The 246,004-nt window shown below is 42.5% G+C and overlaps 1 protein-coding gene and 1 long non-coding RNA gene across 3 annotated transcripts; one reads left to right on the top strand and one right to left on the bottom strand.

The window, feature by feature from the left end:
* Positions 1–109,110: 109,110 nt before the first annotated feature.
* On the bottom strand, positions 109,111–230,904 carry TDRD3 (tudor domain containing 3). The gene is made up of 14 exons (XM_053307513.1): positions 230,641–230,904; positions 198,745–198,829; positions 195,773–195,838; positions 188,763–188,923; positions 185,697–185,838; positions 185,062–185,133; positions 175,682–175,831; positions 173,037–173,174; positions 159,958–160,114; positions 159,263–159,388; positions 143,432–144,273; positions 142,347–142,472; positions 112,824–112,960; positions 109,111–109,330 (listed from the first exon to the last, which is right to left on the bottom strand). The coding sequence occupies exons 1-13, from the start codon at positions 230,679–230,681 to the stop codon at positions 112,841–112,843; spliced, it is 2,226 nt and encodes a 741-aa protein (XP_053163488.1). The 5' UTR covers positions 230,682–230,904; the 3' UTR covers positions 109,111–109,330; positions 112,824–112,840.
* LOC128350020 (uncharacterized) lies at positions 230,847–239,621 on the top strand. 2 transcript variants are annotated; one of them, XR_008319114.1, is made up of 3 exons: positions 230,847–231,246; positions 234,105–234,273; positions 237,890–239,621. It is a non-coding gene; the product is annotated as an uncharacterized LOC128350020 (long non-coding RNA). The 2 variants fall into 2 exon arrangements; XR_008319115.1 differs by having other exon boundaries at positions 234,172–234,273.
* Positions 239,622–246,004: the final 6,383 nt, after the last annotated feature.

Consider the following 246,004-nt stretch of genomic DNA (forward strand, 5'->3'; position numbering starts at 1 on the left):
TGCAACTCTTACTTGGTATTTCCAGGTATCTCATGATGTATTATAATTTCACAGTAGCCCCTTTGAGCATACATGACTTATCAAAAGTAGTGCTGATAGCCAAAACCTCATGCAAAACCTCATGCGATTGCCCATTGAGTCTTGTTTGTCCAATTATATCCTTAATACTTTTCTGAGATCTCTGTGCTGTTTCTGAAGCTTCATGTCAGGATTTACAGTAATGAAAACTCCTTGGTTCTGCTTCACAACCAAATGGTCTGCATCAATATCTTGATGATCAGTTTCAAGTTGCTGACATTGTTTCATGCACCACAATATGTGGAACAGATAATTAATCCTGTCACTTTTGTGGAAAACTGGAAGAAGGTCTGAAGGTGACCTTCCCAGTCACATACCCTTTCCAAAGCAACGAGGTACTTCATGAATCCAAGAACAAGCAATTCATCCCAATAAGCACACATCTGTGATTTCTCCTGACAAGTGGCTGAGATTTCTATCACGTCTCAGTTCATTGATTATGGAAAGGACTAAATCAAACTATGCCTGACATTGTGCAGAATTTCTCTCTGTTGAATAGCATCCTCATGTACTTAATTGCATCAAGAATGTCAAATATTTACTACTGTCTCTCTCTATCCAACCTGCATCCTATTTCATGCATTGAATCACTTCAGCTAGGATTAGCATTCCATGGAGAGACCTCACATAATGTGTACCATTCATTACGGACTCTACCACATTGCTGCCAAGACTCTTGTTTCCACAAAAGCATCAGTAATGCCACTTCCCTGGAGGTACTTTTCTGTGTAGCACTGCAAAGCCTTTGCTGTATGAAAAGTGCCTACCAAGGGAATTAAACCATCATACTCATTTGGATGACTTAAAACCATATCAAGAACAATGTGGAAAAAATCCTCATCACAGAAGGAGGGAGCTGCAGATTGTATGAGCTCTGAAAAAATATTGAAGAAGTTATGCAAAACAATATTCTATATATTGTGGCTGGTTGTATTATACTATTTATTATTATTATTATTATTATTATTATTATTATTTTATTTTATTTTATTTTATTTTATTTTATCAAATTTGTACACCGCCCCAAACTTTCATCTCTGGGTGGTTTACAATAGCATAAAATCAGTTAAAAACATATACCAAAAACTTAAAACAATTCAATGATTTAAAAATAAACCAGAGATTAAAATCCCAAAAATTTAGGAAGCTGAGAAAGCTTGGGTAAAAAGATGGGTTTTCAGGTGTTTTTTTAAAATTCCCAGAGTTGGGGAGGATCGTATCTCAGCAGGGAGCACATTCCACAATCTCGAGGCAGCGACTGAGAAGGCCCGTCTCTGTATAGCCACCAAACAAGTTGGCGGTAACTGGAGAAGGACCTCCTCAGATGACCTCAATGGGTGTTGGGGCTCATAGCGAAGAAGACGCTCTCTTAAATACCCAGGGCCTAAGCCGTTTAGGGCTTTACAAGTTATAACTAGCACTTTGTATTTTGTCCGGAAACCTATCAGCAGCCAATGTAGCTCCATCAGTAAAGGAGTAACATGGTCTCTCCAAGATGACCCAGAGACCAACCTGGCTGCTGCATTCTGAACCAACTGAAGCTTCCAGACTATGTACAAAGGCAGCCCCACATAGAGCACATTACAGAAGTCAAGTCTGGAGGTTACCAACAGATGTACCACTGTTTTGAGGTCACTGATCTTGAGAAATGGGCGCAGCTTGCGTATCAGCCGGAGCTGATAAAAAGCACCCCTGGCTACTGCCTCAACCTGTTAAACCAGGGAGAGGTGTGAATCCAGAATTACTCCCAGACTGCGAACCTGTTCCTTTTGGGGAAGTGTGACCCCATCTAGAACAAGTAGGTCAAAATGGTCTCTGGAGTTCTGACCCCGCACAATAAGTACCTCTGTCTTATCTGGATTCAGCTTCAGTTTATTCTCCCTCATCCAGCCCATTACTGCTTCCAGGCAGTCATTTAGGGAGGATATGCCATCTCCTGAAGAGGTTGACATGGAGAAGTCGATCTGGTCATCAGCGTAATGGTAACACCCTGCTCCAAATCCCCTGATGATCTCTCCCCGTGGTTTCATGTAGATGTTGAAGAGCATTGGAGAAAGTACAGAGCCTTGAGGGACACCATACTTAAGCTCAGATTTTGAAGAGCAACAGTCTCCAGTCGACACCATCTGGGATCTATCCAAGAGGTAGGAGCAGAACCATTGTAAAACAGTGCCTCCCACCCCCAACATCCTCAGATGTTCCAGAAGGATACTATGGTCGATAGTCTTGAAAGCCGCCAAGAGATCCAAAAAGACCAACAGAGTCACTCTTCCACTGTCAATTCCCAATTGGAGATCATCCATCAGGCCGACCAAGGCAGTCTCCACCCCATAGCCCACCCAAAAACCAGTTTGAAATGGGTATAGATAATCAGTTTCCTCCAAGACTGCCTGGAGCTGAGAGGCCACCACCCTCTCAATTACCTCGGCTAGCCATGGCAGGTTGGAAACAGGCCTATAATTGCTCAACTCTGAGTGATCTAATGCAGGCTTCTTTAGAAGAGATCTAATGATTGCCTCCTTAAGACAAGGAGGCATCCTGCTCTCCCTCAGAGAAGCATTTATGATTTCCACCAGGCTGTCTACAACAACTTCCCTGCTAGATCGAACAAGCCATGTTGGACAAGGGTCAAGAGAACAAGTGGTAGGCCTCACTGCTCCAAGCAGCTTGTCCACATCCTCAGGAGTCATGAACTGAAACCAATCCAGTTGAATCACATAAGAGGAGTTGTTGGGCACCTCCAGCTCAGACATCAAATTAATTGTGGAGTCTCCATCTAGGTTGGTCCAAATCTTAGAGATTTTATCTATATAGAACTCTTTAAACACATCACAGCGGGTAACTGATGACTCCAAATTCTGGTTCAAGGGAGGGGGAGCAGATACTAGTCCCCTCACAACACTGAACAATTCCGCTGGATGTGAATTCACAGAGGCAATACAGGCAGAAAAGAACCGCCTCTTTGCTGGACGTGAACTCACAGAGGCAATACGGGCAGAAAAGAACTGCTTCTTTGCCGCACGTATTGCCTAAGCATAGATCTTTAGATGTGCTCTATGTCACAATCTGTCGGATTCGAGTTGAGTCTTTCTCCACTTGCGCTCCAGTCATCTACCTTGCTGCTTCAGTCCCCGTAGATCTTCCGGATACCAAGGGGCCAAATTTGAAGCCGGTTGAAGGGGACGCTTGGGAGCAATCGTATCTACTGCCCGGGTGAGCAAGTTGTTCCAATTCTCAACCAGGCCATCAATAGGATCACCAGCAAAGCCAACACTGAATCCCTCCAAGGCTTCTTGGAATCTTAATGGGTCCAGTAACCTCTTCAGGCAGACCATTCTAATGGGCCCCTCGCCCCTGCAGAGGTGAGAAGTGGTTGTAAGTCCAACCTTAACCAGATGGTTGTCAGTCCATGACAATGGGGAAATCACAGGAGTCCCCACCCACAGAACACCACCCTGATCAGAGTAAAAGACCAAATCAAATGTGTGACCTGCAATATGTGTCAGTCCAGAGACAGGGAGAAAATGTACAATAAGAATCCAACATATATCACTGGCACAAGCCCTGTTCAGGCATTCAGAAGAATGCTGCTGAACACAATTTCAGCTGCCTAAAGAGAGTCGGAAGTCCCGCCCCGCATGTCAATCATCTCTCTCCTCTCACTGCTCACAGAAAGGGCAGGGCTTATGTGCAGAGGAAAGCACCATAATCATGATGGCAGTCACTTCAGTTATCAGCAGCCTCAGGTGATCCAGGCTACTAATCACAGAAGCACCTGCTGTCACAGTTATGGTACTTTCCTCTGCACATAAGCTCTGCCCATTCCATGAGCAGGGAGAGGAAGGAGATGATTGACATGTGGGGGGGTGACTTCCAACCCTCTTTAAGAAGCTGTAATCATGTTCATCAGCATTCTTTTGAACACCTGAATAGGGCTACACTTTCATGTGGAACTAGTGCAGGGCATTCAGCTCATGAAGGTATACAGGGATGGATTCCGGATGAAATTACAAAGGGTGCAACAGGAATTCTGCCCCCCCACCACCACCATATTAAAATATTGAGGCTTGGATTTTCTCTCTCTTGCAAATGTACTATGTCAGGGATGTCAAACTCAAATCTGGTGGAGGGCCAGATTGGATTCTGATGAACCTCTGGGGATCATGTACACTACCCTGAACTCTTTGTAGGAAGAACAGGATATGTGTCATAATAAAATATATGTGTCTACAACATATACATATTTATATTGATTTTGGCCACATGCACTCCAATCCTCAACATGTAAACTCAGAAGCAAACTCAAACAGCTTTTTTACACCTATCACAGCAGCAAGCAGTCCACTTTTCATTTTGTTTAGGCAAAAAGCATAAACTATAGTGTATGTCTATACACACAGTGTATATGTGTCTATACATTACAGAAGGAAAGGCCAACAATTTGATTTCAAACAGGACAGAAGAATATCATATATGTTTACCCCAGTTTCTTAGGATTTAAAGGCAACCAAGCATTTCATCGGCAAGATAATTTTAAAAATGAGTTTCTTGTGATCTGATTTGCAAAGCCGTATTTTGAAGCAAGTGTATAAAATAGACTTTTGGTGGAGGAGGAGGCTTAATGTTCATTTTAGCAATTTCTGAAGTACTTTCAAAAAGCTGGGGTATTTTAGTCCATTACAAGCTTACTAAAAAGACAATGCGGCGAGTCTCACAATCGGTGAGACTTGCCGAGAGTGGGCTTAGCCCGCAATCCCCGCAGACAACTAGGCAGGAAGCCCTGGGCAGCTGGATTGGCCGCCCACATGACTGCCAGCTCCGTCACGGAGCCGGCACAGGCTAGAAGTTCCAGGATGCCCTGCAGGGCATCCTGGAGAGACCCCCCTAGGGCTGGGAGGTGTGTTTTAGCCTCCCAGCAGGGGTCTCCTCGTGTGTTGCTGCAGTGCAGAGCCGCACCACAGCAATACACAATCAAATAGATGGGGTTAGCAGAGCGCTCGCTCCGCTAACCTCGTCTAAGGGGAGGGCTCCGTAAGAGGGTTACCCACTTTGAGGACACTGGGCTCGCCTGCAAGCCCGGTACTTCTCAGGCTTGCTAGAAAGCAGGCTAGGCTCCCTTAGCCCACTTTTTGGCAATCGTGAGAATCGTCTCAATATATAAATTATATATAAGCTACTGTTAGTAACACAAAGCAAAATAAAATAGTAATGATTATAAGGGGAAACATGTTGAGAAATAACCATTTTCTCATATTTTGCTATTTAAGCCATCTTTGTTGCTTAAAAAAGCAGCATATACATATATTTAATGGTGGGTGTGGAGAGAGAGATAGAAACCCACATACAGAGACCAGATTACAGCTAAGTTTAGTATCTTCAGGAACAAAAGGCAGAAACAAACAAAAAAAGTCATTTTGTTAGATTATTTCCCCCCCCCCCATTATTATAAAGTTTTTAATACATTTGAACTGACTAATTTCCCACAAGAAGATATATTGTTGGGATGGAGAGGGTTTTTCTTACAAGTTTGTATCAGAACTGAAAAAGATATTGTTTAAGTCAAACTCTCTCACACAAACAGAAACAAATTGAGATTATTCCTCTCATGGGAAGAGGAATACAATGGCTTAAGCAAGGGGTTGGTTGCTTAATCTCTCTCTCACACACACAAACGCACAAAACAAACAGATAAGGGGGGGTTATGTTTTACTTTCCGGGGGGGGAGACAAGCCCAACAACCAGCAACTCCATTCTCCACGTGGCAATTGCAGTACATTAAGAGGCCAGCCAGAGTAGGGGAGGAGCTGGGAGAGAGCTGGAATAGCAGCAGAAAGTAAAGTTAATTAACCCTTCTTTTGACACTGATGCTGCCGAGGAAGTGCCGATCCGGATCCAAATTCACAGGGGGTGCAACTGCAGCCTTGCACCACCACCCCTCCCCGGATCTGCCCCTGAAGGTATAGATATATCGTTGTTCTCTGAGTTGAGCCTGCTTTTACTAGACAAGTGGGCTGATTCTCATGATGATGTCAGTGTTGGCTCAGATTCCCGTGGTGCCGACTTTGACATCATCATGTGAACCAGCTAGGAAAATGTTGGTGATCTCCAGTTGGCAACATGCCAACAGTACTTCATCAAGCTGATTTCTGATATTGATTACAAAAGGACAGTTTGATGTGCAGTTGGTGCACTGCCAGCCAGAGAGCACCAACATTTCCCCAGGTTCATACAACATGTTCCATGGAAGCATGCACACTGCAGGAATCTCAGAGTCCCACAGAGTCAACATCAACAATATCATGTGAACCAGCCCTTAATATAAAATTTGTATCATTCTCTATTAACTTAGAGACAAAGCAAATTATCATCTGCTTTAACTCAGGTGGTAAATTGCTGAGTTAAAATGACTGATTCCTTGCTGTGGGTAATTCAGATGCCAACCTACAGGGCCCAGTTTGAACAATGGTGCATCATACAATGGGTTTTGATGAAACAGATATAAGTTGCATTTGGAAAATCAGTTGAACAGTGTCACAGTCACTCAGTGTTCCAGAAAGTGGTGAATGGTCTGCATGGTCAAAGATGTGATAAGGGAATTCTATCCTTTGGAACTGCAACTTGATAATGGGAGACACCCATTGCACTAAACTGCATGAAGTATTCGGCTAGTTTAGTAATCTTCAGGACATTATTGTAACCTAAACTAATTCCTATTTTGTTCAGTTATGGTAATCTCTGTCCTTGCACTTATATTTATTGGCTTATGTATTTATTTGGAGAATGTGTACCCTCACCATTCAAGTGAAAGGTTTCCAAGGGCAGTTTATGGTTAACTACAGTAATCATCAAATATACAAACAAAAACCCTTCACAAAGCTCAGCAACTGTTATTAGGAATGTGCCTGGAACTGGTTCTGTGCACTCCTGGGAGAGTGGGGGGATAGTTTTGAGGGGCAGGGAAAGCGCTGCCTACCTGCCAGCCCCCGCCCCTCCGCTTTTCCCCTGCCAGCACTCCTCCAAAAAGCTGGCATTTGGGACTGCAGCGTACCTCCTTGCAGCCAGGATCAGTGTTACCACGCAAATGGCTAATGCTCATGCACACTGTGCTGTGCTGTGTGCACATGCATCGGCCATTTGCATGGCAACACTGATCCTGGCTGCAAGGTGGTACACTGCAGCCCTGCACGTCCATTTTTTGGAGGAGCGCCATTGGGGGGGAAGCAGCTGGGTGGAGACTGGCAGGTATGCAGTGCCTTCCCTGTCCCTAAAGCGACCCCCTGCCCCCTCCCAACCACTCAAATGCTGGTTGCTGGAACCAGTTCGGCGCTCCTAGAATGGAGCACCAAACGGTTCTGTGCACATCCCTAACCCTTTGGTGTCTGGCTGACAATGGTTCCCTTTAATTCTACAATCCCTAATCAACTGAGAGTTGGAGCAGAGCAGAGGCGTATCTAGGGAAAATAGCACCTAGGGCAAGCTATTTTCTGAAATTGCGTCCCCTGAAATTGCGTCCACTGAAATTGCATCCCCTGTTCAAACATCTGACTCATCTTTCAGATAACTTCACCATAATTTCAGCTGAAAAATACAAGTCAAGCTTGTTAATCTTTTAATATTTCAAAAACTATTTAGCAGTGGACATAGCCAGACCAAAAAATGCTGGACAACTACAAATTTCAGCATGCTGGGGCTCATGAAATACCCAAATACTATGTGGAGGTGTACTTGAAAAACTAAACAGAAGTGCCTGTCTAATTCTCTACTATGCATTGTAGCATCACTATTACATAAGTTTTAAAAATAAATGGAGAATTTGACTTTTCCCAGATACTCTGAAAATAATTAAGGATATGCAGAGTAAACTGTGTCACTGCTTGGAATATATACTAGTATTTCAGAAAGACAGTTCAAATGAGAGAAAGAGAGCAAGAAACTCCCAGTGGGCCTTAATACTAAGGATTTCACATGGATTCAAAGACAAACTCACCATTAATAGCCAATTATTAAGACATCACATTTAGCTCACTTCTCACAAGAAGCAAAGTAAGAGCAAATGAATACAATCCTAGCTCATAAGCTTCAGCTTAGTATTCACAAGCCCTGATTCTCTGTACATAGTGCCAAACTGAATATGTGTACAGTGACATTATATTATTATTATTATTATTAAACATTTACCTGTAGCCCCTTCGGGGGGCTTCCTCAAGGCTGTGGGGGTGTGTGTCTGCAAAGGTTCTCCCTCCCCTCACTGGCCTCTAGGGCCTAGCAGGGACCATTTGAGCACGTGTAGTGGCCAGTTTTTAAAATAATATTTTTTTTAAAAAATGGCTGCTGAAAACAAAATGGCTGCTTTGCATGCTCAAATGGCCTCTGCGAGGCCTGGCATGGCCTAGGGGCTCACAGAGGCCATTTGAGCATGCATGGTGGCCATTTTGTTTTTGGCAGCCATTTTTTTAAAAAAGTTAATTTTAAAAATTGGTGCCCCCCTTCAAGTGGTGCCCAGGGCACGTGCCCTGCCTGCCCCACCCTAGATATGCCCCTGGAACAGAGTTTTATTTTCTGATAGGGAGAGAGGAAAAAGGCTTCCTGCAGTTGCTGTTTCCCTGGCCAATGGCTGGAGGCAAGCTGGTGTTCCCTTTGCCACAATGTTCCTTCTGGGAGGTGAGGGGGTGCATTTCTCCAGTGACCCTTAGCCCTCTAGACAAAGACAGAGGACATACAGTGCTTCCCTTTGGAACTGTAATGCCTGGGCAGCTGGAAAAGAGCACAGTATCGCTATTATTCATTCATTCATTCGATTTCTATACTACCCTTCCAAAAATGGCTCAGGGCAGTTTACACAGAGAAATAATAAATAAATAAGATGGATCCCTGTCCCCAAAGGGCTCACAATCTAAAAAGAAACATAAGACAGAGTACTGGAGGTACTGTGCTGAGGGTGGATAGGGCCAGTTACTCTCCCTCTGCTACATAAAGAAAAGCACCACGTTAAAAGGTGCCTCTTTGCCAAGTTAGCAGGGGCAAACTGACATACGACATACAAGGATGCTTTCTTGTCTTCTTTCTAAATTTCCAGATTCCTTCAAAAGCCACTGAAACCTCATCAAAATTGTTTTTCATTATGTTAGCTCCTTAGACACAAAAAGCAACATGCAGTAGGGACCAACAGGGCCTATACCTGCACATTAATGCTTGGAAAGCAGTATTGTTTTTCAGAGAATGCTTTTCTCATTTCATACAGTGTGCTGCAAAACTAACAGCCACTTGATAACAAGCTAAGTATTCAGATTGAAATGCATCTGTTTCAGACTGATTTTGATAACTTGCTGCATAACTTCAATGATACATCTCGGGGGGTGTTTCCATTGGCTTAGTTATGCCCCAAAACATAACATTTGACAAGACATGAATATAGATAGGTGCTATAGGAGAAGACTGGTGGTCATTTTGGAAAATGGTACCCACCAACATAAGCCAACCAGCTCATGGCATCTGCCCAAGATTTATGCATTTAAAGCTATGTCTTCTGATTGATACAAGTGGAAATTGTCATCAAGCATGAAATTCCTGTGGAATTCTATTGCAAGGACTGATCTAGTGAGTCAAAATCATAGTGAGAAGCCACTCACAATAATCAGATCCAACTTCATAAGTATATGTCATCAGTTTTCTATTGCAGAAAGTCACTGGCAGGAATCCATTTCAGGGGCTACCATTGGTGCAAAAGCTTCCTATATGAATACCAATTATTAAAACTAAAATCATGCTCATATATAGGCATTAACTGGTTTTTTCCTTTATGTTGTTGATTTTTGACATTTCTCAAATTATCTTCCTCCTGCATTTAAGAGGAATTAATACTCAGAAAACCCTTTTGATTTTTCTTCTAGCAGTTACAAGTTAAAAATTGCTCTGAATCATGACCTATGAAGGATATTGTATGTATAACTTAACTCAATACCTGTAGTTCCATCCATAAAACTGTTATCAAGAGAAGCCACCCTAACTCTTTCTTTCTTTTCTTTTCTTTTTTGGTCCTTGGATGGGTTTCAGTTTTTATTCATTGTCCATTGGATATTATTATCCAGATGTTTTCTATGTGCACCGTAACGATATAGAAAACATAACAATTTATTGGCCAGTTCAGGACTATTTGACAAATATTATTTCCATTTCAAATGGATAAATCAAACTGAGTGTGTTCCATGCAAGGAAAGTGCATTACAGTTAGAAGTTCAATCTCTCTGAAAAGCTTTTTATGTCACTTTTGAAAACTCAAGGTGCAACACTTGGATTTTTCATTGTAGCACAACATTCTGCAAACATTAATGATGATCTTATCTTTCTGTTCCAGCTTATCTCCACTGTGTGATGCTACAGCAGCAGGGTTTACGGTTTTTAAGGTTTAGTAATCAGTGTTATCATTTCTATAGTGCTTTAGATATTTTATTTACCCCTACTAACTGGGCAAAGAACTGGTAGGAAACCAACTGCCCCCACATAGCATCTCTTCAGTGGCTGTTGCTAGTGGGGAGGGGAGGGTTGTTGTTGTCCACACATAGACTCCAATGCCTACTAGCAGTTCTGTGGGGGAAACTCATGCTGACACCCAACTATGCCTATAACCTAAATGCCAGGGTTATGTGTGAACTGGCCAAAAATTAAGGGTTCTTGGGGATCCTAGTGGGTTTCAAACTTTACATTTTCAGAGGAATCATTTCCACACTGAGTTGTCAGCTAAGACCACAAACACATACATCGCAATATATTTGCCATAACCCATTTGCATGCAAAAGTTTCTAGGAAACCTTCTATTCAAGCACAAGGTTGGCCAGGCTAGGCCTATTAGGCCTCACTATTAACAACAACAACAACAACAACAACAAATGTATAAACCGCTTTTCAACAAAAGGTTCCAAAGCGGTTTACATAGAGAAATAATAAGTAAATAAGAGGGATCCCTGTCCCCTAAGGGCTCGCAAGCTATAAAGAAATGTTAGATAGACTCCAGCAACAGTCACTGGAGGTTCTGTGCTGGGGGTGGATAGGGCCAGTTACTCTCCTCCTGCTGAATAAAGAGAATCGCCATGTTAAAAAGGTGCCTCTTTGCCCAGTTAGCAGGGCAAAAACCTGCATGAACTGAGAGTGAACCACAGAACAGACATCCAGCATATCTTGTGGTGTACATTGAAGCAGAAGCTTAGTGGCAAGATGACTTTCAAGGAAGATTGTCTGCCAGTACTGATTTTCTTATTAGAGAACTTTGTATGAGCTTCCAAGAGCTCCAGGGTACCCCAGAGCACTGTCTGAAAACCACTGCCCCTTATTCGATGGCTTTCAATTCATGAGACTGCATCTCAAATTCCCCCAATTGCAGCTTTCCCTCTCTCACCTATCTTCCATTTCTGGTTGCCAAGTTCAAGTAACTGAGGGCAGTTCCTTTACTTAGTTCCTGTAAGTTAATGCAACCACTATACCAGGAATGGTTAGTACATCTGCTACTGTTTGTGTATCAACTATTTACATTCATTTGCAAAGTGCCATAAACCTCACCCTAAGGAAATATTTAACTCTGTCACATCACATATGTCAGAACAACAATCAGAAAGAAATAAGTTGGCTAGTGGCGAGGGGACATGTCAGAATCATTAGCTTGACCTTTACATTTCCCTCACACTTCTGTGATGGACCAGAGCCTGAATTTCTTGCCTATCCAAAAAAGCCCATTAAAGTTGTTAGGTGCACAATTAAGTTCCTTTCAGATACACATTTAGCCCACAGCAAAGAACTGAAGCCATAGCCATCGCTAGAATGCACTTATAAGGAATATGCTTTTAGCCAATGATATTGGGCTGCAAAATGAAAGTATTAAGAGAATGTTTGATATAGATCCCTAGTGGGTACCCTGGGAGAGACAGAAGAGTAGTAACACTGCTGATATGTCTGAGAGTACATTACATTGAAGAAGCGAGGGAACAAACAATGACAATATAGTAGAAACCAGGACATTTCTCAAACTGTGCTCTGGGGGATCTGAAGGTTCTCATGGAGGTTTATTTGGGGTTTACTTAATGAGAAGCTCAGTAGGGTAAGCAAATTTTCTTGAAAGACAACTTGCCTTCCACTGCCATTTTGCCCCTGCAGTGTGGGCCAAGGGCATGGTGGGTGGGTGACTGGGTGTGTTATCAGATGCACCCTCCATTCATATGAGATGCCTGGCTTGTTCCCTGTGTGAAAACTGACTGTGCAGTCTAGAACATACCTTGAATTGTCTGCAAAGCAGAAATTCCCTGGTAGACATGGAAGGTATTCACTGAAAGTCTTAAAACAACTGGTACAGACCAATAGTTTTCAACCTTTGCAGATCAGGAACATGCCTTTAGCCCCAGTCTGCAACCTGGGATAACTCTTAATTTTTCACAGTATCTGTCCATCTATTTTATGGAATATGATATGTCCATTGTTCCCAGGGGCAGGGGGAAAGCGGCGGGAGAAGCAAGTACACTTCCCCCTGCCCTTAAAGGTCCACCCCCTGGCATCGAACCGCTGAACTGGCCCCAGGTCCTGATGGGTCCCGGAGGCCTTTAGAATGGCCTCTGGACCAGTCCGTGCACATCCCTATTTTTAAACTCATTGATTAAATACTGCTAGGGATCCATAAAGTAAACCTATTCATACACTATTCATGAGATGTCAGTATTATTTATTTATTTATTTATTAGTGTATTTCTATACCATCCCATATATAAAATCACTGCTAGGCTTACAATTAAAACCCAGCAACAATTAAAACCAATTAAAACCTATAATCATATAAAACTAAATTTAAAATAATCAATAAAATTTTAAAACATAAACTAAAAGCCTGATAAAAGAGAAATGTGAATAAGTTAAATACACTTTGAATTTGGTGGGCCACTGTGAAAAAAAAGGATGCTGGTCTAGATGGGCCTTGGGCCTGATCCAGCAGGGCTATTCTTATGTTCTTATGAACACAAAACAATAAATTAATAAGCAACAATATAGCCAATACAGAAATAAAAATAGCCATATAGACCAGAACAAAACAAAATAACCACCACCACCCATTCTGTATATAATTATGCATGAGAACTTGTGTAAAGCTGTGCAATACTGCACAATACTAAAATTACTAAGTACTTTTTACTATTTCTAATAATAAGAAATCATGCCAATTTATGTTTACTTCTCATGACTTGTTTCCTATGAGCAGTAACTGTATGTACCAGAATAGAATAGAATAGAATAGAATAGAATAGAATAGAATAGGTGACATAAGACAATGGTTGAAAGGATAGAGGTTATCTTTTAAACCTGTATTTACCCAAAATGAAGTAGAGCTCGAATCTAAGATGACTCCCCCCACTCATATTTAACAAGAAAGAACTGGGGGGTGGGGGGACTTAAGGCTATTCACACTACTGCCAGGTGGGCGGGGTCCAACCTACCTTTCCCCCAGACAATCAGAAGAATGCTGATGGGAACATAGCTCACGCTCCCAGACGGTCCACCCTGCTTGAAGCAGTGTGGATCTCTGGAGGCCGAGGCGATGTGTCCCGGCCTCCGGATATCCCACCCTATCCTAGGGATGTGCATGGAACCACAGAAGCGTGGTCTGGCACTGGGGGGAGTCTCTCTTTAAGGGGGGGGTGGTAGTACTCCCCCCCCACCGCTCTTCCCCGTCCAGCGCTGGTGCTTTTAAAAATCTTCTTGAGGCGGCAGAGTTCCTCCCTGTCGCCCCTGCCCCTGTCATTGTTTGCCAAGCCTGTAATAGAGAAGAGCTAGCGGCGCGCATGCGCCCTTCACGGCACATGCGCTTGTCTCTGCCGCTGGCGCGCGAGTGCCACAAAGGGTACATGTGCGCCGCTAGCTCTTCTCCGTTACAGGCTTGACGAACGACGACGGGGGCACGGGCGGCAGGGAGGAACTCTGCCGCCCCAAGAAGATTTTTTAAAGCACCAGCGCCGGAGGGGGAAGAACGGCGGGGGGGGGAGTACTACCAGCCCCCCTTAAAGAGAGACTCCCCCGCCCTTCCGGACCGCCGGAATGCCGAACCGGTCCGGAGGGCTTTTCAATTGTGCCCGAACTGAACCATGCACACTACTACCATGCACTGCACGATGAGCACAGTGCATTGTGGGATACCCGCATGAGACAGGAGCTCTAGGTGCCCATCTCTGTCTGTGTATGCTCAGGCTTTCCTAACCTGGGTAGGGCTGCTGGGTAGGGCTGCCTTTTCATCTTAGATTCAAGTAAGTACAGTAGATGCTAGGTATTATAGGATTTTCCAATATTGTGTGTTACATCACAACACATATGTGCATTGATATTAATACTATATGCAGTTCTTCAAAAATTAATGCTTGAGTGGGTTCATGAGGTTGTATTTTATTATCTGGTTCAGTTCCATTGAGGCTATAGTTTTAAGAAGTGGTTTGGCAATCAGTTCAGACACTTTGAACTAGCTGTCTACCAGTTTAGATACATTCCATGCAGAATAACATCAAACCCTTTTGCTTACCGTATAACTCTAAAATGAATATAGCAACTATTTAAAATATTTAGGAAAATATTTTTAAATGAATTTGTTTAAGGTTTTATACCTGTATTTCTTTGTATATTGATCTATGACCGTAATAAAGTTCTGTTCTGTTTTGTTTAAAGTTTTTACAGACAAAATACATACAACAGGATAAAAAAGACAAAAACAAAGCCGTGATCGTATGATTGACTGTGAAGTGGCAAATTACTGTACCATTTATTTTGAACCTGATAGCACTTTCTGTGTTTAAGGCTTCAGTTCTAGTTCAGGTTCAAGAGATGTTTGGTTTGGGGTTCAGTGTGGGTCTGGATTCAGGTTCAACTCCCTGCTTAGAAGGGTACAAGAATTATAAAGAAAAAAATTACAAAGCTGAAAAGACTGAACATACCAGTGAAATTGGACTCAACATATTGTAAAAGAATAGATCCTCTCTCAGTAGGTAAAGTTGGTTATTCAGGCTTAACTTCATTGATACCATTCGAGCCTAATGAAAAGGACTGTAGTTAAATTAAAAGGTGTGGTTGGCTGATTACACCTAGACAGAAGAAAATCAACGCAACATATTTCAATTAAGTGAACACGTTCTGCTACAGTACTTCTAATCCTCAGACAGATGATGCTATTTAGATGGGAATACACCACTAATTCAGTCAGGGATGTAAACCATCAAGGTGAGTGTGCCTGGGAATTTCTTGTCATTTCTAATCTAAAAGAGGGATGAAAAGGGAGAGAAGGGAAAGCTTTTCATGGAGATATTATGCTGTCACTACCTGCTCAGAAACAGAAAGATGGAATGACTCAGTTCTAAACATGAGCAGCTCTGAATTGCAGTACTAGAAGCTAAAAATATGTCCATATCCAGAATAAAGCAACCAAGGACATTAATGAAAAGTGATTATGTGTTCAATAACAGTTCCAATTTCAACTTGTCTGTGTGGCAACTTCAGTAACTATGATACATAAGGCAGACAAAATCAGTGTATATGGTTTATCATTATGAAAAGTTGATCAAGCACAATTACAGGAGGCCCTTTTTATTCACGTGGGTTCCGCTCCCACTTGTTTCTGCAAATAACAAAACTGTGAATAAAGGGACATTAACCCTATGGGAATTTGGGGGGTTAAATTCCTAAGCACACTGAAGAGTGCGGAAAATCACAATTAAAGGGGGTAGGGCAGAAATAAGCACAGTACCTCATTATCCAGCTCTCCAGCAATGTCCACAAATCCTCCAATTTCCATTTGTTTTTGCAGAAACGAGCCACAAAATGGTTACGCACAAGAAAATGGTGGGAGGAAATGTCATGGGAAGTCATTTCCAGCCACTCAGGACCCGCAGGGAGGAACAGCACTATTATGCCAGCTGTCCTGTTTTCATTAGCCCTGAGTGGTTAGCTCAGTTTCCTGTAATACTGGTGAGCTGCTCAGAATATCACGAGCAAGGGGAGCAGGTGCTACACATGGAGGCCTGAATCAGTGGAAGAGCTGTCCAGACTAAGGAGCCATTCTTGATGCGCTGTTGCACCAGCAACCCTGAGCAGTAACTTACTGCATTTATAGTTGACCCTGCTTCCACATTCCTTCTTGGGGCATCAGTAGGGCCCTGATCCAAAGCATGCATTAGTTCTTGCCACCTCCCAAGTTTGGCTGAGAGAGTAGAGGCTTTGAGCTGCCAAATGGGCATTGCATCTCCAGGTCTGTGCTTCAGCAGGGACTTATCACCATCTCCTGGGAATGTAATTGTGAATCAGCACAGGAAGAAGTTGGCAATGCTGGATTCTGACAAGCTGTACAATGAAAATGCCACCGACTCCTTGAGTACATTTCACAACTCACCATATAGAAGAATGGCAGCTCTAGGTACAAGGGAATTTCAGCTTCAAAAACTTCCATCAACAGAAAAAGTGTAACATTTTAAATTTTATTAGTTTTATGACTCCTCGGCTACACCAAAAGAGGCTGGATCCAAAAGAGTGGTGCTGGAAAACTGCAAACAAGAAGTTTGTTCTAGATATGTTTGATGAGGATCATGAAGATTTATTTAATATTATCCTGTAAAGTAAAGTAAAGTAAAGTAAAGTAAAGTAAAGTAAAGTAAAGTAAAGTAAAAAGTAAAGTTGTGCCCTCGAGTTGGTGTTGACTCTTGGCAACCACAAAGCCATATGGTTTTCTTTGGTAGAATACAGGAGGGGTTTAACATAGCCTCCTCCCGCGCAGTGAGATGATGCTGTTCAGCACCTTCCCATATCGCTGCTGCCCAATATAGGTACTTCCCATATTCTGGGGAACATACTAGCGGGGATTCGAATCAGCAACGTCTTGCTCCCTAGGCAAGTCATTTCCCCGCTGCACCATTAGGTGGCAATATCATCCTGTAGAACATGCCAATATCAACAAGGTGTCAATACAGACTTCATTCATGTCATTATCATGGTTATTAAGATGCCTAGCAACATGTCATGATTGCCATGACTAGGGAGGCAAGAACACGGAAGATAACACTGACGAACATGAGGCAAATGATCACATCAAGGATCATATGGCTGTTTGGTGTCATAAGTATCAATCATCAGCATAATATGATAATCGAACAATTGTTGTGTAATAAATTGACTGTTTTTAGAGAGATTTCATGGATATACTTGAATTAAACTCTATTATTTACATGAAATTTCACCCTTTGCTCTTTTAATTGTAGTCACCACACCGAAAGCTGGATTTTGGATCTGTAAGTTGCACTTGCATTTTCATTTAAGAGCTTGTTTCCTTCTGCAACATTTTCTCCCATCAGTTAGTGCATCATAGCAGCATGCCCATCACTTCATCCCACGCACCACTGACTTACAAAGGCATTGAGCAGGTACCTGGCACAAAGGAGGACCTGGAGTGGCCAGACTGCCTGTCGCAGAGAAGGAAAAGGAAAAGATGCAGACGTTTACTACGCAGAGATACATGTATATGATATTTGCTATTGTAGAACACAGATTACCTGAGGCATAAATTGTTCTTTAGACACAGCAGCTGGGAACGAAGAGCTACTTTAGGCACACTTCGTGGGAATTTTGACTTTTCCCCCTCCCCTTTGACTGCTACCCCAATGCCATATGATAAATTACCTTGGAAAGTCCCCTCAGTTTTAAAAGTTGTTTGTCTTGTGGCATGCTGTTTCTTGAACCTGCTGTTCAAGAAACACAAGCCCAAAGCCCCTTGAGGTACAAGAAACTCATTCACAGTTCTTTGGATCCTGGCCAGCAACCTTTTGCAGAACCCTACCACCTCAGCTTCTCATTCTATGATGGGATTGTGGCTGTACTCTAATAGAAGTTTTCTCCACAACATACCATATTTAAAATTAATTGCAGTTTAATTGCATTGATTTCATTGCAATTGTAAGCTTCTCTGAGGGCTAAACTGTGTGCAGGCAAACGGGTGAGATGTGCCTCCATATGAAAGTGCCACTTAATAAATAAATTAAAAAATCAAAAACAGCCACTCAGGGGGGATGAATCGAATTGGAAACATGAAAGGCAGAGAGGGACGAGTTCCTCATTTTCCTACTGAAATGCCCGTCCCCGTGTGGTCACCAGAAGAGCAACTAGAAATTAACCTCTCCGGATGATCTCAATGCAATGGGGCTCATAATGAAGAAGACGTTCTCTTAAATATCCAGGTCCTAAGCTGTTTAGGACTTTATAGGTTATAACCAGCACTTTATATTTTGCCCAGAAACTTATCAGCAGCCAGTGTAGCTCTTTCAACACAGGTGTAATGTGGTCTCTCCGAGATGACACAGAGACCAACCAGGCTGCTGCATTCTGTACAATCTAGTTTCCAGACTATGTACAAAGGCAGCCCCACGTAGAATGCATTGCAGAATTCTGGAGGGTACCCGCATATGTACCAAGGTTCTGATGTCGTTCATCTCAAAAAACAGACGCAGCTGGCGTATCAGCCAAAGCTGATAGCAAGCACCTCTGGCCACCACCTCAACCTGAGATACCAGGGAGAGGTGTGGATCCAGAAGCACCCCCAGACTGTGTACCTGTTCCTTTTGGGGAAGTGTGACTCCATTTAGAACAGGCAGAACAAAATCATCTCTGGAATTCCAACCTCTCACAATAAAGTACCTCCATATTATCTGGATTCTGTCTCAATTTGTTGCCTTTCATCCAGCCAATCACTGCCTCCAGGCAGGCATTTAGGGAGGTTATACCTTCTCCTGATGATGTTGACTTGGAGAAATAGATCTGGGGGTCATCAGCATACTGATAACACCCCACACCAAATCTCCTGATGATCTCTCCCAGTGACTTCTTGTAGATGTTAAAAAGTATTGGAGACTGTATGGAGCCCTGATGAGCCCTGTATGCTCACCCTTCCACCTCAGGTGCTGGGAAGGTTAGGGTCAGGCCTAGAGCAATGGAAGCAGCTTACTATCTTTTGTTTGTTAGGCATCTAGATCAGTGATCTCAGTGGAACTATAGCAATGTGGGGTTATTCTGTCTGAATACATGCTTTATGCACTTCCCTAGTTTCCCAGTACACCTCATGCTGATAATTATGTACCTGTAGCTGCATAGCTGTAAGCCAGACAGGGCAACACAACAAATCCTCCAGTGGCTGTTGCTGGTATCTGTCTTATGTTTCTTTCTAGGTTGTGAGCCCTTTGGGGACAGGGGACCAGCTTCTTGATGTATTATTTATTTTTCTATGTAAACTGCTTTGAGCACTTTGGTTGATGAGTGGTATATAAATATTGTAGTAGTAGTTTTCTCCATCTTTTCCAAACAGGGTTTTGCAAATTATTCTGGGTGTTTTCTTGTCCCTTCTCAAATTCAGCAACATAGCATTGTTGCCATTTGGCCAGTTGTTATGGGGAAACAGTGAGTGGTAGATTGTATGCCAAAAACTGAATTTTGACAGTACTGGCATCTTCACAGACATTCTGCCACGGCAGCATGACAGATTAACATTGGACCAAGTGCTCAAATCTTTACTTATGGATTCTAGCAAATGGCCATCATTGTTTTGAAATAGCTGCATCTCTGTAATTGTTAGGTTAATATTGAGATAACGCAGAGGCTTCATAGTCCTTTGGAAATCAAATTGCTCTTTACAATCCCTCAGAGCATCCACTGGGGTTGTGACATTTAATATCTCCGATTTAGTGTCATTTATTTTCAGTCCTGATACCGCACTGAGTGTAGAGATGAAGTTTGGTAACTACAGCTGACAGTGACCTTTCAGGGTTGGATAGACAGAAAATCATCTGATCAGCATAAAGGCCTGTTTTGTGATGTCTTGTTTGTAACTCTTTGGAACCTCCCTTTCAGCCCAGACTGAATGCTTATGGGTCTCCCAGGCCATACCAGGACCAAACAGGGGGAAAGACTTTTTTCAATGGAATGTGAGAGAAGCTTTGGCCTCCGTGTCCCTCTCCCACACTGGATACCAATAACAAAAGGGCTGAATGGGTCTTTGAGTAAATCAGCGACTTGGGAGGACCCTAGCACAATTGCAAACATATTCTAAATACATATGTATCTCCTAAGAAGCCTTTCCCAGGAAAATAAAGGTAATCACTAATAAATAAATTCCTCGGCAGAGTAATCTCTCCATTCAAGCACAAAACATATTTTCTACTATTGATTAAGCCTTGAGTACTAGAACTTCATGATTAGATCAAAGGATGAGCCTTGCACCCATAATGATCCCTACCCTTGGACGATTCAGTCTATCCAATTCTCCCAGAACAATAAGCTCAGGCACAAGATATTGTTGCCCTTTATCCATGCCCAGATAAAAATTCTCACTTTGAAAAGTAGGTGCTAGCCTCTCAGCCCTTCTTTCAAAGATATTGAGTCTTTAGTGTATAACAACCTCCCTAAAATGAGTAGTTTTGTTCAGCATTCATGTTCCGTTCTGTTCAGCATTCAGTGTATGGATATTGATCAGTATTTGTGGTCAGCCTTTGTGGTAGCTTTGCTACCCTTGCTAACAACCCCCCTCGGATTTAGCTCCATGTCACTGTTCCCACAGATTGAGGCTCCTGTGATTCTTATTACTTTGACCATCCACCCTGCTGAAAGCCTAGATACAGTGTGCATTCTGTTGATGAGTCCTGGAGATTCCCAAGCCTGAGAATCTCTGAGTTGGGAATTCTCTCTGGTAGGAGAAACCCTTTTTCATTATAGCAGAGTGCACAGAGGCACAACACAGCAGAATTTATTTAGGTATGCATGTATGCTGAGAGTAAAGTAACTTGGAGCCAATTCATAGTTTTCAAATCAGTATAAGTGGTATTTATTGGAGAACTCCATCCTACATAGGAAAGTGAGGAGATGGGATCTCTAATCTAGCTAGCTAGCTGGATGCAGATGGATTCTGCATCTCTGCACACACAGTGCAGGGGAGAGGAGCTTGCATGTTGCAAGGTAGAAGGAAGGGAAGAGAAGAGAGAGAGGAAGGAAGTGGCTGGAAGGAAGGAAGTCCCTAAGATTAGCAATCTGCATATCAAAGGGATAGTCAGAGCAGTAGAGAAGGAATGACCAATGCCTTGACCTCTCTAGCCCTCTGACTCACTAGTCTGTCCTCCTATGTCATTGAGACAAGAGACAGCGCATAGTCCTTCACTTCCAACACCCCCTCTCGATGTCTTGTGACTCAGTTCACAAAATTCATTTTCTCTCTCAGCTTTTCAAAGCAGGGTCTTGGTAGTGGCTTAGTGAGTATATCTGCAAGCATTTCATTTGAAATGCTAAGAAACCTTGTGGTTGTTGCATGTAAATGTGCTGTTCTAGTTCGCCATGCAAGAATGCAGTTTTCACGTCTAGGTGTTCAACATACATTCCTTTGCTAGCAGCAATACTTAACAGAATATTTACTGTGGTGTGTTTGACTACTCATGCAAACATTTCATCATAATCTTCTCCATATTTTTGTGAATATCCTTTCACTACTAATCTGGCTTTGTAGCGCTGAATCTCACCATCAGCACCATGTTTGAGTTTGAAAACCCATTTGCAGCCTATAACTTTCCTCCCTTGAGGTAACTTAGTAAGAGTCCAGGTTTTGTTTTTCTGTAGAGCCTCAAGCTCTTCAATTGCAGCTTGTTTCCACTTCTGGGCTTCTGGTTGTGGTAGGTGGGATATTTCCTCCCATGATGAGGGTTCTGGTTGTTCCGCCGTTCTTGTGAGGTAGGACAGTCTTGGGGCTGGAACACCTCTGGTTAAGCACGTTGATTGCCTCACCTCACCCTCTGTGGTCCCTTCCATTATCTCAGGTGCATCTGGTGGATCGCTGGGGGTCTCTGTGTCGAGAGTGGTTGGATCTGGATCTGCTGTCTCCTCCTCCTCAATTCCTCTGAGATCAGGAAGCATAATCCAGTCATCAGGGTGTTTGGTCTGGTTGCTTGCTTCGGTGTAGGCCCCCTCTGAAGACGTAGCTCTTTCATTCTCATCAAAATACACCAATCTGCTTATGGTTATCTTGTTGGTGTCAGGATCCAGAATTCTGTAGCCTTTGGGTTGCTCTGAGTAGCCTACAAAAATCCCTTTTGTGGCCCTAGCCCCTAACTTAGTCCTTTTTTCCTTTGGGATGTATGAGTAAGCCGTGCTTCCAAAGACAAGCAAATGTGTCATGGATGGCTTATGACCATGCCAAAGTTCATATGGTGTTGTTCCTACAAGCTTTGTGTGCATTCTGTTTAGTATGTATGTAGCAGTCATGATTCCTTCTCCCCAGAGTCTCTGTGGGAGGTGTGCGTCAGCAAGCATGCGTCTTACCATATCCAAGAAGCTTCTATTTTTCCTTTCTGAGACTCCATTTTGTGACGGATTGTAAACTACCATGGTTTGATGCACGATTCCATGTTCTCTCAGGAACTGCTGTGTGGCGCTGGACATATACTCTCCTCTATTGTCTGTGCATAGGACCTTTGGCTTCCACTCAGATTTGTTGCTTGCCATGGCCACGTTTGCCTGGAGTTTCTCGAGCATTAGTTATCTCTCCTTTAGTAGAAAGACAACCGTATAGCATGTGTAATTATCGATGAATGTGAGAAAATATCTGCAATTACCTATGGTTGCTGGTAGTGGTCCAGATATATCTCTGTGGATCAGCTCCAGGGGTCTTCTGGTCTTCCTTTCACTCTGCATAGGAAATGGCTTGTTAACTGCTTTGGACTCAAAACAACAAACACAATTATTCACAATGTCACATGGTACAAAATCAATGCCATCAGCTAGTCCCCTTTCCTTCATGTTCTGGATTGACTCATAGCTCCTGTGTGCTAGGCATCTATGCCACAGTTGCAAGCAGTTTTCATGTGAGCATGACTGAGCAAGGTTCACTTCATTGGGCTGGTATGCTTCAGGTTTGGACCAGGTTGGTCTTTCTCTGTCTGTCTTTGACACAGGTTGCTCCTGTACGCTGTACAGGCCTTTGCATTCAGAGCCTACAAGGCAAACGTCTCCATTCTGGGTAACAACACATTGTCCATTTCTAATATACAGTTCACAGCCTTGTTTCTCTAGGTTGGATATTGAAAGCAAGGAACTTGAGAAGTCAGGGATATACAAAACATCCTTCACAAAAAAATTGTTTATTTGATCCATCTAATAACTTGCAATACAAAATTCCTTCACCTTTCTTCTTTGCTTTAATTGTAGTATTATTGCCCAAATGAACAAGAGAGCCAGCATGGTGTAGTGGTTAGAGTGCTGGACTAGGACCGGAGAGACCCGAGTTCAAATCCCCATTCAGCCGAGACACTAGCTGGGTGACTCTGGGCCAGTTGCTTCTCTCTCAGCCTAACCTACTTCACAGGGTTGTTGTGAGGAGAAACACAACATAGGAAACTGCCATATACTGAGTCAGACCATTGGTCTATCTAGCTCAGTATTGTTTTCACAGACTGACAGTGGCTTCTCCAAGGTTACAGGCAGGAATCTCTCTCAGCCCTATCCTGGAGAAGCCAGGGAGGGAACTTGAAAGCTTCTGCTCTTCCCAGAGCGGCTTCATCCCCTGAGGGGAATATCTTGCAGTGCTCACACTGCAGTGCTCACACAATCAAGTCTCCCATTCATATGCAACCAGGGCAGACCCTGCTTAGCTATGGGGACAAGTCATGCTTGCTACCACAAGACCAGCTCTCCTCTCCAAGTATGTAGTACACCGCTCTGGGCTCCTTGGAGGAAGAGCGGGATATAAATGTAAAAATAAATAAATAAATAAATAACAATAGTCTCTTCAGGAATATCAAAAAATTCAGTATAGAAATTTAAGTGATTTGAAATATGGACCATGGAACCTGTGTCCTGAATAAATTTTTTATCCCCTTGCATCAGGCCAACACTGAAATTCTTATTTGAATCTCTTTCTGTAAAGTCAGCTTTCTTTGTCTGATTCTTGGGACAGTTCACCACCTTGTGGCCAAATTGGTTACAAAGAAAACCCCTAGAGTTGGTACAAACCAAATTCATGGCACCCCAAGGATTGTTCTAATGAATTTGGTTTTGACCAACCCTAGGGAACCACAAATGCTTGTGATCAGATACACACACACGGGGTCCTTGGGGGCTTTGCCTTAACGCCCAATGCAGCATTAAGGCTGGGACTGGAGTTAGTACCAACTGAAGCACATGTTTGGGTTGCAAAGATATCTTATTATTTGAAACTAAATCTTAGTTGAGCAGGCCTCGCCCCTTGGTTCCTGAAAGACAACTTTGCATCTGTTTGGAAAGAGGGAGTTGAAAAGACGAAATTAGAAAGTTATGGGCTATGTATCCCAATGTTAAAAGCCAAGGACATAATTAGGCAGTGGATTTGGGACATAGCAACTCAGGAAAACAGGCCCCGAGCCATACATTTACCTTTCTTAGGTAATGCAACTCACCCTCGTAGACCAGCTAAATATTTACACGAGCTTGTTCTGGCCAAATCGAGAAGGGCATTTGCCTTGGCACGCTTGAATGTGCTGCCCCCTGCTCTCTTAGGGGGTCGCTATTGCGGTATTTGTTTTTCTCGACAGTTATGCCCATGTCATTCAGGAGCGGTTGAGTCAACTGATCATATGTTGCTTTACTATTTGTTTTATAGAGATATTCAGCTAGCACTTTTGTCACCTATTTTGTTTAGATTCCCAGGTAGACCATCGGCCTTTTATGTGTCTCTCTTTTTGTCTGACAGTGATATTAGTGTTTCCACCAAGGTGACAAAATTTTGCTACATTGCAATCGTTATAAGGAAGCAATTGGTAAAATCAATTGGTAAAATCAATTGCACTATATATCATTATAATGTAAGTGGTTCATTACCATTACCATCAACCATCCCATCCCATTAGTGATCAGTGGAGGATACATCTAAGAATATCAGCCACTATCCCCATGAGAGCAAAACTCAGCCATGGTCTCTCCCTGGTTGACATATGGAAGAGTAACGGAGATCCATATTCACCAATAGGTTTCTCCAACAAAGCCAAAATGGTTGTCATAATTCTTCAAACATTCACATCCTGACCTCCTTATTCAATCTAGGTTATATTGACAAACTTGGGAGAACTGCCTTCTTGTGTTACCCTTCTCTTAAAATCTAGCTTCCCCTCTTGCTTTCCAAATTGCATGCAGCCACTCAAGGAACATCAAGCAGGTTGGGAATCTCTGCATTCAAACCAGTTCGAACGTGGGGAGTGGGGTAGCTTTAAGGCACGGGGAGGGTGTTCTTACCTCCCTTGCTGCATTTCCCCCTCCAGTGCTGCTTTTAAAAATGCTGGCACAGGGCGGCTGTATACCCTCCTGCCTCCCCAGCATAAAAACAGAAGTGGTGGGTGGGTGTGCGCCTACCATACACGTGCACGTGCACAGCACACCTTAAAGCCAACCCCCCACCAGCCTCCCGGGTGTGGATGGAACTGGATCCATGCACACCGTTAACTGAGACTTGTTGGATCCAACATCTTTTAAAACTCTATGGTCAGGTCATTCATCTCAACTGTTATTATTGAATGCATTGCTTTTCTGTGTTGATATTCATGCAAGTGAGTTTTAGTCTCTTAAATTGCCCACATTAATTATTTGGTTTTCTTGTATTACAATTAGGCATATACTTTACTGCTTCCACAAATGAGAATGTGCATTTTGATAGCTATTCAATAAATGCTGTATATTTTGCATTAGCAGCTTGTTGCTCCCCTTTGTACCATTCCTGCGTCTGCACTCAGGTTAGTCCTTACTGTAAAGACCCCACATTGTATACATTTCTTGCCCTAGGTGATGTAATACCTTCAGTATGATCAGTAGATATGACTGCACGAGCAAAAAGGAAATAAACTGGGTGAAAGATGGCAGCCTTAGTGGAAGCCTCTTTGAAATGGAAGCACTTTAGAAGTTCCACAGTTAATATTGGCAATACATGAAATTCTCAAACTTGTGACACAATTGGTTCCTGAAAACTGCATCTTAAGTTGAAAGGTCTTAACTAAGAACTATTTTCCTGCAGGAAGCAATGTTATAAATTTGCTTCTTGAACTAAGGCTGGATACCCTACTTCCCCCCGTTTCAAAGCTGTTGGTGTGTCAGTCACAGATGTGCAACAACATACAGTTAATGGTGGAGAATCCAAAGTTGCTCACTCACTGTTGACACCCACTCCCTACCCAGTCCCTTCTTTGCTTTAACTCACTTTTCTATGGGAGAGAGGGAGGGAACTGGGTAGTTTGCCTCCGCTTTGTGCTCCTCCTCCTGAGCACTGGATAGATGGGGAAGGAAGGAAGGCAGGAAATGGCCCCTGCTAACTGGGCAAAGAGGCACCTTTTACCGTGGTGATTCTCTTTATTTAGCAGGGGGAGAGTAACTGGCCCTATCCACCTCCAGCACAGTACCTCCAGTGACTGTTGATGGTGTCTATCTTATGTTTCTTTTTAGATTGTGAGCCCTTTGGGGACAGGGATCCATCTTATTTATTTATTATTTCTCTGTGTAAACCGCCCTGAGCCATTTTTAGAAGGGCACTATGGAAACCGAATAAATAAAGAAATGTAAGCTAGGAACAGGTCAGGTTCCCTCCCTCTCACCATCATAGCACAACAGCTGAGTCAGGAGGGGGAGGAGGAGAAGGAATAGAAGTGGCTGAGGGAGTATCTTGGATGCTTGAGTCAGCCAATCCCTCTGCAGCCTCAGACACAGCAGTTGCTGTAACCAAGATTGACAGTTTATATGGTAATGTGAGCCTTTCCTGCCATGGTATCTGCCACCCCTCCCTTAGCCCATGCACCAATAGGCACCTAATGGAACCTCCCTTCCTGTGGCAAGTGTTACAAAGTTGAAACAGTTGAATCAAGGTGGAAATTCACAAGTGCCATTTGTCTTATCTCAGAATGATTTAAGCAGAGGACATCCTATCACTGTCCAGGTAGAATATAATGCCTTCACTCTTCAGCAGAAAACGGAGCGTTTAAAACTCTTGTGTAAATAAGCTACTTTTCAATCAACTGAGTTCTTTAGAATTAGGTTATGTTTGCCATCAGGAAATCTGGCAAATGCTTTCACAGATAGATAGATAGATAGATAGATAGATAGATAGATAGATAGATAGATAGATAGATAGATATGAATGTCATCCAGAATATAACCCCATCCTCATCATGTCTCTGACTGTCAGTATCATGCTAAAAGGTTCATACCAATAAAGAGAGAAGACTGCCACCTGCTGAATCACAGGAGGCACTTTCTTTAAGAGGCTGAAAGATCCCTAAGTCATCCATCCAAGTCATGTCATACTGCTTTTCACCAACAACAATAAGTAGGTTACACAGCAAAAGAAATAAAATAATGGTGCTGTGTCCCAAAGGGCCTCATAGTTAAAGATTTAAAAAAGACACCAGCAAATAGCCACTGGAAAAGACACTGTTCTTGGATGAATTTGGGCAGTAGTCCTCTTCCTGATAAACATAAGAAAAATACCAATTAAAAGGTACTTCTTGGCCCAGGTAGCAGGGTTACAGAAAAGTCTCTCTCTCTCTCTCTCAAATTATCTCTAGCTACAAGTCTACAAATTTGCTTTTAAGACATTGCAAGAGATCTATGTAAAATAATGTATCATAGTTTACCCCTGCTAACTGGGCAAAGAGGCACCCTTTTAACATGCTGATTCTCTTTATTTAACTGGCCCTATCCACCCCCAGAACAGTACCTCCAGTGACTGTTGCTGGTGTCTTATGTTTCTTCTTAGATTGTGAGCCCTTTGGGGACAGGGATCCATCTTATTTATTTGTTATTTCTCTGTGTAAACTGCCCTGAGCCATTTTTCGAAGGGAGGAATAGAAATCGAATCAATGAATGAATGAATGAATATCTGTATTCATGCTGTTGCAAATGCAAAGATTCACAAAGGCTATACTATAAAGTAACTCTGCACTATCTTTCTGCTTGCGCAGCAGCATTCTTGTGCAAATATGCAAATGTTGCATTCCACCATGTGTGTGTAATGTTGTGCAGTATGTCAACTAGAGAGAAGAAAGTAGGGATTAAATGAACCTGCTGCCCCTAGGCCTGCCAGAGTCTTCAAAATAAGTGATTTCCACCACCTCACACAACCCTCAATACAACAGCTGCACTCTCTCTCTTTTGCCTCAAATTTGCACCTTAGGCAGAAAGCTGAAAGAGCCTTATGTCCTTAACTCAAGTCCACTGTGTGATGTTTTATTCTTGTTGATCTACATCCATAAACATGCTCTGAACAAATCATTCCACAGAACTCTTTCCCACCCAAACCATATATGATCAATAAAAGCTAGAAGAAAAGAATAGTATTGAAGAATGAACTTTTAGTACTTGTTAGTACTATTTAGTACTTTTAGGCTAACAATATATAATGCTTCAGAAACCTAAATTTTAATTATTTGCCACCAAAGGCATTTATCTTTCATTTTGCCACTACTGGGGATATGATTTCTGCTCTACTATGATGCAATTTGGAAGCAGCTACCATGTCCAAAACTATGGGGAATTTTGAAAAATAAAACAGGCACAGCAAGAAACAGATCTATTGCACACTGAAATACTTTTGGATAACAACCCTGGAGCAAGGGGTCCTGGTTTGGTTTTTACTTTAACTATAATGTATACTGAGCATAATGATTAGTCTGGCTCTAATTAATGAATTGTCTTGTGGGAGAAGACAGATGCAAAATAGGCATTAAGCAGATCTTCCTTCTCTCTATCACTTGTTAACTGTCTCGCCAAGTAGGAATGGGGAGACACACTAGGATGCAGAGGCCGTTTGCCACCAGGGACCCACTGTAGGCCTTTGCCCCAGAGCCCGAACCAAGGTCTGAACTGGTCAGATCTCATTTAGAGTACTGTGTCCAATTCTGGCCCTGAATTTTAAGGAGGACGTTGATAAACTGGAACAGTTTCCAAAGAGGGCTACAAGGATATTTAGACTGGTATTTAGAGGCAGGAGAGAGGGCATGCCCTCCCCTCCTACTTTTGGGCTTCTCAGAGGCATCTGGTGGGCCACTATGTGAAACAGGATGATGGACTAGATAGGCCTTGGACCTGATCCAGCAGGGCTGTTCTTAAGTTCTTATGATGGTTAGCAGTCTAAGAGACCAAGTCCTACAAGAAACAGATGAAGGAACTGGGACTGTTTAGTCTGGAGAAAAGATGACTAAGGGGATATATTTTAGTTTAGTTTAGTTTAGTTTGTTTGTTTGTTTGTTTGTTTGTTTGTTTGTTTGTTTGTTTGTTTGTTTAGCATTCCTATACCACTTTTCAGGTGAATCTCCCAAAGTGGTTTACAAAAAACCCGAATAAAGAACAATATATCTAGCCATACGTTTACATCTTTACATGGGCCTTAGTCTCACATGATATATGAGAACCGTCTGCAAATATCTGAAAGGTATCGCATACAAGAAACTGCAGACTTGTCCTCTGCTGCTCCTGGGGGCAGGATTAGAACCAATGGACTGAAAGCACAAAATAAGCAGATTTAGGTTAGACATTAGGAAGACTGTCCTGACTGTAAGAGTTGTTTGACAGTGGAACATTCTGCCTTGGGCAGTGGTGGTCTTCCCTGGAGGTTCTCAGACCAAGGCTGAGCAGCCATCTGTCTGGGAGGTGGTAGTAGTTTCCTGCTCTGAGCAGAGGGCTGGACTAGAACACTCCCAAGGTCCCTTTCATCCCTTAAAATTTGGTTACTGTGACTGAACTGAATGGAGAGGGAGGAAGAGATGGTGGTTGCAGTTGAGTGGTGGTGATGGGCTAGTCAGCAGTTACTTCCCCTCTATGGATGTCTGCAGGGGGGACCAAAGACAGTTGCCCCCCTGGATTCAGTCACTATCATGAAGAGGGGCTGCTCTGCCCCGCTCCTGATCCTTGCCAGTCAACCTTTGTTCAAGCGTCTCTCTCTGCCTCAGCAAGGCAGAAAGAGCCATTCCCAACCAGCACTTAAACAAAGCGCTGGCAAGGATTGGGAGAGGGGAGGGCCTGCCTCTCTTCTTGATACTGGCCATGCCCCTGCATCAACATCAGGTACAGTGATGCATGGCCAGTATCAGGAAGAGGGGCAACTCCCAATCCTTGCCAGTCAGCACTTCTGTTTAAGCGCTTGTTGGAATTTGCTTTCTCTGCCTCAGAGCACCCAGCCAGCTTCTGAACTAAGCGCTGACTCACAAGACTTGACAGAGGGGTAGAACTGTCCCTCTTTGTGATATTGGCCATGCCTTCTTCCATCTGATGTTGACTCAGGGGTGTGGCCATGGGATAGAAGCCACCAATGGTAGTTTGCTCCTCCCTGAAAGAAGTCTGAAGTGTCTGCCCATGCTCCCATCCTCCTTGGAACATAAGGGATAGTGGGATGCAGGGTGGTGGCAGCAAAGCTACTGTGTTCCTGTTATTCATCCAGGAGGAGAAGCCACCACCAAGCCTCTCAACAGCGACAGCTCCTCCTCCCCCTTGCTGAATCAGCCTTCCTCCCAGAGTCCCCTGAGATGAAGTCCCTTTGTGGAGGGGAGGAAAGTGTAGAAGGAGGCAGCAACTCTACCTGTCTTTCCCAGGTCCACTCCCTTCTCCCACTCCCAAATAACAACCCCATTTGCTAGTAGGGAGGCAGGTGGGACGAGACAGCAGAACCGCTCCTTTGTGGCATCCCTTGATGATGCCGGCCTTGAATAAAATGTTTTGCTAGATTTGCCAAATACTCACTATGATGTGAAGTATAGGTAACCTGAAGAAGATAAAGATGAACTTAGTTCATGAGCTTAGTTATACAGAAGTAACTTCATATAGAGCCCCTGGTGGCGCAGTGGTAAAACTGCCGCCCTGTAACCACAAGGTTACAAGTTCGATCCTGACCAGGGGCTCAAGGTTGACTCAGCCTTCCATCCTTCCGAGGTCAGTAAAATGAGTACCCAGAATGTTGGGGGCAATATGCTAAATCATTGTAAACCACTTAGAGAGCTCCGGCTATAAAGCGGTATATAAATGTAAGTGCTATTACTATTGCTATTGCTATTGCTATATAGTTCTATTCTAGACTGGTAGGTTTTATAAAGAATGGTGTTAATGTTTTCCATTAATAATGCTTTTAAGGATTAGGTAAAGTTGTTTCCCACTAAAACCTATTTAAAAAAAAAAAAAAAAAACACTGAACAAAGCATTTATGTCATCGTATGCACTGTTTCACAACAATTGTTTGTTCCTGAACAACAAAACAACTTGTTCTTGAATCCCATCCCTGGAGGGAAGGACAAAAAAGCAGCCTGGAGCCGGGCTATGTGACTGAGGTGTCACCACGCCAGCCGCAGTTCAGCAGAGCAGATGGGAGCTGCTTTATACAGGAGGGATTTCAAGCTGCACAAAACATTTCTTCTTCTTTTTCTTCTTCTGTTACAAAACCTTATCAAGTTGTGGCTGCTTGAACTCCACATGGGAAACCTCGTTCTACACAGAAGGGGGCTTTAACCAATTACAATATTTAAGAAGTCTTCAAAAGAAGCACATCCAACCAGACAACATTGGATACTGGAGGGGAAAAAGAAAGCTTCTAGGGTACATCTAATATTCCAGCTATCTTTGCTACTGTGCATAAAAAGATGGAAAGCGCTATTACATACTTCCTCTGGGCCTGGAAGAAGAGAAACCAGAGACTGAGGAAGCTTTGTCAGAACCTGCAGTTAAAATACAACTAAAAAGCTGGTTTTAAAGAGTGCTGGGGCTGTTTGATATCTGTAGGGAAGACTCCGTAATCAATCCAAGCCAGGAAAAAACACTTGGGTATTTATTATTATTATCATTACTACATGCACATCAGGCAAATAAAAGTAGCAATAGTCATGCGGAAGAAATATACTCACAATTATTACAGTTTTCTTGGTTAAAACGGGGATTGGGGGAAGACTACATTCCCAGCTGAATGGAAAAAAACAGTGAACATACTTTGGTTATTTGGTTTGTATGCCCATTCGTTGTCTCTTTATAGGTCACTTAGTTTTCAGTTGCAAATATTCTCAGGGCCAAAGTAGATGTGTTGCGTAAGTTCCAAACTCCTTTTTCTTTTTTCAAAAGCAGTCACAGGAGTTTCTGGAGGAGGACAACAGGATGGGAGGGAAGTTAAACCTGTGTTCTTGAACTGAGGGTCCAACTTAAAGCTGTTATGGAAGGGGGAACTTAAGGACACATTTTTGTGCTCATAAGTTTCCCCCTCTAAAATTAATAGCAGCTTAGTGACCCCACTAAGGCCAACAAACAGCACCAGAGACCATCAGACTGCATATAGAACCTACCTGCTGGGTCAGTCTGGATCAACACCTCATTTATTTCACATTTCCAGTTACAGGCTAAGATTCTCAGGTCTTGGAAGTCTTGGAAGATAGTACTCTGGGGTGGATCCACTTCCAGCTGCTGCCCATTGCCACTGGACCCCTAACGTCTCTTGGCCAGTATAGGATAGTGGCAGCAGTAGGTGAGGTGCTTCAGAGTTTCATCATCTATCACAATACACCATCCCCAGGTCCATTCATTCCACACGTTGACTTGAACCTAAGGAAACCTGGCAGCACTACAGGGGGTTGTAAAGATGAAAGAACGACAATTTTATTTCTCTGGCTGAGGAACTAAAGGGCTAGCTATAATATACAAAACTAACATACTGTATATGCATGCACACACTGAAAAAAAATGGTGTTTAGTTGAAGATTAAAAAAAACAAAAACCTTTGTGTTCCTACAAATTCTCATGCCTCTATATTTCTTCATTATAGTAACAATGAATTATTTTTAGATTGATTGATTGTTTTCCAAGCTAGGGAAAAGGTAGACTAATTAATTCTGATCTGTTAAACAGCATTGACTCGTTGCTAAAGAGGGAAGATTGATTGCCACCACACACAAAAAAATAAAGGGAGGGAAAACTCAGTTGGTTTACAAGAAACTTCTCACCACTTGGATAATAATAGAGTTTGCACCAGAGGAGAAAAAGAATAAATTGAGAAGAATAAATTTCTGCTACAGATCTCTTTGATAAAGAACAGACTGAAACAATTCTGAATTAACATTTAAGGAAATAAGCCAGCTATTAAATATTTTCAAGGCCTACGATAAAAAGTAGGAAGAGTGAATTGTATCCCACAAGAAGGTAGAGAAAGGAAGCCTTGAAAAGTGTGCATTCTCCCTCAGATGATCAATGACTATCAAGACATCCTTGACAGTTCATCATTTCTCTTGACTTCCAGAAGGAATTCTTTAAAAAGAAAGAAAAAACACCACAATTAGTTATAAACCCTAATATGGGGGGGGGTGTTTTCCAGCACATACAATTTGCATCACAAAGACAGTGATGGCCAATTTACCAAAAGATTGCAGATGTACAAGCACTAATTAGTAATGGCTCAACTTCTAAACAAATGTTCCAACAGTGAGAAGATAAATTGCTTAAGCAGGAATTCAGTTTCAGATTTTAATGGCAGTGGGAAAGATTTAAATTGCTAAAAAAAAATGTGCCTATTTTCCTTTCCATATCTCATAAAGACTGTGGCAATATTATCTCCACAAGTCATTTATCCTCCCACTTTTTTGGTTTGAAAGTAAAGAGATATGCTTTAATATCTTTGTCATAAATACTTCAAACATAGGCCTATATGTATATAAGCTTTAACAATAGTCATTCAGCTCAAATTGTGTGTGCCAGTGCAAGACCTGTTTCTTTAAACCTGGGTCTGCCCCCCAACCATGGCCAAATTCAGACATAATATGAAACCAGAGTTAAACAGGGCAGAAGTTGGAATTCCATTACGTCCAAATTTGTGGAACTGCGGTTTTGAGCCGAAAGCGACCTGCGGTTCGCCTCACCAAACTCCAATTAGAAACTTTGGTTTGCACAAAGGTTCACAACCAAGACCTCCAATTTGGCCACCAAAGCATTACGTCTGAATTCAGAAGCCACCCTAACTGTGTTTTCATGCTGTTTTTGGAACTGCAACCATAGAGACAGTGGCACAGACCAACCCAGGATAATGCCTGCTCCATGTCTTCAGCACTTCTCATGGGCTGCCTCTCTGAGCACCAGCCCCACCCCTCCTGTCACCTATCCAGCAATGCAGTAGCCCGGCAACAGTGATGCCACCATGTCCCATCCCAAGCTTGTCAGCCTGTCAAGTGACAAAGCCACGCAGGGGAATTCCCCCCTCCCACTCTGTCCCTTGCTCCCACTTCTTGGCAAGCAGGAGGGAATGGGGATGGGATGGTAGGGCGGACATTAAAGTGCTTCACTCCCCGAGAATAAAGCAGCAATGTATGTCCACAAGCACCAACACTCCAGGTGGGAACATAAGCAGGGCACCACATCACAGCATCAGGATGGAAACATATGGCTGGGGCAGGGGGTGTTTACCCATTGCCAAGTATAAAAGACAGCCCCACCCAGGGTCTCTTAAGCAGCCAATTTCTATTTTGTTTTTCTTGATTCCTCATACACAATGAGGATGGGCAGACGTGCTTGCTTAAGAGATTGCCAGGTCATGAGGACGCCCCCTCACAACTCACAACTCATGAGAAGAACCATCTGTGGGGACAGGGGTGTCTACCACAATGGCTAATAACATGTGATAACAAAACAAACCCTTCTCGCACGGATAGCTCTCTCAAGAGAGTGACAGGCTATTGGGATATAGAGATATCTAGATCTGCCTGTTCTAGATGGAGTCATACTTCCCCAAAAGGAACAGGTTCGCAGTCTGGGACTACTTCTGGATCCACACCTCTCCCTGGTATTAATTCATTTGTTTGTTTGTTTGTTTTATATACCACCCAAACTTTCATCTCTGGGTGGTTAACAATGACATAAAAACAATTAAAACAAATATAAAAGGTATCTCAGGTAGAGGTGGTGGCCAGAGGGGCTTTTTATCAGCTTTGGCTGATATGCCAGCTGCGTCCGTTTCTTGAGATGAATGACCTCAAAACAGTAGTACATATGTTGGTAACCTCCAGACTTGACTTCTTTAATGTGCTCTATGTGGTGCTGCCTTTGTACGTAGGTCAGAAACTCCAGTTGGTACAGAATGTGGCGGCCAGGTTGGTCTCGGACAGACCACATCACTCCTTTGCTGATAGAGATACACCGGCTGCCAATAGGTTTCTGGGCAAAATACAAAGTGCTGGTTATAACCTATAAAGCCCTAAACAGCTTAGGCCCTGGGTATTTAAGAGAACGTCTTCTTCATTATGAGCCTCACCGCCCATTGAGGTCATCTGGAGAGGTCTGTCTCCAGTTGCCGCCAGCTCAGCTGGTGGCCAGATGGGGACAGGCCTTCTTGGTTGCTGCCCTGAGAGTGTGGAATATGCTCCCTACTGAAATATGATCCTCCCCATCTCTGACAATTTATTAAAAGCATTTGAAAACCTACATCTTCACCCAAGCTTTTTTAGCTTTTTAAATTTTTAGATTTTAATCTGTAGTTGATTTTTAAATTGTTAAATTGTTTTAAGTATTGTATATGTTTTAACTTGTTTTATGCTAATGTTAACCACCAAGAAATGAAAATTTGGGCAGTGTACAAAATTAGATAGATAGATAGATAGATAGATAGATAGATAGATAGATAGATAGATAGATAGATAGATATCGAGCAAGGTTGCTCTACAGAAGAAAGCCACGGGGACCCCGGCAACTTCTCTCCCTGTCTTGGCGACTGCTGCCAACTAGCTGTCAAAGCATGCCCCCTGCCAGTCCATGAGACCATGTGGACATGTGCACCCTTGCTTGTGCCCGGAAATGGCAACCCTGCTCTCCTGGGGTTGCTAGCAATTGGGGCTCTCTTCTCCTGCAATTCCCTGCGCTTGCAGATCTGCATATGGTGCAATGCTGGACCAAAACTTGGGAATTTTGAATGGGAGTAAATATTCATCCCCACACCCATTGCCCCCCCCCCGCCACCCCATCCATGCACATGGCCTGACACATGGAATGTCAAAATCTCCGTTGAGGGCATGCAAGGCTTCCCAGGGGAGGAGGGGGCTGCACTGCAAAAGTTGTATCTTTTACCAGAGCAAGTGGGGGCCCCACACAAGCAGGGCGTTAGCCTTTAGTAAGTTAGCTCAACTGATGATCACACAGTCCAATGGAAGACTAGGGTTTACAACCCCATGGTCTGCCCCAGTAGACTGGCCCTCTCATGAAAGGGATAGCCCACCGGCAGCAAGCTGCCAGGGTGAACAGAGGGAACAGGAGTGTGGTTTGGTCCACATGTACTGCTTTCCAAAAGTGATCTCTCACAAGAGCATCTTAGGTCACAACAGGACAGGCTCTCCAGGATCCTGTAAATCGTACTTCTCCTGAGGAAATGGCAAACACTCCTGGCTATTTTTTGGGCTTGGGTGGGGAAATAGCAAGCGTGAATGGAACAGCCAACCTGAGAATAAATTGGTGCAAAGCTTTGGTTTTGGAAAAAGAAAAAGAATTTGGAGTTAAAAAAACAGACTCAGTTTTAGTTTAGGCTTTAGGTGTACAGGAAATGAAATATTGGTTAAGAGGCAAATACAATATTAACTAGCAAAACTGATGAGACTAAGAAATCAATAGGACTAAGTTGCAGCTCATGAAGAGGTAATTTGGCTTGAGACACAAATTAAGTCCACTCAAGGCTGACCAGAGAAACGGTCTCAGAGAACAGCTTTGGATTTTAGAGGGAGCAAGAAACAAGGGGAACAAGAAATGGCAGAGGTTAGTGCAGGCCTGCACAACATGCGGCCCGGGGGCCAGATGCGGCCCGCGAGGCCTTTTTTCCTGGCCCCCGGGGCTATTTCCTCTTCCTCCCCCTGCTGCTTAAAAAACACCTCCTCAAAAAAAAATTCCAGCCGCTGCACGGCTGAGGAGATGGCTGCGGGGGTGCGGGTGTTCTTCCTTACCCTCCCCCATGGCAGCAGTGGCGCACAGCAGCAGAAACCAGAATGACACTCGGGTCTGCCATTTGGCCCGGTGTTGCTTCCCAACTGCAAGGCGCGCCTGCGCAGTTAAGTCTCTTAAGTCTCTTTCTCTCTCTCCCCCCCCCCCAAGACTGCTCCATTCTCTCTCTCCCTCCCTCCCACCAAGACTGCTCCATTCTCTCTCTCTCACACACCCAAGACTGCTCCATTTTCTCTCTCTCCCTCTCTCACCCACCATGACTGCTCCATTCTCTCTCTCTCTCTCTCCCACCAAGACTGCTCCATTCTCTCTCTCTCTCCCACCAAGACTGCTCCATGTTCACTCTCTCTCACACCCACCAAGACTGCTCCATTCTCTCTCTCTCTCTCTCTCTCCAAGACTGCTCCATTCTCTCTCTCTCTCTCTCTCTCTGGCCAAGCCTCCTGCTGCATCCTTTCCATCTTTCTTTCCCCTTCTCCATTCTCTTCCAAAATTATGAGAAGAGGTTCTCATTTTTTTTCCTTAAAAGTGTTCCATGTTTTGTGTGATGATTTGGCAGAGGTGGAAAGGAAGAACAATGCATTTTATTGTGTATTTTGTACAGATTGTATAATGTTTATATTGTTAGAATGAATTTTAATTCAACTTATTTCATATTAATTTAAATCAATCTTGGCCTGCCAGAACGTCAAAAGTTAAATATTGATTAAATTCATTTTTAATTCATTTTTAATTCATTTCACTTTAATTCAGTTGATTGGTTAATTGATTGATATTAAGTGTTACTCTAATAATCAGTACCCTAGGAATTGACCTTGGCCCCCATGAACCAAGTCACGGTTGGTTTCGGCCTGCCAGGTCATTTGAGTTGTGCAGGCCTGGGTTAGTGATACTGCATAAGCCCATACAGTGGTGTGTATGGAGCCGTGCAGCTCAGCCAATGCTGAGGGAGCACTTTCCTCTGGGACAAGCAAGAAGGTAAAAAGCAGGAACAGGGAGCCAAGGGCCAAGAGAGGGTCCAGGATCCAGGCAAAATCGAAAGGGGATATGATCTTGGGAGACAAGTATCTCACAGCTAAGCATGCTGCGCAGATTGGGCTTGGGAAAGAGACCTTGGCCTTAATTGTGAAGGTTTCTTTTTTGCCGTAATCAGAGCCCATCCTCAACCATAGGGCTGTGTACCCAGCATGCCTCAGGAACGAACAGTCAATTATCACAGCAAACTTCCATTATTAGTAGACAGAGCCCTGAGAACCTCAGTTCTAGATTGTCATGTGGAAATATGCTATGGAGAGAGCTAAAGGACAACTCAGAGAATGATTATAATACAAACAGGTAAGAGAAAGGTAAGGACTGATTACCCTGGGAGTCGACCACCACCACAACTGGCGACCCTCTTGAAACAAATAATATTTCTGAACTGATCTGGAAAACCATAATGAACGTAATACCATTGTGGGGGGCACTGGATGGGCTCCAATTACAGTATAAAAGAATCCTTCACAGGTTAAAAAATGTATCTTTTCCCACCATAATTGGAGCCCATCCACAACCATAGGGACATGCCCAAGCTTATATATTGCTGTTATTGCGATGGGGGGAGATATTACACTACTTGCTGAAGGACAGTGCAGTCCAAAGCTGCTTGGTCCACATGGAAGGAAGAGATCTTATAGTGTCGGATGAAGCAAGTGATCGAGGACCACGTAGTAGCCTGCCAAATAGTTTGGAGAGGTGTGTTAGCCAAAAACGTCACAGAAGTTGACATGCTTCTGGTGGGATGAGCCGTGTTACCATGAGGAACCAGAATATGCAATGATTCGTAAGCCAATGAAATAGTGACCCTGATCCATTTGGATCAGTGGCCTTGGATACTTTGTTCCCCAATGAGGTCGGTAGAAAGAATATGAATAGGGAATCAGATTTCAGAAAAGTTTTGGTCCTTTAAATGTAGATACGCAGTGCCCTTGGAACATCCAAAGTATGCCTTTTTTTTCTCTTTTTACTGTGCAGTGGAGACGGGCAGAACAATGCAAGTACCACTGGCTGAGGTCTATGAAAGGCAGAATTGACTTTCAATTTGAAGGTTGGATTGAGCTTAAGGATGACAGTGTCACTTTGGAAGACACTCTTTGCGCGTGTGTGTGTGTGTGTGTGTGTACATACGCACACTACATACATACATACACACACACACACAAATAATAATAAACATATCTATCAGGATACTTTTATAAACCTCCTCAATTATATATAACCACATATTATGAAGAAATTAGTCAAGGAAAATTCAACAAGGGTCCTTGTATTAAAGCTAAGAATTCTAGGGTCACAATGCAAATTTTAATGTTCATATCTTATCTCAAGTTACAGTCTGGAAAAGCTTCAGAAAAGCTACCTTCCATCCTAGAAGTTCTATTTCCTTACAGCACGATTTTGTCTTTTTAACTTTTACTATTATTTCTATCATACTCTGAAGCTCCTATGTGGGCTTCAAATTCATAAAACAATGAAAGAAGTTCAATAAAACAATAGCTTTCAAAACAATAGTTTTCAAAAAATACAATTTAATACGGCACTGCACCAGATCTGTTCTGTGCTGCGTCTTTAAGAGGCAAACCCAGAAGACCTCTGGATGAGTACAACCCATATGAGTGGTTGAACCTGCATGATCTCCTCAGGGACCTGACAGTCCTATGCACAGATGGAGCAGGACTCTGAGACAATTCTTAGTCATCATACTTCTTGTTTCTCCATCTGGTTTTCGTTCTTTTAACCATAGATCTAATAAGGGTATTATTAGAAGAAGTCTGGTATCTATTTTGCTGTTCTGTTATGTACAATAAGATCAACCTTACACCACTCTTTCAGGAAAAATCCAAAGACTGGGACAAGGAGGTCATCTTGAGGGAAACAATTCCAAGCCTGATACCACAACAAAAAGGTCCTTCCCTTTGTATTTGTCCACTTACTCTCCAAAGGAGGAAGAACATTAAACAAAGCTACCCAGAAGATCTAAGAGAATGATATGACTGGAGTCTCCAGTTATTTATTTGTTTGTTTGTTTGTTTATAACATTTATAAACCGCCGCATCCAAAGGCTCTGGGCAGTGTACAACTAGTTTAAAAAACATAAAAACAAACATCATTTAAAACACACTACTTAAAATAATATAAAAACCATTTTAACTCAATTTAAAATCAATTAAAATACTTTAAAACAATTTAAAAACCTTGGTAGGGCAGGCCAAACAAGTAAGTTTTTAGGGCTTTCTTAACAGCCGACAGTGAGCCTAAACTGCAGATATCTGCCAGGAGTGCATTCCAGAGACCAGGAGCAGCTATAGAGAAGGTCCGGCTCCGAGTCGCCACCAGACATGCTGGTGGTAACTGGAGACAGACCTCTCCAGATGACCACAGCGTGTGATGGGGATCATACAGAAGAAGGCACTCTCTAAGGTAGCCCGGACCTAAGCCATTCAGGGATTTGAAGGTAATAAACAGCACTTTGTATTTTGCCCAGAAACATATCGGCAGCCAGTGTACCTGTTTCAAAACAGGCATAATATGATCTCTCCGGGTTGCCCCAGAAACAAATCTGGCTGCCGCTTTTTGAACTAACTGAAGTTTCCGAACTACTAACAAAGTCAACTCCATGTGGAGTGCATTGCAATAGTCAAGCCTGGAGGTTACCAGCTTATGCACCACTGTTTTGAGGTCATCCTCTTCATGGAATGGGCACAGCTGTTGAATCAAACAAAACTGATAGAAAGCACTCCTGGCCATGGCCTCCACCTGAGATACCAGGGTGAGGCCTGGGTCCAGGAGTACCCTCAAGCTGCACACCTGCTCTTTCCAGGGGAGTGTAACCCCATTCAGCACAAGAAGATCTAACTCATCCCTCAGATTCTGAGCCCCTACAATGAGCACCTCCATCTTGCTTGGATTCAGCTTCAATTTGTTATCCCTCATGCAGCCCATTACTGCCTGTAGGCAGGCATTAAGAGAATGAGTGCCATTTCATGATGATGATGATGATAAATAGATTTGCATACTGATAACACACTGCACCAAATCTCCTGATGACCTCACCCAGCGGTTTCATGTAGATGTTAAAAAGCATTCGTGACAGAATGGAGCCTTGAAGGACTCCATATAATAGTCCGCATTTTGAAGAGTAACCATCACCAAGCTCCACCATCTGGGATCTGCCTGAGAGATAGGAGCGGAACCACTGCCAAAGCAGTGCCTCCTATCCCCAACTCCCCCAGGCGATCCAGAAGGATACAATGGTCGATAGCCACTGAGAGATCCAAAAGATCCAGCAGAGTCACACTCCCTCTGTCGATTCCCTGGTACATGTTGCCCATCACGCCAACCAAGGCAGACTGAATCCCACAGCTCTCTCTAAAGCCAGTTTGAAATGGGTCTAGATAATTGGTTTCCTCCAAAACTGCCTGGAGCTGGTTAGCCACCACTCTCTCAATCACCTTGCCCAACCAAGGGAGATTGGAGACTGGCCTATAACTATCCATTACTGAGGGATCTAGGGAAGGCTTCTTAAGAAGTGGTCTAATCATAGCCTCCTTCAAACATGGAGGCATACTACCCTCCCTCAGCGATGAGTTAATGATATTAACTAGTCCATCTCCAACAATTTCCTTGCTGGGTAGAAGCAGCCAAGTCAGGCAAGGATCCAGAGAGCAAGTGGTAGACCACACTGCACTAAGCAGCTTGTCCACATCAAGCTGGGGCCAAGCCATTTAAGGGCTTAAAAGCAGCACCTTGAATGAAGCCAAGGGACAAATGGTTAACTTTGCAGATATTTATGGAAGAAGTAATATAACCACTTCAACATTGTCCAGAATAACATCTGAGCTGTCCCAGTTGAATTTCTGGATTGCCTTCAGGGACAATTTCACATAGAAAACATGTTGCAATTCGGATGAGAGGACACAGATGATAGAGTCTAGATCCCTGCTTTCCAATAACGGGTACAGTTGGCATATCAGAAAAAGCTGAGAAGATGGTCTCCTTACAGGAGATGCAATAGAATAGATATCTTTTCCCATCAGAATTGTTTTATTAAGGTTGTTCTCATGACCTGTGAACAGGGCAGGAAGGGAGCGGGGAGGAAGGAAGGCTCAATCTTACCTTCCTCCCAGATGATCCTGCTAGGTTTTGCCATGCTGCTCATGCATCCACATAACTGGTGCTGCCTGGAACCGTGTGGTGGCCATGCAGAGGCTGGGGAAACACAGCCTGGCCTCCAAAAATCCCTCAATGCACTGTGCAAGGAGCGTGGTGTGTTGGAGGGTTTCCCTGCAAGCTAGGCACTCTAGGCACCCAGTTCTGTGTCTGATCAGGCTGTTGGTAGCCCAAGCAGACACACAACAGGGGAACCCAGGTAGACGGGCACACTCATACCCTTTTGTCTGGGTAATAGCCCAGAGCAAAACCCCAAGCTAGCCAGTGGGACAGCACTGGAATCAGCCCCGATCCCAGTGTTTCACACGGATAGCCCTACCCTGCTGGACTGCACAAGTCCAGGTAGGGCTGCTTGTGTGAACAGCCTTTTCATCTATTAAGCCTCATGGATTTCATTGACCATGAACACATAGACCATAAGATTAACATGTAGGACTGACTGTGAACATAGACTTTATCGGCCCAGGTGTCTCATCCTCATGTATTGCTGCATTTAAGTGAGCTTTATTTTAAAGCTTGAAAAAAGTATCATGATGGAAAATGAAACTGCAGATAGACAGCAGGGGACATTGATGATTTCACCGCCTCAGAGACCAAACTCAGAGGAGGTTTTCCTTTTTTAGGGGGTGAGGTTAACTTGCAAGAGCTATGTGGAAATGTCTGGAAAGCAGGCATTTTAAACTTGAATTTATGTTGTTTTACATTGTCTCGGCAGATATGTAGATCAACCTATACATAAAATATTTCCCGTTAGAATCTCTGTATGTAATAAATGAGGCAGAAGATATTGGTGCATGATGCTGTCCAAACTGAACAGATATCAGGTGTCACTCAGAGGTCAGCTCTCAGCTGGAAGTAGCAAAGTAGCCCTAGGAAGACTAAACTTGCCTGCAGCCAATTGATACTTTGGAGGAGAAATAATGCATCAGCAGAGAAAGCTTCCTGTGAGTGGAGAATTCGATCAGCCATTGACAAGAACCCTGGCTGTAATCATCCTTGCAGACCATCTGTTTGTACTTTATTTACCTCATGGAGATATCTCAAGATCTCTGCATTACTTCCCTCCCACTTCAGATACTCACTTGTTTGTTATCTGAACTCCGGAAGGCAGGGATCTGACATAACTAATAGCATGTAGAGCACATATACTCATACAGAACCATGCAAGGGAGGGAATCATTTAAGAATGATTACAGAGGGGAAGAAAAAGGCAAAGAAAATGGGAGCCAAGTACAGTAACCCTATGAAGGTTGCTTACACAGACAAAAGGCATCTGTTGATTCATGTTGGGCTGGTTTAGACTATACAGGTGAAACTCGGAAAATTAGAATATCGTGCAAAAGTCCATTAATTTCAGTAATGCAAATTAAAAGGTGAAACTGATATATGAGACAGACGCATTACATGCAAAGCGAGATAAGTTAAGCCTTAATTTGTTATAATTGTGATGATCATGGCGTACAGCTCATGAAAACCCCAAATCCACAATCCCAGAAAATTAGAATATTACATGGAACCAAGAAGACAAGGATTGTAGAATAGAACAATATCGGACCTCTGAAAAGTATAAGCATGCATATGTATTCAGTACTTGGTTTGGGCCCCTTTTGCAGCAATTATTGCCTCAATGCAGCGTGGCATGGATGCTATCAGCCTGTGGCACTGATGAGGTGTTATGGAAGACCAGGATGCTTCATTAGCGGCCTTCAGCTCTTCTGCATTGTTTGGTCTCATGTCTCTCATCCTTCTCTTGGCAATGCCCCATAGATTCTCTATGGGGTCAAGTCAGGCGGGTTTGCTGGCCAATCAAGCACAGTACACTGTATACTTTTCAGAGGTCTGATATTGTTCTATTCTACAATCCTTGTCTTCTTGGTTCCATGTAATATTCTAATTTTCTGGGATTGTGGATTTGGGGTTTTCATGAGCTGTACGCCATGATCATCACAATTATAACAAATTAAGGCTTGACTTATCTCGCTTTGCATGTAATGCGTCTGTCTCATATATCAGTTTCACCTTTTAATTTGCATTACTGAAATTAATGGACTTTTGCAAGATATTCTAATTTTCCGAGTTTCACCTGTACTTACCCCCCAACTCCTGAACCAGCCCACACAATCAAAATGAGCGGCACCAAATGCAGGCCCCTTGGTGCGGCTGTCATGATGTATTTTCCCAATGTCCTCCCGGCATACTTCTTTTTTGAGAGGGGAGCGGTTTGACCAAACAGCTGTTCTACATGCTCTCCAAATACTAGTTTAAACTAATATTTGGATCAAATGTAGAGCTGCCTATTGGGAATTCTCTCTGGTAAGAGATACCCTTCTATTACAGCAGAGTGCACAGTGGCAAAACACAGCGGAGTCTGCCCAGGCACTGCTAAAAGCCAAAAGAAACTTGGAGCCAGTTCATAGTGTCAAATCAATATGAGTCGTCTTTATTGGAGAACTCCATTCTAGATAGGAAAGTGGAGAGATAGGATCTCTAATTTATCTAACTAGCTGGATGCAGACAGATGCTGTCTGCAACTCTGTGCACACATGGTGCAGAGAAAGGCAAGTGTGTATGCTAGGAAGAAGAAGGAGGAAGGGAGGCAGTAAGGAAGGAAGTCCCTGAGAGTTACAATCTACATATCAAAGGGATAGTATCAGAGCAGTAGAGAGGAGGAATGAGCAATGTCTTGACCCCTCTAGCCCTCTGAATCACTAGTCTTCCCCCCTCTGTCACTGAGGCATGAGACAGCGCAGAGTCCTTCACTTCCAACCCTGCCATTTGGATACAGAGCCATTCAGATGAACACTGGAAGAGTATCATCTGAATTGGCCCACCGGAATCCTTGCAAATCCATCATTTAAATAGGAAGGAATTCTAGAGAACCGCGGTCACTGTATAGAAAATAATTCTAGAATCAAAACTGAAAGGAATTCTGAAGTCTGCACTTCCCCTTCCCTTCAAAAACTGATAGGACCACTTTACATACAGCAGCTTGACTACCCAGGGATTGAGATGGTTCATATTTTTTAAATCATTTGATCATTATACCATCAGTTGATTATTTACATGTGTACATAGGCCATCACTGATGTAAAACCACAAATACAACTTTCATATCACCATAAATGTAAAGCTTTTCAGTGGAGTCAATTTTCAGTAGAGTCATTCAGTTCTCAGTCATAAAAGCCCTTTTCAGGCATTACTGTATATGAGTATGAAATGAATGCACATGGAATATAGAATGAATGCACACCATAGTATGTATCCAACATCTGAAAAAGGCAAGTTTATAGTACTTAAGTTCAAAGTCAAGTGATATGCATGAATGTGTGAATCAGGCCAAATGGAAAGGGGGAAATGAATGAAACACACTGATATTGTGTGTGGAAAATGTACAAGTGTATTTTGCCATAAGCACATGTGCTGAGAAGCCAAACATGATTATTTCCCTGAAGGAAAAACGAGTGTTATGTGTGAGTAAGCTTTTTTATGGTGATAAAGCAGAAATGAGACAAGAGACTTTAATAATCAAACAATTTGCTTTCAGCTTGTTTCAGTCTCTGAGGAATGTCTTCCTCAGGCAATTAATGCAGACTGGTGAGTTATACATATCCCAGAAGAAATAAATTGGGCAGACTGGTGCCATTTCAGTGCTGTGAGTGTGGAGAAATGAGCATAAGGAGAAAATCTCAGAAAGAGACAAGCAAAATTCACCATAAGATTTAAAGGCCCATTCTTGAATACATTCAAGATTAAATTTCAAAACATTTTATTTTATGAGCATTTGGCATTGTTTTTTTATCTTATAAGAACCTTCAACATGTTGCACATTTGGTATCATTTTTAGTCACCCAACTTTTGGGGGGTTTTATGTGCAGGATTTGTGCTTTTGGCATGCATAAGTACATAAGTTCGCTGAAATTTTTTTTAATTTAATAATTACCACTGGGAGGTAGTAATGTGCTGGATGAGAGAGAACACACTGAAACTGAATCCAAGCAAGATGGAACTTCTCATTGTGGGAGTTCAGAACTTAGGAAGGGGCTTAGATCTGCCTGTTCTGGATGTGGTTGCACTCCCCGGGAAAAAGCAGGCTAGAGCCCCTGGTGGCGCAGTGGTAAAACTGCCGCCCTGTAACCAGAAGGTTACAAGTTCGATCCTAACCAGGGGCTCAAGGTTGACTCAGCCTTCCATCCTTCCGAGGTCGGTAAAATGAGTACCCAGAATGTTGCTAAAATCATTGTAAACCGCTTAGAGAGCTCCGGCTATAGAGCAGTATATAAATGTAAGTGCCATTGCTATTGCTATTGCTATGTAGTCTGGGAATACTTCTGGACCCAAACCTCTCTCTGGTCTCTCAGGCTGAGGCAGTGACTAGGAGGGATTTCTATCAGCTTAGGCTGCTATGCCAGTTACATCAATTTTTGGAGATAAATGACCTTAAAACAGTGGCACATATGTAGGTAACATCCAGACTTGACTACTGCAATGTGCTCTAAATTGGGCTACCTTTGTATGTAGTCTGGAAACTGCAATTGGTACAGAATGCCTCAGCCAGGTTGGTCTCTGATATTACCTGAAGATCAGAGGCGTAACTGGGGAAAACAGCACCCAGGGCAAGCTCTGCCTCTAGTTGGATCATCTGAACTGCACAAGAGTGTCGAAGCAGGAGGAAAAAGAGAGAGAGAGAGAAAGAAAGAGAGAGAGAGAGAGAATGAGATTCATATATAGGCCGCATTCGCACGTAATCTGTGGTTCCGTTCCTCCTCCCCCTGTTCTCCCATACAAATTTGGATATAACAGAGAGCGACCTCTCTGCAGCCAGCGAGACTGTAGAGAAGAGGGGGAACTGGCTGTGTGGGCTTCCTTCTTAACTGAAACCAGTCAAGAATTCAGTAGCCTCCCAAGATATTTTGGTCCTTGAAGCAGAATGCCAAAGTCACCCCTCATTAATCCTACCCATTATGGACACATTAATCCTCCCCATACTTTCAGAGGGTTGGAGGCAACTTACCTCCTACAGGTCATGTTGGGCAAAACAGCAAGGAAAGAAAAACTCAGTTGAGTGAGAGATCTTCTGTACCTGGCAGAAGACACATATGAACAGGAAATTCCAAGGTGTTCTAACCACTCCCTTTGGCTGTGAGTATTCATAAGCTATCATAGCTAATAACCATCACCCATGATTCTGATTCAGCTGTGGGACATGTAAAGAGATCAAAAGGGTACAATTCAGTTAAGAGGTTTTGCCCCAGAATGGCTGATTATATAAAAAGGCACTCAGAAGTACTAAAGAAAAATATGCAACCAACCATGAAGGGCACTTAAAATAACGTTTTGCTCACTATTGTTTTCTCCATTCCATCTTGTTTTAAGCTTTCAGAAAATTGGCTGCTAGATTAGATGGTGTTCCTTTCGTGCCAGGGCATGAGCCTCTGGGACATGAAGCTTAAAGAAGGCATGAATGTTTTTGGAAGTATGTTCAACCTACAGGTAGCGCAACAGTGAATGAAATTCAGTGGGCACAACCTAACCCAGAGTTAAGCATACTTTAGCTCATTGATTTCAGTGGTGTTAAGTGTGCTTACCTCTGTGTTGTATTGCAGACAATGAAAGAAAAGCTGTTGACTGGGAGCTCTGTGCTACATGATACAAAATAAGCTTTATGGAGGTCTACAGTTGCATCACTGGAAGTACTTGTTCTCCTGTTCCAATTTCAGGACTCCCCCCTTTTTTTCTTGCTTTGTTGTTTAGGCATCCTAGGGTTCCAGTTGTGGAGAATAAGCGGGGAGGCAAATGCTATCTATACACACCCATGTTTCAGACAAAGGCCTAATTCAAACATAACCTGGAACTGCAGTTGAAAGGACCGGAAGTTCTGCTATCATTGTGTGCAAATGCAAGCAATCAGAATTTGGCGCAGTGACAAACCCAAGATTTCAGTTTTGGAACTCTAATCTGAACCTTCTGGGTTGTTCTGAGTTTCGTTGCCACAACCTGAGGTTGGACACAGTCGGAAATACATCTGAATGCAGAATCGCAGGCTGCATCACCTTCAACTGGAGGAAGCCAGTTGCCATAGTGGGGGGAAGGTGACATTCTAAAGCACTGCAACTACAGCTGTCCCAAAGGCATCAGATTTCCATTTTGAAAACAGAAGAAGGCTCACTACTCAGATTCAGGCAGCAGCAGCAGCAACAACACCTCCACCGATGCATCAAACTGATCTGCATCCCCTTGTCAACATGATGATGCCAAATTTAGCAGTATTGGACTGGAACAGATTGTGATAATTTGTGCAGTCATAGCCCTAGCATTTAGGTTACTCAAACCTTTGACACAGGTGGCTTCCAGATTAAAACTGGGAGCTTCCTTCACTCCAGTACTTAAAGAGACATGCAGTCAGCCCCAGGGCAACGTGGGAGCAACCCCCTTGCAACTATGGGATAGGCTCAGTGAATGCTGTCTCCTACAGCCCCAGCCTTACTTTGGCCCAGTCAGTCAGCATTTAGGGGTTGGCTGGGACTGGGAGCATGCTGTCTCAGCTGCATCAGAGACACCCAGTACCTCATGACTCCCTTCCCTCAGGATGATTTTGCTGCCAAAGTATGGAGGAAGATGTGGGATCATTGCTGAACAAAGCCTCTCTGTTCTGATTGATGCCTCCAACGTAGCTGCTGTATTTTCCAAAGCACACTTCAGCCCCTCCTGTACGAAGTGTGCTCTGACACACAATCCAAGGGTCAGAGTTAAAGAGGAGGCAACTGAAGCAAGGAAGACCCTGTAACCAACTATGGTAAACACCACTGTCTGAAGTAGCAGATTGAAGTTTGCAGATAAGTAAATGACTGATAGTGCAGCTATCCAAAGTCTGCCGTGTAAAATATTATATAAACGTATATTCTGACAAAATTAACAGGTAATGGCTTTCCATCAACGTATACTTTTCATACAACATAACCTTTACAAGTACTATAGTTTAGACAAGGAAGATTTCCATATTGATATGGTATTTGATATTTCCATATTGATATTTCCTTTGATATGTTGGAAAGCACAATATACAAATCAGAAGTATTTTGTCAAATTGTGACAATGAAATTGCCCAGCGGTTATGTGGCTACAGTCAAAACTTGTCACTTTTACATCTCACCTTTATGCAAAGATCAGTTACCAACAAAATACCAGCAAATGAAGGAATGGGAGAAATAAAGCATCTGGATTCACAAAGGTCCACCTCAGGTAATACAGAATGCAAAGGTGCATCTATCCAATTGGTGGCCATGTACCCTTCGACTACACTGGCATTGATCATGAATCAATAGCAAGTGGGTTGTTTATGATCACTATGGATTGCCTGTATCAAAACATTGACCCAAAAAGAACACAGTCAACTGTAATTAACCCAACTTGGGTTTTCCTTTCTTCACAAACAGTACTTGCCTTTATTATGTATACCTGCCATTCTGCTTTGCAATGCTTTGTACAACCAATGGGGGGAAAGCCTGAAATATAATTCAGAGCAAGCACAAGATGGGGATTTCAAGTTACCATCTATCACATATTAATGTTAATGCAACATGGTTGTCTGAAAATACACAGCAGGAGAGGCAGGTATTTGACAGTCTTCTTCTTCTTCTTCTTCTTCTTCTTCTTCTTTTAAGAAATGCTAACAAGATGAAGCAGAACTACAAAGAAAGAGTAGTGGAAAGAATTCCAGCAGGATTATTAAATCTATAGTGGCCATAAAAGTCTTCTGTCAAGATTTGGATTAACCCAACAAAAGGCCTTGCAAGCTTATGCGTGTTTTCTTCCTCTATGCCTTCCTCTGATTTAAATAGCCTCTGTGCCCCCATAGAGCTGTCTAATGCTGGTAACTTCCTTTAACGTATTGTGATTCTCAAGGCTGCACAGCCATGCTTGCATAGCCTTGTTACCATTTGTCATGTGAATTAAAAAGCTCTTGTTGTCCTCCCCCTTTTCCATGCTATTTGCTGCTCTCACGGGATAGCTCAAGATTTGACGAGGTCATTTTCCAAGAACATGCAAGGAACAGGAATTCATAAAGGAGGATCCAGCTTCATAGTAAGCAGCTGATAAATCAGCAGGACTCCACCTTGTTACCAATAAACCTTTGTATGAACTCCTAAAACCTTGAGGGATGAACAACTATGTGGTGAGCAGTCTAACAACAATAGGATGGCAATATTCACGCTGTAGGAACCAAATAAGGCTGAAAAGCAAAGACAGATAAAAGCTGGGAAATGTGAAAGATAAAGGCAACACATCTTCACTAATGACTATTTTTAATGGCAGAAGTCTTGCAAGTATCATCTCTCCAATGCCTCTGTTCAGTAGAAAAGAAATGTGGTATAGAAGATAGACTGTCATACAAGAATCATGTGGCATTCTGCAAACACTAGTAACATCAAGCTGGAAAGCACCACAACCCAGGGATTCCCAAATTTAGGTCCTCAGATGTTGTTCAACTACAATTCTCATGATCCCCAGCCACAATGGCCTTCCACTATTGTAGCTGGGGGTTATGGGGATTGTGGTCCAACAGCATCTAGGGATGCATAGCCAGGAATCTCTGTCCTAACCTAAATATACTTCATTTAGTCCTTCTGTCCTCCACTGTGGGAGAAGGAATAGGAAATAACCGCAGCCTAAGAAATTCCACGTGACTGAAGAGCCTCCTGGACCAAGCAAGGTTTCAGTGAGGAGGTTTTCTTCAGTTCCATTTTTCTTCCTTGGAAATTGAAGTTAATAGGTTAATGGATCCTGATAAACAGTAGGAAATTAAGCTAATTCTTCAAAACAAGAAATCTACTTCGGAATTCTGTAAGTCATGGAGCGCTTGCTCAAGGAATCTACGTTGTAATTACTGTATGTTGTCATTTCCCAAAAAGGATAGTCAATGCAGCAAAGGAGCAATTTCCTACAAAGCAGAAGCCTTAAACTATATTAATAGCCTATATACCTGTCATGCCTTTTCCACATTCTGCTTACATCTTGAATAAGGATCTTTGCAGCTACCGTATAAATCAACAGAGGCATAAAATAAGGGACATGCTGTAGGATCGTTTCATTATCAGTACACGTAACATTGTTCCGAGAATGGGATGTGCATAGTAAACTCTATTAAGGTAGTGTGGGAACCACAATGGCTCTTATCTCCATAAAGCTGTTATCACTGAATTAACTGGGTTAAAAAGTGCATGCTGAATAGCAGGTTTGACCTATACTCTGTGAGAAATGAAAATCCAAGTTGCACACTGCTTTTACATCATATAGGCAGACAAACGAGCGGATGTTGCTTCGTGTTCTCATAAGAAACAATGCAAGAAAAGTCTGAATGAATCTCCTTGCTTCTGCAGTGCTAGAACTTGTTGTACATCCCAAGGAAATGATCTCAGATGGCAACAGTGCACATTTATAATTCCACAGGGAACTTCTATGGAAACATCATCAGGCACAACAAAGACTGGGAAGCAGAGGCGTATCTAGGGTGGGGCAGGCAAGGCACATGCCCCAGGTGCCACTTGAAGGGGGGGCGCCATTTCATAAAATTTTTTTTTTAAAAAAATGGTTGCTGAAAACACAATGGCCACTTCACATGCTCAAATAGCCTCTGTGAGGCCCTAGGCCAGGCCAGGCCTTGCAGAGGCCATTTGAGCATGCGTAGTGGCCATTTTGTTTTTAGCGGCCATTAAAAAAAATGGCCACGACACATGCTAAAATGGTCCCTGCGAGGCCCTAGAAGCCAGCGGGGGAAGGAGGAACCTTTGCAGACCCCCCCCCCGCCCTTAGGAAGCCCCCCGAAGGGACTACAGGAATTATTTTTAATTCAATATAATATAAATCACTGTACACATATTCAGTTTGGCACTATGTACAGAGAATCAGGGCTTGTGAATAATGAGCTGAAGCTTATGAGCTAGGATTGTATTCATTTGCTCTTACTTTGCTTCTTGTGATGAGTGAGTTAAATGTGATGTCTTAATAATATGGCTACTAATGGTGAGTTTGTCTTTGAATCAGTGTGAAATCCTTAGTTTTAAGGCCCACTGGGAGTTTTTTGCTCTCTTTCTCTCATTTTAACTGTCTTTCTGAAATACTAGAATATATTCCAAGCAGTGACACAGTTTACTCTGCATATCCTTTAATTATTTTCAGAGTATCTGGGAAAAGTCAAATTCTCCATTTATTTTTAAAAATTATATAATAGTGATGCTAGAATGCATAGTAGAGAATTCGACAGGCACTTCTGTTTAGTTTTCTAAGTACACCTCCACATAGTATTTGGGTATTTCATGAGCCCCCACATACTGAAATTTGTAGTTTCCCAGCATTTTTTGGTCTGGCTACGTCCACTGCTAAATAATTTTTGAAATATTAAAAGATTAATGAGCTTGACTTGTATTTTTGAGCTGATATTATGATAAAGTTATCTGAAAGATGGGTGTCAGATGTTTGAACAGGGGGCGCAATTTCAGTGCTTGCCCTAGGCACTATTTTTCCTAGATACGCCTCTGCTGGGAAGGATTGGGGGCTATATCCTGTGGTGTTTTTGGTTAATCCATTCCTTGATCCAGGCCAGCTTTTGAATGGGGCTTTAGTTACTTGTATTCCAGTCCTGCAGTAGAGGTGGGGCTAACCAACAGCCAGCAGCAAGAGCACAGAAAAGCGTCTGCACTTGCCTCTCTGAACATAATATCTATTTCATTAAACTATGAGTATTCCTGATTCAACTCCACTGCCTTATCCTCACATACCACAACTCTTTCCCTTGGATTCTACATATCCTAAATTGTATTGTAAAGCCTCAGTCAACACTCAGTGCCGCTCTGAGCCGCTTTCCAGATTACACGCTACAACAGTGTCACTATGTGTCCATTAAGTGTGCTTCCGTACTGCCTGTGTTTCTACATCATAGTTCCTGTGCTGTCAAGCAAGGTGCCGTTCACATTTCCGATGCCAGAAACTACAGTTGGTCCAGAATGCAGCAGCCAGGTTGGTCTCTGGTTTATCTAGGAGAAAAATCCTAGATAAACCAGAGACCAACCTGGCTGCTGCATTCTGGACCAACTGTAGTTTCTGGATTATGTATAAAGGCAGCCCCACATAGAGTGCATATTACTCCTGTGTTGAAAGAACTACACCGGCTGCCGATACATTTCTCGGCAAAACACAAGGTGCTGGTTATTACCTAAAAGGACCTAAACGGCTTAGGACCTGGGTATTTAAGGCAACATCTTCTTCACCATGAGCCCACTGCCTGTTACAATCATCCGGAGAGGTTCATCTGCTATTGCCGCCAACTATTCCTCCAGGATGGGCCTTCTCCATTGCTGCCCCTGTACTTTGGAATGTGCTCCCTGTTGAAATAATAGCTTCCCCATCTCTGGCAACTTTTAAAAAGGCACCGAAGACACATTTGTTCACCCAGGCTTTTAATTAGATTCATGGTTTTAAATTTTTAATGTTGGTTTTAAATGATTTTAGTGTTAATGATTTTACTGTTTCAATGATTTTAATTGATTTAGTTTTGATTTTAATTGTTAATTGATTTTAGTTGTTTTTATTTTGAGGTACTGCCCTGAGCCATTTTTGGAAGGGCAGTATATAAATCAAATAAATAAATACAAACCTAAACAGGGTTCTGTGGCCGCCAGGAGTCGACACTAACTTGAAAGCACAACTTTACCTTTAAAATATCTAGATGTGCACCTAGAAGTATCAAGTAAAGTGAAGAGTCCATAATAGACATAGAGTCAAGTAAAATACTACATCCGTAGCTTGCTAATCTCATATCTTTGTTTCATTTTTCATCTGGCACAGCCTACCACTATTCTGATTTTCTTTGCAACAAGGACTATGGCTTGACTTTCTGTAGTTATCACAATAAATAAAATAAAAATAAAAGTTAGCACTCTAAAAGTCACACTAAAAATTTAAAAAAAATCAAAGTTATCACAACTATCCTAGTTATCACAAGAAATAAAACAGTTTTAGATAGTGGGGCTTTTTTAATGAAGTCTGACACTGGAAAGAGAACAACAATGTAGATATGATTATTATAAACAACAGTTTATCTAGCACAGATAACAAACATAGCTACTTTAGTGATCCTTATAACAGCCCTATAAAGTAGATGAGTATTGCCTCATTTGGCAGAGGATGAACGATTTGCATCAGGTCACGTAGTTGCGGAGGTGAAATTTCAATTGGCGACTTGCTGCTTCACTGCTCATTCTTAGGACAAAACCACTTCATAAAGAGTATGGCTCAACTCCTGAAAACAGCAGCCCCATGCCATGTTCCCCCTCTACCTGGGTGATGTTTAGTTCAATTTAATGAAAGCATGCCCATATCACATTTCCTTGCCCACTTCCTTGCCCACGTGCATTACACTCTGGCAATCAGGTAGTTTGAACTAGACAGACATTACATTACAGAGGAAGAAACTGACACAAGGCTGCAATTTTTGGCAGCAGACCCACATTCTTTGCTGTTCTTTGTATCATTTTGCCTTTGGTCACCACATTATATCAGTTCAATGGGATGGGCCTACTCTTTAATGTGGTGGTGCTTATTTACATTAATTGTAAATATACTGTCAAACTTATTGTCAGTTAGCTTATTTATTATAAATAAATGCATTTTAAAATGCCTCCTAAAGTGGATTTCCCCCCAGCCTGCACATTTATTCCAGACCCATTGGCTGACATCTTTATTAACACAGTGTGGACATGCCAGGAAAATATGTCTGCATTGAGAAGCTCCAATGCCACTGCACCTGCACGTGCAGGGTAGGGAGGGGAGGACCTTCAAGGCCTCCAGAACTGCCCTGTGTCACCCAAAAATATGTCCCTGAGGGCTGCTTGACTTTCAGGGACATATTTTGGGTGGTGCAGGGTACTTTCAGAGACAGAGCAGATAATCAAAATTTGCTCCACCCTCCTTGCTATGTGCTGGAACCCAGGAAAACTACCTAGGAAAGCTCTCTGCAGTACAGACATATCTTCCAGGCAAGTCCACACTGAATTAGTCAGGAGATAAAAAAAAAACTAAAGGAGCAACTGCCTTGGACTGATCAAGTGCTTTTTATTGGAGGGCACCTACAGCCCTACTACTATTCACGAAGGCAGGGAAGCATTTAAATGAAAACCATGATGCTTTGAACATATTAGTCACTGTAGCAGTACATTATTTAGACTGACTGATAAATAATGACACCTTTCAAAACAGAAGGAGAAATGTCAATCGACATGTTAAAATGTATCTGAACACAATGCATTGTTCTTAATGTGTATTTTTTAAATTTGGGATTTGTATTCACAGCACATGCAGCAATGACAGAGGATGCTATGACTGTAGAAAGCAAACTATTAATGCACAGTGTCGACACACATCACAAGATATTATTCATTCTTAATTGACAGAAAAACACTGACAGACGACGGTTCTGAAATAATCATGTGTGATATAGTGTCAATACATATTCACAGCCTAATATTTGCATATAAGATTTCCGTGATGCAGTGATAGAGCCTTGTGTTCACATAATGACTGCTGGAATGTAAAATATATTTTAAACTAGCCATTTAGAATATTCCTTTTATATGGCCAAGAAGTGGCTGACTTCTTCAGCCTTGGTTGGTCTTCCCAACTAAACTGCTCAAGGAAAGCAGTTATCTCAGCAGCTTGGCCAGAAAGTCCTGCTTCCCAGACAGAAGAACTTGACTAGCATTCTTCCCATAAGGAACTGAGGCTAGCACCTCAAGCAAGAAGCACTGGAACACTCTGTACTCCTAATCTGATATGCAGAGGGATGGAGGGAGTGTAAGAAAATCAGAGCAAGGGCCACATGGTCCAATTTCACACACTTACTGAAATGAACTCAAATGCTCTTGTGAAGCATTCTGGACTCCAAAGGCCACATGGTCCAATTTCAGACACTTACTGAAATGAACTCAAATGCTCTTGTGAAGCATTCTGGACTCTAAGAGGTCATTCACAAAATCAAGAACTGTTCTACCCAGGTTTGGGAGCTGTGTGTGCTCCCAATTTTCGGTTGTGTGGAATCAAGTTAAGAAGAAAACTTGGGTAGAAGTGATTGTGTGGAAGCATCACTTCTACCCAGGATTTCCTCTTAACTTGCTTCTACACAACCAAAATTGGGAGACGCATAACTCCCAAACATAGGTAGAACACAGTTTTTGATTGTGTGAATGACCTCGAAGTGTAAAGGGTCATTTATAAGTAGCAGATTAGTTTTTCTCATATCCAGCTTGTGTTACCATGATATCTGTAAACATGAGGAGATGTGCAATGGGCAGCCACAATTTACTAGTTATCTGCTATATAAAATGTAGAACAGTGGCCTTCAACTTTCACAGCCTCAGTGACATATTCCTAGAAGTAAAAGGGGCTTTTGGAGGGAAGAGAGAAAAGTGAAAATTATCCCCCCCCCCACTGGACTGTGGAGCAAGGCTTCAATGCAGCTATCCTCCAGCCCATCTGTGAGGCTGGAGCCCTTCTTTCGCCCTCGCAGTGCTGTGGAAGACCTGGGCCGCTGCTCAGAAATACTATGACATTCTAGAACTCATAAAGTGTCAGGGACATCCTATAGGAAAGCTTTAAAAATATTATGGGATGATTAGCCACCATTCTTTTCTTCAACTTCTGCAAACAGAACAAATTTTAAGACCCAGGAAATAATTGACTGGAGCAAAATGGGGAATTACCACTTACATCCACTTCTATACCCATTTAAATTAATAATACACAAATCCTCTCAGTCATTAAACTGAATGTTATCAATCCAATTTGGCCAACAGAGCACAAGATCATTTTGTATTTTGGATGGGAGACAAACCTCACACAGTGACAGAACCTAGTCACAGGAGAAGGAGTGTGATATTGGCTGGATGCCCGAGGGATAGGATGCCTGGGCAAGTAAGGTAGCCAAGATCTAAGGAACTGAGTGAGAAGACAGCCCAAGAAGTAGGGAAGCTAAGAAACAGTGCAGAGGCAAGATGGTTGAAGTTGAGGGTAGAGTGAATAGTGGGGTGAAAAGCAGAGACCTCAGGTAGTAATGGGCAGAGATGGCAGAACCCTGAGGAAAAGATGTATAGACTGAAGAAAGGAAGGGCCAGAAATGGTCCTTGGCAAAATCTCACACAAGCATTGGGAGAGGAAAGGGATAGGTAAGCAAGAGAGTTTTGCAGAGTCAGTGATTGGGAATCTAAACCGTAGAGGTATGGTTGAACGGAATTCCATGTATTCATTTGAACCAGCCTCCCAAATTTTTGGCTCTTTCTAGTCATATGCTTAAATCCACAAGTTTTTTTGACCTAGTTCCACATTGAGGTCATTCACACAGTCAAAAACTGTGTTCTACCTAGGTCTGGAAGCTGTTTGTGTTCCCAATTTTCAGTTGTGTGGAAGCAAGGTAGAAGAAAAACCTGGGTAGAAGTGATTTTGTGGAAGCAAGATAGGAGAAAAAGCTACCCAAGTTTTCCTTCTACCTCACTTCCACACAACTGAAAACTGGGAACACACACAGCTCCCAAACTTGTGTGAATGACCCCATTATGGTATTCACTGGGTTATAGGATCAATTATCTTGGTCCTATATTCCGGCTTGATTCTATGGCTACAGCAAGAGATCCACTCTAAACACTGATGACATATCTATGTTATTAATTTAGGTGGGTTTTATCCTAGACAAATTGTCACTGATTAGGGATGTGCCCAAAGCACGGTCTGAAGCATGGTTCAAGCACTTTTAGGAAAATAAGAAGGTCCCTTCCAGCTTCCTGCTGGGGCAGCATACATCTCCAAAAGCCCCATGCACTGTCAGCATGCACATGGCATCCGTGCATGCATGGGCACCATTTACATGGTCAGCAACACCATGCTGACCATGCAAATAGTGCCCACACATGCATGGATACCATGTATGTGCCGACAGTGCATGGGGCTTTTTGTTTGTTTTGTTTTTGGTTTTTTACATTTATTTCCCGCTCTCCCTCCAAGAAGCCCAGAGTGGTGTACTACATACTTAGGTTTCTCCTCACAACAACCCTGTGAAGTAGGTTAGGCTGAGAGAGAAGTGACTGGCTCAGAGTCACCCAGCCAGTATCATGGCTGAATGGGGATTTGAACTCGGGTCTCCCTGGTCCTAGTCCAGCAATCTAACCACTACACCACAGTGAGACGTGTTGTACCCCAGCAGGAAACTGGAAGGCGTGGCAGAGAGCAGATAAGCACCTGCATTCTAAAATCCCTAAAAATGCTCAAACCGCACTTCGGACACACCCCTATCATGGATTTGCCCAAAGAATCCTGGGAATTTTAGTATGGTGGGAATGATAAGAATTCTGGTAGGGATTCCTAGCCCCCATCACAGAACTGGAGTTACCAGGATTGCTTGTGACGAGGCAAGGACTTTTAAATTATTGTACATCTGTACTGTGGATATGCCTTCAGATGTCTACTAAAATATTTATTGGAAGGGATGACAACATATAGTCTAAAAGGGTCACTGATCTTGCTTAGAAAGTTTAAAGACTTGCTTTGCAATACGCAATTCCCTCTTCCAAAATGTTTCAATGAAGTAGAGTTAATGTTGTTCCTAGGGGCAGTATTCATGATGGCTTTGCAAATCTTCTAGAAAAAAATACCACCAGTGAAAAGCAACCCACATTCTAGTCCATCTTCAATTTACTTACCGTACTACTGTCACCGATATGTCAGACAAAAAAATCAAGCACATTATGATAGGAAATTGAGGCTAAAGGGAAACTATTCATTATAAAATTCAAAGCTAGTCCATTGTGATGAGCAACCTGATAACTAACAATTATTATAAGCCAGTGTTCTCCTGTCACATGCGCTGGGTTAAGTGGCAACTTCAGCAACTGGGATAACAACATTTCACCAAGGATATATATCCCATTGAAGCTGGCTGGAGTTTTATCTGCATGATTGCATCATATCTCCTCCGCGTCCATTGTCCCCTCAAAAATGAGCAACTTTTGTCACTAGATGACTTGATAGACTTGAACAATACTGTTCAGGCAGAACCCATTCCCACAAGCAAAGAAGATACATGAATGGCACATTCCACAAACAACCTTTCATTCATTTGGGGATGTGACCATTTTCTGGGGCTCTTAATTTACAACCATTTGCCATATTCATATCACTGATTTCAAAGCCTATAACTTCATGGAATTGAACACTCTCAATCCGACTCATCCACAGTGATGTGCAGTGTTCTTAAAGCACATAGTTCAACTCCCATTGCTGGAGCCCTGCAGTAAATTGAAAGAGAGGTACTTTATTCAGTGTGAAGCAGTTCCCCACGGGCTCATTTCTGTTTCTGTTTAAGATGGAATCGTGTGTGGAATACACAAGCTGGTACCTGGACTAACACTAAGCATATGGGGGAGAGGCGATATTCTCTGATCCATCCTTCATTCTGCAGCTTCCTGGGTCACTTGTAACAATGCCCCTAAGTGTTCCACAGCCCTCAGGGACATATTTTGGGGAGACACAGAAGGCTGCAGAGACAAGGAGGGGATAAGTGAAAATCACCCCTACCCCACTGCATAGGTGAAACGTTATTAAGCATGCACAACATTAGTTTGAATGTCAGCCACCATTATTTTTCTTTCAGAGATTTAACATGTGAGACACATGCCTCCCTGAAGTCCGCTTTGCCCTTTCTGTTCCCACCCCAACCATATTTTTTCTAATGCTGCCACTGATCTGCTACAGAAATAACTTGATATTTGCTATGAACTGTCTTGTACATTGTTTGCCATGTACTGCAAACTCAGCTGAACCAGACTCACAGTGAACAAGTGTTTGTCAACCAAAATTTGTGAAGCCATGTGGTTTGTACATCGGTAAATTGGTGAAATTAGATCTTTCAGTCCTTGAGCTCTTCGAAGATTTGCTTTCTTGATATGGAAATGGTTACTGGTCATTGACCATGCTAAAGATTTTGCTGTGAAAATGAAAAGTTTGTTAGAAGTGCGAGTTGCTGAATAGTTCTGGTATGTTAAAAATTGGCTTTAAAAAGTTAACATAAGATGGCTTTTCTGACTTCTGAACTGTGCACTTCTTATAAGGAAGGGCTACTGCAGGCTGTCTGAACTGTTAGTTAAGTTTATAATTTTAAGGTGCAGTTGGAAATCTGAATTTCAAAGAGCATGCTCTCTATCAAGTTGTCCTCTGGATTCTGTTCTAATTGATTTGGAATTCTTAGCTAGCTCTAGACAAAACTGAACATGATTTGAAACTTTTTGGATTTATTTATTTATTTTTGGCCATTTTGAATTGCCTTAGATTATTTCTGCTCTGAACATTAATAAAAATCTAGAGACATGACAAATTTCCCAGTTTTACCATTCACATTTTAAAGGAGAAATTTCAAATTTTGCATTTGCTTTGGAATGTGAAATATTTGCCTCTCTCTTAAAAATGTAAATGTTAAGCTGTTTGGCACCACCCCATTATTTTATTATTTTGGCTGGTTCAAATATAAAATGTCATGCTAGCTATCAAATACTTATAGCACTGCATATATATCAAATGCAGTATAATTTAAAAAAATTACATGTGAACTATCAAATATTTTAACATTCCAGCAGCTCAGCATTGTCAAATATAATACATCAACTGTTCAAGCTGTTTTCCTGGGCATCTTGGCTCTTTTAGAACCATAAAAATTGTTCCCCAATACCTTTGGGTCATACATCCTTCCTTGGAAAATACCTTGCCTGTAGGGAACTGCCCAAACCAGTTCAGTGACTCCTTAGGGAAGTGCTGAACCAGCTCGGGCACCTGCATCTGAACCGGTTGGGCAGGACAGGGACTGGTTCCTTTAAAAAACAGGTAAACAGGTCCTTACCTGCTCTTCCACCGCCCCACTGCTTTTCTGGGCACGGCGCTCACTGTCCAAAAGGCCACACTCGGCTGCAGTGCTACTCCCAGCAGCTTGTGTGCAGCTTTAGCACCCACATGGCCGTCACACATGCATGGCAGCCATTTGTGTGTCCAGCAACATGTGTGGTGGTCATGTGTGTGCTAATGCCATGCACAGGCTGCTGGGAGCAGCACTGCAGCTATGTGCTGCCTTTTAGGCAGCGAGCACCACACCCAGAAATGTAGTGGGGTGGTGAAGGAGCAGCTACAGACCTGCTTACCTGGTTCTTAAAGGAACAGATCCCCGCCCCACACGTGGCTGCCCAAGCCACTCCGTGCACATCCTTACTTGCCTGTCATTGCAGCTCTTCCAATATGTAACTGAAGGAAAATATTGGCCACATTTGCACATAATGGGAAACCGGAGTTAAAGTGGGCAGAGGTTGCCAAACCGATTGGAATGCATGCAACTCTGGTCCTGAGGTTGTGTGCTGCAAACTCTAGTTTGAACCCTCAGTTTGTAGTGAGTTTCACGACGCAAACCTGAAGCTTCAGTTGTGGAACGTTACAAGCAAATTTATTTATTTATTTATTTATGCATTTATATACCGCCTTTCGTTAAAAGACAATCCCAAGGCGGTTTACAAAAGTTAAAACATACAATAAGAGACAATAAAAATATTAAGCTAAAATATATATAAAAACAGACCAAATTTAAAATCTATAAAATACTAGCATAAAAACAATGCAACAGGTAAAAACACACAGAAGCAGCAGTAAAAATGATTATGTTAAAGCCTGGATAAAAAGCCCAGTTTTAACAAGCTTTCTAAAAGCCGTGATGGAGTCTGAGGAGAACGAATGGCCACTGGGAGAGCATTCGAAATGCAGAACTGGAGGCTGCATTCGCTGTAACGAGAGTTGGGGGAGGAAGCTCCTCCCTCTCTCTGGCTGTGAAGACTGAAGAAGACTGTGAAGAAGGAATCCTGCACAGCCAGTTTCCCTGCAGAGAGAGTGCTCTCTGTTTTGTCCAAACATGGCCAATGGATACATTTTCAGCTGATGATGGATGATTTTTCATAAATGCAAGAATCATGATGTTTGGTGGCCAGGAATATTGGAGATAAGACAAGATGGGGTTTAATTAAAATACCTGGGAGTTGTATGATTAACATAGTTGTCTATCTACTCTAAGGTCTTTGGATAGGGGAAGATCATATGCTGAATAAATAAATAAAATCTTTACACTGTAAAATGACAAGCAATTTCCTGTGAATATTCAGACTGGATTTGAAATTATGTATAAGCCAGTTTTCAGGGCTGTTAGTTTATCACGGAATCTTGATTAACACAGACTTCAATAATTCAAAAGAAATTATAGATCTTTTTGTTATTTGCCAACTTTAATTAGGGGATTCATAGCTAGCATAATCTACTAGGTCTCCTGTGGTTATCAGTGCCAGTCTGCAGCTACAATGGGGAAATCAGATCACAACAACAATGCATACTAATGAGGATGTGAGATATGGTATGCAATCCTAGAAGAGGGAAGGAGGAGATGGCAGTGGGAAGGACGAGACAGGGCAATCAAAGTAGGTGTCATTCCCTTAATTGTACAGGTTATGTGGAAATGCATAGGATTGTTTCTCCTTGTTACTAAGTATGTGCTCTAATGGCCAGCAGCAAAAACATGATAGCAAGCTCTGGCTCTAATCTGATGCAAGTTTAATCAGTTGGCATTGACAGAAAGCCAAAGACTCCCAAGTTGTTTATACTGCTCTGTGGTTTATGTACTTTAGTTCCATTCTGTTTGAGTTTCCTCCTTTTCAAATACAGCTCAGTATACTCTAAGCCCCTATCACAGAGCAGGCATTAGGGGGGGAATAATAGAAAAGGTCGCTTTGAAGAACAAGATACTTCTTGAATCAGCAAAACAAGGAAGATATCAAGGCAGAGACACAGAACATCCTTGAAAGCGATCTGGAGATGGATTTAGTAGCTGACAAAGAGATGATTCATTTACAACATCCTCTAAGCTGCATTCCTTACAGAGCCCAGGGTGCACTTTCTCTGCTGATGATTTGGAGAAACAAAACACAAGATGGCATTTTCTTTAGGATGCATTAAATATTCTCAAGAAATGATGGGGCCACACCCAAGTTGCACACATTTCAGGCAAAAATACAGGCCCAGCCTTTAGCAGAAAACTAATCAATACAGAACAGCATGAGTCAGTGAGAGATTAAATATTACCAATAATCTTTTCTGCAGGGGTAGAAGTTTTTTAAAAGGAAAGAACAACAACTTATCTTCTCATATGCTCTCAATTTATTATATGAATGTGGTATGCATGCCATCTACATTGAGCGCTTGAGACACAGCTGGTAGCCTTTGAGCTACTGCGCTATGAAAAATCCCAGAAAAGAAGAGAAGATAAATGTACAGTGCAATGAAAGGTGTGGGAGCAGCAAACCAAGACAATGTCACTATGGTTGTAACAGGTAGCTGAAGCCAGTCATTTCCCTGTGATCAAGGTCTTACTATGTTCCTTGCCCGCCCCCACATCAACATTCATTTTATTGGTTTTTATATGTAAGCTGCCTTGAATGTCTCCATTTTGGAGCTGGAAATGCAGGTTATATGTTATGTGAGAGAGGGCTTGGGATTGTATAAACTCTGCATTTTAAAATCAGAATTATGTGACTTATATTGTGCATGGACACAGGAATGCTGAGCTGAACACAGGTGCTTGGAATAAGAGACATAAATCATTTCAAGGTTCTGCAACAAAATATTCCTTTCCATCATCTAGTGAAGGACTCTACCCCTCTTGGAAAAAGACAGGGGTGATGCATCCCTCACCCACTGAATCTCAATGACTGGATGACCCCACCCTGGCTTGAAGACACAAGGGCCACTTTTGTCTCTTCACAGTCTACACATTCTAAAGATAATCTGAAGGAAGCCTGTTCAAACTGCCAGCTCCTGAGCTGACAAGTCTGTGATTCATGAGGAAGGCAATGTCCAAAGGAGATTCTGGTCCCTGTCTCTTCAGCCAAGTAATGAGAGGCTGATCTAGAAAAGATCCTCTCACCTATCAAGTGATGCCTCAGAAGGATTACCAACATGCCTGACATTTCACCTTCACTGACTCTGCATTTGTCACTTATTTAAGAACCAAATTAATAATTGTTAATAGTTAATAGTTTTTTGTGACCAACCTGGACTTAAACATGACCAACTTTCTTTGGATACAACCTAATATCTTCCACAACATTTTATCCATATGTACACTGACCAGAGTAAGCCAGTAAGCCTGCACAGTATACTTTGCAAATACAGTACTGTAAAGGGCCTTCTCAAAGGAGAATCCCACTAAATATCCCGCAACAGGTGATTTAATTTGATTTGATTTTAAAATGGTAAAAAGCAGCTCTTCTGGATGATTCTCAGATCCTTTTGCATGAGTGAATTGTAACACAGTAAGCATAGATTTAGAATGAGGATTTTGTAACTGCATCATACTTTGTCAGTGAGAATACTGTAGGGGAAGAATAGCAGTTCAACTCCCATTAGCAGAGCAAAGCCAGCTTGGGGAGAATTCAGCCAAGCAAGAAGTCTGGAGACAGTACTCTAAGTTTGAAGAACAACAAGGATTTATTTAGAAGTTACAAAAGGATAGAAAAGTTGAGCTTACGGCTGAAGGGGAGAAAGACAAAAAAAAACCAGCCATCTCTGGAGAGACAAAATGGAGACTAACACTGGTAGAACAAAGAGGGGAGGAGTCCAGCACTTTTATCCATGACCCTAAACCACTCACCCCAGTGGTCACTATTAAACATTGCAGCTGAGAGTGGATGCTGCCAAGGTCCTAGCTCCAACAAATACTTCATGGAACAGGTCTTATCTGGAATCTGTCCACTGTCCATGTGTATAACTTAGGTCTGTTGCCAAATGTTACCACCTTGGGTTTATTGCAGTTCATAGTGATATATTCCCTACATGGCTCCAGACTTCTTAACATACATCTTTAAACAACTGGCTTACATGAGATAAGGGCCATATCATCTACATATAATAATATTGAGATTGTATGATCTGCAAGAGGATCTTGCAGATTTTACAAGGGATCTTGAAAAAAGCAAGATCCCTTAGTTCTAACTATATTGTTCACATAAAACATTGATTTAAAAGGGGGGCAAAAAAGGATCCCTGCTGAACACTTTTTAACATCAATATCAAATTTGACAAGTCTGTTTCAAAGTACTGTATGTCTAGAACAAAAGTTTGGTCCACCATAGAAACATATATACACAGTCATTGGTTTTTTGCATCTATCTGGTGATTAAATGGGAGAATAAAAAACAGAGATCAGTTGTGCTCTTGCCTTTCTGAAGCCTACTTCTCATTTGTAACAATTTGATATTCTGCCAAATTTTAATTTATTCAACAAAAAATAGCAGCAAAAGGCTTCTTCCAAAAGGCTAATCAGTCTGCAGTTATGAGGGTCATTCTTGCTAATGTATTGTGATACTAGTTTCCCAACACCAAACTTGTTATTTTTCAGTATTACTTCTATATTTAGAAAGTTTGGTAAGGACCAGTGCCCACCATCGAGGGCTAAATTTAAAGAGCTCAGGGCCAACACATAGCAATCAATAAATAGTTAAGCAGTTTTTGAACTTACCTTTCAAAGACAGGGAGTCAAGCTGGGAAAGCTGCTAAATCATATGGACATTTTTAGTTTTTACTGTTTGGAGAATTCTGACTCTCCAGTTCTGGATTCTGATTAAAAATTGTAAAAATGCTCCTCCCATTCATATGTTGAAATTTGGTCTTCAAAAGAAATGTACACTTCTTGCAAATCGTGCACAAGCATACATAAGCAAATCTTGCACAAGCATACATAAGCATATCATCCTTCTTTATTACAGCTAATCCCAAATCAGCACATCATTACTTTTGCAAATAATCACACACACACACACACACACACACACACACACACACACACACACACACACCTTTAATTAGAAGAATGAACAGGGCTGGGAAAAGGCTTGGGAAGGCTCATAGCTCAGGTACATTGCATGCAGACAATCCCCAGTTAAAAGCTGATCTCAGCAAGATTAGAAAAGACTTCTGCTTGATCTAGCCCAGGCCTGCTCAGCTTAGGCCCCACAGCTGTTTTTGAACCACAACTCCAATAATCCCCATCCACAGTGACCAATAGTCAGGGATTATGGGAGCTGTAGGCCAAAATCTGCAGAAGGGCCGAAGTTGAGCAGGCCTGATCTAGCCCTTGCCAGTCTGAGTAGACAAGATTGGCCTAGATGTACCAAACGCTCAGTATAGGGCATCGTCATATGTTCAGTTTGCTGTTACACAACTCTAGATAGAGGTCTTGAAAGCGAACCCAGCCCCACAAAACAAATTTTATATTGCAATGACAGATAAGGGACCACATGCCAAGTGGTGAGTAGTATAACAGCAAATGCCTGCTCTTCACTGGCCTGTCTCCATTGGGCTGCTGTGGAATGTGAAAGGCATCCCTGATAGCGTAACACAACAAGACAGCTGCAGAATGACTTTTTTCTGGGCAGTCACACAGCACAACCTGGAATGTAGTGTTGTGCAACTGCCCCCCAACATTTTAAAGTGATTCCACAGCTGCCCTTTTTGTGCTACACTGTAGGGCTGTCTTTCATACTGCACTGCAGCTTTGGTGGGGGAGGGTCTCTAACACCATGTTGCACTGTGCAGAATGTCAGCCACTGTTATTAACCCAATGGACAGAGTGAGCTATAATATGCAGGAGAATGAAGCCCAATCAACAGCCAGAGGAAATCTTAGAAACTGCACATTATGAGCATGTACTTGGTGCTTTCTTATTTACAACAAGAAAAAGAATCACAGACACACTAAGCACTTGTTTTTCATAATGCCCCACCTTCAGGGATTCCCAAGGGAGACAATTTCAACAGGCATTGCCCACACACCTACAGTCAAGCATCTCATCAAAATTTGAAGGGCCACCATTTGTTCTTTTTAAATGAATGCCACAATAGCCATGAAACTCAATGCTTTGACACCCAGCATTCTTTCCTGTATTCCTGCTGAACTATGGCATACGCACACTTCAGTCTGAGCTGCTAGTGACTGACCAGGAGAGGGATCTTGGGGTCATGGTGGACAGCATGTTGAAAGTGTTGACTCAATGTGCGGCAGCTGTGAAAAAGGCCAATTCCATGCTAGGGATCATTGGGAAGGAGATTGAAAATAAAACTGCTAATATTATAATGCCCTTATACAAAACTATGGTGCGGTCACACCTGGAGTACTGCATACAATTCTGGTCACCACATCTAAAGAAGGACATTGTAGAACTAGAAAAGGTGCAGAAGAGGGAAATCAAGATGATCAGGGGCCTAGAGCACCTTTCTTGAGGCAAGGCTACAACACCTGGGGCTATTTAGTTTAGAAAAAAGATGGCTGCGGGGAGACATGATAGTGGTCTACAAAATCATGCATGGTGTAGAGAAAGTAGATAGAGAGAAATTATTCTCCCCCTCACATAACACTAGAACCAGAGGTCATTCCATGAAACTTATTGACAGGAAAGCTAGGACCAACAAACGGAAGTACTTTTTCACACAACACATAATCAACTTGTGGAATTCTCTGCCACAAGATGTGGTGACAGCCAACAACCTGGATGGCTTTAAGAGGGGTTTGGATAACTTCATGGAGAAGAGGTCTATCAACGGCTACTAGTCGGAAGGCTATAGACCACGTCCAGCCTCAAAGGCAGGATGCCTCTGAGTACCAGTTGCAGGGGAGTAACAGCAGGAGAGAGGACATGCCTTCAACTCCTGCCTGGAGCTTCCAGCGGCACCTGGTGGGCCACTCTGTGAGACAGGATGCTGAACTAGATGGGTGTTGGGCCTGATCCAGCAGGGCTGTTCTTATGTTCAATATACACCCACTTGCTTTCTCTCTGTTCTCCCTGATCTTGTTCGGTGTGCATCCACTTTTCAAATGGCTGTGTTCAAGTTGCCTGGGTGGTCTTCTGAAAGCTGTCTATGCAGGAACACAGAGCAACAGACAAGTGGACCCTGCAGGGGCAGCCAAAGCACCGCCCAATCACCTTAACATAAATGAGTTTTTTAAAAAATCACACTGAACATTATAGAGGACAAAAAAACTGATATGATTTAGATAGTGAGCACAGGAAGCACCAGGGAAAAGAACACACATACTCTCAGATCTATTCAACAAAGATATATGAATCTAGGTTTATTTAAGCTTTTGTTTCATACTACAAAAGCTGTGGGAGAGAGAGGAAGGAAAAGCTCTAGTGTACATTTTGCTTAAGGTTATGATGACTGAAAGAGAATAACATTCATCTTTATTTTCTATCTCTTTTCCTCTTTTTTTTAAACCCCACCACCACCACCACCACAAAGGAACAACCTACTTCCTTACATAACTCCATAGGCCAACTGCACAGTGTGGTGTAGTGGCTAGAGTGCTGGACTAGAACTGGGGAGACCCGAGTTCAAATCCCCATTCAGCCATGAGACTTGCTGGGTGACTCTGGGCCAGTCACTTCTCTCTCAGCCTAACCTACTTCACAGGGTTGTTGTGAGGAGAAACTTATGTAGTACACCGCTCTGGGCTCCATGGAGGAAGAGCGGGAGTAAATGTAGTAATAATAATAATAATAATATTTTTCACTCCACATTTTTACTAATAAATTTTCAGACAGAAGGAAAAATTTCAACATACATTATAATGAAACAATTAATGATAGAATTATTTCATCTTTCAGCATAATAAAACATTTCCCCCTCTCTACTTTATATGTAGCATATACATACCCACCACTTTCCTATCCAAATCCTCCCCCCTTTGAATAAACAAACACAAGACAAAACAAGAGAGAACAAAGCACAAAAACAAACAAAACTCAAACCCATCACCAATCACCCACCACTACTTTCTACAAAACTATCTGCTATAATGCATACAATTCCAAGAATGGTTTCCAAATTACCTGGAACTTATCATGAGCTCCTCTCTTAAAATAAGTTATTCTTTCATGAGCTGCCAAAAGCAATAAATCAGAAATCCATTGTTCTACTTCAGGACAGCAGTGTCCTTAACTTTCCATTTCTGTAGAGCAAGATGTTTAGCCAGAACCAGTGCCCTCAACAACCATATTTCTGTGCTTCTAGAAGAATTCCAACCTCTTGGTACAAGTCCAAGTATCACTATAGAAGCAGTGGCATTCAAAATTATATAGTGAATTGATGAAGTCTTTAGTCCAAAATGATCTAAATTTGTTTTGTTTTTGGCTGGATTAATTTTAATCAAAAATCCAGCCTTAATCGGCTAGTACAGGTGAAACTCGGAAAATTAGAATATCGTGCAAAAGTCCATTAATTTCAGTAATGCAAATTAAAAGGTAAAACTGATATATGAGACAGACGCATTACATGCAAAGCGAGATAAGTCAAGCCTTAATTTGTTATAATTGTGATGATCATGGCGTACAGCTCATGAAAACCCCAAATCCACAATCTCAGAAAATTAGAATATTACATGGAACCAAGAAGACAAGGATTGTAGAATAGAACAATATCGGACCTCTGAAAAGTATAAGCATGCATGTGTATTCAGTACTTGGTATTGGCCCCTTTTGCAGCAATTACTGTCTCAGTGCGGCATGGCACGGATGCTATCAGCCTGTGGCACTGATGAGGTGTTATGGAAGACCAGGATGCTTCATTAGTGGCCTTCAGCTCTTCTGCATTGTTTGGTCTCATGTCTCTCATCCTTCTCTTGGCAATGCCCCATAGATTCTCTATGGGGTCAGGTCAGGCGAGTTTGCTGGCCAATCAAGCACAGTACACTGTATACTTTTCAGAGGTCCGATATTGTTCTATTCTACAATCCTTGTCTTCTTGGTTCCATGTAATATTCTAATTTTCTGGGATTGTGGATTTGTGGTTTTCATGAGCTGTACACCATGATCATCACAGTTATAACAAATTAAGGCTTGACTTATCTCACTTTGCATGTAATGCGTCTGTCTCATATATCAGTTTCACCTTTTAATTTGCATTACTGAAATTAATGGACTTTTGCACGATATTCTAATTTTCCGAGTTTCACCTGTAGCTGTTGTGTAGCCAAATAACAGCCCTCGTTGCTAAATTACTTGAGCAGGATGCTTCTGTTCATCTGGTAGCATGTCCAAGTAAGGGCCATAGAAAAAGATTATATCTGCCCATGCAAGCTTGATAGTTTGAGATTTTCATTTGTATAGAGGTTGTTGAATAGACACGCTGATCAATGGAATCCAGTTTCCTGACCTCTAATGGCATAGAGAAGGACCTGTGTTTGGCCCTGGACTGAGCCACTTCCACCACTACAGAATCTGGCACTGGGTGGCGTAAAAAGGGACAATCATCATATTGCACCGTATATAAACTCTCAAACCTCTTCAGTTGAATAGAAGAGGGTTTAGCCCAAACCTCTTTGGTGATGTCCAGAAGGGACATGGAGAGTGCAACAGGGTGTGGGCCTCTGTATCAATTACCACCCAAAATGGATGTGAGTCCAGTTTAGGCACCTGGGTGGTCTTAAGGCCTAGAGACGTAGCTGGACCTGCTCAGAATAGGAACAAAGGTTCTCCGCTGGTAATTCCGGCTTGGAGTCTGGAATGTTCCCAATGGGGGGAGAGTGGGTACTAGATAAGGAGTCATCCGTGTCCAGTTCCAAATTGGTGTCAGGATCCAGACCAGGCTGGGGAGACCCAGGTTCGACCGGGAACATAGGCTGAATAGGAGGTGCTTGTGTCACAGGCACATGTGACACGGGCTGTGCGGGAGGCGCTTGTGGTAAAGCAGGCGGCTGTGGTGCCAATGGAGGTGGTGGAGCTGAAGGTGCCATAGGGTTTTGAAGGTGGTTGCTGTTGGTGTTCCCTTCACCCCATCTTAGACCATTCTTTTGGAACTAGGGGGCATTGTAGAACTGGAGACCTCAATCTCGTATGATCCCTGGAGTGACTTTTCCAGTCCCATGCCCTGTCCCTATGGAAGTACTGGTGGGGACTACGGTTCCTATGTGGTCGGAAAGTGGGCTAACTGCTTCAGTACCGACGGTTGTGAAGTGGGTCCGAGGGAGAAGCAGAACGATGGTACAGAGAGTAGGAATCAACTCTAGGCTTATAGCGATGTCCATCATAAAGATCCCAAGAAATCTTTCCTATAACCTCAGTACCGAGGTAATAAGTTTCCAGCCCTGAATCCCCAGTATTGGATGGATCCGAGTTGAGTGGTGGGTGCTTTGCGAGGTACTTGGTACCGACACCATTGAAGGAGCAAGAGCTGTCTCCCACAGCAGGGAGCACAGGCAAATAGCCCTGTTCTTATGGGCTTATTTGGTGAACTTGAGACAGTGGGAGTAAGCCTCAACCTTACGAGTTTCTCCAAGACAGGGTAGGCAACGTGTGTGACCATCAGAGAAAGGAATCTTCACACGGCACACAGTGCAGTGCTTAAAAATCACCTTACCGGCCATACAGAGAGGGTTGGGTTGGGGAAGTGTGGGCAGGGTCAAATCCCCTCACCAAAAAAATTATCAGAAAAAATTGCGTTGTTGATGGGGAAAAAATATTTCTTTCTTTTTTTCTTTCTTTCCAGGAGGCAAGCTCACACAGAAAAAATTAGCTAGGAAGAGGATAGATAGCTTAACCCCCTCAAGGAAAAAATTGTAGGGAGGAGGCTGAAAACAAACCACATTCTGAAAAGGGCGGAAAGGAATGGTTGGCAGGGGGAGGAGAACAGCCAAAAAACCCCACAAAAACACAAAAGGCAAAAGCAGGCAGGAAAAAAGTGAGGGCAGAGGCAAGAATAAACCAGAAATGATAAGATAAGGTTAACGACAGAGAAAAAGAATTAATTTGACTTAGCATTTGAGGAGAGCAAGAGCACACCAAAAGAGCTGCTAGTTCTTCAGCGGATGATGAAAAACTGAACTGTGGGGGAACAGGAGTGAGGCTGTAGGGGTGGAGCTACTGCCAAAAATCTAAGAGAGCTTGAGAGTTCCACTGGCTGCTGCTGCATAGATGCAGAGCCCCAAGTGTGATAGACAGAGACCACGCCGAAAAACTGCTTTGTATACTAATTATCATTTCTGTTGCACTTGGGAAGTTTGCTGCATATGCCCAATAAGAAAGACATTTACATAGTTTGTTCCTATTTTTTATTCACCATTTTATATTATGCAAAAAGTGGGTTTGAATATTGTATGACTGGCAGAAAAAGGAAAGGGCAGCCCTGCCTGGGTTTGGCTGCTCACGTGCAGTGTTTGGATTGCAGGCAATCCCTTCCATGCAAGCCTGGGAGTTTACTTCATTTACCTTTGTGGATTCCTCCCCTGCAAGCCCAGAAATTTGCCCCAGGCTTTAACTTGGGTTAAAGGGTGTGAGCGCACCCTCTTTACTCTAGGTTCAGGGTTGTGAGTATGTTCATTGTGGGATTCCTGGAGGCCGGGAAAACAAGTCCCGGCCTCCAGAGATCCACGCTGCATGGATTGTGGCAGGAGCAGAGTGGATTGTGTGGGAGCAGGACAGTGTGCCAAAGAGGACATCATCCATTGTCTGTGGGGAAGGTAAGTCCATCCCTCCCCCCCACACACACACTATTATGGTCATAAGAAGGAGCTGTTTGTGTGACATGTCCCAGTTCTCGATGCGTACACAAGACAACAATGCCATTGTTTATATATACACTGACTAAATATGATTCAGCTTGAGATCTGTTAAATATCCTGCCGATTGTTTTTTTATCTACCGTATTCATCTCCAGTATGTAAACATTTTGGAGACAAACACATTCATAGAATGTAACCTCAGGATAAATGGCCACTTTTAAAAGCCCCTTGTAAGCTTACATGTACCCTTCTATTATTTCTACCTGAATTTAGACTGTTACCATCCCTGTACATGGCACAATTTGACATCCATTTTAATACTGTTCTTCACATATCAGTGATGGTAATTTAAGCACTATTTATGTCATTTAAAGAAAAAAAATAGTTTTGTTAGGAGAAGCTCTGGCATTTAAAAATAAAAAATTCCCTTAGGAAGTACAATTAGCATATAACAGATGATGACAGCCCCAGTCTCAAGCTGTATTTCTGTGTTGGCAAGGTCTGCCTGTCCTATTTTGTATCATCAGAACAATGACATTTGCTGCCTCTGGCTTCGTAGGATGTGAAGAAACACTGATCTAATGTAATAGAAAAGCAACATCCAGACCTGGTGGTCCATACGCTGAAGTCTTGGGGGGAGCTGTCAGGAAGTTCTGGAATACTAGATCCTTGTGGATGAAGGCATTATTAATGGATGTATTCATAAGTAGAACTGGAGCAGTCTCTTGTGAAATGGTGCTCAGAGCCAACAAGCAGTGTTGCAAACATCTTCTGTCTGTCTTGATACTTCAAAAGTAGTAGCTCGAATCATTGTCTTCCATTTCATCCTGCTTCTCTAAATGTTTAAAAATGTAAACATTGCATGCACAATCTAAAATCTGCATCCAAGAAGAAACAGCTGCAGCAATGGGGAAATGACACATACCAATTGTTTCAGTGGCTGGCTGCTTCTTTGATTTGTTGCTGTGTTCCAGATTAAAACAGACACAAAGTTGTACAACAATGTGTTTTGTAAAGCATTTTCTTAAATTTTATGAAAAAAGTATTTGGTTCGCAATCAAATACGTACATATTTTAATACTGCTTAACAATGAACTGGAAAGCTAAGTTAGAGGTGCTGAGGATCAATACCTTATTATGTGGTGCAACTCTTCCTGGACTGTCCACTTCAGATTGCCGTGGGTGAGGAAATTTGTATAACTAAACAAAGTTACAGCGCTGAGAGCGCTCACCTAAGGAACTGGTGCTCGCCCACATTGGGGCAAGTAAGTCAGCAGAATAACATTTGCATCATCTCCAAAAGCATGGCTTACTGTCCAGTAAGGGAAGGGGGATACCTTTGGGGCAGAGCATATGCTCTGCTTGCAGAAGGTCTCAGGATCAATCTCTTAAGGATTTCATAAGAAAACAAGAACAGCCCTGATGGATCAGGCCTAAGGCTTATCTAAACCAGCATCCTCTTTAACACAGTGGCCCACTAGATGCCTTTGCGAAGCCCACAGGCAAGAGCTCAGGGTCCTCCATATCTAAGTTCTTCTTTAAAGCCATCCAATCTGGTGGCTGCCACCACATCTTGTAGCAGAGAATTCCATAGGTTAATTATGCATTGTATGAAAAAGTATTCCTTTTGTCAGCCCTAAATTTCTTGTCAATCAATTGTGTTATGCGAAAGGGAGAAAAAATTCTCTTTCTCCACACCATGCATAATTCTATAGACCCCAGTCTTTTTTCTACACTTTGTTGCCCTCCCCCACAGTTTTTTTCCAAAAATCCCCAGGTGTTGTAGCCTTACCTCATAAGGAAGGTGCTCTAGACCCCTGATCATCTTGGTTGCCCTATTCTGCACGTTCTCCAGTTCTGTAATGTCCTTTTTGGAAGCATGGTGACCAGAACCATAGATTTGTCTGAAGCACTATGATATTAACAGTTTTATTTGCAATCCCCTTCCTAATGATCCTTAACATGGAATTGGCCTTTTTTCACAGCTGCCACACATTGTGTTGACACTTTCAATAAGCTATCCACCACGACTCCTCACAACATAGTGGTGATGGGTTGTCACCAACAGCTCACAACCCATCAGTGTATATGTGAAGTTGGGGTTTTTTGCCCCAATATGTTAACATTGAACCTCCTTTGCCATTTTGTTCCCCACTCCCCCAATTTGGAGAGATCCTTTTGGAGCTCCTTGCAATCTGTTTTGAAATTCACTACCCTAAATAGTTTGGAGTCATCTGCAAATTTGGCCACCTTGCTGTTTACCCCAACTTCTAGATCATTTATGAATAAATTAAATAGCACTATTCCGAGTACAGATCCCTAGGGGACCCCACTTCTTATTTTCCTCCAGTTAGTAAACTGTCCATTTATAGCTACCCTCTGTTTCCTGTCCTCCAGTCAGTCACCAGTCCACACACGAACCTGTCCCCTTATCCCATGACAGCTAGGTTTTCTCACAAGTCTTTGATGAGGAACTTTGTTGGAAGCTTTTTGAAAATCCAAGTATATCCACACACCTGTTGATATTCTCAACCAACTCCACAAGGTTGGTGAGGCAAGATTTACCTTTGTAGAAGCCATGCCAGTTCTCCTTCAGCAGGGGCTGTTCTTCTATATACTTAACAATTTTATATTTGATAATGTGTTCCATCAATTTGCCCAGCACTGATGTTAAGCTAACCAGCCTGTAATTTTCTGAATACTCCCAGGATCCCTTTTTGAAAATCGATGTTACATTGGCTACTTTCCAGTCCTCCGATACAGAGCCTGATTGCAAGGATAAGTTAGATAATTTTGCAAAGATTAGAAGATCGGCAATTTCACATTTGAGTTCTTTAAGGACTCTGGGGTGGATGCCATCTGGTTCTGGTGATGCATTAATTTTCTTTTTTTCCCCAGACAAGTTAAAACATCATATCTCATCACCTGTATCTGACTCAATTCTTTAGCTTCTGTCCCTGAGAAGCTTGGTTCATGCACAGGTATATGCTCAGTATCTTCTGCTGTGAAGACAGATGTGAAGAACTCATTCGCTTTTCTACAATCTCCATATCCTCCTTAATAATCCTTTTCATTCGCTCATCATCTAATAGACCAATCACCTACTTCTGATATATTTAAAGAAGTTTTTGTTATTCCCCTTGATGCTTTTAGCTAAATGTTCCTCAAACTCTCTTTTCACCTCCTTTATTTTCTCCTTGCATTTCTTTTGCCAGAGTTTGCATTCCTTTCTGTTCTCTTCATTTGGTCAGGCCTTCCAATTTCTGAAGGAATTTTTCTTCCCCTTTATAGCTTCCTTCCTTCTGGACTTGCTAGTACCTTTCCTCCATTTTGGTATACATTCTAACTGGGCTTCTATTATTGTGGTTTTAAATAAACTCCATGCATTCTGGAGCTAAGTGACACTTTTGATTTTCCTTTTAGTTCCCAGCCCCCAACACACACCAGATTCCTCATTTTAGAGAGGTTCTCTCTTCTGAAGTTCAAAACTGTCTGTGTGAGATTTACTTGATAGTTCTCTCCTCACATATATACTGAATTTGATCACACTATAGTCACAGGTTCCACAACACTGACATCTTGCACCAGATCCTGTGCACCATTCAGGATTAAGTCCAAGGTTACCTTACCTATGGTTGGTTCCATTACCAACTGTTCTAGGGCACAGTCATTCAGTGTATCTAGAAATTTGGCCTCTTTGTTATTACTTGCATGTGAATTTACCCAGTCTATGTGTGGATTATTGAAGTCACCTATTATTACAGCTCTGTCTCTCTTTGACGCCTCCGGTTGCAAAGCCCAGAAAACAAGAGACTCCTGCCTGAGAACTTGAAGAATAACTGCCAGTTAGGCCAACTACACATGATGTTAAGCATGTCTCTAGAAGACATGCTTAACCCAGAAGCAATCCTTTCACCTTTAAAATATTTGCTGCAAATAACTACTTTGAGAACAAATTGTTGCTTAGGGCACCATTTTCAGGAGGTAAGTACTAACCATCACTACACACCACATTCCTGGCCTGGGCTTGGGCCACTTTGGGCTTCTTTTTAAAAGACTCAAAGACCATTTCTGGTCTGCTTTCAGTTTTCTAAAGGTGTGTTTAAAGTCACATGTAGTTTGGCACTTAGAGGAAACAAAACCTGGCTAGAGTATAAAAAGGAAATTCATACGCATCTGGTGGCCAAATTCTGTACAGCTGCAATTAAGATCCACATACGGTGTGTCGGAGATGGTTAATTCAGGCTCTTAATACATTTTGTTTTTATTTTGTTATCTTATTCCTTTTATATTTTATGTAATAGTTCTTAATTGTATATTTTATGTGTATGTTTATATATATGACTGCACTGTTATTGATGTTAACTTTTTGGGACGCTTGTATCTGGATTTTATATGTGTGCTGATCTTTGATCGCAATAAACTGAATTGAAATTTCATATGTTCATGTGACACAGAATATGGTGTGATCAACATCTACTGCAGTGCAGTCCACTTGTACCTTTTTATCCCAGTACACTTTCTAAGTACTATTCACACAGAGAGTTCCTGCTAGAAGCTGCTCCTTAAGTCCCAATTCATACTTTACCGGTACTGGCTGCTCTCCTGAAGCAGGTACCTTTTCCCTCCACCATGCAGCACAAACATACAGCCATGTGCACAATTTCTCCCCATCCATTCCCCCCGCCCAAGGGAGAGAAATTATGTGGGTGGGGCTTCTTCACAATGCCATTGTAGAGTCTACAACTCCCACGTTCTTTGAGGTGTGTGGTGGAAAGGAGGAGTGCTCGCTCATCTCCACTACACCAGGACTACTGCTAGTATGGTATGAACTGGGACTCACATTTGCCTGCCGTCTGCTTCCTTGGGGCACAAAGTAATTTTAAAATCCAGCTGATGTCATGTAGTAGGGGGAAGGGTATAACCTTGGGAAAGATTTTTTTTATCTCTAAGGAAGCCACACCAAATAGGCATAAGCCAGAAGACAATCCAAATTTATCCCAGTTAGCAATTTAATTCTTGCCTTTCACTGAAACTCTATATAAAAGGGAGCACTTGAGTATTGTGCTACTGCTCTGAATCCTCCCTCTGCAATTCCAGCCCACCTTCTCTTGGGACAAACTTCAGTTTTATCCAGAAACATGTAAAAGTAGAATTCTTTTAAATATGTGGTCCTTAATTACAAACAGCCTGTGTCTCCTAAAACTTTTTAATTCCTATTAAATTAGTTGTTAAGGAACACTCTAGGATATTTCTGCTTGTTGTTTGAAAGTTTAAATAGTCTTTTTCTTTATGCATTATTCACAGCAGCCAGATGCTTTGGGGAGCTTGGCTGCCTTTGGAAGGGATCTAACATTTCCAATTTAGTGCTGTAATTTAAACTGAAATATCTAGGTCTGGGCACACTTGCTTTCTGTCCCATTGCTTGAAGAGTGAAACTAACTCCCCCACCCTCCCTATATATTATTGCTAGAGTTTTCCATCACCAGTCTGGAAACCTATGCTTGCTGCATCTTTTAAAGCACATTTTACAAGTGTTTCCAAGAGATTATACAACCTTTGAGCATAAGGTTAGATTCCAAACTGATCAAAAGCCAGTCCTCTACCACCCTTAATGCAATCTTAGGTTGCTCCCTGCCCTTGAAGGAGGGCCAGTAACCAGCCAGCCTCCTTAGATTTCGGGTTAAGGTAGTTCACTGAGCACTGCAAAAATCCTAGAGTCAGCAGTGTCCTGCACAGCATTTTGTTTTGTCTGACTAGCAGAAGGAAAGTGCAATAAGTTAAGATTCTTAGTGGCTCACATGGCAACATACTGGGCCAGTTTGGATGAAGCGTCCACTGGCCCAACTTCACAAGATAAGGATGTGTGTGTGCCATGAACATGCACATTCATCTCCCCCCTCTGCATGGAGGAACACCATTTGTTAATTGTCCACAGCTTGTCAAATTGCTCCTCTACACATGGCCCAAAATACTAGCTTTCACTGGTATCTGGGCCACATGCAGAGCAAGTGTTTGGTTGACCTGGACCAAATACTATTAACAAATGGTGACCCTGCATGCTGGGACATGGGGGCGGGGAGCATGTGTCCATTTGCACATCTATCCCATCGAGCTGGCCCAGTATGAGAAGAATCATTCAAACCAGCCCATTGAGTCTGATGGTCTTGTTTCGTATGAATAGGGCTTGTCCTACGGTTTTGCCCAGGGGTGTAACTATACTTGGGCAAGGGGAGACAGTTGTCTGGGGGCCCACTGCCTTGGCGGCCCCCCAGAGGCAAGTCACATGACTGACTCCCCCAGTCGCACACCCACCCGGGCTTCCTTCAGTTGTATTCATCCTCCAAAATTGATGTGAGTGTTAAGACCTGGAGCTACCAGAACAGCATGCCTTTCTCTAGTACCATTAAATGACTTGCATCGTCCACAATTTACAAAACCTTTAAAAAAATAATTTAGGATGATGTTCTATTGTGGCACATAGGAGATATATAGATATAGATATAGTCAGGGGTGTAGCTATAATTGAGCGAAAGGGTTCAAAGAACACAGGCCCCCAGCTCCTGAGGGCCCTCCAACTCCACTACTCCCTATTTTCTTCATTATCTCCCTCACTCTGGGGGGCCGCCAGAGAAAGGGATGAACACATGCCCCCTCTCCCCTAGCTACGCCCCTGGATATAGATATAGATATGCTTTTTGTTACCACTATTCAGCCTCATTTAAGATTTATTTACTTCATGAGCTGGGCTTCCGTGGGGGGGTGCATTTTAAAATCTTGTCTCTGGGCCCACTCCAACCTTGCTACGCCCCTGGTTTTGCCCAACAAATTTTATGGGTCACCAAGAATGTAATAAAGGTAACTGGGTGGTCCTTTATGTCCTGGAATCTCTCTCTAGCCCTGCCCTGGGGAATATGGCCATTGGAGTTTGGTGAGGAGACAGCTAGAAAGTGGTTTAGTTTGGAATTGGAGAAAGAATAAGATCAGAGGAAGCTGTGGATTAACTGAAAATGAAGTAACTTGGGATACAGTTGTATCCCAACTTTTGGGGAGTCTTATGCAGGATTAGCAGTTATGTTGACTGCTTTAGGAATTTTTCAAAATGCTCCAATCTTATATCTGTAAACAAAACAGATAATAGCAAGATACCACATGACTCTGGTCTTCATCCAAAGGAAGCCATTGCAGCATTCATTACCTCTGGACTTTTATCATGTGGGAAAGTGATGTGCATAACATTATAGTGCATTCATAAACTATGATGAGTAAAACATCTGGAGAGGTTCATCTGCGGCTACTCGGGAACAGGCCTTCTCCATTGTTGCCCCTGGACTTTGGAATGCACTCCCTGTTGAAATAAGAGCCTCCCCATCTCTGGCAACTTTTAAAAAGGCACTGAGAAAACATTTATTCACCCAGGCTTTTAATTAGATTTACAGTTTTTTAAAAAATGTTTAAAAAAAAAATACTAGGTTTCAAATGTTTTTAATGTAAGCCATTTTTGGAATGGCAGTATAGAAATAAATATATAAATAAATAAATAAATGATGATTATAATAATGTTTTAAATGATTTTAATTGTAAATCACCCAGATACACAAGTTTTGAGTGGTATAGAAATATTTTCAAACAAACAAACAAAACCAATTGGGCTTATGGACACATTAGGACTGAGCCCAAGCCAACCTCTCCTATCCACTTCCCTGCCTACTTGGTTAAAGTAGAGGCAGGTTGAGTTAGTTCAACTAACCTCTGTCCCCAACTTAATCACAGAGCCCTGGTCTCACAAGAACCCAGTGTCACTATCAGCCAAGGTGGCAGCATAACTGGTTCATGCAAGAATACAGTATGTGCATGGATCCACGAACTGCTTCCATCCAGAGTTAGTGATGCAGCATCTATGAACAACTAAGCAAAGACCAATCCTTGAGCTGCGAATGAACAAGAAGCAAGACTTCTTTGGCCCTTCATTGATCTCATGGCAGCAATCAGAAAGCAATGGCCCCAGGCAGCCAAAGCCTGGTGCTCCCTCCTGCCTAGGCTAGCCCATGGTGATCATTTGTGGGGGAGAGGCCAGATGCTCAGCTGACTGTGGCTCCAGATTTATCACCAAAGTACTTGCATTGAAGTGAGAGGAAGTTTCTCTTTTACTTATGTAAACTGACCTCAACCACCCCGCCACCCAATGCTCTGCAGTTTGTGCATGTATACCAGCATCAGCTGTCTTGTGGGCAAAATAGCATAAAAACATGGGTGGCTTTTCCTACTCCCTTGCTTCCACAGAATCACTTCTACCCAGGCTTTCCTCTTACCTTGCTTCCACATAAGCAAAAATTGGGAGCACGCACAGCTCCCAGACCTTGATTGTGTGAATGACCTCATACTTTCCCTTGCCTTAAGGCCCTGGGTTAGATTTTTCTATTCTCCCTTTTACTCGGTTACTTTCTCTGCTACCCTAACCCTAACCCTGCCTTGCTGAATCAGACCAAGTTCCATCTAGCATTGTTTCCAACAGCAGCCAATTAGAAGCCACTAGATGCTCTCAATCTTGACATTAAGACAATGCCAATTTCTCCTGTTTGCATTCATATATAGACAGACAGACAGACAGACATAGATATAGGCTATGCACACAAGCAGCAAATCCCAGGCTAGGACAGCCTAGCCTGGGTTTGGCTGCATGTGTGCACTGCTGGGATTGAGCCTGATCCTGGTGCTGCCCTTGCAGATAGCTCAACTTCCAACCATGGCCTTTAGATAGGGTTAAGGGCATGAGCATGCCCTTAACCCCAGCACCTAGAGTGCCGGTCTCATGGGGTTATACCCCAATGCACCACGCTAGTCTTTCAGTGCATTGTGGGATATCCGGAGTCTGGGATACATCATCCTGGCCTCTCTGGAGATCTGCGCTGCTTAAAGCCACGTGGATTGTCTGAGAGTCCAAAACACGCTCCCAGCAACATGTGCTGGATGATCTAGGGGGAAGGTTACTTGGACCCTACCTTCCTGCCCGCCCACCTACCTACCCTCCTGCAGGGTCGTGCGAATAGCCTAAATGTCTCTTAACATAAAAGCTGAATTCAGCTATCCATGGTTTGTTACTGTTGAGACACCCATTCTCCACAACTTTATCCTAGCCTTTCATAAACCAATCTAACCTAGTGCTCCATCACCAGAATTTATGGTAATACCATACATTACACATTGTGTGAAAAACATTCTTTTTTCATTCTCAACATTGAATGTACAAGCATTCAACTCCCTCCCCCAAAAAGGCTAATCCGAAATGCCTCCCCCATTTTCTCCACCCCATTCTTAGACGGCAACATTCAACATCTATTCCGTTCGGTTTGTAGATGCCAACACAGTGGCACCACCACAACATTGCTTATCACATTTCAAGACAGATATTTCTGTGGCTTTTACTAGGGACTTTCTGCTTTAAGTGTGGATTTTAATGGATTTTAGTTGCAACAATTCAGGCCTTCATCATTGTTATTCAACAGATGCTGTTAGGTTTGGCTTTGATATATTTATAGAAATTACATTTTGCACAGAAGAATGACCACACGATATATGGAAGGCTATTACTTTTTCACTTCATTTAAACTAACCTGGGCAAGAAGGAGCTGTTAATATTATTGTATGGTGTGAATTTTTACAAGACTTTCAAAGCAAGCAGGCATTTCTCATAAGGCTACAGAGGACAAAGTAAGCAGCCACCAAGCTAAGTAGCTTTCCCAAAGAAACAAAATTACATGTAAAAAACAAACCAAACATTCTAGTCATGCAACAGAAATCAAACCCCACAACAGTTACTGGTTTATACTTTTTTTCCAATTGAATCAGCACAACTAACATCCCAGTTCTTTGGGTCACTTGGAAACTTGGCTCACTGTATTGCTTTCTCTTTCTTGCTCAACAGTTCCAAGCTTTCTGTTAGTATTGTCATTCTCATATGCTTATTGCTAACATAACAAAAATACATACATACTCAACAACTTGTGTAGAACAATTAGCTCCTCTCTGTTTCCTAGGGCAGCACAAAGGATAGATTCACATGGCTACCTCGGAGCATGATAGGCTAACCTGCCCAAACTGGTCATGTTACTTCTGAATGTGGCAGCATAATTATTATCTATTTCACTGTTACAACACTTGCTTTTCTGGGATTTTGTGACAGATTTTGTATGAAGTCTGAACATCTCTTCTCTCTCCACCTCGGTTGGTACTGCAGTTCTTCTCTTTGTTGGTATGTTAGATTCACTGTTGCTAAGAGAGTCATGTGGGATAGTCATGATTAAGAAAAGGGGATTGAAAAGACCATAACTGTAAAAAGCTGGAGATGAAAGTAAACTAGGATCAACTGCATAAAAAACTAATGAAAGACTAAGAATAATCTCCTTGATCTTTCATTATTAGAATGTTTTTGATACACTTAATCATCCTCTGCTATTTTATTATCTGGGATATGGTGGCACTGTCCTTGCTTGGTTTCACTCCTTTTTCACAAACCACTATTTAAAAATCTCTGGCTGACATCCTAACAATGTGTGCGTGCTTTGAGACTCTATGGACACTCAACAGTGGCCCTCGTTCAGCTCCGCAAGTCCTCTAGCATACATGCTGTTCCACAAGAATGCTAATACTTCCAAGTGCTGCTGCCTGTACTCTAGCATGTGAAATATATAATTATTTATCTATATATCCTTAATTTCACATGCTAGCAAACTACTGCTCAGGATAATCTAACAAAGATTAGAGCCCTACCTGGAAAGGGAAATGCCGGATGTTCAAGCTGCTTTCAGAAAAGGCCAAAGAACAAGAGATATTATTGCTGATGCATGCTGGATAATTGAGATAGCCAAAGAATACCAGAAAGAAGTCAATATGTGCTTTATTGACTACAGAAAAGCCTTTGATTGCATTGGTCACGTCATGTTGTGGAATATCCTTAGGGAAATGGGTATCCCAGAATATCTCATTGTTCTCATGAGAAACCTATACACAAGACAGGAAGCCACAGTCCAGACAGAACATGGTGAAATAGACTGGTTCCAGATCAGCAAAGGAATAAAACAAAGCTGTATACTTTCTCCTTATTTATTCAACTTGTATGCTGAACATATATTAAGAGAAGCTGGGTTGGAAGAAGATGAGAGTGGTTTTAAAGTTGGAGGAAGAAACACCAATAACCTGCGCTACGCTGATGACACCACTCTGATAGCTGAGAATGCAGATGATCTGCAAGCTCTAGTCGTGATAGTAAAGGCGCACAGTGAAAAAATGGGACTACAACTAAGTAAGTCGTAAAGACAACTAGACTAATGACAACGGGTATAGCAACCAGCCTCAGAATTGACAATGAAGGCATTGAAGTAGTGGATAGCTTCTGCCTTTTAGGTTCGACCTTCAACAGTAAAAGATCCAGCAGTCAAGAAATACACCACTTGGTAGGGTTGCAATGAAGGCCTTGGAAAGGATATTTAGATAACGTGATGTGTCCATACCTACAAAGATTAGAATAGTTTGGACCATGCTTTTTCCTGTGGCACTCTATGGATGCGAATGCTAGACTTTGAAGAAGCAAGATAGTATTGACTTGTTTGAACTTTGGCGCTGGGGAAGACTTTTGAGGATACCATGGACAGCCAGGAAAACAAACAAATGGATCATAGAACAAATCAATCCAGAAATTTCACTGGAGGCACAAATGACCAGGCTCAGACTATCATACTTTGGACACATTGTGCGAAAACCCAGCTCCCTTGAGAAGTCCATAATGTTGGGAAAGTTGAAGGAAAGAGAAGAAGAGGATGGCCAGCAGCAAGGTAGATGGACTCGATTAGGACAGCAATGAATGCACCACTGAGAGACCTTAAAGGCCAACTTGCCCTGGCCAACTTGAAGACAGATCATCCTGGAGAGAATCTACCTATGTGGTTGCTAAGAGTCGACACCGACTTGAAGGAACTTAATCACTCAATCATACTCACACACAAACATATGCATGAGCCTGCAGGCAGGAACTTGTGTGTTTTACTGTTGAACAGTGCCTAGCACATATTTTCAACTTGAGAAATAAAATGATAATCAACTGAAGACAACAATTTGCATGGAAAAGTTTATAAACACACACACAAAAAGCAATTATTCAGCTTTCTCCTTGCTTAAAATAACATGCACAACATTTTAAGTAAAATAGGGCATTTACAATCAAATTTTCTACTGTATGCTACACAGAAACTTATGGGTTCTACAAAAGCCACTTGAAATTAAGCTACCTATTATGTGTACCTCAAATATACTTGATTAAAGGCTACATTACCCAAGCATGTTTGTTACTTGATGAATTTAGCATCAAGGGATGACTTCTTATATATGTAGGAGCATTAATGTGTATGGCACCTTATGCTGGCCTTGGGCTGAAATAAACTAATACATACATACGTATGGCACATGTCTTACCAACAGTGTAAGACATGTCCCTGTGCCCCAAGCAGTTTACAATTATACTGACACAGTCGTGCTAAGATGAGGAGCGTTTTCAACATTCCACCATTATAAGCCCTTAACATTCTATTGTTTATTAAATCAAATGTGCCTATCCAATCCACATGAAACTTTGCACACATCTACTAGGGGACAAGAGACACCGCTCCTCTGGATTTTGTGCAAATCCATTGCAAAAAGGATGAGATACAACAGTTTAAATTTTCAACTCCTAAAAAGAGGATTCAAAGTGTTGGCAACCTTTTTTCATCACCAATAATTTTATATTTTTAAAATGTTTAATGTCTTTTTAGCATTCCCCCCAAATTCAGGTCTATACTGGACTGGTGCCTTTTGCTGGTTTGAAAAACATCAGTCTAGTAATTTTTGAGTAATTATTGTTTGAAATCCCCATAACAACAGGGAAAATAACTAAGGGAAAGTTAGCTAAGAGTATAACTGAGTCTGCTCATGGAGAATTCTGAAGCCCTAGGCAAGATTGTGGGCTCTCTTTTCTTCCTTCCCCCCGGCCCTCATCAAAACATAGAAGAAGGGGGGGAATCCCATTTTTTCTCTCTGTGGCTTACTTCTAAGTAAAGATGTATAGGTTTAGGATCCTCATCAAAGACTCCTGAGGAAACTTAACTGTCATGGGATAAAGGGACAAGTACATGTGTGGATTGCTAACTGGTTGAAAGACAGGGACAGAGGGTAGGTATAAATGGAGAGTTTTCACAATGGAGGGAAGTAAGAAGTGGGGTCCCCCAGGGATCTGTACTGGGACCGGAGCTTTTTAATTTATTCATAAATGATCTAGAAGCAGGGGTAAGCAGCGATGTGGCCAAATTTGCAGATGATACCAAACTCTTCCGGGTAGTGAAATCCAAAACTGATTGTGAGCAGCTCCAAAAGGATCTCTCCAAACTGGGGGAGTGGGCGACAAAATGGCAAATGCGGTTCAATGTTAGCAAGCGTAAAGTGATGCACATTGGGACGAAAAACCCCAACTTCAAGTATATGTTGATAGGATCCGAGCTGTCGGTGACGGACCAGGAGAGGGATCTTGGGGTTGTGGTTGACAGCTCGTTGAAAGTGTCGACTCAATGTGAGGCAGCTGTGAAAAAGGCAAATTCCATGCTAGGGATCATTAGAAAAGGGATTGAAAATAAAACGGCTAACATTATAATGCCCTTATACAAAACTATGGTGCGACCACACTTGGAGTACTGCGTACAGTTCTGGTCACCACATCTTAAAAAGGATATTGTTGAACTGGAGAAGGTACAGAAGAGGGCAATCAAGATGATCAGGGGCCTAAAGCACCTTTCTTATGAGGCAAGACTACAACACCTGGGGCTTTTTAGTTTAGAAAAAAGACGACCGCGGGGAGACCTGATAGAGGTCTATAAAATCATGCATGGTGTGGAGAAAGTGGAGAGAGAGATTCTTTTCCCTCTCACACAACACTAGAACCAGGAGTCACTCCATGAAATTGATTGCCAGAAGGTCTAGGACCAACAAACGGAAGTACTTTTTCACACAATGCGTGATCCACTTGTGGAATTCTCTGCCACAGGATGTGGTGACAGCCGAAAACCTGGATGGCTTTAAGAGGGATTTGGATGACTTCATGGAGGGGAGGTCTATCAATGGCTACTAGTCGGAGGGCTGTGGGCCACCTCCAGCCTCCGGGGCGGGGTGCCTCTGAGTACCAGTTGCGGGGGAGTAATGGCAGGAGAGAGGGCACGCCCTCAACTCCTGTCTGAGGCTTCCAGCGGCATCTGGTGGGCCACTGTGCTAAACAGGATGCTGGACTAGATGGGCCTGATCCAGCAGGGCTGTTCTTATGTTCTTATGACCAAAGACCCTATGCTAGAAAGTTCAAAAGTGCAGCAAAGAAACTCGAAAAACCATTCCTACCCAGCACCAAGAAATCATCTTTCTAGTGTAGATTGCACTTGAACATGGAGGTTCTACATCAGAGCTAAACTGTATGTGGATTTGGAAACTTCACTTAATCATACTTTGGAAACGAAGCCTTCACATGCACAGGCTCTCCTGTAGAACCTCAATGTTCAAGGGCAATCTACCCCAGAATGATGGTTTCTTGGTGCTGGTTGGGAATGGTTTCTGAGTTTTCCTTGCTGCACTTCTTTGGGGCTTTCTGGAAGCATCTGGCTGACCATTTTGAGAAAGACAAGGCTGGGTTGGAATACAAATGCCTGTTCCAGCAGGAAATCACCCCTTTCACCAATTCCTTTGAAATCTGGATGGTAGCAGGCACTGTTGGGGACACCTTGACCCCAACATTAAACCCAGAGGTACCAACCCAGAATTATATGAAATTCAGGGATGTGTCTGATTCCATTTTATTAAGGAATCAATTAATGCCTAAACTCAAGGTGAACTGACACCCAGGTCTTATGACTGCCTCTGCTAACTGCTCTGTGATGGAAGAGGCAATCCAGCATTGTATTGTGAAATGGGTACTCAAAAGAAATACAATGGCCAGGTTTCATCTATCCAAATGCTAAAATTTAACTTACTATCAGATAATGTCTGTGGTGAGGAGCTGAGCTCGCATTTCCTCCTTCAAGAAGTCTATGTTAATCCTTGTTAATGATTGCTCTTCTCTGCCCAAAGGGGATACCCAATTGCTTTCTATAGAAATTCCACTCTAGGTAGATGCACACAAAGAAAACACCTATAGATTTAATTCTGATATTATTAACACCTTTTAACACCTTCTGGGACCAGGCGCCAGAAACTGGGGTTAAGAAAAGATGCCCATTTGCAGCTCAGAGATGCAGATTTGCTTTTCTCCCCTCCCAAAGATAGCAGCTAACAGAAGATGGGATTCAGATCTCCCTGGACTGAGCTAATATCCTGAATAATTAAAATACATTATCCAGAGGGTAACAGCAAATTGTCACCTTTTTGGGACCCAGGAAGGATGAGGACATTTTTTTAATAGACTCTATGGAGATCAAAGGAAGATACAACTATAATAATGAGGCTTACTGGACAGAGAGCTAGCAATCTTTGCCTAACAAACAATACTTGCTCAAGAGCCATCCCAGAGTTTGCTGCTAAAGCCACGGGGCAACAAGCAGGAACTCTTTCCATGGACAGGAACTGTCTGTGATTTCTGCTGTGCAGTGAGAAGTCAAGACTTCCCCAGCCATGGTGCTCTCACTCTCTATCTCACTCTGAGCAAACTACCACGAGCCTGCTTGACTGCTAGAAGCTTGCATTGCTCCCAAGCTCCTGTTCTCCCATGCCAGCATCTCCTCTGCAGCTGAAGCCTAACCACTTGCTCTCAAGCCTCTGACCCTGGTAATATGCGGCTTCCACAAGCCTTGGATCCCTCCATCCTTCCCCCTTCTTCTCCTCCATCTACTAATTCCTGATCTCCCAAATCATGCCATTCCTCAACCATCCTTACGCGCCGCCATTTTCCATCTATATTAGGCTCTAGGAAGATTTAATACACACGCATACGATAGTTAGGAACACTGGGCTAATGTTGTTGCTAGCGATGACTGAAATACTGATTGATTTTTCTGTTTTCTGCTCAGATTATATTGATGCTGTTATTCCTTTATATTCAATAAAGCCCACTGGATCATTTAGGAGCACTTTTGATCTTCTTTCTTCCTTTGCACCCAGACTATACATGGTCACCTTATAAAAGAACTGGTCACTTTGTGATACTGGTGAAGCCAGCCTAATTTCATATGCTAGCTCCTGAGCATATCTAGTATACAAATCAGGCTTGGTTCACAACAGCACCCATTGGGGCACTACCACCTGACCCACTCTTCTGCCACCAGAACCCCTTTTCGGCCCTGAATCTGCCACAAAGACACACCAACTTCAGAAATGTTTTTAAAAATCACCCCTTTGCACAATTTGAAATCTGGGTGGCAGCTTCCTTGCACCCATTGGGCACTACCAACCACCCCACTCTCTTGCCCCCGAAACCCCTTTTTTGCCCCAAATTGATTTAGATTCAGAAAATTCAGGTACAAATAGAATCTGGAGTTCTTCGGGGGCAGGGAGAGATTTGGACTCAAAACAAATTGGGGGTGATTCGGTTCTGGTACAAATCGAGTTAAAAATTGATTTGTGAACATACCTACAGAAATCCGGGGCATCTCTAGGAAGTGATTGGGGAAACTGCACATGTTGAATGTCTGCCTGGATGCATCCCTCCCTAGCCCAATGCCCAGCTGAAAGACCAAGGCAAAGTGTGGGTGCATGGAGCCTCATTTCTAAAACCAGCACAATATACCAGTTTGTACAAAGTCTTTACAGTTTATGTGGTGTGGAAGTTAAGATGGGCACCTTGACTGGAATTTCCATGCTTTTTAGAGTATGTGAAAATGTAAAGCATCTGAACTCTCAATGTAAATGTAAAGCATCTGAATGTAAAGCATCTGAACTCTCATCAAAGCTTTTTGGATTACTGAATTTGAGATTTGACAAACAGGAAACCGAGAAAGGGGAGAGAAGCAGGGAGAGAGTAAATTAGGCAAGAAAATGAGACCTACATGGGCAGATGGGCCCATGTAAATGTATCCCATAAATAGACATTTCACAGCACCTCATATACACTGTTTTTCAGTTAAGCATCCTCAATGGGTACCAATTCTGTAGTTTAAAGTCTGCAGGTCATTTTCATGCAAATCAAACTGTAGTTTTTGAACCCTTTATGCTATCTTGCCAATTTTACTGGAGTCAGGTGAAGCTCTACACCTTCCCATCCTTAGCAGAACACCAAAGAAGGAAATTTCCAAATATTTACACAAAAAGTGGGAAATGTTAATAGAAATTGTAGATGCAAAATTGCCAATACTTTACAAAAGAATAAACTGACTTCTAAAAACTCTTTGTGAAGAGTTTGGTAGAAAAGAGTATAGCAAAGGACTAGTTTGGATTATATGTTCTAATGGCTTCTCCTTGTATGTGATCAGGAGTGCTGGCATCCAAATTCCACTCCTCCCAGAGTGGCATTACACTTTTTATAATCATGAAAGAGGCAGTTCATCTTAACCACCCCCACATATGATTAATATTACATTAAAGAGGTATTTAAATTACCTGTGAAAGGATGGTTCAAGTTGATCACTTCCCCCCACCAACCTAAGTTTTTGAAAAGTGGAATGGTGTGCAGGGAAGACAAGCAGGATGTCCACTCATGTTGGGTGAGGCCAGCTAGCCATATAATCTAAACTGGCTCACAATCTTATAAAGTGATCTCCAAATTATACCTCTCATTAAGCTGTGACTTAGAAAGCATTGGCTGCCTTCTCAACAGACACACTCAACAAATAAACTTGATCAGTTATTTGTATGTTCATTTTGGATTTTGGTACTTCTCTAAACTTATTTCATTTTTTAAAAAGCATTAAAAAAAAACCCACACATCTTTTTAAATCCTGAACAGCAACTTGCATTTTAAGCAAGCAAGGGCTTCCCCGTCATGCCAACTTCCTGCCCTCAACAGAAATGCATCTCCAGAACTGCACTCACCCCCATCTCTGAAAGAAGCACTTGATTACTCAGGAAATCTCTGTGTGTACTCCATTTTCCCTTTCTCTCTATTTCCCCCTTCTTTTCTTGCTTCCCTGCAACCAGTGTGGTGGGAGGTGGGGGAAGCAGGTTTGGGCTAATGAGAACTGGCACCAGGGGTATACCTCGGAGAGAAGGGGCCCGTGTTCACCCTCTCTCTTGCAGACCCTCAGAGTGAGGGAGATAGTGAAGAAAGTAGGAATGGGTGGAGCTGGGGGCCAGTGTTCCCTCTAACAGGGATTCCCAGATGTTCTAGACTACAACTCCCATAACCCCCAAGCAAAAGCCATTGCAGCTGGGGATTCTGGGAGTTGTAGTCCAGAACTTCTGGGAATCCCTGTTAAGAGGGAACACTGCTGGGAGCTCAGGTTCAATTATAGCTACACTCCTGACTTTCACAGAGTGGGTATGGGGAGGGAAGGGGATAATGGAGGGAAATATTAGTAAACTACATAATGCCAATACAAAATTGTAAATTGTAAGAAAGAAAGAAAGAAAGAAAGAAAGAAAGAAAGAAAGAAAGAAAGAAAGAAAGAAAGAAAGAAAGAAAGGAAAGAGGCATTCTTTTGTGTGTGCGGATGTGGCAATCAGGCTCCAGTGATGACCTCGTCCAGTTTATGGCGTTTTTGCTTAGGAATTCTATTCACATGCACCTGACTGTGTATAGATACCCTATACATAATTCATATCCTTCATTTTAGGGCGGGGGAATGGCTCACACATAGCGTTTGTACATGTGCAGGTTGCTGTTCTAACAATACCATGAATGAATGGAAGTCAGAGGCAGGGCAAGAGGGCATGTCCCCAATGACCCCCGCCCCTCCTTCTATGCATACTTTTTGAATGACTGAGATTAGGCAGGTTTGAGTCCAAGCTAACTAATGGTGCAGCGGAGAAATGACTTGATTAGCAAGCCAGAGGTTGCTGGTTTGAATCCCTGCTGGTAACACCTATATCAGGCAGCAGCGGTATAGGAAGATGCTGAAAGGCATCATCTCATACTGCATGGGAAATGCAATGGTAAACTCCTCCTATATTCTACCAAAGACAACCACAAGGCTCTGTGGTCACCAGGAGTCGACACCGATTCGAAGGCACACTTTACCTTTACCTTAGTTCTCCTTTTTAGTCATGTGCACGGACCGGTTCGGAGGCCATTCTAAAGGCCTCCAGACCGGTCCGGCACAGGGTGGTTTTGGTTCGGGTGGGGGGTTCTAAAAAGAATAGGGGGGGCTTTACTCACCCCTTCCAAGAAAGTCTGTATTCTATGTAGTAATCGGGCGGCAGGGTGCCGCCCGCTTCAATCTCCGGCGCGGGCTCCTTTTTGTAAACATAATCGGGCGGCAGGGTCACTCCCAGTCCCTGCCGCCCACCCTCCTCAACTTTAAACTTCAAGCCGAGCAGGCCTCCCTCGGCTGGTGGCCGCCCCCTGTAGGTATCAGGGGGTTCCCCCCTCCCCGCCGCCCCCTTCTTGAAAGATGGTCCCCCATTACCAGGGGACAGCAGGAGAACTCCCTGCCGTCCCCTTCCCCCTTGCCGGCTGGGCTGCAACTGGCTTCTAGGAAGCCTTTCGCGCGCCTGCGCGAAAGGCTTCCTAGAAGCCAGTTGCAGCCCAGCCAGCAAGGCAAGCGGACGGCAGGGAGCTCTCCCACTGCCCGCTCGCTACTTTACTTTACTTTAGCGAGCGGGCGGCGGGAGAGCTCCCTGCCGTCCGCTTGCCTTGCCGGCTGGGCTGCAACTGGCTTCTAGGAAGCCTTTTGCGCAAGGGGCGGCCGATACCTACAGGGGGCGGCCACCAGCCGAGGGAGGCCTGCTCGGCTTGAAGTTTAAAGTTGAGGAGGGCGGGCGGCAGGGACTGGGAGCGACCCTGCCGCCCGATTATGTTTACAAAAAGGAGCCCGCGCCGGAGATTGAAGCGGGCGGCACCCTGCCGCCCGATTACTACATAGAATACGGACTTTCTTGGAAGGGGTGAGTAAAGCCCCCCCCTATTCTTTTTAGAACCCCCCACCCCAGTGCCGGACCGGTTCCGTGCACACCCCTACTCCTTTTAGAAGTTAACCACTGGTACTGGCCTTATCCCTTGCCCAATATGACCCTCTCCTTAGGAGTGCTCCTCTCACATCTCCACTCAGAGGTGCACCTAGGTAATTTTGAAGCCTGGACCAGTGTTCCCTCTAACAAGGTTCCCCAGATGTTGTTGACTACAACTCCCAGAATCCCCAGCTACAATGGCTTTTGCTTGGGGATTATGGGAATTTTAGTCAACAACATCTGGGAATCCCTGTTACAGGGAACACTGGCTTGGACCTAAAGCTGCAAGTTAAGCATCATCCCCCCCCCCCCCCCACACACACCATGACCCATGCAGTATTTTTAACACATGGGTTCTTGAAAGCACAAACAGCAACTGAACTCACAAGAATGTAAGTATATAAAACAGGTATATTTATGCAAATATGCATTAGCAGAAACACTTCGACATGCAATTTAACATAGTACCATTCCACATATTCCTTTCCCCACTCCCCACTCTGTCTCTAAAGCACCCTGGGCAGGTCACAACCACACTTGGCTGCCCGGCACAGCACAGGATTGTGGTGCAGCGACCACCGAGGACACGGATTTGGGGCCCCCCAGGGGGTGTGGAGGCCCTCGACCTTGGCCTCCAAAGTTCAGGGGTAAGAGCGCCTCTGTCTGCCGCCCAGCCCCATCACCAACATCACTATCAACAATAGTCTCCTTTTCCTGCTGCTTGTCTTCTTTGCCAGCTACCTCACTTGGCCAGAGTGATACCTTGAAGTTCTCAGTACTCAAACACACACCTCTTTCCATATGCCACTGGTTGCCCAAACTTTATCATCCACTTAAATAGCTCCCAACACATTCCTCATGCCATGTATCCTCTTCACCTAAGTCCCTTTCCCCATTGGTCCCTACCACCACCCATTCCTCCTCCTCACTTCTCTGCTGTAAATGCTTGCAAATATCAAAATATCATGCTCCACCAAAATATCTGCACATTATGCATGTTCCTAATTCATGGGAGAATTAGAGAAAGATGATGGTGCTGTGGCATGCAATGAGCTTCTATTGGTGAATCAATCACTTTGCTCTACCACGGGCATCTACTTCCCCTAGTTCTGAAGATGGTTCCGTTATTTGTTTGGAATGCAGCAAGGGTGCTCAGAACCTCTTAATGGGCTTATATTGGGCCGTTATGTTCAACAACCCAGTACTGGAAGTAACTGGTGAAGAGACTATGGGTTGGCTCCTAGCAACTGCGAGCAGAATTCCACTCACAACATATGGTTTTCCTGCCCTACACTCTGTCTCTCTGCCTCTTAAAAAGCTGCTCCTAGGGTGGAAAGAACCACAGCATTTGTCTGAGATGCAGCATGGAGTGTTTCAGCTGGAGCAAAATCAGCAAGAATTATGGAACCACCATCTTGCACAAGTGCAAGACGCTTCTCTTTGTGTCCAACCAGAGAAAATTGTAGCACTCATCTGGTCATAGCTCAGATGGAAGGATTTTACTGAATCATGGCCATTATTTTGTTTGTCAGCCATAATTTACGCTATGTACATAACACTTCCTAAATATACATTCCTAGTTGAAAATATAAACTTAAAAGCCTATACCAAAAAAGCAGGTGGCATTCATCTTACTAATTGGGATGTCAAAGACCATTGCATTTGATTAAAATCTCTACACTTCACATTATGTAAATATTTCACAGCTCACAAAAATCAATGCAAAGTTTCAGGCAAGGAGGGGACAAAATTGGTAAACACATTAGCGGCTGTCTGGTTCCTTAATCTTCTACTTGCACTCGAGCCTATGCTTAACAGCATTTAGTTCTTCTTGATTTCACAGGAGTCTGTATTTAGCCAATATGTATCATCCAAAGCTACAGCATTATTAAGAATTCATTTCCTTCTTCTGAATTCCATCAGTTAACTTTACTGTAATTACACTTCACTTACCTTCTCCAAAGTTGTACTTTATACCACAGAAAAGCCATGTGCCTGGAATAAAAAGATTTATCTGTCACCCCAAACTCTGCCATTGGGGAAAACTAAGAACCTGTTAAGACATAGATCTATATGTGGCAGTCCAAAAAACCTAATGATCAATCAGAGAATTGTTAGCCATTTTTGGTATGTATAAAAGATATAGGAATTTGATTTTTGGAAGCTTATTTACTAGTCTCTTGACTGTAGGTTCTAACTTAGGTTCTAACTTACCTAAAGGGTTACCTTTGAAGGACCCAAGGCAGGTTGCTGGTTTTAACTTTTCAAACTGTTTGGTCTGGAACCAAGGTGTCTGAAAAAGGTTGTCTGCTCTTTAAGTTGAAGGCCTTCCCTGGGTACTCTCACCTTAAGGTCCTTCCTGTGGCACTTAGTTAACTCCTACTCTTAACTTTTAGGCAGGGAGGGGCATGAAGCAAGAACAATACCAGCAGGGGTGTATCTAGGGGTAGGGCAGGCAGGGCACGTGCCCCGGGCGCTACTTGAAGGGGGCCCCATTTTGTAAAATTAATTTTTTTAAAAAAAATGGCTGCCAAAAACAAAATGGCCACCGTGCATGCTCAAATGGCCTCTGTGAGGCTCTAGGTCATGCCAGGCTTTGCAGAGGCCATTTGAGCATGTGCGGTGGCCATTTTGTTTTCAGTGGCCTTTTTTTAAAAAAAAGATTATTTTTTAAAATGGCCACTGAACATGCTCAAATGGTCCCTGCGAGGCCCTAGAGGCCAGCAGGGTGAGGGGGAATCTTTGAAACCCCCCCAGCCTTTAGGAAGCCCCCCAAAGTGGCTACGGGTAAAAATAATAATAATAATAATATAATATGAGACACTGTACACATATTCAGATTGGCACTATGTACAGAGAATCAGGGCTTGTGAATACTGAGCTGACACTTAAGAGCTAGGATTGTATTCATTTGCTCTTACTTTGCTTCTTGTGATAAGTGAGTTAAATGTAATGTCTTGCTAATATGGCTATTAATGGTGAGTTTGTCTTTGAATCAGTGTGAAACCCTTAATATTAAGGCCCACTGGGAGTTTCTTGCTCTTAGGGGTGTGCACGAACCGCGGAGCTGCGGTCCGGCACTGGGCTGGGGGGTTCCAAGTAAGTACGGAGGGGGCTTTACTTACCCCTCCATTGAACAGCACCGTATTTCTTTGAACAAGCGGGTGGCATACTTCCCTGCCGCCCGATTCATTCCCCCTCTCGGCGCGGCTCCTTTGCCATTTGCAGCCCAGCCAGCAAAGCGGACGGGGACGGCAGGGGAGTTCTCCTGCCGACCCCTTGCAGTATTGGGAAGGGAAGGGGCGGCAGGGGTCTTGGGGTCTCAGGGGGTGGCCGCCAGCCGAGCAGGGGCATTGGAGAGGGCGGCAGGGACTGGGAGATACCCTGCCGCCCCGATTCAGAATTCAGAGAATTTTCAATCAAAAGCCAGGAGGGAGCCGCGCCGAGAGGGGGAATGAAGCGGGCGGCAGGGAAGTATGCCGCCTGCTTGCTCAAAGAAATACAGTGCCGTTCAATGGAGGGATAAGTAAAGCCCCCCCGTACTTACTTGGAACCCCCCACCCTACCCTACCGAACCAAAACCACCCTGTGTCCGGACCGGTCTGGAGGCTTTTAGAATGGCCTCCGAACTGGTCCGTGCACAATGACTACTTTCTCTCATTTTAACTGTCTTTCTGAAATACTAGAATATATTCCAAGCAGTGACACAGTTTACTCTGCATATCCTTTAATTATTTACAGAGTATCTGGGAAAAGTCAAATTCTCCATTGATTTTTAAAACTTATGTAATGGTGAAGCTACAATGCATAGTAGAGAATTAGACAGGCACTTCTGTTTAGTTTTCCAAGTACATCTCCACATAGTATTTGGGTATTTCATGAGCCCCCACATACTGAAATTTGTAGTTTTCCAGCATTTTTTGGTCTGACTAAGTCCACTGATAAATAGTTTTTGAAATATTAAAAGATTAACGAGCTTGACTTGTATTTTTCAGCTGATATTATGGTAAAGTTATCTGAAAGATGGGTGTCAGGTGCTTGGATAGGGGGTGCAATTTCAGTGTTTGCCCTAGGCGCTATTTTCCCTAGATACGCCTCTGTCTACCAGGCTTATAACTGGACAGTTGTATAATTGGCCTACTGCTGTATCCATGTTTTCAATGCTTTTTCATTTTTATTATTGATGTGCCTGCATATGTCTCCCCCTACCCACACACACTGCTATATTTTAATTTAGCAAATTTGTTTTATTTGTGGAAGCTACTTTGAAGCTGTTTTAAAGCTGAAAGGCAGGGTAGAAATTCTTCAAAGAACCATGAGCCATATGCTTCATACTATTCTACTCATGTACTAAAAAGCTTTTGACAAAGTCCCTCACCAAAGGCTCCTACAGAAACATAGGCCCAATTAAGACATCACACCAAACCTCAGGTAAGCGTAGCTGTGGTAGGTGTTTCTGATTGTCTGAAGCTGTGAAGCTGCAGTTCCCTCACCCAATCACAGCTCTGTTTTTGCTGTGAATCTGAATGCTCCATTTGTAGTGAGTTTTACTACTCAAAACTGAGATTCTGAGGCACTACTGGGTCATCAGAATTCTGTGGCTGCTGTAACTTGGGTTTTGTGAGGAAGCTCTACCTGCTACCATAAAGAGGTCAGCCCAGAAATGCACCCGTTCTAGGGTGGCTGCATTTCTTGCTGATTGGCTCTCAAAGTGAACACTTTGCTTCTGCCATCACCTCACTCCTACTGCCACTGAGTAGCAACAGGGACACTGCATCCCAAGAGTTCCTGCCCCTGATAACTTGGCAAAGAGGTGCATTTTAATGTGGTGATTCTCTTTATTTAGCAGGGGGAGAGTAACTGGCCCTATCTAATCCCAGCACAGTATCTCCAGTGACTGTTGCTGGTGTGTATCTGATGTTTCTTTTTAGATTGTGAGCCCTTTGGGGATAGGGAACCATCTTATTTATTTATTTTTTTCTCTGTGAAAACCGCCCTGAGCCATTTTTGGAAAGGCAGTATAGAAATCAAATAAATAAATAAATAAATAAGAATTTAAAGGGACAGAGACAGATTGGAATAAGCCTGCTTTCCCCTGCTTGTTTTGGGCCGGACGTGTACCTGAGCAAGATATGGTCGGGAGGAAAATACAGAGACAGCAGTAGCGAATTCTCAGACATTATCATTTTCGTGTTTATGTTAAGGAGACATTAAACCCTACATACAAATATACATAAACAGATTTCTGTACACACAGCAGCAGCTGCCCCTGTGCCAGCACAGAGGAGTCAGAGCAACAGCAGAAAAGTGCAGGCAATAAGATGAGTTTTCTGTGGATATACCTGGGAGCATTTCCCCCTGCCCCAACAGCAGGAAAGACAGCTGTGAGATGATGAATAAGAGCTCCACTTTTAAAGTTCAAAAGACTCAGATGCTGTACCTGGGCACAGTGTGAGTTCCATTTAAGCTAATGCAGGAACACTACCCACATTATGTCCACCTGTTGTTCTTCATCCTTGAAGAATCATCCTTGTTGTTCTTCAGTTAACCATTTTTCTTTATGTTTGTGATGTGTATTTCTGGTAATGGCACGGATAAATTCATGGTGGGGCATGTGTGCTGGCATGTGGGGGGAGGCTAGAAACTCAGGGGTTCTGTGGTTGTGGTCCTGGGTTGCAATAGGAAAACCAAGGGTTCAGAGAGATTTTAAGGGCAATGCCTGTCTTGCTTCTGAAGGGGAAGGGGGTTGGTTTTGGGAATTCTTAGTGCTACGAGTGATCAACTGCTTATAGCACTAACCCAAGCTTGGAGTTCTTGGGCACCCTCCAATGTACCCCTTAGTGAGGTGCTTTGCATCGAGGACTTCTACTTAGAATTCCTATTGAAATGGATGTGAAAGCTTCCAAGGAAAGAACAAGAAAAGGCAGCTATGCAAGGAGCCCTTTCACGGACCTAGCACCTGATCTGGGGCAGCTGTTTCTGAACCCATTCTGTTGAAGGAATTGCATGTGTGGCCGGACTGGACACCAGTTCATGAAATATCTAGCATGGCTGAATGTGAAATGTATGTTCAAAGTGCACTTGCACAGGTAACAAATCACTTCCTTGTCTGGCACCCATCATCAATGGCAATTTTAGTCATACATTTCTCAAAGTATAGCTTGTTATGAAGTCACCCAGAATGATGCAGTACAATCTGTTCCTGCCAAGGAAACTTTAAAGATTACCCCACTTTTGAATTGGGTGTGTAATCTTCTGGAATCATCCCTCAAAATTCTCAGGCCAGCTGCATTTCACCTATGCTTCCAAGATCTTCTTGCAACCCCATTGCCCTGAAATGGTAATTTAGCAGGTGCTCCATTCCATTTATTTCCTTCCCTTCCGGGGACTGAGGACCTCCACCCCCCCACACAAACACACCATTATGCCAACAATGAATGTGTGCATGTGCTAAAAGGAGTCTCCAAAAGACAGGGGCAGGATCCCAAGGTTAAGTTTACCTTTCACCAGTATAGGTGGGAGGAGAGGGGTCCAATCCTCTCTTTCCAGTGGAGGGAGGAAGGGAGGGGGACCCAAGTTCCTTCCTCCCCACCTGGGGAGGACAGTTTGTCTTTCTCAAGGGAGACTGAAAGAGGACCTCAAAAAGGAATACGCAGAGATCCTCATGACAAACCATTCTTCTGAATGTTTGAGTCTGTCAAACCATACAGATTGGAACCTATATGCAGCAATGCTGCAAGTGGATTCCCCCTAGGGAGATTCCACCTGCTGGTTGTAGGCTCCTTAAAAATGTTTGGTATGGGTTTGTACCACAATCACTGCTGAGGGGAATCTTGACAACTGCCCTTTCAAATCCAGGGCGTAGGCACTAATTCCATCAAGCCACCCTGCTCTTTAAACTAGGGTGCATTGAATCCAAATTAATTCTCCTGACCGAAATTGGCGCTCATCTGGCTTTGCCAGGCACCACCTTCCCAGCTAGTTAACAGGTCACAAAACCACCTGCTACAATTACTGTGCATGAGCTCTGCCTTAGACGGTAGCAGCTGTGCAGCTATGTCTCTGCATAAATTCTACTGAACCGTCCCTTTTCTCATCCACCTACCCATTTCTCAGTGAGTCTTCTGTGTTTCTACCCCAAGATCCCCTTCCCAATTGAAAGAGCCCTATCCCATCCTGAGGTATCACTAATTGTGCATATGCATGCCTGTGTAGCTTAGGAATTCTAGGAAAGTCATTGCTATAAGGAGTGGCAGGAAAGGGTTTATATGTCTTTTCCCTGCCAAGGGCAGGCAATTGATGCAGAGAAGATGCAATAATACAGAGCACACCCCCTCTTGCATTGTGGCGAATAGTTGCTAGGTGACTGACATGCTGACACAATGCCCACAGTCTGGCAACATGAGCGGAATGGAGATTGCTGGGATGGAGCCTTGGCAGACTAGGAAGAGGGAGGGGTTATTCTGGCCAGTAGCCAGAAGTAACGAAACTGGAGTTGCTCAATCGTCTCTGGCATGATTCTTGAGTTCAGAAATTAAACGCAGTTTTGTTTAACTGAACTTTGGCACTATGTCTGAATGGAGCCATAGTCAAAATGTAGTAAGAGGACTTCTTATGGTTGGTTAAATGCAGTTCCATCATGGAAGTTCTTATGAATAGGCTCCACATCAATGCTGTATTAGGTCTCAAGAACTTTTATTTGGAGACGAAACAAAACTAAACAGAACAGCAAACAAAGACTTACAACCAGCAGGCCTGCAGCTCTGCTAAATTGCAAAGTCCCAGCTTACATTCTAATAAAGAAGCCCACATCTGGGAAGTGCTTCTTATTAAAGCTACAACAACCTATTACACGACCTGTTCAATACACCACAGAAGCCACAGAATCCGTGTCAAAAGGGGCACTGAAGGTCATCTAGTCCAACCGCCCACTTAGTGCAGGAAATCCAGAGCACAATACCATCCAGCTATCCAGCCTCTGCTTGAAAACTTCCAGCAAGGGAGAGCCAACTCCACTTAGATAATTGGTTCCATTGTTGAGCTGCTCTTACTGTTAAGAAGTTTCTAAAGTTCTACCATACTGTAATTTAAGAAAGTAATTGTAAAGGATATTGGACCTAGAAATACTGACGTAAATATACACCGATGAGGGCTGAATTGGCTGCAAACCAGAAAGATAACCTTGGGGTTGTACTGAGTAAGGTAAAGGTAAAGTGTGCCGTCAAGTCGATTTCGTCTCCTAGTGACCACAGAGCCCTGTTGTTGTTTTTGATAGAATACAGGAAGAGTTTACCATTGCCTCCTCCAGCACAGTATGAGACAATGCCTTTCAGCATCTTCCTATATTGCTGTTGCCTGATATAGTACCAGTGGGGATTCGAACCAGCAACCTTCTGCTTGCTAGTCAAGCATAGCTCAGTGGAAAATATCAATTCAGCACCATGACATTGTAAACCCGAATTCCCCATTGGCAATTATTAGGAAAGAGATGCAAAATAAAATGACATGATTAAAAGTGACACCATATAAAACCCTTGGTATAGCCATATTTGGAATACTGTGTGGAATATTTGGAATAAGAAGTTATTAAATAATAATAATTATTATTATAATCATAATAGTTATTATTAGTTATATTATTATATTGTTAATTATTAATAACAATTATAACAGTGCAGCAACAATAACAGTGCAGCAACAACACCACAAGAGCTCAGATATAAGATCAGTGGACCTGTAAAAAAAGAAAGTAGTACATCACCTAAATGGAAGATTAGATTAGAAAATAAAATCTCCAGGCTTAGATCAGATGCTAGTAAATTGAAAGATATGAAAGACAAGAAACTGAAGAATGAAAACACCAAACAGTATATGATCCAAAAACACCACCTAGATTCAAATAAAATTAGAGAAGTCCTGGAAATAATAAAGCAGCAAAACAGCAGTGTCAAAGAAGATTAGCAGATACGAAGCCAGAATCACACAACACAGGCAGAATCTCAAATTCCAGTCGAATCAGAGATGTTTCTACCAAAGCATAGAAGGAGAAACTGCAAGAAACCTAGAAACACCAAATAAAGAAGAAACAGTGCAATTCTGGGGGAAATTATGGGACAATCCAATGGATTATAATAAAAAGGCAGGCTGGGTTAAAGAGGTCGAAAAATGTAACCAACAAATGCAAGATCTAATAATAACACCAGCATTAATAAGTGAAAGAGCAAAGAAAATTAAAAATTGGACTGCACCAGGCGACGATGAACTGCGTGGCTTTTGGCTTAAACACCTAACAAGCCTTCATAAACAACTATCAAAACAGTTCAATCACATTTTGCAAGGAGGTGATACTGAACAATGTCTAACAACTTGGAAAACTCATCTCATCATGAGAGACCCAGCAAAAGGTGCGGTTCCAAGTAATTATAGACCGATAACCTGCCTGCCAACCACGTTCAAATTATTAACTGGAATAATTGCAGATGAAGTAATGCAACACTTATTAACTAACAAACAGCTTCCAGTTGAACAGAAAGGAAATTGTCCAAACACCAGAGGCAGAAAAGACCAGCTGCTGATTAACAAAATGATTTTAGAAAATTGCAAGAGAAGAAAAACAAATCTAAGTGTTGCATGGATTGACTACAAGAAAGCCGTCGACTCATTGCCTCACACATGGATACTAAAATGTTTAGGAACAACTGGTGTCAGCAAAAACATTCAGATATTTATTTAAAAAGCAATGAGCATGTGGAGTACACAGTTAACAATCAATGGTGAGACACTTGGACAGGTTAGCATTAGAAGAGATATTTTCCAAGGGGACTCACTATCCCCTCTGTTGCTTGTAATCACCAGGACTCCACTTTCACAAATACTAAACAAAACAGGTCTGGGATACCAAACATCTAAAACATCAAGTAAAATCAACCATCTGCTGTACATGGACGATCTGAAGTTGTATGTAAAGTCCCAGTCAGAAATCGTATCACTGCCAAACACTGTCCGTATATTCAGTAGTGATATAGCAATGGAGTTTGGACTAGACAAATGTGCTGCATTAATAATGAACAGAGGAAAAATAACAAAAACAGAAGGAATAGAACTGCCCAATGGAAGCAACATCAAGAACCTGGAAGAGAAAGAACATTACAAATACTTGGGCATTCTCCAGGCTGATAACATCGCACACACTGAAGTTAAAAGAAAAATGGGAAGTGAATACATCAGGAGAGTTAGAAAAATCCTCAAGTCCAAACTCAATGGCGGGAACACCATACACGCCATAAACACCTGGGCTATACCTGTTATCAGATACACTGCAGGAATAATAGACTGGACCCAGGCAGAGCTAGAGATGCTAGATTGTAAGACCAGGAAAATCATGACCATTAATCATGCTCTGCACCCCCGCAGTGATGTAGATAGGCTCTACCTCCCTCGCAGCTCAGGTGGAAGAGGAATGCTGCAAGTCCATCAAACAGTAGAGGAGGAGAAAAGAGGCCTTGAAGAATATATCAAGGACAGTGAAGAAGATGCACTTCAAATGGTCAATAATGAGAAACTATTCAACACCAATGAAATAAAGCAGGCCTACAAGAAAGAGCAAGTCAAGAACCGAGCAGAAAAATGGAAAAAGAAGCCACTGCATGGTCAATATTTGCACAATATAAGTGGAAAATCAGACATCACCAAGACCTGGCAATGGCTTAGGAATGGCAACTTGAAGAAAGAAACAGAGGATTTAATACTGGCTGCACAAGAACAAATGCAATAAGAGCAAAAGTCGAAAAATCCACCACGAACAGCAAGTGCCGCCTTTGTAAAGAAGCAGATGAAACAGTGGACCACCTAATCAGCTGTTGTAAAAAGATCGCACAGACTGACTACAAACCAAAGGCATGACTAAGTAGCAGGGATGATACACTGGAACATCTGCAAAAAATACAAGCTACCTGTAGCCAGACATTGGTGGGACTATCAAATTGAAAAAGTTGAAGAAAATGAAGATGTAAAAATATTATGGGACTTCCGAAAACAAACATACAAACATCTGCCACACAATATACCAGATATAACTGTAGTCAAGAAGAAAGAAAAACAAGTTAAAATAATCGACATAGCAATACCAGGGGATAGCAGAATAGAAGAAAAAGAAATAGAAAAAATCACCAAATACAAAGATCTACAAATTGAAATTGAAAGGCTGTGGCAGAAAAAGACCAAAATAATCCCAGTGGTAATTGGCACCCTAGGTGCAATTCCAAAACAACTTGAAGAGTACATAACACCATAGGGGCCAGAGAAATCACCATCAGCCAATTACAAAAAGCAACTTTACTGGGAACAGCCTATATTTTGCGATGATATCTATAATAACCAACAGTATTGATGATAAAACAAACCAGTCAATAAACCTGTCTGACTGTGTAAACAAGAAATTATTATTATTTATTTACACAGTCAGACAGGTGTTATTGACTGGTTTGTTTTATCCAGATATCGAGTCCTTCCCAAGGACCTGGGATGGCTGAATTTTATTGTCAATGTTGTTGCTGTTGTTATAGATATTGTTATTAACAACAACAACAACAACAACAACAACAACAAATATTTATATGCCACTCTTCAACCAAAGCTCCCAAAGCGGTTTACATAGAAAAATAATCAATACATAAATAAGATGATCCAGCCATCACCTCATCTCAAAAAGAATCCTGTGGATCCAGAAGAGCTACAGAAAAGGATGACAAAATCCATCATTGGAGTAAAGCATCTTCCTTATATGGATCTGAATCAGGTTTGTTTGTTTTGATTGGGACAGCAAGGAGTAGGGAAATACATGATAGAAGGTTTATAAAATGATCAAAGAATCTGAGAGTTGGAAGGGACCATGGAGATGTTCTAGTCCAACCCTGTGCTTTGTGCAGGCAACTGCTACATCTGACAGATGGCCATCCAGCTACTGTCTGGAAACTTCTAGACAAGGAAGGCCCACCATTGCATGAGACAGACCGCTTCACGGTTGATGTAGGCTACTTCACTTGTTGCCATTTCTTGCTTCAGAAATTCTTCCGAATGTCTAGCCTAACCTGCTTCCTTGTAATTTCATCCCATTGGTTCTAGTTCTGCCCTCAGCATCAGAGAACACACCTTCTTCTATGCGGAAGCCATCTGAAGAGATCTCATATCTCCCCTCTTGGCTTTCTCTTTTCTAAACATACTCAGCTCCTTTAACCATTCCTCATATGACTTGGTTTCCAGACACCTCTCCCTCGCATTCCGCTATCTTGAATTATTTAATGATTACTGTGAGGCTTACATAACCCTGTGAAATTTGTTTGCAAATTGCTGTAGGTACAGGGTAATCTGTATTCCATCTTGGTCTGCCTGAAGGTCATCATGCTGTCCAGGTAGGCTCACCAGACCCTGAGCCGGGTCTCACGATGAGTGAGACCCGGTTTGTGCAGCAGAGCGGGAAGAGCGGGCACAAGCAAGCGGGAGCCCTGGGCGGCCGGATCGGCCACCCACACGATTGCCGGCTCCATGTCAGAACCAGCGGGGGCTGGGGGGAGCAGGGGCCAATTGGCCCCCAGAAGCTCCAGCATGCCCTGCGCGAGTGCGCAGGGTATGCTGGTGAGACCCCTGGAGCCAGGAGGCGGCTTTTCGCCTTCCCTCCAGGGGTCTCCTCGTGAGTAGCCACGGTGTGGAGCCACACCATGGCTACTCACAATAAAAACAAATGGGTTTGTGGAGCACTTGCTCCGCAAACCTGGTTTTAGGGGAGGGGTACTTGAGCAGGTTATCCACTCTAGAACCACCGGGCTTGCAGCCGAGCCCAGTGGTTCTCACGATTGCAGAAAATCGGGCTAGCGGAGGCTAGCCCGATTTTCTGCAATCATGAGAATAGCCTCCCTGTCTTTCAGCCTTCTTGCCATAACTAGGCTTGAAATAGGAGAGTGCCATTCCATAGGCTTTGTGGGAGGAAGTAGCCATCTTATTGACAAACTTGTCAGGCCAAGTCATCAACATTTTATTGGATCAAGTTGAGTCTGGCAAAGGGCATTCTACTCAGATTTACTGGGTTGTTAGGAAGCAGGTCTTGACAAAAAAACACAACAGACAATCTTAGGCATTCCAAGCACAACTACTCAAAAGAAATCCTTTCAAAAGCAGCTAGAATATTCAAAAAGAGAGAGTATACTTGAAATGCTCCTGCAGTGTTCCGCTTTTCAAATAAGTTAGATGGTAATAGGGTGGACCCAATAAGTATACATCAAAGGGAAAGACTGCCGCGATGCTACTACATTGCAAGTTTTTGTACATTCATCTCACTATTCAGATTGATTTAGTTTACTTATGGTTACATTATTGCTCATGATTAAAAGGCTTTTTAATAAATAAATGCATTACTGGACCAGCCTTCCATTCAGCAATTTACAGCGGCTGAATTATTGGAATGCTCAGCAGTTCTGGGATTTGAGCTAGTACAAGAGACCAACCTGGCCAACTAAAAGTATTCCCATTCTCCAGCCAGTTGATGCTGTGTAGTGCTCCTGTGATGAGAATGCCTTGGCTATCATAAGGCCTGTGTGTGCAAACTATCCCTGTAGACTGCTTCATCTTACCCATAGTCCTTTAGATGTACGTGCAGGGACTGCAAAGGACAAATGAGTCAGCTGAGATGGTAGCACCAGCTGAGGAAGTCTCTCACAAGTTTAACAGCTGGAACTTGTATTGCTGTTTGCACATAATTTCAGGCTGATACTGCAAGAGTACTGGTACTGCCTTAGGCAGATATGATTGGTAAGGTCTTACATGGAAGCTCTTAATAGCACACATATGGTGATGGTTGTATGCACTGGCTGCAGTGATATAAGACCATTTATCAAGCAGGTCAGCCTTCTTATTTGACTGCCTAAGCACCAGAATTCAGCAGCTATCAGGATGTACTTTTCTGGTGGCCCTCATGATTGCTGTCTTGTTGATTGTCATTATGCTTTTTTCGTGCAGTGCAGCTAATTCCTTGCTGAAATTTTCTCCTTTGGAAAGTCAGGCAAAAAGAAAAAACTGAACTGTAATTTAAATCCCAGCTAATAAAGCTGCTCAACAGACTTATCTCCTATAATAATAGGATAAGAATAACTTTTGGTTAGGAATAAACTTTTGATTATAAAGCAAAGAGGTTTCAATCTATGGTTACCTGGAGAATTAAATTATGAAACAAATTGCTGCACAATCTTCTCCCCCACCCCCTGCCTTTTGTGCAAGGTGAATAGAATATAATTAAGCTCTGCAATGCATGTCTCAGTCTTTGTTGTCTTTGGAAAATGGTGTAGGTTTAAAGTATGACTTGCTGGAGATTTTTATTTTTTTTAAAACAGGGGCACTAAACTCTGCAAATGCAGCAGCATTGCATATATACAACTGACTCAAGGGAGTATCTAAAAGTAAGAGAAATAGGCTATTCAGTCAAATCACTCAGTGCTTTTAATAGCTCTAGTTTTTGCTCCCCAAAACACAATTATTCTGTTTTAACTCATCATAATTAATAGTCTCAGGCCAGGTTAATACTTAGTAGCAACCAAGAAATACATTAAATGCTCCATAAAACAAAATTCTGCCTACTAAACTTCACTGAAGATGGACTCTGAGTAATAAAGCCAAAATCAAATTCAAGAACTTCGTAAAGACCATGAGTTTTCTTCATGGAGACTTGCAATGCATATGGGGAATCAACTGATCATAGTGTCACCTAATGGCCTAGTGGAAAGAAATAATGGGATCAGGGTGATTGGGCTGCATGAATGGAACTTCCATTAAATGATGAGAAGTCTGGATAAGGGCTTAGTGACCCACAATCTGGGTATTTGGGCGCTAATCTGGCACTATTGCAACCACGGGTGCTGTTATAACCATGCAACCGGTCGCAGCAAGCTTAGCCAGCCTGCCCGCTCCGCACAACGGATACATTGCATAACTCCACTTCCCACTGACAAGTACAGCATCTGTCTAGCTAGCAAGTCAACACGGGCAAGCAGGGGGCGGGGTGGGAATTTGCTTGACAGTGATGTAACTATGTATACTGCAAATCTTTTCAATAATGACTGAACAGGGTCTTCAGTGGAAGAGAAATTAAAGCAGAACTTTACAAGACTAATCAGTTGTAACTAACTCCAAGAGCATATGAGGCTGAGCTACATAAATATGTAATTAAAACATGATCCCTCGTTTTTCTAGAAATGAAATCATAAAGCATAATGCATATTTCCACACATACATCAATTGGTTTTGGAATGTCTCTACTACTTTGTATTAGTGCTTAACAAATCTAGTTTGAACTGCCTCCAAATGCTTTTTAAGTACTTCCAAAAGTTACAATGAGATAATCCAGGTTAATCTTGACAAGACATTGCATAACTCCACCATACTGTTGGTGGGTGGTTTGTCTGCTCAGGGCAAAGGTGTTCAAGCTGTTCTGGATGAGTTTGCACTTCCAGTAAAGAATAAGGTATGTAGCCTGTGGGTGCATATTGATGCAGCATTGTCACTGGAGCCTCCAGTGACTGGCACAATGGCTACAGTCCCTCTTAGACAGAGATAGCCTAGCCCTTATTATCCATGCTTTGGTAACCTTCATAGTAGATACTGTAATGCATTGTGCATGGGTCTGCTTTTGAAGACTGCTCAGAAAATGCAGTTAATACAAAATAAAACCACTAGCCTAAATGGGACCAGTAGCTGGGAATATTTCTCACTGACACTTAGCATAGCTCCACTAGCTTCTAGCCATTCTTTTAGTACAATTCTTGGCTGACCTTACCCTGATGCTCAGCTTTAAAGCTCTGAATAATACTGAATGCTTCAGTGTAACAGCACAATCAGATGCATGTTTACTCAGAAGTCAGCCCCAGCACATTCCATGGTGCTAGCTCCCAATAAAGCATCCATAGGATCACATCCTTAATGTACCAGTGTAGAAAATAATATAGCATTCAGTTCTCCGCAGTTCATTTGGCTGTTCAGGAGTCAGGGCAACATATGCAACGAGAAAAATGAATTATGCTAACCATATAGACAAACACAGAGAAAGGCTAGAGTAACACATGGTGGCTTTTATTGATGGCAATATTAACAATGGCTTTTTTCATATGTAAAAGGTTCAGCATCATAGAAGTAACTTTAAAAAATGTCTCTGGTGGATATATTCTTCATTCCCTGTTTGTACCAGCCTTCTTTCTCGCCCCATCCTTCAGGCAAAGTAAGGTTCTTGAGTGCCAAGGAGAATGTTGAGAACTTTTGCCACAACAAAGAGCTAAGGGAGAAAAAGACAGGGCATGAAGATCATATCATTTGAATCCCACCTTCCATTATTAATCAACAACAACATTTATATATTGTATAATGAATACATGGAGAAACATGTTGTAGAACAAGCAGCTTGACAGTTATACTATGCATTAAACAGAGTTAAACAGACACACTTTCCCTCCATGCTCTCTCAAATAACGGTTTTATTTTTATGAGGCAAGATTTGTAGTTTGAATAGATTTTTAAACACTCCTTTGAAGTAGTTCTGATAAGAGGAAAACTTGATAGTAAATAAGGTAGCCAAGATGCCATTAGCTTTTTAATAGTTCTTCCTCACTATATACACACCAACCACATTCATGTTGGCAATTATGCATTACAACTGCCCCATAAAGCCAGTGGTTAAGCCAGCCATATCCACTGACTTTTTAAGAGAGCCAACAAACAGCCTAGCATTCATGACCCAAAAGGACAATTCTGTTCAAACCTTAACTGTATCCAATCATCTGCATCTGGGTGATAGAAGGTAAAGCCCTCCTTGCCACTTCAAGGCTTCTGCTATCCCCTAAGGTACTCCTAGAGGGAGATCGCCCCGCTCATCTTCTAGCCTGTACTTGCTTTCAGCTGAGCTACCACTTCTCTGCTATTGTTTCAAAGTCAGTGATAGACAGAAGCAGCCAGAAGAAATTCTTTACATTTATACCATTATGTTTTCAATGTTTGGTTGTGTGGCCGCACATGTCTAGAAGCCTGAGCTGCATATGAACAGATAAAATTAGTCAGTTCCTAATGCAACCAAATTATACCACTAACCACATGATTGTCTTGCCTGCAAATGGCTAATGTGAATGAAAAATACGTGGTTATCTCTTTACTTGGGGTTAAAACACAAGTAAGCTGCTTATAGAAGGAAGAGATACCCTTAATTTTTTTGCTAGAGAAGGGATTCCTAAATAATGGCAAAGGCAACTTGTTTTCTAACCATTCTATTTTTATATGTGACAGGTAGCCATAAGGAAGGATGTTCATGCTGAGACACTGTGTACAGTTTCATTTTATTTTTCCTTTCAAAATAAATTAGAAACTCATTCTTCTAGGAGTATAATTGTTCTCAGATCAAATATATCCTTAATGTTCTACTTAATCAGATTCAGTTGCAAAATGCAATCTGTACAGCAAGAATCAATTCACTTTTGTGTGCATGACAATTACTTGAGAGTAATAATATTTTGAGTATCCAGTCACCAAAAAAAAAAAAAAGGTAGCAGAAGGCAAGTACATTGCAGGACAAGTGTTAGCAGAGAAGGTGGTGGGGAAGTAACCATTCAGATACAAGAGTCCGTTCTATAAAGCCTTGTTTCATACATTCAGTACCTTATGTAGGTGCTCAGAACACAACTACCAGTGACATTTCATGTGGGAAACTATTGCTTTGAGTAGCTCTCAGAGCAGCTCAGGGGAATTTTGACAGTGTCGACACAACCAGCTTGTGTTAGTATGGTTAAAATCCAACTGAACACCATGGGAAGCTGCCCAGGATGAAAACATAATATAATTATAAGGCAAAGGAAGAGCCAACAGCCAGTGTCCATAGGATGGGCAGTCATCTGCACAAGTCCAGAACCTTTGCTGTGGGACTGGGAATAAGGTCACAATTGCTTCAGGTGCATTAACACCACCCAGAGTCTTCTTAGTGGATGGTATATCAAATGTTTCTAATAAATAAATAATAAATTAATGACGCACAGATGTAACAGAATAATACCATTGAGGGGGTCATTTCTTTACAGCTAAAGAGAAGACTCCTCAAATAATGCCAACCTTTTCTAACAACATTTCATTTTGTTTTTGCTTCAATTTGACTCTGTTTTGTTTAAAGTATAGTGTTATTAAGGGTTCTACTACATTTTATGTATAATGTGAGCAACTTGGAGGACTCTGGTTGAAGAGTTGGGATACATATCTTCTATACAGAACAACATTTCCCAACATGCATAATCCCAGATGTTTCTGAAACTGACAGAGGCTGCTCAGTTCCCATAATTTGCACTGAAATAAAATTGTGCGTAAGAGAGTGTAGTGCTAATATCCCTGAGCATAGAGGAGGTTTTTCAAATGATCTAACCACATCAACAATTTATAGTCCTGAAAAGGAAAGCAATAAAGGAGGGATGTGTGTCAAATATGCACTTTTAAAATGCTGAACATCATCTTGAGCATTTGAAAAAAGGATAACCGTTATAAATGTTTAAATGAATAGAAGTAAAGGAGTATCAAAATACAACTAGAGGTCAACCAGAACAAAATGTGAACATGACAGACTGCAACCAAGGTGTATTGGTATAGGTTTATATTGTTAAAGAATATTAAGCTCCTATTTTTGTTTCCTAAATTGATAGTAGCTCAGAAATAAATTCTAAACCAAACCATTCTGTGGTTTATTTTTTATTTATCATATTTTAATACCACCTGATATGTACATCTGTAGGCAGTAAACAAAATTTAAGAATATGAAAAAGTAAAAACAGATTAAAATTCCACACAGCAATTAAATGCAATCTCATAAAATGAAACAAATTATTTAAATTATTTCCATTTAAAAGCCAGTGAGAACAGGTGCACCTGAGGGTCTTCCTGGGTGGGGGTGGGGGGGAGGAAAAAAAACAGGGAAGGAGATGCTCTTATTTCAACAGGTAGCATATTCCAAAGCCAGGGGCAGCCACAGAGAAAGACTGGTTCCAAGTTGCTACCACATGAGCCAGCGGCAACCATGACTGGACCTCTCCAGAAGTTCATAATAAGCGGCAGGGTTCGTGACAAAGAATGCACCCTCTTGTACACCCTGGGCTCAACCTGTTAAGGGCATTATAGGTAATAACCAGCATATAGGTAATAACTTGGCAAAGTTGGCAAAGAGGCACCTTTTAACGTGGTGATTCACTTTATTTAGAAGGGGGAGAATAAGTCGCCCTATCCACCCCCAGCACAGTACCTCCTGTGACTGTTGCTGGTGTCTATCTTGTGTTTCTTTTAGATTGTGAGCCCTTTGAGGAAAGGGATCCATCTTATTTATTTATTATTTCTCTGTGTAAACCACCCTGAGCCATTTTGGGAAGGGCGGTATAGAAACTGAATTAATAACAACAACAACAACAACAACAACCTATAACTCCCATAATCCCTCACTACTGGCCACTGGAGAATATGGGAATGAGCAGGAGGGCCAAAGTTGTATAGCCCCACCATGAATCTTATCAATTAAATACATTTTACAAAGAAACATGCATTTTTCAAAGGTTATCTCTTTCACTAGTAAATGGTTAGCTGACCAAAAACTGTAACTCTATCACTGCAGGGTTCTAGGAAACCATGCCCATCATCAAGTTCCAAAAGAATACTACTGAGTTACTTCCTTGGTTGCAGAAACTGTTTAAGATGTGACTTTACCATACTTCCACAATCCAGACATTCAGTTTCCCTCTTTGATCAGCACTTACCTTTGATTTTCCTAGTATCAGTTCCTAGCTCTTGGAGGTTGATAAAACTGTTGCGTGGGCCGTGTTGATCGCCGTGGTTGACCATCGCCACCTCTGCGAAATTCTAAAGTTTGTTCATAAGCCATTTCTTCCTCTTCCTGTGGGTAAACAACATTACTTAAAGGCATATGTTACCAGTTTTATATTTAAAGAGAAGATGCCCTTTTTATGTAAAGAACTGCCTAGCCATTAAGGTTATAAGAACAGCTGGGCCAGATCACAAGATAGATGTTTTCCCCCAAAGAAAAGAGCACAGAAAAAGAGTACTGGTAGCAAGAAACCACATCAATTTAAAAAAGGTTGCCTCAACAATTTGTATGTAGACCAATAAATATGCATAAATACTGCTACAAAAAAAACAAGGAACACATGAACTACACTTTCAGAACCTTTAGAGATGGAAAATACAGCATTAAGGCAACAACTAACTCCTGCTAACTGGGCAAAAGGCAAACTTCAAGGGATGGTTCTCTTACAATGAGCAGGGGAAGAACACTTTCCCCTATTCATTCCAGCACAACATCCCTCCCAGTGGCTATTGCTGGTATCTCCTGCTGTTCTGTTTTTAAAAACAAGACTGTGAGCCTCTTTGACACAGGAAACCATTTTCTTCATTTTACTGCTATATAAACCACTTTGTGAGTTTCTTGTTGGAAAATGGTCTAAAAATATTCTATATACTATTTCTATTATTGATTGATTGATTTGATTTGATTTGATTTGCATACCGCCCTCCCAAAATGGCCCAGGGCGGTTTACAGTTAAAACAAACCACTAAAATAGGAAAGCGCAAAAACAAATAAAAAAAACAATCTAGCAATTAAAAATTTAAAAACATTTTAAAACAACAATTAAACGATTACGGTGATTAAAACCCCCGAAATCAGACTACTTGATGTACACAACATACACATATAGAACTCCTGAGGGAAATTGCTGAAGTGAAGAAAGAGGAATATTTGTTTTAAAATTTATTAGTAATTAAGAGGGCGCTATGATAGCAAAGGAGGGGAAACACCTCACAAAATCAAGAAACAGAGTAGCCATTCAATTTGCAATCCGGAAAGTGATATGAAATGCAGCATCTGTCCTTGATGCTAAAGACCGTAGGGTGGAGCTCAACTGCATCTCCTGAAGGAAAGTGCTTCAGAGCAGAAACACAATAGAAAAGGACCTAGTCCACATCTCTGCCATCTTATCTTCATGGACAGATGGGACAGGTGCAGTTGCAAAATAAGCAATGGGGTACACATGGACTGAAGAGAGGGCTGCCCAACATCCTGCAGATGTTGGCCTACAACTCACAGGGTTGTACTGACCTATCTCACAGGGTTGTTGTGAGGATAAAAATAACCATGTATACCACTCTGGGTTCCGCAGAGGAAGAGCGGAATATAAATGTAATAAATAAATAAATAAAAATAATCCCTGACTATTGGCTACCGTGGCTGGGGATTATGGGCGTTGTCGTCAAAGAACAGCTTGATGGGCGGGGCACAAAGTTCAGCAGGCCTGACTTAGGGCATAATGGATACAATGGCCAGCACCTTAAAACTGTACCTGGAAGACTGCAGGTAGTTATTCAATAACATTATTGAAATGGGTTATCAGTGATCCTTGTTACTAGGAAAACTTCAGAACAGCATCAACCCGAAGAGAATTATAGCAGGAAGCAGCATAACCCTAGCTAGAAAGCATTACTGAGGAGTTACAGGCTTCTGTTGCTGCTGCTGAAACTCAAGGAACCAGAAACTTGTTCTACAGTAACAGGATTTGTATAACCAATGGAGAGCACAACTCTATTCTAAAGCTCTGGAAAGAACCAAAATTAAAGAACTTTGAAATAAATATTGTTGAATTGGGCAAAGCAGAACATTGCATTTTTGAAGAGCCGGGACTTTGACCTTTCCAAGCTATGACCCACACCAATATTAGTGCTATTTTTTTGTTAGCACTGATTACTGTGAAGTTCTGACTTGTCACTAGAATAATGGAAGAGGTGACTGGTTGGGAAAACTATCAATGTGGTCACCCCCACCTGTGAATGGTTTGAGGCAAGAGGGTGGTGAGTGAGAAATGCATTTTATTTTATTTTATTTATTTAAAATATGTATACCCTGCTCCTCCAGTACATTACTGCTCGGTGGCTTACATTTATAAAATAGTTACAACATAAAATCAGACTAATAAAATTAACCAAATTAACCAAGTTAAAAATCCAAGCTGAAACTACAATCAGAATTAGTTTTTAAAATTTCAAATTAAATTCCTTAAAAAGCTAAAAAGTAAGAATGATAAAAACTAAAGATTAAAGAACCTACCAGATATAAGGAACAGGCAAAACATTTAAAGCCTGTTTAAACATTTAAAAGCCTGTGTTTTTAGTTGTTTTTTAAAAAAACTGAGAGAGGGAGCATGGTGAAGCTCTTCAGGGAGGGCGTTCCAAAGCCGAGGGACCACAACCAAAAAGGTCCTGTCTCTAGTCCCCGCCAAAAGGATCTCTGTTAGTGGCAGGGCTATTAGCAGGGTCTGATATGATGAGCAGAGGGCCCTGGCAGGTTCATATGGGCGAATGCAGTCCAACAGGTACCCCAGCCCCCAGTCATATAGGGCTTTAAAGGTCAAGACCAGCACCTTGAATCTAGCCCAGAAGATGGGTGTAATGCATGTGAAGGGTGTAATGCATGTGAAGCAACTTGCACTCATGAGCATCCTTGCAGCAGCATTCTGAACCAGCTGATGCTTCTGAACCATTTTCAAGGTCAGCCCCAGGTGGAGCGCATTGCAGTAGTCCCATCTGGATGTTACCAAAGCATGAGTGACTGAGGTCAGGTCTGACTTCTCCAAGTAGGGTCGCAACTGGCCATAGTGGGTAAAAGACTTCTGCACACCACTGCCACCTGTGCCTCCAAGGACAGTGTTGGATCCAGAAGCACCCGTAAGCTGAGAATTTTGTCTTTCAGAGGGAGTGTGGGCCCACCCAAGACCAGATTTACCTCACTACTTGGATAATCAGTTTTATCAACCTAGAGCACTTCCATCTTATTTGGATAAAGTTTCAGTTTGTTTGCCCCCATCCAGTCCAGAATAGCCCCCAAGCTATGGTTCAGAACATCCATTGTCTCCTTGGTGTCTGCTGACTTAAAAGACAGGTAGAGCTAGGTGTCATCAGCATACTGATGGCACCATAGCCCACACCTATGGATGACCTCTCCCAGAGGTTTCATATAGATGTTAAACACCACGGGGGACAGAATAGATCCATGGGGTCTCCCATAGGCCAAAGGCCAGGGAGTGGAGCAGGCATCCCCCAGCACCGCCTTCTGATTATGACCCTCAAGGTAGGAGCGGAGTCACTGTATAACCATGCCCCCAAGTCCCAACCCAGACATCACAGAAGGATACCATGGTGGTTGAGAGGTCCAGAAGAATCAACAGAGTCACACTCCCTCTGTCTATCTTCCGGTGTAGGTCATCCACCAAGGCAGTTTCTGTCTCATATCCAGGTTGGAAGCCAGACTGGAAAGGATCTAAGTAATCAGATTCATCCAGGGTTAGAAACTGATTGAATGTTATTCAGGTCATCTGGGTCCAATGAGGGCTTTTTTAGGAGGGGCCTGGTGACTGCCTCCTTCAGCTGAGGGGGCACCACCCCCTGCCTTAGAGCACCCCCACCACCGATGGACCCAGTCCCTCCCTAGAAGCCTTCCCCAACCATGAAGGGCAAGGGTCGGGCACACACGTGGTAGGCCTCAGCCTTCCAAACAGCCTGTCCACCTCCTCAGGCAACACAGTCCGAAAACCATCCAATATAAAAAGACCAGATGTTGCATTGGCAACATCCAGTTCTTACACCACACAAATCTCCGCATCCAAGTCAGAATGGATGCGAGCAATTTTATCCACAAAATGTAACATAAATTGGTCACAGCAGGCTGCCAAGGGTTCTGTTTGATGGTTTCTGGGGTCCTCACCTAGGAGGCCCCAAACCACTTGAAAAAGCGCCACTGGATGACATTGAGCAGACGCGATGGTGGCGGAAAAGGAGAATTTCTTCACCATCACCACCACAGAGCAGGCCCTAATATGAGCTCTAGCCTGTGTTTGGTCATTCATTCTGAGTTTTCCACCAACAACGCTCAAGCCATCTACCAGCCTGCTTCATTGCCTGCAACTCAGTTGTATACCAGGGAGTCACTTGGACTTAGCGGGACGGGAGAGGATGCCTAGGCAGTTTCAATTGCCCGACCCATCCCCTCATACCAGAGGTAGACCAGGTCATCAAAAGGATCGTCCACTCTCTCAGGAGGAAATTCACCCAGAACTATCAGGAGTCCATTAGGATCCGTTAAGGCTCCAATGGCAGAAAATCCTAATTGGTCCTGCACCCCGGCCGAGGTGTTTTGGGCCCATTCTCAGTCCAATCTTCACCAGATAGTGATCCATCCATGATAATGGTATTAAAGCCTCCTGGACTATCCACAGAGCACCACTGTCCACCCTTGACCCCAAGATCAAGTCAAGTGATGGCCTGTCACATATATGGGACCAGAAATTACTGTAGTTAAGACAAGCCCATGGTCATCATGGAGGACATTAAATCCTGAGCTGCACCAGACAAGACGGACATTAAAGTCTCCTGCGACTAATAGCCGTGGGGTCCTCAATGCCACATCCAAGACTACCTCAAGCAACTCAGGCAGAGAGGCTGTTAGACAGCAAGGTAGATGGTATACCAACAGAATCCCAACCTTGTCTTGTTATACCATCACTGCATGCAGGCACTCAAACTGTCAGAATGGCCGACAGTGCATATGGTGAGGGGGATGGTCTCCTGATGAACCAGGGCAACCTCACCTCCCCACCCACCCCGCCTTGGCTGATGCTGCACCCAGAAACCTGGTGGGCACAGCTGGGAAAGAGTTACATCTCTCTCCTCGTCCAACCAGGTCTCCATAATGCATGCCAGGTGTGGGTGCTCATCCAGGATTACCCCTTGGATGGCTGTGGTCTTTGTATTTATAGACCTGGCACTTCATAGTACCAGCTTCTGGCAAGATGGGCTGCTGTGAGAGTTACTGGGGTCTCTTTGGGTGGGAGAAGGACCAGAGGGTGTGATGACTTTAATATAGCCAAAACGCCTTCCCCTCACCTGGCGTGTCCTGTCCTCACCGCCATATCGCCCTCTGCCAAGGACCGCCTCAATTGGAAGGGCATCCTCCAAAATTACACGCCCCCCGACACATATTGAAAAGAGCAACACCATAATAATGACAAAAATAAAAATTCCCTCCTATAAAAACAGAGGCAATACTCTAATCTGGTAGGCTCTATGTAGCTTCTAAAAACCCCAGACAGGTATGGGGAGAGCTGTTGTCATCAGCTCTATAATCCACCCAGTACTTGTTGTGCATCCATCTAATTGCTGCAGTCCACTGGCTGTTCCCCGAGAGGGCTCATGCTCCTGGCCCAATTTGGTCTCTTTAAGGAGGAGCTGGAGGTACCTGCAGGGGGGTGGAGCAGATGAATGAAACAGCAAGGCATTGCTGCAAATGTGTGGGCTTTCTTGGTTTTCAACTACATGACTATACCAATACTCAAGGATTACAGTGACATATATATCCCCATTGGAGCTGATGCATCTTGGTCTTTCTATGTCAAGGGAAGTCCTTTGGGGTCAGTCATCTCATGCATTTTTATTTGTGCAAGGCCAAGCCTCCTAACTGGATTGGGGTGTTCATTTACACAGGTGTTCATTTACCACTGTCAAGAATTGTGGAGCTTGAATGAGGGGCTCTGCAAGTCAGGCACCTATTTCTTCCTTTCTAATACCCAGAAAAAGGGCCTGCTGACAGTCCAAAGTGGTACACTAGCTAAAATGTCTTCCGGTCCTATGAACTGGAAATTCCCATAGACCCCAATGTGTTCCACTGCCTGTTACAAACTCCCAGTTCTGTTGTATTCCATCAGTTTAGACTATTTATTACAAAGATACACCAGACTGCTTGGTGCCAGTCTTCCTGACTGACCTCTCCAAGATTTAGGCAACTCTTGGATCCTACTGCCCAACAACTAGAAAAATCCAGTGCAGCATTAACTCTGGTCATAAATCAGGGAGTATTGCTGATCTCATGGCTTAACGTTCCTTCTCAGGGAATAACTTTAACTCATTATACAGACTATGAAACAGCATGGGTGCTGCTGTATGGGAATGACTAACAGAGAATCCCTTCTGTGATTCATAAACAGGTCGGGAAGCATCCCTTTCATTTGAGATAATTCACATACCCAGTAACACAACTTCAAAATAGGTATATTAAAACATTTTAAAATAAAATAACTATGTTTGGGTGAAATCGTTAAACTCTCCTCAGTTTGCTATAATTCATGCTATTATCCAAAAAAAGAAAGAAAAAGGAGAAAGAGAAAGAAAGAATCACTTTATCATGGGCTTTATTGAATTAGACTCTATAATGTTGCATCTTGATGGACAGAATGCATTAATTGGGGCCTACTTCAGAGTCTTTATAGAACAGTTGACTAGATGTCCCCCTTCACAACAGGTAACATCATGTATGTTCAGTTTGTGCAATTATTCTTCCTCAAGAAAACAGGAGAAAGGAAGATTGTGTGAACTGCATGGCCAGATCATATCAGATGTTATTTGTGTGGCAGAGGGAAGAAGGCATGGCGGAAGACTGCCAGTACTCAGATATGACGAGACACTCAGCCATGTCTGCATGTAGCTTCCCAAATATGTGGTGTAGAAGTGAATACATGTATTTGAATACGTGGTGTAGAAGTGAGGCTTAGTTTCTTTTGTCACACCGCATATAAACATTGTTAGCACAGAAGAGTCTGCAGAAAACATAAGTATATTCTTTCCACATTTCCACTTAGACCATTTTAAGAACAGGTTTGAGGAGTGTGTGGAAATGTTCTCTGTAGCTGAAATTTCTCACAGCAATGAGTGCCAGGAGAAGCAAAAGACAGGAAAGGAAAGAGATGTAGGTTTTTATACAAACTTGCATGTTTTGCTATGACATTAGCAAGACCCCTTGTTCACATCACTTATAAAAAGAGCAAGCAGAACAAACAGGAACAAGAGTTGAAACAGCAAGGACAGATATTTTTAAACTCAACACCTGCTCCTATTTTTAACTCTAAGTGAAAACGAAATTGGTACAGCAGAAAGCATCTTAAGTAGAAGATTTCTCACCTTTAAACCTCGGATCGCTTCTAAAAACCAGCAAGCTCTTCCACCAGATGTTACATATTCAATTCCAATAGCTATCATCTGTGAGTGAATTTAAATTTAAGCTTGCATTTTTGGCCTCCCATCTGCTTCCTTCTATTTATTTTAAATATTAGAGTGCAATCCACTGATAGGAGTGAAGAAAATCAGGGACTGGAGGGAAAGAAGATACTCGGGAGCATACGGGTTGAAGCCTTAGGACCTTAATGCACATTTGGAAGTCAGTTGCCATGGCAATCTAAGAAGACAGAATATATATGTTGGAATTTATTGGGGCTTCCAATCATATTAAAGCCACCGTAGCCTTTTCTGCAAGCCAAAGTACTGGTGGGATAGCATAGGGCTTTTAGTTTTGCAGACTTTTAGTGTTAAGGTGGTCCTACATATTTATTACAATACTGTATAAGCACTGCTGTATATCCAGCATCAAGTGTGTGAAAGCAAATCATTATTATTTATATACCACTTCTCAACAGAAATGTTCTCCAAGCACTTTATGTAGGCAAAAAGAACAGGAGAAATGTTCCCAAAGAGTTCACCATCTAAAAAGAAACACAAGGTAGACCTTAGCAACAGCCACTGGAGATCTTGTGCTGGGGCTGAGTAGTGACAGTTGCTCTTCCTTTGCTAAATATCAGGAAACCACCATATTTGCATGTGGTGCATCTTGCACTCTACAAGAAGGTTGAATAGGAGCCTCTTGGACCATGTTAAATCCAGGGAAGGTAACAGTTGAATGTGCTGTCCAGTGTGTCTCACCACCTCAAATGCAGCTGGCCTTCAGTAATCTGTGATCACACCAAGTGCTCTTATACACAGCCCGCTTGCAATGTTTAAATGATTGGGAGCAGATGAACAGTAAACAGTGTACATTTTACATTAGTTCAATCAAAACTGTCAAGTGTCCTTTTGGCATCTAGTAAAAAGGCTATGACTGAATACTTGGAAGAGGTTTGGGCAACCACTGGCAATTCTGAGCCACATCAACCAAGATTAGGTTTTAGGGAGAAGCTGATTTAGTAGTTCGCTAAACCAGGGATTGTCAATGTTGGGTCCCCAGCTGTTATTTGACTTCAACTCCCATAATCCCCAGCCCCAGTTGCCTTTGGTTGGGGATTATGGGAGTTGAAGTCCAATAACATCTGGGGACCCAACGCTGAGAATCCCTGCTAAATGACAGGTATTTCTAAACACAAAAAATGTGAGTATTAATCTTTCCTTTAAGAAATGTTGGCTTAGTCCTTGATATCCTTTTTTTCGCAATGCAGCTGAATGCAAGATTGCTTTACAGATCCAGATATTTTTACAGATCCAGCTATAATATCAACAAGGTTGATATTATTCATCTGTTTCAGATTTCAGGCCTGGTTTGGCTACTAAAACTACTTTGTTGGCTCTAGCCTCTGTTTCTGGAGCTTGTATGTAGGCCAAGTAAGTAGGGAAGAAGACAGGGTAACAGCCTTTATGAGATGACTGAAATTATAAGAACAGTAAATGGGAAAACATGAACAGTGAAATTTTAAGAAATTTTATTTCAATAAACTTGAGGAACTTGGAGGAAAGGCCCAATAGGAACCAAAGCTAATGAAGATATTAGTTCAGTCAACTGGATCCTTACCAAAGAGTTGCCCTCCTTTCATTATCTCAAGTGCCCAAACAGAGTATACCAATACCCTAACTCAATCTATCAGGATCACACACATTATAACTGCCGTCCTTCGTAAGGAAGCAGGGGTCACCACTCTGAAAGCAAAAGCATGGTTTTGCATAATTAGATTTTGGTTAAGCCTAGTCTTCTTTCCGGCTGGTCTTGCCCCTTTAGTGTTATCAGACAGTTTTGTTTCCAAATGGAAATCAGCTATGAAATTAAAATTGCATCACTTGGGCACGTCTCAAGAACTTATTGGGCGAAGATTAGAGCAGGCGCTTTGCTTTGTGATCCAACGGCTCCGAGATATAGATTTATTTATTCATTAAAACATTTTTATACCGCCCAAAACTTATGTCTCTGGGTGGTTTACAACAAGATTTACAACAAGTTAGATTTGCAGGAGGAATCTGCACGGCTACCCAAGGGGATATACTTAGGTTCTCAAACTTTTAACTATAAACCGGCTGAATATTTAGACCAGATCTTGGTATCAAAATTTAGGAGATTTCTGACCCTCACGCGATTGAACATTCTCCCTTCGGCAGTACCTGATGGTAAATTCAAACAACTTCCTTATGATCAGCGCTGTTGTCCCTGCGGCTCAGGGGATATAGAGTCTATCACTCATGTTATTCTTTATTGCCAGTTTTATAAGGACACTCGCACCAAATTTATTGCTCTTATTTTAGCCATTTATCCTGGTCACACTGGCCAATTTTAAACCTGTAATTTCAGACAATGTGGCAAAGTTCTGTTTTGTGGTGTTGAAGCTCCATAAAGACTGTATTAGTAATTTGAACAGTTTGTGATTTTGTAAACTTTTGAAATTCTTGAATTTTCTTATTAATGCTATTAATTGTTATTGTTTGTTAATCTGGTCTGTGACCGCAATAGACATACTACTACCAATACCCTAACTCAGTCTATCAGGATCACACACATTATAACTGCTGGAGACATTTTCCTTCAGTGTCCAGATGATTTCCTCTAAAGGAAGTACCACAACTGAATAAGCTTGTGAGTCCAACAGAAAAGACATCTGACCACAAAGAATCAAAAACTGAGATAAAATGAGAACTCTCACACCCAAGGACCCAGAATCTTTTAAAGAAATATGCCCATTTTATTTTTTTTAATCAGTTGGTTGTTCTCTTGTCTTGAGATGTTTCTCCAGAATCAGTTCTGTTAAATCAGTAAACCTCATACTCCGAAAGGTTAGACTTGTAAAAATTGGAATGTTGTACTTACTATGCATTCTTGTTCTTATTTGTTTATTAGTATTTAGATTTCTAGCCCTCCCTATACCCAAAGGTCTCAGAGCAGGTTACAATAAAACCAATATAATTAAAATACAATATAATAAAATAAAAAATACAGTGAAAAATATAGTGCCTGATAGGAGTGTGCACGGTTCGGTCCGGCAACATTCCATAGAACGCCGGACCGGTCCGGAGGTCCGGCAGTCCGGCGGTCCGGCACAGGGGGGGCCTGTCGCTTTAAGCGGGGGGGTGGTAGTACTTACCCCCCCGCCGCCGCTCTTCCCCCTCCGGCGCTGTTCCCATCAAGGAATCTTCTTGGGGCGGCAGAGTTCCTCTCTGCCGCCCCTGCCTGCCCCCGTCGTTGTCTCAAAATACCTCCAATGCTGCCCCCGTCGTTGCGAAAGCCCACAGACGAGCGCTAGCGGCACGCATGCGCCCTGCGCGCCGTGTGCCCGTCTCTGATGCTGCCGTGCGCGCCGTGACATATGCGGCGCCGCATACGTCACAGCGCGCGCGCGCGGCAGCATCAGAGACCGGCGCGCGGCGCGCAGGGCGCATGCGCGCCGCTAGCGCTCGTCTGTGGGCTTTCGCAACGACGGGGGCAGCATTGGAGGTATTTTGAGACAACGACGGGGGCAGGCAGGGGCGGCAGAGATGAACTCTGCCGCCCCAAGAAGATTCCTTGATGGGAACAGCGCCGGAGGGGGAAGAGCGGCGGCGGGGGGGTAAGTACTACCACCCCCCCGCTTAAAGCGACAGGCCCCCCCGTGCCCGTCCGGGGGGCCTCCGAACCTTGCACACCCCTAGTGCCTGAGAGGGGAAGAACCACTAATTACTAGTCAAAGGCCAGGGTAAAAAGGTGCATCTTGACAAATGCAGGAAGGCATTCAGTCTTTTTTTTAAAAAAATACCCCTCCTACTAAACTAGGAGCCAGGGCCACTAACTGGACACTTGAAGAAGAATCCCATGATTCCCTAGACTGAACTGTAAAAAATTTGAATCCCCACACAGGAACATAGAGAGGAAAAGGACAATGTAACCCAGTATTAAGAACATGCCAATGTAACAGAACATGAAACAGATAACTAGTTTAGTGAGAGGTGAAATAAAATGCCACAGAATCCTATTTACACATAGCCTATCACCCAGAAAGATAAGCCAGAAACTGAATGGGGAAATGCTCTCCTGCATTCCACAGACAAAACAGAAATTTGCACTTACTATAAATCCCCGTTTGTGAGGAGTGCAGGACATTCAGTATCCTCCAGGATATACCATGTACTAAGAAAAGGAGGGCCCCATGCAAGTCCTACAGGGACACAATCTCCTGCAGGATCCATTGACTGAAAGTATATCCAACAAAGCAAATACATCTCTCATGACACGACACTAATGTGTGAACCAGAACTAACATCAACACTCTACAGTTCTTCCCTCTCAACAACCCTGAATGCTGTAGAAGTGGTGGAACATGAACCATGATGCCATTTTGCAACTCTCTGTTCAGAGCTCTACAGGCAGTATGATCTCTCTCTAAACCACCTAGACAGACATAGGGAGATCTTTGGAACAGAAGGAATCAAATAAAGAATGTGTGTCGCACACACGACTCAAGACTTTCTAAATGCCACCATCCTGTTCAACTACAAGTAAAGAGCCCTTCATGTGTTCAATGCCAATTTTGCTCCTGTAAACGAATGGGATTTGGATAGGAGGAAGGGAGGAAAGTAGGAAAGATGGGAAAATGACTTCCTGCAATCTGTGAAACATAGAATAAATTTTTTGCCACAAAGGAAGGTCTGTAAGAAGTAACATTTTGTCTTTGTGAAAGTTGCTGGTTAGACAAAAGGGCTGCCAGATCTGAAACTTTTGTGGCTGATATAATGGCATCTAAAAACCCAAAGAAGCTCTTAACGAGTTGCTCGCCATAGGGTTGAATGTTTGCCAGCGAATGCTCTTAGTTGAATTCCTGTTAGGAAAGCAGTGGACTGTAAGTGGATATAGTACTGCTACTGCATTCAATAATTACCGATATGAGTGAATGAAAAAACAGGACTCTTCTTCCATCAGCCATCATATTGCTCAAAGCTGCCACCTGGTGTTTAAGAGAATAAGAACAGTACAGCTGGGATCAGGCCAAGGCCTATTTAAGCAAGTATCCTGTTTCTTACAGTAGTCAACTAGATGCCTGTGCAAAGCACACAAGCAGGAGACAATGACATAAGAAAGATGAAGGCTGAATGTTTTCATAAGATGACAAAATTGCAGAAAATAAAAAATAAAAATAAAAACCAGCATGAAGGAAATGCCTGCCTAAGGAGGAGATTTTGTATTTTGGCTACACTGTCTAGGAACAAGTACAAGTGGACCGATTCGGTCTACTGGTTGATTCACATAGTTATACCAACACAACTGGCAATACTGTGTCCAGCTAACCAAACACTTTCTGCCACTACAGCTCAGCCTCTATGCGGCCAAATGGAATAAATCAGGACATGGATATTGTATTGGGCCTTGAGTTAGAAGATCTTTTTGGCTTGGGAGCATCCCATCATCAAGTGACACTGCCACTAGTTCTAACCATGGTCTCTTTGTCCATTGTGCTGCAACCAGAATAACTTCTGCCTGCTGTTCCTTGAACTTGCATAGCAAACTTCCCTGCCTGCTGTTCCTTGAACTCCCATTGTTATGGAGTGGAGACTGCCTTGGTTGGCCTGATGGAGGAACTCCAACTGGGAACTTACAGAGGAAGTATGACTCTGTTGGTTCTTTTGGATCTCTTGGTGGCTTACGATACCATCAACCAAGGTATCCTTCTGAATTACCTGAGGGATTTGGGAGCATGAGGCACAGCTTTGAAGTGGTTCCACTCCTACCTCTCAAGCAGATTTCAGATGGTGTCACTTGAAGATTGTTGCTCTTCAAACTGAGAACTTTTGTATGGAGTCCCCCAGAACTCCATACTGTCTCCAATGCTTTTAGTATCTACATTAAACCACTGGGGAAGATCATCATGGTGTAGGGTATTATCAGTATGCTGAAAACACCCAAATATATTTCTCCATGTCAACTTCACAAGGAAAAGGTATAATCTCCCTAAATTGCTTGCCTGGAGGAGGGTATAATGGGCAGGATGAGGGATAACAAACTGAATCTGAATCTAAATAAGATGGAGGTACTTATTGTGTGGGGTCGGAACTTATAGACTATCGTGATCTGCCTGTCCTGGAGGGAGTTACACCCTACCACTCAGAAGGAACAGGCACACAGTCTGGGAATACTTCTGTATTCAAAGCTTTCTGGTGTCTCAGGAGGAGGCAGTGGCCAGGTGCGCTTTCTATCAGTTTTGGCTGATACACCAGCTGTGTCCATTTATTGAGATAAACAACTTTAAAGCAGTAGTACACATGCTGGTAACATCTAGATTCGACTATTGCAATGTGTTTTATGTGGGGCTGCTTTCGTATTTAGTCCAGAAACTGCAGTTGGTGCAAAATGTGGCAGCCAGATTGGTCTCTGGGTCACCTCAAAGATACCATATTACACCTACATTAAAAGAACTACACCGCTACCAGTAAGTTTTTGGGCAAAATTTAAAGGGCTAGTTAAAGCCTTAAACAGCTTAGGCCCAGGGTATTGAAGAGAACACCTTGTTCATTAAGAGCCCCAACACCTCTTGAGATCATCAGGGGAGATCCACCTGCAGTTGCCACCAGCTTGTCTGGCGGCTACTTGGGGAAGGACCTTCTCTGTTGCTGCCCCAAGGCTTTGGAATGCGCTCCCTGTGGCAGTAAGAGAGCTTCCCCATCTCTGGCAGTTCTTAAGAAGCTGCTTGAAACACATCTATTCACCCAACTTGTTAATTAGATTTTAACGGTGATTTCAAAATTGTCTTAATGTTTGTTTTATTGTGCTGTATTTGTTGTATTTATTGTAAACTGCCCAGAGACACAGGTTTGGGGTGGTATAGAAATACACTAACTGAATAAATAGCTAGCAACCAAGGAATGAAACTGATAGATGAAAATGCATATGCAGGTATTTTTACCATTCTTTACCAAGCACCTACTCATCATGTCTGCAACCTGAAGATGGGCATGGGAGTTTTGCACTTGTTCATTCTCTGCAGTCGCATAGAGACCTAGTGAGGGAATCTCAAAGCATTTGGTGATTTTGAGAGAGGTTTCCAGGCATAGAGTTCATTTCAGATCCTGTATGGATATCCTGCTTAGCCAATCTGCCACTAGGCTGCTTACTCCTGCCAGGTGCCCTGTCCCAAGAGACTGGCATTTTTGCTAGACTTGCTTCTCAAAGTCAGGAGCGACTCCTCTCCCTTAGTTTATATATTGTTTGGCAAGGTACTATTGGTATATATTAGAATGTATCAGATTATGTTTCCAGCACTTTTGCTGAGGTACTCTCACTATGTATGTAAGAAGGACCAGCTTTATGACCTTCAGCAGCCAGCTGATGCTCATTCAAGCTTCTGATCTGGACCAATACACCAGCATGCATGCTGTTTTCTGTTGTGTCTATGGTCAGCATGGGCATGGGCACGACTCCGGAAATAAGTGATTGGAATTGAGGCATCAGCCTATAGAGCCTCTTAAGGTTGCTGTGACAGGGAGAATCCCATGTTCTTGCCTGACTAACTCCTTTGGGAATGCTAATAGAATACCCTGAAGGCAGACCATAGTACTAAGAAGCTAATACTAAGGAAAGGAGAGCTGGTCTTGTGCTAACAAGCATGACTTGTCCTCTTAGCTGAAGAGGGTCCACCTTGGTTGCATATGAACGGGAGGCTTGATGTGTAAGCACTTGTAGATATTCCCCACAGGGGATGGAGCCGCTCTGGGACGAGCAGAAGGTTCCAAGTTCCCTCCCTTGCTTCTCCAAGAGAGGGCTGAGAGAGATTTGAGCCTGCAACCTTGGAAAAGCCATTGCCAGTCTGTGAAGACAATAGTGAGCTAGATAGACCAATGGTCTTACTCAGTATATGGCAGCTTCCTATGTTGAAGCTGAGCCAGGAACACAAGGTCTGTATGGGAAAACGAGCTGATCTATCTTCCCAGGACTATTATTTTGCCCTTTCTCTCCCTGCAACTGTTGGGGCTGTTAGGAATGTTCAGAACAGTTGAGGCTGCAAAGAGTCCAAACAGAAGAACTTAATACAGGTATTATCAATTGTAACAAAATACTTCCTGTAGGCAGGCTGGATGGATGACTGTACGTTCAGCAGGAATTCCTTGAGACACTCCAATTCCAGAATTGCCAGAATGTGTCCACTTTTCTTTGATGCTAAGAAAAAAAGTAGAATAGACCAAAGTGCCTCTAGGCCTATGAAACCTGTTCAACAGTTGATATTGGATGACCTTGAACATGAGGAAACGTTTCCTCCTGCTTTTGAGCTTCAGCAGCCAAGAACTTGTCCTGCAGGATTCATACACACACTAGGGTATATTTCTGACTTATTGTTAGTCTTACTCATGCATCCCACCTCGTTGCAAACTGGAGATGGCTAAGCAGCTCCAATAACACAGCGAGCTGCCTCCTTTCATATGTAATGTTGGTTCTTCCCAGTCTTGGAAGACAAAAAGGAGGACACAACTGCTGTACAGGATTCAGCCAATTTCTTGACAAGTGACTTTGGTAATGTCTATTTGTGCCCAATTCTGCTAGTGTACTTGAGCAGGCAATTCCCACGGGATGCCATTACGATCTCACATATGCTTTCCGATGGTGGAGCTTTGCTACACTTGGCCAGGGCTCTGTTGGCCAGGGCTTTGGATACTAGTTGAAGCCAAAGAAGATTGCATCAGCAACACAGCTGAGGGTCTTTTTTTAAAAAAGCCATCTTTTGGATTCTTAGAGATAAGGTATGAAGACCGTTCCTCTGCGCACAGGTATATAGGCAGAGAGAAGATCGAATTGGTCACTGATGGCACTGTGAACCTTCAAAGAGCAGATGCCTGAGGAAAGACTGTATAAACCCCAAAAGAACTTTCCTCCTCTTCGCCTGCAATAGCAGAAACCTGTAAATATGCAACCACTAGGAAGAGCAGGGGAATGGCTTCAACTTAAAATATGACAAATTGAAGTCTTCTTGAATGTCTTCCTCATCAGATCTTTCCTCTCTATGAGGACTGGGCAAGATAGAGCTTACTGGGAATTAGACCCAAAAAGGGCGGTTATGAGCTTCCCGCTTAGGCTCTATGGAAAATACCCTTCTTAGATGGACTTGAGCCTGCATCTCTGAGGCTTGGGCTAATGTGACTGCCAAAGGTAGAAGACCATGGGCTAAGACGCTGTGATTGTCTAGAAGATGAGCTTGACAAATGGTTTTTCTGGTCTCATCTTTGACATTTAAACGTGGAATTACACAGAATGGTTTCTGTGTTTTTGCTTATTTCAGTATTTATGATGTCTCTTGCAGGGGGGATGAGATTGTGAGCAATAAGTTAAAGGGATTATCCCTTTAACTTCTTTTAAAACTCGTGACAGCCAAATTAATGAACTGGATCACAGTTTCCCTCAACTCCTACCTCCTCAGCGCCTACCTTGTATACATCCCAAGCACCAGACGGGCACCATTGCCAATGAGGGAGAGGCTGCCTGGGAGACTTCCTCTACTCACCCAAGCCCAGAAGAAAAAGCATGGTGGAATACAACCAGAGGATCCTGCAGACTCAAATGCTTCTCTTTCTTTCTATGCTCCCCTCAGGCACAGCAAAGGCTGGAAGAAAAGGTGCAGCCATGGGGACAAGCAAGCAATATTGGAATGGCATTTTTGTGTAGTTCCTTCCCCATCTGCTGTATTCAGTGGGAGGTGCAGGGAAGTGTGCAGAAAGACATGTAGGCATGATGATGCGGCAACAGGTCTCCACTGCCCTTTGTTTCAATCCAGTTGATGACACCATGACCATGAAGTGAATAAGTGGACCTTGCTGCTCTGCTTTCAGCCCGGTGTGCTAGCCCCTCCCTGCCCATCAAGAATAGAGACAATTCTCAGTGTAACAAAGAGAGGGCTGTGAAACCATACAGTGCCTCCCTTCAATCTCTCAGGAGAAGGGAAAGTGGATACTTGAAAAATAAACCCCCTCCCCTGAAACAATGAAGATGCTATCATTTTGGGCCCAGAAACTTTCACCCAACCTCCAAGGGCCTATTACTTAATATATGTTCTGTGGTGGGAGGGGGAGGGAGTGGGACAGAAAGAAAAAGGGAAACCGCTTTCCTAAATCTGAATGCAAGATTACAGTTAGCTCTGACGATGCTATGCTGTGGCCCTACTTCTTGGTTGCATTGCAGGGCCTGTATGATGAGTTGTGAGATCCCGCCCTAGAAGTCGACTTGGAGGCTCCACCTCCTGACCTAGTGAAAGGGGTATGCCTGAACGATACTGAATGCCCCCTTTCATTCCTCCAAGAACAATATACCACAGAGGGTACTAAATATTAGCCCTGGTGTTAGCAGGATGAATCCAACAGAGATTGGAATAGTTCTATTGAAAAGATTTAGACTAGACAAAAGGCTTTTTTTGGGCAAGGCTTTCAGAGCAACTTTATCCAGGAATCTGGTAGTTTCACTATCAGCAGAAGTTTGGAATTACTACTTAAACATTTGTTTCGGTTCAGGAGTCCAACAAGTCCGAGGATTAAATGGAGAATTTTGTGAGTTCAGTTTCAGTTGCATTCCCCAAACATGTCAATCAATAGATGTGGGTGTACACAGTTCACTGACCAGGAGACGCTTGGGTCAGATGCTTTCTTCTGGCACAAGATTGGACTCAGCTCATGAGATCACTTCCATGACATTTCTATCACTTTAATGACTCAGATCCTGTTAAGCACCTCAAGCTTTCATCTATATATTTAATTCTGCTGGGTGAGCCTTGGAATGTACGCCCCAGCGCCCAGCTGATTGGCTGAGGCGCACCCAGGAGAAGTGGTCGCTGCGGTGGGCCCAGCCGTGGAGGCCAGATGCCCGTTGGAAGCTGGGGCAGGAGGAAAACGGGTGGTGGGATATCCCTGTTCGCCACCCGGGAGGAGGAAAGGCGGCAGCGGGGCCCTTTCCGGCCACCTGGGAGGAGGAAAGGCGGCGGCGGGGCCCTTTCCGGCCACCCGGTAAGGGGGGCCTGTGGAGGCGGTGAGGTCCGGCCAAAAATGGTCACCCGCCATGGTAAAATGCTCAATGCAGGTGTGTGGGAGGGCGCGAGAGAGTGGGGCAGGAGGGGGGATTGAGGGCGCGAGAGAGTGGGGCAGGAGGGGGGATTGAGGGCACGAGAGAGAGTGGGGCAGGAGGGAAAGAGGGGCAGGAGGGAAAGAGGGGGAAAGAGAATGAGGCAGGAGGGAGGGAGGGAGGGGGAAAGAGAATGGGGCAGGAAGGAGGGGGAACAGCTGGTCTCAAAGAGCTCACAGATGCTCTGTGAGGGTTGGCTAGTATCTAAATAATTCAAATTGAATGGTGCAACATGTATCCACGGGACTATAAAATATTCTTATTTTCCCAGGGAGAGCCTGAAATAACCTGGCTTTTAAGCAGTTTGCAAGCAATATGTCAGGACCAATAACTGTTGATCAAGGACTAGCATGAATGAGTGATCATGAATCATTAGCTTTCGTGGATTTCTGTTCAACTTCACAAGTGTGCTTGACACAATAAGTATAGGGCAAATTTACCAATTAATTCTCACTTCTGTGCATAAACAAGCATATGTAGTTCTTCTTAGTATCACCTAGCATTTCTTCAAAATACTCCTGCAACTGCACAGATACTTGCAGAGGCATTGGCAATTCACATGCCCCTTGCAAGGAACACGTGTTCCACACAGCAAGGCTTCAGGGATGAATAAGACTGTGCAAACATATGACTTACTGAACAAATGTTCCATTCCAAAATCCAGCAGCTGACATCCATACTTCAGTTGTGCAAGCAGAAAAAAATTCCATGCACACAATGAGAAATTTCTGCCAATTGCCAATTCACTCTCGAGTCATTTGTGCCTCCCCAAAATGTCTCGGAGTCCTACGACCATAGGGACCTATTTTTGGAAGGCACAGTAGGCTGTAGAGGTAAATCACCTCTCCCATGTTGCACACGCAGAATGATTTCCTATGCATGCCACAATACTAGTCTCTATATCAGCCTATATTTTCTTGCCCACACCTTCAAGATGAAACAAAAACAAAAAGTATACTTTTAAAAGGTTCTTACACTACCCTGAGAAGCAGCCAGAACAGAATTAGAGCTAGAGGTGGGTTTTTTTTAAGAAATTCAATTGAATCAACCATCTCATTTTGCTTAGACTAATTCTGGCTTCAAGCTGTTCACAGCACATACCTAAACCATGAGAAATCAACTATTATTTGAGAATGCTGGGAGCCCTTGCTCACAACAGGCTCCAAAATTAAATAATTTCCAGAATAGATTACCTTTCACCTGTAAAAAATGAGTCCCTTTGTTACAATTTTGGAATATAAGTTATTGCTGCATTAGGAGAGGCAGACAGCAATTGTTAACCAATGGATTAGTAATATAGCAAAAAAAAAAAAAAACCAAACCCCAAGGAGTGAAAATAAAGACAGGATGTTTTGTTCAAAGTCCTTTATTTATACATATTATCCTAAGTTTATGTTTTTCAACAGGCTCAGAAGCTTGAACACTGCAGCACACAATCTAGATGCACAAACTAGCATTCATTTCTGAGAGTCTACTTAGGTTTCTGGTGGAAATGTTTAGAAAGCAGTCATGGAAGAGCAGGTTTAAAGACTAAAAGTAGGAGTAGGCTAGATTCAAGAGTTCAGTGAAAAACTCACACACCTGTGCTTGCCAGTAGTTCCAATGCCTCTCTCTGCATTTGTGTATTGTCTCCCTAACCTACTACCACATCACTTCCTCTCCCCTTTCCTAATTTCCTGCAATGTATCTCTAGAGATATGAAGGTGGGGTGAGGAACCAAGAAGAATATGGGAGTGTAAAGGAGAAACATTTTCCCTCTTTTTCTGGCCCCCACAGGAAAAAAAAAGGGGGAAATTGAAAAGCACTCTTATGAAGTTTTTTCTTTTTTCTTTTAATGAGCAAAATGCTTTATAAGGGAACATTTTACAATACTATTTTAGCTGCCCTTTACTCCCTTCAAGATGCTTTATAATAATTATGTAATACAGTCGACAGTGTTAGACAATTACATGCCTGCATAGTGTGGAAATGTGCAACTCAAATTCTTTCATCTGCTCTAGATTCCTCTTTACTTGGCAGCATGTGCAAGAAGTTGATTTAGATTTTGGAAATACACACAAAATCAAGGAAGGGTTAATATGTGAGATTGGAAAAGTTTGTTTCTGTCTGTGTAAAGCTTCTGTTCTCTAACACACATGAACATGAACATGCAAGTTTAGACTGGTCTTTCAGAAACTGGCCAATGTAGTGCGCGATGTTCCGTCTGCCTTGCAACAGAATGCACACACAGTTGCGCAAGAGTGCTTTTGTGCAACTGCATGTACATTCTATCACAAGGCAGACAGAATGTTGCACAATATGTCAGCCACTAATTCTAATTTAAAAACTTGAGATGGTACTTATTTTCAAGGATATATTATTAATTCTTTAAATGAAATGTGGTTTATGTGGTTAAATTTGTTGACAGTTCCTATGACGCTTACTATGTGTGACAATGTTACAAAATAAATAATAAAATAAATAATAAAGTTTCAACTCAGTGTCCAGATGTACTGTTAGTCCAATTGTCAGAATGGAGACAATTTCCCCAGAGAGCTGGAAGCCACTTCAAAAGGGAGATAGTTAGTTGTGGTATGTACACCCATCCCACCATTACAGGTCGTTAAACAGGTGCTGCCAGGTCTCTTCTGTTTCTGGGTAATGCCAACATTATGGAAACTATTTCTAATTTCAAATAATAAAAATATTCTTTGTTTTAAAATCTCATTTTCCCCTCCTGATTTCTTTAAACTGACAAAAACTCTTATGTTTGGGTTCAGAACCTTCCTGCTTAATCTCAAACACTAATACCTGCAATTTTTGTTTTTCAAATAAAACTACTTAGTTTTATCCAATCTTATAAATATTCCAAAAGGTACCAAGTTATACATAATTAATTTTATGCTCTTAAAAACGTAAATTTTACATTAAATATGAAAATCTTGTATATATATTTCAATGTTTTCCTATCCCCTTTGCTTTTTAAGAATAGAAACTTGTTTTCTTGTGACTCCAAAATGTCTGGGAATTGAACATCTCTAGATACCACAGATTCTTTAAAGTCCCAGGCTCTAAGAAAGCTTGCTTGGTTACAAAATACTAGTTCTGCAAAATTTGAAAATCATTTAATACCAACATCCAACCTGCTTAATTCATATTTAATTTCTGAAGGCATCAATGTTATTGTGTTCTACTTATTTTCATATGCAATACAAGTGTCACATGTTGGAAATGCAATTGAAGTGGTATCTTAAGCAGGCAGATTGCTCCATTTCACAGGTCATTTCACACATTACAAAGCAGCACCCAGTTTACCACAAAATGCACATTCAACAGGGAGTTAATGCCAATAATCGTCCTAGGAAGCATCCTACACAGTGTTCCTAACACATGCTTGTCATTTTCACATTATATTTTTAAGGTGCATACCTGATGTGGGAATGGGGCCATAAGGACTCTTTCCTCATCAAAAAAGCAAAAGGCACAGCAAAATGACAGAGCAACCAATGAGCTGTCGCTGTTCAAAGGTCTCAGGATGCAGATATGGTATGACATAGTATGGGATTAATATGACATAATATGGGATTGCTGTCACCAAATATTGCTTACCTCCTCACATTTATATGTATAACCCCTGATAACTTGGCAAAGAGGCACCTTTTAAAGTGTTGATTCTCTTTATTTGGGGAGAGTAACTGGCCCTTATCCATCCCCAGCACAGTATCTCCAGTTTTGTTTTTCTTTTTAGCCCTTTGGGGACAGGGATTCATCTTATTCATTTATTATTTCTCTGTGTAAACCGCCCTGAGCCATTTTTGGAAGGGTGGTATAGAAATCGAATAAAGTACTGGACAGTGCAACACACACACACACACTCTTAACAAATCTCCTACAAGGCTAAAAGGCACCCTTGTAAGGTGGTGCCCTAATTAGGATATGGGGGTGGGGGAAGCAGCAGCACAGCAATACTGACATTCTTGGCAGTTCTTGTTCTACAGCAGATTTGCATCAAAATCATCTCTTGACTTCACCATGAACGACGGCTCTTAATTACTACTTTTAAGAATTCTCAAATGACTCCTTTCCACATGGCCAGGGCCAGCTCAAAGTTTCAGGGGACCCTTGGTAAAAATGCCTTTGACGGGTCCCCTCCTACCTGAGTTGGCCCTGAGACAGAGTGTTTGCCAACACCACACAAAGGCTATGGGCAAAAAGGAGGTCTCGGAGATCACCAGTGGGAACTATTGGCCCTCGGAAACTAACTGCCCAACAATGCAGATCCACAACCGACTCCTACACAGAATAAACTTTTAAAAAACTAACATTTCTTGTTTTTATGGTCTGAAGGTACATGAAGCAGCAGGCTGGAACTAGAGAGGTCCTGGTGTGGTCAACCCTTGGATGGAAAACTACTTGGGAAACCTATGTAAACTACCTAGAGTTTAAAGAAAGAAACGGGAAAATGAATGTAATAAGATTTCTTTAAAATCCACAACTAATCCAAAAATGCAAAACACAACACTTAGTCAATTGACTGGATAGTAGTAGTTCAATGTTGTAAAATATTTGAAAATATTAATTTAGAATAAAGAAGAGACAAATTAGGAACAAAGAAAAACTATGATCCTGGGTACTAAATATGTAAGTGTACTCTTTTTCCCATTATGATTTAACTTCTAGATTTCAGAGAAGAACCTGAAACTGAAGAATGGCAACACTCACACTAATACAAATAACTCACACTAATACAAATAAATAAAATGCATCCCCGAAATCTCTCCAAGAGACAAAGGAGGACATGGTAGGCATGGTGATGATTTGTACCAGAAAATAGGGGCTCTGCCTGACAAATACAGACAGAATGTATTCATCCATGTGTGCTTCCTTCAAGCTTCTGCCTGAAGGGATTCGGTTAGTTGGAGCACATAGCTAACAGAAATAGCTAGGCGATATTGCTTATTAGGGAAGGTAGAAGGTAGATTATCTCTCAAGAAGTTGAAAAGCACGGAGTACTTGCTCCTAAATGGAGCACATGCATGTGTGAGATCCATAACTCTGCAAGGCTGTGAAACAAAGGGCTCTCATTCTGATCCTGCTATTAGAGGGACGGGCACCATAATCCAATAAGAATGTGGGCTGCTGCCTATTTCTAAGTATATTATTTACTTCATGGAAGATTTGACTGTAGTCAAGTAGGTGGCTGTCAGAATTGGTCCTGACTCAGGGTCTGAGATTAGCAACTCTGATGAAGAGAAGGAAAATACGCCAGGGGAGTATGTCACTTCAGAACCAGGATAATAAGTAGCTTATCGTGGAGCATAGAATCCAAAGGGAAACACTGTTACATACCCCTCTTGGGGAGGACATGGCAACCCCACAGTTCCTGGACTCTGGAGACCCTGCAACACCTGGTTCCTCCACCTCAGCAGATGAGGAAGCATCATTCGTGCTGACCTCCTATGGATACAATTCTGCTCCCCAGGGCCCAGCCTTCCTCAGGATTGATCAGCAACACCTCTTGAACCCCCAGGCTTCATCAACACCTCCAACCCCCAGGAAAGGATGCATTGCTGTGTTCAGGAAGAAGTTCAGCACAGACGAAGAAGTGATGACTGGTTGTTTGTGGTTTGTCCTCCAGGGGTCTACTCAGGCTGAGAAGGGTGTGGTCCTTTCTTAGCTATATAATCTGCTATTTCAGAGCTTCACCCTGCTGGTTCAACCACTCTCCATGAAAGACTCCTCCAGCTCCCAGATTTTAGCCAAGTTAACTTGCCTTTGAAGCCTTGCCTAGCAGCAGACCAGGCTGCCTGGTTCCTGGTTTAACTCTTGTACCCTTGGTACCTCACTCACTTCCTGGATACTATTTCCCTGAACCGCTCTTCACTACATCAGAGCCCCAGGTCTTAGAGTTCAGCTGTGTTTCCTCTCCTCAGTTTGTTAATGAACCAGAGCCACAAAACTGTTGAGTGAGAGTGGTACCAAGGGTACAAGAGTTAGACCAGTTACTGAGTAAAGATCAGTAACTCCACTCACAACCACCAGCTCATTCCCAGCCCCTCCTGAGTGGGGCGTATGATCTAGAACAGGACAGTAGCCAGTTGGCCAACCAACTGAGAAGGATCCCAAACCTGGTTTTAATACATATTTTTAAAGTAAAATTTAACCAGAAGCATTAGGGGGCAAACTCTGACATAGGTTAGTCATCTATATGGGATCACAGTCTGAGGGCATATGCACAGCATACAACTTTGCACATGTGGACAAGACTGTGGCTTTTATCTGGAATACTACTCCAAATTCTGCTTCAGTGGTGGTTGCAAGCATGTTACAGAATGCAAAGCTGAATGCTCATTAGCTGTTAATATTGCATAATTAATGAATGGGGTCACACTTCCCCAGAAGGAATAGGTACACAGTCTGGGCATGCTTCTAGATCCGAACCTCTCCCTGGTGTCCTAGGATGAGGCAGTGACCAGAAGTGCCTTCTATCAGCTTCAGCTGATATGCCAACTGCATCTGTTTAAGATAAACAACCTCAGCACAGTGTTACATATGCTAGTAACCTGAAGACTTGGCGACTACAATGCGCTCTATGTGCGGCTGCCTTTGTATGTAGTCCAGAAACTGCAGTTGGTACAGAATGCAGTGGTCAGGGTGGTCTATGGGCCATCTTGGAGAGACCATATTACTCCTGTATTGAAAGAGTTACACTGGCTGCCGATAGGTTTCTGGGCAAAATACAAGATGCTGGTTATAACCTATAAAGCCCTAAACAGTGTAGGCCCTGGGTATTTAAGAGAACATCTTCTTCGCCATGAACCCCACCATCCATTGAGATCACTGAGCTTGTCTGGCAGCAACTCAGGGATGGGCCTTCTCTGTAGCTGCCCTGAGGCTTTGGAATGCGCTTTGTGCTGAAATAAGTGCCTCCCCATCTCTGACAACTTTTAAAAAGTCATTAAGGACACATCTGTTCACCCAGGCTTTTAATTAAATACTGTTTTAATAGTTTTAACTTTGTATTAAAATTTTAAAGTGTTGTAATGACCTTTTTATTCTGTTGTAATTTGTATTGTTTTCCTGTAAACCGCCCAGACATGAAAGTTTTGGGTGGTATACAAACATGTTGAATAAATAAATAAATAAAATATAAGCTTTCGTGAGTGACAATGACCCACTTTGTCGAATGCTGAGTTGTTACTGGAGAAATATAGGGAAATGAGCGGTTGAATCAGAGCATGAGAACATTAAGATTCTTAAAGGTTGGGGTTAAAATACAGTACAATCCTTATAGTGTGTCAGGAAACCATAGCCTCTATTTAATCCTTGTCCAATACCATCAAACTTTCTGATAAATTCCTGCTCTGCTATTTTCCGGACCATATGGAAACAAAGTTAGAATGTGAATTTGGAAGAGATTTCAGATATGTAACAGAACTTTATATTCAGGTTTTTGAAACGACCAAAAGGGCAATTTTTGGTCAGCAACTGGGTTGTTGTGAGGATAAATGTAAGCATGTACATCGCTCTGAGCTCCTCAGAGGAAGAGCAGGATATAAATGTACAGTAATAAATAAGTAAGTAAGTTGGAAAGTGAATGAACTATACTTAACTTTGGAGTGCTGGGTGTTTTCTAAGGCACACACAATTTATGCAAGCAATGACATTCAAAAGGCCTGGTCAGTGCCCCATATGTAATTAATGTGCTTTCAAGAACATGCCCCAGAAACCTGATCAGACCTGTTGATGGGCAAAGTGTTTTGTGAAGTGTTTTGTCAATGTTTAAGAACCACTGGCTGATTACAGAGATAAAGGTTTGTCAAGGTGGGACCCACTACTGCAGCACCCTCTACTAGAAACTCTTCAATAAGAATAGAAGGGCACCAGTAGTTTCAATTATAAAAACAGTTAACCTTCTATATCTAGAAGGAAAGCCAAATGGTACAGGAGATTTCTGTGTGGCACACAAATACGAGAAGAGAAAAACTGGTCTTGGCAATTGAATTGGATAATGACAATTATGTAGTCATTCTATAAGAGTATTTGTGAAACCTGAGGAAAGAACATGTAACACTTTAGGTTTAAGTTATCTTGTGTTTATTTTACATTGCTACAGAACAGACTTCATTTAGTCTGAAGTCTCTCAACAATGCATGCTTTTCCATTTTGTTTCCATGTCGCCAAACAGTTTATTCTTGTGATGGCATTTAACTTTGGCCTAATTTGTTGCATCAAACATATACCTTTATTTTGTGATCACTGCTACATTTAGCAAAACAGTGGATTACATATAAGGGTACATATCTATAAGCAAGTGCAACGTTCAAACAATCCTTGAACAGTGGAAAGTGCAAGCTTCTTTTTAGTCTAAATTTGACTGAAAGACGTGTGTCTACATAAGAATAAATTCAACACCTCACATTTGTTTTATGACAGATACAGGATTCATGTAGCCCTTTAATTTACTTTCTACATAATTGAACTGCATTTACTACAGTAGTACTACTTTCCCATATTCTTTACAAGCTGCTTGATATGACTAAATAAATGTTTGTCTGCCAGGACACAAGTAACATGGTGAAGAACCTTGAATTAGAAGCATACCAAAGATTAAAACTTGTTAAATTCCAAAGGAACTACAACCTTCTGCCAATTTCTAACAAGTCACTGAATCCCAATATGGCTAAGCAAAACAGAAGACCGCCACTGCCAACATACACCTCCAGATACAAAAGAAGTCACTTAGAAGGACTGTTCTTCTACTGATCACAGCATGGAGAGTATGCTGGATGCCCACTGCAACCAGAAAATCATTCAAGCACTCACGCCATCCATGTTCAACAAATCCTAATACCACCATTGTATTACTTTAGCTCAGGATATTCTTTTTTCTCATTTTAAATACTTATACTGTGTGGATCTGTATCATGTATAATTTGAGATCAGACCATCTGCAGCCAGCAGCACCGAAAAGAAAAAGCAGAACACAGCTTGGTAACCTCCAAGTCACTGAGGATAAACCAGTAACTTTTCACATTGCAGACTACGTGTCTGTTTCTCAACCAACGGCTTGTGCCCCTCTCCAAATGACCTACTAGACCTCTGCCTTGTCCCATGCTGTGCTCTGCATTTCCTCTCTGCTGCTTACAGTAGCAGCTACTGTTCTAGTCCTGTCTGCCAGTCCTGTCTCCTCATGACACTAGAGACTGTGGAAGTCCACAATAACGTACGGAAGTATAATATCTGGAACTGGTATAGAAAAACCAGAAATATAATGTCTGGAACCTACAGAAACCAGAAGCAAAAGGAGCACAAGAGAGGTGGTAATGCTCAGGATGATAGGTCATGGAATAGGCTAGCCAGACCCACAATTAGACTAACTTTGAATTATTCAATCAACCTAAAAAAAAACACCCTTCATAAACAGCACCTCAATACAAAATACGAAACCCACAAAAACACAAGTGTTGGATGGATTTATCCTGTCCCATCTGCACTTGAAAGTTGAAATGATCAGATTTATTTGTTCAATATCTGCTGGTTGCCTGGGGGGAAAAATAAACTGGATTTTCAATGGGGTCAGTATATTTGGGCCCTAGGCCTTGGAAGCAGCAATGGCAACATTGCTCTATAAACATATTTAGAGTCTGTCACAGCATCCTGGAGGCCTCCTCACTGCCCTAGATACTGAGGCCCTGGCTGCTGCAGTGCATGCTCACTACAATGCCCAAGATGCCAGGAAACAAGGGAAATACAGTTTTCCTGGTTCCTAAACTCTGGATACTGCAGAAAGCAAAGGTCACAGCATTCAGGACCAATTCCTGCCACAGCCTTTGGGGCTTTCTCCACCATACCCCAAAGCTCTGGGATTTATTAAGGAAGAACACCAAAGTATGCTTTGGCAGGAACTGTGGCAATACCCAATACATTTCAGATTGAACTAGACTTTAGAAAGACTGTGGACTGATCTGAAAAACTGAGGGAGTGTAGAGGAGGAAAATCCAGATATCTAATGTCTAGAGCCACCCCTGCCCCTAAATTTGCCACATCACTAGAAATAACTCCTGCTACGAGAATGCAGAAGCTTGCATGAAAGGATAAACAAGTATCATCAAGGTCCTCCACCTGTCAGAATATGTTTGAAGCAATATAAAGCTATTCTGGAATTATCAGAACCATGAAATAGGAAGCAAGACTTCTTGTAATTGCTACTTGAATTGCTGTAGTAAGTCATAAAATACATAAAAAACATTAATGAATTTTTATTTTTACTGGACTGTCAATAAGGTATACAAAAGGAGTCAGAAAAGCAGCACTTCAAGATTAAAAATGTCAGCGCTGATTCAAACATTCATTCTACCGTGTGCCAAGAACATGGTAATCATGAAGTGTCATCACAGTCCCGATGCCTAATTATACAGACAGTCCCACTAAAACTGAGTGAAAAGGCAATGTGTTGTAAGTTCTTGCATAAACGTACACTAAACAAAACCCTATTATGCAACAGTTTTACACCTAATTTTGTGTAAGTAGAACTTTGCACTTTTCTGTAAACTCAATGTGTAAAAACCTTTAGAATGGCATATTTTATGAAGCACTTTATGATTATTATATCCAGCTAACATCCCTATGTCATAACATTGGCCAAAGGAATGAACACAATTAAAATAATAATGATAGAAACAGTTCTATTTTTAGCTTTACATTAGAGTTTAAGCCTTTGGAACTTATGAATTCATCATCTCCTAAACGAAAACAAAACCATATGGAAGCAGTCAATCAGAATCCTTAATTTGACACAACAGGGTAAGTTAAAAAAGCATATCATCAATTTTTCATATAAATATTATTTTGATAGCGACTCAAGTATATTGCCCAAACAATTTACATTTTTTATTACATGAGTATAAGACCACATGCTTCTTTAAGGCATTGTTATGGATGGATATGTAATAAGGAAGGTCTTAAACAGTTCTAGAATCCTTTTCTTCAGGCTTTTACTTCAAAACCCTCTGCACGAGTATCAGTCATCTGTTTATGGCTTCATTGTTCGTAAGAACTATGCACTTTATCTCTTTGTATACAATTTATTATCACGTACCCAGGTGTCAGCTTGAATGGGCCTGATGTTGCTTAGTAACACCTCTTCATAGTTTCCGTAATCACAGAACTTAACAACTGCGGTTGTCCCAGAGGAATGAAGAGCTTCAATTTCTGCTCGATAAAACTGGAAAAGACAATAAGATTCATCTATTTCAACCAAAACATCTATGCATAAATTGTTCAATAAAATTTGGAAGGGATTTAAAACCAGATGTACCTGCTTTAGTAGCAAGCAACACAATACAGGCACATTTGTTTTTATATCCCCCCTCATAGGAAATCAGCAGATGGTCTCTGAGTTCCTCTCTTTCCCCTTTTAAAATATGTTTATTGAGAGGATACGAGAGAATATGTATTGAAAGGATCTTCTTCAGGGTGCAAGCTTTAAATCAACAGATTTAGATAAATCAGTCAACCAGAGGTTTAATCAAGTAAATGGTTAGGCCAATTTAATTAGTGAAGTGAGAATAAAAGACACGCTTATTTGCTTTTGAGGATATATTCAGTGCACAGATGTACCAGCAAATAAATAATAAATAAATTGTGCAGTCTAACAATATATAGCTGCTTTTCTTTATTCAGTTGTAAATTACCTTATTTCCTTCAGTCTTAGAAAGGAGTCTACAATTTTTAGCTTTACGTATTTTAATATACAAATGTAGTATGAAAAGCAGATGATCAATCAAGTGTTTAATCATCCTTCATCACTCGTTTAGACAGTGAAACAATATGGCTGCACCTCCACCTCAAAAATGACTCGTGCGCGTGATACATTCTGAGTAACATCATTCAAAAGAGACATACTGTCTGTTTGGCATTCATCACCCAAACAAATTAGAAGTACCAGAAGTCAATTACTTTTAAAGAAATTTGTATTCCAGAACATTCAATAATATAGCGATGACAAGCAACTTCTAGTTCTATACTTCCCAGTTGAAACTTAATTTTCAAATACAACCAACAAGGTAATTGTCAAGTAATACCCCTTTTCTCAAGACCAGCAGTCATATTTGCAGTAATGCTAAGATGGCTCATCCACTTAATCAAATCATCTTAGTTACTTCTGTTTTGAATAGAACATACCTTGTTGTCTTCCCAGTAAATAGCAAAACATTCATCCCCTGGTTGCCAGCTTTTTCCATACTCTCCTGAAATAGATGGTTCCAACATTTTTTCTGGTTTGATGGGACCAGATCTCTTTTTGGGACCAGTATCATAATACATTTTAACATCAAATGATGTGGCCATGTTGGGTGCAGATAATTTAATAGGTCCAACTCTCCTTCCTTTCTGAAAATGTTCCATATCACCATTTGGTATAGAACTAAAATGATCAGTTCTAACAGGATTTTGGTAATCCATGCTCATACCAAAGTGCTGCTCATTTTTTAAACTGGTGAAAGTTTCATTTGTTGGCATTAGTGTTTTCCTATTCAGGTCATAGAAATTGTCAGGATGATGCATCTGGCTTTCCCTACTCCCTGGTTTCTGATTATTGTTATCAGCTGGATCTTGAGCAGCAGAGTTCTCTTTCATTTCCATCAGTGATGCAACTTTTCCATGTCTATTTTGCACAGCATTGTCTCTCTGCTTGAAATGAAAGTCACCAGGGTGAACAGCTGTTGGATATGCAAGATCTTTTCGAGGATAAAGTCTATCACACTTGTTTCTTTCTTCAGTCCATTGTTCGGGGCCCAAAGAATTTTGCCTTTCAGAAGTTCTGCCTCTCAATAACCCGCTCCCTTCCACAATGTGTCTTGAATTTTGACTGTCTCTCTGAAAACGAGGTGGCTTCTCATTCCTTGGCTGTCTAGTTTCATTCCGAGGAACATGTCTTTGATTGTTATAAGTTTTAATGCCATTTTGCTCAGTACTGAGTACTCTGTGTAGTCCGTGATGCTGTGTTGGTATCAGTAATTTTGGTTCTACAAAAGAAAAGTATCATCAGTTAGTGGTATAACTAATTTGTATCAAAATAACTCTGTTTCAAAAAGCCATAGTAAGCATGAGAGATATTTAATTTAGCGACAGAAATGAGGTCATCCATCTAGTGTAGAAATAATGAATGATGTTTAAAGTTCTACTGTAGCTCTCAACTTGTATTCATTTAAAAAAAAATTATCCCAACTTTCAGCAAAAGATTACAAGGTAAAAATAAGTTTAAAAGGAACATTAAATAAAAATAAAACTATTAAAAAGCACAAAACAAAACTCTCACATCCAAAGCTAATGTGGGGCTGAAGGTGGGGAGGGGCATACTATATACTGGAGCAGCCAAGAAATATTGCTATGAGCTTTGTTAGCAAGACACAAGTGAGACTATTCCGGTTTCTCTCTTGTCCCTTTAAACCACAGTTACCAGAGATGGCAATGGTGAGCCCCTCCTGTATTCTACCAAAGAAAACCACATGACTGTAGTCGCCAGGAGTCAACACCGACTCAATGGCACAACTTTACCTTTACTTTACCAATGACAGCAGCAGAATGATTGCTACTGTGAGTGGGAAAAGGAGGTATCTTTTAAATTTAATTATTATTATTTCTTGTTTACACAGTCAGACAGGTGTTATTGACTGGTTTGTTTTATCCAGACATCAAGTCCTTCCCAAGGACCTGGGATGGCTGAAATTTTATTATCAAGGTTGTTGCTGTTATTATAGATATCGTCGCAGAATATAGGCTGTTCCCAGTAAAGCTGCTTTTTGTAATTTGCTGATGGTGATTTCTGTGGCCCCTATGGTGTTGAGGTGCTTTTCAAGTTGTTTTGGAATTGCACCTAGGGTGCCAATTACCACTGGGATACTTTGGTCTTTTTCTGCCCCAGCCTTTCAATTTCCATTTGTAGATCTTTGTATTTTGGTATTTTTTCTATTTGTTTTTCTTCTATTCTATCCCCTGGTACTGCTATATCGATTATTTTAACTTGTTTTTCTTTCTTCTCAACTACAGTTATATCTGGTGTATTGTGTGGCAGATAGGAACATAGGAAACTGCCATATACTGAGTCAGACCATTGGTGTATCTAGCTCAGTATTGTCTTCACAGACTGGTAGCGGCTTCTCCAAGGTTGCAGGCATGAATCTCTCTCAGCCCTATCTTGGAGAAGCCAGGGAGGGAACTTGAAACCTTCTGCTCTTCCCAGAGCGGCTTCATCCTCTGAGGGGAATATCTTGCAGTACTCACACATCAAGTCTCCCATTCAGATCTGTTTGTAGTCGGAAGTCCCATAATATTTTTGCCTCCGTTTTCGACAACTTTTTCTATTTTATGGTCCCACCACCAATTTTTGGCTACAGGAAGCTTGTATTTTTTGCAGATGTTCCAGTGTATCATCCCTGCTACCTTGTCATGCCTTTGTTTGTAGTCAGTCTGTGCGATCTTTTTACAATAGCTGATTATGTGGTCCACTGTTTCATCTGCTTCTTTACAAAGGCGGCACTTGCTGTTTGTTGTTGACTTTTCTACTTTTGCTCATATTGCATTTGTTCTTAGTGCCTGTTCTTGTGCAGCCAGTATTAAACCCTCTGTTTCTTTCTTCAAGTTGCCATTCTTAAGCCATTGGCAGGTCTTGGTGATGTCTGATTTTCCAATTATATTGTGCAAATATTGACCATGCAGTGGCTTATTTTTCCATTTTTCTGCTCGGTGATTACTACTACTACTACTACTGATTTATATACTGCCCTTCCAAAAATGGCTCAGGGCAGTTTTCATTGGTAGAATACAGGAGGGTAGAATACATTGGGTATTCTACACTGAGGGTAGAATTCATTGGTAGAATACAGGAGGAATATGGTTTTCATTGGTAGAATACAGGAGGGGCTTACCATTGCCATCTCAGATAACTGTGGTGTAACAAGAGAGGGCATACTGGGGACTGAGCTGGGTTAGCAGGAGGTGGGCAGCATCCAAATTTGGACTGACCTGGAAAATAGATGAGCAACTTTCAATGTGTAGTTAACTTATTTTCCAAGCCAAATTGTTACAACTTTGATTGGAAATAGCACATCTCTTGTGAGAAACAAAGAAGGTGAAAATAGGAAAGGGGAAGGGTTTAAAAGACAAATGAAAAATGGCAAAAAGAAAGGAACAAGCCCTAAGACAGACTAAAACACACAGTTTACAGGCAGAAACACAAAGTGTGCTTGGTCCAGGAACCTGATCTTTACTTCTTTGCTCTAATATATGGAATAGTTTCCTCTCCTGCTAGGAACAGAAGAAAAATCCTTTCCTCCCCCATGTTGTCTAGAATAAATGAGATGGTTTCTGACTGCAAGTGAAAAACGAGCTGTGTATCTACACATATTTACTTTTAAATTCAACATAAAATACTAATTAAAAAAAATCAGAACAGGCTTTTGCAGGAAGTACTAACAGCACCTCCATAAAAATTCTGGGGGAAACAAAGATGAGCGGTTTATTTCCCTTCCGGGGGTGGGGAACCTGTATTGGAAGAAAAACCACGCGGTTTCTTCCAGGAAAAGGGCTTTTTCAGTGTTGCCAGAAGGCCTGAATTTGGAGGACACAGAATGCACCCCCCTCTATGCTACTTCAACTGTGGGCTCACAGTCTACACTTTGGATACTTCAGTTCATGGGCCGATAAAACTTTTCACCTGTTCATATTTGGCAAAGACTCACAGCTGGCCACTTGCCATTAGCAAAGCATGGGGCAATGCACTTGGAAATCATAATAGCTAAGACCACAAAGAACCATCCCCAAACCTTTCTCTTTATCTCAAAAGACGGCAATCAGCCAGCAAGTAGACCAAATTCAAAAGGCACTCCTTAAGGGAAGAAAAGCCTTAAGCCCACCACCTATACACACACTTCCCCAAGCCACTCTTGCCTTTTGTTTGGCTAGTCACACCCAAGACTGACCCGTTCATGCAACCATGAACTTCATTGTTCCACTTGAGTTTCTGTCCCACCAGGAAAGGAACATGACTTATGAATTGCCTCCGGGCCTGTTTTGGAGTATAAGTACTCCTGGCCAAGCCACATGGCCTCAGAATCTGTATGGACCTTTACCCTGCTGGTTCTCAAGAGTGTGAGTGGGAGCCCTTCGCTTCTCACCCTCTCTTTTTCCTGCCTTTTCCTGCGAGGAGACCTGCAAGTGCAGCAACCTACAAGCACATCGAACATACCATGTGCCTCCAAGCACCACCTACGGTAAGCCTTAACCTGCAATTTGGACCCTAAGTTAAATGGTACCTCCAGTGAGATTCTTGTTGAAACTATCAGTTAAGATTACATAGCTTGCCTAATATTTGCCTTCCTGTTCCCGCTAAATAAATTTATTTACCCCCTAAATAAATCGGTTGTGCTGGATTTCTGTGTCCTCATCATTTCCACAATGCAAAACTTGCTCAAATTGAAACCTCCAGCCAAGCTAATTCCCCACGCTAAGCCAAAAGCACGTCTAGCCAGCACTCTGAACAGGTTTCTGGTAACATCAAAAAGTGACAGGATAACTTATCTGCTGCTGAGGTCTCCTTAAAAAACCTTTTGGGAAGTAAGACAAAACTACCCCACCTTTCAAAGAGGCATGGTTTCTTTCCCTTGTCATGGTACCTTCTCAGTATAAAGTCCAACACAAGAGCAAGTAGAAAGTCTGCAAAAATCCATAACAAGGGCAAATACTGTTCCCTTCCCCAAGTAAACTGTATATGCCTCAGGACTTGGGCAAGGGAAAGGTCAGTGGCAACCACATCTAATGACATGGCAAGCAAGCACAGCCACAATCTGTGGACTCCTGTTAAGTTGTTAGTAAATATAAGTTTACATCTGTGAATCTCTCTCTCTCTTCCCCCCCTCCCCCAACATAGAGCACATTGATGGAAATCTCCCTCTTATCCCTCTGTATTATACCCAATCCAGTGAGCCACTAACCAAAACTCTCAAAAGGCAGAACACATTTTCTTGACAATAGTAACAAAACTTAATCTGACACTTCAGAACACCACATGCTGTTTTGTCACACAGCCAGACATCTCCTCAGCTATTATGGTAAAGAGAAGTTTGGGGAAAATGGTTTGGAAAATGTTTCAGTATTCTGCATTAATTGCGAGACAGCAAAGCTTTTGTCTTGTGCTAGGTAGTTTTAAGGTGACAGGCATTTTGCTTTTAAACTGTCAATCATTTTACTCACGTAGGCTCCCACAAATCCATGACCTTGAAACAATCATGCTAAACTAACCTCTTTGCCTTCAAAAAGAAAGCCACAAAGATTCAATGGGTTGGAAACATCAGCCACTGATGGTTAATAACATCAATGTTTGTTTAATGGATGAGGGCTCTCAAACTCTGAAATTACTGTCAAATGCAAATAGTATGATGTGGCAGGGTACCAGAGCTACACCAGCTAGGCTCATAAAGGGGCTCTACGTGAAACTATTCTAACTAATATATTTGTGTTCCATATAAATTAGTAACATTTGTTAGGGTAATGAACCAAATAAGATACCTTGAACACTCTAAAATTCCAGAGCCAAAGGAAAAAAAAGTTAATTAAACAGTCTAAACAACTGACTGGAGAACAGAAAAGTAACAGCTGTAACTCAAATCAAGGTGTTTGTGCTCCCTTATTGACTCAGATATTTTCTGTATGTACATCTTGCAAATTCAAATGTCAATGTTTGTAGACATTTACATCTGAATTTGCAAGATGTACACACAGAAAATATCTGAGTCAATAAGGGAGCACAAATGTAAGAATGTCATGGATTTAAACCATTCACAGTTTATACCTTTGAAACAGGAAGTGTACTTCAGCTGGTTTATTCTCTGCATCAGCAGATTAAGTTACTTTTCTTGCAATCTGAGCTAGCCCTGCATAACTAAAATCCATAGGTAAATGATATTCCACACCTCATGTATTTGGCATCACCAATGCACGGTTTGTGGGCCTTTCCAGTCTCTTTGGCCCAGTTCAGTTAATCACAGCTATACCATAAACATCCTATGAACTGCATCTTTCTCCATCATACAGCTATTTCCTCTTCCCTTTCCTGTGATCAAATTTAGCTTGCCCAACATCTAAATCAAGCACACTGTGTTACCACTAAGCAGGATTTCAACAAATCCACTAACCAGGATTTCCGCAAACCTGGGCCCGCAAATGCACTTCAAGCCATGTTGGCCATAGTTCCACCAATTTGGGCATCACAGCAAGACAGGATGTTATCATACTTGCTTGTACCTGTATATGCTACCCATCTATGCTTCTGGACTCACTCAGAGGTATTTGTACGCATGCCTGTTAATGAACAGATTGCAGTCTACACAGAGGTAAGACTATGTTAGGGAACCACAAAGGAGCAAGCAGATTCATAGGCAAGGCTTTTGAAAAGAAAAAATAAATTTTATTTTTATAAAGCAGGGGCACAATGCAAAATGTGGCAATTGGCATCCATAATACAGTTGTGGTTGTGCAGAGAATAAAGGCAACTCCTAGAGAGGGCAGAAGGGAGGAAGAGAAGGTTCTAATAACCTGGTGATTAGTGAGTACTAGAAAAGCGGGGGAAAGAAAGAGACGGGGAATCAAGAACAGCTTTAACACCTGTTTTTAATCTGCTGCTCTGTCTATAAAGCCAAAAGGGATAATTTCAACTGGGGGAGAATTGGGGGTTCCGGCTGCAAAGGTCCTGCCCAACTGGCTGGCAAGGCAAGACAGCCAGGTGCCAGCCTGGTACAATTCCAAATGCTATGGCACTCCACATGTCCACAGCTTAGAAAAGGAGTAAAATGGTTTTCTGAGGCAGTCAGATTCAGGGGTTAGCCTGTTGCAAGCCGACAAAGGGAATGGCCCAGCTTCAGTATCACCATTCTAAGAAATGAGGATTTCTCTCCAAAGTCCAGGGGTCTCCCAGTCAATCAGGCACAAGAGTTAACCCACAGCAAGCCCACACAATGAGTGGCCAAAAGGCTCCTAAATTCCAACAATGTTCAGGGTAGTCTTGTGTAAGTCGCCCCGCAGCAAACCCACACAAGAAACACTGAAGGACAGCCTTTCAGCTCAGTGGTTCTAGAGCCATAGCCCCTTGTTCTGCACCACAGAAAGTGAATCAAATGGCCAACCCGACATCTCTGTTAGAAAGCTATCTACGCCATGAACAGTTTACTCACCTGTAATTAATGTTCCTTGCATGATCCTCTGGAATTCATACAAATTGGAGTGCTCCTGCACCTTTAAGGTTCTTGGGACTAACTTCTATAGCCCCTCATGAAGCTCTAACATATCCTGCATGTGCAACACATCTGTTTTCCTGGATAGCTGGAGCAGCAGAACCCCATTTCCAGGGCAACAAATGAGAGCCTTCCATGGACTTACAAACAAGTCTCCTAAGGACTTCTTGCCTTTTCCCACCCACGAGCAATACCATCAGCACTTCCTGTTTTCTGCTGTCGCAAACAAGTCTATTTCTGGAAAACCCCATTCCCTGAATATATGATACAGACAGGACCAATTTAGGCTACACTCATGAGCTTGAGGATTGGAGCTTATTCTGCTTAGTGCATCTGCCTTCAAGTTTAGACTTCCTTGAGTGTGTATTCCAACTGGAAAAATTTCATTGTGTATATGCCAGTCCCATAATGACACTGCCAACAGACACAGGGATCTTGATACTTTCCCTCCCTGTTGATGTACGATACTGCTATAGTGTTGACTATCGCTATTTGTACAATTTCCCTCCTCAATAATGGAAGAAGTTACTTTAATGTGTGATATATTGCTAGTTGCTCCAAAATAGTTTATATGTAGTATGCTATGTTGTTTCATCCATTGTCTTCTTACTGTGTGGCTCATGCAATTTGCTTCCCAACTCAGGAGGGATGCATCTGACGTCATGGTGATTGTTGGTTACAGTGGTTGGAATGGCACTCCCTTGCTCAATTCTGTGGCGCTGTCCACCATTTGAGGGATCTCTGTTCTTCCTCTGAGACTGTTAGGAATATATTGTTCGAGTCCTTGTGAGGGTGGAAAACCATGCTGAACCAAAGCTGTAAAGTTCGCATTCTAAGTTTTGCTATAGTTTTGCTATAGCACTGTGAAAGAGGCCATTAGACACAAACATTGAATTTCCCTTGCTCTTTGTGATGGGTATCTCATGAAATGGGATGCTTTCTGAATTATCAATTGAGACCTGTTTTCTGGTAAATAAGCTCTGTGCATGAATCCAGTACTACCCAAAAGTATTGGGTTTCCTGCCCTGGTTCTAATTTGGACTTTCCCCAGTTCATCCTGACTCCTAGCTCGAGCAGCAAGTTCAGTATCTGTTCCGTATCCTTCTGTAACTGGGTGCTTCTGTCTGATCAATCCGTCATCTATGCATAGGGAAATCTTTATATCCTTGCCCTTTAAGTATACCATTATAACTGCCATGCATTTCGTAAGTACGCATGGTGCTGTTGAAAGGCCAAAGGGTAGAACTTCGTACTGGAAAACATTATTCTCTATTTGGAATCTCAGGTACTTCCTGAATTCCTCTTTGATGCTTATGTGAAAATATGAATGATTTAAGTGTATTGCTATGAACCACTGCTCCTTCATTAGAAAGGTAAAATATATTGGATTGTGATCATTCTGAACTTTGTTTTAACTACATACTCATTTATTTAAAGCCATGATTTAAGATGAGACATAACCTACCATCCTCCTTCAGACTTTGAACTTATCTGGAATAATATCCTTGTCTTTGATCCCTTTTGTGGACTGGTTCTATCGCATCCTTCAATAACAACTTCTCTACTTCTTGTAGGGTAGGAATCAAGTGGATATATAAAACTGGACAGATATGAAAGTGAATGGCATATCCCATCCTGACAATTGATAGGACCGATGTATCTGTGGTGATCTGACTCCATGTCTGGAAGTATATCAATAGGGGAGGAATTCTTGAAGGATACAATATGATTTAGTTGATGTTGATAGTCCTCAGGCTGTCAAAAATACTGCTTTGCTCAATTTTGTTTTGCCTTCTGTGAATATGGCTCTCTTTGAAGGCTTTTATATAACTTTTTGTTATCTCAGCTATCTCTCAGTATCTATTAAATATTTCTATACTTCAGTGTAGCATAAGATGTTCTGTAGTGTTGTGAAGAATATACAGTTTGTTGTGGGTGCTGATGTTCTAGGACTCCAAAAACTTTTGATTTTGATTTTTAATAATAATAATAATAATCCAATGTATTGTTGGTTTGGTTGCTAAATAAGCCCTCTCTTTCAAATGGAAGATCCTCAATCCTATATTGTGTTTCTTACCTTGAATTTGAATACCACAGCCATGCATGTCTACTCAGTGCCATGGCTCCTGCTAAGTTTGTGGACTCTTGGTCCACAAGATGTCATGCTGTAATAATTTGTTGGCACAAATTATTGTACAAGTTATCTCTGCCATACCAACAAAATTATGTCTTAAGTTCTCTGGCAGCTTTCCAATATGCTCCTGTGCCTGTTCCCTACAATATATTGGTATCTAGACATACGGGCCATATAATTTGCAATTTTAAGAGTCAGTGTTAAATTAAAATGACAACATGGATCCATATTAACCAACTTACTTCCCTCCCTCTCCACTGGGGCAGCATGCTTCCTTGATCCTTTTCCTGAAAATGCATGCTCCACAGCCACTGAGTTATGGAGTGCTTAAATAAAAAAGAGCAGTTGTCATCTTGCACCCTATACATTTCCTTCCAGACATCTAGATGTGGGCTGTAACAAAGATACATTTCCAGCACCTGTAAATTGTAATTCTTGAACTCTTCTGATTGTGCATCTCTTTGTGCCAATTCATCAGAAGATGGATTTGATGCATGTTATGTTGTCGCAGGGGAGTCATCACTATCAGTTGCATAATCAGCCTGTGTATTCTCCTCTTGATTATGGATGTGCACGGATCTGTGGAGCTGCGGTCCAGCACTGGGGTGGGGGTTCCTTTAAGTATGGAGGAGGGTGTATTTAACCCTCCCGCTGCTTTCCTCCCGCTGGCACGCATTTTTTTCCAAGCATTTGGGGTGGTGGGATACCTCCTTCCCGCCCCTTCCCCCTCTTGGCTGCAAAAGGCTTCAGAAAGCCTTTTGCGCATGTGCACGTTGCACAGACGTCACGTCTCCGCAGCGCATGTGCACGGCACGGAGAAGTGACTCGCGCACACGCAAAAGGCTTTCTGAAACCTTTTGCAGCCAAAAGGGGGAAGGGGCGGCAGGGAGGTATCCTGCAACCCCAAATGCTTGGCAAAAAAACACGCGCCGGTGGGGCAAAAGCAGTGGGAGGGTTAAATACACCCTCTCCCTGCCCTTAAAGGAACCCCCACCCCGGCAGTCGAACTTCAAACCGCCAGAAGATCAGACCGGCCTGGAGGCCTGTAGAATGGCCTCTGGACTGCTCCGTGCACATCACTACTCTTGAACAGTTTCTCGTTCTCTCCTGCCAACAGGTGAAATAGGTGTCCTTATGTATTGTTGATATTGACGCCTGTCTTCACCTTTGTTGTTAATGAAGTGGACATTAATGCCAATGGTGCTGTCACAAGAGTAGTTGATGCAGAGGTAAGTTCCTGTCCCACTGAATGGCTGAGTGTAGCTGCTGACTTAGAGATTGTAGTTTGTAGTGTATAAATCATCATGAAGACTGTCTCTGATGTAGCCGTCTGCAGACTTTGCGTTGTCACTGTATGTTTAACTAGAGCTCTTGGTACTGGGAAATTGAATTCTGCCTTTATTGCAGTTTCAGTTGAGGATCTGTATAGTAAGCCTTGCTGAGCATAGGGGCTAGAATGAGTATCAAATCCATGATACCTTGTCTCATCCACAAACTGATGTAGATGTTGACTGCCTGGAACATAAAGAGGGTAGTCATAATATGTTCCCCAAATGTAGTCTTTTGTTTGTAAGCAAGGAGAACACAGTCCATTATGTCCAGTGTCTATGATGACATGCTTGACATCCTGACCTACACAAAAGGTGGTCTCTTCTGGCTCAGAAGTATATCTAGGCACTTGTATCATAGCATATTTCTTAAGTGAGGCCAGAGGACTGGAGCCAGGCGTGGCGGCAGAGTGCAACCAAGGTGTCCATAACTTTGGCAGCACACTCTGCAGAGTGCTGGGCAAAATACAGTTCTTGTTTGGCCAGTTGAAATGATTCCTTGTAGAATACTTTGGCTGCATCTTTCTTGTCCTGGGTTAAGTATTCCAGGAATGCGCCAAATGTCTCCCAGAGGAAGTGATTGTATTTCGTGTTATGTGCTTGATAGTTGGCGATCTTGAGGTGTAATGCTGAAACGGAGTACAGCCGGTATCCAAATGAGTCATGTTTCCTGCCTTCTCTGTCCGCTGGAGATGAGGCAACACGAACCCTGTTGCGTACTTGAGAAGTCTCGATGACTACCAAGTTCAGTGTGGGATGTTTTTGTAGGAAATTACCTGTGGTCTCATCGGCAGTGCAGACTTTAGTTCTCCAGTCGTTTTGTTGGTTGTGGTAGGGAGGATGGTTTGCTCCAACAGGACTTGGCAATGTCTAGCAGGGCTGAATTGAATGGTAAAGATACTGGTGCGCACACATCAGCGTCTATGAGGCCAAAAAGGGGATCTAAGTTGGTTTTCTGCTGCTGGCTCAGTTGGATACCCAGTGAAGAAGCCATGTGTGCTAAGTAACCTGCATAAATTTTATAGTCCTCTGATGGGGAGGATGGCTTGTGGTCTACTAGCTGCTCATTGGGGGATTAGATAAAGGATGAACCCTCATTTTGTGGTGAGAGCGAAACTTCAATGTCTTCTGCCTCCTGTTCTTCTTCCTTGTCTCCTGAGTCCTGATTGTTTGGGTTTGGAGGCGGGGTTGAAGGTTGGTCTTTTGGCAACTGGCTAGCCTCTGGTTCAGCAGGTAGTATTTTTCGAGTCGTGGGGGCCTGGGGCAGCTGTTTCTGAGGCTGGGGTTCATTTGGTGGGAGGACAGGTTTAAAGTGTCTGGTCTTTCGGGATTGGATGGTGTTGATTACATCTGTGAAGCGAACGGGACCAAGGCTTCAAGACTTGAGAATATTATCTGTATTGATTGTCCCATGGGTCTTCATATTATCTGTGATACATGTCTCTAGGATGGAACCCAGGTTGGTAACGGTCAGAGTAACAGTACGGTTCTGCTGGGAATTCTGCCTTGAAGCCATAGGTTCAATAGTAAGGCTCATTTTCCTGAAATCTGACTCAGGACTGAGGGCATTCGTAAATCCCATTCTAATTATTCTCGGTACTGAGAATAAGAGTTTCCTCAATCCCGACAGTCCGGGAGTGGAGAACAGAGACAGTCAGAATATAGAGCTGCAATTGAGTGTGCTTGGTCTGGGTCTGAATCTATGTCCTCTTGTTCTGAAGCCAGGTCTTCCTGGGCTTCCTCTGTGCTGCCCGCTCAAGTTCTGCTTCAAATTCCTTGGGATCAAAGGCAGGATCCATGTCCTCTGGTACTGAGTGTTGAGACCCCTGACCTGACTGAATTGTTTAATCCAAGGCCAGGTGTGGTTGTGCAGCACTCGAATCTGAAGGATTGGAGGACTTCTTTTTCTTTTCTGGGTACGGAGCTGGGTCATTCAATGCTGGTCGTTTCTTTTGTTCTTTAGCCTGGGCAGACCTGGTTCCCAACCATGAGGACTATAGAGGATGCTTTTTCTTCTTTTTCAGAAGGCTTTGCTGGGAAAGTGGAGCCTGAGTTGCCTTCCCAGCGTCAAAATCTGAATGAGCCATAGGCTCTGGGGTCGGCTTCGGGAGCGTGCTATGTCCCGATTGCTTAGACACTGGTGTCCCTGAGGGTGCGGGCTGCCATTGCCGCAGAAGGGGTGACGTGCTCACTTTGAGAGGCCTGCATGGTTTTAAACGCTATTGTCTTAAGAGAGCAAGGCCTGTTCCCACAGCCACGAGCAGAGCCAAGAAGCCCGTTTTTTGTGGGCTTGTTTGGTAAAGTTTAGGCAGTCTCCACAAGTTTCAGCCACATGTGTTGCCCTAGCCAGAACAAACATCAACTGTGGCCATCCGTAGATGGAAGTCTGGCAGCACAGCGGGTACACCTTTTAAAGGTTACTTTTGGGGCCATATGCAGAATAGGTCCCCTAACTGAGGGGGGAGGAGGGGGGAACCGAAGAAAATAAAAATGCCAATAAACAGAGGAGAAAACTCTGATAGGAAAGTAAATAATGATATAAAAAACAATAGTATGTAAGAGAAACGATAGCGGGGTAAAAAAATCTTAGCAGAACTCTTACTCTCTCTCTCTCTCTCTCTAAGCTCAGAGTGATTGGAAAGGTGTCTACTTGGTGGCAGATGAAGAACGAACAGAAGAACAGGAGTCTTGCACAGGCGCATAAGGGAATATGGGTGGAACTCATGCCTGAATTCAAAGAAGCTTGGAATGTTCCGAAATGGTCTCTGCGCAGGTGCAAAGCCCTATGGTGTAAGGCACAGAAGACCACACAGGAAAAAAATTTTCCCCACCCTCACCGCAGCCTCCTACATCCCCTGAAAAGGGGATGCTCCTGAGTATCGAGAGAACAGGAACAGGTTAAATGGGACACAGGACAGGATATGGACAAACACTCAAAATCAGGGAAAACTTCTTTGACGGTTAAGGGCGAAGAGAAAGAACTAATGAGCCAACAAACAAGAGAAAGCTTCTTTGTGTGAGCTTCCTTTCACTTGCGCAAAGTCTGGATCCAACACATTCTGTTGTCTCATCTAGCAAAAGCTCCAGAAAAAAAATATGGTTATCACTCAAACAAATAATTAAAAGCTCTTCTGAGTTTTGTGGAACTAGTATATATTGTTGTAAAATCATTCATGATAAATTCAAGCGATTTTATAAACAAAAATCAGAACGCCAGGAACAAAGACACTGTTCTATTCTGTTTTTCACTGAAGTGTTTTGCAAACTGCTCTTTGCATTTATAATTTTCAAATTGTCACCACAATCAAATCTTCTGCTAAGTGGCTTCTAGCCCTGGTAAGATTCACGATTAAGAGAGAAGCTGTTGCCCTATCAAAGCTTCATTTAAAAAGAAACGGATTTTTTTAAAAAAATTCCAAACTACAAACACTTAGTATTCTAATTTCTTGATCGAGTCAGTATTGCAAAATGCAAGTATGTTATTACTAGGGTAATACTGTTAATTATTTTTAATACAATGTTTCCATTCTTGTGTGAGTGTGACAAAACACAGCTCCAAAGTAGCCAAAATATTTGGAGAAACCAGTATGGACTTTCCAACAGCTTGACATTTAATCAAAATTGGTGTTCTCTTTTCTCTTTCAATTAATCAGTGCTTGTTTTAAGCTACAGGAACTTCCTTGTGAGGAATGGCAACAACGTTTGGAGCTGTTTAGTTCAGAAAGTTGTATCTAAGTTGGAGAACCTGACTAAGGCTTATAAAATGATGCACAGTGCCGAGAAAGTAGATAGGAAGAAGTTCTTCACTCTCTCTCAACACTAGAGCCAGAGGTCAACCCATGAAACTTAATGGCAAGACAGACAAAAGGAAATGCTGCTTCCCACAGCACCATGATCTTTGGAATTCACTGCAAGAAGATGTGTTGATGGTCAGTGTACTATCACTGACGGTACAGGAGAACCTAGTTATCCACTATTCATCATTCGCAGATTCACGTATCTGCAGTTGGGTAAAAAAAGGTGACCTCGGCATATGCAGGGGGAAAAGGGGAAAAACACATCAACGTATCTGTGGTTCGGTGGTGGCTGGAAATGACCGTAGAGATCATTTCCAGCCTCTATTTTGTTTCTTGGAGCCACAAAATGGCTCCTTAAAAAAAAAACACACACCAGAAAAAAATTGCAATGTTCGGCTGATTTGGGGGGATTACAGGGCACAGTGTGACTCAGGGGAGAACAGAAAAGCAAGGTAAGGAGCATCCCCCATGCCCCCTCCCGGACGATTTCCAGTCATTTTTAGCAAATTTTGAGCTGACCGGGAACCCACGATGCCATTGCCCTAATGCTTCGATATTCGCGGTTTCGATATCTGCGACTGCAGCTGGGAATGGAACCCCCCACAAACATTGAGGTCCTCCTGTAGCTTTAAAAGCAGATTAGACAAGTATCTGTAGTTACTAGTCTTGATGAGTACACACTAATACAGGTTCAGAGACAGTATGCCTTTGAATACCAGTTGCAGAAAAGCAATAGCAGGAGAAGGGCTATGTTTTCATCTCCTCCTTGTGGGCCTCCCTGAGACATCTAGTAGGCCACTGTGGGAAACAGGATGCTGAATAGATAAGCCTGATGTCCAGCAGGGCTCTTCTTGTGTTCTCAAGTTCTAGGCCTGAGCTGAAGTTTTTTGCCTGAAAGGTAGCTATTTTGGGTGGACTGAACCCTGCTACTGAAACCTCAAATTAATCCTAACTTTTCTGCACAACTGATGACAGCCACTGTTCTGTTCTCTCCAAGGATGCTTCAGTGTCCCGTCACCACCACCACATTTCATTTGTTGATTCCAGCCAATCAGGAATCACATGCTTAACATGACAATCGTAACACCAAGTAGCAATTATCAAAGTAAAATGAAGGCCATTTAGAGAGACAACAATCTTAGTCAATCAGAGATTATTCACAACTGTAGCACTTTTACATAGACAACACCCAAAAGTCACAAAAGGGTAGTCAATGGATAACTAACTATAAATTTTAAATATAGGCTGAGCCAAAGAGAGAGTCAGTTTCACAAAATGTCAGTCTCCCCACTCCCCTACAATGATACTGTCTGGCTAGAAGGTAAATTTAAAGAAATTTACCTGGTTTGGACCAATGGATTCATTAGATCCATTGCAGTTAACCATTAGATCCATTGCAGTTAGCAAAGGGAACCAAAGAGAAGTGCCTAGCCAAATCTCTCTCAAGAGTTTCCCACTTTTCCACATACCTTCTACTGTGAGAGTACCCATTTTAGACTCTAGAAAATCAAACAATGTGCTTGGAGCAGATGGTCTGGCATTTCCCAGTTCCTCCTCATCTTCAGGTCGCATTCGACCTCTGCCCTTTCCTTTCCCTGAAGATAAACCATACAAACTATTTAGATGTCGGCAAAATAAACAAAGCCTACACGAAGTGATTTGAAATATATACAAGTTAGGTATGTTGTGTCCTTCTAATAATTCTTCTTTACTTTGCCTAACGAATGGTTTTGATTTAGAATATTTTTATTCATACATACAATAACGAAATCTGTAGTCTATTTGACCAAATTCATAGCCAGTTTACACTGACTTTACAATTTAAAGTAAAATAAATTACTGAACATGGATTGTAACTCAAGGTCATATGTCAGAGTTAAATTCCTTGACACTATGAAAATTAAGTGAGAATTAACTGTGATAATTCAAGTTAGAAGCCAAACAGTTTCCAATTAAGTAGAGAAAATATCTTCAAACAGCTAGTTCAAATTAGACATGCCAAAAACTGATCATTATCCAAAGTGGATATGTAGATTACACTGAATTTGTTAACTGATCACATTTTGTGACAACGTTCACACAGAAATTAACAACTTTTTGTTATAGTCTGAGTAATTATTCCTGTTGCAAATGCTTCATTTCAATGTAGGTACTTAAGCTATACCTTTAGGAGGTGGCCCTTGAACAGTCATCTGTTTATTGCTGCTCAGAAGAAAGTTTAATGAAGCTTCAAGGTTGTTCCCATTATCCATAAGCGCCTGTCTCGCTGCTTCCTTGCTGAAACCCATTTCTGTTATATGTTTGAGAGCCTTTTCATCAACCTAGAATAGAATAAAAGTCAATTGTAGGGTACAATCTATCATAAAACTAATCATCAATATTAAATTTTAAAACAAAGCATTTCATGCACAAATACTAAAATGAAGCTATTTTGTCCAAGTATAAGTAATCTTTTATGACACCAGAGCTTCATACAAGGAATTGGAATACACTGACAAAAAGCTAACCTAAGGAAATATAGGGCCTATGGAAGTTAATCTACCTCCCTTAGACATCCCAGATTACTCCCAATCTGGCTTTAGGCTTGTGTACTCCCCATGCCAGCCCTACAATGAGGCCTAACAAGGCTGTCACCACAGATAGTCAATTGGACAGGACGACAGCAATGCACCACCATCCCACTGGCCACCTCTCCAGGCCTGACTTTGTCCTGCCACTCTTTTGAAGAGAATGGCAGGACAAGTAAGTAATGAAGCAGGATCCACACTTGCTGCTGCTCAGTTCCCTGAGCTTTTTAATACTTGCTGGGTGACTCTGGGCCAGTAACTTCTCTCTCAGACCCAGAAACCAACTGGCAGCCAGTGCAACTCTTTCAGAATGGGTGTGATGTGCTCCCACCAGGCAGTTCCAGATAAAACCCTAGCTGCCACGTTTTTCACTAGTGCAGTTTCTGGATATTCTTCAAGGGCAGCCCCACGTAGAGCATGTTACAGTAATCCAGCCGTGATGTGACTACGGCATGGGTAACTGTCCCGCTCTGGGCTCCTTGGAGGAAGAGCGGGATATAAAATGTAAAATAAAATAAAATTTCAAAAGGCAGAGATCAAATGATGATGATCATCAGCAGCAGATTACACCACTATCAAGTAGGTGGGGATGAGGGAGAAAAAACCTTCATGATGCACAATGCATGCCACACGGATAGAGGCATAAGTTGTGGAGGGGGAAGCAAAACGGTGGTGTGGCACACTTTGTGTACCACAAGAATGGGGATTAGGTTGGGGCTTGGAGATTGGGTCGGGGCTCATCAAACCACCTCAGGTACCAGGAGGGCTAGGGCCAGTCCAGGCACTCCCTCCTAAGCATTTCAACAGGGGAAAAGTGAAGCTTTCCTTCCATGGTTATGTGAACCAAGTGTTTGTTACCCAGCATGTAACTCCATTGCTGCTTCTTTGTATATTGTATGGTATTTTTATGTATGTATTTTAATTGTTTAAAATTAGATGTTTTTATATTTTAGCATATTTTAATTGTGTCAATTATTAGTGTTGTTTCAACTTTTTCTATGTGAACCGCCTTGTGATTATTTTAATGAAAGGCGGTGTATAAATTTGACAATAAAATAAATAAATAAAGCATAAGTTGAAAACCTTTAATCAAATAACTAATCTCCCAATATTCTTTTCTCGATATAGTGAGGAGAGTGAGAAAGGGGCAGAAAAGCAACATATAGACCCAAGACCATTTTTCATCTCTGTCCCTAAATTTCAAGTAGGCCCACTTGAGATGCTCTTTATTTCATTTCCTATTTAAACCTAATTTCCTCACAGAATCTCAGAATATGAATTCCAAAGCATTTATTCTATCTTAATACATTAAAAAAAAAAACTTGAGCAAGATCAAGCAATTCATTCATAAACAAGAAGCAGGAAAAGGAGTTTGGGAGATTTTGTATACAAGGATTATATATTTTTTAAATTGGCAGTGTTTTTAGCCTACTTTCCAGTAGGCTTATGAGATCACCTGGCATTCTATGTCGTTGCCCCAACGCCATCAACTGCAATGCCTGAACCAATATGAACCAAACCTGGTACAACTGTAGGGACACATAGGGACATCTATGGACACATAGGGACACCTATGGCCTAATTTGTGATGTCATCCACTCTGATCCAAGATGGCCGACACAAACTTTTGAAGTGCAAGTGGGGAAACTTGTGAACCACCTAACTGATTTGAACCAAATTTGTTACAGCTGTAGGGACACAAAGGGATGCCCTAATTGCGTGGTTTGTGATGTCATACACTCCAATTCAAGAAGGCAGACGTGTAAAATTTGGAGGCGCCAGTACGCTAACTTGTGAACCGCTTACATGATTTGAACCAAATTTACTACAGCTGTAGGGACACATAGGGATGCCCCCCAATGGTGTTGTTTGTGATGTCATCCACCCCAATCCAAGATGGCAGACATGTGAACTTTTGAGGCGCAAGTGCATGAACTTGAGGACTGTCTAACCAATTTGAACCAAATCTGGTACAGTGCACACAGGGACACCTCAATGTAGTCTGTAATGATGTCATTCACCCCGATCCAAGATGGTGGACGTATGAACATTTGAGGTGCAAGAGATCTAACTTGTGGACCTCTGTTTGAACCAAATTCCGTTTAGTCAAGTTGTAGAGACAGTCAAAGGCAAGTAGGCTGATTAGTTCTTACTAACAACTTGTTTTTAAATAGAAGAATGCACATAAACATATCTCTATAAGTTTATGCAACAAAAGGTAATGTATTTTGAATCTTAATATCATCGGAACGGTAAGAGAGGACACTTTCTGAGGAAAGAAGATTGTGTTCTTTTTTTGCTGGAAGTTGTATTTAACAAACCTGGTAAATCCTGATTCTTCAGCTGCATAGTAGAGCAGATATTTAAACATAATCTCCCAGCCCAAGATTGAAAGACTATCTATTTCTGCCACCTATTAAGATCATCCAGTTGCAGTTGCCACCATCTTGTCTGATGGTGACTTGGGACTGGGCCTTCTCTGTGGATGCCCCAGGGCTTTGGAATGCACTCCCTGTCAAAAATAAGAGCTTCTCCACCTCTGATTGCTTTTTAAAAGACCCTTAACATACCTGTTTCCGCAGGCTTTTAATTAAAACCAATTTTCAACTTTTATTCTGTGTAATTGTTTTGATTCTTTTTATTCAGTGGAAGTGTTTCAATTGTTCTTTGATTCTGTTTTCATATTGTATTTTGGTTTATGTACGCCACCTAATGGTGCAGCGGGGAAGAAACTTGCCAAGGGAGCAACAGGTTGCTGGTTCGAATCCCCACTGGTATGTTTCCCAGACTATGGGAAACACCTATATCAGGCAGCAGCGATATAGGAAGATACTGAAAAGGAATCATCTCATACTGTGCAGGAGATGGCAATGGTAAACCTCTGCTGTATTCTCCCAAAGAAAACCACATGGCTCTGTGGTCACCAGGAGTCTACAACGACTCGATGGAACAACAACACTGCCTAACATATATCAGGTGGAATTTAATATGATCAATAAAACAAAAACAAAAACCATACTACAGTCTACAATGAAACAGATCTGAAGCTAAGGGATAATTTCTATAGATCCAGCTGCCCTTGCCTGAAACATGTGGACCAGAGTTAGTCACCTGTAGCATCTATACAGTTTGATGTGCACTGATGCACAAGTAAACCTGGCCTAACTAGTATAGCAAATACTGAAGTTGAGACTTCAGCTATTTCAGGAACCTCCAAGCAACCAGACCATTTTACCTGGAGAGAATATGTTGAACTATTAACAAACCTAACAGAAAGCATAAACCTCTGCTGAAGACTTCTGGATATCAGAATGTAGCCTCCAATTGCTCTGGAAATCCCAATTCCAGCAATTATTAAGATTTACAACCAAGATGATGGTGGTGGTGGTGGGGATCCTCAAAAACAAGCTTGCTTTGTTCTTTTTTCTAGCTGTCTCAATGTATTTTTCAAGATGAAGCTGCTTGTACTATCACAACGTTGCTTTGAAAGGCACAGGAGACTAAAACAGAAGGAATATTCTTGATGTAAATGAAATCCAGTAAATACCACTCATATTATTTGGGAATTCACAAAGGTGGCAAAAGGATTTACTGTGAACTTCATATAAGGAAATGCATTTACCAGCTGCTGAGATCAAACTAACTGCTGTTGCCATTTGTTCGTGAACTCCACCCCCCCCTCCACCAGTGCCTCAAATTTCTTCTACAGTGTGGTTTAAATCTTTTATAATTGCTTAGTACAAGCTTTTCTCAACAGTCCAATATGTAGAAATGGTGTAAGTGTGGCTAAAATATAATTTTTCCATATATGAAGAACTAAAGAGATGATTATGAGGGGGCAAGGTCCTTTAGTAAACACCTAGTGTCATGGATTTCTCTTTAGTTTGCACACCTGTTTTACATCTTATTTTTCTGCTTCTTTCTGGTGTATTACAACTCACACCTCTACCTGGCCTTTCAGATACCACTCTCCTTATTCTTAACTCTCCTTATTCTTTTATTATGCAAGAGTATAGTATTATAGTATTTTTTTTAAAAAAAGTTACCCATGAATTGCTAATTACAAGCATTTAGTAGTCATTTACCTACCAATATGGTACTGAAACAAGTTGAGCTTTAGCATGTACATGCAGAACTTTTGAATTAGTTTTTAATTCAACTCCAACTATCTTTCCAAACTATTTGTTTTATATACCCCTGCTGACTTTGCAAAGAGGCACCTTTTAATGTGGTGATTCTCTTTATTTAGCAGGGGGAGAGTAACTGGCCCTATCCACCCCCAGCACAGTACCTCCAGTGACTGTTGCTGGTGTCTATCTTGTTTTTTGTTTTTTAGAATGTGAGCCCTTTGGGGCCAGAGATCCATCTTATTTATTTATGATTTCTCTGTGTAAACCACCCTGAGCCATTTTTGGAAAGGCGTTATAGAAATCGAATTATAATAATAATATCTGTTTTATAGTAGCTTCAAAAAACCAAGCTCCAAAACTCACTTGACCCCTCGAGTTCAAGCAAGTTTGAAGACTCAGATTTTATGAGGCAAATAAATTAGGATTAGCTTGGTCTACAGATGTGAAATTGTTACTCTGTTCAGGATGCTGAACGGGAGGCCCTTGGATAGAGCACTCGACCTCCACCAATTTAACGATACCCGTATCTCAAGTGGTATCTGGACCCTCATTTGTAAACGTGTCCTGATGTCATCCTGGTGTGGCAGTAGTAACCACTGTAGGCTGTGGAAGCGCAACCTGGCCCATGGGGTGCACTCTATGCATGCTGTCATGGAGCCCAGTAGTGTGGCTAGCGTCATGACTGGACTGGAATGCTATTCAAAAATTGCTGAGATGAGGTGAGCAATCTTCCCCCTCCTCTCCGAGGCTAGGCAAATGATACCCCTGGCTGTGTCGAAGACAGCCTCCAGGCGCAGAAGCCTCTCCGTGGGCAAAAGTTGGCTTTTCGGTAGGTTTATCACGAATCCATGTAACTTCAGGATGCTGAGTGTCCTTTGAATCTCTCTCTTGGCCTTTGGTAACAAGTGTGACTGGATGAGGAGATCGTCTAGATACGGCTGAATACAGCCTCCTTGGTCCTGATGTGTGGTATCAGCGCTACCATGATCTTTGTGAACACCCTGAGTGCTTAGGAAAGGCTGAAGGGCATTGCCCAGTATTGGTAATCCCGATTGTCGAAGGAGAATCTGAGGAAGCGCTGGTGATCCGGATCAGATCAGAGAATATGGAGGTAAGCTTCTGACAGGTCCACAGAGCCCAGGAACTCCTGATCCCTTACCACCTCCTTGATGATTCTGATAGACTCCATCCTGAACGTGTATTTCATGGTGTAGCGATTCGGGGTTTTAGGTTTAGGACTGCCCTCCATGATCTGTCTTTTTTGGGGACCAAGAAGAATAATGAGTATACGCAGCACACAGACCCGGTTGCTGGCACTCTCTCTATAGCTCTGATTTGGAGAATATGTTGTATGGCCTGTGTCATCTGTTGACTCTTTTCCAGGTTCCTGGGTACCGGCATGGGGTGAAAACTGTAGAGGGATGGAGATGAGAACTCCAGGGAAAGTTCCGCTAAGACCATCTGGAGAACCCATTGGTCAGAGATGGCCATAGCCCAGCCTTCCTGGAACAGTTGAAGCCTGTCCCCGACTAGTGAGGCATCATTGTTTACACTGCTGGAAGGAGGGGGATCGGAACTGCTTGTTGAACGGTAGCCGCGCCCCTCCCCTAGGTCGCTGTTGCCATTGGGGACAGCTGGAAGGTCGCTGGTTGTACTGACAATAGCCGCGAAAGGGACTACTTGATGAGTAGCTGGGCTGCCTGAATGAGGGGTGAAAATTCCGTGTTTGTAACCCTGTCCTGAACTGTCTTTGGGTCTCCTTCCTTGCGAATGGCATCGCCTTTTTCTTGCCCTTGGTTTCCACAAGGACAGGTTCCAATGAGTCACCAAACAGTTCTTCCCCCTTAAATGGGGTTGAAGCCAAGTTTAGCTTGAACCTGGAATCCACCTTCCAGTGTTTCAGCCACAGACAGCACCTGACTGCCACCGCTGATACCATGGCTCTTGAAGCCTGCTGAATGCAGTCCAGGCTGGAGTCAGCCATGAACACTGCTGCCTTGGCCATCTTGTTGATGCCCTGGCGTAGCTTGGTATTCTCAGGTGGAACTAGTAGGACTATTTCCTTGGCCCAGAGGACTAATGCTCTGGTGAAAACTGAATTTGCCGCTGCTGCTCTAACCACATTGGCCAAGGCCTCATGTGCCTTCTTTAGGAGGGACTCACACTTCTTGTCCTCGGGCGCCTTCAGCTGTTCCTCCCTCCCTACTAAGTATAGTTCCTGATATCAGTTGCGTGATCAGGACATCTACCAGTGGAGGAGCTAATAGGGAGGCCACCTCCTGCACGACTGTGTAAAGCTTGTTGTAGAACTGGGCCATCAATCTGTGAGAAAGGGTGTATTCCATTCCGCCATCAAGGTGGAAACAAACAACTGAGGGAACGGGATTATTGGTGTGGAATTGGAAGTAGAAGGGAAAACCTCTTGGTCCAGCACCTGGCTATTGTCCGGGGGCTCCAGTGGGGACACTGTATTAATGGAGAGCCACGCTTTAGCCAGCAGAACTTCAAAGTAAGCTTGAGTGAACAAGTGGATAGAACTAGCTGCCTGCTGGGCCAGTTCTCTCTCCTCTTAAATCTCACCTTCTTCCGTCCCAGAGGAAGACTGATCAGGCCCTTCTGGTTTCTCAGGGGGAGGGGGTGCATAAGGCTCCCCCCCACCCGGGCCCTCTGGAGCTGGTGGTGGTACGTTTGGAAGGAGCTGTTGAGGTGACCTTACGGGGGGAGGGGGGCGCCCTCTATGTCAGAAGATGATGAAGTTGAGGGGAAGTGATAGCGCCTCCTCTTTCTGCTCGCGGGTGCCCGGGGAATAAACCAACCTCGCTCTCCCTCTGGGATGGCTCCTCTAACCATAATCAAATCGGGGAAGACAAGGGGTCGCTATTGTCCCGTGCCCTTACTGGTGGTAAGAGAGCCCCTGCCTCCGTCAGCAGGGATGCAAACAGTGCCTTTAGTTCCCTGGCTATAAACCCTCTCAGCCTCGTGGCCCCCTCCTCCGAAATGGCGGGTTCTGTTCTGCCTTCTCTGTTTGGGGAACTACTCACATTAATGGCCAGAGAGTCCGGTGGTTGAGCTTCTGTGGCGGCTGTAGCTGCAGACCTGTTCAGAGCTCCAGAGCCCTCAGTTCCTACAGGCGCGGCCAGTTCGGAAGTCGCGGAAGGCCCCATGGTGCCCATCGCCGCATCTGCCCATTTAGCAGCTTGACTTCCTCCCTGATAGGCCAGTAGCCTTGGTGTGGCTGGTGCTGCTGACATACCGCCTGCAAAAGCAGGTGTTTGTTCAGCCGCACAACTGGAGGCTTCGTTGCTTTTCGGTGATTCCCGGCAGCCCGTGGCTGCTCTGCCGCCCCTTTCTCTCTCCTTTTGCTCTTTTTGGCCTTTTTTTGCGGCCCGGCATCCACCCCCGTAGAAAGGGTGTCGTTTGGGGCTAATTTTCATTTGTTGGCCGCAATATCCGCCCCCGTTGTAAGGGTGGTGCCTGCTTCCCTTTGTTCCTCCTCCGACAATGAGGCCATTATGGTGTCAGTGACATGGGCGCATTCCATTGCAGGTTTGGGAAGCGAAGCGAGGTTAAGAGTGAGGGCAGGAAGATTCAAGCTAAAAAGAGCAATTAAAGTGTGCAGGACGGAGCTAGAGGTGCTGAGGAGTGAAAAAGGTGTGTAGAAAGTTGTGGGGGGGACTTCAGAAAAAAAGAAGCAAAAGAAAGATATAGAAAAGGCTAGGTTCTCACTCACTCTCTAGCTGCAGATCGTGAGGCGACAGGAAAAGGAACTGGGGTGCCTTTGCACAGCTTCGGCTAGTGCACCAGCTGCGTCCCTTTCTCGAGAAGGCAGATCTGGCCACGGTTACCCATGCCTTAGTCACGTCGCGGCTGGATTACTGTAACGTGCTCTACGTGGGGCTGCCCTTGAAGAATATCTGGAAACTTCAGCTAGTGCAAAATGCAGCAGCTAGGGTTTTATTCAGAGCTGCCTGTTGAGAGGACATCAAGCCCATTCTGAAAGAGTTGCACTGGCTGCTGGTTCGTTTCCGTGTCCAATTCAAGGTGCTGGTTTTGACGTTTAAAGCCCTTAACGGTTTGGGCCTGGGGTATTTGAGGGACTGCCTGCTCCCAAGGGTTGCTGTCTGCTTGACGAGGACATCTGAGGGGGCCCTGCTCCGGGTGCCGACAATGAGAGAGGCCCGGCTGTCGTGCACTTGGGACAGGGCCTTCTCTGTTGCTGCCCCCAGACTTTGGAATGCTCTCCCATTGGCCATTCGCTCCTCGGACTCCATCACAGCTTTTAGAAAGCTTGTTAAAACTTGGCTTTTTATCCAGGGTTTTACATAATCGTTTTTACTGCTGCTTCTGTGTGTTTTTACCTGTTGTATTGTTTTAATGCTAGTATTTTATAGATTTTAAATTTGGTCTGTTTTTAATATATTTTTAGCTTAATATTTTTATTGTCTTTTATTGTATGTTTTAACTTTTGTAAACTGCCTTGGGGTTGTCTTTTAATGAAAGGCGGTATATAAATGCAACAATAAATAAAATAAAAAATAAATAAAAATAAATAAACTGGGGATTAGGGATCAGAATAGCCCTTCAGGAAAACTTTGCTGTGATAACTTCCTGTCAATTCTGATGGCACGAAGGAAATACCCCTAACTAAAGGATGGGCTCCGATTACAGTGGAAAAACATGGAGTTCACTCACACATGCAAATAATTATATTGATGCTGCAGTCACTAGGCTGCAGCATCACCAAAAAAGTCAGTCATGACTACTTTGCATTGAAATTAATGGGACCCAAGTCAGGTGACATAAAGTTATATGAATACAACCCAGCGTATTTTTGGGAATGATCTGTATCAAGATTGAAATAGACAATATATAATGCAAATATTTAACAACCACTACAGTGAGTTTCAGAAGTCACTCACCAGTTTAATCCAGAGGCATAAACAGAAAGGTCTTTCCTGACCAATTTCAACATGTATTCAGCTTATTTTTACATATATATCCTGCTCTTCTTTCAAGGAGCCCAAAGTGTTGTATATGGTCATGATTATACCCACAACAATCCTGTCAGGTAGATTAGGCTGAGAGATAAGTGACTGACCCAGAGTTACCCAGTGAGTTTCATGGCTGAATGAGGATTTGAACTCTGGTCTCCCTGGTCCTAGTCCAACACTAAGCACTACAACATACTGGCTCTCAGGGGCGATTCTGAGAATCCAATTGGGTATGCAGTTAGCAAGTATAGTTAACTTCAACATTGTATAAATGTGCCATGTGCATGGAGTCCATGGAGTTCAAAAGAGAAACTGTGAGATTTTTAAAAAACCTATTAAATTTCCCTGAGTTCATGGAACAAGTGTTGCAGTTTTCTAGATCCTGGTTACAGCTTGCAAATTCAGTACTACCCACTGTGCACATGGACAGCTGTCATTATATAACCAGTTTTAATGCCTATGAATGTTTTCAAAGTAAAAATATTCAATTCTAATCTCTGAGAAAAATGAAATTAAAAGGTTGTGAAAGCAATAACCTAGCCATATCCTGCAAAGGTTTAGCTTTTCGACAAGGTCGATCAAGTGCTGTTATACTGCTGTAACCTTTCACCAGTTCTACTTTAATCTTCTTCATTCAGATGTAGGATTATAAAACAGCAATAATAAGCATTTACACAGTAATTTTTAGTGATTAAAAAAAATACATATATATTATCTCACTAACCCTTGCAACACTGCCATCAAGCAGGTCTTGCATTATGCAGATATTGCAGATATGGCCAACGCTGAGACCAGAGGCGTACCCAGGTCACTTGGGAGCCCGGACCTGAAGGGCTTTGGAGCCCCGCCCCCACCGGTTGCAATTGTGGTGGTGGTGGTGGGGAGGTTGAGAAGAGAGTCCTCCCCCCTTTTGCACTGTTAAAAATAACACGCCATGGCGGGGGGCGGAGGAGAAGGGGAGAGTTCCCCTTTAATGAGATACTTACCCAGGGGAGAGGGTAGGATGGGGCATGGCAGTGGCAGTTGCAGGGGCAAAGGAGCGAGGAGGGGAGAGTTCCCCATTACCGTCTAGGATGAAAGCTCCTCCCAGCTCCGTTCCCTCCTCCCAAGTGACTGGATGGAACTCTCTGCTTCTTCCACGTGGAGAAAGGCCAGAATCAGCATGCTCAGCAGAGAGGCAAGAGGCTGTCCAACCACTTGGGAGAAGAGAGGGAGCTGGACAGACTTCGCCACCTCCCATCCCGGAGAGTAACAGTGGGAACTCTCCCTTCCTTGCTTCCCCACCCTCCCTGCAATCACCATTGCCATGCCGCCCCCAACGCCCCCGGGTAAACATCTCCTTAAAGGGGAACTCTCCCCTCCTCACCCCCCACCCTCCCCGCAGCTAGTGCCACCGCTGCACAGTGGAATGGTTTGTTGATTTTTGGAAAGGCATGCTGGAATCGCCAGGCAAGTGCAGGGGCAGAGGCAAGGCAGTGCAGAGTCGCTGCAGGAACCACCCGGGCCTTTGGAGCACCCCCCCCCCAGAGGTCATGGGCCAGCACCCCAAGGTCCAAGGATAAGAGCGCCTCTGGCTGAGACACAATGATTTGCCTAAGGTCAGCTAACAGGCTAATGGCTGATGCATGAGTTAAACCTAGTATTAATTCTATGCTGCCAAGCTAATATTTGTTCCACTTATATCTCTAACAGATGCAGAAAAGGGGCATTGGTTACTTACCGTAAAGGCTTCCTCTTGCTTTTGGACTTGAGAACATCTCATGTGGGTTATCCTTCCCACGTGCTCCAGAAGCAGGACTTATTCAGTAATTGGTGTTCACTGCTGCTGGATGAGGACATCTAATGTGGGTTATCCTTCCCATGTACTCCAGAGGGAGGACCATGTAAGTTAGTTAGAAGCTTTAAGAGCCTGGGAAGGATAGCCCCACACAGTTTCACACAGCCAAGTCTGTTTAAACACTAAGCAGCCGTGAAAAAGTGAAACCAATCTCAAGAAACAACAGGAAAAAAGGGTCCCTTTCAGTAGACTGGGGTTGCCAGAAGGGTGGGTTGAGATGTCCTCCAATCCAACAGGAAGAAGCAGCCTCACGGTAAGTAACCAATGCTCCTTTCTCTGCTGCTGGATGAGGTCATCTCATGTGGGACATTCCACAGCCTATAAGACCCAGGTAGGGACACCCCAGTCTAATGAGGAAGGATCTGATGTAGGTCTCTTCTGCCAAATGAAGCAAGGACATATCATTCGAAATCCAGCTTGTAGTGTCTTGAAAATGTGGAAGGCAAAGACCAGGTTGCTGTTCTACAAATTTCAGAAATGGAGGCGTTTGGGGAAAATGTGCTGAAGCTGCTGCTGCTCTGGTTGAATCCATTGGGTTTCATATGCCAAGAAAATACAGACTTTGATCAACCTGGCTACAGTGGCTTCTGATATCTTCTGGCCCATGGAAGTAGGTAGATTGGGAGCGGGGAGTAGGATCCATAGAACAGGAAGAGTCATTGCATCTTAAGTCGGTCTTCAGACTCCTACGTACATTCAGCTTGTGCCAAGCTTTTTTGAAAGGGTGCACTGCTTTGGGACAGAAAGAGGGCGAAACAATGTCCTGTTACTATGGAAGATTATGGAGGACCACTGTGTGAAACAGGATGCTGGACTAGATGGGCCTTGGACCTGATCCAACAGGGCTGTTCTTATGTTCTTAAGATTAATGGGACCTTAAGAACAAAAGATGGATCTGGAATGAGACGAATTAAGTCAGGAGAGAACACACACAGATGTTTGCTGAAAGACAATGCTTGGAGCTCCAATACTCTTTTGGCAGATGTGATAGCTACTAAAGCAAACCTGAAAGACAGCAGCCTGAGAGGAATTGATTGGACAGGTTCAAAAGGAGGTGACTGAAGGGTCTTAGAACCGCGTGCAGGAAAACAATGAACAGCCAGGTGAGCAATGAGGGTAGCTGCTCTGAGGAACCGTATGAGGCAAGGGTGACCTGATACATTTTTCCTGTTGTCCATAGCTAGAACACTTGTTAATGAGGCTGCTTGTCTCTTTAAAGCATTGGCTTTTAAACCCTTATCCAATCCATCCTGGGAGGAAAGCAAGTAGTTCTTTAATTCTGCAGTTCTGAGATGTACCATGATCTTTGTGAATACGCTTGGGTGTTGATTACAGCCCGAATGGTAGGGCCCTGTACTTATAATGGTTCCCTGCATAAGTGAAGTGTAGGAAGGGACATTTTTTCCTGTTTTTTTCTTGAGATTGGTTTCACTTTTTCATGGCTACTCTGTGTTTAAACAGATGGCTATGCCTAACTGGATGGGGATATCCTTCCCAGGCTCTTAAAGCTTCTAACTAATTTACACAGTCCTGCCTCTGGAGTACATGGGAAGGATAACCCACATGAGATGTCCTCATCCAGCAGCAGTGAACACCAATTACTGAATAAGTCTGGGGTTTTTTTAAATACTTGGCACAAACTAATGAAGAATCTACTGAGCTTCTTTTAACCTACATACAAAATATTAGTAAAGTCTGTTTAGAAGCTCGAGCCTTACCAGTTCTCGATAGACACCTTCATTTTTCCCCTCAGGCTTCATCTTCTCTTTTTGGAACACTTCCCTGCTTCGATTCCCTCCTGCACTCACACTGAGGTTGCTTCTAGTACTGCCACCACCTCCTCCAAACGTCTTGGTCTGTAGATAAGAGAAATGCTTCAGAAAATAACTATATATTTAACTGAGAAACTCAGTCTGTTACCTTGCACTTTTTTTATTTAGCATTCCTGTAAATCAAATTCTGAGAGTCAGTTCTGTTCTCTCCTATGTACAAAACAGCATAAAATGAAATGAACAGAAGAATGTTTAAATTACATAAAAAGTGAAAGAAATGAGGAAAAATGCATAAAGTTACTCAAGCATTGTATCAGCTATACTCATCTATTATATTAATTCTCGTAGACGTGCCTCTGTGGGGATGCGTCCTGGCAACCCAGCAGATTGGCTGGGCGGTGGAGGCGCCGGAATGGCTGGTTGGCCGCGTAGGGAAGTGGCCGTTTGGGGAGGAAAAGGAAGGAAGGAAAGCGGGCAAATGGAGAGGAGAACTGAACGGACTGGGGCAGAAGGGAGGGGAGAGAAAGCGGGGGAGCCTGGCTGGGCAGAGACAAACAGTTGGCTGCTTCGGAAGATGCTCTCTAGAGGGAGGACTGCAGGAAGGAGCTGGCTGAACGCTTAGCGGCCCGACACCAGGGACTGGAGAAAAGAGGATGCGGCAACAGCCAGCAGGGAAAACACAAGCAGGCTAAAAAGCAGAGGGGGGGGGGAGCACGAATGAGAGAGAGAAAAAGAGAGAGAAAGAGGTGGAAACGGAGAAGGGAGCAAGCTGGGGCAGAAGGACTGGGGGGAAGGGGACTGAGGCAAAAGGCTTGGGGGGAGGGGAGTAGGAGAATTGGCCGGCCCACGCTGGCGGGCCTGGCGACCGGTGGTGGCCGCAGACTCGCGGGAGCGAGAGAGGCGCCCGGGGGGAGGGGGAGCGACAGCCAGCGCGAGCGAGAGAGGCGCCCGGGGGGAGGGGGAGCGACAGCCAGTGCGAGCGAGAGAGGCGCCCGGGGGGAGGGGGAGCGACAGCCAGCGCGAGCGAGAGAGGCGCCCGGGGGGGAGGGGGAGCGACAGCCAGCGCGAGCGAGAGAGGCGCCCGGGGGGGAGGGGGAGCGACAGCCAGCGCGAGCGAGAGAGGCGCCCGGGGGGAGGGGGAGCGACAGCCAGCGCGAGCGAGAGAGGCGCCCGGGGGGGAGGGGGAGCGACAGCCAGCGCGAGCGAGAGAGGCGCCCGGGGGGGAGGGGGAGCGACAGCCAGCGCGAGCGAGAGAGCTGTTGTGGGGGGGCAGAGCGAGCAAGAGAGCTGTGGGAGGTCCAGCCAAAGAAATTCTCCCAACTAACCCCAAAAAGGAAGTGAACTACCGCACAGATGCTCTGTGCGGGTTCAGCTAGTAATCGTTATAATCTTTGATTACTAAAATTACTTGTGTTCATACAAAGCAGAAACTTAACTGCTACAGAATATTTACCTAAGAAACCAGGTAACACATGCACAAAGAGACTCCTGAAATGACTTGACTTATTGCCTATGATTTAATACACGTCTATTATGGGTGCACTCTTAGGCTGGGGTTTGCATGTATTATCCAAGAAACCTGCTCCCCACTCCCTTTTGGTCCTAGGAAACCAGGTAATCAGTAAAAATTACACCCTCACCCCCCGCCCCCCAACGCATCCATGTTTTCTAACTAGCCTAAATGGCTATTGTTCATGGATACATGCAAGATACTGTGGAGCACTAAGTTTATTGGGTTATCTGCTCTGTCCATCGCAAATTCCTAGACTGCTGAAGAAACTCTCCTGCTGCCCTCAGGCAAATTTGTTACCTGTATGACAACAAATAGCTTCACTGTGTTTCTCCATACATTATACCAATAAAGGGAAACACAAACACGATTATTCACCCCCAAAAGACGTACAACCTATTGTTACAAAAATAAATACCAACAATTCATTTTGCAGCATTCATTCTTATCTCTAGTAGTGAGTCCGAACCGGTCCGGCGGCCATTCTAAGGAATGGCCGAACTGCCGGACCGGTTCAGCTCTTGGTGGTTCGGGTCCGGGTGGGGGGTATGACTTTAAGGGCGGGAGGGCTTGCTTACCCCTCCCGCCTCTTCGGCCCCCTCCAGCGCCCGTATTTAACTTAAAAGCGGGGCGCTGGAAACCAGCCACCCCCGCCGCCGCTACCGCCGCCCCCCTCGAGCAGATTAGCAATTAAGGGTGCCCCTGCCGTCGCCCACCCGCCCGCCAGCCAGCCATCCCTCCCTCCCAGCTGCCCGCCCGCCCGCGTGTGTCCTTACCTAATGCTTTAAGTAAACGAGAGGAGCTACCGAACGGAGCTCCTCTCGTTAGCAAGGCCTCCAGAAGACTGAAGGTGCTTTGCGCGCGCATGCGCGCGCCACAAAGGACGCCGGAGGCCCGGTCTACCCGCCGGTCTACCCCCGGCAGGGGCGGCTGGTTTCCAGCGCCCCGCTTTTAAGTTAAATACGGGCGCTGGAGGGGGCCGAAGAGGCGGGAGGGGTAAGCAAGCCCTCCCGCCCTAAAAGAAAGGGGCCCCCGTCGGTGCCGGTCCGGACTGGGCCGGACCGTGCACATCCCTACTTACCTCCTTGCTTTTTGCTACTTCTGCAATAGCAGCTGTTCTCTGTTTTTCAAATTCATCATTGTCTCCAACAGGTTTAGTCACACTTGTCACTTGCAGAGTTTTTCTCCGATCAAGCTCTCTGCTATCCACTTGGAGCTGTGATACACATCTCTAGCAAAGTAAAAGCATTAAATGAGAAAATATTTTCTTGTTCATATAATGGAATTAAGTCATGTTTATCTATGTACCTAATCTTCATGACCTGCCCTTTACAGCCCAGTCTTTACTCCATAGGAAACAAACAGAGATAAGTTCTAGGAAAGCAACCACATTCAGGTATCCCAGCATCTACCTTAAAAACTAATAAATGCAAAGAGATTATAACAGTTTGCACTGACTGCTATTCTGAACGTTTTCTTCTTTGTCGTTTAATGCTGAGGTCTAGAGATGTGAAGGCCTGATAAAAATGGAAAAACTCCGTCTCTCCACGTCTGTGTGCCTGTCCGTTCGCTGGCCTGTCCGTTGGCCTTATGTTCCCTGCTGTTGCTTTCCTCTCCCCATCCCCTTGCAAACTCTCATGAGAGCTGCCACACATGGGATTAGCAACACGTACGCCTAAGAGAATTTTTATACATACACACACTAACTGGCCACACAACTAAATACAAAAGGGTAGGGAGACTTAATAGAAAAGAGCAATTGAATACGAGTCTCCTGCAACATAATAAACTGCTAAATGTTAGAAACCAAGTTTTGCTGATGCTCCTTGTGACACTTGAGAAAGGAACACTGGCTTACCATGAAGGGTTCTATTTCCCTGTGTTAGGAGCTCATCAGGTAGGATTGTATACTAAGCATGCTCGAGACAGAACTGGATCATGTAACTTGATTTGCTTCCGAAGGCGCCCCCCAGCCCATTTTATTTATTTATTTTTGCATTTTTGTGCCGCCTTTCGTTAAAAGATAGCCCCAAGGCGGTTTACAAAAGTTAAAAACATACTATAAAAACATATAAAAACAGGCATAAAACAATACAACAGATAAAAACACCCAGAAGCAGCAGTAAATACGATTATGTAAAAGCCTGGGTAAAAAGCCAAGTCTTTATAAGCTTTCTAAAAGCCGTGATGGAGTCCGAGGAACGAATGGCCACTGGGAGAGCATTCCAGAGTCTGGGAGCAGCAACAGAGAAGGCCCTGTCCCGAGTGCATGACAGCCGGGCCTCTCTCATTGTCGGCACCCGGAGCAGGGCCCCCTCAGATGTCCTCGTCAAGCGGGCAGCAACCCTTGGGAGCAGGAGGTCCCTCAAATACCCTGGACCCAAACCGTTTAGGGCTTTAAAGGTCAAAACCAGCACTTTGAATCGGACCCAGAAACGAACCGGTAGCCAGTGCAGCTTTTTCAAAATGGGGGTGATATGTTCCCAACGGGCATCTCCGGATAAAACCCTCGCTGCCGCGTTTTGCACTAGCTGCAGTTTCCGGATATTCTTCAAGGGCAGCCCCACGTAGAGCGCGTTACAGTAATCCAGCCGCGACGTGACTAAGGCGTGGGTAACCGTGGCCTTCTCGAGAAAGGGACGCAGCTGGCGCACCAGCCGAAGCCATGCAAAGGCACCCCTGGCCACCGCCTCCACCTGAGCTTCCAAAAGCAGAGCCGGGTCCAGTAGTACCCCCAAGCTGCGTACTTGCTCCTTCAAGGGGAGTGCAGCCCCATCCAGAACCAGTAAAATTTCCTCATCCCGATTGGCTCTCCTACTGACCAACAGTACCTCCATCTTATCCGGATTCAATTTCAGTTTGTTAGCCCACATCCAACCCATCACGGCCTCCAGCCCCCGATTCAGGACATCCACTGCCTCCCTAGGATCAGATGACAAGGAGAGATAGAGCTGAGTGTCATCCGCGTATTGCTGATAACTCAGTCCAAATCCCCGGATGACCTCTCCCAGAGGCTTCATGTAGATGTTAAACAGCATGGGGGACAAGACCGAACCCTGCGGGACCCCACAGGCCAACGGCCACCAGCACCACCTCCTGGACCCTTCCCAGCACCACGTTCTGGATGGTGGTGTCCCAGCATCACCTTCTGGACCCTTCTCCCAGCACCACCTTCTGGACCCTTCCCTCAAGAAAGGACCGGAACCACTGCAACGCAGTGCCTCTGATTCCCATACTCGAGAGGCAGCCCAGAAGGATACCATGGTCGATGGTATTGAACGTCGCCGAGAGGTCCAGCAGAACCAACAGGTACGCACTCCCCCATCTAGTTCCCGGCGTAGGTCATCCACTAGAGCGACCAAGGCAGTCTCAGTCCCATACCCGGGGCGGAAGCCAGATTGAAAAGGGTCCAGATAATCCGTATCATCCAAGACCCTCTGCAGCTGGGACGCCACCACACGCTCCATCACCTTGCCCAAAAAGGGAAGGTTAGACACAGGTCTATAGTTGTCCAGGTTGGAGGGATCAAGGGAGGGCTTTTTTAATAGAGATCTTACCACCGCCTCCTTGAGGCACGATGGCATCCTGCCCTCCCTTAATGAAGCATTAACGATCACCTCCAGCCATCTGCCTGTCCCCTCCCTGGCAGCTTTTATTAGCCATGAAGGGCAAGGGTCAAGAGTGCACGAAGTCGCCTGCACACTGCCCAGGATCTTGTCCACATCCTCAGGCCGCACCAACCGAAAAGAATCCAACATAACGGGACCAGATGGTACCAAAGGCACGTCTGCTGGAACTGCCAAAACTCTGGAGTCCAGGTCAGCACGGATGCAAGAGACTTTATCTGCAAAGCGACAGGCAAACCGATCACAAAGAGCTGTAGATGACTCCTCCCCCACTGTCCGGGGGGATGTGTGGAGCAAGGTTTTCACCACACGAAACAGCTCTGTTTGTCTGCACTGAGCAGATGCAATGGAGGCGGAGAAAAAGCAGTTCCAGGGCTGCTGCAAAGAGTGAGAGATGCCAGTTAGAGAGAGAGCTGCTTTACTTCGGAGAAATCTGCATGGAGAAGAGAGCTAGAAAATTTTTGGTAAGGAGTAGGCAACTCATATTAAAGAAAAGTAGGTTACAGAGAATGCAAAGAGAAAGGTAGAAGCGAAGGTAGGAGCCTAGAAAAACTGTTACCCTGAAAGCAGTCTCCCCCTTTTCATCTATGGCAATCCTCCAATGGACTGCAAATTAATCTCCTCCCAGAAGAGCATGACAAATTGTAGATCCAGGTGGGGATGATGAGCTCCTAACAAGGGGGGGGGGGCCTTTACGGTAAGTCAATGCTCCTTTTCCCCCTGTGTAGGAGCTCATCAGGTAGGGACGTACCCAAGCTAGCTAAAAAGGCAAGAGGGAGGAAAGGATGTACTAGACTACCTGTTGAAGTACTGTGCATCCAAAGGTGGCCTAGGGAGTGGAGAAGGATGATATCTTGTAATCGCGGATGAATGACGTAATGGATGACCAGGTAGCCACCCGGCAAATCTCTGAAAGAGGAGTGTGAGCAGTGAATGCTGCAGACATAGCTGCGCTCCTGGTGGAGTGAGCAGTAATCCTTCTCGGGGGAGGGAGGTTAAGGGAAGTGCAGGCTAGGAGGATGCAGGACTTGATTCAGTTAGCGAGAGTGGCCTTGGATACCCTGTTGCCCAAGGTGGGTGGGTGTAAGGAAACAAAGAGGAAGTCTGATTTGCGTGTGTCCTTAGTGTGCCAGATGTACCAACATAGCACCCTCTGCACATCCAACTTGTAGCAGAGCTTTTCGTTTGGATGGACTGGGGAGGGACAAAAGGAAGGGAGTACGATGGTCTATAACCGATGCAAGGTCATGTTCACCTTAGGAAGGAATGTGGGATTAAGCTGAAAGTTAACCGAATCAGACTGGAAGGTACAAAGCTCTGTGCATGGATAGGGTGCCCAGTTCAGACACCCTGTGGGCCGACGTGACAGCCACTAGGAAAAGCAACTCGAAAGTTAAAGTTTTAAGGGGAATGGAGAAAAGGGGCTCAAAGGGTGATTTGGTTAGAGCATTGAGGACCGTACTGAAGTTCCATGAAGGAAAACACTTCAGAGGAGTAGGTGTTAGGTTGGAGGCCCCTCTGAGGAACCTGGAAATATGTGAGGGCAGGGAGAATGCACACACATCTGAAGAAAATATCTGTAGGACCGAAGAAAGTGCCAAAGCCTGCCGTTATAGGGTACTAGGTCGGAGATGCAGGTCGAGGCCTGTCTGTAGGAGTGCGAGGACCTCTGGGATGCCGGCGGAGAGTGGGTCTTTGTGACTGGCACATGCACAGCATAAGAAGGCTGCCTGTGTAGCTTGGTAGACCCTATTGGTGGACTGTCTACAAGAGGCTAGAATGGTGTTCTGTTCTGCTGGTTTAGAATTACCCTGGGCCACTAGTCTCAAGCACTCAAGTTCCAGGCGAGGAGCTGTAGCCACTTGGGGTTGGGATGGACCTGGAGATCCTGATGAAGGAGGTCTGGACGATGGGGCAGACACCACAGAGGGCTCATGGACAGATCTAGAAGGTCGGGGAAGCAAGGTCGGCAAGGCCAATGAGGGGCGACGACAATAATTTCCGCCCTTTCCAGGATTCCTGAGGACTTTGGTGATTATGGCCAGGGGGGGGGGCGGAGGCGTAGAGGAGAGTATTCAGCCATGGTTCAGCCAAGGCATCCGTCACCTCTGCCTGATGGCAGCGAAACCTCATGAAGAAGCATGGGACGAGATGGTAGGACTTTGAGGCAAACAGATCTACCTGCGGGTGGCCGAAGATATGAGAGATTTGAAGGAACATGTTGGGATGAAGAGACCATTCTGCTGGGTCAATGGATCTTCGACTGAGCCAGTCTGCTTGTGTGTTCTCCTCCCCTTTTAGATGCTCTGCGGTTAGGGGTCTCAGATTGGTCTCAACCCATTGAAATAGAAGGTTGGAGTCTTTCATCAGTGACTTTGACCATATGCTGCCTTGATGATTGATGTGCGCCTTGGCGGTGACATTGTCGGTCCTGATCAGAACGTGCTGTCCCTGAAAGAGAGGTTAGAATTGGATAAGCCCAAGGCAGGCTGCATGGAGTTCCAGCCAATTTATAGATTTCTTTGATTCTTTGGGAAACCAAGGGGCCTGTGTCAGTTGGCCCTGGCAGTGGGCTCCCTAGCTGGAAAGGCTGGCATCTGAGGTTACCACGAGGCAATGGGGTTCTGAGAGAGGGAGGCCTCTGAGAAGAGCCAGGGACAGCCACCACTGCAGAGATTGCCTGATTGTCAGAAGCAAGGGATGGTGTGACGAGTTGAAGCCATAATCATGTCCTGAAAGGGTAGGAGCAGCCTTTGAAGAGGGCGGGAGTGCCATGTGGTCCAAGGCGTGCATTCCAGCCACGCTTTCATACAGTCCAGGGCCTGGGAGAACACCATGACATCTGCCGAGAGGCTGTGGAGAAGAGGGCGGAATCTGAATGGGAGGGTGTGGTACTGGAAATGTTGACAATTGTACGAAAAGCAGAGGATGACTCTGTGTTCTGGTCTGATAGGGATGTGCAGGTACGCTTCCGAAAGATCTAGCAAGGAGAGATGGTCTCCTGGGCTTATGGTACCCTTGATTGTGTGAAGGGATTCCATCCAGAACTTTTTCTTTCAAATGAAGCGATTGAGGAACTTCAAGGATGGCTCTCCAAGACCCACCATTCTTGGGAACGAGGAAGATGATAGAGTACATGCCTAGAAATTGTTGCGTTGATAGAACGCGTTCTATCACCCAAATCTAGAGGAAATGGTAAATCTCTCAGAGCATCCAAAGGTGGTTGGTCGGATTGTTGGAGCATGGAGAAGGAAGAAAACGCTGGGGAGGGTAAGAGACAAATTTGGGGGTGTAGCCACTGGATACTGTGTCTATTACCTAGTTGTCAGTGGACGTGGACATCCAGATCGTGGGGAAGTCTGACAACCTGCCGCCCACTGGGATCACGTCATTGTCTATGTTGAGGTGAAGCGGGGGTGAATGATCTGGAGGCAGCTCCTGTTGAGTTACCTCTGTAATGCTGACGCCACTGTGGCCTGCTGGCACCCCTGGAGCCTTGAGGATGGAAGTCCCGGAACTGGCTGTATGTCTGGTTGTAGAACTGCCTGTTGGAATGAAAGGAGTGAGTCTGGGCACGAAAGAACCTGCGTGAATCACTACGGTTGGAAGGCGTGGCTTTCTTTTTGTCCCTAGTTTCCACTAGGATAGCGTCCAGCACTGGACCACAGAGGTTAGTGCCCGAGAAGGGGGCCGCCATCAAGGACAGTTTGGACTAAGAGTCCATGTTCCAACTTTTGAGCCATAATGACCTACACACTGCTAAACCTGCCACCATAGCCCTAGAGAACTGTTGTATGAGTCTGCCACAAGTGCTTTGGCCATTTTGTTAATGCCCTGACCGAGTTTGGTAAGTTTGGGATGGACCAGGGCCACAAGCTCCTTAGCCCAGAGCACAGAGGCCTGGGCAAAAATGGAGTTAGTAGTAGCCGCTTTGATGGTCGTGGCTGTGGCCTCATGGACCTTTCTCAAAAGGATATCACCCGCCTATCTTCTTGTGACCTTAGCTGCTCTTGCCCCTCTGCCTGCAGGATAGAACCTGAAACTAGTTTGGCTACAGGAGGATCCACTTTGGGGGTGGCCAGAAGGGCCGTCACTTCTGGAGAAAGTTTAGTGCTTTTTAATCGAGATTGCCCTTTGGTTTGGACAATGGCAGGTGTTGCCATTCAGCGCATATAACCTTGCAGAAAAGAGGCAGGAACGGAACTGCTGTGGAGACAGGTGCATTCGCAGGGAAGACATTCTGATACAAGGTAGTAGATGGGTCGGAGGATTCAGATGGTGCTACATCATTAATAGTTCTCTTAGCATTGGATTAAAGAATATCAAAATCTGCTGAGGAAAAAAGCCTGGAAGAGTTAGGGATAGAGATTACCACCTCCTCATCTGAGAATTCTCCATCCTCCTTATTGAACCCACTGGTTCCACAGGTTCTGCCGGTTCCGAGTGTGAGGATTCAGGCAGATGCGGGAATGGTGGGTCTGACTCGAACTGGGGTGTGTGGCTGGGTTGGGGAGGGATGGAAGAAGAGATGGAGGTGCCATAAGGAGCAATACTGGAGTTGGGGTGGGAGAGGTCTAGGCTGCTTGGGTCCTCTATCCTCCTGGGAGGAGGAAGAGAATGACATTCTGCACCGTCTCCTGCACCTAGAAGGCAGTGGCCTTGGTGCAAATAGTCCCCACTCTGATATTAGAATCGCTCTCCTCCGTGGGCTAGAGTCTGGGGGAGAGGAGGATAGCTGGTCACTGCCCCTTCTAAAGGGAAGCCGGCAGCGGCCAGGGCCAGGTGTCAGAGGGGCTGGTGCCAGCAGCATAGGAATCAAAGCCGCAGGTGGCTCAAAAGCAAGGCCCGCTGGATGAGAGTTAATTGGAGGCACCAGAGTCTGAATATTCAGTGCCGCAGGTTGCTCAATAATCAGAGCCGCAGGTGGCTCAACTGGGGGACAATAGGGCAGAATTTCCCTTCTAAAGAACTCTCAACCAAAGGCTCTCCACTCTCGACAAAGTCTCCTTGCGCCTCTTCTTTTTTTAGGCGATGGCTGGCCTCCGCAATGTTTTGACTTCTTAGGAGCCTTAGTAAATGGTCGCTCCGAAGTCTTAGCCTCCTGATCAAAAAACGCGGGAGCGGTAGGCACTGAGGATGCTGAAGCAGCTGGAACCATAAGAGTGGGGGCTGCGAGCACCGAGCTGCCCAGGTCCTACGGCATCTGGGACCATTCTGAAAGGGAGCACTGTAGGAGCTCTTCGGCATGAGTCAGCTCCATTAAGGTTATGCCCAAAGGTGGGGTGGTGGTTGTTTTTTTAAGGTAGAAAGAAAAATAATCCTTTTGTTTCTTTGTTCAATCAGCCAAATTGGAACAGAAAAAAGTTGAATCAATTTGGAAGCTTTTGGTGAGTCCAATTGAGAACAGCTCTCTTCCCACCCTTGCACAATCTAAAGAAGGGGGAAGAGGAAGAGAAATAAAGCACCAAGTGCTGTAGAGTCAAGAAAGAAGCTAAAGAACGCTAAGAAGCAAGAGCTCTCACTACACGTCCTATCTCGAGCAAGACAGAACTGGAACTGGGAGGCACCTTCAGCAGCAAATCAAGTCACATTTTATCTATCTATCACATATATATACCGCCCAAACTTTTGTCTCTAAGTGGTTAACATAAAACAATTAACACACATATAAAAAGTTAAAACAATTCAACAATTTAAAATCAATTACAAAATTAAAACCAAAATTTTTTAAAAGGCTGAGAAAGCTTGGTTACAAAGATGGGTTTTCAGATGTTTTTTAAAAATTGCCAGAGATAGGGAGGATTGTATCTTAGTAGGGAGCACATTTCACAATCTCAAGGCAGCAACCAAGAAGGCCCGTTTCTGTGTAGCCATCAGACAAGTTGGCGGTAACTGGAGATGGACCTCCTCAGATGACCTCAATGGGCGGTGGGATTCATAGTGAAGAATACGCTCTCTTAAATACCCAGGGCCTAAGCCATTCAGGGCTTTATAAGTTATAACTAACACTTTGTATTTTGCCCGGAAACCTATTGGCAGCCAGTGTAACTCCATCAGCAAAGGAGTAATGTGGTCTCTCTGAGATGACCCAGAGACCAACCTGGCTGTCGCATTCTGAACCAACTGAAGTTTCCAAACTACGTTCAATAGCAGCCCCATGTAGAGCACATAGCAAGAGTCAAGCCTGGAAGTTACCTGCTGATACACCTCTGTTTTGAGATCACTGATCTTGAGAAATGGGCGTAGCTGGCGTATCAGCCAAAGCTGATAGAAAGCACCCCCTGGCCACTGCCTCAACCTGAGAAACCAGGAAGAAGTGTGGATCCAGAAGTACTCCCAGACTGCGAACACATGATCCCAGACACGTGATCCAGTTCTGTCTTGAGCATATTCAGTATACAACCCTACCTGATGAGCTCCTGCACAGGGGAAAAACTAGTAGGAAGGAACCTACTCTGCCCCTTGAAAATTCTCTAGTTGTCTGAAAATAGTTTTGTTGCAAGTGTTTTCTTATTGCAGCCAATTTATATGAATACTTCAATATATTTTTTCAGGATGGTGTCGAGCTAAAATTCAACGTTTTCTTTAGTTTCTATAATACATCATAGATAGCATAATTCATACCAATTTAAAATAACTAAGCATTGAGATCTTGACTCATGTACAAGTTACCGTACACTGACCCAAAAAGTGCTGTTGCAAAATCAAAATATACAGAATACTTACAGGGCTATTTTAAACAAATATTTGCATCATTAAAGACACACTAGAGATATATATTATATTGTCAAAATAATATTACAGATGCTTAAGCTACTATAAAAGCGTATCATACCTGCCCAAATGGCACAAATGGAGGAGGTCCACCTTCTGTTCCTATGTTACTTCGATTGTGTTTTGATAAACTCTGTAAAATGACACAATGTTTTCATTAACTGGTAGGAAAAATATTGAACAGTGAACAGGTTACATCTATCCAATGCCACAGTGAAAACAATCCACATCAACTAGCTTAGTGAGCCTTATTAGCCGAAACGTTCTGGCACATTTTTCTAAGTTTATAGAAAGTGACAGTAATGTGTATGTGCGGCACAGCTAAACAGCAGTTTGCTAGGGTGGCGACATATTGTGCACAAGCCCACACACAGCTCCATATAATAACAAGTAGAGTTTCAAACTATCGAACAGACACACTTCCTAAGCAATCAAAATAACTACATCATTTGGATGACGTCAACACCACTGCTGATATTTCATATCCTCTGTAAAGGAATATGCAGCACTACAGTAGAATGCATATACTCACATAACTAAACACCAATGAAATAAATGAGGCATGACTAATCTCAGTCCCATTAATTTTGCTGAAACTTAGTCTGAAATGTGCTCATTGCCACTGTCACTTAATGAGCAATTTGAACTTTAACTCCTATTCAGTTTAAAGTAGGAAAAAGCATCATGTTACCTCACCCTTTGCAACTCCCACTTTTCTATAAGATGTTCCACTTCACCTCCAAGAATCACAGTGTTGCTGTCATCCAGAAGGAGGAAGCCATTTTTCACTTCCACAATTCCCAATAGCTTAATTTTCGTTCCAGGTGGAGTGTTCAAGCTAAATGCAAGAGCAAGAGCAAGGCAACACACATTGGCAAGTCAGTAGGACACCACTAACATCTTACTTCAGTTAAGCTGTATCAAGTCATTTTGCATGCAGTCAGTGCTAAGGAAATTATATGCATTACATGTTAAATAACTTTCCCAAACCCTGGCTAAATATAGCACTGTGAGACAACTTTGCATTGTATTTAAATATCAAATATCATTTAAATAGCAAATATCAGCAACATGATTTTTAAAATATCTCATTGCATAAACACATTGCATTAACACAGACTATAGTTGCATTTTTAAACGTACTGAAAAGTCATGAGGAGCAACATGGCCCCTCACTTGCTCCTTTTATAGGAAGCATAAGAATCCATCTCCATACGACTTCTGACAACACTCCTTCAAAACATATTTTACTATACACTTTTTATCAAGTGCAGCCATTGTTCAGTGTCAAAATAGGTAAACATAAAACGCAGTTTCAAGGCTGCAGCATCTATAAAACATCTATCATTATTATGTCAGTTTCCAACAGTTACGTTCATCCATTAAATTGACAGAATCAATTAAGAAAATCAGCTATCAATCACTCAAAAAACCCAGTTCATTCAAGACTACTGATATTTGTGTTAGAATGAATAGTACTCCTGCAAACAGAATAGCATCACACAAAAATACAGAGGATATGGGATAAAAACAACATTATCAGCATGGAACCCCATACAAATGCAACGTTCCTACTCCCATCCTACTGCAATGTTCCCCACAGAAGCAAAAGTATTCATGGCCCTGCAGGCAGGACCTTGCAGACCCAAAGCATAGGCTCCTATTAGTTCAGGGCTTTAAATGTTAGCAAAACAGCATGGGAGGGAGAGATAGCCTTGATACCAGCAAGCCCTGAGCAACATCAAGGCCTCTCCAATGTGAAGTATTTTAGTACATTCCATGTTCCAGTCAGGTACTAGATGGATGGCAAATGAGGTTATTATTCTACTCGTTCTGTATTCTATAGTGCTGTTTGCAAAAAGGCCTAATTATTATCTGTTGGCAGGAATCTAGCAACAGTAAAATCTGGAATCTGGCTTTGCACACTCCTGTGGTTCAGAAACTTCTCACACATCTTCCATCAACAGTTCCACTGAACACATTACATTAAATAAGGTTGTGTTCTCATTTCTTCAGGAAAAATTCCAACGCTTTAAAAAACCCAAAAACCTAAACCCCCACTAACCTCACATTACTTTGTTCCAGCCTGCCTATTTTCTGTATATGTTATGTTGCATGTCTTCATTTGCAGTGGCAAACATCGTAGTTTCTCAAAATTAAGCAATCACAGTCATGCTGATTATACCACACCAAAGCAGCATAAATCACAATCAAATCCCGTAAGTGGTTATGTTGCAACTAGGGATGTGCACAAATGTTTTGGCAGGGCGGGGAGTGGTACTTTACCTGTAAAGGTATGCACATAGGAACATAGGAAGCTGCCATATACTGAGTCAGACCATTGGTCTATCTAGCTCAGTATTGTCTACACAGACTGACAGCGGCTTCTCCAAGGTTGCAGGCAGAAGTCTCTCTCAGCCCTATCTTGGAGAAGCAAAGGGAACTTGGAACCTTCTGCTCTTCCCAGAGTGGCTCCATCCCGAGGGGAATATCTAACAGTGCTTACACATCAAGTCTCCCATTCATATGCAACCAGGGTGGACCCTGCTTAGCTAAGGGGACAAGTCACGCTTACTACCACAAGACCAACTCTCCTCTCCTATAAGAGAAAATGAGATATAAAGCAGGTCCTTACCTGTTCCTCCACTACCCCACCACTTTCCTGGGCGTGGCGCTGTTCCAAAGTCTGTGCACATCCTTGGGGCTTCACCCAAGAGCCTGCATGCCGCAGGACACACATTGCCCCTGTGCATGCACTGTGGCCATGTGTATTCTGCTACCACATGCAGGCTGCTGGGTGAAGCCCCATGGAGTGAAGCCCCACGGGCACAGATTATTGAGTGGTGCAGCACCATGCCCAGAAAAGTGGTGGGTGGCAGCCGAGCAGGTTAAGGACCTGCTTTTAAGGACCTGTTCAAAAGGTACTGCTCCCCACCGAAACAATTCATGCACTTCCCTAGATGCAACTCAACCTGTTGCGCTAAAACGTTTCTCAAATACTCTGAGACATCTTTTCACCCTTAAGTGTATCACCACTTCATTCTATTAACTTAATCTTCATTTCTGCAAGACACATTTTAATTTCAGATCCAGAAGGGCAAAGATTTATTTTAACAAACATACAAAAATACAAGCAGTTCAAAAACCAATATTTCATATTTTCAGATATTAGGATATATTTTAATTATGAAACTTTATTAACAGACAGGAGACCTACAATATCTACATAACTGTGAGTTGAGCCTCTGGGATCTTGCAGTCTATGTACAGTTAATCTGCGGAATGTGCCTAACAGCATGTAGGTGACATGGACCCAGTGCAAACAGATTCATATCTAGGAAAACTCCAGCCTATTACTTGAACATGTATCATAAACACCATTACTCAATAAGAAATCTGGAGAGCTTAAATCATACACACACAGAGTTTTATGACGTAAATAAACCTTAACTTTTTCTTCTATTTAATTCAATTAATTCTAAAAATTACACTTTTTCATGTACTTCTGAATTATCTATGCTGGGAAACAAAGCACTACTACACAGAAGGGTAAGTATTAACTTTTTATTATTGGAAATATAAAGCAGGAACAGAAAAGGTAGTGAGATTTTTTTTCATATACTGAAATTTGTTCTTCATTTCAGAGAAGAACTTCAGGGGATCTTGGAAACTATAGCATGTTTTGTATATTCAACTGCATTTTGAGTCTGACATGTAAAGTGCTTTAAGAATCACTGTAAAGCAACAATAAACGTTGTTTACCTGATTTTTGACATGTAATTATATTCTATTGCAGTGCAGCTTGTGTGCCCATCCGTCATCTGCAAACGCAGCATTCTGGGAGCAGCCTGAGATTCTTCATTATCCTTTGGTGCAGCTATATTGCGTACTTTTTGGATCTGCAGAACACATGGACCTTCTAGCTGCAGAGACCAAGGGCAATGTTTTAATTATTATAATTATAATTGTTCTGTTTTGTGCTTTAGACATGGAAGCTGGCCATGACAAATAAACATTAGTCATCTTTTTTAAGGAAAAAAAAATCATTTTCAATTATGTTTTCATTATTGTTTTGTTACCCAAGCACTGCCACGATAGAAAGGATATGATACCAGCTCTACCATGAATATTTGAACTGTCCAAGAAAATCTGATCAAGCAATAAAGCAACAATATATTTAATCCTCATGCAAAATCTCTTAGCTAATTTCAAAAACATAGTGTTAAGATTTTAATTAACTGCAAGGGTACAAGCAGCACTTGGGATATAACCAAGTCACCTGTATCCGAAGGTCAAAGATAGCTACATTCTACTTGCCAAGCAGAGGTTGTCTTTTCAATACACCCCACCACTTCACCCTTATAGCTAATGAAGATGTCTCCTAAATCTCATATAGCATTTTAAGTAGTACTAATCCATTAGGCAGCTCATGATTAGATATTGTTGCATTTTTTTCCATCCTACTCAAAGTAGTTTGTTTTAAAACCTACTTAAAGATTAAAACACTTTTCCATTTGTTGAAGTGATTATGACCTCCCTGCAGCTTTCAATTCTGAGAGAAATGATTGTGTGGATTTGTTTTGCACCGAACACAGAAAGTGATTCAAAAAAGAATTTGTAAATGGAAATTCAGGCCGTCTGCCATTTGTTGATACTTGCATGATCGCAAATATCTTTGCTGGCAATGAAAATTACATTTGAGTGCAGATGGTAGTGAAGATCACGAGATCTCTATCAGAGCTGGTTCTATAATTCAAAAAAGCTTCCTGTCCAAAAATATTGTCCTCTTATGTTACAAGGTCTGTGGGAGGCATGTCAGCTACCACCCTCCGTGACTTTGCTTTGGCTCAAGTGAGGGAAATTAGTGTCAAATGGGACCTATGGAGACCAAGAAAAATACCTTAAGAACCGTGTGGGGTTCAGCCGTGACATGGATGAACCAGAAAGGAAAGAAAGAGGATGGAGATATGACTTTGAAAACTAAGAGTTGCTTTATTGAGGGGTGATAGGGGGAACAGAAAATGAAAAAAGTAGTTACGCACGCTACTAATGTTGCTATGCTAGGCAATGGGATAGCGGTCTGAGGGTGAAAGAGTGAGAGAAAGAGGAAAGCTGTTTGTGGGCATTCTCTCTGGGGAGTTCAAGCATAGGGTGAGCTCATGGGCACAGCCAGACCGCATGGGGTTCAGCGTCCAATGGCAAGGTGCACATATGTGCATGGGTAGCAAGTGTGTCAGATGAAAGGGCAACAGTGAGGCACGACTCCTAAAGCAAAGCGTGATCCCATGTTTCAAGGGGGTTCTTATGGGCAAACACATGTCCTGAGGCAAGGGCGAGATTGGCAGCTGGTCCTCTCCAAGAGCTTCTTGATGACTTCAGGAGTTGCTGCTTCTGATAAGGCCTGAATATTAGGATTAGGTTATATCTGCGTGGCGGTTTCCTGTATACTCCATGAAAAAGCATGTTCAAAAAAGGGAGATCACAGAGCAATCACGTGGACAAAGCAGAAGCGAAAGTCACACCCTCTGGCACAAACTCAATTCTGATAATGATAGGGAGGAAGAGTTAGGTAGAGCTTGACTCAACCTTGGGGGCTTCTTATCCAACTAGGAGGGAAGAGCTAGCATTCCTTTCTCCTTTGTTGCTTTTTGCAGTGTTCAGATAGCCCTGTTTTACCTGCTTATGAAATAATGCAATATGGGAAAACCTCTTGTCAGAATGACCATTTACCTGGAAGGCAGTCAGCATTCCTCTTCCAAATAACCACAGGGCCAGAAAATGGCTCAGACGTGCGTTTAGGGAGCACATTGAAGTACCCCAAAAGAATGAAGCAAGCGTGTCTGGAACACAGGAAGCCTTATACCGAGTCAGACCATTGTCCATTATTATTTCTTGTTTACACAGTCAGACAGGTGTTATTGACTGGTTTGTTTTATCCAGACATCGAGTCCTTCCCAAGGACCTGGGAAGCCAGAATTTTATCATCAATACTGTTGGTTATTATAGATATCATCGCAAAATATAGGCTGTTCCCAGTAAAGCTGCTTTTTGTAATTGGCTGATGGTGATTTCTCTGGCCCCTATGGTGTTGAGGTGCTCTTCAAGGTCTTTTGGGACTGCACCCAGGGCGCCAATTACCACTGAGATTATTTTGGTCTTTTTCTGCCACAGCCTTGCAATTTCAATTTGTAGATCTTTGTATTTGGTGATTTTTTTCTATTTCTTTTTCTTCTATTCTGCTATCCCCTGGTATTGCTATGTCGATTATTTTGACTTGTTTTTCTTTCTTCTCGACTACAGTTATATCTGGTGTATTGTGTGGCAGATGTTTGTCTGTTTGTAGTTGGAAGTCCCATAATATTTTTACATCTTCATTTTCTTCAACTTTTTCAATTTTATGGTCCCACCAATTCTTGGCTACAGGTAGCTTGTAATTTTTGCAGATGTTCCAGTGTATCATCCCTGCTACCTTGTCATGCCTTTGTTTGTAGTCAGTCTGTGCGATCTTTTTACAACAGCTGATTAGGTGGTCCACAGTTTCATCTGCTTCTTTACAAAGGCGGCACTTGCTGTTTGTTGTGGATTTTTCTACTTTTGCTCTTATTGCATTTGTTCTTAGTGCCTGTTCTTGTGCAGCCAGTATTAAACCCTCTGTTTCTTTCTTCAAGTTGCCATTCTTAAGCCATTGCCAGGTCTTGGTGATGTCTGATTTTCCACTTATATTGTGCAAATGTTGACCATGTAGGGGCTTATTTTTCCATTTTTCTGCTTGGTTCTTGACTTGTTCTTTCTTGTAGGCCTGCTTTGTTTCATTGGTGTTGAATAGTTTCGCGTTATTGACCATTTGAAGTGCATCTTCTTCACTGTCCTTGATATATTCTTCAAGGCCTCTTTTCTCCTCCTTGACTGTTTGATGGACTTGCAGCATTCCTCTTCCACCTGAGCTGCGAGGGAGGTAGAGCCTATCTACATCACTGCGGGGGTGCAGAGCATGATTGATGGTCATTATTTTCCCAGTCTTACGATCTAGCGTCTCTAGCTCTGCCTGGGTCACGTCTGTTATTCCTGCAGTGTATCTGATAACAGGTATAGCCCAGGTGTTTATGGCTTGTTTGGTGTTCCCGCCATTGAGTTTGGACTTGAGGATTTTTCTAACTCTCCTGATGTATTCACTTCCCATTTTTCTTTTAACTTCAGTGTGTGCGATGTTATCAGCCTGGAGAATGCCCAAGTATTTGTAAGGTTCTTTCTCTTCCAGGTTCTTGATGTTGCTTCCATTGGGCAGTTCTATTCCTTCTGTTTTTATTATTTTTCCTCTGTTTATTATTAATGCAGCACACTTGTCTAGTCCAAACTCCATTGCTATATCACTACTGAATATACAGACAGTGTTTAGCAGTGATTCGATTTCTGACTGGGACTTTCCATACAACTTCAGATCGTCCATGTACAGCAGATGGTTGATTTTACTTGATGTTTTAGATGTTTGGTATCCGAGGCCTGTTTTGTTTAGTATTTGTGAAAGTGGGGTCATGGCGATTACAAACAACAGAGAGGATACTGCGTCCCCCTTGCAAAATTCCTCCTCTTCCTCCTCCTCTGCATTTATATCCCACTCTTCCTCCAAGGAGCCCAGAGCAGTATACTACATACTTATGTTTCTCCTTCCAACAACCCTGTGAAGTATGTTAGGGTGAGAGAGAAGTGACTGGCCCAGAGTCACCCAGCTAGTATCATGGCTGAATGGGGATTTGAACTCGGGTCTCCCAGGTCCTAGTCCAGCACTCTAACCACTACGCCACGCTGGCTCCGTATTTAGCTCAGTATTGTCTACACAGACTGGCAGCGGCTTCTCCAAGGCAGCAGGGAGGAGTCTCTCTCAAGGCTATTTTGGAGAGGCCAGGGAGGGAACTTGGAACCTTCTGCATTCAAGCAGCCCTATCCCCTAAGGGGAATATCTTACAGTGCTCACATGTAGACTCCTTCCAATGCAAACCAGGATGGACCCAGCTCTCTTTCCATTAGTAGTAACACTTAGATGGTGTGCCAGTAGAGGGGGGAAATATTCATTTCTCTCCCCCACTTTTTTTTTTTAAAGAGAGCAACTATGTGAAGAAAAGGGGGTGAAAAGTGCCTGTAATAAACATTTTATAATTTATTTGTACTAACACTGAAGTAGTTCTGAAAAACAAACACATTTTTAACTGAACTCCTTCTCTCTTCTCACTCCATCTACCCAAGCTTTCCATTGTTTTGGTACATGCACAATTTTTTTTCTAGTATGCTTTTCATTGTTCTCTTGCACAGTGGTGTTATACACCACTTGCACCTTCTGGATTTTTCAAAATCACAGTTTTGTCAGATTATTATAGGAAACTTCACTCTCTGAACTTGGAATGACTAGGCCTCAAAGACAGACAGCAGTGATGATGTCATAGCACAGCCAAGATGGCTGCAGTCTGTTTTGGAAGACATGGAAAAATAGGAATTTCAAGCCTTAATTTCAGTTACATATAAGCATATTTCAGCACACATAAAACAGATGACTTGTACAACTGAATAAAACAATTTTTAGGAGACATCTCCATTAGAACTAAAGCTCTTTTCCTAAATGATGCCTATGGAACAGTATGTGTGCACTGAACCAAAGTTGATTCGTCTTCTGTCCATTGTTTTTTCAATACTGGGATGGGCTCCAAAAATTCCATGACCAGTTCTCTGCACTGAAAGGGGATTCAGGCTGTATCAAATAGCAGCACCTATTGCCGTGAACAAACTGTTTTGAAACTTGAGGTGAGTAGCCAAAGAAGAGTGGACACATATCATGAAGAAGAAGAAGAGTTAAAAAAATCCCATGGCAAAGGCAAACACATATGAGCATGCCCCAAACAGCATTTTTATATCTCATCCTGTCTCATTTCATGAACATTCAACTCTATTATATATCTACAGTCAGTACTAAACTGGAGGTACCATCTAGAAAATGAACACCTGTGTTTAAGTGCACCAAAAATAGAAGCATCTTCTCCAACGACCCTGCCCATCCATTCACATTAGCTGCAGAGACCCTTTTCCACGTTCGCTGCTATGGTTATAAGGATGTGTAAAAAGGCCTATTAGAATTCCCTGAACAGGAAAATCTATCTGGTCTTCTTCATCATGACATTTTGTCACCAAATTAGGACTTTCTACTTCTGATTTTACCACGCCTGGCGCTGCGTGTCTGGTTATCTTTTTCTTTTTTTTTAAAGTTAATTTGCTGCTCATTGGTTAGTTTCTTTTTTTTCATGCAGTGAGGCAAATTTATTTTATAGGTAATATGTATGTATATGTTTTTGATTTGTTTGGTTTTTGTTTTAGGCAACCTGCTTTGGGCATGTCAACTGAAAGGCAGAATTTATCAACACAATAAATGAAGCCCCCTCAGTGAACCTGACAAAGTCCTCCCTGTCTAACCAATTTTCTCTCTACCCTATGGAGCTATCTACAAACAGCCCACAGCACTGCAACTCAAACACCAACATGACTACTTTCTCAACTTGTCACATAAGTCTGCATCGGATACCCATTTAAACTACACGTGTACATGAATACAACACTGTGGCTTCCAGTTTAAGAATACTATATAATCCATGCACCACCAGTGCATGGAAGCCGCGCCACCAGTGCATCCACTAGGAAAATTTTTTAAAGTGAAGTGTGCCGTCAGGTCGATTTCAACTCCTGGCGCCCACAGAGCCCTGTGGTTTTCTTTTGGCAGAAGACAGGAGTTTGCCATTGTCATCTCCTCCACAGTATAAGATGATGCCTTTCAGCATCTTCCTCTATAGCTGCTACCCAATATAGTACCAGTGGGGATTCGAACCGGCAACCTTCTGCTTGTTAGTCAAGCATTTCTCCGCTAATGACTAAAACCAAAAGGCCAGATCTATACCTGTTTCAATATAACTCTCTCTCTCTGTGTATATGTGTGTGTGTGTACACACACACACACACCCTGTGTCCTGGATTTTATTTATGTAACTTTACACTTAATACCAAGATTACCAGCATTAACTAACCACTGCCCATTTAACAAAATAATCTAACATTCCAAGAACCAATACTAACTGCAGTTAACTTGGGTTAACTCTAAACTGGTATAACAACACATTTAAATCCATCCAGCTTCCTTTTAAATTATAATTATGATGTTAAATAGCATTTAGAATTTGAAAGTGTTAACTCTATTCAAAATAAGCTAAGAGTTTTTTGGCATTGGTTCTGCAGCAGTTCAATATTTTTCTTCAAATATAATCAAATATAGCCATCTTGTGGCTGAAGTGTGTAAGTTACTTTTCTAAGGTCCATGAAGAAGTATATAGTACTATTGTATTCTGTGAGGCAAACAAAAATAAAATAGATCAGTACACACATACTGTGAGGATGGTTCAACAAATATTTTTAAAGTACTATTTTGTTACTTCACTTTTTAAAGGTCCCAAACATTGTGATAAATATTACACTTTATATTTAGATTTATTTATCAGTACCCAAATGTCTAGTTAAAAATACTTTATACAAAATAAAATATATGCAACTTAAAAGAAATCATAAGCCCCAATGCTTATTTGAAGTTGCTTATATTCCAACTTCATACCCCATCCCTTTGCCATGTTTTCCCCCCTATAGAACAAGATATGGTAGATGTGAAGTAGAGATCCAGCCCAAATATATATATCAGGCAGATTCCATGTAGTTTGGAAAGAAAATAGCAGCAGCAGTGTTCTTACCTTTTCCACTTTTCCACCATTGATGTCACTTGGAAGGAATTTCTTGCCAATGGCTCTTAAATCTGTCTAAAGTTAAATAAACGTTAAATTTGAGTACTATTTTCCAATACAGATACCAGAGCAAAAAGCATCATATTATGTATTATAAAACCATTAAGTAACACACAATTGCACAGTGAGGAATGCTGGCAAAAATATCTCCTCCATGAACAAAGCAAGCATCATCTAACTTTTGATTCCTGATGCAGTTTAAACTGCTTCATATTCATATTCCATGCAACCTAATGCATTTAGTCAGAAATTAGTGATCCCTAGTCAAAATGAGAGGCAAGGATATGTTATAACAACTTCATTTCAAAAGACTGATTGGCTTTTTAATTTGTCTTGTGTAGTAGTCACTAAAGCCATATTTGACATTACTCTCCTATAGACAAGCAAAAGAGTTATAGAATTAAGTTGCATATGCTTCAAGTTTTTGTTTTGACCTTGACCTACAACTCTACAGTATTGTTCTAAGCTTACAACAGTAACCCAGTACCAGAGATTTATCTCTTATAAATTTTTATGAGAAAACATTACATCTCTGTAGTTTAAAAGTTGATTTGTCACTCATCCCGATTTCTCAGGTGTTACATAAGGCAATGAATATCCTAAGCATGTACAATATTTTTTAAAATCTCAGAACGGAAGGAGGAGTGAAGCCAAGCAATTTTCTACCTCTCAGGGCTGCAAATATGCATATGAAATAATGCAGTCTGTGAATGGTGATCTTATAGAATGGGATCCAAACAGTCCTGTGAGCAAGAATAAACCAGAAATCACTTCTGCTTTCCAGATGTGTCACCCATTTTCTCCCTGGTAATGTGTATGTGCACATTTACCTTAAACAAACCCTAATCCTAACCCTCAGGTGCAGCTTTTCAGTGTGTGGGAGGGGCTCCTACAAGAAGTGTGTGGAAACACCCTGGTTTATGCAGGGAACTTAACATTTCACCCTTTGATCCCAGCACTTTAGAGCCCTGCACATCCCGACACTCACCCCTTTTGCTTCCTTAAATTCATACACTGAGAAGTATGCTGCTCAACTGTAAATATATGCCCACTATCAATGTATCCTAGAGACACAATACATTGGCACAGCTTTTGTGGGTTTTAAAGTTCTACTTCTGTTGAAAATAAGCTTTGAACTAAAGGAACACCACCACACACAAGTTGAGTCAGGTAATAATCTTACATAGTGTAGGAACATGAGGATAAGTCCCTAGTTTATATAATTTATTTATAGATAAATCAATAATAATAAATCTATTATTATTTATTTATTTACACAGTCAGACAGGTGTTATTGACTGGTTTGTTTTATCCAGACATTGAGTCCTTCCCAAGGACCTGGGATGCCAGAATTTTATTGTCAATGTTGTTGCTGCTGTTATAGATATCGTCGCAGAATATAGGCTGTTCCCAGTAAAGCTGCTTTTTGTAATTGGCTGATGGTGATTTCTGTGGCCCCTATGGTGTTGAGGTGGCGCCAATTACCACTGGGATTATTTTGGTCTTTTTCTGCCACAGCCTTTCAATTTCAATCTGTAGATCTTTGTATTTTGTGATTTTTTTCTATTTCTTTTTCTTCTACTCTGCTATCCCCTGGTATTGCTATGTTGATAATTTTAACTTGTTTTTCTTTCTTCTCAACTACAGTTGTTGTTGTTGTTGTTGTTATTATTATTATTATTATTGGGAACAGCCTATATTCTGCGACGATCTCTATAATAACAACAGCAACAATATTGATAATAAAATTCAGCCATGCAAGGTCCTTGGGAAGGACTCCATGTCTGGATAAAACAAACCAATCAATAACACCTGACTGTGTAAACAACAACAACAGTTGTTATTAACATTTGCATATGAATTTGGTGGACCCATACAGAATTATTTTAAGGATTACTGAGATAATTATATGAAGCATGTCTATAACTTGCGGGGGTGGGGGACAAACTAAAATAATAATGACTGGAATATGCAACACAGACTCTACCTTGCCACCCTTAGGAGAAATGATTCGTAAATGATTCAGAACACCATTATTTCTACTTTAACAATGTCAAGTAATGGGGCTTTCCTGACACTTCCCCTACAGCCTCTCTTGTCCCCGACAGCCCCAAATCTGTTTGAGGATTGGGGATCCTTCAGAACAGTATAGGAGAGAATGGGATATGGTGAGGCTACAGCAGCTGGTGGGGGGTCATCAGGAGAAACTGGGAGGGGACCTTGCAAGGGCAGAAGTACCTTTCAGCTCATGCAAGGCACCTTTGGAGACAACCCATAGTGTACGAAGGAATTAGGTTCATTTGAAACCTCAGTTAACAAACAAAAGCATTATTACACAAACAAATTGATTTAACCATCAAGATTAAATAGTCAGAAAATATATCAGGCAGCGAATACACACAGCTGCTTGTAATTCAGATCACACTACAGACTAAACACTCTTTTACATGTTTTATATTGCAACACGTTATTTGCAGAATTGAAACATTTTACCAATTTGTTTCAGTTTTCCAAGTAGACACGAATGTTCTCTCAATAACACTGACTCTTTAAACATCCATGCCATGACTAGGAATCAAGATAATTTGAGTTCTGTAAATAAATATAAATCCATGCAAGATGGATATTTCAAACATTATGTCTAAGGGCCTTCATCCATATTATTCCTTTTAAGAAAGCAGCTCAACTTCACAATTCCTCAAACAGAAGTGTGTCCATGTCTATATTATTCTCTGTTAAATGACTTAAGTATAAACTACTGTCTTTTAACCATAATACTATTCTAGTAGGTTTTATTTTATGTTAATCCTATTTTAACAGGCTATTGCATATAATTTTGTACATCAACCAAGAAATACACTAATGGTCACAATAAGTAACAATATACATCGAAGTTCTGCAAGTTCACAATTTCTACCTACATTAAGTGCAATCAGGATAATATCATTAATGTTCACTTTGTCAGACGAATTTGTGCAAGCTTCAATTCCTTCATCTGACAGGTACCTGTTGAGAGAAAACAGATTTAATGAGTTCTTTAAAAGCCTCAAATGACAACATCCCAAATCCTTGGCGATGATCTATTACAATATTTTTTTTTAAAAAAAAATCCAAATGAATTGTATAGCAAGTTAATCCATTAGGGATGTACCATTGTGAACTCTATGATATTCATTTTAATGATTTCTACAACATGACTTCAAGTATATCTTGGCATATCTCTGAGCACCAGATGCTAGAGGCAACTAACATGGCTCACAGTCTGTGAGCCTTCTAGAAAGAACTATCTGATCACTGCTGGAAACAAATTAGATGGGCCTTGGTCCAATACAAGACAATTCTTATTTTATGATGCAACCCAGCACAAGTTTCCTGAAACTGAACTGCACTCCTATACTTTCAAAAAGGGGGGTTTGCATGTTGGATTGTGTCTAAGTATTTTGCTGGATTGTGTCTAAGTATTTAATACTATCTTCCCTAATTAATGTAATTTGATAGCTTGGCAAGAAATTTGTGTTAAAAATGGTTCAAATGTTTTTCAGTGAACTTGAAGGCTCAACAAAATCTTCCATACAAAATATACCCAAACACATTTCAACATACAAAGACTTGCTAGTTTTGCAAGTAAAGAATATAGATAGATCAAACAGCTTTACAATAAGTTAACAATGACCAAAGGCCCATGTATTGCATTCCACACATACACCATTTTTTGTTCCCACAAATACCATAGCTTCTTTGCACTCCTGAAAGCCAAAAAATCCAAAAAAGCCAAAGGTTTGAATTATATACGCACTGGAGTGCCTATGTATTATGCGAAGTAAAACAGCATTCCATCATAGTATTTATTATTTTATCATTTTATTTTTAAATTATTTTAAGGCTTCTCAAAGCTTTCTGTTTGCATTATTTGTGCTAGAAGGGGCACTGTTATACTCAGAATTGCTTGCTCAACAACTATATCAGTGTCCCCTGCTAGCAGAGCAAAAAGGCACCTTTTAAAAGTGATGTTTCTCTTTATTTAGCGGGGCGGGGGGGCAACTGGTCCTATCTGTCAGCACAGCATCCCACCAGTGGCTGTTGCTGGTAGCAATCTTATGTTTCCTTTTTAGACTGTGAGCCCTTTGGGGACAGGAAGCCACTTTTTTATTTATATCTATGTAAACAATTTTGGGAACTTTTGTTGAAAAGCGATATATAAATATTGGTCGTATTCGTATTTATCATTGAATCCATGGGAAAATGGCTAAGTTATGAGGAGGAAAAGTAGACATGAAACCTCAAGAGCAGTTTCTCTCCAATTTTTGGATACCAACAGAGAAGCACAGACTGACTTAATTTCTTCGGGGAAAGTCTCTTTAGATGCTATGTCTTCTGTATGACATGCTTTCACGGGTTGGTTGAAATAAATATGTTTTGAATTTCTACAAATTAAAAACAAAGAGGAACCCATCACATCAAATTCAGTCACATTCAGCTCAGTAGTAAAGGTAAAGTGCGCCATAGAGTCAGTGTCGACTCCTGGAAACCACAGACCTGTGGTTGTCTTTGGTAGAATACAGGAGGAGTTTACCATTGCCTCCTCCGCGCAGTATGAGATGATGCCTTTCAGCATCTTCCTATATCACTGCTGCCTGATACAGGTATTTCCCACAGCTCAGTAGTAGTAGTAGTAGTAGTAGTAGTAGTAGTAGTAGTACTTTCCATCACTGACCAGCAAAAAGACAGAGAGAAACAGATACATCAGATTCATAAAAACATTTTTTTTAAAGAGACCCTCAACTCAGCTTCTAACAACTGTCTTCAATAAATAGTAAAAGGTAAAGTTGTGCCATCAAGTCAGTGTCTTCAGCTACATAACATGGTCTTATGAATTCGAGTGGCAATTAGGCAGAACATGGCAACTACATTAGAAATCTTATCATGGTCTGATAAAAACTAACATATGTTAAAACCATCAGAATAGCCTGGAAGATTATTTGGGCATTGTCTAAAAGTTAACTATGGGGTAACATACACATTGTGAATGCCCCTGTAACAGCTGAAACTTAACACATTTGCTGTTGCTTCAAAGGCTCCTGATTTGCAGGGGCAGAATCATTCTGAGAATGGGTCTTTGTTAAATCTGTATTTGAGCACTGCAATGTGCCGAACACTGAACTGTGCCTGAGTGAACACCCTACAATTCTTGGCTGTCGTTACCTGGTTAAGATATCTGGCAGGGCGTGTGTTCAAGATTTGATTTCCCATCACTACCCCCCTTAGGATAAGGCCTTGATCAGTCAGCCATTCTACATCTGAGACTCTTTGGTAGAACACCAACTTGGCCTGATCAAAGTCCAACGCTATTAATGCTTACAGTGATAGGCCATAAGTAAGCAACTTCAGCTTAAGTAAGCATTCCCATTTACAAGTGAATTTGTCCATCAGCATCAACAGTATCAGCCCAGGGAATAAAGATTTGACTTAAGCCAGAATGTAAATACAGAAATATAAGGAGACTTATAGGGTGATAGTTTGCAGGTAGGTCCCTCTTGCCCTTTTTATAAATAGGAATTATTATGGCGGTGCCCCAGTCTTGGTCCAGTCTATATATGTAAACAGTGTCACTACAACTATACCTGATTTGTTTCATATTGGTCCAGACATTGCGAAGTTGATAGAGGGCTGATACATGGGATGGAATGCTGAATGATCTCATAAGCCTACTGGAAAGTAAGCCAAGAATGCCACTAGAGAAAAAGGTGTTCTCTCTGTCTACATGCTTCACAATTAAGCCCCAGAGGCTCCCCACCACCCTCGCTAACTCTAGGGATGATCCAGAAAGGAGGACAAGTGATTTACTGAGCCATATAGAAAGAGCCAAGCCAGTCAGTCTGTAGCACTGGTGAAAGAGAAAGGGTAAGAATATGGAGCTTTGAAACACTTACATCATGTAGCAACAAAGCCTGGAGAGAAGCGCTAAAAAAAAAATGTTAAAATTAAAGCTATCTTCCTGCTCCAGATTCCTGGACATTTCATATACAGTATGACACTTTTGCCACATCCTGGGCAGGCATCCAATTCCTGTATTGTCCAAGACAATAATAGACATTTGGCCACCCTAGATGTAATGAATGACTGTTTTAACCACTAAAGGTTATAACTTATTTTTAATATCAGCAAATTCTCACCTTTGGGGCATATATTTTGTGATGCTTCAAGTCACAGTCGTTAAAACGAAGGCCCAAAGACTTTTAGTGGACAGTGTTCTCACCCAGATATTTGGCAATTTGCAGAGTAGGGAGTTACCCAAACCATTTCAAAAGACCGACAGACATAGCTACAATGTGGGACAAGAATCCCCTTCTCCTTTCAACAATTCAACCATGGATCTTCTGTTGAACCTAAGATCCTATTTTCAACCCCTGACATCTTTCCTGGTAGGAAAAAAGATTCCTACCTACCTCAGAGAAACTGCTGCCAGTTAGTGCAGACAATTACTGAGCTAGATGGATGGATGGTATAAGATAGCTTTCTATGAACACACAATCCAACTGCATCTCAAGAAAGCTAAACACATGTTTATGACAGGGAGGAATAGCAGGATTCTATTATTAAATACTGGGATGGTTCATACTACCACCCAAATAAAGAAAGATGTGAACCAGAGGAGCACACACTCCTGGTAAGCATGACATCTGAACCTGCCAACTTCCAGTTCCTGCATCAATTCCCAATTTCCACCCAAAATTGTCTGCTCAACTTCAAATGTTGGTGACGAGTTGGGTGGAGACCATGGTCCCACTAATTTTTTCCATCTCTGTGCGGAATGAATTTTGTTCTGGGTGGAAATATCAAGGCAGTGTGTGTGCACATGCATTCAGAATGGGGCCTTCCTGATTCAATGTGAGTGAGATCTAAAATGAACTGAATGGACACCCAAAAACCTGAGTGTGCACACATGCGCAAGCCTTAGAGGGAACAGTGGTGGAGAAACTTGGGCAGAAGTCAGGAACTGGTTTTGAGGGGTACAACTGTATAAATGATGCTTTCACTAGGGGCACAATTTCCAAACTTTGCCTAGGGTGTACAAATGGTTTGTCCCAGTTCTGTGAACAACTAACAGGGAACTTGATAAATCCAGTTTCTGCCTCCTGCCTGGAACTGCAAAAACAGGCGAGTTGGCAAACACCTGGCAGGCTTTAATAAGTCAGTGGTGACAGCATTTTTACTGATGGGTCACAATTTGCATGCATCTTCTTGTTTTAGAACTAAAAAAGGCACATCCTTATTTAAAATTATGGTTTGCTATAGTAGCAAGATTGACATATTTCAAGTCTAGTTTTCCTTTAACCTGACATAATATTCTGCATACTGTAATTGTAGAAATAAAAATGCAGCTTTTAAGCTAGGAGTAACACACTGTTTGTTACCTACTTCAAAGGACGTATAAGCACTATGTTGGCTAATTACTTTTCCCTGCACAAATGTGTATGCCAACAGGATAAAGTATCACAATCTACTGCCTCCAAAACAGGAGATCATTCTATTCTACAGAACTTCCAAACTAGTGACAAATTAAACATTTCAGCTGTTAAAGTAATAGTTTAATCACTTAAGTGTTTGTCTTACCCATGCTCAACTGTGTCAGAAAGATATCAGCTTTCACAAAATGATAGCTGCTCTCTTTCCACCAGGAGTGCAAACAAAATGCTAACTGCTGCCCTGTCCTGTGACAACTGCAAAGCATTTTCTGTTGATGGCAGGTCTTTCCCAGGTCCTGCTGCCTACTACATTGATTCCCCCACATCACCTTTGAAAGCCTTTTTAAAGTGTATAATCATTTGATTAATTTTCTTACAATAAGACTAATTTCAACCAGTAAAAGTTTAAATATCAATATTTTACATTCCTATTCTCATAGTAAAAAAATGCACAAACTATATACAGAATATTGAAGAAGATGCATAAGGAAAAACCATTCAAAGATACAAGAAACTGTTTAATGAATACACCAGGCCAGTTAACCATCATTTCATGCAAATGTCAACTAGGTAGCCAGAGATGGGAAGTCCCACTACCACATTTTACCAATATTCAAGCACTACATTTGTCATGATTGTATACCTAAGGGCTGGTTCACACATGCATATTTACAGGGGTCAAGAAACGTTGGCTCAGTTCATCAGACAAAGTACTTTATTCATCAGATGGTTCCTTGAACTATGTTGGTACATTACTAGTCTGGCATCATTTTTCACTCATCACAGACCAGTAAACAAGTGATTTTCCTGAGCCTTGCACATTTATCATTTAATAATAGTATCAGTAGTTACTTGCATGCAAGAATTGGCTATTGCAGATATAGCACCAGTGTCACAATCTTTATATAACTTAAAGCACAATGTTTTTCAATCAAGTTGATTCACACATGTAACTCAAGCTTCTCAAGTCTTGAGGAGTCAAGTACCATACATGAATATGAGTGAATCACCTTGAAAATTCTACTCAGTATTGAGACTAAAATTCAGATTACTTGTCTCAAGTATCATATAATCATATCAAGCCTACAGAGTGACTGAACTATTATTAGAAAATGTAATTTCCCCATGTTTTCAATTAATACAGATGGGTGAGGAAGCAACTATAATCTGCATTAGTGGAACCAGGAGACAATAATAGATATTTCTACGGGCTGTGCTAGTTTTAACTTTTTTCACTTTTCAGCAAGTCACTTTCTGAACCAACTGAAGTTATTAGCAGACTATCATACAATTACTTCCTCTACCCAATATTATCTTGCAAACCAATAAATTGTGATTAACAGTTCTGGGAAACTTCAATGATAGAGATAGTATTTTTATTCAACATAAACATACACAATGCTTCATATCAGCTCTCACAAGCAATAATTTTTATATGTTTTTAAATCAGGAACTGAACCCAGGTATGGCTATAATACTGCTACATACTATGTGAATATCTTATGCTTAACCTGAAAACAAATTATATATGTTAAGTGAACAGAATTATCTTGCTTAAAATTCTAAAGCATCTCATGATGCACAGCTATGAAATCACCACTGGGTGGAACCATTGCTACATAACTGATTGTGGCTCTGTAAAAGAGAATGCTGTAAGGTATGGGGTGAGTTTTCAAATACAATTTTTACTGTTTGTTCTAGACCTAACACCAGCTCAATTTAGCATGCTTGCTAAACAAAACAAAAAGCCCGTAGTTTTACAGACTTGTTTTAGTTTGGATTTCTTAAAACAGAAGAAATCTGTCTGAATCTGCATTTTCTTCTCTCCCATAAAATTGACTATTCAGTTCAAAGAACTGTACTGTTGAACACGACTTCAGAAAACAGAACACAATCTTGATGTATGATTCACAAAGCACTCATAAAATACATATTACATAGTGCCTTCCTAACAAACTCACCAACATTACCTACCTCGTACAATGAGGGGCAAATGGCGGGTAGTTCAAAGTTCAAAGTCATGTCAGATTATGTGTCTTCATAAATGTGACACTCATGAGTCTCTCAAAAATGTATTATCAAAGAAAAATGAGGAGAAGTTAATACTGAAAAGATGTTATAAATTTAAACATCTAGCAAGACCACATTTCAGTTTTTTAAACCAATTTTGTATGTGGCTAAAGCATAATCACTTCCCATTCTAGCTATCAAAAGCTCATGCCTAGCTTTTGGTCTTGAGAACTAGCCCAATTTCTAGCACTCAGAAGGCATAGACATGGTTACATTGCTTTCCTGAAAACCCAAATGGAACAAGCCTAAGGAAAAAAACATGGCTCAACATTGTAATTTTTGCTTAGGAAAGACCAGCTAGGCTACTGTGATGCCGGGAAACAGCAATGGGTGTAATGGCGATCAAGGAATCTTAGTTCAATCACAAGAGTTATCTTCACTCTTGGGATAAGAGACACAGTGAAGCCACAAGGGGCAGAAGGCTTCAGGTTATGAAAGCCTACTACTTGATATTTTAATGGCATATGCAAGACTGAGTTTAATCAGGCAGCTGTGACTGTCAACTGCATACTGGGTCAAGTATCATGTTAATGACAGTATAAGTCACCCAATAAGGGAAACATCCAATTCCAAACATAGGCATGTGCCCACACCAGCCTTTTCTTCTCTGTCCTATTGATAAAAATTAGCGAATCACCAATCAAATGATATGTGGAATCTATGTGAAAACAGCCAAGCGGCCAAAACAAGGTTTTGGCTCTAAGCTTGCAAAGTATGAGGCATAATGGATGACAGTGGATTAATCGTTTCAGCCAAGAAATACTACCTTGACAACCTTGAAGGAAGAGCTATGTTCAAGATGGCATCTACTGTGCCTGACAAAAACTGGAAAAGAACTCAATATGTTCCTATAATGGCTAGGAACACAGGCTGTTCACCTGTATCTTTTGGTGATCTGATATCATTCACAACGTGGGCTTTGTGCCTACACAAGTAGTTGTGCCCATGGAAGTATTTCAAGCTCTTTATAGCATTCTGAAGCTCCAACCCCACGTACAAACTGCACTCTTTACCCTTGGCGCCAGAGCACGTAGTCTCTCAGTTCCTGAATGGCCACTGTACAGAATGGACTCTACAAATTAAGTACATCTGTTGTGCACACTGTGTAGGCTGCATTTTGAATGTCTGGATCAGATCCCTGATGGTCTGGAACTTTTCCTGTGATAAGTATAGTGTCTAGAATTGCTCCTATACAGGCTATGGATTTCACCGGATCTAGGTGTGATTTTTCCCCAGTCCATTTCTATGGCCAGGTCTTGGAGAAGTTGCAACAGATATGGTATTTGAGAAACTAACTCTTTGTCCCCAGACGCTAGAAGCCAGTCATCCGGGTACGGGAAGATAGCCATTCCCCTGGTCCTTGGGTGAGCCACTATCCCTGCCATGCACTTTGCAAAGACATGTGATGCTCTGCTCAGGCCAAAGGGCAGTACATTGTGTACTAATATAGGGAGTTGCCCACGGTAAATCTCAAGAATTTCCTGTCTGCTTCCCCAATTCCAAATTGTAAGTAAGAATCTTTTTACAGTGAGGGAAATAAGTATTTGATCCCCTACTGATTTTGTCTGTTTGCCCTCTGACACAGAAATGACCAGGCTATAATTGGAATGGTAGGTTTATTGTAGCTGTGAGAGACAGAACAACAACAAACAAACCCTCAAAAGCCCAGTGCCCAAAAGTCAGCGATGGATTTGCATTGTAGTAAGGGAAATAAGTATTCGATCCCCTATCAACCAACAAGATTTCAGGATCCCAGGTGTCTTTTCACTATATGCAGGTAACGAGCTGAGATGAGGAACACCCTCTGTAAGGGAGTGCTCCTAATCCCAGCTTGTTACAGTACCTGTATAAAAGACACCTGTCCATAGAAGCAAGATATCACTCAGCTTCCAAACTCACCACCATGCCCAAGACCAAAGAGCTGTCGAAGGATGTCAGGGACAAGGTTGTAGACCTGCACAAGGCTGGACGGGGCTACAAGACTATCGCCAAGCAGCTTGGTGAGAAGGTGACTACAGTTGGCACGATAACTCGCAAATGGAAGAAACACAAAATAACTGTCAATCTCCCTCGGTCTGGGGCTCCATGCAAGATCTCACCTCGTGGAGTTGCAATGATCATGAGAACGGTGACAAAGCAGCCCAGAACTACACGGGGGGAACTTGTCAATGATCTCAGGGCAGCTGGAACCATAGTCACCAAGAAAACAATTGGTAACACACTACGCCGTGAAGGACTGAAATCTTGCAGTGCCCGCAAGGTCCCCCTGCTCAAGGCAGCACATGGACAGGCCCGTCTGCAGTTTGCCAATGCACATCTGAATGATCCAGAGGAGAACTGGGCGAAAGTGTTGTGATCAGATGAGACCAAAATCGAGCTCTTTGGCATCAACTCAACTCGCCGTGTGTGGAGGAGGAGGAATGCTGCCTATGAGCCCAAGAACACCATCCCCACTGTCAAACATGGAGGTGGACACATTATGCTTTGGGGGTGTTTTTCTGCTAAGGGGACAGGACACCTTCACCACATCGAAGGGACGATGGACGGGACCATGTACCGTCAGATCTTGGGTGAGCACCTCCTTCCCTCAGCCAGGGCATTGAGAATGGGTCGTGGATGGGTATTCCAGCATGACAATGACCCAAAACACACAGCCAAGGAAACAAAGGAGTGGCTCAAGAAGAAGCACATGAAGGTCCTGGAGTGGCCCAGCCAGTCTCCAGACCTTAATCCCATAGAAAATCTGTGGAGGGAGCTGAAGGTTCGGGTTGCCAAACATCAGCCTCGAAACCTTTCTGACTTGGAGAGGATCTGCAAAGAGGAGTGGGACAACATCCCTCCTGGGTTGTGTGCAAACCTAGTGGCCAACTACAAGAAACGTCTGACCTCTGATTGCCAACAAGGGTTTTGCCACCAAGTACTAAGACATCTTTTGTGAAGGGATCGAATACTTATTTCCCTCACTACAATGCAAATCCATCGCTGACTTTTGGGCACTGGGCTTTTGAGGGTTTGTTTGTTGTTATTCTGTCTCTCTGTATTCTGTTTATTGTCTCGCTACAATAAACCTACCATTCCAATTATAGCCTGGTCTTTTCTGTGTCAGAGGGCAAACAGACAAAATCAGCAGGGGATCAAATACTTATTTCCCTCACTGTAGGTCAAGGATTGCCAGCCATTGTTAGTTAGTTAGTTAGTTAGTTAGTTATTATTTAAAATATTTATACCCCACCCCTCCAGTGCACTACTGCTCCGGGCGGCTCGCAACATTAAGATAGACACAGATACAATAAAAGTAATAAAATTAACTAATTGTTTTTAAGTCAGATTAAAAACCACAATCATTTGGTTCAAATTAGGTTCCTGATGTAGGAGCGGTAATATGTCCTGCAACGCTGCCATACAATACTTCCTCACACGGATAAACTTGTTCAGATGTCTCAAGTCCATTATTGGATGTATTCCTCCTCCCCATTTGGGGATTTGGAAGTAGCAGGAGTAAAAGCCTTCCTGCCTTTGTGCCCATCGCACCGGGACTATGGCCCCTTTCGCTAACAACTCCTTTACCTATTCCTGCAGAGCTGGTGTCGCTCTTGTAAAGTGAACATCCATGAAGTTTGGTCTCTTCTTGAAAAGGCACAACCTGCAGATACTATCTGGAGGTCCCAATGATCTGTTATGTGTTGCCATGCCATGCAGGCATTTTTGTTTTGATACGGACATTTGTTGTAGGGCTTCTTGTAGTCTCTTCTATCCTGTTGCTTATAACCTGATTTGGGTCTGGAGTACATCTTATACTTCGATGATTATGATGTAGATGCAGCAGAAGTGAATGTCTTTGCCATAAATTTTTACTCCCCCCGCCCCCAGCTTTTCCATGGTGGAACCAGTCTGTTCAATGAACAGGCCCTTCCAGTCAAAAGCAAGTCCTTCTATTTTGTCCTTCACACCTGTTTGCAGTGAGGCTGACCTGAGCCAGGCATGGTGCCTCAAGGTAATTGCCGTAGCCACGGCTAGCAGCACAGATTCTGTAAGGTGCTTTGCTGTATTCAGCTGCTGCAGATTCAGAGCTGTTGACTTTGACATAACTTTCTTGAAGCATGCTTTAAGTTCTTCTGGGGAGAGTTTATCCAAGTCTTGCTCTATTGCATTCCAGAGCGAGTGGTTGTATTTTGACATGCAGGAAGAGTAATTGGCCATTTTAACTGATCAACAAGCCGTTGAATAAAATTTTCTGCCCATCACATCTAATTTCTACCCTTCTCTATCTACAGGGGTTGTATGACGTCGGCCAGACTGATGTGGTTGCGCAGTCGATAAACAAAATAATTAGGCAAAGGATGTTTATGCACATATATATTTTCATTTTCCTGCACCTGGTAAAGACTTTCTAGCCTCTTTGAAGTTTGTGAGTAAGTATGGACAACTTCTCAAGCACTTTGGGCTGCCCTTGAGATCACCTGGAGAACTGGAAGGGCCACTGGTTGTGCTGAAAGCAACTTGGCCATAAAATTATAGACTGGATCATCAATGGTCACAAATCATCAATGGCCTGGAGTCTTCAAATCCAGGCTGCCCGGGACATAAGAAATGGCTCTGCCATTTCTTTAATCTGGACATAAGCCTTCATTTCTGGTAAGGTTCGACATGTTTTCTTTAAATCACGGGGCTTAAAACATCATCATATAGTGTGGCCCTTAGTCTGAGCTCAATGTTAAGTCTTGTGCCTGAATAACGGCATGCAGACCTTACATGCCAAGATGTCATGCTTCAGAATTTCAGAATTAGCAAAATGGAATAGGATTTCTCCCCAGAGCTGAATGGGTAAATTGAGGTGGTGGGGGATCATTAAACTTCACTATTTGGTCCTAGAGCCTCAAAACTTGCCCAACATGTGGGGAAGGAGGTCAGAACCCCCTGTAGTGAATTCAAGAAAATTGGTCAATCCTCTGATTTTTAGTGAACTGTTGAAATTTGTGATAAAATGGCTAATAATGGTGAAATCTGGCTTGTTTCAAGCCAAAACCTTACACAAAATTCTGAATCTGAAGCCCTCCTTTGGACCCTTACTCTACCCCCATGTGGAGGAACAAGGACATTCCTTTGATTTTATATAATTTTTTATCTTCCCCATTGCAGCAACACACATTACAGGTGGAAGTACTTTGAATGTTTCTGTGGTTAGAAAGCATTTCTCACTTTCCCTTCTAACCATTAAGGTATTAAAAGGTGTCAAGTCCTTTTAATCCCTTTTAAAAGGTCTACCTGTTCCTGCAATGAGGGCTATAGACCACCTCCAGCCTCTGAGGCAGGATGCCCCCAAATACCAGTTGCAGGGGAGTAACAGCAGGAGAGAGAACATGCCCTCATCTCTTTCCTGTGGGCTTCCCAGTGGCATCTGGTGGGCCACTATGTGAAACAGGATGCTGGACAAGATGGGCCTTGGCCCTGATCTAGCAGGGCTGTTCTTATGTTCTTAATAGAAAATCAAAGGAATGTCCTTTTTCCTCCACATGGGGGAGGAATGATTGTCCAAGGAGGGGCTTCAGATCCATAACTTAATACAATACACAACAATACACAAACCTCCCCCCCCATCAACCAAAAGCAATAGAATCCCAACTAAAACAGTGCAATATGAGATCCTCAAACTCCCTGGCTAAAAGCCTAGGGGAAAGGGGCAGTCTTGAATAATTTCCAGAACACCACAAGAGCAGTCAAAAATTGGTTCTCCTCAGAGGAAATTCCAGTCTGGGGGCAATTACAGAAAAGGCGCTGTCTTGCATGCACAGAAATGGAGTCTCTCCCAACATAAGCACACAAAGCTGGGCCTTCTGCACAGATCTATTTGGTAGTAGATTTACATGGAAGTTCTTCAAATAACTGGGGCCCAAACTGTAAAAATCTTTAGAGTTCATTCATCAGCATGAACAAACTGGCAGCTAGTGCAAGTCCCTAACAATCAGTACAGTACAAGGACAGTGAGCAGTACCAATCAATAACCTGACGGCTGGGGCATGAAGCACTGCCCCCTTTCCCCAGTTCTCTTTGCCACTGCAGTAAAAAACTGGACTCAACTGAATATCTCCTGGTTAGGGAGCATATCAGCCACAAAAATGGTAGCAACGCTGAAATTTCTTTTTCTTTTTCTTTTTCATTACCAATTTGGATTCATCAAAACATTACCAATTTGGATTCATTCAATTTGGCAGGGAACACTTGAAGCATTCTGCAATAATTTTAAGAAAGCAAGTGTAAACAAATACAGGCACCCAAATGGATTCGGCATCTCCAAACTTAATTAAGCTTTATTTTGATGCCTTCTACCTGAAGCAACTCATTCATGTCATTTGAAATGATCAGGTGCTCCCATGGGTTTCTATTGAGCTTTCCTCAGAAGCTTAAACAATTCAAGCTCTCCTCTTTAAACAGGTCACTGTGTAACCCCTTCCTGGCCACCATATTGAGAATCTGGCATCCCTGGGCTAAGAAATTGGCACCACCCTAGTGTGCTTGCTGCGTCCCTTTCTTGAGAAGGCAGATCTGGCTGCTGTTACCCATACCTTAGTCACGTCACGGCTGGATTACTATAATGCATTCTAGTGGGGCTGCACTTGAAGAATATTCGGAAACTGCTGCTTGCGCAAAATGTGGCAGCTAGAATGTTATCTGGACCTGTTGGCTGGGACCATATTACACCTATTTTGAAAGAACTAAATTGGCTGACAATCTGTTTCTGGGTCCAATTTAAGATGCTGGCTTTGACTTTTAAAGCTCTTCACAGTTTGGGCACTGGATACCTGAGGGACTGCCTGCTCCCAAAAGTTTCTGCCCACTCAACAAGGTCATGGAGGAGGCGGGTGTCCTGCTCCATGTGTTGACAATGAGAGAGGCTCACCTTTCATGGATCCTCAACAGGGCCTTCTCAGTTATTGTCCCCAGACTTTGGAATGATCTCCGGTGGGCATCCACTCCCCAGTCTGCATCAGTTCTTAGGAAGCAAGTAAAATCTTGGCCTTTTTACCCGAGCTTTTATATGAGTGTTTTGTTGCTCCTGCTTTTTATTTTATGGTTATATTGTGGATGGTTTTTTAAACTTTTAAATTAGATTTATATTTTATATTCCTATTTAATTTTTACTGTGCAGTTTTTACAGTTTTGTATTGTTTTAATTGTCTTGTCAACCTTGAGATTGTTTTAATGCAAGAGAGTATACAAATTTAAGAATAAAATAAATAAAAGCAGTATATTAATATTTGCCATATTTGACATAAACATCCTACCAATATGGATGTGCAAGCCGGCTAGATTTGAACCATGGGATTCCCCTTTACAAATATCCCTGAACTGGTCTGCAAACTGATCCAGTCGAACCCAATGCCAAGCTGGGCCGGTTCAAAGCCGGGGGAGATGCAAGTGGCAACAGCTAGCTGCTGGAAATACTGTTAAAGCCACTGCTGCAGTGAAAAGGTTAAACAAAAAAAATCCACTTCCACAAACCAAAGAGCAGATGTCTAATTCAGTTATATGTCACTGCTTTACCAACTGTTTATTTTTTGCACACATCTTTTGTGACTCTTCAAACATCACAGAAGATGGGGAACCATGACATATTAACGCTAATTTTGAATTCTACACTATATGGAAGTCTAAAAAATGCATTAACAGTAGCAAAGAGGGCAATTAATATCACAGAGTCAAATGATCACAACAGGCTTAAGTAAAATAAATATGAGAAGTGAGTTTTCCTCAGAGATATTTGATTTCAAAATAAGTACAAGGGTATTTCCAAGAATTTGCACCGATAGTGAAGACAGTGAATGCCAGTTCTTACAAGTGAAAACAAATTCTTCAGGCTACAGTTGTATGCATTTCAAGCTGGTCAGATAAATGGCAATTTCTATATTACAGCAAGTTGTAAATAGTCAGTTGCCTAGTATCCTTAGGGAAGTATAAATGGCAGCAAACTGATAGGAAGGTGTTGTAATAAACTAGACAGGAGTTGGTTCTTTTATTACTTTCAGGCAACCAACATAACCACAAGTGATAAGCTTAACTATATATGGGCAGGCAGGAAGGCCAGTCCAACATTAGGGACAATTATATGTTGTGGGTCACCTTAAGTGGCGCAGCAGGGAAATGCTTGATTAACAAACAGAAGGTTGCCAGTATGAATCCCCACTGGTACTATATCAGGCAGCAGAGATATAGGAAGATGCTGAAAGGCATTATCTCACACTGCGCGGGAGGAGGCAATGGTAAACCCCTCCTGTATTCTACCAAAGACAACCGCAGGGCTCTGTGGGCACCAGGAGTCGAAATCAACTTGACGGCACACTTTACCTTACATGTTGTGGACTTATCTGCAAGACTGTGAGAGAGTCAGGAAGGCAGCATCTGCGTTTAGATGGGTGCAGGCTTTATCCTATCAAACAAAAAATTCTGCCATGCCACCTCGCAGAAGTGTGTCAGGCAAAATTTAACAAAGGCAACAAGTTGCCAACTAGCTGAAATCCAACAAATTGAACCCATCATGCTTCTGTGGGACAGGACAAAACTGGAAACATATTGTATAGTCACAGTAGTGTCTAATAAGCTGTTTTCACTTGTGGCAATCTATATTTGGGAAAGCAGAAAAAACTTCTCTTCCTCCACCTGTGAAGTTGCATCTATGACTTCAGATCCATAGTGAATTTTCCCCCCAATCTATTGAATATTTCTTGACTTATTAGCCTTTGAAGTCCATATTATACAAGAGTGTTCAATTGAAAGTGCACAGCACATGTCAAATGGTCCCAAGGGCTATGCTCAATATCAGTCTTCTTCCTGCATTTCTCTTTAGCTGTGTGCTCCAAATGAACCACCATAAGAAGTTGCTCTGTGTGTCTAACCAGACTCTTATTCAGAAGTGACTGCTGCCTTCTTGAACCTCTTTTGTGTCTCCAGCTGGTGCCTCACAGTACAGTCTTCTAGATAACACTCTAGAGTAAACCCTACCGTTAATAAAGGGAGGGTTAATTGAAAGATTCCTGTTAAAAAAATCAGAGGAAATGAAGAAAAAACCTTTTTGAAATGGGGTCGAAATATAATGCAACAGTCCTTTTAAAAATGGAAGGAATAACTTAAAAATTATTTTACAAACTATGAGGGGCAAATAATAAAAAGAACGTTTTAAACAAGCTGAGGTAGAATATAATGGAACCATTCCAGTTAAAGGGCTGAATAACCACGTCCCCCACGCCCAGCACACACTATACACACATAACTCTGATATTATCCACAGCATCCTAAAGGGGGTGGAATCTTCTTCTTCTTCTTCTTCTTCTTATTATTATTATTATTATTAATAATAAATTAACCTATTTTCTGAACAGTGTAGCAAGAAAGTGATAGTAAACACTAATCAGGAGTTCATTCTTCCAAAGAACAAAATGTACTCTAAGCATGTTCAGAGGCTGTGCTCTCTGTTGACAGCTTTTACAAGACTTGGGTCTTTCTTTTCATACAAGCCGACCCGTACAGAGCATTTGTGCGCTCTTTGGGGCCTGCTGCTCTGCCCCCCTCTCTTGCCCCCTTCCCCCTCCCTCCTGCCCCACTCTATTGCCCCCTCCCTCCTGCCTCACTCTCTCTTGCCCTCCCCACTCTCTCTTGCCCCCCTCCCTCCTCCCGCCACAGCCAGGTCCTCCTTACGGAGGCGGCAGCGGGCCGAAAAGGGCCTCACCACCGCCATTCCTCCTCTTGGGCGGCGAAATGGGAAGTCCAGCTGCCCGTTTCCCTCCCACCCTGGCCTCCAACGGGCACTGCCGCCTGTTGCCTTTCACCGCCTCCTCTTCCATACCCTGGCCTGGCCAGGCCAGGCCATCCCACCGCCTCTGCTGACCTGCCGCCACCTCTTCCATTCCTGGAACAGCCTGGCCAGGCCATCCTGCCGCCTCCCAGCCGAGGCCACCTCCTCTGGCCGTTTTGTGGCCACCAATGCCTCCATTTTTCCTTTCCTCTCAACTCTCACTGGGCCGGAATTCTCGCAATATGTCACGAGAGTTCTGCCGCCAAATTGAGGACATGCACTGGCTAAGGGAATTAAGTATATAGATTATCTGCACATACCAGTTAAGTGGTAGTTCTTTGTACACTGTGCCTCACAAGTTCTAATTAAGAGAAATGCATTCCAAGTATGCTCAGGACTGTGACCTCTACTGACCACTTTTAAAATGTACTACTAAAGACAGCAGGTAAAGACTATAGGATACGATTAAACATGCCTCAACTTTATTAAAAACAGCAAACTTTGCAACCATACCAGTGTGGAGCAGTTAATTAAAATGCCTTCTTAAAAAGTTGCTAATGCATGCTGGCATGGATAGCTATCTGCAATGCAACATATATTTGAATTGCTAATCAACTTTCCTTCTTCAGGGCGGAACGCATGATTTCTCAGTATGAATCAAGGAGTAACTGTGTTTACTCTTTAGTAAACAGCATTGCAAGGCTGTTGTAAAACTGTACTAATGCTGCAAGAATGCTCTTATTTATTTATTTTATTTATTATTAAAAAATTTATACCGCCCTTTCAAAAGGCTCAGGGAGGTTTACATTAAAACACCATTAAAATCATCAATTAAAACAGAAATTATAAAACTACATAAAATATTAATTAACAATTAAAATATCATAAGACACGAATTAAATAGCCAAAACAATTTAAAAACAAGTTTTAAAAAGCTGAGAAAGCTTGGTTGAAAAGATGTGTTTTCAGAAGTTTCTTAAAAATTGCCAGAGATGGGGAAGATCGTATCTCAGCAGGGAGCACATTCCATAATCTTGGGGAAACAGCTGAGAAGGCCCGTCTCTGTGTAGCCACCAAATGAGTTTGCGGCAACTGGAGATGGACCTCCTCAAGTGACCTCAATGGGCGGTGGGGCACATAGCAAAGAAGACGTTCTATTAAATACCCAGGGCCTAAGCTGTTTAGGGCTTTGTAAGTTATAACTAGCACTTTGTATTTTGCCTGGAAACCTATCGGCAGCCAGTGTAGCTCCATCAACAGAGGAGTAATGTGGTCTCTCCGAGGTGCCCCAGAGACCAACCTGGCTGCTGCATTCTGAACCAACTGAAGTTTCCGGAATACGTACAAAGACAGCCCCACGGAGATTGCATTACAGAAGTCAAGTCTGGAGGTTACCAACAGATGTACCACTGTTCTGAGGTAACTGATTTCGAGAAACGGGTGCAGCTGGTATATCAGTCGGAACTGATAGAAAGCACCCCTGGCCACTATCTCAACCTTATAAACCAGGGAGAGGTGTGAATCCAGAAGTACTCCCAGATTGCAGACTTGTTTCTTTTGGGGAAGTGTGACCCCATCAAGAACAAGGAGACCAAAATCATTTCTAGAGTTCTGACCCCACACAATAAGTGCCTCCGTCTTATCTGGATTCAGCTTCAGTTTGTTCTCCTTCATCCAGCCCATTACTGCTTCCAGGCAGGCATTTAGGGAGGATATGCCATCTCCTGAAGAGGTTGACATGGAGAAGTTGATCTGGGCGTCATCAGCGTACTGGTAACACCCAGCTCCAAATCCCCTGATGATCTCTCCCAGCAGTTTCATGTAGATGTTAAAAAGCATTGGAGAAAGTATGGAGCCTTGAGGGACAACATAAGCTCAGATTTTGAAGAGTAACAGTCTCCAATCGACACCATCTGGAATCTGTCTGAGAGGTAGGAGCGGAACCACTGTAAAACAGTGTCTCCCACCCCCAACACCCTCAGACGTTCCAGAAGGATACTATAGTCGATAGTATCGAAAGCTGCCGAGAGATCCAAAAGGATCAACAGAGTCACACTTTCTCTGTCCATTGCCAATTGGAGATCGTCCATCAGGCCGATCAAGGCAGTCTCCACTGCAGAGCCCGCCTGAAAGTAAGTTTGAAATGTGTCTAGAAAATCAGTTTCCTCCAAGAATGCCCGGAATGAGAGGCCACTGCCCTCTCAGTTACCTTGCCCAGCCATGGGAGGTTGGAAACAGGCCTATAGTTGCTCAACTCTGAGGGATCTAATGCAGGCTTCTTTAGAAGAGGTCTAATGATTGCCTCCAAGACAAGAAGGCATCCTGCCCTCCCTCAGAGAAGCATTTATGATTTCCACCAGGCCGCCTACAACAGCCTCCCTGCTAGATTGAACAAGCCATGTTGGACAAGGGTCAAGAGAGCAAGTGGTAGGTCTCATCGCCCCAAGCAGCTTGTCCACATCCTCAGGAGTCACAAACTGAAACTGATCCAGTCGAATCACATAAGAGGAATAGTTGGACACCTCCAGTTCAGACATGAAATTAATTGTAGAGTCTCCATCTAAGTTGGCCTGAATCCGAGAGATTTTATATGCAAAAAATTCTTTAAACACATCACAGCAGGTAACTCTTAACCACCACCACCCGCCCTTACATTCCTGTGCCATTTTTCAATTACGCTCAAGCATTCATTGGCAAAATTGGGATGCAACCGAGTACATCTTCTCAGTATTCAAGTTCCAGTTAGCTAACTTGACTAATAGCTCTTGGTGTTCCGGAAGTTTATCTAAAAGATTAGTCTTCGTTTTCTAATAGAAAAGTAAGTGACCTGCATTTATTGGTTATTGTTTAATTCTGACAAACAACCTCCTGCTTAATCTTCATTAAACTGTGAAACTTCTTTGCATGTTTAACCAGATAATATAAGTGAAGAGAGCTAAACATCCCTTATTACTGTTAAAAGTATATAGAGGAGACAAGAGGAGAATCACAAAACTAGGCCAGAAAAACAGAAAGGGGAAATCCCCCTCTCTGTCTCTCAAAGTTCCTAAGATGGGAAACCTTTATTAATTGTTCTTGTAGAATTGCCAAACAGGTTTCATAAGAAATTCCTTTGTCAGGGGGTCAACATTTCTTGCAGTTTGCATTACTATCTGTTTTGAGTTCCTGACAAAGGAATTACTTCCAAAACCCATTGGGTAGCTACACAAAGAACTATTAATAAAAGACTCTTAATAGTTCTATTTGAGGAACCCTTTCCCCCAGCACATACTTTTTTCCAAAGTGTATTTTCTAACTTTTATGTATTAATTTTCTGCGTAAACCACTTTAAGAATTTGGTTGAAGAGTATATAAATATTTGTTGCAGTACTAAAACTGAAGTAAAATTTTCACACATGCACACACCACTGATAATTAAGCACGAGGGGATTCAAATTTTAAAACTCTTTCACTTTAAGATACTTCGTTTCCAATTTTCTGCTCTAAAAAGCATAGAAATTTCACGTTATGGCAGTTATCTCTCAATTCAACAGGTAGAGCTTCTCCAGTCACTTCTTAGAGATTGATTAAGTGCCGTCAAGTCAAGGCAGGATGCCTCTGAATACCAGTTGCAGGGGAGTAACAGCAGGAGAGAGCGTATGCCCTCAACTCCTGCCTGTGGCTTCCAGCGGCATCTGGTGGGCCAATGTGCGAAAAAGGATGATGGACTAGATGGGCCTTGGGCCTGATCCAGCAGGGCTGTTCTTATGTTCTAAGTCCATGTTGATTCTTAGCAACTAAATAGATAGATTCTCTCCAAGATGACCTGTCTTCAACTTGGCCTTTAAGGTCTCTCAGTGGTGCATTCATTGCTGTCGTAATCGAGTCCATCCACCTTGCTGCTGGTCATCCTCTTCTTTTTTTTCAACTTTTCCCAGTATTATGGACTACTCAAGGGAGCTGGGTTTTCGCATAATGTGTCCAAAGTATGATAGTTTGAGCCTGGTCATTTGTGCTTCAATTGAATATTCTGGATTGATTTCTTCTATGATCCATTTGTTTGTTTCCCTGGCTGTCCATGGTATCCTCAAAAGTCTACTCGAGAACCTAAGTTCAAAAGCATCAATGCTTTTTCTATTTTGCTTCTTCAAAGTCCAGCTTTCGCATCCATAGAGTATCTCGGGAATAACCATTGTAAAAACGATTCTAATCTTTGTAGGTATAGATACATCACGGCATCTAAATATCCTTTCCAATGCCTTCACTACAAACCTACCAAGTGCTAGTCTACAGTGTATTTCTTGACTGCTAGATCCTTTACTGTTGATGGTTGATCCTAAAAGGCAGAAGCTATCCACCACTTCAATGTCTTCATTGTCAATTCTGAGGCTGGTTGCTGTACCCATTGTCATTAGTTTAGTCTTCTTGACATTTAGTCTTAGTCCTATTTTTTCACTGTGCTCCTTGACTTTCATTACTAGAGCTTGCAGATCATACACATTCTCAGCTATCAGAGTGGTGTCATCAGCGGAGCGCAGGTTATTGATGTTTCTTCCTCCAACTTTAAAACCACTCTCATCTTCTTCTAATCCAGCTTCTCTCAGTATATGTTTAGCATGTAAGTTGAATAATTAAGGAGAAAATATACAGCCTTGTCTTACTCCTTTGCCAATCTGGAACCAGTCTGTTTCACCATGTTCCGTCTGGACTGTGGCTTCCTGTCCTGTGTATAAGTTTCTCATGAAAACAATGAGATGTTCTGGGATGCCCATTTTCCGAAGGGTATTCCACAATTTGACATGGCTGATGCAATCGAAGGCTTTTCTGTAGAAAATAAAGCACATAATGACTTCTTTCTGGTATTCTTTGGCTTCTTCAATTATCCAGAGTGCATCAGCAATGATGTATCTTGTTCCTTGGCCTTTTCTGAAACCAGCTTGAACATCTGGCCTTTCACCTTTCCACGTAGGGCTCTAATCTGCATTGGAAGATCCTGAGCATTATTTAGCTAGCATGTGAAGTTAAGGATATTGTGTGATGATTTGCACAATCTATTAAGTCTTCTTTCTTTGGTATGGGTATGAAGACTGAGCTATACCTGACTAATTCTGCATCATGGCAGGTGACCTTTGGGGAAAACACTGTGCCTTACAGAGACTATAAGGCATAGTACTTCCCCAAATGCCACCTGCCATGTTAATAATTAGGCAAAAATTTAATGGGTATAGCAACTTCTTCCCCGCTCATTTCAGACTGATCACCTATAATTTCATTTTAAGCTTAAAAAAAAAATCTGTTTATTTTTAATAGTTCTTAATTGCAACTTTCATACCATTATGTTAGCTGGATATACAGGAGGCCCTCAATTATTGCAGGGTTACCTTCTCCATTACCACCACAAATGCCAAACCCCCCGATATTTGTCGTATTTGTATATTTGAAAACTTGCGCCTATGGGAATGATTGTGTTAGGTTCCTCAGTACATGAAAAAGTGCTAAAAATAGGGAGGGGAAAACCAGAAATAAGAGTACAGCACTGTACCCCTTGACCACTCAAGTTCTTCAGCTCTCCAGTAATGGCCTCCCAAACCCTCCAAATTTCACCAAAAAATCCTCAAAATTTGCGAAGGGTGGGGTGTCCCAACCTCAGTCTGAACTGGTTCAGTGCTGTGGAGAGGGGAGCAGTGAGTGGGTTCTTAAAAAAAAGAATAAGAGGAGAACAAGTCCTTACCTGTTTGCTGCCGCCGCCGCCACATACAACTTCCTGCCTTGGTTGCACTGCACCCCAAAATCCACGCATAGTACCAACACATACATATTGCTTATCTAGCATATTGCTTAACTAGCATTCAAAGGCACTGTAAGGAAAAGTGTACCGCTGAGTCAGTGTCGAATCCTGGTGACCTCAGAGCCCTGTGGTTATCTTTGGTAGAATACAGGAGGGATTTACCATTGCCTCCTGTGCAATGTGAGATGATGCCCAACAGGCCAAATTTTTAGATCTTATGCAATTCCTACAATTCTAATTTTGAACCAAACATCTTACTCTATACACTCTGTTCTTAATTTTCACCAAGGAACATTGCAACCACATGAAAGAATCATTTTTAAAAGCATACATTTTAAAAATCAAACCACTCCTCAGAATATCTGCAAAGTAAACTAACACAACTACTAAGCCACATTTTAAACAAAGTAATGCTGATAAAATAGAGGCAATACGTTTCAGGCATTCTGAATATATATAGCACTTTTCGACAGCAAATGTGAAATGACTTTACATACTAGTGACAAAGCCCTCCAGAACTGGAGATTATCAATCAACTTAATCTATTTTCTGCACATCTTGCCTGCCTAAAATTTTAATCCAGGGCTTGACAAATTTTCTTTGGACCTAGGAGCCACCAGACTTAGTGACAAACATTATGGAGCAGGGGAGTGTAAGTGGGCTTCTATCTCCTTTACAAACAACATACTTAGAACAGAAAGTACAGCTGCCTGGGAAAAATATATATTTTTAATAACTCTAGCTCTGAATGCCCTAGTCTAGGCACCACTGTTTAATTTTTAGGTGCCATGGTTATGTGATGCCTGCGATTTGCAAATCCACAGTTTTATTCTACAACTACATTACATCCAGGATGAGAAGCTGGTGTGCACTTGCTCTTCCTTCAGTTGTTTGCTTAAGCTAAGAGCATGAAAGGCTATCTTTTCAAATAACTTGGGTTAGAGTGCCCAGAGGCTTGAAATTCTGCACAGCTCCCACTGTGGCTGGTATCTTAGGGTGTTAAGCCCTGCAAATACAAAACACACATGTTGTCAACTGGAATCCACTGGTAATCAGGCATTGATAAAACCAGGTTCTCAAAATCGTGGTACCATAACTCCTCAACCAATCTATTGAACAGCATTTGTGCCACTAAAAAGGTCAGCACTTCTGATAATACAGACATCTGTTTATGAAATGTGTGGACTAGTCTTATAATCAGGAACTTGCCTGGTTAGCCTTGCCAAGTATATACTGGTTCCTGGCAGTCAGATGAGATCCTCCAGCATTGAGAAAGAATATAAAGACAGCGGTCACAGAGCTTCTTGTTCAACAGTGTCCTTTCACTATTATGTTGGTCTCCCTGTGTACTGATAGAAAATGAGTGTAGCCAGACTGGGAGGCCAGCCAGCCTTTACTAACTTTCACCCTGCCTTCTGGATTTAGAACTAAAGGGAAAAGGCCAGATTTCAGTCCAGCAGACTAGGGAGTGGATAGTGACAGCTTGCCATAATAATTATTTGTAAGATTGAAATGGAACTCCTCTCCCTTGCTACAGACCAACATTATGTACATTTCCTTTGAGCCTCATCTCAAAATATTCAATATTAATAGTTTTAAACTGAATGTTTGGGTTTTTTACATTATTCTCACAGGATTTCTCAATCACACCTATAAGCCTGAATTTGGCACTGATATGTTGAGACACAAGAGTATAACCCATGAATAAATGAAACATATTCAAATATATGCAAGTGAAAACTATGTAAGAAATATAGAGATTAATTGCTTCCATGGCACAATTGGAATGAACAGGTATTATGCTAAGACTAAGTAATAGAAAGCTTAAGGCAAAATATACTGACTATTTTAGAAAGTGATTACAGTGTCAAGTACACAAAAAGTTACTAGTCAGCAGACATTTTTACCAGCCTACTTGCCTTTATATTAGTCATTTTTAGCCTACAAGGGAGAAAGACCAATGGTTTGGCTCAGTATATGGCGGCTTTCTATATTCTTCTAACTCTGACTTCACCCCAACCTTGCAAATAATGGTTAAGGGGGCATTTATCTTCTCTGCTGAGCTTGCTTGTACTGCTGCTGCTCTTCAGTTTGTCTGCAGTGATGGTAAGTGCTACCCTTTGGAGAGTGGAAGAGCACCATGTGTGGGGGGCAAGTGTATTTTGCTACTGAAGTACTTGCTGCTTCCATTTTCTATCAAAGAGCTAGCAACTGGCAGGTTATAGGGTTTTATTTCAGGTAGACCAGATGTTGCAGTAGGTCAGGCTTGTAAACAGTTGCATAAAACTTGTTTTCAGGTGAGCAGGCACAAAAAAATTTAAAAAGTGATTATCTAGCTCAGTATTGTCTTCACAGACTGGCAGTGGCTTCTCCAGGATTGCAGCCAGGAATCTCTCTCAGCCCTCTCTTGGAGAAGCCAGGGAGGGAACTTGGAACTTTCTGCTCTTCCCAGAGCAGCTCCATCCCTGAGAGGAATATCTTACAACGCTCACACTTCTAGTCTCCCATTCATATGCAACCAGGGCAGGCCCTGCTTAGCTAAGGAGACAAGTCATGCTTGCTACCACAAGACCAACTCTCCTCTCCCGTTTGTTTTAATCACTACTGAGGAGGCTGATTATCGAGTAAAATATGACCCAAGTCATATATAGCAATGATATTCTGAAATACACGTCTCATATACCGCTAACAAAAATGGTTATGCATACCTCTAGTACTGTTAATGGGTCTATGGGACATATGTATGAACAAGCAGAGTACTGTATTGCTTCAATAGTGCCTCCAATAACCAATGATAAAAATCCACCTTGGACACAGCAGTAAAGTTTACGTCTCCCAATTTGGGCTTCTATTATCTTTATCTACATTCACAGAGAGAGCACTGTGTGGCACAACTACATTTTCAATACCCTGACAATAATCAAAGACCAACATTAATGGAAATGGGCATTATCAACTTTTACATCTCTTGACTATGCTGGAGACAAAGATAAAAGAAAGCCACCTTTCCTACCTTCTGTTGAATTTTACCAGTTATTGCAAGTACCCTCTAGCACAGGGATTCTCAACATTGGGTCCTCAGATGTCATTGGACTTCAACTCCCATAATCACCAGCCCCAGTGGCTTTTGGTTTGGGATTATGGGAGCTGAAGTCCAATAACATCTGGGGACCCAACATTGAGAATTCCTTCGAATGGTAGCGTACCCTAACAGTGTAACAGATAGAAGTGCTTGAATTAGCACAATGTAGCACTAAATTGGAATTGCATCATTTTTTAGCAAGAGTTCACAGCAAACAAGGATTATTAAAAAGCTTTTTTTTATAAAGGATCCTTACATGTCACCGGTAGCATCAAAATACAGATTAAGGAGTGATGAAATGAATTATTGGCAGAATCTGTAATTATGCTGAGCACCATATAACAAGGCTATTTCCACACGTTTTTAATCTGTTGACATGTAATGAAACTGCCAGTATACTCCCAAGGAGAGGTGATAAAGCTCTGAGCAGCATCACCCAAGAACTCTTCACTTTGAAAAAGATTTGCACGTCTCCACTATAGACATGCTTCACACCTCCCATTTCCCAGTCTCCACTAGCTCTTTATGAAGAATTTTATGTTCCTTCTTCACATTAGACACTGACTTATTTAGGAATTGATACAACCATTTCTCAATAAGAATTCAAAATACTTGATTTGAAAACTGAAAGACTACCCACAATTATTTTTTTTTTAAAGTGACAAAGTATTTTGGGGATTCAGTAAGAGCAAAAGCAGCTGTCTAGAAGAAAGTGGGGGCTGCAATCTTATTTGAAAGTCTATTAGCATAACTACAACTCAGAGGATGGGGTGAGTGTGGCTATCTCCAGGCAAATTGGGGAACTTAGTAGGATTTTTCTGGGTCTATATACAGAGTCAATGTAATGATAGACTGATAATACTGGGCTATGACCCATTCTTCAGATTTTATTGGCCTATTAAAATGACTCACATGTGTTAATAATTCAATAAATAATTACAATACATTACACATTACACTAACCAGTACACATCAACAAATAACTGCTTTACCTAAAAAAAAAAAAGGGCAACATATGAACAATACTTTATTAGAAAGCACCATTTAGCAGATATAACTGATGACAATATTTTTAGGAACTAAGATACAAAGGAACTCAATATATAATCAATTTATTTATCATTTCCCTCTGAAAGACACTCAAGATGATATTCAAAAACATTAAAACTAGGTCAATTAATCAGCAAAATCAATTTAATTAACTGAAAGGGTCCCATTGATCCAGCAGATTTTTAAAAGTTAATTATTTTTAAAACAAGTACTTGCAAAACTGTGGATAGCAAGTACCATTTTAGAATAGACATACCCTTCTCTTTCATGCAAAGAATGGGCTGCCTTTTTGAAGATAGTACCTGCTTAGGATACCTGCATGCATCATCCAACAACATGCTTTTAAAAAATTTTCAAACAAGTGAGTTTGTCTACATCTTCTTATAAATAAAACACACAATCAACCAACTTAGGCTGCAATTCTATGCACGTTTACTTGGAAATCAGTCTCATTGAACTTAGACTTACTTCAGAATTGACATGTATAGGACTGTAATGCAAGCATCCTTTAATTGGGTTACAGACTTAATTAAAACAAATATACATAACATACAATTATGCTAGAGCAATGTGTCTCAACTCTTATCAAAATAAAGATTTATTCTTCTGTAATAGTTACCCAATATGACATATGTGACAATTTAACAGAACATACATATGCAAGGGCTTTATCAAACATTTTTTGCTGAAAATTGTTTCTATATGTATACTCATTTACACAATGCGGTTCAATTAATGAATTTTTTCTCTAAAGTAGACATTCCACTCACATAGGAGCTTACAAAAATGTAATGCATCCGTATAACAAACATTAAAATTAACAACTGTCAATGATAATTTCTGCTATAGGGTAACTGTTGGCCAGATGAAGTGCATTCACATTTGCCTATAGCTTCTTCACTCAATATATTTGCCATTTAATTGAAAATAATCTTGTTTTACACTAGTGTACAATATTTTAGCAGAGTCATAAACCAGCCAACCTAGGGCCAGATTCAAGAACTTGTTTCAAATATTAATGTTAATAAATTATCTTGCAAACTTAGTAAGCATTATCTTGCAAACCTAGCAATTTTTTCATCTCACTATTACAAGTGCACTCTTACATTTTCACAACTTCAGAATGTAGCGTTCCAAAGCTGAGAAATCTGAAACTGACAATTTTTTGAAAAAAGAATGAAGTTACTGCTAGCAAGGTAATTACTAGCAATCAAAATAGTCTTTTAACAGCAACTAATTCACATGAAACAAATATTGCCATTAATGTGTATAATGGGAAGGCACACTTTCCAAATGTGAAAAGTGTACATCGGAATGTGAAAAGTGTTCCGATGTAGCAGAATCTTAGCAGTGTAGCACGGTAAGTACGCTTCCAGATAAGCAATCAAGGCTCTCCAAATATATTATCATTAGCATATGAACTGATTAAAAAAAAAAACAACTACTACCTTAAAGCAGTGATGAACATTTTCTGGAAGCTCTGGAATCAGACATTTTTCTGGGAATTTCCCCAGTGACCTAAACTGAGTAGATCTGATTTAGCACACATATCTAACATTTAACTTTAAAAAATGTCATATTAATTTCGCATCTTGTATTAATTTCTCAAAAGTGCTTCCCCCCCAATCATCCGAAGTATTACCTACAATATTTGGTTAGAAAAAATATTTAATAAAAATACTATGAGATTAAAATGTGATATTCACATACAGTGCTTTACTGAGAATTTAAATAATTTTAAATACTGAGATATGATACACAAGTTTCCTTAGATCGTTTACATTAAGAAAAAAGGTGAGGGTGCAGAAAACTGATTATTAAGTTTGCACGCCTGAGGATATGTATTTGTATTTTATATATTTGCGTGCACACTTCCTAACAGTAGTCACCTGAAAAAAGTCAATCAACAATGAAATGCCCTATCAGACTGATATAATATACATTCATTATACTGCATTTATAGAAATAGAAAGTTGGCTATAGAAAATTTTATGCCCTACATCAGTGTACATAAGGGAACAAAAGAAAAAAGTAGAACACAAAACCTTTACAGAGAGGACTCAAGAGTACAACCATAAATTCAAGATCCTCTTCACAGTAATAAACACCTCAATTTTCTTCCATTAGAAAATGTACTTAAGTGTCTCCTCTAAATTTGGACAAACAAAGCATCTTTTGGGGTTTAGCACATCTAGGAATGACAAAAACCTAGAACTGAAAACTAATGTGACACAGTAACTAGCAGAGCTGTGTACCAGCTTCAGTTGAGTTTCGAGTCCTCAGTTATCAAACTCACTAGTAATCTTAAGTATTTAAGTGGAGGCTTTCCTTCCGCTCCCAAACCTGTAATAGAAAGGTAACAATACCACTGTACTCTAGGGATGTGCACAGAACCAGTTCGGTGCTCCTTTTCTGGAGCGCCGAACCAGTTCCGTTGACTGGCGTTCAAACTGGTTCAGAGGGCAGGGAGTTGTTTTAAATAACTCGGAAGGTGCTGCCTATCTGTCAGCCCCTGCCCCACTAATTCCCCCCTCCCAGCCAACCCTCTCCCCAAAAGCGTAGGCGCTGGACTGCAGTGTTGCTTCTTGCAGGCCCATTCAGCATCACCACGCAGAACGCATGACTGCCCCAATCCAAGCAACCACTACCGCTGCACCTGACTGCATATACTATAGAGGCCCTCCTGCACACACTGCCATCTTCTGAAGCACAACTTTCAGTGACACAATCAAGTCTTCTCTTCTCTGGCCCTCTGGAATTCCCTGCCCCTTGATCTTAAGTTTGGCCTCTCCATTTAATTTTCAACAAAAGTTATGTTCTTATTTCAGCAAACCTTTCCCCAGCTATACATGTACTTCTCTCTGCCCTTTTTAATTATCTTTCATCCTGCATTTTTATGATTTTGGAGGCTGTTGTGTTTATTGTGGTTTTTACAAGTTTTTGTTGTTGTAAGTCAACATGAATTCATACATGAAGAATGGCAGAATATAAATCTCTTAAATAAATGACAATGATATCAGAGGGAGATATTTAAACAGCAAGACTGCTGAAAAGAATGGAGATTAGCCTTTGGTTCCCACTTCTCTATGTTTGTTGCCTCTCCATGGGAAGAAGGGGGATTAAACAGATAACATTATTTTGTCTCCATCAAAAGGAATAGAAGATATAATTCTCTTTGTCCTCCCAATGTGATTTCTTCCTGCCCTCCAAACTGGGGTGAAAATGCAACCTTCTCCAGTATTAGCTATGAATATTATTTTTATTCCAACCACCAACTACTTCACTAGTACCATCATTGTCCTCTGCTCCAAATAAATAGTTGTGCTTCTCAACCCATAAATTGCAGGACTGTGCTTCAACTCTAACACCACCCCCCACCAACTGCCAAAAGGTAGACCGGAATGGAACAACAACAGATAAAACATCAGAGTGCAATGGTTTTGCGGCAATATTGTATGAATTTACAGTAATAACTGACTGGACAAATAGTGTCCATTCTAGACAAAAGACCTGATGTGGAAAAATCTGGAGTCAAGAGAGCTGCTGTTTTTAAATGGATGAATCTAACAAAGAACTGAGTGCAGGGGCGGGGGGAGACATACCTGCACAAGTACTACAAATGTACAAGTCTCCACTGGTCTCTCATCCAAAAGAAGCTGAACCGGTTGACACAGCCCCTGAACTTTTAACCATCCCAAGTCTGGAAATGGAAGTTTGGAAGCACTCAACAGTAAGTGATAATTTATGCAGATTGATGCAACATATTTTAAATCTAATAGGCATCGGAGGCATCTGGTGGGCCACTGTGTGAAACAGCTGGACTAGATAGGCCTTGAGCCTGATCCAGCAGGACTGTTATGATATTCATAATAAAATGGTCATGAAACATGTTTTCTATAGTGCCATACAACTCACCTTTACCTTTCAAGTCTCTCCACTCAAGTGTCACCCACCCTAAGAATTCAAGCCACCTAATGGTGCAGCGGGAAAGTAACTTGCCTAAGGAACATAGGAAGCTGCCATATACTGAGTCAGACCATTGGTCTATCTAGCTCAGTATTGTCTACACAGACTGGCAGCGGCTTCTCCAAGGTTGCAGGCAGGAATCTCTCTCAGCCCTATCTTGGAGAAGCCAGGGAGGGAACTTGGAACCTAGATGCAATTCCTAGAGTGGCTCCATCCCCTAAGGGGAATATCTTGCAGTGCTCACACTTCTAGTCTCCCATTCATATGCAACCAGGGCAGACCCTGCTTAGCTAAGGGGACAAGTCATGCTTGCCACCACAAGACCAGCTCTCCTCTCCCAGACTATGGGAATGTTTCCCAGACTATGGGAAACACCTATATTGGGCAACAGCTATATAGGAAGATGCTGAAAGGCATCATCTCATACTGCACGGGAGGAAGCAATGGTAAACGCCTCCTGTATTCTACCAAAGACAACCACAGGGCTCTGTGGTTGCCAGGAGTCGACACCAACTCAAAGGCACAACTTTACCTCGGGAAAACTCTGCTTCTGATTCCTTCAATAAAGAACAGAACTACACAATTCAAGACTGGCAGGTAGAATACATGAAGCATAGTGTATTCTGGACACTTGGACAGAATTTCATAGCTATGGCTTGTAAACAGCCAATTACCTACTTGACTGTTGGTGAGTAAAAATCACCTCCAGAGAAACAGTCAAGAAGTTTTACTGAAGTTGCTTCTTTTCAGTTTTTAGACCACAAATGATTAATATAAGTAGGTGCGGGCATACACTGGTAAAAAGGTATGGGAGCTAGTCTACTTTTGTAGATGATACGTGCTCTTTGTAACTCTTACAAGCTCCAACCTAAAAAAAATTACATGTCACTACATTTGCAAATATTCACCCTCCATTTCCCTTACCTCTCACTTCTTAGCAATAGCAATAGCACTTACATTTATATACCGCTCTATAGCCGGAGCTCTCTAAGCGGTTTACAATGATTTAGCATATTGCCCCCCAACATTCTGGGTACTCATTTTACCGACCTCGGAAGGATGGAAGGCTGAGTCAACCTTTCTTTCTTTCCTTCCTTCCTTGTCACCCCCACATTCTCAAAATAAAAGTTACTTTAAAAATGCAGGTATGGGCAGAGACCCGTCTCTCTCTTCCCATGCATTGCTCCACGGAGTGCCACGTACACTGATGCTGCTATTATGCACATAATCAATACGGCTAAGACGAGTACACCAATGTGGCCACGTACACCGGTCAAGTTCGTCACTTTCTGAAACTGGCAACAGAGCGGTGCAGGGGTGGCAGTGCGGATGGTGTGGGTAATCCCTTGGGGTGCTCGGGACCTCGGCGCTTATTGCTCGGACTGCTGAATCCTGCGCGTGAGCGCCAGAAAACAATAAGGAGCCACAGACGGCCTGGGGCGGGGGGGGGGAGGAGGCTGCCACTCGTGCGCGCTGCAGCTCTCCCCCACCCCCCCGACCCCACCCGGCGCCAGGAAGCGCAGGAGAAGAGAGCCATAGGAGGCGATGCAAAGAGCCAACGGGGAGCAGCGGGGGAGAGAATCCGCCGGAGACGAGCACCGCAGAGCCCCTCCCCTGCCGCTTACTCACCAGCCGGACTCGGAGAGGAGCGAAGCTGTTCTGTCAGCCATGGCTCCTCCTTGGCTTCTCTCTCCGTTTTCTTCTTCTTTTTCCTCACAAAGTTCCTCGCACGCGCGCCAGGAAGGGGCGGGGGGGGGAGGGGACAGGAAATTTGGCCTCACAAGCGTGGGGGGGAAACTTTGAGTGGAAGCGGGGTGGGGGGGGGCAAGAGAATACCAAGAGGGGGGAGGCCCAGATGGCGGGCGGCGCAGAGGAGGCCTCAGCCCCGCCTCTGGCCAAAAAGGAACACCCCTCCCCCTTTGCCACTTGCACGCTACCGGAAGCTAGAGGGGACTCTGACGCCAACGCGCAAAAGCGTCCTTCCATTTCCGTTTCTGCTGGCGACCATAGAGTTTCATTTTCGGCGGCTCACTACCGCCGCCCGCCGAAGAAACAGCTCTGATTTTTTTCCATGGTGCTGGCTTTGGAGGAAGAACCGCAAGTGCAGTGCGCATCGATGGGCAGTCATGGCCTCCGATGCCCAGGTAGTCATGGGCAAAAGAGAGAGCAGTTAAGGGAAGCCGCCGGGAGCGGGACTCACTATTAACATCTTTACTGAAGATTGCAATCAGTTATGTGGGTATTGTCAAGATAATCAAAATCGATGGTCTTCTTTCTACCATCTGAAGCACAATTATAATAGTTTATTAATAATAGGTATTTGCTATGCAGTCTTATAAAGGATACATTTCAACAATTATTTTATAGATTTCTATAAGAATAACAATAATAGAAAGCACGAAACATAATGTACTTCTATGGAGAGCTACTGGAGACTTTTAATTGAGCCAAGTGAGAGATCACTTTCTGTGCCAAAATAATTCAGAAGTGCTTTTCAGTTCCAAAGAATGGTTCCGACATTCCTTTCCCCCATCAATTAACTTCTCTCCCGCCATCTGATTTGCTAGTTTTGTGAGCCATGAGAGTCCATTTCTTCTTTCCATGCTCTCAAAAATTAGTAGTTTGCTACTGCTGCATGATCCCAATAGGTCAATATCCAAGCATACATGTTTAATTTTGAAAGAGATTTATGTAAATCAACTTAATGTACCTAGTTAACTCTTTTGAGAAGTGATAATTTATGCACTGTATATAATGAACACACAGCATTTCCAACGTGCTGCTGGGTTGCTTTTTCTGCTCACAAGTCACAGATATCTGATGGTTCTTGTAATAATCAATAGTTTGTCTGTTGAGACTCTTAACAGAAAAAAATTATTTTTAAGTAAATGCAATAATAAAGTTTTCTTAACAAGACTAGTCTATGTAGCTAGTGCGTATGTGACTTCTTAAGTTAGTGGGGAGAATGTAAGGATATGAAGATTCATTTATTTATGTTTACAATTTTGGCATTAACTGGTATGAAATATTGATTATTTTACTTATAACCTTTCGTTGTTTAAATTTGCAATATAAGTTGTTAACAGAAGAAAAAATGGTAACATGCCCAAATGCTTTATATGGCATTTTTGTTCTCCTCGACTGCTCTGACAAGGTTAAGAACATATTTATCATTTGTATGTCACATACTTAAATGGCATTTTCCAAAGAATCATGGGAGTTGTAGTTCTGTGAGAGGTGGTAGAACTACTGATCTCTGACATGCATCTAATTCCCTACATACAAATAGGAACATAGGAAACTGCCATATACTGAGTCAGACCATTGGTCGGTCTAGCTCACTGGCTGCAGCTTCTCCAAGGTTGCAGGCAGGAATATTTCTCAGCCCTATTCCGGACTTACCTGATACCCCCGGTGCATAACCTGGCGGTAGTCTATCCTCCCCCGCTTGATCTCCTTCGGAGAGTTGAAAGCCAGATCTTCCGTCTAGTATGGCACACAGCGTCCTTCCCTTTGGCCCATGCGGTAGCATTTAAGGAGGTTGAGCGGGGAGGCCTAGCCCTACCTGCCCTGCAACCCTATTTTGTAACTGAATTCATGTCCTACAATTTTGGAAACTGGATTTTCGTGAATGTCCATAATATGTCCAACCTCCTGCAAAAAACCTGGGTCTCGCTTTTCGCTCTGAGTTGGCGCAAGTCAGCATGGGGCATAGCATGGTGGGGGAAAGGATCTTTCAGTGGTAATAGCACACAAGTATTAAATAGAGAACACCCGGACTACTTGAGAGATTTGTTATTCACACTTAAAAAATGGAAGGTTGAACTGGATCTATTTAAAGGATCCTCCTCAGTTAAGCAGCTAAGGAAAACAATCTATGGAGAGATTCTAGAAGTGGGTTTTTAAAAACCTGATTTAGAACGTAAACGCTACAAACACAGCACTTCACAGTACTTGTTGCAACCCGATCACCCTATCGCTCTCTTTAAGGAGAAAAAAGTCCCTTTCCATTTATGGGAAACAAGGTGGCGCTTATACCACCAAATACTACCACTTAATGCGGCTAAGACATGGCTCCCAGAGGACCAGCAAGAGTGTCCTAAAATCACCTGCAAACAGAAAGCTAGTGAGCTAGGCAAAACATTCAGGGAAACCCATTCACATTTTTAAAAAGAGTGTGTGGTAGCCAAAAGAGTGTGGCAGGGAGTAAGCAAGTTGTTAGAGTGGCCTGATTTGGAAAAACAGACTTGGGAAGAACTAACCTCGGGTTTGAGCGATAGAACCTCGTTTCGAGGTCCCAGAAAGAAACCTTCAAGGAAATGGGATGGAACGGGTGCCCTCATACTAGGGAATTGGAACGTTCCCCTTCTCATAATCAAGTTAGTAAACCTGTATGTCATTTATGCAATGCTCCTGCATAGGAATAGGGAGGGAAGACACGACCAAGAGGTTCATGCGGATAAGACAGTAAATCTCTTCTGGAAAAGTTTGTATGGTTATGTGAAAAAAGACAAGTGTATCTCTTCTAAACAGCAATGGGACAAATTTTGGAAATGGATGTTGGACGTAACCCCCCCCCCCCCAATTACCTGATGTGACTTGTAATCCCCCATCCCCGAGTTACAGTACTACCTGCATATACTTCATAACCTTGTGGGTTTCCAAATCCTTGTGTGTAAATCTTTGTAGATATATGATGTACAAACAATCACTTTGTATATAATTGTGCTTTGGCAACATACTGTATGCTTTGGTAGTTTGTTGGTTCAATAAAAAAATCTTGTCCTATTGAAAAAATATATATCTTGTCCTATTTTGGAGAAGCCAGAGAGGGAACTTGAAACCTTCTGCTCTTCCCAGAGCGGCTCCATCCCCTGAGGGGAATCTCTTACAGTGCTCACATGTGGTCTCCCATCCAAATGCAACCAGGGTGGACCCTGCTTAGCTAGGGAGTCAAGTCATGCTTGGCAAGGAAGATTTTTGCATCAGTTACAGATGCAAAGTGGTTGTTTTTATCTGTCTCCCCTTAATATTCCCAGATCTAAGGTGGAAATTTATCACATTAGAAAAATGGTAGCATTGCTTTATTTCAGATAAGCAGTGTGCAGTCATGAGCATGTCTGAAGGTACTCTTTAGCTCCAACAACTCTCCTTCTCTAGGAATCAATTACTGAATACTAGTATTGCATCATACTGAAATGGAGAGAACAATGATGGGAGAAAGAGAGTGAAATGGTAACCTACTTCCTGCAGCAAAAGAAGGTAGTAGTTTCTGTTCAAATTTTAGTCCAGGTTACATTTTAAAATTACATTTACATTGTTTGGCTTTATTATGTAATAAGAGCTTGCTAGTATATCTTATTTTATTTTCTCATTTTGAATACTTGCACCTGACATAGTTGGTGCCATGTCATGGTTTTTGTATGAACATAAGAATCTGTTTAGACAACTTATGAATTTTCTTGCATAGAGACAATTATTTTGAAAGCTAACTTGCACATAGTTGTTGTTACAAAGGTCTGGTTATTGTGAATGGCTTCTCATAGTTTTGATCCCAAGTGATTCCTGTTCTGTTTGCCTGGGATTTGATTAAGTAATACTAATGAGGAGGAAGAATAGTTCATATGTCGTGATGTGAGCTAATAGTTGATGGTTCTGCAGAGATCTTTCTAAATGTGAGGAAGCTGAGTTTTGTAAATGGACATACATCCACTTCCATTTGATAAGCAGGGGCTGCTCTGAAAATATAAGGAAGAACAAGAGCCAAATAGCTCTTGTGGAACAGATGCAGAAAGAAACAGGAGAAACTGAGAGAGACAGCTGACATTTCAGAGTGCAGGGGTATGTCTCTGAGAATCCTATGTAATTTGCTGCTGCTTGTGGAAATGTTCAGCTCCACCTAATGTTCAACTTGGGTATCTGTAAGTAAACCAAATATAACTAAGGCATCATAAGCCTCCAGTGATTTCTTCCCCTCAAAGGAAACTAAACCTGGGCAGCACTGCCCCAGAACTGCTTATCATTTGGGGTAGCAGGAAGCATGTGTGACATTTATGCCCCAAATACAGGGCTCCTATCTTTCCATGTCTGCATACCATTCTTGCTGTATGTGATACCCCAATACTATTTTGACTTTTTGGTCCTAACCACATTTCCTGCCACTTAATTTAATGGCATCAATTTGTTTCAAAATAACCATGCACCAAACAGCAGCCATAGTAAACATTAAAAGTTCACACTTGAGGGATAACTACCCATTACGTTATGCATGGATTTAAAACTAACATATGTGGTTTTTACTCTATTTCAGGGCTGCTCAGCTAGGGCCCTCCTGCAGATGTTGGCCTACAAGTCCCATAATCCCTGGTTATTGGCCATTGTGGCTGGGGAATATGGGAGTTGTAGTCCAAAAACAGCTGGAGGGCCTAAGTTGAGCAGGCCTTTGAACTGGGAGAGAAGCTCTCATTCTTTCCTCCTAGACAAATAGCTGGATATGGGTTAATCTGACTTGGGACCATGGCACAACATCATGGTCCCAATCTGGATCAGGCCCCTGTCGCTACTTAGAGAGAAGAAGCAAGCACATCTAAGAAGCAAGGACATCTGCTTCAGCACTTACTTAATGTAATGTGTAGTTTGTCCCTGAATTATTGTAAATATTGAGGCTATATAAAAAGCAACAATATTTATCATTTAGTTAGTTTGAAATGTTGGCATGTCACAGGAATGCTTCTATTTGCGCTCTCCGTTATACAGTTACTACATGCAATTTTTAACTCTAATTGCTTAGCATTGCTATATTTGTCACCTCACAAAGACAAGTTTTGACAGGTTGAACTGAAAAAAGCAATAAAATTAATTCAGAACTGAAAACAAGATTTGCTTTTGATTTTATCTGTTGCTATATACATCGTAGCATTCCTCAAGTGTCACTGTTGATTTATGTTAGAAGTGCAGGAACTTGTGCATATTTACTTGAAAAGGCACTGCTATATTCAATAGGGCTTGCTTCAGGTAGCAAGGTTGATCAAGATTAGAATCTTACAGTCCCAATCCCATGCATGTGTGCTTGGAAGTAGAGCCCACTATGTTCATTGGGACTTATTCCCGGGTAAGTGTATTTAAGATACTAGCCTTGAAACAAGTTCAGAGTAAGGCAAAGTTGTGCCTTTCCCTACTGAGACATTGAAATTTCGGTTAATTTTCTCCTCCATGCTTTTATTCCTGAAAACAAAAATGATGCATAAGTGTGCTTCTTCAAACCTTCAGAAGAAATGTGATAATCAACTGCAGAAATTGTACCAGGTGATTGAACGATACAAAACTGGTTTCTTTCATTTTATCTCTCTCTTGAGTGGCTGTTTTCACATGATACCCATTGTGCCATAACAGTGAATTTGTTTCTCAGTAGACATGTGTGCAGTTTAGACATGTAGTCATGTACTTTTGCTGTACTCACAATATTTGTCACTGGGAAACAAATTAACTAACGAGAAAAAGATCCCACTCTGCTCCTGTGCCTAATAGCAGCTTGATCTGTAGGATTCAGCAGGTGAAACTTGTCATGGTACAGAAATAAGCAGTGTTATCTACAAATACTTTGAGATAAAAAGTATTTGTCCTCCTTGTCTTAAGGAAGCTTTTATTAGACCACTTTTGAAGAAACCTCCATTGGATCCCTTGGAGTTAGATAATTACAGATGTGTTTCTAATCTTCAATGGTTGGGCAAGGTGATTGAGTGGGTGGTGGCCGTTCAGCTCCAGGCAGTTTTGGATGATGCAGATTATCTAGACCAATTTTAGACTGGCTTTTGTGTGGGCTATGGGGTTAGGATTGCCTTGATTGGCCTGATGGATGACTTCTCCAACAGGCTATTGACAGAGGGAGTGTGACTCTGCTGATCCTTTTGGATCTCTCAGCAGCTTTCGATACTATCAATCATGGTATCTTTCTGGGTCACCTGAGGGAGGTATTAATTTGTTTTAATAACTGTTTTATGCTATTGTTTTTATTGTAGTTTGTGGATTTCAATCTGTGACTATTATATTGTTTTAAATTTTGTATACCACCTAGAGATTTATATATCTGGTGGTATAATAATATGACAAATAATAAAGCTGACGATAAAGGCACAGGAGTAGGTGCTATTTAAAAGATAGGTGACACTGCATATTATTCTTAGGTCCTGGTTGGAACAAGGAGTTCATGGAGAACCATCAAAGGCTACAAGTCACGAGAAGGGAACCTTGGCTCTCCAGCAGTTGTGGAACTACAACTCACATCATCCCCAGCCACGATAATTTTGTGGCTGGGGATCATGGGAGTTGTAGTTCCACAACAGCTGGAGAACCACAGCTGCCTATCCCTGCTACAAGCCATGCTGGCCTTATGCTGCTTTCTCTTAACTTGAATATATATCTGAATACAAGTTGCAGGGGAGCAATGGTGAAAAAGAGAGGATATATTGTATTATCTCCTGGTTGTCTCTGGCTTCCCAGAGGCATCTAACCGTTCATTGTGGGAAACAGGCTGTTGGATTAGATAGGCCTGTGGTCTGAGCCAGCTAGGCTCTTCTTATGTTCCCTTAAAGGTTCTCTTTGTGCTGATGAATCAGGAAATGAGGAATCATCAACTCCCACCCTATTTTAGCTGTTCCCCGTTTTCTGGACTGCTGTTTGGCACTCCTAGACTACTGTTCACTACATCAGGTGAGGAAAGGCCAGCAGAAATGCAGAGGAACATAGCATTGCCTCATCTAAGCAACAGAGATAATGCTGGAGGACAGCTCCTTCTGAAACTGCTTGTGTTTGAAATGGGTGTTGTCTCAGTTTTTTTGTATTTTGATTATATATCAATATACAGATATTTAAATTTCAGGTGTCATCAAAAAGACAGGCTGGAGGCAAAGGGAAAAAATTTGGCTAACATTTTGAACAAGGAAGAGCTAAAGTTAAGGCTGAGGAAGGAAGGATAGACAAAGAAGGAGATTTGTCTGACAAAAGAGCATTTGACCCGATTAGTGTCCTGCACAAAGGCCAATGGGAAAGATACAGAAGTGGTTACAGGCGACATCAACATGCTGGTGTGTATTGGACTAAAAGTAAAACTACCTTACCTTCAAAATGGAAAAGATTTAAGAAGGTTAATACATATTGGACTGTGCAGTGCAATTTTCACAAGAAGCAATCACAGGTTTTAGATTTAAGCTTAGCTTTGAGAGTTCCCAGCATGTATCCATGTGAATTACCAATTTTCTCTGTATGTGTAGTGCAGCCCCAAATGCAAGTGAATGAGAAGCCCGTGAGTTCCATCTGCATCAGAGCCACTGAAGGACTGTATTTTTTTTTTAAAAAAAACACATAATATGGTCATGTTCAATCCCACTGGTGTTCCTTGGCCAGGTATTGTGAATCCCTGGATGCAATATGTTGCTTGTTTTGCCTCTTGCTATTTGTCTTGACAATGGGTTGCCAAAAGCAGCAGAAGCTATTCAGAAGCCCCTTCAAATGGTTAGCAGCCATTGACTCTGAAGCAGCTATCCTAAGCACATATATCAAGTGAAGAGCCCCTTTCAACACCCCCACTCTTGCATGTAAGCCCACTATGAGTGTAGATACTATACTCATGTACATGGAGCAACTTAGCTGTATTCTCACCCAATCATCCCCTTCTTTGTCACTGAGGTAATGACTGGCTGGGAAAGATCCTCACGATTAGTCTTGCCCTACACGGTTATGATATTCACACACAATACCACCACCACGTGACATTGCACTACAGGAAACAGGCTCCCTTGTAGCTGTAGGGTGTCCAAAGGCTTTGTGAGCCTTTGAAGTCAGTAGGTGTCACTTGCAAGCAAACTCACTTATTATCTGGTCTCAAACCTAAAAGCTCTCATTGTCAAATTTGATTTAACAGTTCCTTCATAAATATCACATTTAAAAACAGTTTTAAATTCAGTTTTAATTATCCCCTATGGAACATTAATCACCACTGATGGCCTTGCTGCAAATAATTTATGCACACCATCTATATCTGCCAATTTGTTTAGGATGCCTTTCCAAACAATAAATAGGCAGTCTGTGTTAGGGGAAAAACTGTCAATAGCTTCAACTATCACCTGAATGAGAGAACTGATTAACTTTTGTAATTATCTGAGACATTTAAGTTAGCTTAAATAACTGACAGCTGTTTTTTTCTAGGACTGCCAACCAATTAAAGAGTTTAAGTTGATTACTTGCCTTTTTCCCTGATTAATAATTCAAATTAAATGCATATTATAAAACTGCCAAATTGGTGCCTTTTTTGAGACACTGAAGGAACTGTACAGTAACTTACAATCAAAACATGCTTACCATTGAACTTATTTCTGAGCAAACATATACAGAATTATACTGCAATCAGTGTGCTATCATCATTGCTAAAAGAAAATAAGTATTTCAGTTATGCACCAGAACCAAGATCACTTCAAAAGATATAGATGTAAACATAGCCTCGTGGGTCCAATGAATGACATGTGCTACAATATTACTGCTTAACAGACATAAACCTGACTGTTGGGAGAGTACTGGAAATCTTGTATACAATAAAAAGTTCACAGTCTCACCAATCAATAACTTTTGAAGATGTGTTATCCTGAGTCAAACCAGTATTTTCTTCACAGATAACAAGGATTGATTCTGAACTCTCTGTATGCAAAACATATGTTCCACTACTAGCTACGGCCCCAGTTAAAGTGGCTTCCACTTGTTAAGAAATGCATTAGCTGATTAGTTTACTAAATTTTGCAGCTCTGTTACTCATTTTTATACTTGTTCAGGGAAGCTTCTTCCAATACAGGAATGTAATTAGGGATGTGCACAAACCGGTTTGGAGGCCCTTTTATGGGCCTCTGAACTAGTTCAAATATCCGGCAGTTCATTGGGTTTGAAGGTGGGGGGATATCTTTAAGAATGGGGGGGGGATACTCTTATCCCTCCCACCACCAATTCACTAAATGCTGAATTCCGTGCACTTATCCCTCCCACCACATTTTTCCCTCCAGCGCTGTCTTTTAAAATGGTCTGGTGAGGTGGCAGCATACCTTCTTGCTGCCCTGGTGCTTCCTCGGACCAGAAGTGCCTTGTGTGCATGCGCACCAGGCGCTTCCGGCCACTTAGGAACATAGGAAGCTGCCATATACTGAGTTGGACCAGAAAGGCACCTTAAGTCTGCTTACGCAGTTGACCACAAAACTGTCACCCTTGAGGAGAGAGGAATATTTTGAGTACACCAATGGAGAAACAGTTCCGTTTGGACTAGTAAATAATGTCAGATATGACCCTCACATCCCGGATCCTTGACCCTTATATGGCACAAGAGAGATCCTGTGATGGGAGGTTGACGACATTTCCTGGAAACAGGAAAGAGATGGTGTTGTCTCTCTCGGATAGAAGATCTAGCTTAGAGACCTGGAAAAGGTTTAAGAAGGGAAGCCTCTTCTGAACGTGGTGGGGGGATAAAGGCGAATGTTGGATTATGCGGAGCCACCACTAGGCTACCGAAGAACCTGTTGCCATGATTGCGGAGCCAGTGTAAAGGTTCCACTCCTGAAATGGACAAGAAGTTGTTGGTGATCCCTTCTGTGTGGTAAAGGGACTGAGAGAACTTCTGTCCATCCACAAACTTTACCTGGAACACCTGAGGGAGCGCTGATAGTTGATGAGCAATGAACACTAGCGTTGTTCCTGAGCTCCACCTACATCCAAGTCTATGACGTAACCTGGTAATATTACTTTCCAACAGCAAATCTTGCTTCAGTCTGAGTCTCTTCTTTGAACAGGCATCCTGCCTTCCCTCTATGTCTGTTCCCCAGCCCCGCTTCATCCCCCTTCTTTCCCTCCGCTCCCTTTCCTTTTCTCTCCCAGCTTGCTTCAATGTTTTGCACTAGTCAGATTAGTCACTGAGAAAACACGCACACAACACATAAGTTAGCTGAGGAATAAATCTGACCTGGAAAATGATTTTAGATGCAAAATGATTTAACTACACGACACATGGGGAAACAGATTGATTGATTGCTTTGCTTGCCTTGATCAATTGGCCTTTGTTCATGCTTATGTAACCAATTGCCATAATCAAGCCCATTCAACTATAGAAGTTGTGGTGTCTCCTTTCAATTCCTGATCATACATGGCCTCTACACAAAGAACTGCATTAGCCACCATTTGGCTAGTGACGAAACCTTGTTTTCACACTGACAGGGTGAAAATAAGGGGGTTGTCATGTGACAAGGTAGCCTCCCAGTCCTGTTTCCCCTCTTCAATGGTGAATGAAGTTTTAAAGCTTAGAAATAACAGAAGTGGTGTGCACGGAACCAGCACTTGCCTGTTCAAAGGTGGGGGGTATATCTTTAAGGATCGGGGAGGGTGCTTTTACACCTCCTGCTGTTTCTCCACCACCAGCACTTTCTTTTAAAACGGTCTGGCGAGATGGCAACCTATCTCCTTGCTGCGCCAGTGCCTTCTCAGACCAGAAGTGGGAGGAGAGCTGGTCTTGTGGTAGCAAGCATGACTTGTCCCCTTAGCTAAGCAGGGCCTGCCCTGGTTGCATATAGCAATAGCAATAGCACTTACATTTATATACCGCTCTATAGCTGGAGCTCTCTAAGCAGTTTACAATGATTTTAGCATATTGCCCCCAACATTCTGGGTACTCATTTTACCGACCTCGGAAGGATGAAAGGCTGAGTCAACCTTGAGCCCCTGGTCAGGATCGAACTTGTAACCTTCTGGTTACAGGGCGGCAGTTTTACCACTGTGCCACCAGGGGCACAGTGGTAAAAATGAATGGGAGACTAGAAGTGTGAGCACTGTAAGATATTTCCCTCAGGGGATGGAGCCATTCTGGGAAGAGCAGAAGGTTCCAAGTTCTTGGCAGCATCTCCTAGCACCTTCCCTGGCAGCATCTCCAAGAAAGGGCTGAGAGAGATTCCTACCTGCAACCTCAGAGAAGCTGCTGCGAGTCTGTGTAGACAATAGTGAGTTAGATAGACCAATGGTCTGACTCCATGGCAGCTTCCTATGTTCCTAAGTGGTTGGAAGCACCTGGTGCGCATGCAAACAAGGCACTTATTATTATTATTATTTATTACATTTATATCCCACTCTTCCTCCAAGGAGCCCAGAGCGATGTACTACATACTCGAGTTTCTCTCTCACAACAACCCTGTGAAGTAGGTTAGGCTGAGAGAGAAGTGACTGGCCCAGAGTCACCCAGCTAGTTTCATGGCTGAATAGGGATTTGAACTTGGGTCTCCCCGGTCCTAGTCCAGCACTCTAACCACTACACCACGCTGGCTCTCACTTCCGGTCCGAGGAAGCACCAGGGCAGCAAGGAGGTATGCTGCCACCCCACCAGACCATTTTAAAAGACAGCGCTGGAGGGAGAAATGTGGTGGGAGGGATAAGTGCACAGAATTCAGCATTTACTATTTCATGTTTATATAATATACCTCTAAAGTATGTAGGTACCCTTATCTTTGTACATTTCTTACAGCCTTCTAAGTGTGATTATTCCCAGCATATGCAGTTTCAAAACGGATATCATAATTACACTTTAGCATAGCAAAAATGTAGAAACATGTTCAGAGCGGAGATGGGCAAGCTTCTCTCACTCTGTCAACCCTTGAACAGAAAATAAACAATTTCATTCAGTTTCCAGTGCTCAAAGTCAAATTCACACTCAGTTTCCAGTGCTCAAAGTCAAATTTACACTTCGGTTGCGAACGGCTCTTTCAATATGGCAGAGTCAGACACTGTCCTGAGCTTTGCCTTCTGAGCCTGTAATGCTGGGCCAAGTTCAGCAAGGGTGCTCACAACAATCTGGGCATAGAAATTATTAATTACGACACTGTCTTAGAACTGAGAAATTTGTTCAGGACTGCTGCCATGCCCATGCAGACCATCAAATCCCTGTAAAAGGCCAAATCTTCACCAAAAGGCAGAAATGCTCTCTTGTCCCCCAATGCAGGTCTGCTGTCAAGTTAGTATTAATGTTAATCTGCAAGATTGCTGCTATGTCCTCATGGTAAGGATAGCCCCCCCCCCCCCCAACGAGAAAAAAATAGAAGTGGGACAGGCAAGGAGTTTCTTCTAGTAGCTGCAGGGCACTTAATTCTCTATCTGTCTTGTCTATCAAGGGGAAGGTTCACAGCTGACTAGTATAGCAACATGCTGTTTAACAAAAATATCCTGCATTTTCACTTTAAAATGACTCCAACTAGCGGGTTTGGGAAAGACCTCTGCTGAAACAAGAGGGCCTCTGCTAGAATATAGAATACTGGGCTATGTGTACCAGTGGCATGATTCAATATAATGTAGGGATGTGCACTAACCAAGGCTCATGCACAGGTTCAGCGCCAAACCAGTTCAGACAAGGTCTAGGAACATAGGAAGCTGCCATATACTGAGTCAGACCATAGGTCCATCTAGCGCAGCATCTTCTCCAAGGCTGCAGGCAGGAATCTCTCTCAGCCCTATCTTGGAGAAGCCAGGGAGGGAATTTGGAACCTTCTGCTCTTCCCAGAGCGGCTCCATCCCCTGAGGGGAATATCTTACCGTCCTCACACATTGGGGATAAAGTAGCTGTTCTCTGTGAGAGGAAGTGTCTACATTTGAACAAAGAAGCTTAAAGTAAGAATACCTCTCTTTTACCCATACGGACTACTTCATGCTACCAGGCTCAACCCAGGTGTCTTGTAAAGCTATTCTCCTGATCACTGGAAAGCGGGCTAAGGGAGCTTAGCCTGCTTTCCAGGGATCGTGGGAACCACCAGGCTCACAGGCGAGCCTGGTGCTCCCAAGGTGGCTAGCCCACCTAACTACCCCCCCCTTAAGACAAGGTTAACGGAGCGAGAGCTCCATTAACCACATTTTTAACCACATTTTTTTGCTTGTGTGTCGCCACGGTGCTTGGCGACACACAAGTAGACCCCCAGCAGGGAGGCTACAAGCAGCCTTCCAGGCTCAGGGTCTCTCCAGAATACCCTGTGTGCTTGCGCAGTACATCCTGGAACTTCCGGGGGCCGCATGGCCCCCAATTCCTGTCACCTCTGCCGGCTCCGTAACGGAGCCAGCAGTCAAGTGGGCGGCTGATTTGGCCGCCCAGCTATGAGCGGCTGCTCGTCTGTGGGGAGATCGGGCTAAGCTCGCTCTCCCTGCAGTTAGCCCCAAAGCTCTTCTCACTGATTGTGAGAAGATCTTCACTGACTCCTTGTGCCACCAGGGCTGCTGCTCAGAAGAGGAAACGCCAAGCAGTTCCATGCAGAACATTCATATCATGGAAAGTAGCCAATGTAACAATCATTTACATCAAAAAGGGCGGTGTCTGGGCAATTATAGGCTGGTTAGTTTAATGTCTGTACTGGGCAAATTGATGAAAAGCATTCTCAAAGATATATTTTTTAGGAGAACCAGCATGAATTCTGCAAAGGTATATCTTGTCTCACCAACTTTCTGGAGTTCTTTGAGAGTGTCAGCAGGTGTGTGGATAAAGGTGATCCGGTGGACATTGTAAACTTGTACTTTCAAAAAGCTTCGGACTAAGTTCCTCATCCAAGGCTCTTGAGAAAACCTAGCAGTCATGCAATAAAGGGACAGGTTCATGTGTGGATCAGTATCTGGCTGAAGGACAGGAAACAGAGGGTAAGTATAAATGGACAATTCTCTATAAATGGACAGTAAGAAGTGGAGTCCCCCAGGGATTAGGGGTGTGTACGGAACCGGCCGGTCTGGTTCGAGTCCAAATCGGACCTGGACCAGGTCAGTTCAGTCCTGCACCCCCTTGAACACCCCCCCACACTTCCGTTTGGACCAGGTGGGTTCGTTAGCTTGTTTTTTAAAAAAATAATAATAATAACAATTCAGTCTGGGGTCAGACTAAACTGGATGGTTCAGTTTGACCCCAAACCGTCAAACTGAACTGGTTCAACATCAAACATGTTCGATGTCAAACCTGTTTGCACATTTCTACCTGTGATCTGTACTAGAAGTTGGAGTAAGAAGCAAGGTGATCAAATTTGCAGATGACACCACGCTAGGGATTTGAAATCCAAAAGGATGTCATCAAATTGGGAGAGTGGGCAAGAAAATGAGAACTGCGGTTCAGTGTTAGCAAATGTAAAGCAATGCATATTGGGGCCAAAAAACCCAGCTTCACATATATGGTGATGAGGTCTGAACTGTCACTAAATGATCAGGAGAGAATCCTTGGGTCTTGGTGGACAGCTCAGTGAAAGTGTTGAGACAATCTGCAGCAGCTGTGAAAAAGATCAATTCCATGCTTAGACACATTAGGAAGGGGATTGAAAATAAAACTGCTAGTATCATAATGCCCTTATACAAATCTATCATGTAGCCTTGTTTAGAGTACTGTATACAATTCTGGTCACCATACCTAAAAAAGGACATTATAGAACTGGAGACAGTGCAGAAGAGGGCAACCAAGATGATCAGGGGTCTAGAGCACCTTCCTTATGAGGCAAGGCTACAACACCTGGGGCTATTTAGTTTAGAAAAAAGATGACTGCGGGAAGACATGATAGAAGTCTATACAAATATGCATGGTGTGGAGAGAGTGGATGGACAGAAATTCTTCTCCCTTCCGCATAACACTAGTATGAGGGGTCATCCCATGAAACTGATTGCCAAGAAATTTAGGACCAACAAATGAAAGTACTTTTTCACACAATATATATTTAACCTATGAAACTCCCTGCCACAAGATGAGGTGACAGCCACCAGCCTGGATGGCTTTAAGAAAGACTTAGATCAATTAATGGAGGAGAAGTATCAGTGGCTAATAGTTTGAGGGCTATAGGCCACCTCCAACCTAAGAGGCAAGATGCAGGAGAGCAACAGCAGGAGAGAGGGCATGCCCTCGGCTCTTGCCTGTGGGCTTGCCAGAGGCATCTGGTGGGTCACTGTGTGAAACAGGATTCTGAACTAGATAGGT

Source organism: Hemicordylus capensis, chromosome 3 (genome assembly GCF_027244095.1).
Source record: "Hemicordylus capensis ecotype Gifberg chromosome 3, rHemCap1.1.pri, whole genome shotgun sequence".
NCBI classification, from domain to species: Eukaryota; Metazoa; Chordata; class Lepidosauria; order Squamata; family Cordylidae; genus Hemicordylus; species Hemicordylus capensis.

What these genes read in the sequence shown, in the direction of transcription:
- TDRD3 (XM_053307513.1), bottom strand. Translation starts at nt 230,681, where the DNA reads ATGGCTGACAGAACAGCTTCGCTCCTCTCCGAGTCCGGCTG. An exon ending in ATGGTGGAAAAGTGGAAAAG is followed by an intron (nt 188,924 to 195,772) that starts GTAAGAACACTG and finishes TGGTCTCTGCAG; the next exon opens with CTAGAAGGTCCATGTGTTCT. An exon ending in CCATTCAAGCTGACACCTGG is followed by an intron (nt 112,961 to 142,346) that starts GTACGTGATAAT and finishes GTTTACCCACAG; the next exon opens with GAAGAGGAAGAAATGGCTTA.